General features: G+C 37.8%; 1 protein-coding gene and 1 long non-coding RNA gene across 5 annotated transcripts; one reads left to right on the top strand and one right to left on the bottom strand.

Annotated features, from left to right (window-relative positions):
- Positions 1-9,390: 9,390 nt before the first annotated feature.
- Positions 9,391-42,818, bottom strand: LOC309661008. Of its 2 annotated transcripts, none has more exons than XR_014263786.1 (4): positions 38,167-42,818; positions 35,448-37,261; positions 35,080-35,176; positions 9,391-28,517 (listed from the first exon to the last, which is right to left on the bottom strand). It is a non-coding gene; the product is annotated as an uncharacterized lncRNA (long non-coding RNA). The 2 variants fall into 2 exon arrangements; XR_014263787.1 differs by having other exon boundaries at positions 35,448-38,314; positions 38,646-42,817.
- Positions 42,819-43,302: 484 nt separating this feature from the next.
- LOC309660996 (uncharacterized protein) lies at positions 43,303-184,901 on the top strand (the record flags this gene model as incomplete). Of its 3 annotated transcripts, XR_014263773.1 has the most annotated exons (5): positions 43,303-43,437; positions 47,719-47,860; positions 168,392-168,511; positions 176,060-176,198; positions 183,785-184,901. XR_014263773.1 is itself a non-coding variant. In XM_082462221.1 (3 exons), the coding sequence occupies 3 exons, from the start codon at positions 43,303-43,305 to the stop codon at positions 168,418-168,420; spliced, it is 306 nt and encodes a 101-aa protein (XP_082318347.1). In that variant the 3' UTR covers positions 168,421-171,672. The 3 variants fall into 3 exon arrangements, 1 of the variants encoding a protein (XP_082318347.1); XR_014263772.1 differs by lacking the exon at positions 168,392-168,511; XM_082462221.1 differs by lacking the exons at positions 176,060-176,198; positions 183,785-184,901 and having other exon boundaries at positions 168,392-171,672.
- Between the last annotated feature and the right edge of the window lie 33,768 nt (positions 184,902-218,669).

Raw genomic sequence — 218,669 nt, 5'->3', positions numbered from 1 at the left:
GGCTGGGCAGTCGAGGAAGTGCCCTTGTGTGTGTGCCCAGGACTGACTCCTGTTGCTGAAATACTGCCTGGTAGTTCTTGGTAAGTGCTGCGGGTGATTGGCATGTGCTCCAGAAAGCAGCAAGGCTGGATAAGACAGAAGGGAAAGCAACAATGGTATCACGTAGCCTCCACAGGGGATTTATTTAAAGCCTCCATCCTGTCAACATTGTTTCAATACGACAGCTGAGGCTTTTGCGAAGTATTGAGCATCTGACCCCGTTTGACTCATCACTGTAAGCTCTGCCTTAGTCTAAATGGAAGGGCTGACCCTCTGAGAAGCCATAGTCTGAATCTGAGTTTGGTTCATCACCAAGTTCAAGATAATTATCTGATATTTGTTTGAACCGCAAGGGAGAATAAAATAGAACTGAGAATCTCACCAGAGTGAATTTCTCCAGTGATTTTTGGCCTCTCAGCTTTTGCTTAGAAATGACTTGAAAGCAGCTTTTGTTTTCTGGCCATTGGAGGCTGGACCGTAGATTCCAAAAGTATCATATGCCATTCTGATGTTAATCCATCAGGGAAAGAAATTTACTTAATCATTTTTGAAACAATAAATAGGACATGGAGTTTAGTCTCAGGTTTAAACATTGTTTTAAATTGTGTTTCTTTAGCTGACAGATACTGTCATTTACAACAGTTTATATATTGATATTTCAGCCCCTAGAGACTGAGATTTTTCCTACTAAATCTTCAACAACTAGGATTAGTCAAAACTCTCAGAAACAGTCAATACGAATGCAAACTGAGGTTATAACACCTCGGTTGAAATTTTGGTTTTACCACTTCTTAGGGATGAAACCAAGAGCAAATTATTAACCTCACTGAGCTTCTACTTACTTATCTTTAAAATAGGGTTGGCAATGCCTCCTGTACAGGTTAAACATAGTGTCTGGATCACAGTAAGTTCTCTAGATGTGTTAACTATTTTTATAGTAATAGAGCACACAGTAGACACATAATCTATGCCGCTAACCTACAAACATTTTTAGTCACATTTCCCACCATCCCTTTCAAAGCAAGAGGTTTTATTGAAAACAATAATGACAGTAATGTAGTGATGACTTTGGAGGGGACTATTATACTATATACTGCCATTATACATTACACAAACATTATAAATGCTTGTAAGACAGGAATTGTGTCCTTACATTTCATTATATATTGTTGGTATTTGCCAGTTTTTTCCATTAAAAAATCTGCCATGCCACCATACTCTATCAGCCAATATTTTAACAATTTTTAAGGAACAATAACTCTATTCAGAATGATGAGATACGAGAGGCTTTGTTTAGACTGGAGATTATAATTTAAGGAGTTTTGATCCTAAGACTCTTGCCTTCCTAAGTGGAGGGACATGACCATTCTTTGGATTGTAAGCGACTATGTCAGGAGTGAGTAATAGTCTCAAGCTGGCTGCAGAATCTGCACTAATATCGAGCTAGTTTAAAGTGGCAATCGAGGACCAAAATATATTAACTAGCCTGTGACATTTCACCTGCACTGTCTAGGTAATTTTTCTTCCTAAATGTTTATGTGGTGATGCAGAGTAGCCTCGTGTAACCAAACCCATAGTAAAATAGGAGTGGGTTAGTGAGTTGCTTCATGACCATTCACGTAGTCTATTTAGCACATGATCATAGAAGAATTTAAGGGCCATGAATCTGTATTGAAATTAATAGCTCTCACTACAAGTTTAAAATGTTTAAAAATTCTTCAGTTTAATTGTATGGCGCTGACAGTAAGACGAGGCAGCAAATATTCTGGGTGAAGCATATTTATTTTGCTATTTGGGGGGAAGCCACAGAACTTGGGCTGTTACATAGGATGTGGCAAAGCTATAGTGCCTGACTTCTTGCATAGCTGGTGTTGTGTACAAAATCAACTCCAAAAGTGATGTTTTCAAAATACTTAGAACAAAGTTATCGTTGGAATAATAGCTTCCTATGGAGGTTGCTTTGAAGAAAAATATCTATTTGAATGATAGGTAGTTTTAACGCTTAAATAAATCTCTTTATAGTTGCATATCATGTTGTTCTGTTTACCAACTTCCTGTCTTTTTCCTGAGTACTAGCCCTGCACTGCCCATTTTCCCTATGTCACTTCAATAGACAACTGGAAATTCTGAAATAATAATTAAAAACTCTTTTAAGTTCCATATCAAAAGAAGACCACCTGTTACTAGTAGCCAGTGATTTTGTTGTCATAGTCACCTTAAACATCCGTCAACTTTCATAGGAAAATAACACAATGGATGCCGTTATTGTTTCTAGTTCTCTAAAAATAGGCACTTAATTTCTTTCAAAAGAAAACGAATACTTTTCCCCCTAAGATTGACTAGTTAAGTGTACGCATAAGCAAAGCAGCCAATTCAGGAGCAAAAGACAGTTGCTTACAATTCAGTCCATTTACTAAGTGCACAAACTTATTTTCTAAACTGTATCCGAGGGAATAATAATAGGGCTGATCATTATGAGTAGGCCTGTAAGAAGCATGGCATTAAAATATTTCATACATGACAGTGCATGTGTCTATAAAGACTCAAAACAAAGGCTCATATCTTTCAGGTTCTATGTATGTTGCCCCAGATTTAACTTCAGTCTCTCATATTACATTATCAATATTTTATTGTATGTTCCTTTTAATTATCAAAAACACAGAGTTACCATGTCTTGCTGAAATCTGTTACATGGTAGGCTACTCTCTGGGTTCAATGCCTGCTATTTCTTTTAACAAAAATATACTTGAATCTATTCTCTCCTCTAACCTCTGTGAATGTTTCTATCTCCCTAACGACTTGGGGAGAATACACTGACCAAAGTGCTTTGTCAAATGTCTAAACATTCCAGTGATCCTGGATTATCTAAGTTTCCCCCCAAAGACATAACTATGTTCAGTAGGAAAATTATTTCATTGCTCTTATTCATCACACAAAGGCCAGTGATGTTCCTGCTCTTTTTAACCATAGCATTGCCTTGTTGATAACAATTTCTTTTAATCCCACCAAAAGGCATTTTAAAATAAAACTAATTGTTCGATTAGGAACCAAGATGGTGGAGTAGAAGGACGTGCTCTCACTCCCTCTTGCGAGAGCACCAGAATCACAACTGGCTGCTGGACAATCATCGACAGGAAGACACTGGAACTCACCAAAAAAGATACCCCACATCCAAAGACAAAGGAGAAGCCACAATGAGACAGTAGGAGGGGCACAATCACAGTAAAATCAAATCTCATAACTGCAGGGTGGGTGACTCACAGACTGGAGAACACTTATACCACAGAAGTCCACCCACTGGAGTGAAGGTTCTGAGCCCCACGTCTGGTTCCCAACCTGGGGGTCTGGCAACGGGAGGAGGAATTCCCAGAGGATCAGACTTTGAAGGCTAGTGGGATTTGGTTGCAGGACTTTGACAGGACTGGGGGAAACAGAGACCCCACTCTTGGAGGGCACATACAAAGTAGTGTGTGTATCGGGACCCAGGGGAACGAGCAGTGACCCCAGGGGAGACTGAACCAGACCTACCTGCTAGTGTTGGAGGGTCTCCTGCAGAGGCGGGGGTGGGCTGTGGCTCACCGTGGGGACAAGGACACTGGCAACAGAAGTTCTGAGAAGTACTCCTTGGTGTGAGCCCTCCCAGAGTCCGCTATTAGCCCCACCAAAGAGCCCAGGTAGGCTCCAGTGTTGGGTTGCCCCAGGCCAAACAACCAACAGGGAGGGAACCCAGCCCCACCCATCAGCAGTCAAGCGGATTAAAGTTTTACTGAGCTCTGCCCACCAGAGCAATAGTCAGCTCTACCAACCACCAGTCCCTCCCATCAGGAAGCTTGCACAAGCCTCTTAGATAGCCTCATCAACCAGAGGGCAGACAGCAGAAGCAAGAAGAACTACAGTCCTGCAGCCTGTGGAGCAAAAACCACATTCACAGAAAGATAGACAAGATGAAAAGGCAGAGGGCTATGTACCAGATGAACGAACAAGATAAAACCCCAGAAAAGCAACTAAATGAAGTGGAGATAGGCAACCTTCCAGGAAAAGAATTCAGAATAATGATGGTGAAGATGATACAGGACCTCGGAATAAGAATGGAGGCAAAGATCGAGAAGATGCAAGAAATGTTTAACAAAGACCTAGAAGAATTAAAGAACAAACAAACAGAGATGAACAATACAATAACTGAAATGAAAACTACACTAGAAGGAATCAATAGCAGAATAACTGAGGCAGAAGAACGGATAAGTGACCTGGAAGACAGAATGGTGGAATTCACTGCTGTGGAACAGAATAAAGAAAAAAGAATGAAAAGAAATGAAGACAGCCTAAGAGACCTCTGGGACAACATTAAACTCAACAACATTCACATTATAGGGGTCCCAGAAGGAGAAGAGAGAGAGAAAGGACCCGAGAAAATATTTGAAGAGATTATAGTCGAAAACTTCCCTAACATGTGAAAGGAAATAGCCACCCAAGTCCAGGAAGCGGAGCGAGTCCCATACAAGATAAACCCAAGGAGAAACACACCGAGACACATAGTAATCAAATTGGCAAAAATTAAAGACAAAGAAAAATTATTGAAAGCAGCAAAGGAAAAACGACAAATAACATACGAGGGAACTCCCATAAGGTTAACAGCTGATTTCTCAGCAGAAACTCTACCATCCAGAAAGGAGTGGCATGATATACTTAAAGTGATGAAAGGGAAGAACCTACAACCAAGATTACTCTACCTGGCAAGGTCTCATTCAGATTGGTTGGAGAAATCAAAAGCTTTACAGACAAGCAGAAGCTAAGAGAATTCAGCACCACCAAACCAGCTTTACAGCAAGTGCTAAAGGAACTTCTCTAAGTGGGAAACACAAGAGAAGAAAAGGATCTACAAAAATAAACCACAAACAATTAAGAAAATGGTCATAGGAACATACATATCGATAATTACCTTAAACGTGAATGGATTAAATGCTCCAACCAAAAGACACAGGCTTGCTGAATGGATACAAAAACAAGACCCATCTATATGCTGTCTACAAGAGACCCACTTCAGACGTGGGGACACATACAGACTGAAAGTGAGGGGATGGAAAAAGATATTCCATGCAAATGGAAATCAGAAGGAAGCTGGAGTAGCAATACTCATATCAGATAAAATAGACTTTAAAATAAAGAATGTTACAAGAGACAAGGAAGGACACTATATAATGATCAAGGGATCAATCCAAGAAGAAGATATAACAATTATAGATATATATGCACCCAACATAGGAGCACCTCAATACATAAGGCAACTGCTAACAGCTATAAAAGAGGAAATCGACAGTAACACAATAATAGTGGGGGACTTTAACACCTCACTTACACCAGTGGACAGATCATCCAAAATGAAAATAAATAAGGAAACAGAAGCTTTGAATGACACAATAGACCAGATAGATTTCATTGATATTTATAGGACATTCCATCCAAAAACAGCAGATTACACTTTCTTCTCAAGTGCACACGGAACATTCTCCAGGATAGATCACATCTTGGGTCACAAATCAAGCCACAGTAAATTTAAGAAAATTGAAATCATATCAAGCATCTTTTCTGACCACAACGCTATGAGATTAGAAATGAATTACAGGGAAAAAAACGTAAAAAACACAAACAATGGAGGCTAAACAATACGTTACTAAATAACCAAGAGATCACTGAAGAAATCAAAGAGGATATCAAAAAATACCTAGAGATAAATGACAATGAAAACACGACGATCCAAAACCTATGGGATGCAGCAAAAGCAGTTCTAAGAGGGAAGTTTATAGCTCTACAAGCCTACCTCAAGAAACAAGAAAAATCTCAAATAAACCAACCTAACCTTACACCTAAAGGAACTACAGAAAGAAGAACAAACAAAACCCACAGTTAGCAGAAGGAAAGAAATCATAAAGATCAGAGCAGAAATAAATGAAATAGAAACAAAGAAAACAATAGGAAAGATCAATAAAACTAAAAGCTGGTTCTCTGAGAAGATAAACAAAATTGATAAACCATTAGCCAGACTCATCAAGAAAAAGAGGGAGAGGACTCAAATCAATAAAATTAGAAATGAAAAAGGAGAAGTTACAACAGACACCGCAGAAATACAAAGCATCCTAAGAGACTACTACAGGCAACTCTATGCCAATAAAGTGGACAACCTGGAAGAAATGGACAAATTCTTAGAAAGTTATAACCTTCCAAGACTGAACCAGGAAGAAGTAGAAAATATGAACAGACCAATCACAAGTAATGAAACTGTGATTAAAAATCTTCCAACAAACAAAAGTCCAGGACTAGATGGCTTCACAGGTGAATTCTATCAAACACTTAGAGAAGAGCTAACACCCACCCTTCTCAAACTCTTACAGAAAATTGCACAGGAAGGAACACTCCCAAACTCATTCTATGAGGCCACCATCACCCTGATACCAAAACCAGACAAAGATACTACAAAAAAACAAAATTACAGACCAATATCACTGATGAATATAGATGCAAAAATCCTCAACAAAATACAAGCAAACAGAATCCAACAACACATTAAAAGGATGATACACCGTGATCAAGTGGGATTTATCCCAGGGATGCAAGGATTCTTCAATATACGTAAATCAATCAATGTGATACACCATATTAACAAATTGAAGGATAAAAACCATATGATCATCTCAATAGATTCAGAAAAAGCTTCTGACAAAATTCAACACCCATTTATGATAAAAACTCTCCAGAAAGTGGGCATAGAAGGAACCTACCTCAACATAATAAAGGCCATATACAACAAACCCACAGCAAACATCATTCTCAATGGTGAAAAGCTGGAAGCATTTCCTTTAAGATCAGGGACAAGACAAGGATGTCCACTCTTGCCACTATTATTCAATATAGTTTTGGAAGTCCTAGCCACGGCAATTAGAGAAGAAAAAGAAGTAAAAGGAATAAAAATTGGAAGAGAAGTAAAACTGTCACTGTTTGCAGATGACATGATACTATACATAGAGAATCCTAAAGATGCCACCAGAAAACTACTAGAACTAATTAATTTGGTAAGGTTGCAGGATACAAAATTAATGCACAGAAATCTCTTGCATTCCTATACACTAATGATGAAAAATCTGAAAGAGAAATTAAGGAAACACTCCCATTTACCATTGAAACAAGAAGAATAAAATACCTAGGAATAAACCTACCTAGGGAGACAAAAGACCTCTATGCAGAAAACTGTAAGACACTGATGAAGGAAATTAAAGATGATACCAACAGGTGGAGAGATATACCATGTTCTTGGATTGGAAGAATCAGTATTGTGAAAATGATTATACTACCCAAAGCAATCTACAGATTCAATGCAATCCCTATCAAATTACCGATGGCATTTTTTATGGAACTAGAACAAAAAATCTTAAAATTTGTATGGAGACACAAAAGACCCCGAATAGCCAAAGCAGTCTTGAGGGAAAAAAACGGAGCTGGAGGAATCAGCCCCCCTCACTTCAGACTATAGTACAAAGCTACAGTAATCAAGACAATATGGTACTGGCCCAAAAACAGAAAGATAGATCAATGGAACAAGATAGGAAGCCCAGAGATAAACCCACGCACCTATGGTCAACTAATCTATGACAAAGGAGGCAAGGGTATACAATAGAGAAAAGACAGTCTCTTCAATAAGTGGTGTTGGGAAAACTGGACAGCTACATGTAAAAGAATGAAATTAGAACACTCCCTAACACCATACACAAAAATAAACTCAAAATATATTGGAGACCTAAATGTAAGACCAGACACCATAAAACTCTTAGGGGAAAACATAGGAAGAACACTCTTTGACATAAATCACAGCAAGAACTTTTTTGATCCACCCCCTAGAGTAATGGAAATAGAAACAAAAATAAACAAATGGGACCTAATGAGACTTCAAAGCTTTTGCACAGCAAAGGAAACCATAAACAAGACGAAAAGACAACCCTCAGAATGGGAGAAAATATTTGCAAACAAATCAATGGACAAAGGATTAATCTCCAAAATATATAAACAGCTCATGCAGCTCAATATTAAAAAAACAAACAACCCAATTCAAAAATGGGCAGAAGACCTAAATAGACATTTCTCCAAAGAAGACATACAGATGGCCAAGAAGCACCTGAAAAGCTGCTCAGTATCACTAATTATTAGAGAAATGCAAATCAAAACTACAATGAGGTATCACCTCACACCAGTTAGAATGGGCATCATCAGAAAATCTACAAACAGCAAATGCTGGAGAGGGTGTGGAGAAAAGGGAACCCTCTTGCACTGCTGGTGGGAATGTAAATTGATACAGTCACTATGGAGAACAGTATGGAGGTTCCTTAAAAAACTAAAAATAGAATTACCATATGATCCAGCAATCCCACTACTGGGCATATACCCAGAGAAAACCATAATTCAAAAAGACACAAGCACCCCGGTGTTCATTGCAGCACTATTTACAATAGCCAGGACATGGAAGCAACCTAAATGCCCGTCAACAGATGAATGGATAAAGAAGATGTGGCACATATATACAATGGAATATTACTCAGCCATAAAAAGGAACGAAATTGGGTCATTTGTAGAGACAAGTATGGATCTAGAGACTGTCAAACAGAGTGAAGTAGGTCAGAAAGAGAAAAAGAAATATCATATATTAATGCATATATGTGGAACTTAGAAAAATGGTACAGATGAACTGGTTTGCAGGGCAGAAATAGAGACACAGATGTAGAGAACAAACGTATGGACACCAAGGGGGGAAAGTTGTGGGGGTGGTGTGCTGAATTGAGCGATTGGGATTGACATGTATACACTGATGTGTATAAAATGGATGACTAATAAGGACCTGCTGTATAAAAAAATAGATAAAATAAAATTCAAAAATTAAAAAAATAATAAATTAAAAAAACAAAAAAACCCTAATTGTTCTCCCTGGCCTGTTCATAAGTGTTCTGTTAGTTTCTGATCACTTCTCCATTTCATCGGTGCTGTTTTTTGTTTTGTATTAATAAATTTATTTTCGGCTGCATTGGGTCTTCGTTGCTGCGCACGGGCTTTCTCTAGTTTCGGCGAGTGGGGGCTGCTCTTTGTTGCAGTGCATGGGCTTCTCATTGTGGTGGCTTCTCTTGTTGTGGAGCACAGGCTCTAGAGCGCAGGCTCAGTAGTTGTGGCGCACGGGCTTAGTTGCAGCATGTGGGATCTTCCCGGACCAGGGCTCGAACCCGTGTCCCCTGCATTGGCAGGCAGATTCTTAACCACTGCACCACCAGAGAAGTCCTGTTTTTTTTTTAATTGAAGTATAGTTGATTTACAGTGTTGTGTTACTTTCTCTTGTGCGGCAAAGTGATTCAGTTATATATATGTATATATTCTTTTTCATATACTTTTCCATTATGGTTTATTACAGAATATTGAATATAGCTCCCTGTGCTATACAGTAGGACCTTGTTTATATATTTTATACACAGTAGTTTGTATCTGCTATCAGTGCTGCTTTGAATACCACTTCAATCTCATAAGAATGGCTGGGTACTTGGAAGGTTAGAAAAAAAATGAAGGAAACAGATTTAATGATTTAAAAAAAAAAAGTGAACATTTTATTCATTCTAATCTTTGTTAATGTTTGTGGTCCCATCTCAAAGGGGCTTTATCTTATTTCTTACTGAATGATGGAGTTGACAAAAATGCTATAGTTCAAATTCCACTAAAGTTAATCTTAAAAATGTTATCAGTTGTATTTTGTGCAGTTGGTTTTAGGCTTCACATGTCTACCATGCTTTCTAATTTACGCTCATGGTTCCATGAGCACATCTAACACAGACCACGTCTTCTGTGACTTATCACGAACTAAAATGAAACGGTCACAGAATGTGCAATACCACTGGCCTGCATTTTTATAACATTGCTTCTCCTAAAGACATTCTGTTAATGGTAGGGAGTGCTTCAGACCTATTTTTTTCCAGTAATTCTTTCTTCCATTTTTCTATTAGTAACATGTACCAAGGAGCAGCGCTTTCAGGTGGTGTACTGTGTTATTCTATTTAACCAGCAGTCTTGGTGTTCCTGTCTCCCTTGATCCTCCCTCTTTTCAGGAGTTCTGTTTCTCATCTGATCTCACACGAGGCTGAAGAGATGGTTGCCTCCCCGGGCTTTTCAGAGTCTTTTAATGACTCTTACATTGCTCAAAGGCTTCTCTTTCCAACCTGGAGTCTTTAGAAATCATGATTTCATTTTTTTCTTATTTGGACTTTGAACTGATAGGCGTTGCTTGGAAAGTTAAAATTCCTCGTCTAAAACTTTAAAAGTGACAAGCCTAATATCAGTTTTATAGTCACTATTTCTTTAGAAGATGGATCATTATAGAACATGGGAAAATATTTAGCTTAGCAAGAAAATATAGACAAATTTGGTCATAGATATTAAGCCAAAGAAGTGAAGGAAACATGACAAGTTGTGGTACAAGAATGCTTTCCAATTTAGAAAAAGTGACTCATATTCTAGATCTGTGGAAATCTCTTTTAAAATGGTGCAGAGGCCAGAAAATATACAATTATTTCTCTGCCCCAAGAATGGTATATGATTGGAACAGCAGAGTAATTTGGGGGAAGAATAAATCACTTTAGATGTATTTGTGCTTTGTTCTCATGAACCATTTTCTTTTGCTGCAGCCAAAGGGCTATTAACCTAGTCTCTGAAATGTTGAGGTGCCCTGGAATCCTATTTTCTGTGAACAACTAAAACTCTCTGATATACTATGCATAAAGTGAAATTTCAACAACTGAACATATGCAATGTTAAGATCTTAGGAGGGGAAGATAATCAACAGAATGAATGACTGATTTCATGCAGCGATTTTCACAAAAGGTAGCGTGCAATGCTGAACTCCATGCCGTGCATTGTAATTGAGCTCCTCTTGTAATCAGTGCAGGCCCTTAATTGATTGAAACTAATTTTGAAATCATGATACCATACATACTGTCTACTGTAGAAATAATTTATAAACATTAATTGCAGGAAGGAGAGGAGCCATTTGCTTCAAAGGGCCCATCAGCAAGCTGTCCTTCCTGTTTTATCAGTAAGCAAAGCTGAGAGCAAATAACAGATGGGACTGTCCCTTGGTAGCGGCACAGAACACTCATGAAGTATAGCACAATCTTCCTCCAGTGTGTTATGTTTTTAACAGTAGGAGATCAGAAGCAGGCGAGGTGTGGGCTCGGATGAATGACTGCCTCTGATGAAACGTCCTTTTCTTCTAGGAAGATCCCTGTAGCAGATTGGGCTTTGGCAGTTGATCTCAGTGGCTTGATAGAGTGTCATTACAGAATGCATCTGGAAGATTCTGTGGAAAAGGGGCAAACCTCAGAAGACCAAGGTGAATCTAAGTTCTGATCTGTGCTCTCAGTGGGTGGTTAAATTCTAGTTCCTTTAAGTAGCCATCAAAGGCACCACAGACCAAAGAGAAAGCTGCCTCAGACACTGAAATTTGGTACTTATTTACCATCTGTCAGGATCATTTCATCCTCCTGCGATATTTTATTCTACTTAACATAACTACAAGAAGGTGTTTGTGCCTTTTATGTGTGTGGGTGCTTGGCTAACATCTCCCGCGCCTGTTGTTTGTATAATCACGTCGAAGGCTGTTACCATGGCTGGGGAAGCTGGATTTAGTATACACTTTTTTTTTCCTAATGGAAAAATCTATCAGCCCAACTTCAGTGACTATTCTGAAACAGCTTTTTAGGCAGTCAGATAGGAAGTGGTCCTCAATTCCACTAGTAGATCATTTATTCAAGCCTGGTTCATTATTACTTTTCGTAGTAGATTTTCTAAATGGTTTCCAGTCACCCCCCATTCCTAACTCTGCCTCGTTCCTTCAGAATTGAACTGCTCTGATCTCCTGTTTAAGTAAACAGATCAAGGCTCTCGGAGAGAGCCCACTTAATAAACAACTGCAACCTGCCCCTCCTACTCAAAGTATCCCTGACTTCATTAATTCTTTCATTTCCCCCAGTTTTAGGGAGAAGGTTACCCTGCCCCTTTATAATGTTAATCCAAACATGTGTTATTAATTTTACCCAGTTCCACTCATTCTTCAATTATTCCCTTAATTAGTAAAATATTCAGCCTTTTTGTCGTAAATGCATCCTCTGATTGACTTGAATTTACCCCCTTATAAAGGAAAAGAAACAAAACATTACTTCCACAACTACATTGCCTTTCGAGCTACTATCACTTCTATTCCTACAACAGCTCTTGAAAGATTAGTCTCAGCTTCTGTAATCTTTCCTCTTCATTTACTTTGCTCTGTATTGTAATCCCATTTTTCCTCCCCATTCTTTGAAACTATTCTATGTTTTGAGTATAGTTGTCATAGTTTTAGACCATTGAGCATCTGAGCACTCTTTCTCCCAGGGGTGTATTTTTGAATTTCCACATCTTGGCAGAAGGCAGGGTTCATGTACGAGGCTGAAGAAATGCAGCTAGAGACAGGCATGCAGTCTTGGCTTGGCAGTCAGATGGTTCCACCAGGGGATAGAGGGGAAATTATTAACAGAGACAGCAGCAGCAACAGAGCCTGGAACAGAGGTGATGGCGCCGGCTATCGAGTCCATGGTGTCCCAAACTAGACTTTTTCTCTGCAGTGTTTTCTGTTGACTCATTCCTTTTGGGTCCTTCCTACTTTCTGAGCCTGGTTTTCTAAGTTTCACCTAATTCTGTGAGCTAACTAATATCTTTTCTGTAAATGTCTTTCATCCCTTCATTGAAACATATTTGGTTTATGTTCCTTTGAGTTAAAGACCTCACTGATACAGAAAATGGTACTTGGGAATGGGTTTAATGTTGGAGTCTTAGGAAAAGTGGGGTGAAGGTGAGGATGTGAGACTTATTAGCAGGAAGGGACTGAAGACAATGAATCCCATTCGTGTTCAGGGACAGGACTCTGGGAGCTCATCGCATGCAGTGGTGAAGAGCTAATCAAACACAGCCTCTGGTCTCTGGAATGAAAGACTCCCTTGGGATGAAATGTCTATTCAAGGTAAGGCTTTGGGAGAACCAAGTTGCCACTGTCATTAAACAGCTAAAATAAAAGATTATTAGGGATACTGGGAATGTTTTGAGAGCATTGACTAGCTGGAAAAGGTAAATAAGTTGCTCCCCTTAAATTCTCGATTATGGCAAAGACTGAATCTCAGGAACTCTAACAATGCTAAAAGAGCCTCTCCATTCTCTCAGCTTCTTTCTACTTGCATGTACTTGCAAATGAAACTCGGGGTTTGCTGTGGTCGCTGAATCATAATACCAATTAACTTTACAGTCCTGCTGGTCTTTTTATGTGAAAGTGAAAGCACCGATTGCAATTGGACCGTGTGAACTGATTCTGCAGGCTCGCAATACCCTGAACTTGTAGCCTCTCCCACCTCTGCAGTGCTATGTTGGAGCCAGCTCTTCATGGCTTATGAGAGCCAATTGCACTTATCTCTCCCCAGCTCTGTGTGCACTGATGGCATGTGCACAAGTTGAAGTCCACTCTGGTTGGAAGAATTTTAAATGCTACAAATCAGGACTCCCTCTCCCCCTCTTGCTGGAGAGTGAGTTGTTAAACACGTACCAGCACGTCACTGTTCTTGGGATTTCAGAAGTACTTCTTCCTTGTTTGATGGGGCCTCCTCTTCTTGCTTGGAGACTGGTTGTCTTTTGCTCCGAGGCTAACTTTGCAAGGGAAAGCCAGTGCACCACTTGGAACCCACAGACCTCCTCTTATTTCCAGACTTCGACCCAACATGTCCCAGGGGGGTCAGTTGCATTGTGTAAAACCTGGGTGGAGAAGTTTTTTCCTTTTATGTTTTGGCAAAACTTGGGACTATATGTAAGAACAATAATGTGAACAATATTAAGAGTGATTGACCTTGAACAGGTAGACAACAGTTCTTCAAAGAAGTGATTGTATCAGTCTGAGCTGGCAGGGATGTGTCTGATCTTTGGCTCATTTGCTTGGCTATAATCTGGATTCAGTGGAGGCTTAGGATAGTGAAGCTGAGATTCTAGAAATCCCTTAAATAACACAAAGAAGGGTAGCAAGGAACTCGAGGGTAAAATTACTGTATACAAATTACCTTCACCCTAATTTGTCCCCCAAGAGGTCCTAGATCGTTAAAAAGGTCTTAAGAAATGTGTTGGTGAGGAGAGTGACAGCAGTTTTCAAGGGAGTTTGTGCCACGGTTCTTTCTAGGCTGAGGATGGTGGCAGATGCTTCTGTTGAAATGGTTTCCCTGATTGAAAGGAGAGGAAACTATTGTAGGGCAGCCAAGGCCACGGGGCAGCATTCAAAGATAGAATCATTTTGGTTACCGTAATAGGTAGCAGGGCAAACTCATCAGTCAGGATGTTGTGAATTACAGGACTCTTCGGTAGTGGTTGGCGGACCATCGGGTCCCTTCATTGAAACAGGTAATAATACATCAGTCCTTCTTGATTTGCGTTATGGAAAACACTCCACAACTGGGAAGTATAGGTCTGACGTGGGCTACCATTACCAGGAATTTCCCATTTTCACCCAATTCTCAGATTTATCTCCATAATCAAGAATTACTTGATAATGGATTCTGCAATAATATCACTTGTATGTGCAATGAATCTCCTTCCTAGCCTTCACCAAAGGATCTGTGGCCATTTACTATGTATTGCAGATAAAGAGCCCTTAATCTGGTTAGCCTATTCTTTGTTCTGGGTTTATTCAGAATGGCTGGGAAATGCTGTCTTTTTGGAGAAAGAATTACAAAGAACTCTTGCTCTTTTATACGAGTGATCCAGCAAGCATTAAGAATAGCGATATTACATTCTAAGGGTAATGTGCTTTTAGGGGTCAATGTTCACATAAACATTTTCAGGTACCAAATGTTACTGTTTCCACTTTGTGACAAAAATGGACTGCTTGCATTTCAAGTCATGCTGATACACATCCTAGAATCTGGCTACAGAGACATTTCATGCTAGGTATTACCTACATGTGAACAGAATACAAAGGAGCTGTAAAATTCCATATAGTAAAAACGTATATACCGAACATGCCCTGGGAAAGGGGAAAAAATGGAGCTTTGGGATATTGTTAAACACTGATGCTGAGCTACCTAATTCCTGGAGACTGAGAACACCACTGTGATCTACGGATCAGAACAGCAAATTGTATTTCAGGTTATGAACTGAGTTGTGTTCTGAGTCTGTCTCTAGGTGGTCTAGTCTTGTGGTTGTTTTTCTGAATACATGACTGGAATAGGTCTCTTAAGCAAGTGGCAGGAACCCTCACTGGGTCCCTGTACCATGACTAGGGCTATTATGATTGGAAATGCCAAGCTTCTGGTGTTGCCCCTACCTACCAAAGTACTGAAATCCAAAGTGATATTGCATCCAGAGGTGAATCATGACGATGAAAGACATCAAAAGCACGAAAGATACAGGGTTGATGACTCTTTTCATGTCTGTCTTTAGGCCTGTCTAGAAGATGTACAGGCTTGGAAGACACAGAGATACATTGAATGATGATAAATTATACCCAGTTGTCCATTTAACACATATTTATTGGGTACCAACCAAGATTCATGCTCTGTGCTGGATGTCAAGGGTACCATTATGAGCAAATCCTGACATGTCTTTGCTTTTGTGGCACAGATATTTTGGTGGGGGAGACTGGCATTGCTCAAGGTAATTCTATGAGCTTGTTTTACAGGGGAGCCCTGTGTTGTCCTGGTGTTTGTGTGTATGTGTGTTCAGAGGGGGTTTGGAGGAGGCAGCAGGGAAGTTGAGGAAAGTCCTCCTTTAGCAAGTGACACTTAGCTAACCTCGGAGGCAGAGGAAGGTGTTAGCTAGGCAGAGCTTGTGGTGGGGGGCACGGGAGCCAGTGACCAGAACACCACAGAGAGCAGGTGAGAAGTGTGTGCCTGAGACACTGAATGAAGAACAGTGCACCTCGAGCAATGAGTGTGAGGAGGAAAGTAGGGAGAGAGGAAGCTGAAGTAGTAGACAGGGGGGCTAAACTTGCTGGATTTGCTCCTATATGACTATCCATGAAGTCAGGTGCATGGTTTTAAGTAGATAGGATGTCATGATCAGATATTTAGAAGACTTCACTGACTGCCATAGGGAGCTGAACAGAGAGTGGCAAGGTATGTTATCGAGCTGTCCCAAGTGAGAGTTTGTGGTGAGGACATAGAAATCAGGAGGTAGATTGATGCCATAGCTAGGAGGTGCTATTCATAGGATTGGTGGGCTTCCCTGGTGGCGCAGTGGTTGAGAATCTGCCTGCCAATGCAGGGGACACGGGTTCGAGCCCTGGTCTGGGAAGATCCCACACGCCGCGGAGCAACTCGGCCCGTGAGCCACAATTGCTGAGCCTGCGCGTCTGGAGCCTGTGCTCCGCAACAAGAGAGGCCACGATAGTGAGAGGCCCGCGCACCGCGATGAAGAGTGGCCCCCGCTTGCCGCAACTAGAGAAAGCCCTCGCACAGAAACGAAGACCCAACACACCCAAAAATAAATAAATAAATAAATAAAAATTAAAAAAAAAATAGGATGGGTGATAGAAATCAGGAGGTAGATTGATGCCATATCTAGGAGGTGCTATTAATAGGATTGGTTATGGATTGAATATTGGGCATGCAGCAGTAGAAAATGTAAAGCGATACCCTCGTGTCTAGCTGGTAGAGCAGAAGATATTTATGTATCTATATCTATCTATCTTATGTATAACGTGAACTGGCTGCAGTGGGTCTGATTTTTGGCTCCTTTGCTTCACTAGAATTTGGATTCACTAGAAAATATCTGTCTGTCTATCCATCTGTCTATCACTGAATGAGAATAAAAGTGGGGCAATGATGATATGTTCCCTCTTGGACCTGTAGAGATTGAGGGGTATGACACATTGATGTGAAGATGTTGAATGAAAGCTTTGACACAACGACGAGGGATGAGAACCAGTTTGGTGATGAAAGAAATCGTAAATATCATGGGCACTGGTCCATAGATGGGAAGTGAGGCCAGAGATGTGGAGAAATGCAGAGTAATAAGAGAAAAGCCCGAGAATGTGCCCTGAAAGACTCCAGCAGATAAGGTGCTTGTCCCCCCCCTGGGATGCAGTCAGTACAGTAAAACGTACCTGGCGAGAATTCACTAACGGTTTATGGGCTTAAAAAATAAAACTGATAGAAAAGGAGAGCACTCCTTTAGGCCTTTCACTTTCTACTAGCTTACTCTAAAATAGTAAAAATAAACACAAGCATCCCAACTTGGATTGCAACGTTTCGCTCAAATCCTCTGGTTCTAATAATGTTGGCTATTAAGTATTTGATCTGGCGATTCAAATACAGTATAAAACATTTCTCGTTTATCCAGTGACTTTCTGATACTCTCTATTTTACTCCCATCCCCATTTCTTTTGTGTGACTTTCAGTACTTAGAAAATTCTGCTTTACATTTAGATTGCGGATCTGGGAATCTGTCCACCCTCCAAGCCCGGGAAATTTGGCAGGATGAAGCCCTTGTTTCATTCACCTTTGTGTTCACAATGCTGTTGGTGTGCCTCCCTGATAGCAAATGCTCTCTTATAACCCTTAATATTTTTTGCTTTGAAATGTGTTTCAATCCCTGACGTAAAAAAAATATATATTATATTTGCAAATCGGCAACAATTTAAACACAAACTCTCCTTTTTATTATTTGGCTTAAAAGTAAATGTCGGGTACCTTAATAAGCTAATGGTGTTCTTTGCCTATTTTCACCCAGATGGTCCCGAATTTTTCTTTCCTTGCTATAAAAGTGCATTTCCCAAACGTGACCACTGGGGGGAAGCATAGTGCAAAGCTAGCATTTAGTTCATCCTTCCTGTACCCCGGGGAGACTAGGTAAAACCTCCCGCTCAAAGCCTTGTGCTGTGCCTTTAACGTAAGCAGAGCTTTTGTCTGTCTCTCTGTTTGTCCGCCTGTCTGTCGGTCTGTTATTTCTTTGTCAAATTCTTTCCTGTTCTCTTTCTTCAGGGTTCTTGGTGAGTTAAAACGTTTATTTTGAAACTTCCAGGAGCTTAATTAATAAACATGAAAACCAAGTGGAAGCTGGCACAATGCCCTTTTTTGCCTCAACGACATGGGCATGCTAGGGTAATTGTAGTTCTTTACATTTGGCATCCAACTGGTTCCAGGGGCAACACTGCCTTTTTTTTTTCTAGGCGTACTGAAGCTATGAAATTAAACAAGTTAATGTGGCTACAGCATTTCACCCCCTACTATCCCCACAGCTGTAGTAAATCTGCCACCTGGCTATTTCCATAAAAATTCAATTATAGCACCACCAGTTATTCTTCTTACGCGAGCAATCAGCTTTACACAGTTTCAGGCCCCAAAGAAAGGCCAGAGTGTCCTGCTCCTTTTCGTCCTCTTTGCTGCCTTTAGCCGCCGGTGGTTTCTTTTGCTAAGCGACTGCGCACCTCTGCACCAGTGAAAAATGAAAGAATAGACTAGACTGCTGTGCAAGGTCATGCCAGTGAAAAAGCAAAAACTGAAAAATCACCAACAACCCTCCTGCCTCCCCCTGTCCAAGCAGTGTGGGAGGCTTAGAGGTCAGAGAAATAAGCAGCAAGCCTGCAGCCAGGGCCACGGAGATGCTCCAGCATCGCTGAAAAACACACCAACATGAAGAAGGAATTGCTTTAAAAATTGTTGGTTTTCTTTCTTCTTCATCTTTGTAAAAGATGTGACTGGGTAGGGAAAGGTTGGTAAAATGCCGTAACATCCTGACTAAAGCAACAGCACAATTATGAAGCGAGAAATCCCTCTTTATCTGCGCTTCCCAGCAATCAGCTGCATTTCTTTTCCCCTTTAAGAGGAATAAGTCCTGGGGGCTTCTCTGGTGGCGCAGTGGTTAAGAATCCGCCTGCCAATGCAGGGGACACGGGTTCGAGCGCTGTTCCAGGAAGATCCCACGTGCCGCAGAGCAACTAAGCCCGTGCGCCACAACTACTGAGCCTGTGCTCTAGAGCCCGCGAGCCACAACTACTGAGCCCGTGTGCCACAACTACTGAAGCCCGTGCTCCTAGAGCCCGTGCTCTGCAACAAGAGAAGCCACCACAATGAGAAGCCCACACACCGCAACGAAGAGTAGCCCCCGCTCGCCACAAGTAGAGAAAACCCGCGCGCAGTAACGAAGACCCAACGCAGCCAAAAATAAATAAAATAAAATAAGTAAATTTATTAAAAAAAAAAAGAGGAATAAGTCCTTAGTACCAGGTGGAAAATGCTGACTTTTATCGTTTTTTAATGCCTACTTCTCTTTGTCATATTTCTTTCTCTTTTCTCAAAGGCCTACCAATTAAAAATGATAGTTACTGAATCTTACATGGAATGATTTCCTACGTGATCTAATAATTGTTGAACAGCAATTGAGTTACTTGCTTCCCATGAATCCCTTTCAAGCCATTGACACTGATTTTGTTTGAATAGTATTTACAGTAAACGTGTAAATATAGTTTTAAAAGCAAATTAGACTGAAATGTTCATTAATTACATCACAACTAGGTTTCAGGGTAAAGCAATTGCTTCTCCGTAAGTGGGTTCTTACCAACTACTATTGTGGTGTAGTTATTATTAATAAATTCAGAGAATGAGAGAACATCAAAAAAATAAAATAAAGAGGGTGTAAGTAGATGAAAGAACCCAAGATGACTCTGAGCTCCTAGCTAGGGCAGGTTGGGGGCGCTGCTCAGGTGACTCCAACTTGTCACATGTCCCAGTTGATCCCTGAGCAGTAATTACTCAGGTGTGTTGCTGGACTGGCATAGATGTTGGATGTCAGCCATTTCCAAAATACTCCCAGGGGATAAAGTGCAGGAGGAAGGGATGAATATCTCCTTCCCATCCCCCTGCATCTTGAAGGTGCCCCGTGCCAGCCAGCATTAGTACACTGCTGGGGTAGAAGAATGTAATAAAGTGGACTTTGAAGGCAGCATGTCACAGGAAAAAGACACAGTCTCATTAACTTTAATCTTCTTTTACATGGTTACTCAAAAGAGAATCTCTATTAGAAGTTCAAAAGGGCATATAGAAATCCTTCCCAGGCAAGTCTGTACCTAGGGCTAACAGAGGGCAGGTGGAAGAGAGCAGGAGATTTTAGAACCTGTTTTTTATCTTGATTGGGCTGATGGGACTTTAATGAAGAAAGGCCAGTAGTCCGTGGCCCTGAGACCACATCCTCTGCTGTCACATGGGTTCAAGTTCATGGTCTTGAAAAACTGTACTTTTCCTGTCTTCAGATGTTCTCATGAGTCCTTTTCTTTTCAGTTCAAAGTAGAAATTAAGACGGGTTGTAAGTGTTTATTCTTCATCCTAGATTTTGGGCAGATGCCTAATTTCCACTGCTTCCTTACCTCCTGAAGAGTTTCAGGCTTTTTGCTTCTGCCAAAATGGAGCAAACATACAGCTTGGTACTTTGAAGTCTTGAGTTAAAGCAGAACTAAATGGACCATGTTTATCTGATCAATTAAGGCATTGCCTACATCCTTAAAAGTGATGTTTCTCATTTAGGCAGCATTCTATACAATCCTCAGGAAATTAACAACAGAGATTGAGTTTGGGGAATGGGGGTCATTATACAAAGAAATGCAGGAAGAGCCTGGGAGAATTTGATTAGGCTCCAACATAAGCTTCATAAACTGACTGGGTTCCAATATAAACTAAAGAATGTCTTTGTGGAAGTGACACTGTAGAAAAATATTAATGACAGTTCCCAAAATAGAAGTTTGATTTAAAACTCCTATTATGTAAAGGGATCTACTCGATTTAATAGTCTTTAGCATGGTGGTTGTTTATAATGACAAAACCCTCATCTTTTTCTCAGAGATTAGCATGTGTTCAATTCAGTTTAACCACAGTTCAACAGGGCCTGCTCTATAAACAGCACCATGCTAAGCAGAGTATTAGGTTTAGAAAAATAAAAAGAGCATAAATTAAAACTCTCTTAGAAGCTGACAGTTTTTCTCTTTTGGAAACCAAACTGATCACCACCAATTAAGTAGAATGATACGAAATGGTAGGTAATTGAACCCTCAGGCCGTCCCCTGTCAACATCCCATCCCATTCTTTTCAGAAACAGTTTGAAATAGTACTTGTTTGGCTTCCTTTCCAGCTAGCCCAGGACCTGGGCTCTTGACCTATTCCAGAAAGATAGTTCTCTCTCTCTCTTTCCTCAGAAACCTGGCTAGATTCCTTAAATCCTTGGTTTAAGTGAGCTGCTTTGTTCCACTGGCACCAACAGATTTAACCTTCAACTTCATGAGGGTAATGATTGGGGTTTTTCACGTTTGGCAGATTCTATGAAGATTGCCTTCCAAATTCCAAGATTTGTTTCCAGAATTGTGGCTTGGCAAGAAAACTAATGCACAGTCTATATGGGTAGGTTTTTTGTTGGATATTAATATTATACTATAGGTCTAGAGGCAACCTGGAATTTTATAAAATAGCTTTCTTCAGGTGCCACGTTTTAAGCCCTCATACTCGCCAACTGTAAAGGGGGGATTGGTAATGCGGGGGTGGCAAAGATAAGGCTATTAAACTCTTTGACCTAAGACTTCTCCCTCCCAGCCCCACAGATTTGGCTTTCTCTATGATTTATTGATATCTTGTGCATCTGTCACTCTCACCAAAGCAGAATATGCCTGTTCAGATTTTTAATTAAATTGTAATTACCCTTTAGCTTGACTATATTATATTATATTATATTTTGGTATATACCAGAGATGATTATTTGTGAAGACTTTTGGAGGTGCCTGTAGAAGAGAAAAGCTGCTCTAGGGAAAACTTTTAAGACGGTGTATTTCTTGACAAAGAGCTGTGTCAATTTAATGGAAATTTTACTTCTCATTGTTTTATGCATAAAGCTTTGTATCATTAAATGGCAGCCTATGGGACAAATTTGGAAAGCAAGGCACTTATATTTAGGAGAAATTCATATGTCACTGGTTATATTATAATGGACTCATTGTTTGCTTTCTTTCGGCCTTAGACGAAGTATCTTGGTTTATCTGACATGGTTGTAGGTGTTCTTGTGTCTACCTATATCCTTATGGAGACTAGTGAGATGACAATTCTGAAAAGATTGAGAAAGAGTAAAGAAAGCTTTTATTCTCTTATATTCTATTTTATTTATTTATTTATTTTTTAGAATATTTCAAACTGCCGTCACTGTTGGGAAAGTAAAGATTCCTCTTCTCTTATCAACAGGTAATTAATAAAATCTGGTCTATTTCATGTTTGGAAAAATGTAGGTCTTGGACTTAAAGTTCCTTGTTTGACAAGGGCTATGGGAGAACAGAAAAAGCAGAAGAATGGGAAATCAGTAAGACAGTGAGACAGAATCATGAAAGGGGCTACTCAAGATCTTAGCCTATTTAACCCTTTTGCATATAGCTTCCAAATACTTCAAATACAATAAGCTCAGTTATAGCTACTGGGTTTGTCCTTGCAAACCAGCACTGAGCTACGTTTAACTTGAGAGTTAATTTGCCATCTCGATAATGACAGGCAAGTTGTCAAAATGTTGTATGTCTTATATGCATCTTTGGTTGGAACGCTTTGACTGCTTCGTATAGTGCAATTGACCACAAATTGTAATTAATTAAATAACTCAAGGACTTGGATCTTCAGTTGTCTGTTTACTGAAGATTTAAAAAAATATAATCCCGGCAACAGTATGATTTAAACCCCTTATAAGTCCCTTTCGTTCCTGAGAAACAGTATGGTTTATCCCATGCTTATACAAACTCCTCTGTATCTTAACCTCTGTTAAAAATGTCAAGCACTGCACCTAAACTTTGTGGGTTTCTTCTGACCAATGACAAGTGTGAGGGTCTTCAATCCTGCTGTTGCATGCAAAGCAAGGAATTTTCAGGCTACTGAACCTATTCAAATCTTGACCCTCATTCAGTCACTCTCTGGAGAATTGATGACAAAAGCGTAACATGACTCTCTTTAGTTCAGAATTGGAGTCTGTGGCAGGGAACTTTTGGTGGGTGATGTCTTAAGAGCTCAGTGTGAACTCCTGCTCACTGCTGCTTCTACCACCCATCAGCCAGAACCAGCGGTAGAGTGAGGTTGGTACAGATGCTTTCAGAACAAATTAAATCACATTTCTGAGTTGCCTGACTTCATCTCATGTTAAGTTATATTTTAAGGCTTAATTGAACTTCTGAGCTCACTTTCCACATGTTTTTGAGAAGACGCTGACAAACATCCTTCTGTATGTAAATTTGGTGTAACTGGCTCCACTTTCAGAATTTCTTATTTCTGTTGATTGTTTTGGCCTCTGTCAACCTTGAAGCAAGTTCAGTACTACCTTACATTCCAGCTACTGTCATTCTTTTCCCTCTCGCTCTGTAAGTCATTATTGGAATCTATAGATTTTATCAAAATAGAGACATCATACAGCTTTCAAATTTCATTCCAAAAAATCATGCTTAGACATCTCTTCGCAAATACTCTCCTCTATCTCTCAAAACGGTCCTCACCGAAGGCAATTTGTGTGTCAGAAGAGTTGTCATAGTAAAAATAGTAAACTTTATTTTTTCCAAGTGCAAATAAATGTTATTGATCATATTATGCTAATTTATTGTTTTATTTGGCTTGAATGGACAATTCCTCCTGTTCTTCAGCTACTGTCAAGAGGAATGCCTTACGATGGATGAATCAATCTGGAATTAACATCATTGTATTTGATAACGTTCCCTAAAATAAGTCATTTCATTTGGTTACTTTTGGACACGTTGTGCAAATAATCAATCCTAGCAGCTGCCCCAATAAGCTTGTTCAAACAGTGTTTTATGTAATTTCATTAATGAGAATTTTCTGTGGTCATTTTAAGCAACTGTTAAACCTCTTTTGAAAAGTTTCCGAGTGAAACCATTTAGGCCAAAGCTTCTTCAACCATCTGTGATAAAGAACTGTTTTGTTGTTGTTCTTATTGTTTATTTGTTTAATTTTCATGCAGTCACATTGCCATACTTTTGTAGAATGCACTGATCGTGTGCTTGGATGGCATGACAATATCAGATTGTTATGTAGGTCTCTTAGTGTTTATTATCAGTTTCTGAACTTACATCACTGCGGACTGGTGGTAATAGCAGACCACCATGCCTCCATGGGGCAATTTGAATGGCACTCATAGAGGCTATTGTCTGTGGTCTAGAACTCTGGGGTTTGATCAATAGGTTGTTCTTTTATTATAGCAAAATTGTAATATGTATTCAGGAAAGACTCATTTTTCCCTAAAGGAAAACTTTTAGCCCTGCTTTCTAGAAGTAAGATATATTCATCTATTGAGGATGGAATTATGGATTTGTAAAAAATTGTCAACACTGCCATTTACTAATTCGGCTGTCATTTCATATACAACAGAATACTGGGCTTAGAATCCAGTGCCTTGCCAGAGAATATAACCTTGGAATCCAACTCCTCTTAAAAGTTTATATGGAAGAAATGATTATATCCTCTAGATCTCTTTTAGATATTCTGGGTTGTGGTTTAAGTTTTATTTGCGTATTTGTTTTTAACTTGGATTGAGTCGAAGCAGTGACCATCTGAGTTTGTGAATCACGGTGCCTTGACTTCTGGTAGAATCATTTAGCTGAGGTAGTTATAAATCATGCCCTTGGCTTTTATCTAGAGATGATATAAAAAAAATACCAAACTCAAATATTCCATTCTCCTCAGGTATTTTGGGGGACATTTTCCATTTAGTACTTCACATTTGAAAATTCATGTGAATAATCAAGTTTATTTCATTCTTATAGAGAAGTCCCTCTTTGCAAGTTATTTTTTTGAACCCAATGAACCTCACCTATGAACAAGAACTGTTGATCTGGTCCAGGCTCAGATGTTACTGGAGCAAGTAAGCATTAAGTGCCTGTTGTATCCTGGGTATGGCATTAAGTTCTGCTAATTCAATGATGAGTAAATCAGGCTTTCTTTTTTTTTTTTTTTCTCTCAAGGAGTAAAGAGTGAGTGGGGGAGACAGGCATATAGCCAAGTAAGAAAACAAATACATGGAAACATATGACTATGGTAAGTACTCTAAAATGAAGGTACATTGACATAGACATGTATTTAATTGTTGGATTTATTCAGCCAAAAGGGATGCAGACATGTTCCTCTCCTCCATTCCTTTGTTCTTTGCTACTAGGTAATGATAAGAGTTTGATTTAATACATAGGCATGCAAATCATCTCTATGATATTAGCACTCCATGTGGTGTCCTGAGGGTCTATGAAGAGAGACAATCATTTTACACAGTGTTTCTGCAGGGAGACGGTTGGTACACTGGTGAATTAAGCAGACTTGGCTAATGTGGGTGGTTTTCACCAAACATGGCTGTGGTGTCGCTATGGAGAGAGTAGTCTGGGGGTTGGTGGTGGAGAGCCTAGGTGATAACTTCAAACAGAATAATGGGACCAAGCTTGGAGAGTCCCTCCTTAGGGGTCAAGGCCAGCACTTCTTATAGACCATGACTGCAGGGCCATCTCCTAGAGCCTAGGGGTCCATATGGACATGGAAAAGCTCTAGCTAGAGTCAGGAAAATGGCGTCACAAAATAAGCTTGTCTTCAACTGTCGCTGCCAACCACAAGGGGACCAGGATAAATGCTGACAGCTTTCTTTTGTGGGGAGACGTTGGGTTTTGGATGAAGAGCCCTGAACCTTGGTAGGTGGCATCAGATTAATTGCTAGCGATTTCACTTGTGTTTATCTTCTTGAGAATCTTGTTAACCTTTTACATTTTATCCTGTTTCTTAGCCTCGGCCGCGGGAATGGTGAAGTCAGGTCCCGCTGGAGCAATGCTATCAAAGATGGGAAGGAAATTTTATGCTGACACCAGGGTGGTGAAGGTTATCCAATATCTGGGAAATTAAATGCTGAAGAAAGGCCAGATCAGGGCAGAGCATCTGGCCAAGACAGTTGCTTACTCTATGGGCCTCTAATAGCTCAGGTTTGGGAGGAGTCAAGGGGAACAGCAAAGAGATAAAGACACTCTGGGACTTCCTCAAGGTTTATTTATAGAAGAGCAAATGGCAGCACCACTAACCTCTAATGGAAATAAAAATCATAACTTTAAAGAAACTTTAATTCCCGACTGGTTAAAATTAAAATATATGTTATAATGGTTGATGAAAAAGTCTTAGAGGGACTAAAACTGGGCTAGTAAATAATCTCCAGTGACCCCAAATTTGTTAAAGAATTGCCCAGGAAGCACAAAGGCCTTATTCAGATTGAATCCTTGTGGATTCTGCAGTTTATCACTATGGATTTGCCTTCCTATATCTTTTACCAGGAAGAGCAGAAAGTCTCCTTTCATGTTCAGCAATTAGCTACAAAGGTTCCATTGCTTTCCTTTAAAATGTAACCTTTTGAACTGCAAGCTATGATTGCAAGGAAGGCTTATAAAACATGTATGTCAGGAAACTGTATTTGTTCACTTACATTTATAGACTGTATTTGCCATTGGTAATTGAATTTTCTCACTAACCTTGTGATTAGTAACCCATGGGCTATGACCTCATGGTCTTGCCTTTACTTAATCTACCAATATAAAAACTGTGTAAAATTTCTTATTAGTCAGAGGATACCTTGGACCTTGGGTCTGTTTCTTTTTTCTCTTTCTGATCATGTAGGAAAGTAAATATAATGGCCTATGGCAGAGATTGCTACTTTCCCACAATATCCACTCCTCTTTCTTTCCTTAGTAACAAAATTCCAAGTTTATTCAGTACAGCAATGTGCCTAGCTAGTTAGGAATCATTTGTGTTTTGTAAACATCATTAAGAAATAGGGACTCTTGTGTACTAACTTGTCTCTTGACATACAAAAGACTTGCATGGTTTAGTTAAACTTTGGAAATATTTAAAGAGTCACACTCATTTCAGTGGATGAAATATTTTTCAAGCCTCACAATGCCTGGTAAAAGTCCTCAATTTGCCCTGACTTCTGAATCTGTGCAGCTGAACTAAGCCGCAAAAGAAAATTGTGAAAGAAAGAATATTGGACTTTAATATTTTACTACTTTAATTTATAAGGAGACAGGGCTTTTATTTGGCATTTTAATTTCTGTGTGGTAAGATAATCATGGAATAGTGTTCATTATGTTCAAATTTAGGAAAATGTTCCATTCTTATATTTGGAATGTGATGGCCAATTGTGTGCCTGAGACATGTTATTTTGGCCTGTTGGGTATCCGTCCCACTCCTTCACGAATAGAACACTCCTGTTTTGCTTCGTTGAGCCAGCCTTCTCCAGTTCTCAGGCCACGTGGTTGGGAATGGTTGATCTCCTCTCTGACTGCCGGGCTGGGGCAGTTCTAAGTCCTGGCCAGTCACAGTCACAGGATTCTTATTTCAGGGCTAGGCATGTGACATAAGCCTTCAGGTCATCTTCTTTCAGGATGAGTAGGTGGAAGGATGTACACACTGAGATGCTATTGATTCTCTTTTCCATGATGTAGAAGGAGTCTTGCCTGGGAATTAAGTCCATGCAAAGGTAGAAGGACTGAAAGATGAAGGTCAGCCAAGTCCTGATGTTACACCGCACGTGTCTGAAGCCGTGCCACATCTGGATTCTTCAGTTATGTGAAACAAGACATTCCTTTCTTCAGCTTCGTTTGGGATGGTGTTCTGTTCCCTGTAATAGAAAGAATTCTGACTAACGCGTGGTGCTCACTGTCTAACTCTTTCTTGTGAACTCTGTTGGGCCGGGTAGCTGGGCACAATTTGAGATTAGAAGCAGAATTGGGAGAGAATTTAATCTAGTAGTAAATGTGTTTTGGAGTTAATGTTTGGTGGCTGTTCTGACCTACTTCGGAGACTCCGTGGGCAAAATCTTAATTTCCCCCTCCACTAGGCCTTGGAGGCTACAAAAAGAGATCTTCTCCTAAAAGAGATGCCATTTTCATGGTTGAAACTTGACTTTATTGTTGGATAGAGATTAAAACAGAATAAAAATGAGAGGGTATGAGAGAGAGGTGGGCTCTTCTCAGGCCACGGTTACCTCTGCCAGTACCATTTTCAGACCCTCCAAGGGAGGAGGAGACACTAGTTTGATTAGTCAGCCTGCAGAGCCGGCAGCTGGGCCACGCTGACGTGTGGATGGAGTGACTGCGCAGTGAGACCCTGTGCATGTCCAGGTGCAGCTCCTCATCTCTCTTCCGTTCCTGGATCCATGCAGCTGGTGGGTCTATTTGTGTGAAGGCTCTTCCCGGGACGTGGCACTTTCTTCTGCTGCGATTCTCCCTCTTTGTCCTTCTCCTCCTCGTCCTTTCTCAGTCTTGCGTGGGTGTATGATTCTTAAGACTTTAGCTTCTTGGATGAAGTGCCTCTCCTTGGAGCACTTAGACCACGCACTGCAGCTCGGACTTTACCAGAGTTCTGAAATTAAGAGTCAGAAGCTTGCACAACATTGAATACAGAGGTACTTTGATTCACATTCTACTGTTGTTATTTATGTGAACAAGAAACGGTATATTTATACGATAAAAACGAGGTAAGTAAATGTATTTTCTTTTTATATTATCTGTCAGGAAGCTCAAAGCCAAATGTGTGTCTTAACTTTTGTGTATGTGAGGAACCCTTGGGTTTTTTTTTTTTTTTAATTATTTATTTATTTATTTTTGGCTGTGTTGGGTCTTCGTTTCTGTGCAAGGGCTTTCTCTAGTTGCGGCAAACGGGGGCCACTCTTCATCGCGGTGCGCGGGCCTCTCACTATCGCGGCCTCTCTTGTTGTGGAGCACAGGCTCCAGACGCGCAGGCTCAGTAGTTGTGGCTCACGGGCCCAGTTGCTCCGTGGCATGTGGGATCTTCCCAGACCAGGGCTCAAACCCGTGTCCCCTGCATTGGCAGGCAGATTCTCAACCACTGCGCCACCAGGGAAGCCCCCCTTGGGCTTTCTTAATCTGTATTCGTAAGACTGCACACAGGTGTCAGTGGGCTGCATTCTCATCTGGAAGCTTGACTGGAGGGGGTCCACTTCTGGGCTCACCCAGGTGGCACAATTCATTTCCATGTAGCTGTATGACTGGGTCCCGGGCGTTTTGCTGACTGCCAGCCAGAGGCTGTCCTTAGCTCCTAGAGGTTACCGGCAATTCTCTGCCACGTGGTCTTCTCCATAGGTAGTTCAAACTATGGCCGTTTGCCTCTTTGAGGGCAGCAAGGCAGTCTCTCATACCAGCCTGCTAAGAAGGAATCTTATATAAGAATGTAATCACAGAAGTGACATCTCATTACTTTTGCTATGTAATGAAACCTAGCCAAGGGCTGCATATCCTATTAACTTTGCCATGTTCAGTGGGCTAGAAGAGAGTCACAGGTTCTATCCACACTCAAAAGGAGGGGATTATGCAGAGTGAAACATGAAGAGGTGGAGATTATGGGGGTCATCTCAGAATTCTGCCTACTGTAACCAATGTTTCCCAATGCGCATTTCATTGAAGGTTACTTCCAGAGGTTGTAAGTGTGTATTCCTCAAGAATCTTTTTCAAGTTACAGAATGCAAGTGACAGGAGACTGATTCAAACCGTCTGAAGAAAATAAAAAAGTGATGATGTTTGCTCATAGAACAGAAAATTTGAGCTTTAGGCAGATGGGGCAACAGCGCAGTTAGAGCTGAGAATGACTCTGCTTCAGTAAAGCCTTGATACAGTAAATAAAAGAGCATATGAGAAACGGGAAGTTATGAACCTTGAACAGCACTCAGGCAACGCTCTGCCGGAGGAGTCAGCCGTGACACAGGACATGCTGGGGTTGGGATCAAGGGCGATCCACTTGTATTCCCTGTGACTGAAATTAAATCCGAAAAGCCTGCGCTGTGCGTAAAATGAGGAGGGAAGAAAACACAGGCTGACGTCCTGCCACCTGTCATACTCTACTGTGCCGCACAACGTTGTCTCTCATACCTTTCTGCATTTGTAAATATCATTACTTTTTCTCCGACAATAACCTTTGTTCATCTCATCCTTGTCTACTACGCACCTGAAAAACTATCATTTTTCCATGATTCAGTTCAGTAACTCTAAGAAGTCTTCTCTCACCCCTGCTTGTCATTTGGGTAGATTTGGGTGTCACACCCCGTGTGCCCATAATTTGGGAGATACTTTTACTAAGCTCAGCCAATTCCCCATTCCCGACCCCTTTTTCCTTCATACCTCGAGCCAGTCGTGGCCATTGGACATGGTTCTTGCCAATGAGACATAAATTAAGTCTTGATGTGGGAAAAGCTTTTGTTTTCTTGACACAGGAGTCCTACCTTTTCTCACCCTATTCTCCTCGGATACAAAACACAGACTTAATGGCTGGAGCTATACTAGCTGTCTTATGACTGCTGTGAAAAGGACATGAGACTCATAAAGATCTACTCTCTGATGTTCTTAAGCTGATGAATCAGCCTAGCAACCAACTCCCACTTTACTTCTTATATGTCAAACAAAACAAAATAAAAACTAACCTTTAATTATTTAAGCCATTATACTTGACTTGTTAAACCTGCACACTAGTAAGATCCTAAATGAACTATAGTCTTATACATTTCTAGATGATAGCACTGATTTAGAACAGGCAGTTATTTATGTATTTACCTATCCTATGGCACCACGAATGAACTCCTTTATATTGTAAAGTTTGTCTTGTTTTTCTCTATCTTATTCATACTAGCATCCATATTCTTAGAAGAGTACCTAGCACATAGTAAACATTCAGCAAATATTTGTTAAATGTTTTATCTTCCAAATTTGAATAGCTTATTTGGAAAGAATAATGAATTCTTGATCATCAGAATGAAAAGTTTCTAGTGGCTTGATTTATCTAGGTTTTTAGTTATTGATTGATTTTATTTAGCATGTTATCAGTAGCTTAGAAATACAGGAAAGGCAGATGAATAAAATCTACAGGGTTGTAAAACTGTAGCTGTGGATAAACTATTGGATGATAAAAGCAGTCTTCAAAATGAAATAGTAAAAAAATTTGGGAGAGTCTCTTATGCTAGATGTGGTAAAATCAATAGGAATAAATGAAGTTAGCACTTAGCAATTAAAAAAAAAAAAGTACAATTTTGAATTCAGAGTAGATCAGAAGCAAAAACTAACAAACCCAAACCTGTTTGCAGAACACTAGACGCTTCTAAGTTAACATCAGATGAAAAAGCGTTGACAGAATGAAGAATATTTAACTTGGGGAAGATGAGGAGAGGGTAGGGAGAAAGAGTGTTTATAACATGTGACATATTTGAAGCACTTTCTTGGAGGAGATAAGTTTGATTTGTTTGATATACTTTCAAAGGTACTAAGAGAAAAATTTGCAACAAAGTGTAGAAGCTTCAGGTTGAGAAATTGGAGCTCAAGGTGAGGAAGATGTTAGCAATACAAAATTTTCCAAAGTGGATTTTCCTGATTTGTGAGGCCCAGAGCTGTGGTGACTGGCAATGAGTTGTCATGTAACTGTCTGTTAAGGACAATGACAAAGTTTCCTTCTTTGGTTAGGAACTTGATTAACTTGCCTGTTAAGAGGCTTTCATTTTTTTTTTTTTAATATTTTTAAAATTTATTTATTTTTGGCTGTGTTAGGTCTTCGTTGCTGTGTGCGGGCTTTCTCTAGTTGCGGTGAGCGGGGGCTACTCTTCGTTGTGGTGCACGGGCTTCTCATTGTGGTGGCTTCTCTTGTTGCAGAGCATGGCCTCTAGGTGCCCAGACTTCAGGAGTTGTGGCTCGTGGGCTCTGGAGCGCAGGCTCAGTAGTTGTGGCGCACGGGCTTAGTTGCTCTGCGACATGTGGGATCTTCCCGGACCAGGGCTCGAACCCATGTCCCCTGCATTGGCAGGCGGATTCTTAATCACTGTGCCACCAGGGAAGCCCAAGAGACTTTCATTTATAGGTTAAACCAAGTTGACAGATTCTTTTCATTTGTTGCACAGCATGGTATTTTGGGGTAGCTTTTGAAATAAAGTGACAAGTTGGTGGTAGTTATGGGGTGAGGACTTGGTAACCATACTCTATGTTCCACTTGGTTTTTGTAATAAGAGGGTTCCCTATGCTGCCCCTTACTTATCTCAGGACGAAAGTGTATCTGATGCTGTCTGTTGGTGTTGGATGAGGGAGGCTCTGTGGTACTTGCCTATTTCAGGAACCGTGTTGGCAGCTACTTATACACAAACACAAGCATGTTCATATTCTGGGAATCATTGAATCACAGGTCACAGTATATTTGCCTGCATGATTATTGCATATTTTAAATTTGGCTTGTACAGTTTTGGACTTTTTTGAATTTTAATGCTTTTGAAGGGGTAATCAATGGTGGACAAAATGGAGTTTGCCACAGGTTTTCCAGACCCTGTTGTATTTCATCCTCTCCAAAAATCGTTGAATTTTGCAATCCTTGGAAGCTGTTTTGACTTCCAGGGATTAATCTGAATTTTGCAGAATAGGGATGAGTTATTGATCTGATGACTTGCACATTAGTGTTTCTGGCCCTCACTGCCTAGTCCTAAATGCATATTAGCCACATATCTAGTTCTCAGTGGTCACACGTGGCTCGTAGCCACTGTCGTGCACAATGCTGGCCACGTGAACGACACAGAAGCTTCCATGTGTTTGCCATGTGAACAAACCCTCTTTCATAACTCTGCCTCTTCTCTCTTTCCTCAGTCTCTCTCTCTTTTTTAAAAATAATCTTTAAGTCTTCTATGGTCCTGTAGATGTCTCTTTCCAAAATAATTTACCCCATTTTTAGAAACTATTGAGTCCCAAGTCCACTTATGTGTCATGTAAATTACGGAACAGTAATTTAGTCGGTTTGTTCACTGCTAAGTCCCCCAAACCTAGAACAGTTACGAATACATAGGCAGGAATTAAGAAAAATTGGTCAAGTGAATGCATAGATAAATGAATGAATTCATGCTCCAGGATAAGCCATGAATTGAAAATGTTTCCAGCTCTGCCAGATTTCTGCACCTGTTTAGGGAGAAAAGTGGTCTCCTGGGTGAATGAGAAGGGACAGCCAGCTAATCCAACATGGGGAGACCCTTCCCCTTACCAGGAATATTTTTTAAAAACTAATATCCCACACTGTAGAGATCAGTGTCCTCAATGAAGTAATCCTGTTCCCTCTGTTAACATAATTTTGATCTCATTATCAAGAGATATTGACTCTTTTCCTGATGCAGGTTGTATTACAAATCCTCTAATTAATTCGAAAATAAAGGGGTCCAGGTCTGCTTTATTGCTCATATCTTGTTATAGTGCTATTAAAAAGGTTAAGCTTATCAAATATATTTTAAATGTATATATCTTGAGGGCTGTAGCCACCTTTTTCCTTTACCAGCTTAGCCAAGTGCCTTAAACATAGTAGGCTGCAATAGACATCCATCGCTGCATCAGTCAGCAGAGCAAGGCATCATCCGAGTCACATAGAGTACCTCAGCCAACAAATTAAAGCCCTTATGGAGCTCACATTTAGGTAGAAGAATGGGAGGAAAGAAAAATAGTAAGCCTCAATCACAGTAAATGAAAAAATATATACTTCAGTAGAAAGTGATCAATGTGATAGAAATAACTGGTAGAGTAGGAAAGAGAATCATGAGAGGGGAAGAGATGGGTTGTAATTTTAAGTAGGCAATCAATTAAAACATTTTAATGCAGACCACTATGCTTTGATCTCATACAATATAGTATTATTTTTAAAAGAGAAACAGTAACATGCACACGTTATTTGCACGTATGAAATTCATCTGAGTTTATTTTAACCTGAAATTTTATTTGTATATTACTTGGCAGTCCTTTAGCTTGGATGAGACTGAATTGCTTTAAACTGAGATGTAATGATAGAGGGCTTTGCAACCAAAAAATATAATAAAGGAAAATATAATACATATAATAAAGGAAAATATTATAAAGGAAAAAATATAATATAGGAAAAATATAATATAATAAAGGAAAATACTATACACCTTACTCAATAATCTTTAGCTGGAAAAGGATAGAAAAATCATGCCAACAAATTTTGAGGAGTTTAATAGTTACTGCAAATGCCAGTTTTGAGAAACCAATAATAACAATGAACTGAAAAGGGTAAAACTACAGAATGAAATTCTACTTGAAAAAGACACATAACATATAGAATCAAAATTATAGAGATTTAGAAAATAGTAATGAGGAAATAGAAGAGGTAACAACTCAGAAATTACATATATTAAATGGATTTTTTCAGATTATATGTTAAAAGTAAACCGTACAAGCAGGGAGTTGCCCAGATGTATCCTCATTCATAACTAGATAAAAATGAACTCCTTATCCATTGTATTTTAGACCAACCATTAAATTGAGAACAACAGATAGTTAGAAGAAGTAGCATGGTAGAAGAAGTAGCATGGTAGAAGAAATTATAGTGATCGTCAGTCAAGAGGTGTGACTTTGATCTCATCTCTGACAAGTGACCTCTCACATTTCTGGCTGTAAATGAAATGGTTAGGCCAAATGCCCAGTAAGAGCACTTCTAACTCTAGAATTACATGAGTCCAAAGATCCTTCTGGAATCTTTCAATTAATAGAAATAATTACCTGGGCTTAGACAACTGGTTGATGCTATTAAAATCATGCAATCCCCATCACAAACCCAAGGAACATTATTAGCACAAATGTTCCTTTTAGTTGGCCCCTTCTGGCAATCTGAAGTTTTTCTTTCATTTCTCATACCAATCTATTCTATCATTATGTTGGACACAATAATGGTAGAGGATTAAATGGGCATAAAGCTATACGGTTGGTCCTGATGCAAAACATGTAAAACTCTTTTTTCTTAAATCAAATAGGTAGCAGAGAAACACCAGTACCTTTAGTCACAATGCCCTCAATACCGGGGATATGACAATAAATTAGTGGGATACCAAAAATAAAAGCCACGGATAAAAGACTTTAAATATTTTGGGATCATCATTACATTATCTTACCTTTAAGACTGAAGCTCAGGAAAGCTCCACTTTCACGACGCCAGCATGAAGAGTTCCACAGGTGAATACCCAGGGAAACAAGCAAAGCGAGTGCAGACTGTAAAAAATAATCCAGCCATTTAACGTTTCTGGAAATAGTCCTAAGGACACACAGCAAAGCAGTGGAGAAAGAAACACTTAGTCCATAAAATCTACTAAAATGCTGTAAGATAACGAGCCTCAATCCACTTCCTCTTTCTCCCCCCACCCCGTTCTGGCTCAGATCCACAGAAGTTTCACCCTAGGCAGGGGTGGCCAAGAAAATGAGGCTTCCTCTCCTCTCGGTTTCCAAGCAAAGCTTACTTTATCCCATTGAGAGAGAAAGTTACCAGCATTGCTCATTTCCTCCAACTTCAAGTCTAAGTGGCTGTATTGCTGATGAGTATGGGTGAGAGGTTAAGGGCTACCTTCCTGCAACCTGCTTCTATCCACAGAATGAAGACTCTACTCCACGCAGGGCAGGTTGAGACCACTTGGACCAAGATTGCCCTCACTCCAGCTCACTTTAGGACAGAGGTCCCATGACGGGAGAGGGGCAAGCTGAGAAGAGGCTGCTGCCATGCCCAGTGCCCAGAACAGCGTTGCAGAGAGTTTGTCCAGGGGGAGAGGCAGTCTATAGGAGAAGAAAGTTCTGCAGCTCTTCCCAAAGGAACTGATTTCATCTGGAACAGTGTGTGGAGAAGTTCAGGGCTAAGGGGGTCCTTGCAAACAATAGTTCCTCTTACACATTGTTGACTGGAGGATTTTTGCAGAAACTAACACCTGTGGCCCTAATACATCTCCGGTCAAAAATGTGTTCATTAAGAACTACGCTCAAAACCACAGGTGAGCTAGTTCAACAGAGAACTAGGAAAAAAACACCTAAGAAGAACCCTTGTAGGATCAGAAAAAAACTCAAAGACTTGCCTCAAAAAATATACCTGCAAAGGAGCCCAGATTTCATTGGATTAGGCTTCTGAGCAATCTGTTCTGTCTTGAGGACATTGTCAACAAAAATAGAGTAATCAGCTGGTAATTAGAAAAGCCCAATGGGTAGGGGCTAACGCCAAATGACACCGACCGTTTGCCAGAGAGATAATGGAAAGAGATAAAAGAGAGCCCTGTTGAAACTACTGTTATCTCAGGGTGACTAGGCCCCATCCAGGGCTGCACCCCAAGGAGGTATATAAAAGGTAGAAATAGATTTCACTGAAAGAGCCAAACCATGTCACCAAAATATAAACAAGCAAACAACAAAAACAGATCTTTGGGGGATCCAGAGTGGCTACAATATATTACCTAAAATATCCAGTTGTCAATAAAAAATTATGAGACCAGCAATGAAACAGGAAAGTGTGACCCACATATAAGAAAATAAGAAAGAAAATCAGGAAACAGAAACTGCATGTGAGAGGAATTGATATCAGATTTCACAAAGACTTCAAAATAGCCATGATAAATATGTTGAAAAATAAAGGAAACTATGCTTGAAGAAGTAAAGGAAGGTATGAAGACAGTGTCTCATCAAATAGACCATATTATTAAAATGATAGGAATTATAAAAAGAGAACCAGACAGAAATTCTGCAGTTGAAAAACATAATACATAAAATGAGAAATTCGGTAGAAAAGCTCAGCAGTAGACGTAAGCCAGCCAAAGAAAGCGCCTTAACGTTATTACAGATTGATAGGGATTATGCATTCCAAAAAAAAGAGAGAAAAAAGAATGAAGAAAAATAAACAGAACATACTTTAGAAGAAATGGACAAATTTCTAGAAAGACACAAACTACCAAAATTCTGCAACCTCACAGGAAGTAAATAGACTGAATTAGTAACTTTCATTTATTTGCGGGAATATCCTATTTCTTATATTCATTATGGAATGATGGAGCTTACCTTTCCATCAGATAAGTAAACTTGTTTACCTCCTAGTCTTTCCCCAACTGTCACTTCTACTTCCTTCTAGTAAGAGATGAAAGAGAAAAAAAATCTAATGGATCTTTTATTAACAGTTGATTGGAAGAAGAAATTTGTAAAGAGTATTCATTATGGTACTTCTGCTTTGGTATTTACCCCTGCTTAATTATTTTCTTTTGCCTTCATTTCTTCATAGTTCATACTTGTTGCAAGACACAGCTCAAGTGCCTTAACTGGTGAATTCTCCTAAATATTTAAGAAAAATAGAACACTAATATTCTATACATTCTTTCAGAGAACAGAAAAAAATTATTAAACAGTTCTCAACAGGAATTATGGAGTCAGTATAGCCTTGAAACCAAGACTAACAATAAAAATTTGTGAAAGAAAAATCATAAATAAACAACTATGAAAAAAAATTCTAAACAAAATCTAACAGAATCTACAACTATATGAAATGTATAATACACCGCGACCAGCGTAGGTTCATATAGATTTATTATTTGAAAATCAATTAAGTCATACATTCACGGAATTTTAAAAAAAAGATCATATAATCTTCATAACAGGTACTGAAAAAAAATTTGGTAAATCAAAGAATTATTTTTGATAAAAAGAATTGGGAAACTAAAAATAGAATAAATTTCCTTATTCCGATATAACATTTCTAAAAATGAAAATCTTATGGCATGCTTCATATTAATGGTGAAATATTGACATCTTTTTCTCTCATATAAGAAAAGGAAAACAAGAATGCCCTCTATTACAACGTTTATTCATTATTGTGCTTGAGATACTAGCCAGCACTATAAAGGAAAAGTATACAAACACATACATACGTGAAATGTTTAATATTGAAAAATGGAAAACGAGTTGCCATTTACTCATGGATAATTTTATTATATATATAGACCTCCAAAAGAATCTACAAATAAATTATTAGAACAAGTAAACGAATGTAGCACAACTGATGGATAGAAGTTTACATTTTTAACTTGTATTTTATATAACAAAGAATTTTAAATTTTACAGAAATTACTAAAAGAATAAAGATATATTTTCTACTTTCAAAATGAGCACGAGAGAAAGAAAACAATCTGAGGAATCTTTGGAGACTACCAAAGACTGATGTCAAGAAAAGGGTTCGGTACCTTAGGAGGTGGGACAGGCTTGTTTGTACATCTTCTCTCAGCTCCGCTTCTCATCTTCTGGGCTCCGCTCTGTATCACAGAGGGCTGCATGCCCGAAAGGTACCTTCCTGAGACTTCCTTGCCCACTGGCTTCTGTTAGACTCTGACACTGTGGCAGAGGCAGTGGCAGGTGATTAGAAGCTGGGAGGAAGGAAAATAGGCAAAAACTCACACCTTTTTTAGGTGGGGAGGGCAGAGCGTTTAGCATAGCCTTCAGCTGCAGTTGCAGAGGGTGACAGTGAACACAGCTGCAGTTGCAGAGGGTGACAGTGAGCCCCTGGGCCCCTCCTCGGGCAGCCTGCTTCCAGCAGCTGCACAGGTTTCCGGGGTTATAGCAAAGCAGCAGTAGCTGCAGGGGCTTTAGCGGCCCTGGCTAACGTGCCCTGACTCCATCTGTTTCAGTGACAGATGCAAGGAACTTTGGGCCCCAGGATTCCCACCTTAGCAACAGGAGAATGGGCCATGCTTTCTGTGAGGCACCTTCCTCACTGCTTGCAAATAGTAGAAGCCACAGTGGGGCCCAGCAGCTCCGCAGGGCAGTGACTACTACTGAGGACACCCTTTCCCTTCTGCTTGGGTAGCCTAGGATGGCACTGCCTTACTGCAGATACTAATCACTTGGGAACCTTTTCCTTTCCCTTTTAAACCTTTTGTCACTTATTCCCTGTATTAAGTTTCCTCCAGTTGAAGTACCAGTCGAAGTTTCTGTTTTCCCGACTGAACAGTGATACTGCATGAATGATGGCACTACAGTAGTGCAGAAATCAAGCCAGTTTTTCCTTCGTCTTTTCTTCCACTCTTACAATTTAATTTACCATTAGGTATTTTAAACTTTACATATGTAGAATAAATCCTCTCGTTGATTTAATATGTAGTATGTAAATAAATGAAGATTGCATGATAAAATACAAATAGAAATAAGACTATTAAGTCAAGAAAAAATATTAAATTCTATTTTTTGTATTTTAATACAAAAAAATTACTAAAATATACTAAGTCCTCCTGGAATTTAATATGTGGAGTATAAATAATAATGACTTAAATCAAGATAGGCATCATATGATAAGTAAATACGTCTTCCGTTCTCCTAGTTCTTTTTTTTTTAATTTAGTTTTATTTATTTTTATACAGCAGGTTCTTATTAGTTATCTGTTTTACACATATGAGTGTATATATATCAATCCCAATCTCCCAATTCATCCCGCCACCACCACTGCCCCCCCTCCCTGAGTTCTTTATTTGGCACATATAGAGTAGAAAATATGATTATACCTCTAGACTAGAAATCCATTCTAATGTTCACTAGAATCCAAGTTTCAGATTTTGATTTTTTTATGACTTGTCACAGTGAATCTATTAACAAGTTTTGTATTTCCTGATTGTGTTTGAATTATGATAGGGTATTTCTCCATTGGGTTTCAAGGATCATGATGTGATTCATTGTATATATTTATGAGTTGCTCATATAATTACAGAGACAAAAATACATATGAAAACACAATTTTAGGCATAGGAAAAAAGCTTCACTTTTATGAACATTATCAGTGAAACATGTGACACACCAAGACAGAAATACACCAGATGAAGACAACATGTTATAAGAGGATGTGCTTACCTAGTTTTGTGCAATCTGGTGCATTCCTATATCTAGAAAAGTTCTCAACATCTAGGAACACTAGATAATTGTATAGGAAAGGTCTTTTATTTTTTTCTTCTTTATTGATTGATTGATTTTTTAATATTTTTATAGCTCTTTCTTGGAGTATAATTGCTTTACAATACTGTGTTAGTTTCTGTTGCACAACAAAGCAAATCAGCTATATGTATACATATGTCCCCATATCCCCTCCCTCTTGCGTCTCCCTGCCACCCTCCCTATCCCACTTCTCTAGGTCGTTGCAAAGCACCGAGCTGATCTCCCTGTGCTATGCGGCTGCTTCCCACTAGCTATTTTACATTTCGTACTGTACATATGTCGCTGCTAGTCTCACTGCACCCCAGCTTCTCCCCCCCACCGTGTCCTCAATGTATAGGAAAGGTCTTTAATCCAGGATTTTCTAAGGATGACTAAAAGATTTATTGAGAATGAGTGAAACCTCAATCAGAATTAGAACTATAAATTTCACTACACATGAAATTAGGCACTGGTCAATGTGTTTGTACATTTATAGATGGTATTTTGATATAAGCTTTATTTTTTTTCACTTCCTTGTATGCAGCTGGTCCCCTACTGGGTCAGTATAGATTGCCTTTACATAGTATCGATATAACAGAGAGGGCAGAGTGTGGATTCAGGATACAAGCTGTCTGGCTTCGATTCCTGCTTTCATCACCAACTGTGCAGTCCTGGGTAAGTTTCTTAATCTTCCTGTACTTCAGTAACATCATTTATTAAATGTTATGAGTGTAAAATGGATAACATATGCAAGTACTTAGCAAGATATCTGCTACGGTCTCGGTCTCAGTACATTGCCACATTAAGATTATTATAGCTGGAATGCAGAGGACAAAGTAGTCAAGGTCAACTCTTTGCACTTTAAAACAGGCTCTTGTAAAGTCCATTTCAGATGATTAAAAGTAGGCTTTCAATCACAAAGGAGACTTGAAAACAGTTTTCTAAATTATCAAATCTTCTCTTTAAACATCATATCAGGAACAGAAGTTTGGAGGATTGAACATGAAGTTTTTACTACAAACTATGGAATAGGAAGAATGATTTAGGGGCAATTTCCTGCTGAACAGTGATTAGATGAAAGTCCTTGGCTAGGGGAAAGCACTGAAGCAAGAGAGAAAAGTGCATTGAGGCTTCAGAGGGAAGCCTACTCCCATATCGTAGGTGGTTTCAGGGAGAGAGAGCATGTTCTCTGTTCCCATTTGGGAGGCAAGGCTCTATAATGCTCCCCAAATGGGATGACCAGAGGATTTTACGTGAAGGTTTTGCATATTCATGCAGAAAGAGGGCTTGGTTTGCATCTTTTGTTGCATCGCAGAGTTCTGAAAGACCTGGTGGTATGGAGAAAATCACGAAATTGCTTCATGCCTGAAGAGAGAACATCTGATTGTAAAGAAGGTTAATAGATCACTGGAGGCCTGGAGTTGAGATAAGGAACAAAATGAGTGTGTACACATCAAGACCATGGTAGGGGCTCTGGTCATGAGCAAGGATCTGTGGATACATCAGCTGTGGATACAGAGAGAACAAAGGTGGTCATAAAAGGTTAATATGGAGGGTGATATAGTCCATTGGAACCTGAGGAGTACCCTTGAAAAATACACTCCCCCTGATGACCTGTCAGCAGCTGCTTGCTTTCCAAAGCTCTCCCACAGGGGAACAGGTCAAGAGGCAAGTGCCCAAGAGGAGTGCATATCATTAACATCTCTGTTAATTAAATACTTACACCAAAAAGAACGTTTCGACAAGATGTGACAGAATTACCTGCAGAAGCCTAGATTATATTTCTTAAAAAAACAGACTTTAATTTGTAGAGCAGTTTTGGGTTCATAGCAAAATTGAATGGAAGGTACAGATATTTCCTATATAACCCCCATCCCTACACATGCATGGCTACCACCATCGTGAACAACCCCCATCACAGTGGAACATTTGTCACGATTGATAGACCTAAAATGACACATTATTACCGGTGAGCGTCCATAGATTACCTTAGAGTTTTTCTGAGAGTCTTTATTTGCCCTTCATTTTTGAAGGATTATTTTGCAAGGTACAGATTACTGGGTTGGTGGTTTTTCTTCTCTTAACACTTTAAATATTGCACTCCACTCTCTTCTGGCTTGCTGGTTTCTGAGAAGTCAGATGTAATTCTCACCTTTGTTCCTCTATCAGTAAGGTGTTTATTCGTTGTGGTGTCTTGCAGGATTTTTTTCTTTATCTTTGATTTTCTGTAGTTTGAAAATGATACGCCTAGATGTATATTTTGGGGGCATTTATCCTGCTTAGCATTCTCTGACCTTTCTGGATCTGTACTTTGGTGTCTGATATTAATTTGGGGGAAATTCTCAGTCATTACTGTTGCCAATATTTCTTCTGTTAATTTCTCTCTTTCTTCTCCTCCCTGTATTCCCATTATGTGTATGTTACAACTTTGGTAGTTGTCCTATAGTTTGTGGATATTATGTTCTCTTTTTCTTTATTACAGTTTTTTTTTCTATTTGCTTTTCAGTTTTGGAAGTTTCTATTAAGATATGCTCTATACCTGAAACTAACACAACATTGTCAATTAACTATACTCCAATAAAAATTTAAAAAAAAGAGATATGCTCAAGTGCAGAAATTCTTTCCTCACCTGTGTCCAATCTACTGCTAAACCCAACAAGGGAATTCATTTGTTACAGTGTCTTTGATCCCTAGCGTGTTTTTTTCTTATTTTTGCTCTTTCATAGGATTGCCATCTCTCTGCATATATTGCCCATCTGTCTTGCATGCTTTCTACTTTATCCTTTAGAGCTCTTAAAATTTTAATAATAATTGTTTTAACTTTCTGGTCTGATAATTCCAATATCCCTGCCATGTCGGCTCCTAATGCTTGCTTAGTTTCTTCAGAGCGTGTTTTTGCCCGTAGTATGTCTTGTAAATTTTTTTTTGTTGTTGTTAGCCAGATATATGCTGGGCAGAAGGAACTACTGTAAATGGGCCATTAGTAACACGGGGGTGGGGGGGAGGGGAGTTGTGTGGGGGGAGGGGAAGCATTCTATGGTCCTTTGATTCGGTCTCGGTCTTTTCATGAGCCTCTGCACCTGGATGGTGAGCTTCAGGTGTGCTTCTCAATGACACCCCCCCCCCATCTCCTGATCTTCACCCCCCTCAGGTGGGACAGGAGGGCCAGAGTGGGCTGGAATTGGGGATTTCCCTTTCCCCAGAGCACTTAGACTGATTAAACCCCAGCCGGTTAGGCTCTGTTAAATAGTATCTCCTGAGGGCAGATCTTGAGAAGAAAAGCAGAATGCTCTGGTGAATTTCAAGATGGCTTCTTTTCACATCCCCTGCGAAAAGCGGGAGGGGATTTTTCTCAGATATTCACCGTCAGAACCCGGTAAAGCTCCCAAAGTTAAGACTCACAGAAATGTGGCGTCCTCCCAATGACTGGGGACCCCTGGAGTTTTTCCTCTCTCGGACTTGTCCTCACTGACCAGCAATTCGTCAATTACAGCTCGGCTTTTTATACCCCAGGGCTGGTTCCTTACAGAGGTTTCTGCCCCCGGGCTTCTGATCCGGTAAGTTGCCATTCTTTGTATTCGCCTGTCAGTGAATTTGGTAGCAGCAGTTTGCCGTGGGACCTCACTTAGGGATCTAAAGAGTTGTTGAGTTTTCAGTTTGTTCAGCTTTTCACTTCTTGTTAGGACAGAGTGGCGACTTCCAAACTTCTTACGTGCCCAACAGGAAATTGGAAGTCTATATTACATTTTTTAAAGGAAGCTCCGAGAACAAGTTGAATGCAGTGGGGAGAAATATGGAGAGTTGTGTTTCTGCACATCTGAATCATAATGCATAAGTATCAAACTTTCTATTAAAAAAATAACTGTATAACACACACTTGTAAACCATCCACACTAAATCATGAACATGTGAGGGACGGGAAAGGGCTCCTCTTCTAGTGGCTTCTCCCTTTCTGTCTGCATTGCCTTCGTTCTGCAGCTCTTCTCACTCCCCGGATATCTTGCCCCAGTCTGTGTAGGGCTGAGATATTACTTCATTTTCAAACCTTACTTCCTAAATTCTTAGTCATCACATTTGCAAACACTTGGTATTCCCAGCCTGCCTGGTGTTTATATTTGTGTTGTTTCTATCAGTTATGTGCTCTCGTCCTCATTATTTGGCCATGGTGACGATTTCTGTGTGTTTCTAGGTTCTGCAGCTCTGTCTAAAGCGAACCTCCTGAATCCCACATCTCCCTTCTCTGTTTCTGTATTTGCCCTGCTATACAATCAGCATTCCGGATGATACATCAGTGGGAGGGTCATCGTAAATCACCCTTGTCAGGATGACTTGCTTTGTGCTTCAAGTTGAGCTGAAAGGTGATTCCTCATTGCAGAAGCAAGATAGCATTTCCTATTTAAGCATTAAATGTTCCCTTGACAGCAGCAGCTAGATGTACCCCTTAAACATTTTCCATCCAAGGGTGTATAGGCAGCAGGAGTTATGTACATCCCCAACTAAAGATCTAATGTAGAAATAATGATACTTTTCGTTATGAAGGTTGAGAATGCTGTTTTGCTGTGTTCACTTCGTAAGATAAACTAAATATATTATTCCACAACAACAAAAACTATTGCTTGTTACTGTATTCAGTTTTCAATAGTTTTGAGTAGATTTGAAAGGTAAGGTATAGATGATAAGTCACTGAAGAAATTAAATTTCCTTTTTGAGGAAAGATAATCACAAAGGAACCAAGTTTAAGTTTCACACACCAATTTTGATTACCTTTCTACAAGCAGTTAGAATGTTATTTTCTAAGCTGCAGAGCAATTAATGGCTAGAACTGCGGGAAGTATTTAACTGAGTATTGATTTAAGGCCAAGCTGTTGTTTAGCTGAGGCATTGCATTATAATTAATGGACCTGAACCAGGGTTTAATTTTTCTACACTATGATTTTCAAGCATTGTAATTACAACCCTCAAACAATCCATAGAGGGAGTCTCGGACTTTTCCTATTAACTTTTTAAAGTTTTGACTGAATTTTTAACATACGCAGAAGACTTTTAGCTTTCGGTAGTAACTTCAGTCTGCTGCCTTTTTAATAAATTTAAGATTAAATTCTCCCATTGCCAGATTGCCAGTTAGTCAATCAATTCATACATGCAGATTTAATACAGGGTAATATTATCAATGGCATGATTTACTGAAGAGGACTGTGCCTTACACTTCCCTGGAGTTCTGTAGACAGAGAAGAAATTCTCATTTGTTTGGGGTAGTGCTGAATGCTTACTTGAAGGGCAGAGAATGGGCAAAAATTCCTTTCAAGGCCTCACCTGTAATAACCTCCAATGATTAGTCCCTATAGAATGACAGAAATATATGAGTTTGCAATTTTAAAAATAGCCATCTGGCCGTTTTCTGATCTGGCACATTACTTCAATTCTAGCCTTGCTACGTTTAAGATGATGACTTCGGTTTTTCTCAGTTTGAGTATCAAATGCATAGCCTCCTTGGGACCTATAGGTATACAAAGATGAATAAACATAGTTGGGAGGGGCCATCTCTATGCATGTTACAGCCTATTTTGAATAAAAACATTACAGAACTGTATTGCATAACTAAACCATATGGCAATATGTAATACATGCTATAATAAAGAATGATTTATTGGTTAAATCTGTGAGTGAAACTTTCTAAAATGATCAGCCAAATCATTTTCCTTGTCCTACTTGCTCACCTTCCTCCCCAGTTCATTCTTAGAGCTAAATCCCCTTAATTTCGAGTCTCAACATTACCCAACAGTTGCCGCAAAGCCTTCCGCAGTGTAGAAGTTTCAGTCTCTTCAATCTCATCTCGCTATTTTAACATATGAGACTAGCTGTTTGTTTCTGCTGTGTGGTGGTTTGGGAGTTTGTTGTAATCCCAGCAGCAATTTCAAATCTGGCAACTGGTACTCCCTTTCTGAAGTGTGGAGCAGCTACTTTGTGTCAGGTCCCCAGAGAGTTTACGCTTTGGGGAAAAAGCAATGAAACACTTGCAGGAAGGGTTATACCGGCTGAATTTTAAAGCACTTCAGTGGATTCAAGGCTCCAGTACATTTTAATGATCGTGGAGCCCAGAGCATAACCGGTCAATCTCTCAGAAAGTAGGTGTTCAGGATGAACCTTGCGGATTTTAGATATGCGTCACTGAGTGACCTTTAATTTACTCTGCGTCTTCAGAATTAGGTGGCGTGAAGAAAAATGAGGTAGACTGTAGATTTCTTTCCGTTTCAGATCAACCAAGTTACCTGCTGATAAAACAACATAAAAAATGAGCATGTTTATAACTATACTCATTTTGGTTACTGAGCAGTAAATTTTAGGGGCTGGAGCTCTGCTGGAATCTGAGCGTACTGATGAAAAGGGTAAAGAATTACCTTTAGCTTAGCTCTTTGTGAATGTATTTTATATATAAACACGTCTGAATGTCATTTAACATTTGCAGAACTGTCAGTTCACTTAGAGAATTGTACTTTTTATTCTTTCAACCTGATATTTATTCATATGTTATTTGAAATATGTGAAGAAAGTTCGAAACCTTTTTGAGTGTGTGTGTTTGTATGACTCAGTCCTTCGGCAACGCTATGGAAAAAACATTTTCTTAAATACTAATTATCAACACATTCGTTCCAATAACATTGTGCCTTTTATTTTTGTATTGAAATATTCTCACTATGAGCACAGAGAATTAGAGCTATATTGAAGTAGCAGAGGCATTCTGGAATCTGAGCTTTTCCTGTCTGAACTGAGTTAGCAGTTAAGAGGCATGTGTCAAAGGCATGTACTATTATGAGCTGATGAGAACATGGCTTCTTCTGGAAAAGGAGATGGGCATTTGGGCCTGGAAGTGCTTGTGGATTATATAGTTAGCGTTCCGGGCACAATGAGGGTAAAATGGAAAAAGGGTGGGTATCCTGTGAATGAATGAATGAGTGAATGAATGAGAAACGTGAAAGAATAGCCAGTACTATTGTTGACCACTGTGATTAAGTGATATTTTCTGTTACCCCTCCTGTGTTTTCTTAGTTCTCATAGAAGCCTGCAGAAATACTGTCAAGGAGATCTAGCTAAGTAACAATAGCAATGATATCAAAAAGAGTGTTTGAACACTGACAGTGGAGGCCCTGGAAGTAGAAACCCAAGCCTCCCCTCTTCCCTGCCAGGGATCCTGTAGTGATTGAAGCACAGACTGCATCTAGGATAGGTCTTTTCCAAGCTCAAGCTCAGCACACTGCTTTTTCTTTTCTTTTTTTTTTTGCTATGAAACATTGGTAAATAATTTAGTCTACTACCCCTCAGTTTCCTCATCTTAAAAAAAAAAAGATAATAATTGTTCCTACCTCATAGGGATGGCTTGAGTATTAAATAAGATAATCTATGGAAACTATTTAGTTCTTCACAGATATGAAGAATTTTCTAAGTATCAGTAATTATTATTAATATCACCATCATCATCATCATCCCTTCATCTGTGGAATCCTGACTGGTCCATCTATTCTCTTTTGGAGCCTTTAAAATTATCTGTCTGAAAATGGTATTGGACATTTGTTTTCCTGATCGCTGGTGTTCTTACCTACTGTTCATGTGACTGATGGAGACGCTGATCTGACCCACAGTGCTACTCTCAGGGTGTCTCAGCTCTGATGTCACCCTCTCTTTCCTTGTGTGGTCCCTGTTGTTTTTTCCTTATGAAATTTTTACCTGAGGGAAAGGATGTCCCTATCCCCACTAGCCTTAAGGTAGGCCTGGTGTTTGCGGTTTCTTAAAATACCTTGATATTAAAACAATACTTATTTGTCTTTCCCTTTCTCTTGTAGATATGTCTGCAAGATTCCCTCGGAATGAGTTGGAAAACAAGAAAGGTGGATGCTTTGTGTGCTGTACTCACAAATGCCACTCACTCCACTAGCACTCAGCCAGTGGGCCAGGCCAGACCTCAGTCACTATCCTCCACTTCAGGTATGTTTGCTGGTCACTCAGACCACATCTTAAGGTTTAAAAGGAGTGTTTTAATTGACCAAACCTCTTACTTGAAATTTGTAATTTTGTTACCGTAAACTCCAACTATCACTTCAAGTGGTAGGTTAGTTTGTTTATTTGAGATTTTTCTTGTTTTTTGAGGAAGGCCTATATCGCTATGAACTTAGCTCTGAGAACTGCTTTTGCTGCATCCCAAAGATTTTGTATGGTTGTGTTTTCATTGTCATTTGTCTCAAGGTATTTTTTAATTTCCTCTTTGATTTCATTGTTGACCCATTGGTCTTTTAGTAGCATGTTGTTTAGTCTCCATGTAATGGTTTTGTTTTTTTTTTTCCTCATTTCTTTTTCTGTGGTTATTTTCTAGTTTCATGCCATTGTGGTCAGAAAAGATGCTTGAGATAATTTCTATACCCTTAAATTTGTTGAGGCTTGTTTTGTGCCCTGGTACGTGGTCAGTCCTAGAGAATGTTCCATGTGCACTTGAAAAGAATGTGTATTCTGGTTTTTTTGGATGTCCAACTATCACTTCAAAAGATATCTTTTAAATTTCTCTGAGATTGCTGCTTGCTTCTCTATATATAAAGGAGACGGAGTAGAGACATGGGCAGGTTAAACGCTCAGGCTGACACATGGACATAACAGAGCTATTGCAAATGAAGTCTCAGAGCCTTGAATTTTGAATGGAAGCAGACTGCTATGGCTCTATTTTGTCACAAATATGTATAATGATACAAAGGGAAACAACTTGAAGCCCTAAAGAGGTGTTTTACATAATCATTTTGTTTAGCTGAACCATAATTCCATTGATCCTTGAGGTTGGAAATGGTTTAGGGGAATAGCACACTCTAAAGAAATTATAATGGTTTTCCTTTCAGCATGTATGTAGTTTCCTTATGGAAGACTTGTGCTTTTGACTATTTACAAGTCATTTTGAAGAGGCTGAGTGTAAGTCTAGTTAGTGACCAAACAGGGAAAATGCTGTTTATTTTTTTAATAATAAAAATCCAGTGGAGTAGATTAAGGGAACAATTCGTTACTCTGTCATGAGAGATTTCAGGAAAAAATTGCCAATTTTTTGGCAAAAAATGGCATTTAAAAAAATCAGTTGCACTCAATAGTATTGATTTGAGCAATGTTATGGGGAGTAGAGTATGTAAAAGAATGAAATTCACAGGGAGACAGAATGATAAAAAGTAAAGGCATTGCTCCAAAGCTACAGTATTTCTCATTCTTAGAAGGGACATGAGAATATGAAATAAAGTGATGACTGAAAGCAGAGGTACAACACTGGGTGTGCTGTTGTGTTGGTATAAATCATAAAAAATGTTCCACGATGTAAATGTTTAGGGTACTTTTATTGAATTATTGCAACAATAATAACGTGCCATGAAAGAAAGGCATCCACAGATATGCTAATTAAGAAAAGGCAACACACCGTAAACAGCGCACAAATCATAAAATATTTAGTTCGTGTTTGTTGAGAATCCAAAGAGGTTCTGTTTTAACTTTATAGGTGCAATTTGGCTGGAAAAGAGGTGTATGTGAAGCAGATTGTTAAATGCTCTTTTACTGTTACTTGATGTTTAACAAGGTGCTCCAGGATGATGAGAGGGAAGGACAACTTGACTTAAATACTCTTTTAAATCACTTTGATGAGTTTGAAGGCGGATATTGACCCGAAAAGAAGTGACTTTGCTTTGCAAATCACTTTGATGGGTATACAGTCTATTGGGCTGCCATTGACCAAGTGGATGTGGTTAAGTAGTTGGGAAGGTTAACTATACATTTGCTAGTACCTATGTTGTATCTGCATGCTAAACTCAGAATGAAAGATGAATGAGACCCATACCTCACTCCTTAAGTGGCTTTAAAGGTATCCCATCAAATTGTCATTGTTCTCTCTACATCTAGACATGAGGGAACTTAACTAAGCATGAATGGAAAATGTCATTTCCATTGTCACATCTTAGGGTTAATCGAAATGAGCTGACAGAATGTATTGTATATTTTCTCATTTGTTGTTTTCTTTCTCCTTCGTCAGTATTTCAGTATTTCTAGTCTTTGAACCAGGCGTATGTTATAAAATCTTTGGACCCTGAACTTTACATTTTCTAAGTAACATGCCTAAATTACTTTTGCTTCTGTGACTTTGCAGATAATAAAATTTGCTTCTTAATCTCTTTCCTTTCCATTATGATCATAAGACTCTCTCTTCAGAATTGGTAAGGAGATACTGAAAATGGATCAAAGCACTATGCTCAGAACTGCTATTTTGGGAACTCCACGTCCCTTTATCTGTCGACAACTCTTTTTGTGTTCCAAGTCCTATAATGATCAGGGCAGTTTTAGCCTAGTGTTAACAACTTTGTAGACCAGTTTCTTTAACTCGGTTTCCTCACTATTGCATGAATCCTAATCCTAGCAAGATTACTAGTACAGGCATGAAATTGTCTGGAAGTGTTGAAGGTTTTGCACCAAGCTAGTGCTCTGGCTGAAGAAATTCCTCAGAGGGTATGCTTGCAGGGGCACTTTATAGAAGAGCATTTTGTCCCCTAATTATAAATTTGCTATTAAAAACTCTCAAGGCCGGACAAGGCATATAGATCCAGCTTATCACCTGAAAGAACTCAATCTTACTCTATCCGGTTAGAAATATATTTGGAACGTATCCAGAGTGCAAACATTTCTTTACTGTTCCCATCAGGTCATATTTGCTCCATGTAGAGACTATTTTGAATCAATGCTAGAAGTACAGTATCTTCTTTTGCATCCTTCCTTGTTCCTTTTTCATGTCTCCCTTCTGGAAGTGCCAGTTTTATCCTTCCCACTCCCTTTGTAATGAAACCAACTCATCTCATTTTTGTTGTCACTTTTTGTTGTCTCCCCTGGAATTGGCATCAGAAATCTCATTTTGCTCTGAATGTCACATTCTTCAGAGAAAAGTGTTAATGATACTATGGTGGTTTTGTACTGTGTTCAGCCTTGGTAAGGATGAACTAATTTCCTAAAATTTGTTTTCCTGTTTGTTTCTGGTTAGGATGAGATCAGGAGGGATTCTTGTGGGAGATTTGGAGGCAGGAAGTGAAGTGGCAGCCATTTTGCATCTCCCACATGCCACTGACCTGCCGTGTCACCTCACTGGTGAGGTGTTAGTAGGCTGGCAACATTCCACCTTCTGCTAGATCAGACTTAAGCTTCTCTGACTCCTGGGCCAAGTGTGTGTGCTTGGCTCCACGAAGAAGGGCCCTAGTCTCTGTAGGACGCCCCTATCACCAAGGTCACACAAGCATAAAGAACTGACAAGGGCTTCCCATTGTCCCTTTGGGCTCCAGCTCATGAGTTTCAGCTTGCTTTTGCTCTCTACCACATTTGTCTATCTTTCCTTCCCAACTGTTTGCCCTGTGAGCTTCAAGCTCCAGAATCAAATGCAAAGACAAGTACTTAATCAGCTCCCCAGAATTCCATAAGGCCAAATTTTTGTAATAAATCGCTTCATATTTATTATATTTATATACTTACCTATATATTGGCCCTAGTGGTTTTGCCTCTAATAAAATCCTGACTGATACTAATTTGGTACCATAAATGGTTCTAGAAGGACAGAATCTTCAGAATGAATCGGTTCTGGGTTTTCTGGAATTGGTTCTTTGATCGGATAGGCTCTAAAGGTATTAATGACGCTGTTTCTAGTGGTTAAAAGGGTACCGATAGGCTGTGCCATGCAACAGTGAAACAGTTACATAAATTATCATCTTTAGATACTTGTAATCAAACAACTATAGAAGGCAAGGCTCCAGGTGACCAATTATTTGCTATCATAAAAGCTTTCATTAAAAATAGGAGGATAATGGCATTGGTTGCTTATAACTGTGCTGGAGAACTTGGGGAAAATGTATGACAAGCATAAGGGTTTAAATTCCCAGATCAAAGTCTGCCCAAAGGATCTGAAAGCTTCTTTGACTTCCCTGAAAGAAGTACGTATGTCCTGTAGTTACAGCGCTGAGATTTCTGGAAATCAAACCTCAACTCTGATCTTGAGGGTGACTGAATTACAATGCAGATGATTTCCCAAACTCATAGGCTCTCTTTTATTAAAGTTAAGGCATTGGTTGGGAAGGAATGGGATTGTGAAAATTGGGATAGGGACATAGGGGTAGATACTAATGATGCCAGAATCTTGAACCCCTCAATTTTGTCAAACCTTTGTGGCAAGTTGACGCATCCGTGTCTGAGGAACGTATAGAAGCTTCCTCTGAGTTGGTTGACTTGTAAGACACTGCTGCTGCTGCTTAGGACATAATTCCACAAACCCTTCCGGTTTCTAGATCTATTAGCAGCCTCACGTCTCAGCGGGACCCAAATGGGTGTGGTAAAAGTGTGACCTGTGAGGCATATAATACATACGAAAATAATTGCATGATTTTTCCAATTTATAGTGCCGAACCCGGGGAATACGTGAGGGAAAGGAACTTCAGGGTGTACGATCAAGGTAGAAGGAGTATAAAATTGGAACAGGAAGAATTTACCAGAATTTATGAAGCTTCGTAAAGCAAAAATCCCAAATTTTGCTTCGTAAGCAAAAATCCCAAATCAATGTTTTAGCTTGAGGGGCTGAGAATTGCTCTCTTCGCTTGGTTGGTTGACTGAAACGTGGACTCAAAGGTAGCCTACACTAAATAACATGGAAACACCAGGATCTCCTGGTGCATTGCAGAGAAGGGTATCTTCTCAAAGGCTTACGAAAATTGGAAAGGTAGAATGGATTTATCATGTAAGACCCGGTCACCAGTCTGCGAGGGTCCAGGGGACTTTCCCTTCCACGTGGCTTTGATAAATATATTTTTCAAGAGTTCTGTGATGGTTCTTTTCTGTAGGTCAGAAATTACAGTGGGGACTGCTGCCATCAAACCGGGATCTTGAAACGTAATGAGGATGGCAGGATTCCATGGTGGCAGAGGACAAGGGGAGGCACCTAACCCGTCAAAGACTAGTAGACAGGCTTATCATAACAGGCAGCAGAGCCAAAGCCACAATCAGAATAATCTGACTCACAGAGATTGTTGGCATAGGCTGAGTGATTGATCATGGCGTTCCCTAGAACTAAAATAGTCAATCCTTGTTATTTGCAGATTTTGCATTTGCACATTTGCCTACTTGCTAAAATACTTTTGTCAACCTCAAAAGCAATACTTAGCAGCATTTTGCAGCCATTCATGGACATATGCGTACACAGAGGACGCTCTCACCCCAGCTGAAGCGAACGAGGCAACTCTCTGCCTTCTTTGTTGGTATGAGTCATGCTCTTGGCCATGGGTTCAATGTTAATGAATAAAATATATAAATAAGGTGTCTTTAAACAGAAACACATATAAAACAAGGCTCTGTGTTGAGAGGTTGATGAAAATATGACCAGAGGCTGGCCGGACCCTAACTCTGTATTCTTCCTAGGAGCAGTCGTTTCGTATTTGCTAATTCAGTGTTTGTGGTGACTTGAAACATAACGAAAATCAACTATAGATGATAATGAAGTTTTACTTTAGACATTATTTTTCTGCTTATATTGATAGAGAATTTGATTCAAGAAAATTGTCACAGTCTCATAACCATTTCCCATACTTGAACTGGTCTACAGACCCTGAACCCTTTGAATAAAGGGGACGTTGGGTCCCCTTGGGGAAAGATCTTGCTATATTGCCCCAGATTTACAGTGTCAGTCACCCTCCCAGCCTTCCTCAATGGGACCTATAGGCATTGACCAGGTTTTTTGTGTATTTTTATGGATTACTGGACACTGGCTCTGAAATCACATTAATTCCTGGAAATCCAAAATGTCACTGTGGTTCAGTGGTCAGAGTAGGAGCTTGTGGAGGTTAGGTGATCAGTGGATTTTGGCAGTGGATCCAGTAGGTCCCCAAACCTAGTCTGTGGTTATTTATCCAGTACTGAAATGTGTAATCGGAGTAGACATCCTCAGAGACTGGTTCCCTGGTCTGTGAAGTGAGGAAATTCACTAGAACTGCCTCTATCTACAAAAATTGTGAACCAAGAGAAATGCCATATTCCTGAAGTGATCAATAGGCATGAGTGGCACCATCAAGAACTTAGAAGTTGGAGTGTTTGTGATTTACCTGATAGATAGCTACTCACCTTCACAAAGAGCACAAAAAATAGTACATTTTCAGCTGGCAGGGCCAACGATACACTTTCACTGCCCTACTTCGGGGATATGTGAACGTCTCAGGACCTGTGTTGTAATCTATACCACAGGGATGTCCTTCAGTTTCCTCCCATAGGACATTACGCTCATTCATTACGATGATTATGTGATTCTGCTTGGCCCTGGTGTGCAGTAAGTAGCAACTACTCTAAACACATTGGTAGGATACATGAATGATGGTGAGAAATAAATCACACCAAAGTTAAGTGGTCTTCTAGCTTGGAGAAGTTGCTAGGTATCCAGCTGTATAGGGGGATGCTGAGATAGCCCTTTCAAGGTGAAGGGCAAGTTACTGCGTCTGACCCATCCAACCACTAAGAAAAAGGCACAGTACCTAAGTAGGCATTTTTGGATTCTGAGAACAACACAAGACTCATTTGTGAATGTTACTCTGACCAATTTATCGAGTGACCCAGTAAGGGGCCAGCTTTGAGTGGGGCTCAGGACAAGACAAGGCTCTGTGCAAGCGGCTCTGCCACGCGCACCACGTGACACAGCAAACCTGATGATGCTGAAAGTGTCAGGGACAGAGAGGGAGGCAGCTTGGAGCCTTCAGCGGGCTCCCTAAAAGCGGCACACACAGCGCTTAGGATTTTGAAGTAAAGCTAGGCCATTCTTTGCAAAAAGACTACCACCTTCTTTCGAGAACAGCTTCTGGCTTGCTACTGGACCTTAGAGGCACTGAAACCTTGACCATGGCATGCTGTGTTACCATGTGACCCGAGCTGTCCTTCCTGAACTAGGTGTGTTCTGACACACTATGCCATGAAGTCCGGCATGCACACCGGCGCTGTGTGACAAAATAGAACCAGGTGCTGAAGGCACAGGGAAATTGCATGAGAAGGTTGACCAGATGACTCTTACTTCTGATACGTTGTTTTCTCTTTCTCAACCTGTCCCTAAGGCCACTTGGGGAGTTCTCTATGGTCAATTGCCTGAAGGCGGAAAATGTAGGAACTACCCACAATTCATAGACTGTGGCCAAGTTTTTGGCCAGATGGTCAAAGGGACATAGAATATGGAGATATTTGTGTCCTGTGTGAATGCTCACCAAGTGGTGACCTCAGGACAGAAGGATTTCAATAACTACGGGATGGAATGATTCAGTCAGCCTCCTACCCCATTGTCTAATGGGCTCACAAACTAAGTGACCACGATGGCAGGGTGAGATTACATGTTTCCATTCACCAAGGCCAGTCTGATGACAGTTGCTGCTACGTTATGTCAGCAAATGAGATCAACACTGAACCCTGACATGTCACCATTCCCTGGGGGTGTCAGCAAGCTACATGGTAGCAGGTTGATTGCATAGGACTGCTTCCATAACGGAAGGGGCAGTGTTTTGTTCTTACTGAGTAGACACTTGCCCTGTAGATACGGATTTGTCTTAGATGTCCTCGATGTTTCTGCCAAAACTACCATTTGCGGAATTATAAAACATCTTGTTCCTCCTTTCCATGTTTTTTTTTTAACGGTAAACTAGCTGTCCTATGGCTTAGCTTCTGTCTCTAATGGAGCAATCAGCCTCCTATTAATTGCTTAACACTTAAATTTCCATTGTTTTCAAAGCCCCCTTAGTCTTGAACCATCCCATCCTTTGTCATAAAGTCATTTCCTTTGGAGGGACCTTCGGTGTACTCTGTTGGTATGTCCTGCCCCTTCTCTGTACAAAACTCGGAGCCATTGTCCCAGAGCTGGAACTGTGACCCACTTCTTTTGGTGTGACCCCCTTCATTATGGGCAGGGCACTGGGCAAGATTGGTAGTTTCTGGTGTTCCTGGCTTGCCTCTCCTAGCGTGAAGCCTCTATCCACCGAATGAGCTGGGGTGCGATGATGGAGACCCCGGTATTCTCAGCCTGCTATACCTGGGCTGGAGCCTCTGCCTAACAGTGGGGGCTTTTTGGAGAGCCCCCCAGCCCTTGTCTGCACTGCTCTGGAATTTAGTCTGTCTGACCCAGGCTGTGGGGTGATGGGAAATACTAGTGGCTCCTGGGGAGATACGCAGCCCTTGAGCTGAGGGGTGAGGGAGTTCCCTCTTGTTGGTCACACCCACCTGGAATGCTTCTTCCATTAGCTGAGCTGTGCAGAGTATTGGGGGTGAGCAGGTCATGGCTCAAGTGCCACAGATTCTTACTGTTCCTACCAAGATGTAATAGACTTTCTTGAGTAAAGTTTTCTTTGTTTGATATATGTCCTTAGGACTGTTTCCGAGACTTAAACATTTTTTTTGGTAATGTTTACCAACCATAGTTGATTGACCAGAGAGCCAGTCCACAGAACTCCTCACGCTGCCTTCCTGGACCTGTATCTCCACGTTAGCTTGCTTTTGGTCGCACTTGGGACATTACTGTATCTTGTTAGGTGGAGGCGTGGCTTTGCTACGGTTATTGGAGGTTAAGTATGATTTACTAAGATGTGTATGTATGCCAAGTTGAAAAGGGGTTGATTGTGGTCATTTTGTATCGTGTCAGTTTGGCTGGGCTGGACCGTTTCCCAGAACTCTCTTTCCTACACTTACCTGGTTAGGGTGGACCGCGTGAGAGAGTCTTCTGGGACATTTGGAAAGCCAAGATGTAGCAACAGCTATTTCACACACGCTGTTGCTTATTTGACGACTCATTTTGTTGCTAGGAGGCAACCACCAGGCCTGCAACTGTTCCATCTTTCTCTGGAGCCTTATTCAATTTCTCTGGTTCCTAGATCAGAGGTGAAGATTTCACATGTCCCACCTTCTGCAGTTCTACCAAGTTCCAAGGCAACAAGTCACAGATTTCTGTTGATTGTCGTGGGCTTTGCTTGTGTTTGTGGTTCCAGTATATTCTTGCTCTTTCTTCCAGACTTTTAATTCTAGCATCAGATATGAGGGCAGCACTTCACAGATACTGGTGAACCAGCTCCCACAAGTCTGTAAAGTCAAATTCCTATTTAAAAAGCATTATTTAGATAATAATAAAGGGATCAACACAAGAAAAGGATATAACATTTTTTTAACATACATTCACCTAATGTGGGAGCACTTAAATATATAAGGCATAAATGAACAGAGGTAAAGGGAGGAATTGACAATAATACAATAATAGGGTGCTTGAACACAAAAAAATAATTATTTATGTATCTCCTAGTGTTTCTGCTTCTTTGAAACCTCAATGATATAAACATCAGCAAACCTTTCTCTTGTTTACATTGAAGAACTTTCTCAACATGACTCCAGAGCACAACCGTGAAAAAACAGTAAACAAAAACACTTGAGTGTTTTTGAGAGGGGCAAAGCATCTGGTGTGGATAGCGAATAACCTCCTGTATCCGATTATAGAGAACGTGAAGAAACTTGACTCAGTACATTGTAAAAACCTGGTCCCTCTTCTGTGGCGTATTCCCCTTCACGTAGACATGACCAAGTCCTGTGGTGGCCAAGACGCTCTTTCCCTGGGGCTGAGCAGAGCATCTGTGCCCTGAGATGGTGTGTGTGGCCTAGATGAATGATTAATAAAGAAAGAAAAAACTCCAACCTGCTGTTGCAGACACACTTGGGCTGTTGGAGACTTTTCTCCAGAAACACATAATGGGTAAGAATCTTGGCTTTGCCAGTTTGAGACCTTAAGAAAGTTACTTAACCCCTTGTGTCTCAGTTTCCTTGTAACTCATACAATTTTTGTAGGGATTGCAGAGTTTATGCTAGCTATTATTATGATGTGCCCACCTCCCTCAGCCCTTCCGTGTCCCTCCACATGGGACGTTTGGGATAAGCTGAGGAGATTCTCAGGCAGTCCTTCCCAGCCGACTTGCTCTGGGACTGTTTAGGTTCTGCTGTTGGGGTCCCTGGACTTCTCAAGCACCGGTGTTTCCATTCTTGGTTTCTGTCGTTTCCAGAGCTTGTTCTGGTTTTTGCGGGCTCTCCTTACGTTGGCCCAGCATTCAGACTCTTTGCTCAGAGCCACAGAAATTTTTTTGCCAAGAGGAAATAGTCTTTCCTTGCAATGTAATGTTTCTTTGTGCCCTTTTGGAGGGGTTTGGGCCTTTGGGATGCTTAAGAGCCGTGCTTTTATAGGTATATTGCGCCCTCTGCTGGCAACATTTATAATACCAGCAGTAACAGGGCTGAGATCTTGCTGTGTGCCTGGCACAGTGCAAAATTTGTACACATTACTTCATTTAACTTTCACACCAGCTCTATCAGTGGCATCTTACAGACGAGGAAACTAACGCTTAGAGGGAGTAACTTGACCATCAAACAGCTGGTGAGCCAGCATTAGACCCAAGTTGTCTGGCTCTAGAAATTGTGCATTTCATCACTATTCTACAAGAGTAGCTACTTTGAGCTCTATTAGGTTTTGCATATAAATCTTTCCTACTTCCTAACGAATACGTATTGAACTTCTGTTCCATGTGGGACCGTCCCAAAGGAACTTAAACTCACATATTCAGAAAAAATATCTACCTCATAGGATTGTTGTGAGAAGTCAAGGAAATATTTTAATGTAAACAATCCAGCATAATATCTGACATGTAGTAGGTCCTAAATAAATATTACAGCAAGTCCCCTATATACGAACCTTCAAGTTGTGAACTTTCAAAGATGCAGACGTGTGTTCCCATGTCCAGTCATGTAAGTTAGTTCACGTGTCTGGTGTACATTGTCACGTGTGTACAAGTGGTACGCACTCTACAAGTGGTTGTGCTTTTGTGTATGTTACAGTACTGTATAGAGTACAGTACTACAGTATCTTAATTGCAAGCCTAGGATGTCCGGAAGCAAGCGTAAAAGCAGCGGTGATGTAGCTGGTAGCGCTAAGAAGCGCCAGGAATTGGGGACCCAGAGAAAGGACGAAGAGAGACAAGAGGAAGAAGAAGTAACTGAAGAACCAAAGAGATTCACGGCGCAGGAAATGGCAAGGGGATTTTTCTTTATTTGAGGAGGCACTGTTAGTTTTGAGGCACGGGACCTGAACGTAGAACGGTACACGAAGGTTACAGCAGCCATTCAGAATGCAATCCAGTGCTACCATGTCATCTATGATGAGAAAAAAAGAGCTACTACCCAGACATCACTGGATCATTTTTTCAAGAGGGTAGGTAGACTTGAATCCAGCAAGGAACCAGAACCTGTGCCATCAGCGTCAGGCGTGAGTGAAATTGCAGCTTGCCCTCTGTCTCCTATTGCTGACAATCCTTCAGCTCTACCATCTCCCACCTCCTCTCCCTCCTCCAGTCAGGAACTCTCCTGGCCTGTTCACTCGATGCCAGCCTCTGTATGCCAGCTGTTGTATCGTACTACTGTACTTTTCAAGGTACTGTAAGATTAAAAATGTTTTCTTTATTTTTTGTGTTTGTTTTTTATGTATTATTTGTGTGAAAAGTATTATAAACCTATTACAGTACAGTACTATATAGCCGATTGTGTTAGTTGGGTACCTAGGCTAACTTTGTTGGACTTATGAACAAATTGGACTTACGAATGCGCTCTTGGAACGGAACTCGTTTGTATGTAGGGGACTTACTGTTCCAGATCTTTCTAGTGCCTTTTTCCTGTAGCCTGAGGGCATCTTTCTGGAGAACTAAAGACATTTTAATCCCCTTTTTGTCACAGAATCCTAAACTTCATGATTTGAATCCATCCTCAATTCTAGAATCTTCATTCACCTCAGTTTCCCCACCCCCATGCTTATCATAAGACCTACAGGCCTTGATTCAAATAAGATGCCTGATGACTTGCCTTGATATGTCAGGGTTGACAAGAGAGAGACAAGATCAGCTGCTCTTACTTGCCAGCTTCCTTGTTCCCGATTGAGTAATGTCAACCCTAGTTCATGTTTGCAAATCTCTTTTTAAGTGTAGGTTTGTTTGTACACCAACAAGGTGATTCAGGATGACTGTCATTTAGATTAGTATATAATCTAGTCATTCTGGATTAGTCAATGGGAAATATAAATCAGCATACCTGCTATCAAATCAAAATATGAGTGGCACACCTGCTATCCTATCAAAATGGCTTGCAACATATGTATTCATTGTTTCCAGAAAGTGAGGGACATTGAGTTTGCCTTTGTTTCTGATGCTGACTTTGCTAAAAGTGAGGGATATCTAAATGCTCTAGGCCTTTGCGTTTTTAACCTTTCTGTGCAACTTAAGGGGTTTGGACCCAGTGATCTCTGAGGTTCCTTTCTCTTGAATTCAATGGTTTTCAGATTTCAGATTTCATCCTTCATCGTTGCTAGAGAAAAACCTTGACGTTCTGCTGGGTGTTTCGCAACTAGATGGAGAAATAGGCACTAGGGTTATTGTTTGCATATAACTTAAACTGTCATTAATAACATACGAGTTAGATGTGTGATACTTTTAGTGACATCTTACAATGTTTTTATTGCAAGTGAATCATTTTCTTAAATCTTGGGTTATCAGTGATTATTTAAAAAGAGCTTGAATATAAAAGAGCTTTTACATAACTCTTGATAGGAAAGTATAATAGGTTTGAAATGCAATGGAAAATATTTTATAACTATAGATTTCACAGATGTATTTTTAAATTGTAACATATACTATTTCTTATTACAGTATCACCATTCTATATGTAATTATGGATATTGCTGAATAATTTAAGTAGGTTAGTTATGATTAACCATAGCAAGAATGTTTTAAATTTGCCACTCCCTTTGTGGGAGGATAGTTGGCCTTCTTGAGGCTAGTGATCAATGTCTCTGATCCAGATCCTCTTTGTAAGAGAAGAATAAACTACAGAGGATTTGAGGATAATCTTATCAAAAGGATTAAAAGATAGTATGTAATGTAGGGGAAGTATGATTTGTCTGGAGAATGAAATGGCTCACATAGTTATTACTTTGCGTAAGTGTAGTACAATAGACTGATTCCAGCTTCCAGCTTACCAGGATGAAATATTATAGTTTCTGAAATGCGCAGGTATAGTAAACCCTTGCCTATCCATCCTTTTGTTTGCTGACATTTTGTGTGGTAATTAGTATGCAAAGGAAGTCTGCACGTGTCTGTGGGATGAACCCCTACACCTGCTCTCCCGGCTGTCTCTTTCAACGGATTGCATTCAGGACGATACAAAATACTTCTGTTTTCAATCCAGAATAGTCATATTGGTAATATGGCATGGCTCACTAATAAGTTATTCTGAATCACAAACCGTGTGGCCAGAAGACAAGGAAGTTCCAGAAGCAATGAGGGGAAAGAGACCCACACTCACAACAGCAAGATTTACATGTCATTCTGCTTGTCTCGATTCCAACCTGTAGTAGTCTCTATTTGACTGTGTATTTAAAAAAATAAGTGAAGTCAAAAAATATGAATTTATGTGTCTCAGGGAAAGCCCAGTAAACTTTGCTTATGTTGGAAAGATAAGAACTACTAGGTAACGATTTCCACCTCTCACCATTTGCTACCAACTCTGAGAACATTGTACCCTTCAAAGGCCATTCATTTCCCTCCCAGGACATGGGACCTAGTGTCCTATGGCACATATATCATGCACCAGCATGATTTATATGCCTACATATTAGAATTCCCTTGCTTCGCAGATGAAACAGCAACCGAATACAAAGTTATATATTTGGGGTGAGAGTACAGACATAAACAGTGAAAGTCTTAATATTAATTATTATACAACTGAAATAGAGAGCAAGGGGCAGAGGAGAGTTAAAAAAAACAGAGCAAATAAAATAAAGCCTTTAAGTCATTTTGCTTATCTGAATTTCTTATTCCAGCTATAATTCTCCTTATAAATCAGTGCTTTCTAATCTTGCTCTTAATGCAATGCTCAAGCTTACTGGGCTGAATAATAATTTTGTCCTCAGGTCGAGAGAATGGAGAAGGCATAAACAGACCTTCTAGATAATCGCATCAGCCTTCCCTACCATCCCAATGCCATGCCAGCATTTCAAGTAATGTCCCTTTTGTCTTGCTGAGAAAAATCATTTCATGATTTATTACACTGGATTAAAGAGTGTATGCATTCTGGGGCTAGAACATGACTAAAGGGCAGTCCGGCAGAAAGGATGTCGAAACAGTCGGTACGTTTAAATTTTTCTGAATTCCTTAAATAAACGTTTGGGGCTGCTTTCCCAAGAAAACAATCAGATGATAAAACAGACAAGAGTTACATAAACTACAGATGATGGTATCTAGTTATCTCCATATTCTAGAATTAAGATAGGAAACTGGTTCTGCAGAAAGCTCTCTTTTTTGAGATGTTTCATTACCATTTGTCAAAATGAATTCCCTAATATGTGACTTCTTTCAATATCATTGTCACTGAGGTTGAGAGCCAGCCTGGGTTTTTGCACCAGTTGTTCCAGTGCACAGAAAATGCTGTAAAAATGAGCCTATAGTGTTTTTTTCCCCAGGTATCCCTTTTAAAAGGTACAAAATCAAAGTTTATTATCATTATCTATGCTCTCCATGCCTCAACTAAGAGATGGGCTTCAGGCAGTCTGACAGTGATGAAATTTGATTTCTCGTTTCTATGATGGTCTCTCTCCAGATAAGTAAGTTAGCTGTTCCATCTACTTATTACTCAATTGATGGCCTCTTTGATTAAATAAGATGACAAGGTTCCTCCTTAAGATGAACGTTAAATTGTTAAAAGCCAAAGAAAGATTTTTATTTATTTTTGATGCCTCACGTGGAAAGCTGAATCCTCTACTATATACTCCAGTAAATGTAATATTTAAATATTTAAAGGTTTCAGCGGAAACCAGTTCTATTCTTCTAACAACACAATCTATTCACTCTTTTCAACTGAGGAATTTCACAAGATTTTGTGAGGAGAAGGAGAAAACCTGCTAAGCCAGCCAATTATCTGTTTAAGTTAGATTATTTATCACAGAGGTGGTGGGTATTGTGTTCTACCCCCATTCATTCCTGTGTATCATTTGTACACTTTATTAAAACATAAATTCAAAATAAAAAAGGAAACCATGGCATCTCATCATCAGCAAAGTTATATTGATAACGGAAACCTTATGTTTTCTAAGAACTCATCTATTCTGAAAGCCTAATTTTCAAGAGTTAAACTTTGATTCTTATATAAGTTGAGTCAAAGATTTACTGAACTCATTAATGGGGTAACCAATAGGATGATAAAACTGACTATAATTACTTCTATCTGTAGATTTTTTAATCACTGAAAAATAGAATATTGACATACAATTGCTAAATTAAATAAAAACTCATTAATGCCCTTTAGGGATTTGTGGGTATGGCTTTTGACTGATGAAATAAACCTCAGTGAGATTCACAGAAGGCCACAGAGTTCTTGGGAGAATTATATCAGCAGGAACACTGTCAACTTGGACTGAGAGAGAACAGTACAAAATAAAAGGTCACTCAACCCTAGAGAGCAGACTGAGAAAACAGCACATCTGCAAACTTGTGCTAACTTTCTTAAAAAAGCAAACATTTTGAGAAACATTTGTTGCTTCAAGTCACTAAGTTTTGGGGTAATTTGTTACTCAGTTATAGATAACTAAGACACAATGAAAGGTTCAGTGTTGTATTTGAAATAAATGGCTTACACATAATTTAGAAATAGAGATAAGAGAGGTACACAGACATCCATAACAGAAAGATAAGTGTCATAAGAGAAGCTCATAGGAAGTCTTACCCCGACTTGTTGAAAAAGAGTGAGCAAAGAACACATCTGGCCATAGGGACAAGAATAGGCAAGCGAGATGTTGTGTGAGAAGTAGTCATTGAAAACACAGCAGCTGGATTTGAAACCTAACTTTGCTAGTTATGAGTAGTGCATTCTGGGGCTAGTCAACGTTCTTTGCCAGTTTTTTTCTAGGTATAAAATGTGAGGATGAAAAAGGATGAAGACATCCATCTTGTTTGCCCAGGACAGCCTGCCTTTATGCCACTTCCTTGGCATATATGTCAATAGTGTTCTCTCTTACTCTCAATAAAGTCTTGGTTTGGGTGATAAGTTATATGGTGAAACTATTAATTGAAATAATACATATGCAATTTTGAAAGTTATATTTTAAAAAAAAACTCCAAAATTTACCCTTCACAACAACCGTAATTAACAGTTAGTGAAATTTATCCAGTTCATCCTTTGTACATATATACAGATATGTACGATATCATCTATTTATATATGTAAATGTGTATGTGAGTGTACACACACTATATGCCCATAAAACATATAAAACTGGAAACCAAGTTTACACAACAATTTAGAAGATTAATCTGATGGGAGGGAGATGGATACTGCAGCAGATCTGGCATTGGATTATCCCATTTCATGTGAAAGATAGATCTATTTCTATCCAATGGGGTATAATATAAGAAATGGGGAATATTACAATAAGTTATAGCTATGGTGATGTCTCACCCAGAATAAATTATTTAAAAAGGAAGTGAAATCAACAAAACAAAGAGCTCAACTTCAAGCACAGAATCAACTAGGGTTGGGGGCAATGAGAATAGGAACTAAAAAATAATTGATCACCTCTGTTTTCATCAAGTATCCCTTTGGTGACGAAGAAAATCGACTTTCATTATTCTCACAACTAAAGACATAGAGATGTGAATACCTTAGCTGGAGTTTGGGAAGTATATTCATCGTGTGATAACTGTATACAAAACAGGTTCTTCAAAGTACATTAGTGTCAAACTCACCCCTCAGTGACAATGAGAAGTGGTATTTATCTGTCTTCACCCAGCTGATGGTAGAGTATAGTATATAGGATCATTGCTACCATTACTCCTAGGTGACTCAGTGGAAATCTATGTCTTAAGAATTGAAGAAAGCATTAACAAGAGTGTTTAATAAAATCTTTAACTTAAAAAGAAATTCATTGTCTTGGGTACTTTCTCAGGACATGGCTTTAACACTCTAGCAAGACCGTGGCCATGGGGCAAACTTGCTGCTAGGGTAGCTTTTGGAAGCCTAGAGAAAGTGATACCCCAAGTGAACCAAAGGGAAAATGCCTGCATGGACCTGGCAGGCGATAAAGGAAGTAATAAAAAGGCTTAGATGTAAATGCTGAAATGTATGTATGAGGCGAGGCCAGAAAACTTACCAGAGGATTATTTTCCATGGAGGGTCCAGAGGAAAAACCAGTCACCAAGGCCATCAGGAATAGCACGAGTATCACTGAATTCAGTGGTGGCCTCCTCTGCAGATCAAGGCTACTTACCTCAAGTGATGTGTTACTGCCTTATGCTTTACAGTATAACAAGCACAGCTACCTAATTCATGCTTCTAAGGCAGCACTCATTCCCTGAAATTCTCCCAAGGTTGAGTCTTAAGCCTGAGTTGTACAAAATTACTATCAATATGAACCTTCTTCTTAAGAAAACAATTGCTTTTCCCTTTGTGCTAATGTATTACTTGACTTCTGGAAACTGTATTGTCTATAAACATCGTCATAATACACTGGGTGGTCAGAAAAGTTTAGTAGAACGAGCACAGGTCTCAAATTAGAAAGAATTTTCTTCTTTTACCAGATGTGTAACTTTGGCTATAAAAAGTCTCTGAATTTCAAATTCCTTGTATTTAATATAATAATTAAAAAAAATAATAAGCACCAACATTTATTGAGTGCATAGTATGTGCAAAGCACCCTTCTAAGCGCTTTACTTGGAATTACTTATTCAGTCCTCGTAACAACCCCATGAAGACTGTACGATTGTCATCTGCAGTTTACTGATGAAGAGAGTGGGGCAAAGCAAGATTGGTAACTAGTAACATGACCAAATTTGCAGTGGTCAGATCATTCCAGAATGTCTGACATCAGGGCCCACACTCTTAGTCATATGATAACTTGCCTTTCTACTTTGATTCATTATTTGAAAAAGTGTTTAGTAAGCTCTTACTCTGTTCCAGGTCCCATGGATACATTAGAGAATGAAATAGAAAAGGTCTCTGCTGTCTTATAGCTCACATTCCAGCGGAGAGATGAAAATAACGAGGTGATTGTTGTCAGGTTCAGATACTTAATCCAGTGTGCCTGGAACATAGATGGGATGGTTTTTTAAAAAGAGCTTCCTCCCTTGCAATGTCAGGGAAAAGAACTAATATTTGACGAAGAACTGAAAAATTCAGAATAGATGGAATCCCAGACCTTGCCATTGTGAGTTCTGGCAAAATGCAGTTATATTCATGATTTAGTGATTAGAGAGAGGCAAAATACTACTGCTCTGTGTGCAATGACAAGCTTGTTACAGGCAAATAATTCTGCATATTCAGTGATAACTTACCCACATTTTGGGTGAACCCTTATCGCTCTAATCTCTGACATTATAAGAGCTTTCATGTTTACACACTTTTTATCAAATTTGCTTTGATATGAAGGGCTTTTACAAACTTATTGATTATCTGTATCATGTATGATGTTACTGGTAATAGGATAGAAATATAAAATAAGCTTCTATCCTCAATGAATTTACAATCCAAAGTAGCGTAGAAGGAAGAGAAACCTGTAATGGACTATTTCACTGGCAGCTTTGTGGTAATGTCTGTAATTTTAAGGAAAAGTGCAGAGAGAGAAGGAATTGGTGTAGACCGGCATGCACGTTAGCAGGTTTTACTATGTAGACTGGCTTCTGCCATTCGCTGATTTTTAATTCCTGCCATCAGAGACAAATTTATCATGAGGGTCCTCAGAAAGGACAGTATAACCTACTGAGAAGTACAATTTTCTTTGTCTACTATTGTTTCCTACATGTATAACATAGAAATGACATGTTTAACCACAAGTAAAATTCATATGAACCACAAGTAAAAAAATGCACACAGAAAAGTAAACACCAGGTAAAACAATAAGACTTTCTTAATTTTCAGGTTATGTTTTTTGTTGTTAAGCCATGTGTAACTTTTTCCTGTAGATTTATAATAAATGATTGATGTAACTCAATTTATGGATTATAATTGATTAATGAGCTTGCGCTACAAATGGAACAAACACATATTTTTAAAATTTAATAATGGTTCACTTAGAATTCAACCAACTGCTCTTTATAGAACCTGATGATAATAGAACCTACCCCTAGGCCACCCATTGAGATCTGTCTATAACATGCTAACTCAACAGATAATGAAGACCCTTTAGTCCTTATTTCACTCAAGCAGGCACTGAAGATCTTTGTGAGGAATATAGATGTAATCTGTATATTCTGTCTATTATACATATTCTGATATTAGCTGCTGACGGATCTACATCCTCCAGGAGAGGGGCATGATTTTAATTGTTAGATGACTATTCGACATTTCCATTCTCCATTCTAAGCGCACATTAGCCAAATGCTGATGTACAGATGTTGCTGGGTATCTGTGTTTGGAAACAACCCATTATTGCTGCAAAGGATAAAATTCTCAACATATTTGCTATGGTTGCAAGGGATGACGTGATAAATATATGTAGGCTGGAAAACAGGAGGAAGGATTAAAACTATAATTTCGTTTTTATTTGTTTTTGTTTTTTAAATTAATTTTTATTGGAGTATAGTTGATTTACAATATTGTGTTAGTTTCTGCTGTACAGCAAAGTGAATCAGTTATACATATACATATATCCACTCTTTTTTAGATTCTGTTCCCATATAGGTCATTACAGAGTACTGAGTAGAGTTCCCTGTGCTATACAGTAGGTCCTTATTAGTTATCTATTTTATTTATAGTTGTGTGTATATGTCAGTCCCAATCTCCCAATTTATCCCTCCCCCCCACTTCCCCCTTGGTAACCATAAGTTTGTTTTCTATATCTGTGACTCTATTTCTGTTTTGTAAATAGGTTCATTTGTACCATTTTTTTAGATTCCGTGTATAAGTGATATCATATGATATTTGTCTTTGTCTGACTTACTTCACTCAGTATGACAATCTCTGGGTCCATCCTTGTTGCTGCAAATGGCATTATTTTGTTCTTTTTTATGGCTGAGTAGTATTCCATTGTATATATGTACCATATCTTCTTTCTCCATTCCTCTGTATAATTTTATTTTATTTTTTACATTGGTAGAAAATAATATAAGCAGAATGAAGCAAATATCTGCTTTTCTAGATTCTACTGCAATGTTAAACTTTAACTTAATATTTTTACTTTGTGATGTATTTTTAGTATAGCAAAAGTTGGTTAATATTGTGAGTATTGATATTGAGTTAAAATTTTTGTAGTAGAAATAAATAGGAAAATAGAATTCTCTAAAAGCAAAACAAACAGATTTCCCCAAAACTGAATAGTATTTTCTCATCTTTTTCTCACCACTACCACTCCATCACAATGACCACCTCTCTCCTCTTCACTTTAAAATTAGAGGAGACGAAGACACGCAGAATCAGAAGTGTCATTTGGTCCAAGTTAATAGCATAGTTCTAGACTTCTGATGTGTCTATGTGCATAAATATACTGTCCCTGTGTCACTGCCCTGAGATGTACAGTTTAATCCTCGGCTAGTCCCATCTGAGCATCTATCCTCAAGTAGAAAAGACCTGTGGGAGTTCCTGAGCCCCAGTGCTTTTTTCAAAAAACACAGGTCTCTTTCCAGGAAGCAAATATCTGAAACTCAGTGAATTAAAATCTTCATCGACTTCTCATACTCCTCACTTCTCTCCAGAAAAACTGGCTGAGAAAGTTAATGTTCTCCCAGGATCAGGTCAAACTCTATCCAACCAGCCATACATGTCAAGTACATTTGGACAAACTGATGCTTCATACTGTTTTCAAATTATGGACACATAGAGGCTCCTCAAGGGTTCCTCTAGCCAAGCAATACTGGTTATTTCATTCTGAATATTATTATTGAGAACATTGGGAGATGTGAGAGAGAAAAATGGACAAGATTCTTCCCTAACAGCAATTATCATTCAGTTACAGTACACTATGCAGTTGCTTCATTTAATTTGCCATGTCTATTGAGCTTTCTCTTCCAAAGTGATTTATGCTGATAAAATTTCTAACTAAAATATTTTTTGGAAACTACTGAATTTATTCAAAGAAGTACATAGGGCAAAATACTGTCTCTGAGTTCATATTTTTCTAAAAGAGAGAGGGATAAGTATAACTTGTTTAGCAGGAGATATTACAAACTATAAGAAAAGTAGCTTACTCATTTTAACTCAGGGTACTTTCCAGAGAGAGAAAGGAAAAGGCCATTATGTGACCTGATGGAGAAGTTGGCCCACTTTTCCTTTTCCTGTGTGTCGGTAGTCTTGATAGGGTAAAGACTTAAATCAAGAAATTGATTTTCTTTTCTAGCTGTCCTAATAGTGGAGTGAACAAAATTAACTGTGAACTATTCTAATCAGTTACTCAATGATTGACTTAAATTGACTAGGACAGAGTTAATTCTTTGCCATGGATATTTCTGTACCTTGATGTTTCTATTTTGAACTCATTTGAAAGTAGGGCAATATCTACTGGATAGAAGATTCAAAACTAGAAATCAATAAACTTCATGTGATTTTTTTTTTTTTTTACTAACCTCCATGACAATAAGATTAAAATTTCACACACATTGGTATATTTTTACCCCAATGTTTTGTTGGACCTCTGAAGCAAGACTCAGAAAGGAAAATAGCTGTTGCATAAAATATTATAATTTTGACTTGCTATGCCATTCTTTCTTAGAAGTTTCCTTCATCTTTACTTTTTCTTGGATGTCTAGGATGAAAATTAAACCAACTTTCTGTATTACAAATCAAATGTTTTGAAGAAAAGGATATATTTTTGAGAATGCCAAGAAATAAAATCAAGATACTACTTTAAGAATAAATTGTGATTCCAGCTCAGTAATTAGTACTGAACTTTAAAAGAGGAAAAAGAGCAAACATTTTGAGACTTATTTTTGACTAAACATTGAGTTGCATATATGATATATGGTATTTCATATGTTACAAAGATAATATTTTCCACTTTCTACTACCAGGAATAATGAGACACAGAGAGGTCAGTGTCATTTGCGTACAAATGATTACACCCATTAGTCATTTTTGAGAGGGATCAGTGGTCAGCAGTAAAACCTTCCTGCTGGTCTTAACATTGCCAGGGACATCATGGCTCTGTGTCGCCCTTTCACCTGTCCCAAGCCAGCCACTTGTGCCAGCTGTTTAACAATCAATTTTAACAGTGAAACAATTTCCACTGAGTCCTTCCACAGGGCACCTTGCCCTGAGAAAGATGCTAGTATCCATGTGCGTCAAAAGGAAGATCTCATTAGTAAATGTCTCCTTATTAAAAAAAAAAAAAAAAAAGTCTCCTTATAGGTGGAGTACTGTTCACCAGTACTGTTCTCGTGCTTAAAATCTGATATATAGCATTTTGATACAACAGTTTGGAGTTGGGGAAATTTTTAACGTGCTTGAAAAATTAACTATTGGACTTGTAGCTCTTAAAAATTGCCAAGTAACATGTGAAACCCGTATTCTTAGTCCACCCCAGAATCTTACCCCTTCCCTACCTAGGAGTGTTAGGGATGTAGTTAAGAAAGATTTGGTAAGAGTAACAATGAATATGAGGACTGAGTTAAAGTTAAGGATTGCATATGGCTTATGTCTCTTACACATATTACTTTGTAATAAAAAATGATATATAAGGGCTTAAATTATGAAGCTTCTCATTATTTTGAGATTCTCATCTACAAAAAGATAAATGAAGATACAGCCTAGAGGCTTCCAGAAAACAATGTGGAATAAATTAGGGCAGGATATACAAAGTGTACAGGTTTGACTTCTATTTTAAAGTTTTATTGAGCTAATTTGAATTTCTGGAAAAATGTACAAATTAAATGATAGTAATCGACTTTTGTTCCTTCTGATTTAGACGTGAATTATTACAGCATTCAGCATCTTAAGCAGGTTATTAATTATAATTTAGAAGTTGCTTTGAGATAGATTTTTTATCATGCTAAGACATTGCCTTCTTACTAAGTTAAAAATTAACAAATTTTATTGAATATTTCCCCAATATAAGGAGAATTATTAATATGATATAATTAATTTGAATTATAATTCAAATAATATATAATTATATATAATTAATTCAAATTATTATAATTTGAATTATTAATATGATATAATATGTAATAACTTTAATATTAAATTATGCTTGACTTTCCACCTCTAAATTTACTTTTCTACAAATTTATTAAAATTTTTATACTAATAGTCACAAATAAAATTAATATACAATCTTTTCAGTAATATTTTCTCCTTTTTACCATTTTTTAAATTGAAGTACAGTTAATTTACAATGTTGTGTTAGTTTCAGTTAAACAGCAAAGTGATTCATATACACACACACACACACACACACACACACACACACACACACACACACACACAGATTCTTTTTCATACTCTTTTCCATTATAGGTTATTACGAGATACTGAATCTAGTTCTCTGTGCTATACAGTAGGTCCTTATTGTTTACATACTTTTATATATAGTGTGTATATTGTAATCCTAAACTCCTAATTTATCTCTCCCCCCTCATCCCCTTTGGTAACCATAAGTTTGTTTTCTATGCCTGTGAGTCTACTTCTGTTTTGTAAACAAGTTCATTTGTATCATTTTTTTTAGGGTCCACATATAAGTGATATCATATGATATTTGTCTTTCTCTGTCTGACTTACTTCACTTAGTATGATAATCTCTAGGTCCATCCATGTTGCTGCAAGTGGCATTATTTTACCAATTTTATGGTTGATTAATATTCCGGTGTCTGTGTGTGTGTGTGTGTGTTTATACCCCACAGTTTCTTTATCCATTCACTGTGGATGGACATTTAGGTTGCTTCCATGTCTTGGCTATTGTAAATAGTGCTGCTATGAACATACGGATGCATGTATCTTTTAGAATTGGAATTTTGTCTGGATATATGCCCAGGAGTGGGACTGCAGGATCATATGGTAACTTTAGTTTTTAAAGGAACCTCCATACTGCTCTCCATAGTGGCTGTACCAATTTACATTCCCACCAACAGTGTAGGAGGGTTCCTTTTCCTCCACACCCTCTCCAGCATTTATTATTTGTAGACTTTTTAATGATGGACATTCTGATTGGTGTGAGGTGATACCTCATTGTAGTTTTGATTTGCATTTCTCTAATAATTAACAATGATGAGCATCTTTCATGTGCCTATTGGCCACCTGTATGTCTTCTTTGGAGAAATGCCTGTTTAGGTCTTCTGCCTATTTGGGGGAGGTTGTTTGTTTGTTTGATATATAAGCTGTATGAGCTGTTTGTATATTCTGTAAACTAATTCCTTGTCTATAGCATCGTTTGCAAATATTTTCTCCCACTCCGTAGGTTGTCTTTTTGTTTTATTTTTGGTTTCCTTTGCTGTGCAAAAGCTTTGAAGTTTAATTAGATCCTATTTGTTTATTTTATCCTTATCTCCATTACTCTAGGAGATAGATACAAAAAAATCTTGCTGTAATTTATGTCAAAGAGTGTTCTGCCTATGTTTTCCTCTAAGAGTTTTATAGTGTCTGGCCTTACATTTAGGAGTTTAATCCATTTTGAGTTTATTTTTGTGTATGGTGTTAGGTAGTGTTCTAATTTCATTCTTTTACATGTAGCTGTCCAGTTTTCCCAGCACTACCTATTGAAGAGACTGTCTTTTCTCCATTGTGTATTCTTGACTCCTTTGTTGTAGATTAATTGACCATAAGTGCGTGGGTTTAATTTCTGGCCTTTCTATCCTGTTCCATTGATCTATATGTCTATTTTTGTGCCAGTACCATACTGTTTGGATTCCTGTAGCTTTGTAGGATAGTCTGAAGTCAAGGAGCATGATTCCTCCAGCTCTGTTCTTCCTTCTCAAGATTGTTTTGCCTATTCGGGGTCTTTTGTGTTTCCATACAAATTTAAACTTTTTTTGTTCTGGTTCTGTGAAAACTGCCATTGATAATTTGATAGGGTTTGCATTGAATCTGTAGGTTGCCTTGGGTAGTGTGGTCATCTTTAACAATATTGATTCTTCCAATCCAAGAACACAGTTTTTTTTTCCATCTGTTTGTGTAATCTTCAGTTTCTTTCTTCAGAGTCTTATAGTTTTCAGAGTACAGGTCTTTTGCCTCCTTAGGTAGGTTTATTCCTAGATATTTTACTTTTTTTTGATGTGATGGTAAATGGGATTGTTTCCTTAATTTCTCTTTCTGATATTTTGTTGTTAGTGTATAGAATAACAACAGATTTCTGTATATTAATTTTGTATCCAGCAACTTTACCGACTTCATTGATTGGTGATTTCTAGTAGTTTTCTGGTGGTATCTTTAGGATTTTCTATGTATAGCATCATGTCATCTGCAAACAGTGACAGTTTTACTTCTTCTTTTCCAATTTGGATTCCTTTTATTTCTTTTTCTTCTCTGGTTGCTGTGGCTAGGACTTCCAAAACTATGTTGAATAAAAGTGGCAAGAGTGGGCATCCTTGTCTTGTTCCTGATCTTACAGGAAATGCTTTCAGCTTTTCACCATTGAGTATGATGTTAGGTGTGGGTTTTTCATATATGGCATTTATTATGTTGAGGTATGTTCCTTCTATGCCCACTTTCTGAAGAGTTTTTCTCACGGTGGATGTTGAATTTTATCAGAAGCTTTTTCTGCATCTACTGAGATGATCATATGGTTTTTATTCTTCAGTTTGTTAATGTGGTGTATCATATTGATTGATTTGTGAATACTGAAAAATCCTTGCATCCCTGTAATAATCCCACTTGATTATGGTGTATGAGCATTTTAATGTATTCTTGGAGTCAGTTTGATAGTATTTTGTTGAGAATTTTTGCATCTATGTTCATCAGTGATTTGGCCTGTAATTTTCTTTCTTTGTGATATCTTGGTCTGGTTTCGGTATCAGGGTGATGGTGGCCTCATAGGATGAATTTGGAAGTGATATTTTCTTGTAAGGATTATTTTGCTCAATGAAATAAATTGGCAAGATTAATATATTTTTATTTTGGAAAGCTAGGCATAGGGTGACAATTATTCGTTCTTTGAAAGTCTGAAAGAACTCATACCTTAAACATTTGGAGATAATTATATGATATATGTTTGTATTTATTTCCTGTCATTTTCTGTTCAAGATCCTTCCCTCCCTCCCTCCCTTCCTTCCTTTTTCCTTTTTTAAAATTAAGTATAATATGCATACAAAAACTGCATAGAACATAAATACCTCAATCGTATATATACATATACATACACATATACATACACATACACATATACATACATACATATACAGTTTATATTCCTCCCCTGCAAATATAAACACTGTCTCAGAGTTTCTAAACCTCAGCACTATAGATATAATAATAGTGGCAAAGCAGGAAATCACATATCCCCTTGGGTTTGTTTGTTACTATTTTTTGGTGGTGGTGTTCTTGCTGTTTGTTTTTAGTGACTTTACAGGAAAAATTCTGTAAAAACTACATTTTTTGTATATGCTACCACTGAATTCTCTGCTCAGTTAGCTTAGTTGTCAGCTAATAACTGTATAGAAATTTCCTTAAATACATTGAAGAACTATGTCTCCCTGCCTCCCAAGTTTGTTCTGTGCATATGATGGGACATACTTTCATTGCTCTGGCAGATTACAATTCTGCCTTAGTCTACCTTCTTGTACAGGGCCTTAAGGTCAGCAAGAGTGAGAGATTAAGGTCTTCTCAAATCTTTCATGGTCCTGTGCACAGCACTGGACATGCCAGTGACCACCTATATTCTCAGAAATATTTGGAAGGTTTTCAAAGCCCCCATGGAGAGCTCATTAGCTGGAGTTTCCTAATGCATTCTTTTTTCCTGTTTGCTCAACCTTGTTTCACTGCCTCAAGCAGCTGCAGTTTTAAATAATTGCTGTTGATTATTTTTGACAAACACCCTGGGGATAGGGTTTTTCTCCCTGAATGAGCTGTGAGTCAGTTCAAATAAAGACAAGCTGTATAAATGAGACTTTTCAAGGCAACTGCCAGACAGATCAGATAGAACGAATTCTCTGAGGTAAGGCTTTCTGGAGAGATCTAAACCCATTTTGCCCCCTCATGGCTGGTAGGCTGCTGGTTTTCACTACTTTGTTCATGAAGCTATTGATTTTCAAAGCTACCTCGGAGCTGGGGGGAGGTGATTAGAAATAGGACAAGTTGATATGCTACAAAGCTCTCTGTTCTTATATGGGATCCAGCCTTTTTATTGAATAAATCTCCTCAGATTGTTGTAAGCCTTTAGTTAATTTCCAGAATTCAGAAAAAGTTGATTTTGAAAGTGCTTCCTCTCTTTTTAAAGAATTTAGGAATTTTGTATTTTTCTAGAAGTCATGTAATTCGTTAAGAATTTTCATATAAATAGGATATAACAAAAATTATTTTTTAATATTATTTTTATCCAATATAACATTGTATTTTTATATTTTCTGATTGTGCCTTTTTCCAATGGATTTCAATGTTTCTTTTGGATATACTTTTTCTTATAAATTATTAATGTTTCAATTTTAATCTTTATTAATATATTCTTACCTTTTGTTTTTAATTTATTTTGATTATTAGTTCAATTATTCTTCTTTTGATTAAATAAAGATGGCTATATTCACATGAGAGTATATGAGTTTTCCCCCAATAACTGTTTTTCTCTTCTTTCTCAGTGATAGATCCTTGAATGTTGAATATATATAGCTCAGAATAAAGACAAAAATTTTCAGCTATCCTTATGACTTGTTGTTCAAGTGGAAATAGCATGTGCAGTTTCTGGGTCATGCCTCTAAAGGAAACTGTTGTCTTCCTGTTTTTTCACTCATTCGTTTTCTGCAGAGCAAACATGATGACTAATACTAGAACAAATATTGGAGCAACAAGCTGGAAGGATACTGATTACTCTCAAGTTGATATACTAATTCTGGATTTCTTATTTTCAGGATTTTTTCTTTAATGAGAAAGAGATAAAATTCCATCTTTTTAAAACTACTATTGTTATAGAGGTTCTGTCACTTACAGATGAAAATAATCCTAACAGAAACAATCCCTAAGTACTGGTTTGATTAAATCCTATATGTTTAATGTAGTGTTACTTTTATTACTTTCCAAGAAATCTCATTTCTATGTGATTCTATAATTTACACAGCTATTATTCAGAAAAATCTCATTTTATTAAAATTAAAAATGGCTTTGGGTTTATTTTTTGTAATTTATTTCTAGGTCTCCCTCTCTTTCTCTCTCTCTTTCTTCCTTTCTTTCTTTCTTTCTTTCTTTCTTTCTTTCTTTCTGTATGGCAAGTAGAAGTTCTGCTTTTTGAAGCATATTATAGACATTTTGGTAGAATAGTAAAAGGTCGCATAAAATAAATACATCCCACAGGGAGAAGATTCCACTTGTGGAATGGCCATATAAGGAGCTCTATGGACTGCTCCCCAGTAAAACAGTAATTGGAGAAAATTAAGTTAAAAACAACCATTCAAGGTCTCTGAAAGTTGTCCTAAGGGCATACAGCAAATGAATATACAGTATATTTATTTTAAAAATCTACTAAATCTTGTAAGAATAGTGAGTGTCTGTAGCACTTGAGCCACCTGTTTCTTTCTCCACCACTGCCCCAGCTTAGCCTGTTGGAAAGCTCTCTTCTGAACAGATGTGCTAGGGAGATAAGGATACCTCTTACTGCCCAGTCCAAGTCAAGAACTTCAGTACTTCTGAAGGGGGAAAGGCCACCAACATTTCTTATCTCTTTCACCTCTACGTTGCAGAGAATAAATTTCGGTGAATGCAGTCAATAGGCTTGGGCACCCTTCTTCCACCAATCCCTGACAAGTAGGCAGAAGCTATAGTTTAGGCAGGACAGGCTGAGAATACTCTTATATCTGCTGTCAGTTCAAAGTATACCATGAAAATTCAGTGGCAGAAGGAATAGTCTTTCAACACATGGTGCTGGCACAACTGGATAGTCACATGCAAAAGACTGAGGTTGGACCCATGCTTCATATCATATATAAAAATTAACTCAAAATAGATCATAGACCTAAATATAATAATTAAAACTATAAAGCTCAGAAGAGAGCATAGCAGTAAATTTGTGACTCTTGATTAGGAGTGGTCTGTCTGATATGAAACCAAAAGCAGAAGCAACAGAAGAAAAAATGGATAAATCATACTTCATCAAAATTAAAAACTTTTGTCCTCCAAAGGACACTATCAAGGAAGTAAAAACACAATCCATGGAATGGGACAAAATATGTGCAAATCATATATGTGATAAGGAACATGTATCCAGATTACATAAAGAACTTTTCCTATTCAGTAATAAAAAGTCAAATAAGCCAGTTAAAATGAGCAAAACATTTGAGCAGATATTTCTTCAAAGATAATATACAAATGGTCAATAAGTACATGGAAAGATTCTCAACAAAAGATGCTCCAATGTTACAAAAGAAATGCAAATCAAAAACACAATGAGATATTGCTTCACATACAGTTGGATGGCTGAAATAAAAAAGGCAGTAAATGTTGGTGAGAATGTGGAGAAACTAGAAATTTGGCAATAAAAAGGAATGAAATACTGAAAACATGCTACAACATGGATTCACCTTGAAAACACGCTAAGTGAAAAGAGCCAATCACAAAAAAATGTAGTGTATGATTCCATTTATATGAAATGTTAAGAATATTAAGAATAGGCAGGGCTTCCCTGGTGGTGCAGTGGTTGAGAATCCGCCTGCCAATGCAGGGGACATGGGTTCGAGCCCTGGTCTGGGAAGATCCCACATGCCACGGAGCAACTGGGCCCGTGAGCCACAACTACTGAGCCTGCGCGTCTGGAGCCTATGCTCCGCAACAAGAGAGGCCGCGATAGTGAGAGGCCCGCGCACCGCGATGAAGAGTGGCCCCCGCTCGCCGCAACTAGAGAAAGCCCTTACACAGGAACGAAGACCCAACACGGCCAAAAATAAATAAATAAATAAATAAATTTTAAAAAGAAAAGATGACTACTATCTTAAAAAAAAAAAAAAGAATAGGCAAATATATATGGAAAGTAGATTACTGATTTAGAAATACATAGCTAAATCATAGTGAACATATTGTCTGAAAGAACACTTAACTTTGCTGTTTAAACTACTGGGAATATTTTGGGGATATTTGTTGTTTCAGCCTAACCAAGCCTATCCTGACTAATAAATTTGATACCTAATCTTTTAGAAGTATCTCTAAAAGATTCTTCTACTGAAGTACTATCTATAGATTTAATTTCTTTTTAATTTTGGAGACTCTATTTTTTAAATTGTCAGTGAGTAATGTGAAAAATAGAAAATTAATTATTACAGCAATAAATACCCATTCTTCCTAGAGTATAGAATAAATACTTTGTTTTCCAACATGTCTTAGTCAGTTGGGGGCTGGTATAACAGAATAAGATAGACTGGGTGGCTTAAACACCAAACATTTATTTCTCATAGTTCTGGAGGCAGAAGTTCAAAAAACCAGTTGAGAGTGTCATCATGGTTGGGTTCTTCTTCTGGTGTCCTCACATGGCAGGGAGAAAGATTATCTCTCTGGTGTCTCTTCTTAAGAGGGCATAAATCCCATTGATGAGGGCTCTACCCTTATGAACTAATTACCCCCCAAAGGCCCCACCTCCTAATACCATCACACTGGAGGTAGGATTTCAACATATAAATTTTGAGTGTACACAAACATTCAATCCAAACAACAATAATTCCAGTTTAATGCAAATAAATCACCAAGTATATATTATTGTACAGAATCACAATATGCAGCAAAAAAAAAAAAAAATAGTAAACATGAAACTACCAAAGAAATACATCAGTACCTCTGTTACTTAAAGTTTTATGTAAACTATGAATATAATTTCCATGAGAGGTACTTTAGGCTTATCTGGAGAAACAGAACCAATAGAAAAAAAATATATGTATTAGTTGACCCTTGAAAAACATGGGTTTGAACTGCACATGTCCACTGATACGTGAATTTTTTTCTCTAACTATGTACTATAATACTACATGATCTGCGGTTGGTTGAAACTACAGATGCAGAACCACAGACAGGGAGGGATGACTGTAAAGTTATACACAGATTTTTGACTGCATAGAGGGTCAGCACCCCTATCCCCTCACTGTTCAAGGATCCACATGTATTTATTACAATAAATTGGCTCATACAGTTATGGAGCCTGAGAAGTCCCAAGATCTGCACCCAAGTGAGCTGATGTGTAATTCCAGTCTGAGAACCAGGAGAGCCAGGGGTGTAATTCCCAGTCCAAAAGCCAACAGGCTCAAGACCCAAGAAGAGTGAATGTTACACTCCAAGTCCAAAAGCCAGAAAAAAACAATGTCCTATATCAACCAGTCAGGCAAGGAGAGGTTCCTTTTAGCCTTTTTGTTCTATTCAAGTCTTCAACTGATTGGAAGAGGCCCACCCATATTAGGGAGAACAATTTGCTTTACTCAGACTACCAATACAGATATTAATCTAATCCAGAAACACCCTCAAAGGCACACCCAGAATAATGTTTGACCAATAATGTCTGGGCACTTAGTGGCCCAGTCAGGTTGTCACATGAAAGGAACCATCACAGAAAGTTAAAGGATGCCCTTTGCGGTAGGCAGAATAATGCCCCCTCCCCATCTCCTAGAAGATGTCAATGTCCTGATCCCTGTGACCTATGAATATGTTAAGTTACATAGGAAAAAATAATTAAGTTTGTGGATGAATTAAGATTGCTAATTAGCATATGGAGAGATTATTCAGATTATCCAGGTGAGTCCAATGAAATCCCAAGTGTTCTTAACAGTGGAAGAGGCAGAGAAGATCAGAGTCCGTTGTTTCTGATGAGAAATCAGTCTTCATTCTTATTGTTAATCCTATAAATGTAATTAGGTTTTTTTTTTTGGCTTCTTTTAATATCTTCTTTTTATCTTTTGTTTCCAGCAGTTTGATTATGATACGTCTAGGTGTATATTTGTCTTTTTATCCTTCTTGGTGTTTACTGAGATTCTTGGAGCTGAAGGCAGTTGTTTTCTATCAAATTTAGACATTTTTGGTTATTATTTCTTAAGTACTTTTGCTCCATCGTTTCTGGAATTCTAACCACATGAATGTTAGACTACATGTTACAGTCTCATGGATCATTGAGTTATGTGCAATCATTATAATATTTATTGTGTTATTATTATTATTTCTAAAAATATTTTATTTTTGGTTGCATTGGGTCTTTGTTGCTGTGTGTGGGCTTTTCTCTAGTTGTGGTGAGGGGGGGCTGCTCTTCATTGCGGTGCACAGGCTTCTCATTGCAGTGGCTTCTCTTGTTGCGGAGCACAGGCTCTAGGCACAAGGGCTTCAGTAGTTGTGGCACATGGGCTAAGTAGTTGTGGCTTGTGGGCTCTAGAGCTCAGGCTCAGTAGTTGTGGTGCATGGGCTTAGTTGCTCTGCAGCATGTGGGATCTTCCCGGACCAGGGCTTGAACCTGCATCCCCTGCATTGGTAGGCGGCTTCTTAACCACTGTGCCACCAGGGAAGTCCCTATTTATTGTATTATTATAATAATATTTTATTATTATTTCTCTATGTGCTTAACTTTGGATAGTTTCTGTTTACATGTCTGCAGGTCACTGATCTGTTCTTTTGCAGAGTCTAATTACAAGGTTTCTGTAACTCTTCTGAAATTCTTCATTGTTTAACTGATTATATCTACCTTTTTCTGGACATTTTAAACATATTTATAAGTTATTAAATATCATTGTCTGCTAATTTGAATATCAAGATCCTCTTCAAATCAGCTTCTACTGATTATGGATCATATTTTCCTGCTTCTTTGCATAATTAAAATATGATTTCCCGGGGGGCTTCCCTGGTGGCGCAGTGGTTGAGAATCTGCCTGCCAATGCAGGGGACACGGGTTCGAGCCCTGGTCTGGGAAGATCCCACATGCTGCGGAGCAACTAAGCCCGTGCACCCCAACTACTGAGCCTGCACTCTAGAGCCCGTGTGCCACAACTACTGAAGCCTATGAGCCTAGAGCCCATGCTCCGCAACAAGAGAAGCCACTGCAGTGAGAAGCCCGTGCACCGCAGCGAAGTGTAGCCCACGCTCACTGCAACTAGAGAAAGCCGCGCACAGCAACAAAGAACCGAAGCAGCCAAAAGAAAATAAATAAAATAAATAAATTTATAACAAAAAAAGCAAGTTGAAAACCAACCAAACCAACCATCTTGTGACAGGAAATATATGGTGAGATATACTTTTGAATTATGTCATGTCTTCTAGCTCCAACTATGTATTAAGTTCTTTAAGCATAGTATGTGTCTTACTCTGACTCACTCATTCATGTTCACTTAATGTTTCATGTTCATGCTTCTCTTATACATAAGATTCTATTTTCTTTTTGCCCTTCCACATAAATTCACATTCAGTATAACTCTCTTCTCATGGATTCACCCATGTTCTGACAGATTTTAGGATAGCGTTTATGTTTTGTGCAATTGTGGTTCTTAACTAGCTATAAAATAAGTCTTTTTCTCATAAGTTATTCATCCTATTCTTGTGTTATATTTTACGTGAATATTTTTATTATGCATATGATTGATTAATGCTTAGTGAAGACACTGTTGTATGATGGACTCTCTTCATCCTTAGGAACTGCTATAGCAACACAACTCCTCCAAACTCTTTACCTATTAATTTCCCAGCAATTCCCCAACTACTAGCTCCATTTGTTTCCATCCAGTCTCTTGCAGCTGCTTAAAGACAACTTTTGGTTGTGTGAATGGGTCAAATACTTGGAAATTTATTTTTAACACAGCCTTTTGTTTTGAGTTAATTTTATTATGAAATCAAATAGATGTACTTAAAAGGTATTTAGTAGTTGTGTACTTCAGAAGTAAGTCACATATTTATGAAAGAGTCCGCAAGGGGCATTGAACATCTGGAAGTGTCTTCGTAGCTATTGTCACTGTATTTTTTCCTCTAGTGTCTTTGTGCTCAAGGACTTATTGACATAAAAAAAAAAAATCTCAGTTTTCATCCTTAGGGAATCTCTTTGCATTAAGCATATCTCTCTTTTCTTCTTCTTTGTCATGTAATTCCACTTTGACTTCTATCCACAACAGCCTATTATTTCCTAACAATAAACTTACTCTTTGGAGAAGTGTTCCTATAGCCTATGCAATGTTTAGAAAAAAATCCAAGACTATTGTCCCAATTTTTTTTTTTTTCTTCCTTTTTTCTGTGACTGTTTCTTCCTTGTGTCTTTTAAGAGCTCTTCTTCCTGTGTGTTTTTTTTTATCTTTTAATTTTTATTTTATTTATTTATTTTTTATATAGCACGTTCTTATTAGTTATCTATTTTATACATATTAGTGTATATATGTCAATCCTAATCTCCCAATTCATCCCACCACCATCAGGCCCCACCTGCCGCTTTTTCCCCCTTTGGTGTTCATACGTTTGTTCTTTACATCTGTGTCTCTATTTCTGCCTTGCAAACTGGTTCATCTGCACCATTTTTCTAGATTCCACATATATGTGTTAATATACAATATTTGTTTCTCTCTTTCTGACTTACTTCACTCTGTATGACAGTCTCTAGGTCCATCTACATCTCTACAAATGACCCAATTTCATTCCTTTTTATGGCTGAGTAGTATTCCATTGTATATATGTACCACATCTTCTTTATCCATTTGTCTGTCGATGGACATTTAGGTTGCTTCCATGACCTGGCTATTGTAAATAGTGCTGCAGTGAACATTGGGGTGCATGTGTCTTTTTGAATTATGGTTTTCTCTGGGTATATGCCCAGTAGTGGGATTGCTGGGTCATATGGTAATTGTATTTTTAGTTTTTTAAGGAACCTCCATACTGTTCTCCATAGTGGCTGTGTCAATTTACATTCCCACCAACAGTGCAAGAGGGTTCCCTTTTCTCCACACCCTCTCCAGCATTTGTTGTTTGTAGATTTTCTGATGGTGCCCATTCTAACTGGTGTGAGGTGATACCTCATTGTAGTTTTGATTTGCATTTTTCTAATAATTAGAGATGTTGAGCAGCTTTTCATGTGCCTCTTGGCCATCTGTATATCTTCTTTGCAGAAATGTCTATTTAGGTCTTCTGCCCATTTTTGGATTGGGTTGTTTTTTAAATATTGAGCTGCATGAGCTGTTTATATATTTTAGAGATTAATCCTTTGTCCATTTATTCGTTTGCAAATATTTTCTCCCGTTCTGAGGGTTGTCTTTTCGTTTTGTTTGCAGTTTCCTTTGCTGTGCAAAAGCTTTTAAGTTTCATTAGGTCACATTTGTTTATTTTTGTTTTTATTTCCATTACTCTAGGAGGTGGGTCAAAAAAGATCTTGCTGTATTTATGTCAAAGAGTGTTCTTCCTATGTTTTTCTCTAAGAGTTTTATAGTGTCTGGCCTTACATTTAGGACTTCAATCCATTTTGAGTTTATTTTTGTGTATGGTGTTAGGTAGTGTTCTAATTTCATTCTTTTACATGTAGCTGTCCAGTTTTCCCAGCACCACTTATTGAAGAGACTGTCTTTTCTCCACTGTATATCCTTGCCTCTTTTGTCATAGATTAGTTGACCATAGGTGCATGGGTTTATCTCTGGGCCTTCTATCCTGTTCCATTGATCTATATTTCTGTTTTTGTGCCAGTACCATATTGTCTTGATTACTGTAGCTTTGTAGTATAGTTGAAGTCAGGGAGTCTGATTCCTCCAGCTCCATTTTTTTCCCTCAAGATTGCTTTAGCTATTCGGGGTCTTTTGTGTCTCCATACAAATTTTACGATTTTTTTGTTCTAGTTCTGTAAAAAATACCATTGGTAATTTGATAGGGATTGCACTGAATCTGTAGATAGCTTTGGGTAGTATAGTCATTTTCACAATATTGATTTTTCCAATCCAAGAACATGGTATATCTCTCCATCTGTTTCTGTCATCTTTGATTTCTTTCATCAGTGTCTTATAGTTTTCTGAGTACAGGTCTTTTACCTCCTTAGGTAGGTTTATTCCTAGGTTTTTATTCTTCTTGTTGCAATGGTGAATGGGATTGTTTCCTTAATTTTTCATTCTGCTCTTTCCTTGTTAGTGTACAGAATGCAAGAGACTTCTGTGCATTAATTTTGTATCCTGCAGCTTTACCAGATTCATTGATTAGCTCTAATAGTCTTCTGGTGGCATCTTTAGGATTATCTATGTATAGTATCATGTCATCTGCAAACAGTGACAGTTTTACTTCTTCTTTCTAGTTTGGATTCCTTTTATTTCTTTTTCTTCTCTGATTGCCGTGGCTAGGACTTCCAAAACTATGTTGAATAAAAGTGGCAAGAGTGGACATCCTTGTCTTGTTCTTGATCTTAGAGGAAATGCTTTCAGTTTTTCACCATTGAGAATGATGTTTGTTGTGGTTTGTCGTATATGGCCTTTATTATGTTGAGGTAGGTTCCCTCAATGCCCACTTTCTGGAGAGTTTTTATCATAAATGGGTGTTGAATTTTGTCAAAAGCTTTTTCTGCATCTCTTGAGATGATCGTATGGTTTTTTTTCTTCAGTTAGTTAATATGGTGTCTCACATGGATTAATTTGCATATGTTGAGGAATCCATGCATCCCTGGGATAAATCCCACTTGATCGTGGTGTATGATCCTTGTAATGTGTTGTTTTACTCTGTTTGCTAGTATTTTTTTTTTTAAATATTTCAGCTTACTTTTTTTTTTTTTAAACTTTGGGTTTGTTTATTTAATTAACTAATTTATTTATTTTATGGCTGTGTTGGGTCTTAGTCTCTGTGCGAGGGCTTTCTCCAGTCGTGGCAAGTGGGGGCCACTCCTCATCGCGGTGCGTGGGCCTCTCACCATCGCGGCCTCTCTCGTTGCGGAGCACGGCTCCAGACGCGCAGGCTCAGCAATTGTGGCTCACGGGCCCAGCCGCTGCGCGGCATGTGGGATCTTCCCAGACCAGGGCTCGAACCCGTGTCCCCTGCATTGGCAGGCAGATTCTCAACCACCGCACCACCAGGGAAGCCCTGTTTGCTAGTATTTTGTTGAGGATTTTTGCATCTATATATTTTCTCATTCTTTTATTCCTCAGATGTCCTATAACATTGAATTCTGGTTTTAGGTTAGAAGAATATGAAAAGTAATCAGTAATATTTATGATTGTCAAATTTTGCTAATGAAAATACAAGAAACCCTGTTAAATTAGAATCTCAAATAGTCAACAGATATTTGTGTTTAGTAGAAGTATGTTCCATGCAATATTTGGGACATATTTATACTAAAAATTTTGTTGTTTTTTTTAAAATTTGAAATTAACATTTAATTGGGTGTCCTGTATTTTATCAGGCAATCCTACTGATATCATACCCAAGATAAGGGTAATTTTAGTTTCTCTTGGGGTGATAATTTTTCAGAAACTTATGATTTCTGAATTCCAAGGTATTTCTCATGGCAGATAACATTCATATTTGAACACTGTCTCATGAACAACTATATAGCAAACTCTTGAAACATTTTAAAAGATCAGTCTTATATTGTCATTAGAACATTTCCTGAGTTCAGTGAGTAAATAAAAAACCTTTTAAAAATTAGCAGTCATGTATATTTTAGTGGAATTAAAATGAGGAAACAAAGAAATATAAAAGCATAACCATCACCTAGATTTATTCAATTTCCTGTAAACTACGCACAAATATGTTTCCATTTTTTAAAGAATAAAGCAAAATCTGCAAACATTTTTATAGAACTACATTGTTTTTAGAAAAAAAATCCTTTTATCACGAAAATTAAGACCCACATGCACATCAGTTTTGAAACAGCATTTTTTAAATCCAAATTTGTCTTTTTAGAGCTATAAATGAAGAACTTCATAGCTCATATCATGTACTCTAAACATGTAAACATGTACAGCCTAAAGCACAATATTCCAGCTGAATTTTAAGCCCCTGTGAAATGGAGTTTCTAATGGAAATGCTGACAGACTGCTAGCTGCGGGGACATAGGCAGACACTATTATAATAAATGGGTCTGAGGGAGACATCATACAGGCCTACAGGTAATTAATGGCAGGAGTAAAATAAAATATAGGCACACCATCCCACTGAGAGCATGATGCAATGGAAGAAACTTGTAATAAAACACAAAGAATGTCTTTAGCAAAGAACTGTGAGGAAAGACTTGTAAAAATAAATCATGAGCTGGGACTGTGGCTGTAAGAAGTCAGTGCATATTCCTTTATAATTAGGATTTTTTAAGAACACACTATAAAAATCATTCTTTTGGTTAAGCAAAATTACTCTGTGTAATGGATTGAAAAGTCAATGAAATATAAACTTAACTACTCAAGCAGCTAATAATAACTAGGGCTTTCCATTTGGAAAGTCTAGCTGTAAAAGGTCCAATATTATGGCTCCACTTTGCAGAAAAATTGATTGTAATATATATTCTTAAACTCTGGAGACCAAGAAGGTCCTAAGAACTTTGGGCTGTAATTCTCCTTGACCTTTGGACACCTGTAGTAACTTTTGGTTTTCATTGTTTTTTTAATTAGAGGATTGCTGATACCATCTTAAGTGACTGAAATCAACTTTTTTTAAAAAAAATTAATTAATTAATTAATTTTTTTATTTTATGGCTGTGTTGGGTCTTCGTTTCTGTGCGAGGGCTTTCTCTAGTTGTGGCAAGTGGGGGCCACCCTTCATCACGGTGCGCGGGCCTCTCACCATCATGGCCTCTCCTGTTGCGGAGCACAGGCTCCAGACACGCAGGCTCAGTAATTGTGACTCACGGGCCCAGCCGCTCCGTGGCATGTGGGCTCTTCCCAGACCAGGGCTCGAACCCATGTCCCCTGCATTGGCAGGCAGATTCTCAACCACTGCGCCACCAGGGAAGCCCCTGAAATCAACTTTAACTTCATCTCTATGTAGGACTTCAGCTCAGTCATTGTCTTCCAGAAATAGTGTTTGTGAGTGTACACGTATTCCTTCCTGGACTAAAATATGTTTTAGAAGATAGAAGATGCAGATTAAGACGCTGCTGTGCAGCTGGAAGGACCCACGGTGGGATGTGTGGCCAGTGAGGGGGGACAGTTAAAAACGGGGGGGAGGGAGGGAGGAAGAAAGAAGGGAGGGAGGAAGGGAGGGAGGGAAGAAATAATGAATCACGCTGACAGACTATCGACCTAAAATTTTTAAAAGATTTCCATCGAGCCTCTATCTTGTTTCCTGGCCTCAGGGTGGCAATAAATTAATCCAATATGTTTAGTGAGATGACTGCATCCCCAAAAGTTTGGATGACTTGCCAAGGTCTCATAGCCAAGAAACTTGAGGACAAATATCAACTACTTCTTCTGCTAAAGTTTTTCCATTTTAATATATTGCCCTGATAATTTCAGAAAAAGAGTCAAATTTTTGCCTGAGTTAGAGATATTCTCAATTGATTTACAAGCATACATTTGGGCTGAATAATTCAGGTAAACTGGTTTCTGCTAGGAATATCTACATAGATATTGAGTTATAGTTTTCTATGCATAAAAGCATCATCAATAAAAATAAACTACCGTTATGTTCCCATTAGTTACTTACTAGAAAAAAATATTTTACCTAATAGAGTGATCTTTATGTTCCTTTTTTCTAGTAAAATTTGTAAAAATGCTTAAAGCCTATTGTAATACTTATGAATGTATTTCAAAAATACATTCAAAAGTGTATTTTTGGGGACTTCCCTGGTGGTGCAGTGGTTGAGAATCCGCCTACCAATGCAGGGGACATGGGTTCGAGCCCTGGTCCGGGCAGATCCCACATGCCACGGAGCAACTAAGCCCGTGCGCCACAACTACTGAGCCTGCACTCTAGAGCCCGCAAGCCACAACTACTGAAGCCGGAGCGCCTAGAGCCCGTGCTCCGCAACAAGAGAAGCCACCGCAATGAGAAGTCTGCGCACCGCAATGAAGAGTAGCCCCCGCTTGCCGCAACTAGAGAAAGCCCGCGCACAGCAACAAAGACGCAACGCAGCCAAAAATAAATGAATAAAAATAAATAAATAAATAAATATTTTAAAAATGTATTTTTGAAATTGGTAATTATTTTCTTTTTTTTTTTTTTTCCTTATTTGACCTATGAAAGCTCTCACCTTGGTAATGTTTCTGAGTCAGATTCTCTGAGATAAAGAAAGAATAAAGTAACTTAGGAAAAATTCATCAACTCTTTATGATAATGCAAAAAAGTTTTATAAAATTTATGGAAATATACTTCATTTATATTTGTTGGTTGAGCAACTGCTATTACTACTTCTGATTTCTGGGTTAGTAGAATTATAAATTTGGAGTTGGAATATGGTAGACCAGTATTTTTAAATTCTATTTTAATTGCATTTCAGACCTTGTATGAATGTAAGGAAACTCCTTTAAGATGAAAAGTAAATTGAATGCAGGGATCTAGGGAGATGAGCAGGTGAGATGAGAGAATCTGCAATCTCTGGTCACCTTGCACTTCTGTTTTGATAGCTACATGCAGTGTCAGTTGCAAGAGACAAAACCTAGCCCCACCCAAACATGGGATATTGGCTAGGGAGCATGTAATAAGGGCCAAAGGGGTATACCCTCCGTGAAAGAATGAATTCCAGGGAGACCCACTCTACAGAGAGAGGCAGTAGGGAAACTGGCCTCTCTTTCCCAAGTGGAGGAAAATTATTTCCCATGAAATAACTTCATGCAAATTTATGTCAGTCTTCATGTGGATTTGTAGCCCAAGCACACAGAGCCTTTGTGTTCCAAAATAACTTCATGCCAGTATTTAGTTGTAAGTGATCTCTGATATATAGATTTAAAGTATTCACTAAGTAGCCAGTGAACTTCCTGTGTCTCAAGGTTTTGATTTCTTTACATAGGGTACATTCATTAAAGTCCTCCATCAATAAACCAGGTTCTAGGTCTCACAAGATTATCAAAGCATAAGTAATAATTTGGCTTCAAATTATTTATAAAAATGATATTTTGTATTTTTTATTGATATATACTAAAGCAATGGAAATCCTTTCAGTTATTAGTGTCTGATTGGAGTTTTTGTATGTAAAATGACTATTTGCATTACCCATGTTTAAATTAATAATTTACTTATTAAAACTACATTTTTATAACTACTTTTATTGAATTAAGTATAACATAAGTTTTGCTTTTAATTTATAAATCTGATAGCTTTTGTAAAAATATTAAAAATTCATTCATTCTTTGACCATAATTAAACTCAATTATTTTTACAGATTAAAATCTTCTTTAATGTATTACATCACTTATGTAATTGATCACATTTATAAATACATTTCAAACTGTAGTCACAGATTTAATATATCTGAATCTCTCAGGACTTTGAATACCAAAACGACAGATTTACCAGTCTATCAAATAAGTCTACCAATGCACTTAAATGCACAAATTAATGCCTAAATTTTTAGATGTAAAAATTCATATTATGTATCAATCCAAGCATGGTTTGAAAACCTAAACATTTAAAATTAAATCCAAAACCTAATATGCTAGGTCTTCAAATATATCAGATTCTTTTAAGCATTTCAAATATTTAAATGAAAAACAGAATGATCACTATGGTTAGAAAACATATTGCTAAGCTTAATACAAAAATACTAATACTATTGAACTGATTTGCTTCCCTATTTTGTATTTATTTCTGTACCTTCTAGGGATTACAGACTGATTTATAATACAAATAAAGAGATTGGAATTAAGATCTCATACTGGCTTAAGTTTCTTGATCTTAGGCTTGGTGTCAAAATACATTTACAGATTTGGGTTATGGCCCAAGATTCTGGACGGGCATATAGGATCTGGGGTTGATTACTTGATAATTCTACCTGAGCTGCATGTTAATATGGCTATTTTAGGGGAGTATAGTTCTGTCTGTACTGAATGAATCAAGGGAAAGTAGAGAATTAAAAGTCATGCTTTTCAGGTTGAATTTTGTATTTTAATTTTTCAACTCAGTGTAGAAAGTGTTCCCTGGGTAAGTTTTAAGACTCAGCCTCATTCTATTTTGGTTTTAACCTCTTTTGAATTTTTAACCTTATTTGGAAGATGGAAATCTGAACTCTACAATAAAAGTGCAACTAATCTCCTTGCTCTTGGATTGCAATGAATAAAATTCATACTGCAGATCCTGGTAATAAAACTCTTTGTTGCTCATGTAAAAAATAATTGCGTTTTTCATGCTTTTTATTATATTTAACTTTCTTATCTAATTGATTACCATTTTATACTTACTGGACTAAATTCCTAATCTTGCATAACAAGATTAGGACGCTCACTGTTGATTGGGAGTTCAGCTAGAGCAGTCAATTAGCCTACACATAGCGCCTCCTTATGGTGGCTCACAGAATGGCAGCCTTAGGGCAGTTTCATTTCTTATATGGTGGCTGGAGGCTGCATTTCTTTTATGACCTAGCCCTGGAAGTTACATAATTTCACTTTATCTGTGTGCTATTGGTCAAAATAGTCACAAATCCATACAGATTCAAGTGGAGAGCTTAGACACCATCTCTAGATGAAAGAAGTCTCAAAGACATTGTTGCCATTTAAAAAAATTCCATATGTATTTGTTGATAAAGCTGAAGTCACTTAAATGAAATTGATTGAAAATTATGACTTATCCAATCCTACAATTATATCTTGTTACATGGGCTGTTATATTCAGGTCAATTCAAGAAAACTTTGTGTGTGTGTGTGTGTGTGTGTGTGAACTGTTCCATTCATTAAATTTATTACCCAGTTTTGTGCACCATAAATTAAATTGATAACTTCTAATTTAAATGATAAACTTATTTATAATGGAAGATAGGAAATTATGATTCACTTTTATAATACTTTTCATTTAAGAGTACTTTTATTTTATGACATTATTTCAACAAAATATTTTCTTACTACTAGAAATAAGACATTCTTTAATTGATTAATAAAACTTTAAGGGCCTTATTACAGATGTTACAAACAATTTATCAAGGGCACTTCTCTCATCAAGAAAGCAGAAGGACAGTACGTGAACGTAAGCTACATCACAACACACAAGCAACAATGCAAATCAAGTGTTTGTACAACCTGGAAGACAAGGCAGATGCTTATGGAAGCCTAAAATGGCAAAGACATTTTTTTAAAAAATTATTTAATTAATTAATTTATGGCTAAGTTGGGTCTTCGTTGCTGCGTGCAGGCTTTCTCTAGTTGCGGCGAGCAGGGGCTACTCTTCGTTGTGGTGCACGGGCTTCTCATTGCGGTGGCTTCTCTCGTTGCGGAGTACGGGCTCTAGGCATACGGGCTTCAGTAGTTGTGGCACACGGGCTCAGTAGTTGTGGCTCGCAAGCTCTAGAGTGCAGGCTCAGTAGTTGTGGTGCACGGGCTTAGTTGCTCCGCGGCATGTGGGATCTTTCTGGACCAGGGCTCGAACCCGTGTCCCCTGCATTGGCAGGCAGATTCTTAACCACTGTGCCACCAGGGAAGCCCCCCGCAAAGATATTTTTAATACTAATGTTCTGACTTGTGGTGATCTTTAACAAGAAGAGTTTGTTCAGGAATAGGATGTTTTCCAACAATTTCCAGCAGCCCAGGACTGGATTCTCACACTGTTACTGAACTGCAAGGAGTCTTAGCTACAAGTATGTGGCACAACTGCAGTCTGTGACTGGCTGGGAATTAATACCTCTCTGTCTTAACTAATCCTATCATTTCCCAGACCTCTCCCCTCCTGATAGTTTTTTGAATTACTTGTGTTTCTAAAGTACTTATAAAAAAACTTTTTATATTGAGATAACTGTAGATTTTCTTATGCAGTAGTAAGAAAACATTCAGAGAGTACCCTTCACCCAGTTTCCCCCAATGGTAACGTCTTGCAGTAGTATAGTATGATATCACAATCAGGCTGCTGACATGGATATCATCTGGCAACCTCACTCCAATTTCACCAGTTTTACATGTACTTGTGTGTGTTTGTGTTCAGGTATTTAGTTCTATGCAAATTTATAACATGTATAGTTTTACTTATTTATCTTCATAGTCAAGATACAGGTAAGTTACATTACCACAAGGATCCCTGTGCTGTCCTTTTATATTTATGCTCCCCTTCCCCCATTTATTTACTATTAGATTCAACAAACATAAAATTACATTTTAATAAACATACTTAATACAACCTAAACAGGATGAAAGATGAGAATTACAGAAACGGAAGAGATTTTTAATTGGAAGTATTCTTAGAGATAATTAACATAGAGAACTGTTATTACACTTGTATTTCTGTTGTTCCAGATTATAACTAAACAAAATGCGTAAAGAAAATAGCTATTCCCCTTATTAAGTGTCTATATGAATACTTTGAAGGAACATTGTGCATATGATTATGTAAAGTTTACGTGTGACCAAGTGTTTGTTAGCTTCTTGGTTGTTGATTTATATATTCCGAAACCTTCCTATGTGTTGTTTGAATAGCACTCATAGAAGAGAAAACAATCTCACAATAGTATGTCAATGGGAATGAAAGAAGAGTTTTTAAAGCAATTTTAGTTGTTGACCTAAAACAAACAGACTGCCAGATATTCCTCCAGCAAAGATGGGTTTATTTGGGATCAGCAAAGAATTGCAGTTCAGAGGCTGCAACCATGGCGAGCTATGTGCAAGTCCCTGCATGGCAAGGGAAAGAGAACTCTTCATTTAGAAGAGAAAAGGAAGGTGGGAGGGCTATAGTAAGCAAAGAGTCTATGGCTTTTTCATTGGCTGAATCCTTGCCCATGAAAAGAAAAGAAGAAAGAAGAAGAACTTCTTCTTCCTGTTGGGCTCTGCTACTGTCATAGGGTGTGAGAGCGCCCCTTTCTGGTCTTCTGACTGTATTTTAACTGTTGCTTCTGTTTATTAATTTTTACATAGCAATCTCAGGATATTTATTATTTTTTTATCCAAAATGAGGCAAGTGATTATTTACAAAATTCATCTTAAATTCTTGATCTGTAGTAGTTTTCAACAGTTTAGCCTTTAAAACTGTGTTTAAATTTAAATTACCTTTAAGTGAATAAAATGGACTTTGGGTCTATTAATTTCATATGTCTAGATCTTCTTCTGATGAAAAATTATTGTAATTTATAAGTTGCTCTTGGTAACTTTCATAAGCTGTAATATCATCTATTCTATGTCCCTCATCTATTTCACTGATAATTATGGGGAGTGTCTATTCTTCCATGTGTCTAACTTTTGTTTTAGTCTTTCCATCTTACCTATCATTAAAAAATATCTGACACCTTCATTCTTTGCTTAGATATATTAAGATAAGTCTTAAAACATCTAAGACATCAGGCAGATAATCTAGTGTGGTGAAAAAAATTTACGTCTTTAGCAATTTGTCCAAAGCTATTTTAAGTCATGCTAAAAGTGTGTTCCATGATTCAAACATTATCAACAGAACCTTTTTCCTTGGATAATCACACGTCAGCATGCAATAGCATTTATTTATGATCAGCTTCCATATTATCACACAATAAAAAGCATACTCTTTAATTTAGTGCATTAACCTTATATAATTCATAATTTTTGCTATGTTATGAAATGCACTGTCTAGTTTAGCTGACATTCATCAGAATTTCTCAGTGTAGAAAACACTGAGTTGATTCACATCCTGGTGCAATCTTCTTAATTTTAGTAGCTGCTCATAAATATTTCCCTGGGGTTATATTTTCTGCACCAACAGAAGTTAATCCTGCCCAGAACTTAAACTCCAAACCACGTTTACTGCCATTGATGACATTTTTTAGGAGTCACAACAAAGTCAAATTGTTAAAGTGTACACTCTTAATTTCTGAATTTAGCTGGTTTATGGGTTTAAATTATGTGCGTGTAAGTGTGTGTACCAGAACTCTTTTTTAGATCCCTTCTCAGCCTAATAGTTATGCTTTTACATTTCTCCCAAGAGAGAAGGCATACTAAATTATCACACTTACATTCCTCAAGATGAAGCATTTTTGGGGGGCCAGGAATATTAAATTTTAAAAACACATACCTACAAATAGAGTCACAGATGTAAAAAACAAACTTATGGTTACCAAGGAGGGGAAGGGGCGGGGAGGGATAAATTGGGAGATTGGGATAGACATAGACACACTACTATATATGAAATAGATAACGAATAAGGACCTACTATATAGCTCAGGGAGCTCTACTCAGTACTCTGTAATGACCTCTATGGGAAAAGAATCTTAAAAAGAGTGGATATATGTATATGTATAACTGATGCACTTTGCTGTACAGCAGAAACTAATACAACATATACTATACTACAATAAAAATTTTAAAAAATTTAAAAAGAACCAAAAAAACCGTATCTTTAAACTTTCTTAGATGAAAAATTTGAGGGAAAATAACTTCTATACTTTTGACTATAATGAAAGATTTATTAGAAAAGTTTACTTCAAATACCACCCACCCATCAGGTAGCTCTTCCTTTCATTTACAAACTGAATAACATGTCCAGAAATGACTAGAAATATTACCCTAAAATTTCAGTTTTGATATATCTTGACTTAGCTTTCCTTTGCTTTTTATTTTAGCCTGTCTCACTGGTGTCAATGTTCTGATTAGTTTCTGCTGGTATGAAATAAAAGTGATTCACACATCATCTGTTAGATGTGATCCTTTCATATGCTGTTCTTATTCTCAGAATTGACACAACTTAAAAATTGTCCAGGAAAGAGAATCCCTTTCCAATTCAATTTTGGTCAAGTACAAATAGGTTGTACATACAATAAACTCTGCTGATATCCTTGGGCAGAGTATAAGCTCCCAGTTTCATGGATTTTTTTTTTAAATTGCAGTCATAATATACATTTATAGTTTTATTTTTGTAGTTACGCAGTCTTTGAATTATTAAAGCCACGCTGAATGGTTTGTGGAACTGTTGTTTACATGCTTCTTCTGAGCACTGTAGTTTCATTTGTACACAGGTTAACAATAAAACCTACCCATAAACCATTCTCCATATATAATTTCTGAATTTTCTTTTTCCTACATAGCTAGAAAAACATTTTAAAATGCATTTTAAATGACATGCACAGTATCCAAAGAATAATATCCTTGGCTTGATTTTAAGAATTATATTAACTTGCTTTGGAAACTTCTCATGCATACACAGCAGTAAACTTTTTAACTGAGGAGAGTATGATAGCTTAGTATCATTCAGGATATACAGTAGAAAATTTGAGCATCGTAAATGTAAATGCCAAAATGCTTAAAATCTTACTGATTACATTTCACATGGAAAATCACCTCATTTCATATTTTCTCAGAAGCAGGAGAAACTATATCCATATCTCTTGTATTTGTTTAACTTAGAGTTCCTCACATTCAGAAAGTTACTTATTTGCCTCTTAGAATGACATTTTTGTTAGTAGTATGGAAAACTGTCTTCAAGGGTTTAACGTAAGAAGTTAAGATCTTTCATAGTTTAAATTTATTCTGAGAACACTTCTGCTTATGCATGCAGATGGGCTAACGGTACTATATCATTAACCTGGAGTCACTTGCAAAATGCTATGCAGAGAGATTATTTTCTGTGATTACAGTCTTGGGCTTTCAGTTACATGGCCTATTTTTGAGCATAATGTCATTTTTTTTCTTTTTTTTGTCCCTTAGCAAAACACAAAGATTTTGCTAAAATGAATTAATTCTGTGATTGATTGCCTCTCAACTCCAGATTCTCTCAACTGCAGTTACTGTGTTTTCCAAAGCTCAATGCGTCGCTGCAGGTCGTGCCCCAGTAAGTCACTGACATATCTTTAAATATGGTTGCCTCCATCAGTTCGTGGGGTGGCACGTCTCTCTTTGTCATCAATTCTTTTCACACAACCAGCCTAGCAGATCTGAATTCAAGTGGACAACATTTTGGTGCTGATGAACTCACTATTCTGCAACATTTTGCTGTTTGTATTTTAATCCTTCCATTTCATGGCAGGGATTTTTTTCAAGTATGTAGGTGGCATTAGGAAAATCAGCTAGCATCTGAATAAAATTTTAGACATACTAATGTTTTATATTTCACTGGAATTTGTACCTTGGCCCTTTAAAGCCTAGTTTCATCTGGAATTATATCTCTTGTGGATTTATCTTTATAATATCTTTATCATATCTATAGGCGTAGCTAATCACTTCATCTGGAACTTTCTTGTATTCCTTTGTCTGAGTTCTGTCAGAATCAGTGCTGCTAGTCACCAGGTGTGAAAGCTGGGAGCCGTCTCTACTTCCTTTTTTATGTTTAACCATTCCCACCCTGTCACATAATAAGTATGCTTTTACTTCTTGTGTTCCTCGATTTACTCTTTCCTTTGCATCACTGCGTTTCACTCCTTCAACGTTGCACTCAGTAAACGCTGCAGTCCTCATCTGACACACGTGGAGAGCATTGTAAAGTGGTAAACTCGGGGCATTTGTGACAAGGGCACATTTCCTAAGAAAATGATCTGAGATGAACACAATATGTATAAATACGTTGTACACATTGAACACTTGCTTTTAAGATGATCTTCTTTCGGATGGCTATTCTTTGTATCATCTCTGCTAATGAAGCCATGTGTAGTCAGGATATACTTGTTAGAAATTCTGCTTTGGAGAATCTTCACAGAAAATTACAGTTTTTAGATTCTTTGTAATTCCTTCCATATCAACTTTTATCTTCATGTCAACCTAATATTGTCTCATGGATTTTCATTCTAATTTCATACATGCTGTATCTTTTTGCATTCGTTTTTAGCGTGGCAAATACTTTCCTGAAATTTCTTTCTGGATACAGCCATAGAATATTCTTAGCGGTGTTTACTTTTCATAAATCTTCAGGATGATTTCATGGCCCCTTTCTTTTTTTGTATTGTTCATCAACCATAAGGGTTCCTTCCTTCCTTCCTTCCCTCCTTCCCTCCCTCCTTTCCTCACTCCTTTCTTTCCTTTCTTTCTTTCTCTCTCTTTCCTCCCTTTCTTTCTTTCCTTCTCTCTCTCTCCTTCCTTCCTTCTCTCCCTCTCTCTCCCTCCCCCTCCTTCCTTTCCTTCCTTTCTTTTTGCTTTACTCATTCTCAAGTGAGATGACCTCCCATAAGACTCAGTTTTCCTTCAGAGGTAAAGGGTTGGCATATACTTGCCTTGGCTCCCTGTTGCCTTGGTGATGGTTACAGGTCCCTCCAGCCCCACAGCTGGAATTTAGGTTGATTTGTTCAGCTGCCAGTCTAACACTCAATTATTCTTCTCTTTTGAAATGTGATTTTTCCCACCTCTATTACTCTAAAAAGACACTAAAACAAACAAAAAAACAAGTGAAAAAACCTTCCATTCTCCAAACTCAGTATCCTTGGGGTTATATTTTCTTGAAAATATTGCACTTTACTTTTTGGAATAATTTATCCCAAGAAGTAGTGTAATACTGGCCACATCCCTCCCCCATCACCTCTTCTCCCCATTCCCCAACCCCCCCACTCTCACCTGGTTTGTCCCAGGTCTGTTGATTTTAAGGCTGTTTCACAATTAATGTAGAAAGCTAGAAGTGGTTGGAGGAGAACTCTCTGCCTCAAAAAAAAAAAAAAAAAAAAGATTAAGAAGTTGACTGCCCATTTTTTCTGACTTGTACAAATTCTAGATCTAATGTAGAGGCAACTTGCTACCTAGTGAGCCTGTGTCATAATATTAAACCTGTGTATTAGCAGGGCGAAGCTATTATTTGCTAAGACCAGTGCTATTTTTTTTTTTTTTTTTTTTTTTTTATTTATTTTTGGCTGTGTTGGGTCTTCGTTTCTGTGCGAGGGCTTTCTCCAGTTGCGGAGAGCGGGGGCCTCTCTTCATCGCGGTGCGCGGGCCTCTCACTGTCGTGGCCTCTCCCGTTGCGGAGCACGAGCTCCAGACGCGCAAGCTCAGTAGTTGTGGCTCACGGGCTTAGTTGCTCCGCGGCATGTGGGATCTTCCCAGACCAGGGCTTGAACCCGTGTCCTCTGCATTGGCAGGCAGATTCTTAACCACTGCGCCACCAGGGAAGCCCCAAAGTGCTATTTTTTTAATAACAAATATTCTCCCACATTGTTGTAATAAGGTGTCTTTGAGTCTTGTTTTTAAGGTTTCACATTTTCTGTGTCATTAAAAATATTTCAGGAATCTGAAAGAGGTAACCCAGACAATATTTAAGCTGAGAAATCTTATGGTCTTGGTTTGGCTCACTTGTTTTTAGATACATTCCCAGAATTTCACTGCAGCCTTCCTTTTCAGACCTCAGTTGTGAGAGTAGAATATTTGGTTTGAGCTCTGTTCTAAATACAGTAGAATATAAACTCTCAGGGCTGCAGACAGTGTAGCCATATTGTTTTAAAGCTGTTGAATTGGGAATGTGTCTCGCCATTAAAACATGTAAAACTGTGAGCTCAACTAATTTAACAGCAGTGATTCTCTAGTAGAATACTATAGAAGGTGGAAAAATTGAATACCATTTCAAGAGGGTAGATAAAACCATAATGAAACATTTGTCAGTGATGTGCTTGATATTTTAATATGTGCAGAAAAAATAAGGCATAACTCAATTCAATCCCTCTGGCACAGAGATAAACTAAGTACTGAACTTAAATTTGAGATCTGCCACTATACGAACTCAGTAACTGCTCTGTTTGTAGCCCCGAATAAGGAAGCATAAAATTGCCAATGGAATAGAGAACATAATTTCTGACCTTAAGAAATTTGCAATTTGATGGATGTTCCAACCTTTTGATGTTACACAGACCGAATAATTCAATATATTTTTTAAAAAGTAAAGTCATACACATAGCTGATTCTTGAAATGCTGATTTTTCAGCACAGATCACTACAGCAATGAACAGAAAGAAGGGAAATTGGCATATTTTCCTAGGAAGGGTAAACGATTTAAAAGAACTTACACTTTGAAAGTTTCATCAAATCAGTGTATTTTAAGTGAATTTAATTTGTTCATATAGGTTTGCCTTCCATTAGAGTTTACGACTACCCTGTACTCCCAAAGGTCAAGGACTCATAATACTGAATACACAGTAGACTTATATTAAATGTTCCTTGAGTGATAAGTAAATGAATGAATATATGCTGTTATTAATTTAGAATAAGGAAATAAGATTTACCTGCCTTTGAATTTTTTTCCTGTGAAAGAGGTTTTTGATAAATTTCTTTAAAACTTTGCCAAACTCCTAAGAAACATGCAGGTGAATAAACTATTTTTATGCATTGGTTAAACAATAAGCAATTGATTGGTGCATTAAAAGTCATGCGTTGATTCATTATTAACCTCTCAATGTCTACTAATCTTATTTGCTGTTTTCTTACTCTTCAGTGAAATCTGCTATCAGGGGTTGCCATGGGTCTTTGTAGTGTACTTCGTTCATTTAGCAAAATTCTAGCATCATGTTTATTTACCAGATAACAGGCTAAAAATCTAGGAACTTAATCCAAGATTCTACATGCTAGATTAATCCCTTTGCCTCTCCATGTCAGCTCTCCGCTCTTCTCTGCCTTGTTCTCTGCTCCCAGAAGGCTGAGTTAGGTGGACAACATCATTGGCTTCCAACAGAATTTGGCCAGTTGATAGCCTAAGAAGCAGATTGGAAAGAAGGGCAGGTGGTGCATGGAGACCCTTTGAAAGAAGGTTACAGCTTCTCTCAAGGCAGCTCTTCCCTGTAACTATAGCATCTTCTGGCCTAGCCTTGGGGACACAGGGGCAGTCCTGTGATCTGACATTCTCTCTAATGCTTTCTTTATACTTGTTTATTAATACTCTTTGTTAAATCCTTCTGGAATAATCATAATTTGAGCATTCAATCTATTTCCTGTTGGGACCCCACAGGAGGAAAATTTTCTTACTTTTGTGCTCAATACTACAGTATCAAAACACCATCTTTCTCAAAAAGACTCCAACTTGACATGATAATGTTAAGAGAAACTTTAGGAAAAATAATAAAAATACCTTTAAATCTTTATTTGAATCTCAACAAAGCTTTTTTTTTTTCTTTTTGAAAATGATATTACAGAAAGACAGAAAAATTTCTCATTCAATGATTTTTTTTCTTTCTGTCTCTTTTTTACAAGTTTATCAGAAAGAATGCAACAATCATGCGTTATGAAGCAAAATTATTCAGTGGGAAATGCTCACAGTCATCTGAATTAATGAACTAAATTTGTCAGTTTCAAAATGCTAAACTCCTTGAATTTTTCAAGGAAATAAAATCAGGTCTACTGCCTGAAAATTAAAAAAAAAACAAAAAAAAATGTATATAATATGTTCAATTGAAACACCGACAATTGGTATTGTAAAACCTATTTTACCAGTGCAGTGCAGGGACTTTTTATTAGTGTTGTATAAATCAAACTGCTTCACAATATTATTATTCATCAGATTTTTACTCTGAGAATGTTATTTGTCCTTGAGTTCAGACTGTATAAATCAATTTATACTCATGATCTTGAAGTAAACACAGTTCACATTAATCTTTTGGTTACTTGGTATTTTCTTAATGCCCATGCAAGGAGCCTCTATAGATCATATGCACTTGCTTATTGCTGCCTTAGCCTTTTTTTTCAGGTTGTTTCTCATGAGAAAAAAATGCATCTCTGTATCAGGATTATGAGGGTCTTTGGTTCATGGACTGTGTTATATACTCCTTTAGGATTCTCTAAAGCACTCATCATGCATACATTACAAATGTGTGTTGTTAGAATTCAATGATTAAAGCTATTCCATAGCATATGCCGAATTGTCTGATTATGGAAGGCCTAGGAATATCAGAATAGTTATCTGAATCAAGCTTTAGAAACATGAAATTTTGGCTTTGAAAGAGACTATCTTATGCTAACCTCTACTCACTAGTCTGTTACCATATGTTACAACGCATACCATATAGCCAACATTGTTTTAAGCAGAGTGAAGAAGGTAAAAATGAGATACAAATGAAACTATAACTTCAATGAGGTTATATTATAAATTTTAAAATATGATAGACATCTCTAAGCATTTTAACTTACTCAAATTTAAACATTTTCTCCATTTAGGAGGAACCCTCATGGAGTAAGTTTTGCTAAGAGTCAAGGCTCCACTGCCGCCATATTGAAGCTGAGAAAGCTAGATATTCCTTCTGCCAATTGCTGGGAAGAGAAGACGTAACTTGCTGAGACTTTGAATCTTGAGGATTTAAAGCTAACAGATAGGGAACTTAAGCATGGAGGTTGAGGTACTAAATTATTTTTTGGCATGGAGGTTGAGGTACTAAATCAGTAGAGACAGAGAGAGCCCCTTATTCAAATTGTTTCTGGAACCAACCTGGACTATTTCCTGTTTCCTAACATTCTTGGATCCTGCTTATATCCCAAGCCTGATTCTACAGGCTTCATTGATTCTGTAAATTCTTTTTCTGCTGAAGTTATCTAGAGCTGGTTGCGTTGCTTGCAGTCAGGAACCGGAATTGACGTGTAAGATAAAAACTAAACTGCATACAAATATTTAGAAAGTTAAACATTAGTCATGATAATATCTGTATGTGACATAAAGGATGAGTGTCGGCTCTAGTTTTCATGAAAGATTCCGTGGAATAGAAGATACATATGTTGGAACTTGATGAATGAGTAGAATCTGAATCAGCAGGAATGAGAAGGGAGGGAATTCCAGGTCCTATAAGCAAGACTGTTAATGCCAATGGCTCAGGAATGAGTGGGGTTATGGAGAGGCAGTGACTACTTTTCCGGAATGAAATTAATTTGAATCTTTTGATTCTCACTATAATTTTCTTACATATTTTAGTCTTGTTAATTTATATACAATCTCCAAATTTGTTAAAAAAAACCTGGTGATGAAGAGTGCGGATTATGGTTTACATATATTCACAAAACAAACATACATAGATTTTTATTTCTTATTTTTTATTTTATTTTATTTTTTTAACATCTTTATTGGAGTATAATTGCTTTACAACGGTGTGTTACTTTCTGCTTTATAACAAAGCGAATCAGTTATACATATACATATGTTCCCATATCTCTTTCCTCTTGCGTCTCCCTCCCTCCCACCCTCCCTATCCCACCCCTCTAGGTGGTCACAAAGCACCCAGCTGATCTCCCTGTGCTATGCGGCTGCTTCCCACTAGCTATCTATTTTACGTTTGGTAGTGTATATAAGTCCATGCCACTCTCTCACTTTGTCCCAGCTTACCCTTCCCCCTCGCCATATCCTCAAGTCCATTCTCTAGTAGGTCTGTGTCTTTATTCCCGTCTTGCCCCTAGGTTCTTCATGACCTTTTTTTTTTTTTTCTTCTTAGATTCCATATATATGTGTTAGCATACGGTATTTGTTTTTCTCTTTCTGACTTACTTCACTCTGTGTGACAGCCTCTAGGTCCATTCACCTCACTACAAATAACTCAATTTCATTTCTTTTTATGGCTGAGTAATATTCCATTGTATATATGTGCCACATCTTCTTTACCCATTCATCTGTCGATGGACACTTAGGTTGCTTCCATGTCCTGGCTCTTGTAAATAGAGCTGCAATGAACATTTTGGTACATGACTCTTTTTGAATTATGGTTTTCTCAGGGTATATGCCCAGTAGTGGGATTGCTGGGTCGACATATATAGATTTTTAAATGAGCATGTATGTGAATGACACACAGGTTCTTATATGAACACTTTCTTACTGAATCAGTTGGACCCAGTCTGTCATGTTCTTTCATTGAACAAATCCCCCGGTGCTGCCAGTGTTTTTGTCATGCTTGGTGGCAGTGAGAGGAAGCAGTATAGGTACTTAAGAAATACTTTGAGTCAACCAACTCTTGAACTCCTCATCCATGGATAGATCAAAACTATATTTCAGTGACTTTGGGTAGTGTTTGCAAAGGTTAAGAAATATTAGAGTTTAAACTTAGCTATATCAGGTTGAGAACAAACAACAGAAAATTGAGATTCAAACTGTCACATTTTTATATAAAGAGGTGTTTTGAATTTTTCTTCCTCTTATTTATTAGTTGTTTAGTTAATTGTTCTATCAATGATTCTCAATTTCAAAAACAATGATAAGCATGAGAAGGAAATGCCCTTAAGCCCAGTTTAGTCAGTGAATAAGAGTTAAATATTAAAATGTGGTTAAAAATGGCTAAAATAAGCAAATGTTTGTGCTTTAAAATTCAGTGAAGTTAAGCAAAATTTTATGAGTCTCTTCCACATGCTAGGCGGTGTCTTAGTGGGAGAAAAACAATGATAATTAGGAGGAAATCCTGGGCTTCAAAAGGCTTGCATCCCAGAGAAAAGAAGGACATTCTTTTGTTCCATTTTGGGGGTCAGAGTGGGCTTCATGCGGGGTTATAAATGGGAACTCACCTGCTGTGTTTTGGGCCAACATTTTTTTCCCATTAAATTGTGGGAAATCCTCAAGCAAGTGCAACTCCATGAGTGCTGCCTCAAGAATATACCCCTCCAGAGATTAGTATTTCTCTGTTAAAAATTGGAAGGTAAATTACTTTTTATCAGCATCATTAGACATATTTTGTAACTGTTTTTATGATTCTTTATGGAGGAGGAAATGAAGACTGAATCTAGGAGGACCTTGTCTCTAAAATGTAGAGCTGCCTCTGAATTCACTTTTAATAAGTTCTCTATGCAAAACCACTATTTAATTATATCCTTAATATGTCACATTGTTTTAATGGTGGCAGCTCTTTTATGGTAGATTGCTATAAAGGGAAGTACAGTAGACTGAGATTCAAAATTCTTGGTATAGTCCTGGTTCTTGTGCTTACTAGCTGTGTAACCTTTAAAGAGCATGTAATCACATCCAATTTTCCTATATCATAGGCCTGTTGAAGGATTATATACAGTAATGAATATAAAATCTTAAGTGAACTATGAAATGCTACAAATAGAAGCAATTATACTTTTAAGGTTTTAAAAAAGATGCTCAGTAGAAAATGGTACAGTACGTTTAACAATTAGTTTCTACCCTTTGTAGTCCCTGACTTTGGAGAGCTTATGATTTCTTAGGGGAGAAAGACAAGATTATAAGTTTACCTTACATACAACAAGCTAGTGCCGCGATCCAACAATACTTGGCATAGATTTTGCACAGAAAGAAATAATTCAACAAGGATTTGTAAAAGAGGTAAATTAATCTTAGTCCAGCTTGCCAAGATGTAAGCCCTGCCCCTAGTCTACATCGTGTTTGAGGAGGGGATACTTTTTATAATTGTACCTACTTCTATTTTGTACAAGATTGTCTGATGTGTTCGGGGCATCCTAAGTACCTTCTATAGATTAGGAATGAAAAATTAAAATTATCCATTTTTATTTATATCCACAATATAATGTTATCCACAGTATATTTTGGAGATCTCTTAACATCAGGTTTATTATTTGAGTTGAGGCAAAGAAATTGTTCTGATGATTTTTTTGTTCTTAAGACTAATAAACATACTGGGTCCTATCTCTGTACTTTGACAAATTTAATAAAACGGTCGAATTTTAATATTTAAATTACAAGCATTATTATTTAGCTATTTAAGATTATCAAAACATGGTGACAAGTATGCATCTGTGATCAGAATAGTCACTATACTTAACTATTGCTCATCTTAATGACTGATTTATTATTCCTCCAAATTGATACAACAGTGGCTTCTGATTTGTTACACTGTGTATCATGAATTACACTGAATTTCTTTGCTACCCTTCAGTATAATTGGGACAGCAATAATCACTGCTTGAGAGCTCAATGGATATGAGATAAAACTATAATGAATTAATAAACATTTAATAAGAGCCATATACAGTGAATCTATATTTGTGTCCTATATTAAAAATATTCTACATAAATACTGTTATCCAAAAATCTTGCAAAATACAAAAAGATTCCTCCGCTTCAAATATATTATTTGTGGGATATCTTTTCCTTGTAAACTAGTCTACTAATTTTCAAAATAATACAATATTCAACAGAGACACAAATTTCAACATTTCATGCCTGTTCATGTACTGGTGAGAAACACATTGCATAGCCACAGTAACATTCAATTTTGTGTGTTTTTTAAAATTTATTTATTTTTATTTATTTATGGCTGTGTTGGGTCTTCGTTTCTGTGCGAGGGCTTTCTCTAATTGTGGCAAGCGGGGGCTACTCTTCATCGCGGTGCGCGGGCCTCTCACTATCGCGGCCTCTCTTGTTGCGGAGCACAGGCTCCAGACGCGCAGGCTCAGTAATTGTGGCTCACGGGCCCAGTTGCTCCGCGGCATGTGGGATCCTCCCAGACCAGGGCTCGAACCCGTGTCGCCTGCATTGGCAGGCAGATTCTCAACCACTGCACCACCAGGGAAGCCCTGTGTGTATTTTTACTGAAGTAACATGCTGAACTTCAAAACAAAAATAAATATTTTAATCCATTCTGCTTTCTTTCTCTGCTTTATTATTTCATCAAAGTGACCCTTTCACTGTGAAATCCAGATGAGATATCATAATGGAAAATGCCATCAATAATGGAGTATCTGTTTTTTCATAGAAAAGAGTAGCAAGGTATCCTAAAATTCTGAGACTGACTTCTCATATTTGATGTTATGTCTACTAAAGGGCCTCCTTTTCTTGCTGGATGATGTTTCTCACACACATACTTACATTTTAGTATTAGAAGAATCACAAAAAATGCATAATAGCAATTAGTTTAAATATTCAAACAAACATTCCAACTGATATTTAATTAGTTTTAACTATTAGGATAGGCATTCATATATATTCTTTTTTTTTTAACATCTTTATTGGAGTATAATTGCTTTACAATAGTGTGTTAGTTTCTGCTTTATAACAAAGTGAATCAGCTGTACATATACATATATCCCCATATCTCTTCCCTCTTGTGTCTCCCTCCCACCCTCCCTATCCCACCCCTCTAGGTGGTCACAAAGCACCAAGCTGATCTCCCTGTGCTATGCGGCTGCTTCCCACTAGCTATCTATTTTACATTTGGTAGTGTATATATGTCCATGCCACTCTCTCACTTCGTCCCAGCTTACCCTTCCCCCTCCCTGTGTCCTCAAGTCCATTCTCTACGTCTGTGTGTTTTTTCCTGTCCTGCCCCTAGGTTCGTCAGAAACTTTTTGTTTTTTTTTTTAGATTTCATATGTATGTGTTAGCATACGGTATTTATTTTTCTCTTTCTGACTTACTTCACTCTGTGTGACAGACTCTAGGTCCATCCACCTCACTACAAATAACTCAATTTCGTTCCTTTTTATGGCTGAGTAATATTCCATTGTATATACATGCCACATTTTCTTTATCCATTCATCTGTTGATGGACAGTTAGGTTGCATCCATGCCCTGGCTATTGTAAATAGTGCTGCAGTGAACATTGCGGTACATGACTCTTTGAATTATGATTTTCTCAGGGTATATGCCCAGTAGTGGGATTGCTGGGTCATATGGTAGTTCTATTTTTAGTTATTTAAGGAACCTCCATACTGTTCTCCATAGTGGCTGTATCAATTTACATTCCCACCAACAGTGCAAGAGGGTTCCCTTTTCTCCACACCCTCTCCAGCATTTATTGTTTGTAGATTTTTTGATGATGGCCATTCTGACTGGTATGAGGTGATACCTCATTGTAGTTTTGATTTGCATTTCTCTAATGATTAGTGATGTTGAGCATTCTTTCATATGTTTGTTGGCTATCTGTATATCTTCTTTGGAGAAATGTCCATTTAGGTGTTCTGCCCATTTTTGGATTGGGTTGTTTGTTTTTTTGATATTGAGCTGCATGAGCTGCTTGTAAATTTTGGAGGTTAATCCTTTGTCAATTGCTTCATTTGCAAATATTTTCTCCCATTTTGAGGGTTGTCTTTTTGTCTTGTTTATGGTTTCCTTTGCTGTGCAAAAACTTTTAAGTTCCATTAGGTACCATTTGTTTATTTTTGTTTGTATTTCCATTTCTCTAGGAGGTGGGTCAGAAAGGATCTTGCTGTGATTTATGTCATAGAGTATTCTGCCTATGTTTTCCTCTAAGAGTTTGATAGTGTCTGGCCTTACATTTAGGTCTTTAATCCATTATGAGTTTATTTTTGTGTATGGTGTTAGGGAGTGTTCTAGTTTCATTCTTTTACATGTAGCTGTCCAGTTTTCCCAGAACCACTTATTGAAGAGGTTTTCTTTTCTCCATTGTATATTCTTGCTTCCTTTATCAAAAATAAGGGGACCGTATGTGCGTGGGTTCATCTCTGGGCTTTCTATCCTGTTTCATAGATCTATATTTCTGTTTTTGTGCCAGTACTATACTGTCTTGATTACTATAGCTTTGTACTATAGTCTGAAGTCAGGGAGCCTGATTCCTCCAGCTCCGTTTTTCTTTCTCAAGATTTCTTTGGGTATTCGGGGTCTTTTGTGTTTCCATGCAGATTGTGAAATTTTTTTGTTCTAGTTCTGTGAAAAATGCCATTGGTAGTTTGATAGGGATTGCATTAATCTTTAGATTGCTTTGGGTAGTATATAGTCCTTTTCACAATGTTGATTCTTCCAATCCAAGAACATGGTATATCTCTCCATCTGTTTGTATCATCTTTAATATCTTTCATCAGTGTCTTATAGTTTTCTGCATATATGTCTTTTGTCTCCTTAGGTAGGTGTTTTCCTAGGTATTTTATTGTTTTGTTGCAGTGGTAAATGGGAGTGTTTCCTTAGTTTCTCTTTTAGATTTTTCATCATTAGTGTATAGGAATGCAAGGGATTTCTGTGCATTAATTTTGTATCCTGCTACTTTACCAAATTCGTTGATGAGCTCTAGTATTTTTCTGGTAGCATCTTTAGGATTCTCTATGTATAGTATCATGTCATCTGCAAACAGTGACGGCTTTACTTCTTCTTTTCCAATTTGGATTCCTTTTATTTCTTTGCCTTCACTGATTGCTGTGGCTAAAACTTCCAAAACTATGTTGAATAATAATGGTGAGAGTGGGCAACCTTGTCTTGTTCCTGATCTTAGTGGAAATGGTTTCAGTTTTTCACCATTGAGAACGATGTTGGCTGTGGGTTTGTCATATATGGCCTTCATTATGTTGAGGTAAGTTCCCTCTATGCCTACTTTCTGGAGGGTTTTTATCAAATGGGTGTTGAATTTTGTTGAAAGCTTTTTCTGCATCTATTGAGATGATCATACAGTTTTTCTCCTTCAATTAGTTAATATGGTTTATCACATTGATTGATTTCCGTATATTGAAGAATCCTTGCATTCCTGGGATAAACCCCACTTGATCATGGTGTATGATCCTTTTAATGTGCTGTTGGATTCTGTTTGCTCGTAATTCGTTGAAGATTTTTGCATGTATGTTCATCAGTGATACTGGCCTGTAGTTTTCTTTCTTTGTGACATCTTTGTCTGGTTTTGGTATGAGGGTGATGGTTGCCTCGTAGAATGAGTTTTGGAGTGTTCCCACCTCTGCTATATTTTGGAAGAGTTTGAGAGGTATAGGTGTTAGCTCTTCTCTAAATGTTTGATAGAATTCGCTTGTGAAGCCATCTGGTCCTGGGCTTTTGTTTGTTGGAAGATTTTTAATCACAGTCTCAATTTCAGTGCTTGTGATTGGTCTGTTTATATTTTCTATTTTTTCCTGTTTCAGTCTTGGAAGGTTGTGCTTTTCTAAGAATTTGTCCATTTCTTCCATGTTGTCCATTTTATTGGCATATAGTTGCTTGTAGTAATCTCTCATGGTCCTCTGTATTTCTGCAGTGTCAGTTGTGACTCCTCCTTTTCATTTCTAATTCTCTTCATTTGAGTCTTCTCCCTTTTTTCTTGATGAGTCTGGCTAATGGTTTATCAATTTTGTTTATCTTCTCAAAGAACCAGCTTTTAGTTTTATTGATCTTTGCTATTGTTTTCTTTGTTTCCATTTCATTTATTTCTGCTCTGATCTTTATGATTTCTTTCCTTCTGCTAACTTTGGGTTTTGTTTGTTCTTCTTTCTCGAGTTCCTTTAGGTGTAAGGTTAGATTGCTTACTTGAGATTTTTCTTCTTTCTTGAGGTAAGCTTGTATAGCTATAAACTTCCCTCTTAGAACTGCTTTTGCTGCATCCCAGAGGTTTTCGGTCATCGTGTTTTCATTGTCATTTGTTTTTAGGTATTTTTTGATTTCCTCTTTGATTTCTTCAGTGATCTCGTGGTTATTAAGTAGTGTATTGTTTACCCTCCATGTGTTTGTATTTTTTACAGATTTTTTCCTGTAATTGACATCTAGTCTCAGCGTTGTGGTCAGAAAAGATACTTGATACGATTTCAGTTTTCTTAAATTTACCAAGGCTTGATTTGTGACCCAAGATATGATCTATCCTGGAGAATGTTCCATGAGCGCTTGAGAAGAAAGTGTATTCTGTTGTGTTTGGATGGAATGTCCTATAAATATCAATTAAGTCCATCTTGTTTAATGTATCATTTAAAGCTTGTGTTTCCTTATTTATTTTCATTTTGGATGATCCGTCCATTGGTGAAAGTGGGGTGTTAAAGTCCCCTAATATGATGGTGTTACTGTCGATTTCCCCTTTTATGGCTGTTAGCATTTGCCTTATGTACTGTGGTGCTCCTGTGTTGGGTGCATAAATATTTACAATTGTTATATCTTCTTCTTGAATTGATCCCTTGATTATTATGAAATGTCCTTCTTTGTCTCTTGTAATAGTCTTTATTTTAAAGTCTATTTTGTCTGATATGAGAATTGCTCCTCCAGCTTTCTTTTGATTTCCATTTGCATGGAATATCTTTTTCCATCCCCTCACTTTCAGTCTGTATGTGTCCCTAGGTCTAAGTGGGTCTCTTGTGGACAGTATATATACGGGTCTTGCCTTTGTATCCATTCAGCCAGTCTATGTCTTTTGGTTGGAGCATTTCATCCATTTACATTTAAGGTAATTATCGGTATGTATATTCCTATTACCATTTTCTTAATTGTTTTGGGTTTGTTATTGTAGGTCTTTTCCTTCTCTTGTGTTTCCTGCCTAGAGAAGTTCCTTTAGCATTTGTTGTAAAGCTGGTTTGGTGGTGCTGAATTCTCTTAGCTTTTGCTTGTCTGTAAAGTTTTTAAGTTCTCTGTCGAATCTGAATGAGATCCTTGCTGGGAAGAGTAATCTTTGTTGTAGGTTTTTCCCTTTCATCACTTTAAATATGTCCTGCCACTCCCTTCTGGCTTGCAGAGTTTCTGCTGAAAGATAAGCTGTTAACCTTATGGGGATTCCCTTGTATGCTATTTGTTGTTTTTCCCTTGCTGCTTTTAATATTTTTTCTTTGTGTTTAATTTTTGATAGTTTGATTAATATGTGTCTTGGCGTGTTTCTCCTTGGATTTATCCTGTATGGGACTCTCTGCACTTCCAGGACTTGATTAACTATTTCCTTTCCCATATTAGGGAAGTTTTCAACTATAATCTCTTCAAATATTTTCTCAGTCCCTTTCCTTTTCTCTTCTTCTTCTGGAACCCCTATAATTCGAATGTTGGTGCATTTAATGTTGTCCCAGAGGTCTCTGAGACTGTCCTCAATTCTTTTCATTCTTTTTTCTTTATTCTGCTCTGCAGTAGTTATTTCTACAATTTTATCTTCCAGGTCACTTATCCGTTCTTCTGCCTCAGTTATTCTGCTATTGATTCCTTCTAGAGAACTTTTAACTTCATTTATTGTGTTGTTCATTTTTGTTTGTTTCTTCTTTAGTTCTTCTAGGTCCTTGTTCAATGTTTCTTGTATTTTCTCCATTCTATTTCCAAGATTTGGATCATTTTACTATCATTGCTCTGAATTCTTTTTCAGGTAGACTCCCTATTTCCTCTTCATTTCTTTGGTCTCGTGGGTTTTTACCTTGCTCCTTCATCTGCTGTGTGTTTCTCTGTCTTCTCATTTTGCTCAACTTACTGTGTTCGGGGTTTCCTTTTCACAGGCTGCAGGTTTGTAGTTCCCATTGTTTTTGGTGTCTGCCCCCAGTGGCTAAGGTTGGTTCAGTGGGTTGTCTAGGCTTCCTGGTGGAGGGGACTGGTGCCTCTGTTCTGGTGGATGAGGCTGGATCTTGTCTTTCTGGTGGGCAGGACTGCGTCCAGTGGTGTGTTTTGGGGTGTCTGTGACCTTATTATGATTTTAGGCAGCCTCTCCGCTAATGGGTGGTGTTGTGTTCCTGTCTTGCTAATTGTTTGGCATAGGGTGTCCAGAACTGCAGCTTGCTGGTCGTTGAGTGGAGCTGTGTCTTAGCATTGAGATGGAGATCTCTGGGAGAGCTTTCGCCGTGTGATATTATGTGGAGCTGGGAGGTCTCTGGTGAGCCAATGTCCTGAACTTGGCTCTCCCACCTCAGGGGCACAGGCCTGACAACTGGCCAGAGCACCAAGACCCTGTCAGTCACACGGCCGCTCATCCAGAGATCCGGTCCTACTACTGTAGAGTGGGACAAGGGCTGGGGGAACATGGCGTTGGGGCGGGCAGCCGGCAGCCGCCGTGGGTGCTGAGAGCTTCCACCTCTTCTTCCCCAAGTGGCTGCGGGTGTGGGCCGAAGGACCATATATTCTTTTTGTTATTTTTCATAGTTTGCCAGATTTTGTTCAAAAATTAAATATTCATCATTTTCCTTTGTAGGATTTGTAATAATACTCTCTAAAGAGGATCCTACAAAATAATTTTTATGATGAATTTCATGTGCTGTAGTGAACAGTTAAGATATTCTGGAGACTTGAGTTCAAGTAACACACATCTACATCATATGTAATAAGACATGACTTTTCAAACCCCCAAAAAAGATGATATTAGAAACCTTGCCTGGAACAAAATATTTTTGCCTGATGTCATTCATGATCTTTTCCTGGGCAGAAATTAACTTTCCTGTTGAAAAGTTTAAACAAATATATAATGAATTATAAGAGGAATAAAACTTGTTTTAGGAAACTGCTCAGTCACCTAATTGATTCTCAGTTGACTATGAAACAGACTAAATATCTTTAAAAATGCATTCATTTCTTTTTGTACGTAGTTTAACAATGACTACTGAATAATTCTCTTTTTCCTAACACCAAAAAATGAGTCTTTAAATTGGTCTGTCAGTATTTTTTGTTTGTTTGTTTGTTTTAATTTTTAGAGCAGCTTTAGGTTCATAGCAAAATAGAGAGGAAGGTACAGAGAATTCCTATATGTGCCCTGCCCCGACGCAGGCATAGCCTCCCGGTTATCAATAACCACCACCAGAATGGTACCAGAGTGGTACGTTTGGTATAATCAATGAACCTATACTGACACATCATCACTCAAAGTTCATAGTTTACATTAGGATTCACTCTCGGTGTTCTACATACAAATGTATAATGATATATATCCATATTAAATATCATGCAGAGTATTTTCACCGTCCTAAAAACCCCTGTGATCTTCCTATTCATCCCTACCCCCTGCCCCCTACCCCCAACCCCCAACCCCTGGCTAACATAGACCTTTTTCTGTCTCCATAGTTTTGCTTTTTCCCAAATGTCAGGTAGTTGGAACCATGCATTATGTAGCCTTTTCAGATTGACTTCTTTCATTTAGTAATATACATTTAAGTTTCCTCTCTCTTGATAAAGGAAGTTTCATGGCTTGATAGCTCACTTCTTTTTAGCACTGAGTAATGTTCCATCGTCTGAATATACAATAGATTATTTATCCATTCACCCACTCTAGGACATCTTGGTTGCTTCCAAGTTTTGACAGTTATGAATAAAGCTACTGTAAACATCCATGTACAGGTTTTTTGGGGGGATCATAAGTTTTCACCTTCTTTGGGTAAATACTAATGAGTGTGATTATTGGATCATATGATAAGAGTATGATTAATTTTGTAAGAAACTGCCAAACTGTCTTCCAAAGTAGCTGTACTATTTTGCCTTTCCACAATTAATGAATTGAGAGTTCCTAGAGCTCCACCTGCTCACCAGCATTTGATGTTGTCTAGTGTTCCAGATTTTGGCCATTCTGATAGGTGTGTAGTGGTATCTCATTGTTGTTTTAGTTTGCATTTCCCTGATGACATATGCTTATTTGCCATCTGCATATTTTTTCTGGCGAGGTATCTATTTAGGTCTTTGACTCATTTTTTATTTGGGTTGGTTGTTTTCTTATTGTTGAATTTTAGGAGTTCTTTTTATATTATAGGTAACAGTTCTTTATGAGATGTGTATTTTGCAAAGATTTTCTTCCAGTCTGAGGCTTGTCTTCTCATTTCTTGACGTTGTCTTTCACAGAGCGGAAGTTTGTAATACTAATGAAGTCCAAATGATCACTTTTTTCTTTCGTGAACTGTGCCCTTGGTACTGTATCTAAAAAGTCATTGCCATGCCTAAGGTCATCTAGGTTTTCTCCTATGCTATCTTCTAGGCATTTTATAATTTTGCATTTTAAATTTAGGTCTATGATCCATTTTGAGTTAAGTTTTGTGAAGGGTGTTAGATCTGTGTCTAGAGTCATATTTTTGCATGTGGATATCCAGTTGTGTTACAGCATCATTTGTTGAAGAGATTATCTTTGCTCCATTGTGTTGCCTTTGCTCTTTTGTCAGAGCAGTTGACTATATTTGTGGGCATTCATTTCTGGGCTCTCTATTCTGTTCCATAGATCTGTGATTTAACTGTAGCTTTATAATAAGTCGTGACATCAGGTAGTGTCAGTCCTCCAACTTTGATATTCTCCTTCAATATTGTGCTGAATATTCTAGGTCTTTTACCTCTCCATACAAACTTTAGAATTGGTTTGTTGATATCCGCAAAATAACTGGAATTTGTTAATGGATTTTAGCATTAAATTATACTGAAGAAATACCTAAATGGGCCAAGACAATGGGAGAAAAGATCAATTTTACCTGTAACTCATAATTCAAAGCTATCAGTACATAAATTATTGTTGAACTCTTTAAATTGAATGCGCCTGGCTAAAGCATGAATTGGTAACTTGCATTGGCTCAGAAACTGAGGCAAAGGTTTCTGATGAACTTATGAGGTGAATATAACCAGATATTTGTCCTGTGTTTGTTTTTAATAGTGCATTTATTAAGCAATTTAGAATGATAGGAAGGAGATTAAGAGAAGTCTAGTGGGAAGAATTGTAAAATGTTTATACTATATTTGAAATGTATAGAAAAATAAAATATGACAAACGTGAAAAATTAATCCACCAGAGAAAAGATTTTGCCTTCTAATTATGAGGAATATAATTTATTATGAGATGTTAAAATATTGGCATATTGTTAATGTTTGATTTCTGCAATGTATAGCATTTAATACATGTGAAGAAAATGTAATAGCAAAATGAAAGCAAGGCATAATATGGTATTTTTGCATATATATTAAGTTTCGGGTAAAATTTGTATGCAGAAAAGACCTCTTCTAGGTTTATCATTTATTTATTTAATGTACAGATAAATAAAGCTACAATTCAAAATCTAATTCTCTTTTATACTCTTGAGTTCAGCATGGAAATATTATTATATTTTATAAACCTCACAGATTTTAGTAATTATTTACATTTATACATTGAATTATGTCTGGTCTCATTTAAAATTTGATTTAAACACTTTCTAATACTTTAAGTTGCATTTATAAGTTTACTATTCAGTTTATAAATATATAGGTATATATATATATAATGTATACTTCTTTTGAGATTCTTTTCCCTTATAGGTTATTACAAAATATTGAGTATAATTCCTTGTGCTATATAGTAGGTTCTTGTTAGTTATCTATTTTATAAATAGTAATGTGTATATGTTAATTCCAACCTCCTAATTTATCCCTCCCCCCAGCCCCCTTTCCCCTTTGGTAGCCATAAGTTTGTTTTCTATGTCTGTGAATCTCTTTCTGTTTTGTAAATAAGTTCATTCGTATCATGTTTTTAGATTCCACATGTAAGCGATATCATATATTTGTCTTTCTCTATCTGGCTTACTTCACTTTGTATGATAATGTCTAGGTCCATCCATGTTGCAGCAAATGGCATTATTTCATTATTTTTTATGGCTGAGTAATAGTCCATTGTATATATATACCACATCTTCTTTATCCATTCCTCCGTCAATGAACATTTAGGTTGCTTCCATGTCCTGGCTATTGTAAATAGTGCTGCTATGAACATTGGGGTGCATGTATCTTTTGGAATTATGGTTTTCTCCAGATATATGGCCAACAGTGGGATTGCTGGATCATATGGTAGCTCTATTTTTATTTTTTTAAGGAACCTCCATATTGTTCTCCATAGTGCCTATACCAATTTACATCCCCACCAACAGTGTAGGAGGATTCTTTTTTCTCGACACTCTCTCCAGAATTTATTATTTGTAGACTTTTTGATGATGGCCTTTCTGATTGGTGTGAGGTGATACCTCACTGTAGTTTTGATTTGCATTTCTCTAATAATTAGCGATATTGAGCATCTTTTCATGGCCTTCTTGGTCATCTGTATGTCTTCTTTGGAGAAGTGTCTTATTTAGATCTTCTGCCCATTTTTTGACTGGGTTGTTTGTTTTGATATTGAGCTGTATGAGGTTTTTTTTTGGAGATTAATCTCTTGTCGGTTGCATTGTTTGCAAATATTTTCTCTCATTCTGTAGGTTGTCTTTTTGTTTTGTTTATGGTTTCCTTTGCTGTGCAAAAGCTTTTAGGTTTAATTAGGTCCCATTTGTTTATTTTTGTTCTTATTTCCATTACTCTAGGAGACAAATCCAAAAAGACAATGCTGTGATTTATGTCAAAGAGTGCCCTGCCTATGTTTTCCTCTAGGAGTTTTATAGTGTCTCGTCTTCAATTTAGGTCTTTAATCCATTTTGAGTTTATTTTTGTGCATGGTGTTAGGAAGTGTTCTGATTTCATTCTTTTATGTGTAGCTACCCAGTTTTCCCAGCACCACTTATTGAAGAGACTGTCTTTTCTCCATTGTATATTCTTGCCTTCTTTGTCATAGATTAATTGGCCATAGGTGTGCGTGGGTTTATTTCTGGGATTAAATACCTTTCTGCATACTTAAGTAATACTTATAATAAATTAAACTTGAATGAAGCATAAAATCTCTGTAATGTTTCAAAATTGTATATAAATATTTTTTATTTGTAATCACAAATTCAAATTAGTTACTTTACTACATATTGGAACTTCAAGTTACAGAATTCTACTACTTGTCAGGAAAAATGTCAAGTGTCTGGAAAGGACATGAGGAATTACTGGGTATGGAGTTCTGAGCCATGTCAACTAAATTTTCTAGGCATTATAGGATTCCATAGTGGGAGTGCAATTTTGATTGATTGGTTTACAACTTGGTAGAGATAGAAGTTATATTGTGGAAACTGATAACAATGCAAGATTTGTTGACCATAGAAACACAAATCACTCCTGCAGATGACAATACAAATGAATTTTATATTCTGATAGAGAATATAAATCTCTGCAAGTCGAATTCTTATTTGAACCAGTTTTAACATCTTGCCCTCAGTAATTAGTAAGTTAAATACAATCTTTGACAGTGTTCATTTTATATTTGTATGAGATTCAGGGTTTTACTCTTTTGAAAATTCCTCTTTACCACCCTAATAGGTCAAACTATCTAAAATATATTCAAATACATAAAATATTTGTTTTGAAAAGGAACAGCTTCCTTCTTAACACAAAACTATAAATACTAGTGTTTTATTTTAAACTTTACTGTAGTTGGTTTTCTTCCCAGAGTTAAAAGGTGGATACACACTAGAAGGGACACAAAGGAATCCAGATAAATCATGTGTCACCAGAAATTTCAGCCTAAGGCTGAAAGTATACATGATGCTTCTCAACTCCCCAGCCATCACATTGAGCTCCTTTTTAGAGTTATAATATCCTGGGCTAAAAAACCTTAACCTACTAACATTACCTAATTGGTTCTTTCTCCTCAGTTTGCAACTCTCACCCAAGTTATTCACTTGATGGGATTATGTATTGTGTCTTCTCTTAAAGATATAAATATCTTCTCTGAGTCTAAAAACCTTAGAACTGATGAAATCCTAAACTCTTCCATGTATTTAGTACTAACTTCTGAGGTTATTTAAAATATTATGTAACTGATTTATGGATATTTCACATTATTTTTCTTTGTTAGGTTATCCTACTGACAGGCTGAACTCTTCATAAACACCCACATGCATTTTTTTTTACAAATATTTGACAAAAAAATAATTTTAGGGGAGATGGTTAAACTTTACAGTCTAGTTGAGTGTCTTTAAAAGGAAATGACATAAAAATGTATGTGTTTTATAAACATTTTCTGGAATAAAAATTGGTGCTTTTTATTATAATTGTATATTATATTACAGAAATGCTACTTTATTCAAACTTTCAATCAGAGAAAAATTTTCACACTGAATTAAATAAACTTTCAATGATCTATTATTCTACTATTATTAGCCAAATAATATGAAAGAAATCACAGATAGATTACATTAAAAATTGAAAGTCCATTTAATATATTTAAGATGTTTAAAATATTTATTTCCCATTAACTCAGGAGATTTCACAAATATTTACAAAATATCAGTAGTTGACTTTGACTGGTGACTTAAACCCTTATTTTAAGCCCAGAAATGGACACCTTTATTCAGCATGGGTTTGGAAATCACAGGGCCCTCCAAGGCCCTTTGCTTTGGGGACCTTCAGGGCAATTGCACTGGTTTGAAAAAATAATGAGCTCTCTATAAAGCTGACTATGAAAACTTATCCGTCATTCTGACAAGTTAGAAGAAATCTACTGGAAATGTTGGTGGCAAGAACATGAAATGGACTTGTTGAGATAAAAGATATCGAAAAGGAGATACATTTAAAGACATCCCATTAATCAAATTGACAGTGGAAAAGCCCAAACAGAGAGGAAAAAGGTACAGATGTCTTACTAAATCATGGCTCATTAGTTTTTCTTTTTTCCCTTTTCCTTCTCTATATTTTCCATTAGAATGTTTCTGAATATAGTCAGTTTCACATGGATGATTTAAAGCTTGGCAGTTACATTACATAGCAATTTATTTTAGAAATGTAAATATTTTTTAAAAATTCAATCTTACTCTTGAGATTCAAATTTCTTTTTTCTAATCTAGGATGAAAAATAGCATATAACAAAATGTTAGATGGGAGATCTGTGAATGCTTCCACACACAAGCAGAATTCAAAGTGTTAATGAGCCACGTGCTTTGCAAAGTGTCATAGCAAATATTAGTCAAAGTGCTGACTTTAACATTAGCAGTAACTAAAGTCTAAACAGGATGTCATTTTTAAGTGACCTTTAAAAACTTATCTTTTAAAAGTTTCATTATTTTAATATAATAATATAAACTATTTCTATAATAATTATATAAATATGTAACATAGTTATCAATACATATGATACAATAATTCAACAAGCATAGCTCATGAAGTGTGAATATAAAGAATCTTTTTTTTCCACTGCCACTTTAGATTTCATACTTCCAGTTCTTCCCCTAACTAGATAAAAAGAGTACTTTGTCTTTTCTTGTGAATATTAAGTATAAGAAAGTTCTTTGACCACTGGCTCACAGAAAACAGATTCTACTGGGAACTTAATATGCCTGGTCCAGTGCAATAGTAATACGAATTCAAATTCCATTTGAGTCTCCACTTTTTGAGCTAAGTCAAGCTGTAATGAGACAGAGCTGGCAAGGTCCAGCTCTTCTCACTCTGCTTTGTCAGTTCCAACCTCTCTACCCAGTTAGCCATGACTTCTGATCCTTGAAAATAAAAGGAAACAAAGGGACAGGAACAGTCGTAGCTATCTGGCACTGTGCTGGCATTATCCTTTTTGAACCTAGTAGACGCTCATCAGGTGCTTTCATTTTTCTTTTGAAAATGTTCCCATCCGCCATCCCCCAGTTTCAGTGAATTGGTCAACCATGGTTTTCTTGATAAAGTAAATGTACCAGTGTTCCCCCTGGTTCCTTATTTGTTCTTCAATGGCTATGCATCCAGTATCAACTTCAGCTTATTTTTGCTAAGGTTTTATTTTTGCTTTTGTCTGGGTATCTGTCTTGAAGTATCCAACATCTTCCCAAACCAACTCTTTCATCTAATTAGGGCCCATATTTGGTCCAAGGAAACACTAATTCTCTCTCCTAGCTAATTCTGGAAATGAAATTTTCCTAAAACTGTGGCTCATGTTCTGCTCTCACAAAGACCCTCAGCCAGCCCCTCTGTCTATGTAAATTTCTAAAGAATGACTCAGACACTAGTTTACTGATCATCTCACAAATAACTGGGGGCGTTGACCAAGCTTTCTACTGAATAGCTTTGAAGCCATTTCACTGGACTCGAGTTCAGGAGGTATAGAATGGTGAGACTCATAGAGAAACTCTTTTCAAATAACTCCTCTTTGAATTTCAACCTAACTTTCTAGCAACTTTTAGACTAGAAGCATGTGGTTAACTAAGAATACATGACTGATTTTCTTGCAACTTCTTTGCAAGCCCTGCATCTTGGTCTCAAACCTTATTCTGGAAAGAGGTCTCAATGGTCTCAGCAACTTAGCTGAAACTTAGACTAAGATAATTCCATTTTAAAATTCTGACCAAGATACCTTTAGGCGACAAAACAAATATGGATGGCCCTGAGGCTCATTTCTTCCCATTTCTAGCAATTTCACAGAGCTGGCCCAATAGAAGAACAGGAAATTATAAGCTATTGAGAATACTCCTCCACCAGGAGGCTTCCATTGCTGTATAGACACATAGATGTTCCCTGCTTCTCATCCTTATAAATAGTAGGGCATTTCAAAGATCAGGTTCCTCTCTATTGGAACATTTGCCAATATTACAGACAGTCTAACTCCATCTGGTCTAAGTATATCTCTCTGGAAAAAAATAAAGCCTGGAGGTTAGAGTGTGCTCTGCTCTTTCACTAATTATTTTTTCTTAACAAACCCTGTTTTTATATTTCTACTAGCTGGATGGGTATAACGTTTGCAAAAGAGTTGGCAACAGTGAAAGGACAAACATTACTCTGTCCCTGTGCAACGTGTTCTTGGAAGTGGTGGTGTTTAACTGGCTGATCTTGGAGATGAGAAACATTCCTTCCTAGTGACGGTGGCTGTAGGGAGACTATAAAAAAGTGGCAGAATTGCTGAGACAGACACCTTTCCTGCCACGGGTAGGGAACCACGGTGTTATTTCATAGCCTGGGATCAAGCTGGGTGGCCCCAGTGTTCAGATGCCTTGGAGTGGGCAGGGTAACCATGGAATCCAGAAGCCCAGGAGCCTGTGGTGGCTGTTCAGTTATCATATCCAAGGACTGTAAGGGGTGGTACTCGGCCACTATAGGCCCCAAACAAGCAGGTGTTTCTAAAGAGAAGTAGATATACAAAAGGAAATCATGGGTAATTGGGACTACAGTTAGCCGGTGAAAAGGAAGCTAGATTTTGCAGAGTCTGGGGGAAATTTGCATGAATAATAATGTGTTATGGCTGAAAACTGGGAGAAGACACAATTATAAGGATGAGTCACCTTAGCTATTGTTGCAGACTTTTCTCATAATATTAAAGGGACAAATAGATTGAGTTGAACTGGATCTTACCAGCTCATGGAAAAAAGACAAAACAAGCAAACAAACAAACACCCCTGGACTTCTTCTCTCTGTCTCTCTGTCTCTCTCTTTTTTTTTTTTTTGAGCAAAGACTCAGATAAACCAATTGGTTGAACAAAGATCCATACTTCAGAGAATTATGTTGACAGAAATAAGCTAGAACAAGTCTAAGATGTAGTACACACAATCTCAACTCCCTAGAGGAAGCCCTCCAAATTCCTAAACTTACTGGATTCCAGAGCTAAGGTGGCTATGATTCTAACATTCGTTTTTGGGTTTGCTTGCTATTTTTTATGTCAGCTTTGTATAATCGATAATGATATCTAGGTGTATGAATGTGTGTTATTGTTGATTAGATAAATGCATTTACAACCCTGTTGTTGGATTCCTAAAATTCATATATAACCACAAAAGACCCCAAATTGCCAAAGCAATCTTGAAAAAAAAGAAGGACAAGGCTGGAGGTATCACTGGCCCAGACTTCAGACTATACTACACATCTATAGTAATCAAAACAGCATGGTACTGGCACAATAATAGATAAACAGATCAATGGAAAGAACAGAGAGTCCAGAAATAAACTCACACTCCTACAGTCAATTAATCTACAACAAAGGAGGCAAGAAAATACAACGGAGAAAAGACAGTCTCTTCAATAAGTGCTGCTGGAAAAACTGTACATGTAAACGATGAAATTAGAACATTTTCTCACACCATATACAAAAATAAACTCAAAATGGATTAAAGATCTAAATGTAAGGCCTGAAACCATAAAACTCCTAGAAGAGAACATGGGAAGGACACTCTTGGACATAAATTGTAGCAATATATTTTTGGGTCTGTCTCCTAAGGCAAAAGAAATAAAAACAAAACATAAACAAATGGGACCGAATTAAACTTAAAAGCTTTCACACAGCAAAGGAAACCACTGACAAAACTAAGAAACAGCCTATGGAATGGGAGAAAATATTTGCAAATGATATGACCAACAAGGGGTGAATATACAAAATATATAAACAGATCATAAAACTCAGTATCAAAAAAAAAACCCAATCAATAAATGGACAGAAGACCTGAATAGACAATTTTTCCCCAAAGAAGACATACAGATGGCTAACAGGCACATGAAAAGATGCTCAACATAGCTAATTATAGAGAAATGCAAATTAAAACCACGGTGAGATATAACCTCACACCTGTCAGAATGGCTATCATCAGAAAGTCTACAAAAACACATGTTGACAAGGATGTGGAGAAGAGGGAACCCTTGTACGCTGTTGGTGTGTATGTAAATTGATGTAGCCACTGTGAAAAACAATATGGAGGTTCCTCAACCATATGATCCAGTAATTCCATTCCTGGGTATGTATCTGGAAAAAACAAAAACACTAATTTGAAAAGATACATGCACCCCACTGTTCATAGCTAATCCTTTCTTTTAAAAACACTTTTCCAGAAATACAGTCAGTGTCAGTTTGCTTTCATTTGGAAAGTCATTCCATACACTTTTGCTACTTGAAATCCCAAGCTATGTCATCAGCTAGTTGGACCAACTCTAGAATACTGTATCCTGCTGGTTGAAATTTAAACATTCCATTATACTGATGATATATTTATAGTCTTAGAAATACTGATAAAAATACCTTCATTACATTATAAGACATCCAAGCCAGCTGACAATATATGGGCCATGGATGGGGTCAATATCTAAGGTTCTGAATTCCAATGATTGCCTCAGAGCCCAAGGGGACATTCCACATCCTCCTCCTTCTCCTCATAATCATCATAATAATAACAATAACAATAATTATAATAATTCTATGCCTATAGCCACTAACTGCAAAGAAAGAGGCCTGATCCTTGATTAAGCTTTTACATTTTGGAAACAGTACATTCCAGACCTGGACATTTTATTAAATCCTCTCTACCAACTCACCAAACAAATTTGAGTGAGTGCCCTACAATAAGAAACTTTGGAACCAATCTTGAGCGCAATAAAACAAGTCTTCTCTGGAACCACATATTTCCATCAAAATCCATAAAAGGTATTTGTGATCACAGAGTTTTGGTGTTTGGTCACAAAAATTTCACAACGTCTTTGGCACTGATCATCACCTGTACTTTAGGTTTGGAGTACAGCCCTCCTCCCCTCAGCCCACTGTTCTGTGGTAAGTGTGAATCTGTGACTAAGCCCTAGTAGAGGAAGATCATTTACCTGATAGGAAGCCAGAACTTTCATGAGTCTTACCCAATATCCTGACTCTCTAAGGCATCCTTTCTAAATCACACCCACATACGCTGGACAAGTCCCAAAGAATTTCATTGTGAAGTGAAAATTGCACCTCTGATCAAGGGACAGCCTCCATACACTTTAAACAAAGCACATGAGGAGATCATAGAATAAAAACCAAGAAAAACAAAAGAAAATTGAACGAAACCTACAGGGACTCTAGTTTAGATAATTATCTATACAATATTTACAATAATAAGTAAATGTTTGTCAGTGGAACCTCCTCTGTAAGACTTGCTGCCCAGTCAAAAGCTATTCTTTTCTTTTTTAAAAATTTTATTGAAGTATAGTTGATTTACAATGTTGTGTTAATTTCTGCTGTACAGTAAACTGACTCAGTTATATATATATATATATTCTTTTTCACATTCTTTTCCATTATGGTTTATCACAGGATATTGAATGTAGTTCCCTGTGCTATACAATAGGACCTTGTTGTTTATGCATCCTATATATAATAGTTTTCATCTGCTAAACCCAAACTCCCAATACTTCCCTCCCCCACACTCCCTCCCCCTTGGCAACCACAAGACTGTTCTCTAGGTCTGTGAGTCTGTTTCTGTTTCATAGATATGTTCATTTGTGTCATGTTTTAGATTCTACATATAAGTGATATCATATGGTATTTGTCTTTCTCTTTCTGACATACTGTGCTTAGTAAGGTAATCTCTAGGTCCATCCATGTTGCTGCAAATGGTATTATTTCATTCTTTTAATGGCTGAGTAATATTCCATTTTGTGTGTGTGTGTGTGTGTATCTCACCTCTTCTTTATCTGTTCATCTGTCAATATATATTTAGGTTGTTTCCATGTCTTGGCTATTGTAAATAGTGCTGCTATGAACATAGGGGTGCATGTATCTTTTCAAATTATAGTTTTGTCTGGGAATATGCCCAGGAGGAGGATTGCTGGATCATATCGCAACTGTATTTTTAGTTTTTTGAGGAACCTCCATACTGTTTTCAGTAGTGGCTGCACCAGTTTACATTCCCACGAACAGTGTAGGAGCATTTCCTTTTCTCTACATCCTCTACAACATTTGTTTTTTGTAGACTTTTAAATGAGAGCCATTCTGACCAATGTGAGATGGTACATCATTGTAGTTTTGATTTGCATTTGTCTAATAATTAAACATGTTGAGCATCTTTTCATGTGCCTATTGGCCATTTGTATGTCTTCTTCGGAGAAATGTCTATTTAGATCTCCTGCCCATTTTTCAACTGGGTTGTTTGTTTGTTATTGAATTGTATGAGCTGTTTGTATATTTTGGAAGTTAAGCCCTTATCGGTCACATAATTTGCAAATATTTTCTCCCAGTCCATAGGTTGTCTTTTTGTTTTGTTTATGGTTTCCTTTGCTGTGCAAATGCTTATAAGCTTGATTAAGTCCCAATTGTTTATTTTTGAAAAGCTATTATTTTCTCAATGTGTAGAATTAAGTAATTAGGAAAATTTCAGTAGAGATCTAGAAGCTACAAGAATAACCAAATATGTCTTCTACAACTAAAAGACACAGTTACTAAAGCATAAATAAATAGGGAGGGAGGGAGGTAGATAGATAGATAAAATCAAGAACTAAAATTAAGCAGAGTAGACATAGAAAAGAGAATAAGTGAAATGTGAAATAGATAAGAAGGAAATAGCCAAAATGTAGTATGGATGGATACATGTCTGAAAAATACAGAAGAGAAAATACATTTCAGAAAAGACAGAATGACACACACAATCAGCTTCTGTAAGGGGAAGGATAGAGATTTGGGGCAGCAGTAATACTTAAGGAAATAAGGGCTAAGAACTCATTAAAACATTACATATAACCAACTCTCAAATTTTTCCTGAACTCTATACTGGTGTCTGTGGGTCTAGAGGTTCACCACCAAATGGAACGAAGTGTCTACCAGGGAAAATAATAATGATTGCAATAAATTTGGAATAAAACCTTGGAAATTTGGAATAAAACCTTGGAAATTTGGGCTCCTTATTACATATGAGAACACAATTTTGTGTTTGTTTTATATAAAGTTAGACATATTACATTGTTGGATGAATAAATGATTAATTTTCAATAGTAAATAGTATTTCTACTGCATAATGGAGGCCAAATACACTAAGTATAGAATGCAGAGGATTCCCAAAGTGTTTCATTACCTTGCCATTTGTACGGTTAACTGAACCTTAGAGGACACCTTCAACATGGACTTCATCTGTAATAAAGATGTCTGACCTGAAGTCTTGTCGGAAGTACCGGCTCAATGCCATAGACCATAGAAATGAGTACAGGAAAGGCCTGTTCACTAGCTGCAGAGACTAGCACCCACTAATAAAATTCATAGTAATTTCTTTGTTTTTAAAATTTAAATAGGAATTATGATTATTGAATGTGTTTGCTTTCCCCAATCATTCTGTATTGGATATGTCAGTAACGTCTCAGAAGTCAAAGGTCACAGAATGGCATTAACATCAGGATTGGAATTTTGATACTGAAAACAGCATAGACCATGGTTCCATGTATCGTTAGTATAGCATAAATTGTCTGAATGTCTGTGTGAGTAGAGAGCAGGCGTTTTTAATCATACATGGGATGATATTACCTATATGAGTAATACCAAAAAATATTGGTGATCATGGTACCGGATGTATTATTTCTAATTCCTGCTTGCTCTTCATCCCTCCTGTCTATTCAGCCATGTGAAAGGAACAATAATTTACACCATGTAATGATCCTTCCTTCTCACTTTCACTGCTGACCAGAGCTGATTGAATTTGATCTAAGAAAATCAATCTATAAACTGATTAGATACATATAATTTATGCACTGATTAAATAAAAACATTCAGGAAATATTTCTCTTTTGGTTGACTAGAGATTTGGGAAAATAAAGAGTCAGCCAATGGTAGAACTAGAGTCTGAATATAAACTAAAGATGGATCTGGGGAAGCAATTATGGTCAAGCTGCTGGCTCCATGAGTTATTATTGCATGTTTATTCATATCCTTACATTTTTATACATTAAATATTCATAATGTGTGGAAAATTTAGAGGAGCCCATCTCTATTTCACTGGAGGAAAAATCTGAAGATAGTGCTGGTGCATTTATATCTCCTTTCAGGATCAGTATTCACAGAATTGAATATAGGCTAATAATATTGGGAATTTCTAACTTTAATAGAGGCAGTGGTGAAAATACAAACTGATTTTTCCCCACTGAGACTGGATTCATGCTTCTCTTTAAAGTTAGAATTAATATATCACACCTTAGAACTTTGAGATGAGGATAAACTAAGAGGTAGAAAGCAAAGCAAACCCATTCTTTCTCAAATCAAATCAAACCCTAGCAAGACTTTTTTTGTTTAGATTTAAATTCTATTTAAGTGTTCTGCAAAGCGCAAAAAAAGGGAGACTAAAAAGAAATTGCGATGGTCAAATCAGGAAACGCAGAGTAAAGCTGAAAGAAGAGAGAGAATAAAAGATGGCAGGCTTTGGTTTTATTGTTGTTTGGTGTTTTTGTTTTGTTTTTATCTCGAAGGAGTCAAGAACTGAACATCAAAAGTTCCCAGCCAAGCACAGAAGCCATTTTGTAATCCCATTTCTGATAAACTTAATTCCTTCATCCATCCCCAACAATTACACGTGTACATACACAAGCCATAAGCCCTTCATCAGTGTACTGTTTATTCTTCTTAGGTTGCAAGTAACTGTATGTAAAAGGGTCTGTGTTAAGTGTATTTGGGGACCATGTTACAACTGAAAAGTTCCCAGGAAATGAGGGAGCATTAGGCACTTTCTTATCTCAAGAGTTCCGTAATTTCTCTCTATGTCTCTCTCTCTCTCCCCCCCTCCCTCTCCCCCCTCAGTCATTCTCTCTTGCAAAATCCTAGCACAACCACCGTGGTGCTCACCTCCCACCACATCCAGAAGTATTGCTTTTGAAGCACATCATTTGCATCCTGTTCTTACCAAACCCTCTGGGAATCTGATATTGTCGAGAATCTCCTTCTTAAAAACTACTTTTCCTTTGGTTTCTGATTTACCTCTTATCATTCCAAGTAATTCCCTGTTTTCTGGAATATATACTCTATTTCCTCTTCTGTAAGGAATTCTCAAAGCTAGATCTTCAGACTCAGTTTCCGTAGTTCTTTTCCACAACCTTAACTTTCACATCAATGTGAATGTTTCACAGATTCTTACTTCCATTTCAAACAAATCAAATGTTTATTTTAAATTTCTAAAATGTATTTTATCTCATATCAGGCTTACTACGTGTTTGGTGCTTGAGGAATTCAAAAAATATCACTCAGTTTCCTTTCCTGAGTTCTGAACTCATTGACAAATAGGACAAAAGAATAGGCAGATTGAGAAGCCAAATATAAGCTTTATTAATGGTAAAGCTGTTTTGGAAATGTGGCTTATGCCTAAACCTAATACTGAGACCCGGAATCAGACAGATTTAGCTGCATCATCCCTGACAGCTCTGGCCTGGGTCAGGGCCCTCACTGAGGGGTTCAAGTTTAATCCTCTAGAACTAGAGGCTTGGAGGTGGGACAGAGCAGAATACTCTCTAGAGGCAGCTCACCCCAAAGGAGACAGAGAGGAAGGGGCAGGGATATCTGCCAAGATCCTCTTTAAATCATTCCTCCATCCTTTGGGAGAAGTGAGTGAGTGAGTAGAGAGACCACCAAGGCTACACTAATGACACTCCCTCCACAGGGGAGGAAACTCACGGAGGGAAAATAATGGCTATTCCAGATACAGAACTGAATTCATTCACCACCAGTTCTTCCTTTCAGCCTTTTTCGTTTAGGGCCTAAGGCGTTTTGTTTTCTGCCAAAGAAACTGGGTATTTGCACTTCACATTTCTCGGGGTATTTATTTATTCTTACATTTCACTTCATGTTCTCTTGTTTTGGCCATCTACCATCTTCTTTCTTTTGTTTCCAATCAACACGAATGCATTCTGTACTCTTCAACTTGTGCCTGGGTTGTTGTAATAACCTTTCTGATTTATTTTTCTCCCTTCGTTATTACATCTGCCTTCAATCTCTATTTCAGGCTAACGAGTCGTCTTGTGTATACAAGATTTTCACTGTGTTTATCTATTTAGTACCTCCTTCATACTCCATATTTAGGGAGGATATTTTCTAAAGAAGAAAAGTCTGTATGATAGTGATCACAGTGGTTAACAGCATAAGCAATGGAATCAATGAAACGTGAGCTAAAATTTTGTGCCTGTCCGTACATGGCAACAGAAAATTGGGTAAGTTACTTTTCTCTCTGAGAATGAGAAAAAAAGAATTTGAACAGATCAATAAGCAGTAAAGAAACTGAAATGGTCGCTGAAGTTTTCCTTGCTCAAAAGGCTACAGCCTGAGGAGGTTTTACATGGGAGTTCTAGCGAACTTTCAGAAAAGAGCTACTTTCTATTTTATATCGGTGGAAATACATGCAAAATTCATAAGTAAATAAGTAAATTAAAACCAATAAGTAAATTATTGGCTAAATGAATTTAATAATAAATTTAACGTAATAGATTATGAAATGTAGATTTTATCACGAAATATGTTTTTTGTTATCCTAAAATTGATGAATGTATTTAAGATATTAACAGACTGAGAAAAATCATAAATTACTTCAGTCAATGTAGAAAAAGCATTTGATAAAGTTAAACATTTTTTTTTTTTTAAATAGTAAGTGCCTGCATATACATGTGTATACGTGGTATCCAGATGGACAGGATATTTGGGGATGAAAGGACAAGCACTTCACCCAGCTTGGGTGGCTTCCTTAAGTTGGGAACACATGAGCTGAGTTTTTTTTTTTTTGAAATTTTATTTATTTATTTATTTATTTTTGGCTGTGTTGGGTCTTCGTTTCTGTGCGAGGGCTTTCTCCAGTTGCGGCAAGCGGGGGCCACTCTTCATCGTGGTGCGTGGGCCTCACTATCGTGGCCTCTCTTGTTGCGGAGCACAGGCTCTAGAGTGCAGGCTCAGTAGTTGTGGCTCACGGGCCTAGTTGCTCCGCGGCATGTGGGATTTTCCCAAACCAGGGCTCGAACCCGTGTCCCCTGCATTGGCAGGCAGATTCTCAACCACTGCGCCACCAGGGAAGCCCTAAACATTTATTTTTTGTTAAAAATAGAACTCAGCATATTAGGATAAGGAAAAAACTTCCTTAATTTGAAAAGGTTTTATAGCCCAAGCCCTAATGAAATATTGCATTCATTCCCTTTATGATAGGGAACATGACAAAGCTGGCCACAATCTTCAGTAATATTTAAAAGAATATTGAAAATTCTCTCCAACTGCAGAAGAAACATAAAAGTGTGGCATAAGAATTAAAGAAGAGATACAACATAGAGAATCCTAAAGATGCTACCAGAAAACTCCTAGAGCTAATCAATGAATTTGGTAAAGTAGCAGGATACAAAATTAATGCACAGAAATCTCTTGCATTTCTATACACTAATGACGAAAAATCTGAAAGTGAAATTAAGAAAACACTCCCATTTACCATTGCAACAAAAAGAATAAAATATCTAGGAATAAACCTACCTAAGGAGACAAAAGACCTGTATGCAGAAAATTATAAGACACTGATGAAAGAAATTAAAGATGATACAAGTAGATGGAGAGATATACCATGTTCCTGGATTGGAAGAATCAACATTGTGAAAATGACTGTACTACCCAAAGCAATCTACAGATTCAATGCAATCCCTATCAAACTGCCACTGGCATTTTTCAACTAGAACAAAAAATTTCACAATTTGTATGGAAACACAAAAGACCCCGAATAGCCAAAGCAATCTTGAGAACGAAAAATGGAGCTGGGGGAATCAGGCTCCCTGACTTCAGACTATATTACAAAGCTTCAGTAATCAACACAGTTTGGTACTGGCACAAAAACAGAAATATAGATCAATGGAACAGGATAGAAAGCCCAGAGATAAACCCACACACATATGGTCACCTTATCTTTGATAAAGGAGGCAAGCATATACAGTGGAGAAAAGACAGCCTCTTCAATAAGTGGTGCTGGGAAAATTGGACAGGTACATGTAAAAGTATGAAATTAGAACACTCCCTGACACCATGCACAAAAATAAACTCAAAATGGATTAAAGACCTAAGTGTAAGGGCAGACACTATCAAACTCTTAGAGGAAAACATAGGCAGAACACTCTATGACATACATCACAGCAAGATTCTTTTTGACCCAGCTCCCAGAGAAATGGAAATAAGAACACAAACAAATGGGACCTAATGAAACTTAAAAGCTTTTGCACAGCAAAGGAAACCATAAACAAGACCAAAAGACAACCATCAGAATGGGAGAAAATATTTGCAAATGAAGCAACTGACAAAGGATTAATCTCCAAAATTTACAAGCAGCTCATGCAGCTCAATAACAAAAAAACGAACAACCCAATCCAAAAATGGGCAGAAGACCTAAATAGACATTTCTCCACAGAAGATATACAGATGGCCTACAGACACATGAAAGAATGCTCAACATCATTAATCATTAGAGAAATGCAAATCAAAACTACAATGAGATATCATCTCACACCGGTCAGAATGGCCATCATCAAAAAATCTACAAACAATAAATGCTGGAGAGGGTGTGGAGAAAAGGGAACACTCTTGCACTGTTGGTGGGAATGTAAATTGATACAGCCACTATGGAGAACAGTATGGAGGTTCCTTAAAAAACTACAAATAGAACTACCATACGACCCAGCAATCCCACTACTGGGCATATACCCTGAGAAAACCATAATTCAAAAAGAGACATGTACCACAATGTTCATTGCAGCTCTATTTACAATAGCCAGGACATGGAAGCAACCTAAATGTCCATCGACAGATGAATGGATAAAGAAGATGTGGCACATATATACAATGGAATATTACTCAGCCATAAAAAGAAATGAAATGGAGGTATTTGTAATGAGGTGGATGGAATTAGAGTCTGTCATACAGAGTGAAGTAAGTCAGAAAGAGAAAAACAAATACTGTATGTTAACACATATATACGGAATCTAAGGAAAAAAAAAAAAAAAGGCCATGAAGAACCTAGTGGCAAGACGGAAATAAAGACACAGACCTTCTAGAGAATGGACTTGAGGATATGGGGAGGGGGTGAGGTGAGATGTGACAGGGTAAGAGAGTGTCATGGACATATATACACTACCAAATGTAAAATAGATAACTAGTGGGAAGCAGCCGCATAGCACAGGGAGATCAGCTCGGTGCTTTGTGACCACCTAGAGGGGTGGGATGGGGAGGGTGGGAGGGAGGGAGATGCAAGAGAGAAGAGAAATGGGAACATATTGTATATGTATAACTGATTCACTTTGTTATAAAGCAGAAGCTAACACACCATTGTAAGGCAATTATACTTCAATAAAGATGTTTAAAAAAAAAAAAAAAAGAAGAGATACAACTTATTCTTTCTTTATAGATTGCCTGATCACCCACCTAGAAAAAGCAACAACAAACTCAACAAACGATTAGAATGAATTAGGACTGTCTATTAGTCCTGGAAAGAAAAGCAATTTACAAAGCGAGAGAAAACAATAGCAAACTGAAATGCTCTTTATAATGACACACTATAAAATATCAAGAATTTAGCCTAATTAAAATTACAAATGCGGGGGTGGGGTGCAGGTGGTGGTGTGATGAATTGGGCTATTGGGATTGACACGTATACACTGATGTGTGTAAAATTGCTGACAAATAAGAACCTGCTGTATAAAAAAATAAATAAAATTCAAAAATTCAAAAAAAAAAAAAAGATTTTAAAATTTGGCAGGCTGGTGTGCAGATCAACTCAACTTGCAGCTTCCCAAGACAAGCCTCATAAGTAAGTTCCCTTGTTATTAAGTCTGCTACCTACCAAAAAAAATAAATACATAAATAAATAAAATAAAATAAAATAAAATTACAAATGAACTGTCTGGGGACATGGAAAGGCAGTAAGATCTGGCATTATGGGGAAATATTCCATGCACTTCTCTGATGAGTTAGCACTATATTCATGCCAATTCACAACCATTGCCAGGCTCTGCCCAGGGTCACTGAGCATCCACCTGGATAATGCCCACATAGTCGCTCCAACATGAAACTGAGCCTGCGCTGAAACGCACACTCCAGGATTACGGGAAGGATGTGAAAACCTACTGGAGAAAATCTATACACTGTTGTAGAAAAAAGAATCTATGAACTTTTCAGCTAAAGCAATTAATAATAATAATAATAATAACATAATAATATTTTTGTGGGCTTTGGTGACAAAAAAAAAAGCTGTTTGTATTTTCTTATGTGCGATGCTTTGAAAGAGCAGATCTCCCAAATGCCATAAAGTAGATGTATGGAATATGTGACTGGAGTGGATAACAGGGATCTGAGGGGATTATTTGTGTGCCATTTCTAAAGCTGGTGGTTATGCACAGTAGTTCATTTTATTATTCTTTTAAAAAATACATATAAGTTACATATATTCTCTGTGTACTCCTCCATGTATATAAAATACTCCATTTAGATAAAAAGGGAAATATATATACATGTTTTCACATATAAGTATAAAGAAGTTTCGGAAGTGTATTTAAAATTTTATAACATTAGATGCTTTCGGTTGAGGGAACAATGTTTTAGAGACGAGAAGTAAGAGAGAGACTTGACTTTTGAACCATGTAATTGTATTATATGTTAAATAATAAGTTAATAAAATCATTTAAAAATAAATCTTGAAAAAGACTACTAAAAGAGCATCAACTTTAGACAACTTAGAAATGAAAGATTGAAAAAAGCATGCAAGTACAGAAAAAACTATAAAAATAATGTCAAGATGTAAAAGGACTAAAAGATCTAATTGTACGGGAAGAATCAGGTAATCAGTATCTTAAAGATGTCAATTTACTAAATTATTCTATATAGTCAATCAAAACCCAACAGAATTTTTAATGGAACTCACTAAGTCTGTTTTTCAAGTGTGATGGAAAGGTGTAATATAGCCAGAATAATTTGGTGGACCTGTCCTACCAAATATCAAGAGAAATTAAAGAGATAATAATTAGGACAATGTGGTTGGCTTAAAGATATAGAAGGAGACTTACGGGAAAGAAAAAGAAAACCAAGAAATAGGCCCACATAGTTATAGAGTGGTAATAAATGACAGGGCTGGCATTTCTAATCAGGCTGCAAGAAGGGACAGTTCGATAAATGGTACTAGGACAACTGATAAACTTACAACAAAAACCCCTTCTAAAGATTTAAAGATATAAATTTGAAAGTAAGAATTATAAACATTAGAAGGGCATTTAGGAAAATACCTTCATGAGTTGGGGGTAGGGGAAATTTTTCTAAAAATGTTAAAAATGAAAACTTTAAAAAGAGATTGATAAGTTCAATTAAGCTAAAATTTAAAAAATGTGTACATCAACAGATAACAGTACAAGATGAAAAGACAGCCTACAGACTGGAGAAAATTTTCACAAATGCTAATATTGAGAATTTATAATGATTTCCTATAAATCAATGAGAAAAGGGCAGTTCTACAGAAGAATACTCAAATATATATACAGACATTTCTCAAGAGAGGAAACCTGAATTATTATAAAGAAATGAAAAAATGCTTTACCTCATAAATAACCAGATAACTGCAACATGAAACCTCAACGATACCATCACACGCTCGAGAAACTAGGAAACATTAAAATAGTAGAATATTGGTATTGACAAAAATGTAGAATATTGTGAACACATTAACTTCCCTTGTAATACTGTAAATTGCTTCAACTACTTTAAAAAAAAAAAAAAACACTTTGGCAATTAGATTAAAATGCGTACACAATTTTCCCTAGCAGTTTCTCTCCTGGGAAGAATCAAATCTAGATAAATATATTCAGGCACAAGAATGCTCATAGCTTCAATTTTTTGTAGTTAAGAAATTTTAAAAATGCTTGAAATACCATAAATTAAGAAATCCAGTAAAATGATTAGAGTGTCATATATGTATATTTATATACATATGCTTAATGTATATAAAATTAAAATGTGTATAATTCTCAGAAACTCTAAGAATGAGAAAAGAGCAGCTAGTTGTTGGATGAACTCACTGTTCTGGCAAAGGTGATGTGGGTGGGGGTACCCAGAGCCTCTATTACAGCTTACAATTTGCACCACTCAGGTCCTCTTGCTTCTCACATTTAGTTTACTACATTCAGGCACAGCTTATTTAGGTTTCTGGTTGTTCACAATTTCTAGAAAGCATATGTAAGAGGAGGGTTTTATACTCCCTCACTCCTTTGGCTAGCATTTCTGCTTATCCGGATGGCTTGCCTGGTGGGGTGACCTTCTGATGGGTCAGGGGTTATGAGGCTTTTATCAGGCTGTGGCTGCTATACTTGTGCATGTGCAATTCAGACTGGACATTGAGGAGTACCATGCTTCAGTAGACCATCTGAGTACCAAACATATTTGTTCCTGCCCCCAGTTTGTGGCAGCAGTCTTACATCGTCATGAGGATCAGGGTCAGTTCGCCCTGCCAGTTTGGCAACTCCTTTTGGTGCCTGCAGATCCACTGACACAAGGAACTCAAAATGGCCAGGCAACAGCTCTTGCTTTAACTTGAGTGGGACTCATACTGTGTCCACTGGTAGAAACATCCCTCTTCTGGGACCTAGTTCCTCCAGGAAGTCAGAACCTAAAGCTGCAGGGACAAAAGGCATAAATTCCCCAAGTTGGTTACTGCGAGGTCATCACAACTATTTCCACCCCTTGTTTCCCAGACCTTTCTTTCCTGACATTTACCTATTGATAACGCAGGATCATATAATGCTTATTGGCTTAGGGTATATGCCTCATCCTGAAGGATAACTCCCATCCTTCCAAGGTGTGCTCTCTAACCTAGTGCTTCAGCTGGGCTTCCAAGAGACTAATACTCTCTCAAGTCATCAGCTTCTGGGTAGTGTGGTAGATGGTGGAAACAGTGGGTAGCGTGGTCATGTGCCCATTGACACACCTCCTTCGCTGTAAGGTGGGTCCCTTGGTCTGAGGCAATGTTATATGGAATCCTGTTACGATAAGCCAGACTCTTCACAAGTCCTCTGATAGTGATGATGCCTGAGGTTTTGTGAGCAGGAAAGATAAACCCATTCCCAATGTATTCGTCAGTTCCATCAGGATGAAAGGTTGTCACTTCCAATGTGGAAGGAGTCCAATATTGTCAACTTGCACCAAGTAGCTGGCTGATCTCCTCAACGGACAGTACTCCATTAGGGTTCAGCTTTTGCCTCTGTTGTTGGAGAGTCGAGCATTCATCATTGGCAGTGCCTAGATCGGTCTTGTTGAGAGTTCGTGCAATTGGGCTCATGCGGAGCCTCTGCCTCAATAACGTGGCTGCTTTGTCCACGAGCCCACTGCATAAGCACTGGGGACAGATGCCATCTGACATCTACTGCCTTCCTTATTTTATACAATGACTGTACACCTTGTACCAGGAGCTGCTCTAGTGAAATCACATCTGAAACAGCAGTGACAATTGGGATTAATCTTGGTTAGGTTTGCAGTAGTCTACTTTCATCCACCACAAATTACCTAGTTTCTCCAGGGGCCAACCTGATGATTTAAAAAGCAATATGATGAGGACCATTTCCCCTGCATCCCTGTGTCATTAGAGGTGGCAGTTATTTCTGCCATTCCTCACGAGTTGCAATTGTTTATTGTCTTGGCTGGTGGTAGGCAAAGTTTTAAGATGGGCCCTATGGTAGACAGAATAATGGGCCCCTAAAAATGTCAATGTCCTAATCCCCAGACCCAGTGAATCTGTTAGGTTACATGGCAAAGGGGAATTAATGTTGCAGATGGAATTAAGATGGCTAATACTTACCTTAAAATAGGGAGATTAACATGGATTATACAGGTGGGTCCAATGTAATCACAAAAGTTCTTGAAAGGGAAAGAGGGTGGCAAAAGGAACCAGAGAAATGGCAGGATGAGAAAGAGTGGGTTTGACGTTGCTGGCTTTGAAGGGACCGTGACCTAAGGAATTAGGACAGTCTCTAGAAGCTAGAAAAGGCAATAAACAACAAGGACCTATTATATAGCACAGGGAACTGTGCTCAATATAATGTAACAACCTAAATGGGAAAATAATTTGAAAAAGAATAGATACATGTATAACTGAATCACTTTGCTGTACACCTGAAACTATCACAACATTGTTAATCAACTATGCTCCAATATAAAACAAAAAGGTAAAAAAAAAAAAGGCAATAAAAACAGATTCTCCCTTAGAGCCTCCGGAACTAATGCAGCCCCGCCACCACCTTGAGTTAAGCCCAGTGAGACCCATTTGAGACGTTGACCTCCAGAAACCATAAGATAATAAATTTGTATTGTTCAAGCCACTAAGTTTGTGTTTGTTGGCACAGCAATAGGAAACTGATACAGCCTGCAAGACCTTTGGCCCCAGGCATTTACGTCCATGATTGGGCTATATCACATGGCAAAAGAGATTATCTGGGTGGGCCTAATCAAGTCACTGAGCCCTTTAAAATGAGTGTTTTTGCCAACTTGTGGCAAAAGAAGTGAGAGAGATTCCTGTAAGAATCACTCAGCCTGAGGGAGGCTCTCCACTGCTGAGATAGAAGGGGCAAAGGGCAAGGCCAAGATGGCAGCCTCTGGGAGCTGGTGACAACCAAGAAAACTAGACCCTCAGTCCTACGGCTGATGGAAAATGAATTCGTCCCCAAACTGTAATGAACATGAAAGTAGATACTTCTCCAGGGCCTTCTGATAAGAGAACAGTTCAGCCTCGTGAGACTCTCAGCAAAGAACCCAGTTGAGCCCACCTGGATCTCTGACTTACAGACTTGTGTTTTTTTAAGTCTCTGGGATAATCTCTTTTAATGTAGCATAGAAAACGAATACACAGAATTTCCACCTTGCCTCTCCAACTATAACAGCTCTTAAGGGGGTTCTACAACTGTAAGTCTCTCCATTTCAGTCATATATTTGAGAACCTGGGAAATTACTACTGGTTGGGTCTGCACATCCAGTGGACCTGTGATGAGATGGACCCAAGCCTAAGCCAGGACTCCACTTGTTGCCTGACTCCGTATAGCCTCACTTTAACATCAGAGCCAGGAGGGCACTTTGGCTTCCCAGATACTAACGTCAGATCAGACTGTATTCAACAGCCCTAGAAAGATCTGAACGTTCCTCTTCTCAATGTATATTACCTAAGTACCTGGCTATAGGGCCCTTGGAGGAAAAGGACTGCGGAAATTACCACAGTATGTAATTAGCATGGTGTTTCATAGAGCTTCTTGATGGGGACTTGGTCACTCCTTCAGTTAATGGGCTCTGAGTTTGGGGACTGGCTCAGGTTTGGAAACTGGGGGAAGGATGATGATTTTCCATTTGGATTGCTGACCTCAGGCTTTTCATCTATACTTGATTTCTTTTTATTGTATATGTTAAGAAATATCCTTGTTGGCGGCCCATCTAACAGGCCCCTAGGACAATTATGTTCTACTGTCCGTGACAGTAGATCCCTGCAGATTGATCTTTTTAAATTGTGTTCCTACCTTGTTGCTTATTACAATAATTATGTCCACGGCTGTTTGGGGATACTAACATCTCACTGCTACTCGGAGCCTTGTTCTTTAACAGCGTCTCTTACCCTCAGTGCCATCCTGCCGAGAGCAGCCATTGATGAGCTTCCCAGCAATGTTACTGCCTCTTTGCAGTCTGCTTTTCTTACTGCCATGGTATAGGAGTGTGTTCCAGGTTCTTCCAAGAAGTGCAGTCAATTATTGTTTATAGTTAAGTAGTAGAACCATTCTAGATACCCACTGCTCTGAGTTTTTTATCTCTTCCTCCATAGTCTGACTTGGCAGGCCTGGCATCTCTACCTTATTTAATTTGAGCCATTACGTTTTGTAAGTTTCTAGAAGCCATACCCAGAAGTGTATTTGGCCCATCTCCTCAGGGATGTTAAATCTTGTTTCATGGGAGAGTGTCTCTTATACTGACAAACTCTCCCCTATCTAGTATAATATTCTACCTCTCTTAATACAACAGCCTCAACTCCCAGGCATTTTCTGGGAGTACATGTTATTAGCTACATTTCCTGCTAGTACACGTTAGCAGGACTCTGCAGCTCCTTCGATATATAATCTCTGTTCTCTCTTAGTAGGCCTAGAACACTGACAATCAGATTTTGATGCAATTTGACCCAAATTGTGCATCCAGGGGGCCGAGAATGGAGGTGAGGGCATATCCTAAGGAGAATAAGCATTGTCTTATGGGGTATCTATAGAGTACCTGCCATATTAAGGAACTCTGCATGGTCTTTAAGTAAGGGTTGCCCCTATCTTCAAATGAAGGAATGTGGGCTCCTTCCGTTATCACACAGGGTTCAGGGGAATCTGAGAGTTCAAGTACTATCCCAGATATGTCCATCCCAAGTCTCAGGGTTCCCACTTCTTGCCTAGCAGGGCTGTGACTTTGTTATGAAATACTTGGCTAAGCCAAGAATGCAACCTTCTTTAAACTTCTGCCTCTCTTACAATTAAGACCTATGCCTGAACTTCAGCTCTACTGCCCTTCAGCTACAGTTGAATTGTTGGCATTTTAAGTGTTGCCGAGAAGGCTCCTGGACTCATAATTTTGCTTGAGAAGTTATTATTCAATCTGCGTCTCTCATTTTCTCTTTCCAATATGACAGAGCACTTTGCCATAGCCACCTAACTCCACAGTACTTACAGTTACTATTTCCTCCATATCATTGCACCAGCTAGTACGTCCACTTCCCGTTACATGCTGTTTCAATTCACCCAGTGCAAAGGAATAAAGATTGTGAATGGGGCACCAGCAAATCTCAGTGCGGCGGTATGCTAGAGACTTTCAATTCTCTACCTACCAATAGTGATGGGTTCCCACTGCCAGTTGATTGATCAGTAATCCAACTTGAGATTCCTATCACTAGTTTGCTTCCTCTGACTCCTTCTGGTACCAACAGCCTGAGCTCAGTTTTCCTAGGAGCAGAGCCTGAATTACTGTACAAGTGAATTACTGCAAGTGCTCTCAGGAAAGGCGTTATGGAGATAAACCAAGATATGATACAGAAAAAGGCCAATGGTATGGTTTCTGCTGGAGGCAAGCTTCAGACTGGTCCCATGGAGGATCTGGAGCATGAATGGCACCATGGAGTTGGTCCCACTTTGAGGTACCCTAGGTAGGTCAGTTATTGGCTCCTGGTTGCCGCCTCCATCATGGAGGCTTAACCTTCTGGGCGAGATGGCTCCCACTTGGCCATGGGCAATTCTCCATAGGAGGAGGAGGGATCTGTGACCTGTCAGCAGCTAATATTCACAGCAGCTGGGGGACGGGCTGCATCTGTTCTGTGAATGGGACGTGTTTGTGTCCACATTTCCTCTACTTATAACAACACAGGTCATATTGGATTAGGGCCCACCATGATGACTTCATTTTAATTTAATTACTTTAAAACAAAAATGTTTTTAAGTATGAAATTAGAACACTCCCTAACACGATACACAAAAGTAAACTCAGAATGGATTAAAGACCTAAATGTAAGGCCAGACACTATCAAACTCTTAGAGGAAAACATAGGCAGAACACTCTATGACATAAATCACAGCAAGATCCTTTTTGATCCACCTCCTAGAGAAATGGAAACAAAAACAAAAATAAACAAATGGGACCTAATGAAACTTAAAAGCTTTTGCACAGCAAAGGAAACCATAAACAAGACCAAAAGACAACCCTCAGAATGGGAGAAAATATTTGCAAATGAAGCAACTGACAAAGGATTAATCTCCAAGATTTACAAGCAGCTCTTGCAGCTCAATAACAAAAAAAGAAACAACCCAATCCAAAAATGGGCAGAAGACCTAAATAGACATTTCTCCAAAGAAGAAATACAGATTGCCAACAAACACATGAAAGGATGCTCAACATCATTAATCATTAGAGAAATGCAAATCAAAACTACAATGAGATATCATCTCACACTGGTCAGAATGGCCATCATCAAAAAATCTAGAAACAGTAAATGCTGGAGAGGGTGTGGAGAAAAGGGAACCCTCTTGCACTGTTGGTGGGAATGTAAATTGATACAGCCACTATGGAGAACAGTATGGAGATTCCTTAAAAAACTAAAAATAGAACTACCATACGACCCAGCAATCCCACTACTGGGCATATACCCTGAGAAAACCATAATTCAAAAAGAGTCATGTACCAAAATGTTCATTGCAGCTCTATTTACAATAGCCAGGACATGGAAGCAACCTAAATGTCCATCATCAGATGAATGGATAAAGAAGATGTGGCACATATATACAATGGAATATTACTCAGCCAGAAAAAGAAACGACATTGAGTTATTTGTAGTGAGGTGGATGGAGTTAGAGTCTGTCATACAGAGTGAAGTAAGTCAGAAAGAGGAAAACAAATACCGTATGCTAACACATATATATGGAATCTAAGGGGAAAAAAAAAAAGCTCATGAAGAACCTAGTGGCAAGATGGGAATAAAGACACAGACCTACTAGAGAATGGACTTGAGGATGTGGGGAGGGGGAAGGGTAAGATGTGACAAAGTGAGAGAGAGGCATGGACCTATATACACTACCAAACGTAAAATAGATAGCTAGTGGGAAGCAGCCGCATAGCACAGGGAGATCAGCTCTGTGCTTTGTGACCACCTAGAGGGGTAGGGTAGGGAGGGTGGGAGGGAGGGAGATGCAAGAGGGAAGAGATATGGGAACACATGTATATGTATAACTGATTCACTTTGTTATAAAGCAGAAACTAACACACCATTGTAAAGCAATTATACTCCAATAAAGATGTTAAAAAAAAATTTATTGAAGTATAGTTGATTTACAATGTCATGTTAATTTCTTGTGTACAGCAAAGTGACTCAGTTTCACATATATATATTTTTATATATATATGTTCTTTTTCATATTCTTTTCCATTATGGTTTGTCACAGAATGTTGAATATAGTTCCCTCTGCTATACAGTAGGACCTTGTTGTTTTATCCATCCTATATATAATGGTTTGCCTCTGCTAATCCCAAACTCCCATTCCTTCCCTGCCCTACACCCCTGCCCCCTTGGCAACCACAAGTCTGTTCTCTGTGAGTTCTTTAAAGGCCCAGTCTCCAAATATGGTTGCATTCTGAAGTATGGGGGTTAGGACTTCAATATATGAATTTTAGGGAGGACAAAATTTAGCTCAAACAGCCCCTAACTTAACTTATTATCTAAAGTTTTTCTGGTATTAAAAATTGGTGCTCTTTCAGAACATAAATGATTTCAAGGATGTTTTTCATTTTGGAAATGGAAAAGGATGAGAACGATTCCAATTTAGTTCTAATTTTCCCTTTTGTACTACAAAGGAATCATCTTTGAGTACTAAAATTAAATTAATGTGAAAATGAATAAATGGTACAATCTTGTCTTTTCTTGACATAATTAAGTAAAAGAATAATATCAGATACAGACTTTTATATCTGAAAAGCTGGTATAGGAATTATTTTTGCAGGGATTTAAGTACCAAGAACCAAACATGGTTTATCTTTATTTAAATGAAAGGTTCTAGTTAATTAGAAATTGAATGAGAAGGAAATACATTTCCTACATATTAATAAAATATTACTTAGTTCAAATTTGAATACAATTTTCCTAAACTGCATAAATTCAAAGCTTGAATTAACTGAGATCAATACTATATAAAACCTCAGGGGCCTATTCTTAAAGACAGTCCTTTGTACAGCAATGACTAGAGTAGTGGGTTTTGATTACTAAGAAATAGGTGTTCCAATGGACAAATTTTTATTAGCAAATAAAAACCTTGTTCTTTTAAAAAAAAATCTATCAACTTTAATTTCCACAAATACCATTTCAAAAAAAAGCTTATAGTTATGTAGGATAAGAAGAAAAACTGTTGACAGAAAGAAATCAAAGTGAATTCATACACCAAGGCAGAAGAAATAAGAACTAATGAGAAGTATTTTACCCAAGAGCTCCATGAATAAAGAACTAATGATAAGAACGTTTATAGTTTACAAAGCATTATCACATACATATTTAGAGATTGCTCCTTTAAACTATCATATGAAACAGCAGGATTACTTTTGTTATCTTTTTACAAATTAGGAAATTAGAGCTCATGCTAGTTCATGTGTTTCCAAAATCTGTGAAGGCAAATGACAGTTTAACTACCCTTGGCTAAGTAGGAAGAACCGGTTTACGTAGGGATAATGAGTGTACTAGGTGATCTTCTAGTCACTGGAAATAAGGCGATGAACAAAAATGACAAAAGCCCCTACTCTTTTGGAGCTTAGAGTTGATACTAAGAGCAGACTCCCACCTTCACTCTTCCCAGGAATTGATGAAAATACACAGAGACAAAAAAGGAATTAGAGCCATCAGCATTTAAACAGATAGGGAAACGCTGCTAAACACAGATATCAATACAATGTAGAAATTTTTTTTTAAAGTTTAAAAAAAGTAACAAAATCAATTCAGCCTTATAAGAAACAGTAAAAGTGGCCAATGAAATGGGACGGCTGCAAATTGATAGGTTCTGAGGTCATAGCGGGAGATGGAAGGTAAACTGGAAAGAGAAGTCTCCAGCAGGGAGATTTTAGCACCAAAAGAGAGTTTTCTGCTTGGACAGCCAACTTTCATAATTCAGGAGAATGCTCTGTATGACATCATGATGGGGCTCTGTCTGTAAAGGATTGAGGTCAGCTAAGCAACCCGCAAGATAAATCCTTAGACATGGGTACAGGTTATATGTCTATTCAATCAAATATTTTCCACACACATGTTCCCTTTTGTTTATTTAATGTTTTATTTGGACTTTAAGTGCCCTTTTCAGTAATCCCTTGCGAAGATACCGTGGACCTTTTTGGGAGTAGGAAAAACAAACACATAGTTTAGATTCCTTTGCAGAGATTTTTTTGGAACTATTGATATTCTATAAATAATTTAACTTTAAAAATGTTATATGTATTTTTTAAGTCTATTTTTTTAAACTCTGTTGAAGGACCGCTACTTCTATAGTTATATATTCCTAGGGATAACAGATGGTTACTAGTGTTAATTATACCCCAGTTTGGGGTCTGCCTTGTCAATTTCCATAGAATTTTTCAGTATTTTTTCAACGTGGATTTTGAGAAGGTTTTCTGTTTCTAGTTGGTTGATTCCTTCTAAAACAGACACAGATAAAAATGTTTAAAATTTGTAAGTGCTCCTAGGAACTGACAAGAAAAGACCCAGGATTACTCTGACTTTATGTTGACATCTAAGGGCAGATGAACGTATTCATCCAGGCAAGGTGGAAAGTTGATGTTAAATATGTTAAAGTGCAGATACAGGGCTTACACTCAAAGAACCTCAGACCTGAAGATAACCATGGGAAAAGTGCCAAGAAAGGGCAGAGAATCAGCCAGTACTTCCACATGTATTAGCCAGCTGGAAGAAAAAGAGTCATATGGCTGGCAGTCAAGTGGTGAAGGGATTCATTACCTCATTGCTTTAAACTTATCAGCAATATGAAACAATTTGAGTGGTCCATAAGCAAGAATGCTGGTGACCTAGATCTGCAGTGTCACAGGGCTCTGGCAATCAGTAGTCCTGAGACCTTGGGCAAGTTAATCTCTGTCTCAGTTTCTGCTTTGCATCATGGGGATAATATTGTCCTCATTAAGCTATTGTGAAGATTAAATGAGATGATGGGTGACAGGCTTTAACACAGTGCCGGGCAACGATTAGCACTTGAAAATGATAATTTAAAATTTTAATTGCACCATTCTTTTTCTCCCAGTCTGGCTGCAATTCCAGCTAGACTTGAGCCATTCGGAGTTCCTTTTTTTTTTTTTTTAAACATCTTTATTGGAGTATAATTGCTTTACAATGGTGTGTTAGTTTCTGCTTTATAACAAAGTGAATCAGCTATACATATACATATGTTCCCATATCTCTTCCCTCTTGCATCTCCCTCCCTCCCACCCTCCCTATCCCACCCCTCTAGGTGGTCACAAAGCACTGAGCTGATCTCCCTGTGCTATGCGGCTGCTTCCCACTAGCTATCTATTTTACATTTGGTAGTGTATATATGTCCATGCCACTCTCTCACCCTGTCACATCTTACCCCTCCCCCTCCCCATATCCTCAAGTCCATTCTCTAGTAGGTCTGTGTCTTTATTCCCGTCTTGCCACTAGGTTCTTCATGACCTTTATTTTCCCTTAGATTCCATATATATGTGTTAGCATACTGTATTTGTTTTTCTCTTTCTGACTTACTTCACTCTGTATGACAGACTCTAACTCCATCCGCCTCACTACAAATACCTCCATTTCATTTCTTTTTATGGCTGAGTAATATTCCATTGTATATATGAGCCACATCTTCTTTATCCATTCATCTGATGATGGACACTTAGGTTGCTTCCATGTCCTGGCTATTGTAAATAGAGCTGCAATGAACATTGTGGTACAATGACTCTTTTTGAATGATGGTTTTCTCAGGGTATATGCCCAGTAGTGGGATTGCTGGGTCGTATGGTAGTTCTATTTTTAGTTTTTTAAGGAACCTCCATACTGTTCTCCATAGTGGCTTTATCAATTTACATTCCCACCAACAGTGCAAGAGTGTTCCCTTTTCTCCACACCCTCTCCAGCATTTATTGTTTGTAGATTTTTTGATGATGGCCATTCTGACTGGTGTGAGATGATATCTCATTGTAGTTTTGATTTGCATTTCTCTAATGATTAATGATGTTGAGCATTCTTTCATGTGTCTGTTGGCAATCTGTCTATCTTCTTTGGAGAAATGTCTATTTAGGTCTTCTGCCCATTTTTGGATTGGGTTGTTTGTTTTTTTGTTATTGAGCTGCATGAGCTGCTTGTAAATCTTGGAGATTAATCCTTTGTCAGTTGCTTCATTTGCAAATATTTTCTCCCATTCTGAGGGTTGTCTTTTGGTCTTGTTTATGGTTTCCTTTGCTGTGCAAAAGCTTTTAAGTTCCATTAGGTACCATTTGTTTATTTGTGTTTTTATCTCCATTTCTCTAGGAGCTGGGTCAAAAAGGATCTTGCTGTGATTTATGTCATAGAGTGTTCTGCCTATGTTTTCCTCTAAGAGTTTGATAGTGTCTGGCCTTACACTTAGGTCTTTAATCCATTTTGAGTTTATTTTGTGTGTGGTGTCAGGGAGTGTTCTAATTTCATACTTTTACATGTATCTGTCCAATTTTCCCAGCACCACTTATTGAAGAGGCTGTCTTTTCTCCACTGTATTATATGCTTGCCTCCTTTATCAAAGATAAGGTGACCATATGTGCATGGGTTTATCTCTGGGCTTTCTATCCTGTTCCATTGATCTAAATTTCTGTTTTTGTGCCAGTACCAAACCGTCTTGATTACTGTAGCTTTGTAATATAGAACTCTATGTTATGATATTCATAGAGATCCTTGTTAAAAGTAACAGAAATTGACTCTCACTGATGAAGCAGAATAGGCATTTTTTGTTAGTTTTTAAATGGGTAACTCATAGAATGCTAAGGTGACTAAATAACCAGGCTCAAGACTCAGCTTCCAGCAACATTGCCCAAAACCATGCCACAGAACTGGCTTGCTGACTAAACTGCTGCCACTCCCACGCTTCACAACCCCCTACCAAACTCCAGTTTACTGCCACCCCTACTGGAATGATTTCAGAGCCAGAATGCAATCCTGCAAGCACTGCCACTCAGAGAGCTAGCTGCCTCTGCCACCACCCTTGCAGCAAAGTGGATCCTGTGCACATTTTCCTTCTACGTGGGGCTCAGTTCTGAAGTGAGCTCTTGCATTCATGATCTCTGATCTCATTAGTCGAGGCTGAGCAGCAAAGATGAGGGAATCTAGTTTTGTAGGTTCTGCCTTGGAGAAGCTCAAACCAGCGAAGTGGAAATTCTCCAAAATAGCAAGGACGCTCAAAAGTTGTGAAACAGCCAGAAAGACAGAAAATTGTCCATTGTAAATCGCTGGAGAGGAATTATTTTTGCTTTGAGAAACTACTGTGAAAGAAAAAGCTATGTTCCTGCTCCTAAGTGAAAGGTCTGCTTGATTTGTGGCGCTTTGCCTCTGATCCAGCTTAGAACATTTTGGCTACTTGTCTCGTGATGTATTAGAATCTATTTCTTCCATTTGCATCATTCAGTAGCATATTTAAAACCCTATGCAAAAGCAGCGTGGCTGATATCGTTAGCTTCTAAACTGTCTTATTTGTATACATTGTGATCAGTTTGGCTAATACATATTTATATTAGGATGTCACACTTAGAGTAATGGTTCCATTCAGCATGGAATAAAAGAAAATGACTTAAAGATAATGGCATGATGAGATTGCTAATAATAATGATTTGGTGTTAGTTAAAACTTCATTTGGTTCAGCATGATGAAATATCCAGGGAATGAGTATTAGATGAGAAGCTCTATCACAGTAAATACTACACAATGGAATGAGGGACCCAGAGAAACGTGATGTTAAAATTTCATGACCAAAGGAGAAATAGTAGAAATAGTTAAAAATGTAATCTCTCAGTTAACAGAGTTAAGATAACATAATCTATGTTTAAAAGACCATACATAAGGAAAGAATCTATAAAATCATGTCCAGAGCCATAACTCCCAATTCTCCTGAGAGGTAATCTAAAAATAGCAAGAGAGTAAATATTTTACCTTTACTCCATAGAAAAAAAGAAATTGCATTTTTTTCCCCCAGATAGATCTTCACAGGAAGATACTTTTCACTCAAGTTACTGTTCATTTTAATTTCTTAAACTTGGTACTCCTGGGCATTTGTACCTAATGTGCATTGGAGGTTCATCTGTTTTTAATTACAGTAAGTGATAAAGATTTTTAACTGAGGTTAGATTTTTCACTGAAGTTCATGTCAGATTTACTACTGCTACAGCTTTAAGCAAACAAGACTTCAACCTAAGCAAGTTTTCTCTCTCCCAATTCGACTATCTAATATAGCCTAACATTAACATTAGTTGGTTTGTTTTTACTATGCACGTTCTGTCCCCCTTGTTTTATGGAGAAGAGGAACCTGGCACTTTGCAAACTTGAGTCAGTTGACCAAGGTGACAAGATTATAGTGTATGAAAGCAAGACTTTGAACACAATCTGACTCTACATTTTCCTGCTTAAAATATTAGGAATAATAATATTTAGTGTAGGTTTTTAACGTTCCAGGCACTATTGTAAGCACTATATAAGTATTTTATCATTTAACCTTCACAATAAAACTATGAGGTAAGTGTGATTATCTTCATGTTACAGACCAGCAAACTGAGACACAGAGGTGTTTCAGTAACTTGCCCAAGGTCACACCGCTAGTAAGGGGCAGATCTAAATTCTAAACCAGCCGTCTGCCTCAGGGTCCAGGCTGCTGAATACCCCCCTCCCCCAAATCTAAGTTGGCTTTGAAAAAATATCTCAGTTTCTAATATGTCTAAAGTCTGAATCTCAAGCGAGAAATTTCTGCTTTAAAATCATAGACGTGTGATAGAGGCTGGCATGAACAAGGCAGATAGAGCCACACCTACACGGATTTAAAAGCTCCCAAGAGATAAAGTAGGAGAGACCAGAGAGGATGTGGGAAAGAGTGTTAATATAGGGGAAATACAAGGACTTTGGGAAGCCAGTCAGGGACACGATTCAATCTAACAGGTCAGCATAGGTCTCCTGACTTATGGAATGTTTAAACTGATACGCGAGTGATGCACACGTGTTATCCAGGGGCTTGTGGGGTGAATTTCAGGCAGATACTGCAGAAAGTCTAAATGTATGATAAGAAATGATAATTTTTTAGAGAAGCTGAAAGCTGCTTAATACACGAGCTGTGAAGGGATGGTGAGCATTCCAGTACTGGAGGGTAGAAATCGTGTTGGGAAGAATTCATGGAGGGAATTTAAGAAATGTGGGTCTTATCCTAATGGAAACGGGACATCATCAAGGGATTCTTAGCAGAGTAGTGAATCGTCAGCTTTGTGTTTTAGTAAGACTGGCCTGCAGAATGGAGGCTAGGTTGTAATGGAACAGAGAGGTAAGTTCTAGGGCTGTTCCAAGTGCCCAAGCAAGAGAAGTTGGTGGATGGAGTAGGAGGCTTTCACCTGGGGGACAGAGAAGTAGACAGATGACGGAAACATGCAGGAGGTAGAATGTACAGGTTATGGCCGAGTAGATGTGAAAGATGACAGAGAAGACAATGCCCAGGCTAACACCCAGATTTCTTTTTCTTTTCTTTTTTTTTTCCCCAAAGATTTCTTTTTGATGTGGACCATTCTTTTCAAGTCTTTATTGAATTTGTTACAATATTGCTTCTGTTTTATATTTTGGTTTTTTGGCCGCGAGGCATGTGGGACATTAGCTCCCTGACCAGGGATCGAACCCGCACCCCCTGCATTGGAAGGCGAAGTCTTAACCACTGGACCACCAAGGAAGTCCCAACACCTAGATTTCTAACCTGAGTAACTGGGATAAATGGCAGTGCTATTTACTAAGACAGGGAGCTTGACAGTAGAGCAGGTTTGGGGGTAGGGTGGTGAGCTCAATTTTAGAACGAGAGCTAAATGGATGTGCCGATAGGTAATAGAGATTGCAAACCCAGGAGAAAAGTTTAAGCTGGGAATGGACATTTTGAAGGCATCAGTTATACAGGAGGTATCAATAGGGAAAACTTCTAGAGAAGTTACCCATTTCTTTTTAGAGAACTACAAAGATGAAATGTTTTCAAAGGTCCCCAAACCTGGAAATTTAGTCAATTAAATGCAGAATGTATTTATGAAATTATAAATGTTGCAATGACATTTTTTAAAAATTATTTATTTATTTATTTATTTATTTATGGCTGTGTTGGGTCTTCGTTTCTGTGCGAGGGCTTTCTCTAGTTGCGGCAAGCGGGGGCCACTCCTCATCGCGGTGCGCGGGCCTCTCACTGTCGCGGCGGCTCAGTAATTGTGGCTCACGGGCCCAGCTGCTCTGCGGCACGTGGGATCTTCCCAGACCAGGGCTCGAACCCGTGTCCCCTGCACTGGCAGGCAGATTCTCAACCACTGCGCCACCAGGGAAGCCCTGCAATGACATTTTTGTAAATGATTTTTCATAAAGATAGGAAAGTAAATTATTAGAAAATTGGTTATATTTTTGATATTGTTGGTATCTTCTCTATTTTGAATTATTGATAATGTTTTATGTTACATAGCATAAAGGCAAGGCAGAAGTTTTAGCATGGAGATCCAAAGACAGAAATTCTGATGAATAAAGGTGACAATTTCCTTGTACTGAGAAGAAGGAGATGCTATCCTTGTGATGACTTTGCTTGCTTGCAGTAATGAGTGAATGACTTTGAATTATACGAAGGTTAATGAACTGGTCATTCTTAATGAGAGTGTGACTCTGTGGTGCGTCATTTGTGAGGCGCCGTAACTTCATGGCAGATTCAACTTGCAACTCCTGTTTCAGGCCATCCTTTGTTTTGAACACAATTCTAAATGCACTTTCTGTTAAATTCTGACTGCTACCATACGTATGAATTAGCAAAGTCTAAACAGCTGGATAAATACACAAATTAGATGTGTTAGGTCTATTCAAAGGCACGTGTGTCGGGAGGGATAGGGATTTGAAATGTCTCTAATGGAAAAATGGCTCTAAGGGGTCTCTGCAGCCAATGCAAGACTAATTGAGGAAAAAGAAGCTTCACAAAAAGTCAGCCACTCAGCGGATAAGAGAGAGGGCAAAACCATTTGAAATGCCATGAATGGTTTTTGCAAAAGATAAGGAATATAGTAAGCTAGAAATTAGAGATGACATATTATTTGCTTAAATAGTGGATTCTGGAAATGATTCCAGCCAAAGGCACCACATGTGGCTGTAAACTGCATAGCTGTCCAGTGAGAATGGCGCCTCCCGGAGGTGAGGCCAGCCTGAACATTCACCTATTCCTTTATGAATCTGTGAAGGATTCTGCTTCCAGCAAACAATTATATTTTGCTTTAGCCAAACATTTCACCTTACCAAACAAGATAAAAAAGAAGTAAATTATATTTTTCTAAAGCACTACCATGTTATAATATATTGATGATTTTTATAAAGCATGTAGTTTAGTGAATTACAAATTTATGATTCACTGTGTAAATCCCTAATATATGATTCTGAGAAATCTAAAACATATTAAGTATATTGCTATATGTATATAATATAAAGTGTTATCTTACAATACTTTATATATCTAGGGTTTTTAATTATTCCACTTAGTCAATTATAGCTAGCTGAAATTATTCTAGAATTGTTGAAAAAGCCGTTTCAGTTTAAGGTGATAAAACGACATTTGACTGGAATCTATTATAACTGACACTGTGGCTTTTTTGCTTTATTTTCAGTGCCGAACACAGATATCATTTATTTTAATATTCCTCTTCTCTGGCAATGTAATAAGGGCCTAGTAAGCCAAGACTTATAAATAAATAAAGCATGTGCTTATTTCATTAATATTTTCATGATTAGCTGCTTGGGGATTTATGGATTTGTTGTAGTGAACTGAGATTGAACTAGGGTATAGATTCCCTCCAGACAGAGCCAGATGCCATGTATTTTTGTAAATATGAATTAGTTGTGTTGATTGCCAGATTTTTTGTAATAATTATAAATACTCAAATTCCAAGGATAACGAAACAAAGCAACATACGAGATTGCTTTATTTAAAGGTATATCATAATTGTTTTGTGGTAGAGAAAAAGATTTTTTTTATTATGTAAATGTTTTTCTGTATATGTCTGTGAGTAAAATGAAAAGTACAGAAAGAGGAAAAGAAACTCCCACTTGCTACCTTAATGCTCCGATACGTTTTTGTGTCCTCAAGTACACACAAACACGCTTGCCCACGTCAGAACTATTACCTTGCTATTATCAGGACTACTTTACTATTTGGTTTGGGTTTATGTTGTGCTAGTCTGTTTATGGTAAAGGAAGAGTCAAAGCGTATACAACGTCAGACACACTGCACTCAATTTTTATAACAGTGGATACATTATGCTCTCTCTGGCTCTGATAATGTTTGGTCTCTCATTTTGATAATTAAACACATGTTTTAATGCGTGGAAGTGTTTCCCTCATACGTTACTCAAATTTTATAAAGTTATGATTTAATAAGTGTCATACAACAATAAGTCTTTGAATCAGTACAGATTGCAAGTTACTTTACAAGGGTATTCAATAAAACATGTTATAAAGACTCTGTGCCTTGGATTTTGATATATTTGTGTCTCTCTATCTTTTACCAGATATGCATCTCAACATTTATCAGTGGTTGTCCCACAATCTGCTTTTCTTTTATTCTTTTTATTTTATTTTATTTATTTATGTTTATCAATCTTTATTGCAGTATAGTTGCTTTACAATGGTGTGTTAGTTTCTGCTATATAACAAAGTGAATCAGCTATACATATACATACCTCCCCCTATCTCCTCCCTCTTGCGTCTCCCTCCCACCCTCCCTATCCCACCACTCTAGGTCGTTGCAAAGCAGTGAGCTGACCTCCCTGTGCTATGCGGCTGATTCCCATAGCTATCTATTTTACATTTGGTAGTGTATATATGTCCATGCCACTCTCTCACTTCGTCCCAGCTTACCCTTCCCCCTCCCCGTGTCCTCAAGTCCATTCTCTACATCTGTGTCTTTATTCCTGTCCTGCCCCTAGGTTCTTCAGAACCTTTTTTTTTTTTAGATTCCATATATATGTGTTATCATACAGTATTTGTTTTTCTCTTTCTGACTTACTTCACTCTGTATGACAGTCTCTAGGTCCATCCACCTCACTACAAATAACTCCATTTCGTTTCTTTTTATGGCTGAGTAATATTCCATTGTATATATGAGCCACATCTTCTTTATCCATTTATCTGTCGATGGACTCCTAGGTTGCTTCCATGCCCTGGCTATTGTAAATAGAGCTGCAATGAACATTGTGGTACATGACTCTTTTGGAATTATGGTTTTCTCAGGGTATATGCCCAGTAGTGGGATTGCTGGGTTGTATGGTAGTTCTATTTTTAGTTTATTAAGGAACCTCCATACTGTTCTCCATAGTGGCTGTATCAATTTACATTCCCACCAACAGTGCAAGAGGGTTCCCTTTTCTCCACACCCTCTCCAGCATTTATTGTTTGTAGATTTTTTGATGTTGGCCATTCTGACTGGTGTGAGGTGATACCTCATTGTAGTTTTGATTTGCATTTCTCTAATGATTAGTGATGTTGAGCACCTTCCATGTGTTTGTTGGCAATCTGTATGTCTTCTTTGGAGAAATGTCTATTTAGGTCTTCTGCCCATTTTTGGATTGGGTTGTTTGTTTTTTTGATATTGAGCTGCATGAGCTGCTTGTATATTTTGGAGATTAATCCTTTGTCAGTTGTTTCTTTTGCAAATATTTTCTCCCATTCTGAGGGTTGTCTTTTCATCTTGTTTATGGTTTCCTTTGCTTTGCAAAAGCTTTTAAGTTTCATTAGGTACCATTTGTTTATTTTTGTTTCTATTTCCATTCCTCTAGAGGTGGGTCAAAAAGGATCTTGCTGTGATTTATGTCATGGAGTGTTCTGCCTATGTTTTCCTCTAAGAGTTTGATAGTGTCTGGCCTTACATTTAGGTCTTTAATCCATTGTGAGTTTATTTTTGTGTATGGTGTTAGGGCGTGTTCTAATTTCATTCTTTTACATGTAGCTGTCCAGTTTTCCCAGCACCACTTATTGAAGAGGCTGTCTTTTCCCCACTGTATATTCTTGCCTCCTTTATCAAAGAAAATGTGACCATATGTGTGTGGGCTTATCTCTGGGCTTTCTATCCTGTTCCATTGATCTATATTTCTGTTTTTGTGCCAGTACCATACTGTCTTGATCACTGAAGTTTTGTAGTATAGTCTGCAGTCAGGGAGCCTGATTCCTCGAGCTCCATTTTTCTTTCTCAAGATTGCTTTGGCTATTTGAGGTCTTTTGTGTTTCCATACAAACTGTGAAATTTTTTGTTCTGTGAAAAATGCCATTAGTAGTTTGATAGGGATTGCATTGAATCTGTAGATTGCTTTGGGTAATATAGTCATTGTCACAATGTTGATTCTTCCAATCCAAGAACATGGTATATCTATCTGTTTGTGAACATGGTATATCTATCTGTTTGTATCATGTTTAATTTCTTTCATCAGTGTCTTATAGTTTTCTGCATACAGGTCTTTTGTCTCCTAGGTAGGTTTATTCCTAGGTATTTTATTCTTTTTGTTGCAGTGGTAAATGGGAGTGTTTCCTTAATTTCTTTTTCTGATTTTTCATCATTAGTATGTAGGAATGCAGGACATTTCTGTGCATTAATTTTGTATCCTGCTACTTTACCAAATTCATTGATTAGCTTGAGTACTTTTCTGGTAGCATCTTTAGGATTCTCTATGTATAGTATCATGTTATCTGCAAACAGTGACATTTTTACTTCTTCTTTTCCAATTTGGATTCCTTTCCTTTCTTTTTCTTCTCTGATTGCAGTGGCTGAAACTTCCAAAACTATGTTGAATAATAGTGGTGAGAGTGGGCAGCCCTGTCTTGTTCCTGATCTTAGTGGAAATGGTTTCAGTTTTTCACCATTGAGAACGATGTTGGCTGTGGGTTTGTCATATATGACCTTTAATATGTTGAGGTAAGTTCCCTCTATGCCTACTTTCTGGAGGGTTTTTATCATAAATGGGTGTTGAATTCTGTTGAAAGCTTTTTGAGCATCTATCGAGATGATCATATGTTTTCCTCCTTCAATTAGTTAATATAGTTTATCACATTGATTGATTTGCGTATATTGAAGAATCCTTGCATTCCTGGGATAAACCCCACTTGATCATGATGTATGATCCTTTTAATGTGCTGTTGGATTCTGTTTGCTAGTATTTTGTTGAGGATTTTTGCATCTATGTTCATCAGTGATATAGGCCTGTAATTTTTTTTTTTTGTGGCATCGTGGTCCAGTTTTGGTATCAGGGTGATGGTGACTTCGTAGAATGAGTTTGGGAGTGTTCCTTCCTCTGCTATATTTTGGAAGAGTTTGAGAAGGATAGCTGTTAGCCCTTCTCTAAATGTTTGATAGAATTCGCCTGTGAAGCCATCTGGTCCTGGGCTTTTGTTTGTTGGAAGATTTTTAATCACAGTCTCAATTTCAGTGCCTGTGATTGGTCTGTTTATATTTTCTATTTTTTCCTGGTTCAGTCTCTGAAGGTTGTGCTTTTCTAAGAATTTGTTCATTTCTTCCAGGCTGTGCATTTTATTGGCATATAGTTGCTTGTAGTAATCTCTCATGAACCTTTGTATTTCTGCAGTGTCACTTGTTACTTCTCCTTTTTAATTTCTAATTCTGTTGATTTGAGTCTATTTCCTTTTTTTCTTGATGAGTCTGGCTAATGGTTTATCGATTTTGTTTATCTTCTCAAAGAACCAGCTTTTAGTTGTATTGATCTTTGCTATCGTTTCCTTCATTTCTTTTTCATTTATTTCTGATCTGATCTTTATGATTTCTTTCCTTCTGCTACCTTTGGGTTTTTTGTTCTTCTTTCTCTAATTGCTTTAGGTATAAGGTTCGGTTGTTTATTTGAGATGTTTCCTGTTTCTTGAGGTAGGATTGTTATTGCTATAAACTTCCCTCTTAGAACTGCTTTTGCTGCATCCCATAGATTTTGGGTCATCGTGTTTTCATTGTCATTTGTTTCTAGGTATTTTTTGATTTCTTCTTTGATTTCTTCAGTGATATCTTGGTTATTTATTATTAGTAGTTTTTGTTTAGCCTCCATGTGTTTGCATATTTTACAGATTTTTTCCTGTAATTGATATCTAGTCTCATAGCATTGTGGTCAGAAAAGATACTTGATATGACTTCAGTTTTCTTAAATTTACCAAGGGTTGATTTGTGACCCAAGATATGATCTATCCTGGAGGATGTTCCATGAGCACTTGAGAAGAAAGTGTCATCTGCTGTTTTTGGAGGAAATGTCCTATAAATATCAATTAAGTCCATCTTGTTTAATGTATCATTTAAAGCTTGTGTTTCCTTATTTATTTTCATTTTGGATGATCTGTCCATTTGTGAAAGTGAGGTGTTACAGTCCCCCACTATTATTGTGTTACTGTCGATTTCCCCTTTTATGGCTTTTAGCATTTGCCTTATGTATTGAGGTGTTCCTATGTTGGGTGCATAAATATTTACAATTGTTTTATCTTCTTCTTGGATTGATCCCTTGATCATTATGTAGTGTCCTTCTTTGTCTCTTGTAATAGTCTTTATTTTAAAGTCTATTTTATCTGATATTAGAATTGCTACTCCAGCTTTCTTTTGACTTCCATTTGCATGGAATATCTTTTTTCTTTCCCTCACTTTCAGTCTGCATGTGTCCCTAAGTCTGAAATGGGTCTCTTGTAGATAGCACATGTATGGGTCTTGCCTTTGTGTCCATTCAGCCAGTCTATGTCTTTTGTTTGGAGCATTTAATCCATTTACATTTAAGGTAGTTATCGATATGTATGTTCCGATTACCATTTTCTTAATTGTTTTGGGTTTGTTATTGTAAGTCTTTTCCTTCTCTCATGTTTCCTGCCTAGAGAAGTTCCTTTAGCATTTGTTGTAGAGTTGGTTTGGTGGTGTTGAATTCTCTTAGCTTTTGCTTGTCTGAAAAGGTTTTAATTTCTCCATCAAATCTGAATGAGATCCTTGCTGGGTAGAGTAGTCTTGGTTATAGGTTTTTCCCTTTCTTCACTTTACATATGTCCTGCCACTCCCTTCTGGCTTGCAGAGTTTCTGCTGAAAGATAAGCTGTTAACCTTATGGGGATTCCTTTGTATGTTAATTGTTGCTTTTCCCTTGCTGCTTTTAATATTTTTTCTTTGTATTTCATTTCTGATAGTTGGATTAATATGTGTCTTGGTGTGTTTCTCCTTGCATTTATTCTGTATGGGACTCTGTGAGCTTCCTGGACTTGCTTGACTATTTCCTTACCCATATTGGGAAAGTTTTCAACTATAATCTCGTCAGATATTTTCTCAGTCCCTTTTTCTTCTCCTCTTCTTCTGGAACCCCTATATTTCGAATGTTCGTGTGTTTTATGTTGTCCCAGAGGTCTCTGAGATTGTCCTAAATTCTTTTCATTCTTTTTTCTTTTTTCTGCTCTGCCATAGTTATTTCCACTATTTTATCTTCCAGGGCACTTATCTGTTCTTTTGCCTCAGTTGTTCTGCTATTAATTCCTTCTAGAGAATGTTTAATTTCATTTATTGTGTTGTTCATCATTGTTTGCTCTTTAGTTCTTCTAGGTCCTTGTTAAACATTTCTTGTATTTTCTCCATTCTATTTCCAAGATTTTGGATCATGTTTACTATCATTACTCTGAATTCTTTTTCAGGTAGACTGCCTATTTCTTCTTCATTTGTTTGGTCTGGTGGGTTTTTACCTTGCTCCTTCAACTGCTGTGTATTTCTCTGTCTTCTCATTTTGCTTACCTTACAGTGTTTGGGGTCTCCGTTTCACAGGCTGCAGATTCGTAGTTCTCATTGTTTTTGGTGTCTGCTCCCAGTGAGTAAGTTTGGTTCAGTGGGTTGTGTCGGCTTCCTGGTGGAGGGGACTGGTGCCTGTGTTCTGGTGGATGAGGCTGGATCTTGTCTTTCTGGTGGGCAGGACCACATCTGGTGGTGTGTTTTGGGGTGTCTGTGAACTTATTATGATTTTAGGCAGCCTCTCTGCTAATGGTTGCGTTTGTGTTCCTGTCTTGCTAGTTGTTTGGCATAGGGTGTCCAGAACTGCAGCTTGCTGGTCGTTGAATGGAGCTGGGTCTTAGCATTGAGATGGAGACCTCTGGGAGAGCTTTCGCCATTTGATATTATGTGGGGCTGGGAGGTCTCTGGTAGACCAATGTCCTGAAGTCGGCTCTCCCACCTCAGAGACTCTGGCCTGAGACCTGGCCAGAGCACCAAGACCCTGTCAGCCACACGGCTCAGAAGAAAATGGAGAAAAAGAAAGAAAGAAAGAAAAATAAATAAATATATAAGTAAATAAATAAATAAAATAAAGTTATTAAAATAGAAAATAATTATTAAAAATAAAAGAATTAAAAAGTAATACAAAAAGAGAAAGAAAGAAGAGTGCAACCAAAGCAAAAAACAAATCAACCAATGATAAAAGTGCTAAAAACTATAGTAAAAAAAAACAAAAACAAAAAATGGACAGTCAGAACCCTAGGACAAATGGCAAAAGCAAAGCTATACAGACAGAATCACAAAAAGAAGCATACACATACACATTCACAAAAAGAGAAATAGGAAAAAAAAAATACATATATATATATATATATATATATACACACACACATAAAATTAAAAAAAGAGAGCAACCAAATCAATAAACAAATCTACCAGTGATAATAAGCTTTAAATACTAAACTAAGATAAACATAAAACCAGAAACAAATTAGATGCAGAAAGCAAACCCCAAGTCTACAGTTGCTCCCAACGTCCACCACCTCAATTTGGGATGATTCATTGTCTATTCAGGTATTCCACAGATGCAGGGTTCATCAGGTTGACTGTGGAGATTTAATCTGCTGCTCCTGAGGCTGCTGGGAGAGATTTCCCTTTCTCTTCTTTGTTCGCACAGCTCCTGGGGTTCAGCTTTGGATTTGGCCCTGCCTCTGCGTGTAGGTCACCTGAGGGCATGTGTTCCCGCTCAGACAGGACAGGGTTGAAGTAGCAGCTGCTTTGGGGGCTCTGGCTCACTCAGGCCGGGGGGGAGGGAGGGCTACCGATGCGGGGCGAGCCTGCGGTGGCGGAGGCCAGCGTGACGTTGCAACAGCCTGAGGCATGCCATGCGTTCTCCCAGGGAAGTTGTCCCTGCATCATGGGACCCTGGCAGTGGCGGGCTGCACAGGCTCCCGGGAGGGGCGGTGTGGAGAGTGACCTGTGCTTGCACACAGGCTCCTTGGTGGCTGCAGCAGCAGCCTTAGCGTGTCATGCCCGTCTCTGGGGTCCGCGCAGATAGCCGCGGCTCACGCCTGTCTCTGGAGCTCTTTTAGGCAGTGCTCTGAATCCCCTCTCCTCACGCACCCTGAAACAATGGTCTCTTGCCTCTTAGGCAGGTCCAGAGTTTTTCCTGGACTCCCTCCCAGCTAGCTGTGGCGCACTAGCCCCCTTCAGGCAGTGTTCACACAGCCAACCCTAGTCCTCTCCCTGATCTGACCTCTGAAGCCAGAGCCTCAGCTCCCAGCCCCGCCCGCCCCAGTGGGTGTGCAGACAAGCCTCTCGGGCTGGTGAGTGCTGGTCGGCACTGATCCTCCGTGCGGGAACCTCTCCGCTTTGCCCTCCGCACCCTTGTGGCTGCGCTCTCCTCTGTGGCTCCGAAGCTTCCCCCCTCTGCCACCCGCAGTCTCCGCCCGCGAAGGGGCTTCCTAGTGTGTGGAAACCTTTCCTCCTTCACAGCTCCCTCCCACTGGTGCAGGACCCATCCCTATTCTTTTGTCTCTGTTTTTCCTTTTTTCTTTTGCCCTACCCAGGTACGTGGGGGGTTTCTTGCCTTTTGGGAGGTCTGAGGTCTTCTGCCAGTGTTCAGTAGGTGTTCTGTAGGAGTTGTTCCACATGTAGATGTAGTTTTGATGTATTTGTGGGGAGGAAGTTGATCTCCACGTCTTACTTCTCCACCATCTTGAAGGCACCCCTGCTTTTCTTTTAAAATGCCTATTTCTATAAAATGGGATAGGAATTCCCAGAGATGATACTTCAAATATTTAATTACTAGAAAGGCAAGGTCCAGTCAGAAGGAAAGGTGCTAATTAAGTCACACGGGACAAAGCACTTAAATGTTAGTCCTTATAATACCCATCTTACATAGGAGGTGTGATAAATTTGAGACATAAAACAAATACAATATATGTAATGCACAAGGAGAGAGTGCTTACCAGACATTAGCCAAGTTAACAAATGTTAGCTGAGAGCTTTACCTCCTTCTTTGGCTGATCTCTCAACATTAATTGAACAAACTATATAAATTAGAGGGCAAGGTATTTTAAAATGTTTAAGATTGAATTAAGGACTGATAAAATGGATGAATAATTCCCAATTCTTGTTTAAACCCGACCAAAGACAAGGTGAATAATTACAGAAGAAAAGGTTTCTATGTACTGTGATGAAATTTATAATGTAAATTCCACGATAAATGGAGGACACAGGAATCAATACATTTTCTGCTTAATTGTGACCTCTCCTTGTGCTTATTTGCAATTCCTTGATTGCTAAAATAAAGCTTGATAAGTTAATACCTGTGCAGAAAGCACATTCTAATCTCCCCAGAAAATTTTAGTGAAAGACACAGTGATTAGGACTGCATCCTCAGGGTTAAGTTTATCCTTCAACACTAGTGGGTAAATTTCAAAAGCATAATAAAATAAATTGACTGAAAATGGCAGTTTCTCTCGAAAGCAACTGCTTAGGATTGTTTAGCATGGCATATTCAAATTAGGTATTAATCACAAAGCATTTGTTTAGCTTTTGAAAAGCGTTAATGCCCAGAATGCCATGAGAACTTCTATTTTAAGACTTCCATTACTGGCTGTGAATGTCCGTCCTACACAGCAGTTTACAATCTTTAATAGCTACTTATATCATTTGTTTTTCAACTTGTAGAATTTCCTTCTTTTTGTAACAAATTTATCATCGGTGTTCATAAAGTGAGAACTGAAGGAGTATCTATTAAATTTTCCTGTTAAATCAGCAAAAAGCTTGAGGATAACGTTTTGAACCTAGACTTTTTTTTTTTTAGTATACGGCAACTACCCACTCTAAGAGAATGGTGTTCACAGAGAAATTTTACTTGTATACAGTAAAATAAAATTAAGATGTGAAATATCTATTAGTCATTTTTTATGTCTAGCATTGTTCAAGGAATGCTATTTATTTTACATGTGTGTAAATGATGAGAAACGGGCCATGGCAGAGACTGGCTGGCTATTCATCAAATAAATTTAACTGCCTCTAGGGTTCAGAGCTAAATTCCTCTTGCAGTGAAAGGTGGCTATATAATTGAGTTCCTGCCAATGGAATGTGGTTGGAAGTGATATTGACCACTTATAAGGCCTAGCCCATACAAGCCTTCTGTTTTCCCTCTATAATCTCTATTACCCAATCTTCAGTGGAGTAAGAGGTGAATTCCACTTGGAAGCCACATTTTTTTTTAAAGCAATTTATTTTATTTTTTTTACCGTGCCGTGCAGCATGTGGGATCTTAGTTCCCCAAACCAGGGGTTGAACCCGTGCCCCCTGCAGTGGAAGCATGGAGTCCTAACCACTGGACCGCCAGGGAGTTCCTGGAAGCGACATTTTGCAGATGTTAGGGCCACTGGCAGCCTGGATCCCCGAGTGACTTTGTAAAGCAGAATCTCCCTGTACCAAAACAAAAATACCCATTCTTGTTCTGCAAGGTCATTGGAAGAATTTACATTCCCACCAGTATTGCGTGAGAATTTTCCTTGGGTCTCAACTGAAAGCAGGGCGTCTTCTTCAGGAAGCCCAAACTTTCATTTTTGTTTCCCTAGCAATATAAGTTTGCTAGAAGCTCTGCCTAGATTTTTAGCCTCTTTGCCTCCATTTTGCTAATCTCAGCTTCTCATCCCATGAAACTTCAGCATCTACAAATCTCAAATGAAAATGTAGCTCAGTACATTCTCTCTCTTCTCCATCATTTCCTTGTTTTCCTAGGATCTTGGCCCCAAAAGTCCTCGCTGCTTTAATAGCCCAAATTCCAACTATTCTTTCCCAGTATTGTGAGATTCCTGAAAACTCTGCTTAACTCAGTTTCTTAGATGCCACTTTAATTTTGGATTCTTCTCTTAATGCATGTGGATTAAGAATAAACAAATACTTCAAGGAAAATGAAGAGAAAACGACAGTTCACTTCAATGATTTTTGCCTGTTCTCTGAGATTGTGGCCCCTCAAATTCTGAAGCCTTGATTGCTTTGTAATGCCATAAAAGTCTGTGACTGTCATTGCTTGTTTGCTGTTTTGTTTTATTTTTATTTTATTCAACGACTATGGTTATTCTTGATAGGAGGGCTACACTTAGAGCAGCTGCCCTGTGTGTATTATCTAGTAGCAGTGGTTTCTCGGTTTCCTTTCAAACATGTGTGACATTCTTTTTGTAGACTGATGATAATTTACCTTAGTGCTGATATTATGAAATGCACTTTTTATTGTTTCATCTGTGGCCCTAAGATTTATTCCCCAAACTGTAGGCCATTCCAGTGACTGTGAGGTCGTGCCTCTCTTCATGTGCAGCTCTTCATCTTCCTCAGTATTACCTTGTAGTATCCTCCTCCCAATTTCAACATTCTTTAAAATAACAACAAACAATGGATTATTTTCTTATTTTTAATTTCTACTTTTTAAAAAATAAATTTATTTATTTATTTATTTTTGGCTGCATTGGGTCTTCGTTGCTGCACGCGGGCTTTCTCTAGTTGTGACGAGCAGGGGCTACTCTTTGTTGTGGTGTGCGGGCTTCTCACTGTGGTGGCTTCTCTTGTTGTGGAGCACAGGCTCTAGGCTGCAGGCTTCAGTAGTTGTGGCACACAGGCTCAGTAGTTGTGGCTCGCAGGTGCTAGAGCACAGGCTCAATAGCTGTGGTGCACAGGCTTAGTGGCTCCGTGGCATGTGGGATCTTCCCGGACCAGGGATCGAACCCATGTCCCCTGAACTGGCAGGTGAATTCTTAATCACTGCACCACCAGGAAAGTCCCCCCAAAATGGATTATTTTTAACAATGACAATCTGGAAATACAATGTACACATTTGCAGTTACTCAGGATAAAAATATTATGATACTCAGAACGGTGAACTCAGAACTCTTTTGGTGAGCCTCAACTCTTTAGGGGGTAACCTTCCCTCCATTTGAAGAAGACAATAATATTCTTTAGTTTTGTAATATCACAGTTATTATATGGTCTTCTACAAAGAAGAATTGTGCTTGAAGTGCACGTCTTCAAGCAAAGTCCTTGAGGTTTACTCATTAAAATATTTTCATAATTTTATTGGAAACATTTTTATGTTTATGTAAAACTATGCATATAAACTTTTCTGGGCAAATCGAAGGCATGGGGCAAAACATGACTGTTTATATCTTCCTTTCTTTTGTTAGGTGAAGTGTTAACTATATACAAATAGATGATTACAACACAACGCGTGTGAAATAAAGTAGAATGTGTAGTTTCTGACTTGCTGAAGGGATGTTGATGAATCCTAGAGAAAACATATTTTTCATTTTCACCTAGGTTAGATACCCTCCTCTCTTTTAACCTTTCCTTGACTATACAGCTCTCCTGTGTCTGTATTTTACTGTATTTATGAAACATTTGCTACATTTCAAAAATTGTGCTAGGCGGCGAAGATAAAATTTTACTTTGACTTACGTTTATTAACTTTCCCCAGATACATAGATTTGATATCTTATATTCTTCTTCATTATTTAAAGTCCTAGATGTATATTACTGAGTGTTTTAAAGCATATTGTTTATATTGTTCTTGTTATCTATTACCATGTAATAAACCATCCCAAAGCTGAGTGACTTAAAACAACAATTTACAGTAAGTCTCCTATGTACGCAACCTCCAAGTTGTGAACTTTCAAAGATACAAATGTGCGTTGGCATGTCCAATCACGAAAGTTAGTTCACATGTCTGGCATACATTGTCACATGCGTGCATCCTCTACAAATGGTTGTGCTTTTGTGTACTTTAGTGTACAGTACTGTGTAGAGTACAATAGTATAGTATCTTTATTTCAAGCCCAGGATGTCTGGAAGCAAGCGTAAAAGCAGTGGTGATATAGCTGGTATTACTGTACTTTTCAAAGTACTGTACTGTAAGATTAAAAATGTTTTATTTTTGTGTTTGTTTTTTATGTATTATTTATGTGAAAAGTATTTATAAACCTATTACAGTACAGTACTCTATAGCCAATTGTGTTAGTTAGGTACCTAGGCTAACTTTGTTGGACTTACGAACAAATTGGACTTACGAACGCACTCTCGGAACAGAACTTGTTCGTATGTAGGGGACTTACTGTATAATTATCTCTCATAATTCTGTGTGTTGACTGGGCTCAGCTGGGCAGTTCTTGTTTGCAGTCTTTAGTGCTATTGTAGTCATATGTTGCAGGCTCATCTAGACTGAATATCCAAGATGGCTCATGTACATGGCCTGCAGTCGATATTGACTATTGGCTGGGGACTGTTGACGCCCCATGACTTAGGCTTCTCACAGCCTGTTGGCTAGTTTCACACAGGAAACAACCTGAGAGTGAGTGTTCCAAGAGAGCAGAAGTGGAAGTGGCCAATGTGTTAAGACCTGGGCCTGGAAACTGTTTCAGCAACAGTGCTGCCGTATTCTATTAGTCAGTACAGCTCAATAGACTGAGCCCAGAACCAAGGGGAAGGTACACAGCTGCCACCTGTCAAAGGGAGGAACGTTAAAAAAATGTGCGGTCGTTCTTATTCCACCATATATATGTATGTCTGTGTTTGTGCATTTATAATTATACAATAAATAAATCCACAATTATTTTAAAATTTCAAACATACAAAGTAAGAGTGAAAACTTTCTCTTTTCCTCTCCCCTAATTGCACTCTCTTTTCAAATATTATTAGTATTAGTTGGTCTTTATCCATGTGAATCTTTTTCTACTTACTAAGTATATTTTGATTTTGCTTACTTTTACATAAATAGAATCAAGTCCCTATTTTCTGAAAATTACTCTTTTTATTTAACAATATATTTTAGATATTTTAATTTATCAATATATGTATGCACATATAATTTAAAATTACCTAGTATTCTATAGTGTTGATATATTTATTATATTTCTAGATGATGATTTAGATTGTTTACAACCTTTGGTTATTTCATACAGTATTGTTCCTTTTCATTCCTCTTTGTACGTGTGCAAAAGTTTCACTAAGATATATACCAGAAGTAGAATCACTAAATTGATGGATATTAACATTTTTTAAAAAGATGCTGTTTAAATAGGCATTACCATTTTACACTTTCTTCAGCTGTACTATATGAGAGTGCCTCTTTTGCCTCATCATTGTCAATTCTGATTATTATATGTCTTTTCAATTTTTAAAAATCTAATGGATGAAAATGCTTCTAAGTGTAGGCATTTCAATTTTCAATCCCTTAGTTTTTGCTTACTCCTATTGCCATTGAGTCAATTTTGTATTTTTTTCTGTGAATTGCCCGTCTTTACAATTTACCTATTTTCCTACTGGTTGTATGTCATTAAAAAAAATGATACAAAGATACTCTTTACAAATTCTCTATGTCCATTAATTCTTAGTTCATCATACATCCCACATAAAATGGGTACATGGGGGCTCTATCTTGCTCCACATCTTGTAACTCAGTCTTGAAGATGTGTTCTCATGGTTCTCCATTCACATGGGGAGGCCAGAGTCAGTTTCAGGTTGGTGAAATTTTGTGACCTGCAATGTGTTCACTTGGAAAGCGGGCTGTGCGTGGTGGAAGGTCAGCTTGCATATGCTGCTGGGGTGCTAAGACTGCCACACGTTGGGTGCACCTTACTAGCAAATGAGTCAGGCACCAGAAGCCCAAATCACAGATATCTGTGAACTTTTGTATGTATTTGTGCTTATTTTTCAGTAGTGAAATGAAAGCATATACAAACAAATCTCAGTCGTCATTTTTACCAGTATCTGAACTTAGACTGGACTTTGTGATCTGGCCAATTTGTTTGATACAGTCTACAAGATAGGCAAGAAGGACATCACACTTTCAATGGAGGGCAAGTGGAGAAAAATAACAACATTAGCAGGAAATCCAAAGATAATGGATCTCACCCTTTTGCTCACATCCATTACTGTATCCCCACTTGAGCTTGAGCAGAGAGCTCTTTGTGAAGGCATTTAGAGAAAGACTCTGATGGGGGAGGCTGATGAAGTGCTACTGAGTCCCTCTCTGGAGCGTTGTGAACGACAGAGAAATTTTAGTGGAAAAGGGTGGGCTCCTGCACCTCTAGCCACGTGGAGTTTTCAAGACTTGGCTTGGTGGCCTACAGCAAAGAGACCACGCCTGGGTTGTCTCAGGTATGATAGTCTCATGGACACATCCAGAGGCCTGGGAGGCTGAGCTGGCCTCCCTGGGGAGGCCAGTGCATCCGCCACCGTCTGCCATCGATCTGTGGCAGATTGATTGCAGAAGAAGAGTAGTCCCTAGTTAGAATATCCACCTCCTTCGAGGTGGACCGCTGGGTAGAATTATCAGAGAAAATAGAGGACTCCTAGTTAAATCTGAATTTCAGATTTCAGACAATGAAAATTTTTTAGTATAAATGTGTCTCCTGTAACATTTGAACATACTTATATTAAAAAAATTTAGTCATTGCTTACCTGAATTTCAATTTTAACTGGGTGTTTTAGATTTTCATTAGCTAAATTTGGCAACCCAATACCTAGCTGTCAATTTCATGTAGTATCTTCTTTTGGCCTGCACCTTACAGCTTATTTTGAACCGGTGTAGAACAGAGAATTATCTGCCAATGTCATCATTCTGGATTCTTTAATAGAAGTCTGTGGAACTTACCAAGTCCACGTAGGCCTTTGGCTGTGTTCTCTCCCATGGGGTGGGGAATCCTGAGAACACATCCTGGTCAGTGAGCCCTACAGAGTAAAGATCGACAAATAAGTCTTGAAGAACTGTCTGGTGAGGGCAGGCCAGATAATCACTACTTCGTAACTGAGGACCCTGAGGTAAAACATAGCAAGTCACTGAAATGGAAAGCCTTATGAACTGAGAGTCGTGTAACGTAAAAGGCAAGTATGTTTCTGCCACATTATAGAGTTGTCATTCCCATGCCCAATCAGGAGCTAGAGGGTTGGTTGTCCACAAGGGCTGGACACCCGTGTTCACAATCAAGGGTAGGATCTTTGAAGAGTACGACAGGCCCACTGCCAGTAGCCTTATGATGTGAGAAAAACACTGAGTGTGGAAATAGGTAATTTGCATTTTCTTGTATAGTAAGAGGAAGGATCCTGGCATACCTCATCCCCAGTCACAAGAAACCCCATGAGTGGGTTTCCCTGGTGGCGCAGTGGTTAAGAATCCACCTGCCAATGCAGGGGACATGGGTTCAAGCACTGGTCCGGGAAGATCCCACACGCCGCGGAACAACTAAGCCCGTGCGCCACAACTACTGAGCCTGCGCTCTAGAGCCTGCAAGCCACAACTACTGAGCCCACGTGCCACAACTACTGAGGCCTGTGCACCTAGAGCCTGTGCTCCGCAACAAGAGAAGCCACCGCATTGAGAAGCCCTCGCACTGCAAGGAAGAGTAGCCCCCGCTCGCCGCAACTAGAGAAAGCTCATGCACAGCAACAAAGACCCAATGCAGCCAAAATACTTAATTAATTAATTAATTAAATCTAAGAAAAAGAAACCCCATGACTTCCTCTTAACTGCCACATCCCCGACTCCATGCAAGCTAAGACTACAGAACTTAAAAGAGTTTAGATTCCTCTTAACTGGCACATCCCTTACTCCATGCAAGCTAAGACTACAGAACTTAAGAGAGTTTAGATTAGGGTCCCCAGACAAAGAGCCTGAGGCGGGGATTCTTACTCAAGTGGTTTACTAGGAGAGTTCTCAGCCGAAGGGAAGTAGGAAAGGGAAGAAATATAAGTAGAGAATGTGAGACTAGCTTTATTCTGGTCCCAGAGGGGACTCTGGAGCTGAATGATACCATAGACTCGATCCAGCTTTGAAGCTGGTGAGGTGAGGAGTTGAGGATAAGGGGCAGTCTTTTTGTCTCATATCAACTGAACTGCTGGGAAGGGGAGATGAAGGGTTGATGAACATTCCAAGACCTAGGTCAGTTCTTTGGAGAAAGGGGCGGCTGTGAGCCATGAGTAAGCAACATTCACAGCTGGATATGGGCACATCAGCCTGGTAAAGGGGACCTACGTGGGCATCGACAGCATCTATACACCATCTCATTAGTTGTTTCCTTGGTTTTATGTATGCCTTTTGCTGTGCGTTTTGCTGGTTCAGTTTTAAACCAATTCTGCTCATTATCTCCCAATATTAAAACTAATCTACCCTTGTCTTCTGGCCCAGCTCTACCTTAATTCACTCAAATAGCTTAATTCTCCTGCCAATAACATAAGGAGATTTTATACATTGGTTGGATTCATGTGTCTTTTTGTAAATGGGAAATTCCATCTACCAATTACATATCTAGAAACCTATGTACATTTATAACTCTTCTTTCCCAATCTCTTATATATTTTTCTTTCCCAGTATAGTTCAGATCTGCTCTTACCTGTGTCTTTAATCATTCTTGTACTTTTTTTCCCCTTACAAGAGGAGAAATATGCTTGTTAATCATTCTACTCAAAATCACTAGATATTTAGGCTTGCTAATAGATGAAGATGAATTTTTCACCATAAGAATCACAATAATTGATAGCGTTTGCTTCCTTGTTGACATGTTTGAGATATGAAGACAAGAATTAAATCATAGAGCATAGCAGGGGAAAAAATCCTCAAAGTGAATGGTAAACAGAAATATCTGAGCTAGGTTTAAGCATGTGTATAAAGAGTTAGTTTTGAAAAAAAATAGTCTCTTTCAGAAAACTGAACTAAATAATAAAATATGTCTAAAACTGTGTATATCTATGCTAACAAAGTATCAGCTTAACCTTTTTGAAAGTGCTATAAAAGAAGCAAATGAATGTCTCAAAGAAAATAATAGCCAGCTTGTAATTTAAGTATAAGAAATATGGGGACACGGGGAGGGGGGAAGGGGAGGTGGGATGAATTGGGAGATTGGGATTGATATATATACACTACCATGCATAAAACAGGTAGCTAGTGGGAACTTGCTGTATAGCACAGGGAGCTCAGCTTGGTGCTCCTTGGTGACCTAGATGGGTGGGATGGGGGATGGGGGTGGTGGGAAGGAGGTCCAAGAGGGAGGGGATATATGTATACATATAGCAAATTCACTAAGGTGTACAGCAGAAACTAACACAACGTTGTAAAACAACTATACCCCAATTAAAAAAGAGAAATACGCCTATATGTAAATACAGAAGTCTAGTAATGCAGGTATCTACAGTTGGTGCCCACAGACTTTTGGTTGATATTGTATAATGCAGTTAGGAACTTACCTTCTAATAATACCACATCAGTAAGGACAATAGAATGCATTACTACGATATTCTTCTACGTGAACTGTTTTTGTTTTTCAGAGAGTCTGTGTAGACCTTGTCCTCTATGAATGGAGTAAACCCACTACTGTTTTTCTGCCTATTTGGTGCACTTCTCATGGAGATTGAATGAAGAGTGCTTTTCAGACATCATTGTGAATTGTAGGTAGTTTCATGACTATGACGTGATCGTTCAGGTCTCTGTGGTAGGTGAGGGCAATGCACGCTGATATAATTTTTTGACTGATTCTGTCCTCAGTTGTATGACTCTACACAGGATTTTAACCTCAGGTGAAACCACAGGTTCCACAGTGGTTTGTTCATTTTCTGGTCTTTAAAGGCTTTACCTTAATCTATATACCAAAAAAAAAAAAAAAAAAACAACGAACCTTTAGAGCTTCAGACCGTCAATTCTAGACTGGCTAGCTTATCGAGGGTCAAGTAAAATTATGCCCACGTGGGGCATTGATTGGGTTTTTCAAGGTAGAGTGATGGGGACTTGTTCTAACACAGTGGTTCTCAATCTTGGCTGCATTTTGGAATCTCCTGCCATGATTTTCAAATGTACTTCTTCCTGGGTCCCATCCCAAGAACTTGATTAAATTGGTGTGGGTATGGCCTGGGCATGAGAATTTTTTTTTTTTAAACTCCCAGGTCTTTCTGATGTATAGCCAAGGATGCAAAGCACTGGGGACATTCGTCTGCATGTGCCTGAGATTGTCAGGGATTCAGCTTCCTAGCAGGTAGTCATATGCTTGAGTTAATGTACCAAACAGAAGGGCTTCATTAAGCTCTGCTGTAAAGACTATCCTCTTAGTCTCACAGGTTGGGAGATCTTTTGGGGTGGTGAGCTTGTGGCATTTGCTCAGTAAATGATTGTAGTCCCCTCAATTCTAAGAACTTGCTTGTACTTCTTTGTGATAAGTGGATTTAAATACTGTACTTTCCCAGCTCCTAAGTTTAGTTTTATCAGAATTTTTTGTGCCACAGATAGATTTGCCTGTCAGGGTAGTTTAAAAAATAATTTTTCATTACAAATTTAAAGGTCATGCCTAACAAATATTTTTTCTCAAAGCTAATGGGTGTATCCTTTGATTAATATTGTTTTAAAATGATTTTTATTACTCCATGCGAGCACAGCTAACATTTATTGAATGTTTACTGCATGACAGACAGTGTTCTAAGTCCTATTTTACAGATAAAGAAACTGAAGCAGAGAGAGGTCGTAGATGTTCCCAAGGTTACAGAGCTAATTAGTGAAAGGGCCGTGAGACAAACTGAAGCTGTCTGGTTTCAGTGTCTTTGCATCTGTGTAAGCCTGTTTGTTGAAAGAAAGCTAAATAAAAAAATTTTTAAACTTCACCTTTAACAGAAAAGCACCAAATTGACTTCCAAGTAGTTGCACAATTTATCTTTTCCTAGCATTATGTAACAGTTCTAGTTACTCTACATCTTTGCCATTATTTCACCTTGTGAAATTTGGAAATCTTGTTTAGCTTAGCTGGTGAGTATAAACTCTGATCTCACTATGATTTTAATTTTTAATTCCTTTGAGAGCTCATAATGTAATGCATCTTCTATGTACTTATTGGTCATTTGTCTTTTCTTATTTTCTCTTTTTATAAAAGAAGTATCTTTTCCCATTTTTCTGGGGGGGATTGTCTGTTTCGTATTCATTTGTAGGTTTTAAAACGTTACTTTCTACATAACAGTCCTTTTCAGTTTTATGTGATGCAGATGTTTCACCAAGTTTGCCTTGTCCTTTATGAACATAAGTTCTAATTAATGTAGTGGAACTTGTAAATTTTTTTTTGTTTTTGTGTTTTTACATTTATTTTATTAACATTTTCTCTGCCCCCGATATCAGATACACCTCCTACTCTATTGTCTTTTAGTAGCTTTATGGTTTTGTATTTTTACGTTGATTTTAATCCACCTGAAATTGATTTTTGTGTGTGGTATGAGTGGGGATCCAGTTTATTTTTCTTTTTTTAAAAATTTTATTTATTTTTGGCTGCATTGGGTCTTTGTTGCTGTGCGCAGGTTTTCTCTAGTTGTGGTGAGCGGGGGCTACTCTTCGTTGTGGTGCACATGCCTTTCATTGTGGTGGCTTCTCCTGTTGCGGAGCATGGGCTCTAGGCACGTGGGCTTCAGTAGTTGTGGCGCATGGGCTCAGTAGTTGTGGCTCGTGGGCTCTAGAGCGCAAGCTCAGTAGTTGTGGTGCACGGGCTTAGTTGCTCCGCGGCATGTGGGATATTCCCGGACCAGGGCTCAAACCCGTGTCCCCTGCATTGGCAGGTGGATTCTTATCCACTGCACCACCAGGGAACTCCCCAATTTATTTTTCAACATGGCTAATTACTTGTTCAAACACCATTGACCATGTTTCCATATATTTGTGGGTCTTTTTTTCTGGATACTCTGTTCTATTGCATTAGTTTATTTGTCTGTCTCTATATTCATAACATTTTAGCTTCATTTCTGTGGTGTGGTACTTATGATAAGTAAATCTCTTCTCCGTGTGTTACTTCTTTGGGAGTGTTTTTGCGACGTTCAACTGTATTTTCTCAATCCATTAATTAGCGAATCACTTTCTAATGTTATACCAAACATGAATTCCCTAGATAAATCCAACTTGCTCATGGTATATCTTGATTTTATATATTGGAAGATTCACCTTCCTGATTATGTACTCAGGATTTTTGTTTCTGTATTGCTGAATGGAATTTACCTCTATTCTTTCATTCTCATATGTCCTTTCATGGTGTTGATAAGATTATTCTGGATTTATACAATGAGTTGAAGTTATAGAAGATATATCTTTTTTTTTTTTTCTGTTCTCTGAAAGAGTCATAATAGAGTTGATATTATGTGTCTTTTGAGTATTTGGTAATCCTGGTAAGTAATATCACTTAGGTCTATGGGTTTTGGTGAGAGAAAGATACTTAGTTATCGATTCATTCTTAAATGGTTATTGTACTATTCAAGTTGTCAGTGTCTTCTTCAGCCCGTTTTGATGCATCTTATTTTTCTAGGAAGTTGTTCATTTATTTCTTACAGTTTTCAAATTTATAAGAATACATTTCTCTTTATCACTCTCATCATAGGTTTTTAAATATTAGTCTTTAAAAAAATGTTTCTTCTTTTGACTTTTATACTTTTGGTTGCTATGTCATGGATTTTTGTTTTTCTTTTTTTATTATTCCTTGTCCTTATATTCTCCTGATGTATTCTGATCTTTTTCTTTCTTCTTATATTAGTGGATTAGCTTATTAATTTTAAACCTTTACAGATTTCTATTCTAAAATTAGCATTTAAAATACGCTTTTTTTTTTTTTTTAGAAATTCACGTTCTTTTATTTATTTATTTATGGCTGTGTTGGGTCTTCGTTTCTGTGCGAGGGCTCTCTCCAGCTGCGGCAAGTGGGGACCACTCCTCATCGCGGTGCGCGGGCCTCTCACCATCGCGGCCTCCCTTGTTGCAGAGCACAGGCTCCAGACGCGCAGGCTCAGTAATTGTGGCTCACGGGCCCAGTTGCCCCGCGGCATGTGGGATCCTCCCAGACCAGGGCTCGAACCCGTGTCCCCTGCACTGGCAGGCAGACTCTCAACCACTGCGCCACCAGGGAAGCCCTAAAATACGCTTTTGACTTAAAGTTTATTTTATCTCAATGTATCTCATAAGCTGAATTCTGTAAGTATTTCTTTATTATTTACATCTATAATTTGTTGCTTCTCAGTATGATTTATCTTTGAGGATTTATTTAGATTTGCATTCTTAAATTTCTAGCTGGGTGGGAAGTTCTACTTTTCTTTAAATTATTTTAAATTAATTTAGGGCATGGAGTTTTATAACAGTCATTTTGAATTTGTAGAAATTTATATGAATTTTCATAAATGCTTGATCTATGCTTAAAATAATTCTCAAGGAATATGTTCTTTATATGCCTATTGTATTAAGCTTATTAATTTTGTTCTTTAATTTTTCTATATATTTTCTGGCTTGGGCAGATGGATCTATCCAAGAAAGCTGTGTTAAAATCCTCTTGGTGTGGTGAATCTGAGACCTTCTCTTCGTAATTCTATCAGTTGGTGTTTACAAAACTTTATTATTTGATGCATAGGAGTTTAGAATTAATTTTTCTTACTGGAAAAACAATTATCAATATATGACTATTTTTAATATTGCTTTTTATTTAAAGTCTAGTCAACGCCAACTTTCTTTTGGATAAAGTTTTCCTGCTATATGTTTGTTTGATTTTTTTTAAATTGGGTTTTGTCTCTTGTACTCCTATCCTTGTCAGGCATGTAAATGCAAAGTTCACAGCTTTCTTTTCCAAGCTACCTGAAATTGCTGAGAAATACAAAGAAGCCAGCAAATGTGTTGACAAGTAAAGTATTTCATCTTACCCAAGATTTACTTAGCAAACTCTTAAGTACTTTAGTAAGCTAAAAGATGTTAGTAAAAATACTGGGGTTAGAATATCTAACTGCTTTGGGATACCGAGAACTTGGGCATGGTTTTATGAAAAGGGCATTTGAGTTACTGGTTATGTATCCGTGACTTGACTAAGAACCATTATTTATGTTTAAGTTTTCGTAGTAGCTTTCGAAAGTGGAAATGTTGCTGGTCGCCCTTCCTGGCATGCAGTTCTCTGCCATCCTTGGGCGCGCTGCCGTTACTTGTCCTGGTTTTATGGCCGTTCTACTGCATGCTGCCAGTTCTGTGCAGCTCTTCCTTTCTTCTGTGCCAGTAGTAACAGCTGCTCCTGTTTGTTGCCTGCTTTCCCAAATGTTTTTTATGTTTAGGATGGCAATAGGAGTAAGAAAAAGCTGTGGCGATTTCAGAGGGTTGATAAGGAACAATGGAAAGCTAGACTTTGAGTATTTCGCTAATGTTCTCACCACTTATCAGTGGCCCTTGGGGTGACTTCCAGTTTCCCACCCTCTGTGGAATCTTACTCCATGACTTGGCCTCTTTTCATTCACTCAGTACACAACTGTTTCCAATTCTATTGACGAGATACAGTTCTAAAACTCTACTGTAGGACAAGACAGATATTACTCTTTTTCACTTTCTCTTTTTAAACAATATAGTGACTTTATTAAAATACACAACGACTAAGTATACAGCTTGATACATTTTTACATATATGCACACCTGTAATTAGACCCAGATTAAAGATAGAGAAAATTTCATTTCTCCAGAAGGTTCCCTTGTGTCTCTTTCCAGCCAATACCTATACCCACTCGCGCCTACACACACTCACCATCAGAGGTAACCACTATTCTTTTTTTTTCTTTTTTTTTTTTTAACATCTTTATTGGAGTATAATTGCTTTACAATGGTGTGTTAGTTTCTGCTTTATAACAAAGTGAATCAGCTATACATATACATATGTTCCCATATCTCTTCCCTCTTGCGACTCCCTCCCTCCCACCCTCCCTATCCCACCCCTCTAGGTGGTCACAAAGCACTGAGCTGATCTCCCTGTGCTATGCAGCTGCTTCCCACTAGCTATCTATTTTACATTTGGTAGTGTATATATGTCCATGCCACCCTCTCACTTCATCCCAGTTTACCCTTCCCCCTCCCCGTGTCCTCAAGTCCATTCTCTATGTCTGTGTCTTTCTTCCTGTCCTGCCCCTAGGTTCTTCAGAACCTTTTTTTTTTTTTTTTTAGACTCCATATATATTTGTTAGCATACAGTATTTGTTTTTCTCTTTCTGACTTACTTCACGCTGTATGACAGACTCTAGGTCAATCCACCTCACTACAAGTAACTCAATTTCGTTTCTTTTTATGGCTGAGTAATATTCCATTGTATATATGTGCCACATCTTCTTTATCCATTCATCTGTCGATGGACACTTAGGTTGCTTCCATGTCCTGGCTATTGTAAATAGAGCTGCAGTGAACATTGTGGTACATGACCCTTTTTGAATTTTGGTTTTCTCAGGGTATATGCCCAGTAGTGGGATTCCTGGGTTGTATGGTAGTTCTAGTTTTAGTTTTTTAAGGAACCTCCATAGTGGCTGTATCAATTTACATCCCCACCAACAGTGCAAGAGGGTTCCCTTTTCTCCACACCCTCTCCAGCATTTATTGTTTGTAGACCTTTTGATGATGGCCATTCTGACCAGTGGGAGGTGAAACCTCATTGTAGTTTTGATTTGCATTTCTCTAATGATCAGTGATGTTGAGTATCCTTTGACGTGTTTGTTGGCAATCTGTATATCTTCTTTGGAGAAATGTCTATTTAGGTCTTCTGCCCATTTTTGGATTGGGTTGTTTGTTTTTTTGATATTGAGCTGCATGAACTGCTTGTATATTTTGGAGATTAATCCTTTGCCAGTTGCTTTGTTTGCAAATATTTTCTCCCATTCTGAGGGTTGTCTTTTTGTCTTGCTTATGGTTTCCTTTGCTGTATAACATAACTTCAGAGTGAACCTAAAAGCAGAAGGAAAATATAAACATGCAAATATATTTATGAATTTGAGCAAATTTATGCCAACTCAACCAAATTCATACATATCTAACCTTAAATTTCCTAGAAAGGCTAGAAGTTGGTGCTCTTTGAGTCTATTTTTTATTAAATATCTAAACTGTTAACTCGCCTACAGAAATCTTATAAAAACTTGGAGAAAAAATATGAAAAGACTTTATATACTCTTCCAGGAGACTCTTAACTACATGCATTGGTAAAATCCTTGTGTTCAACTAATTTAATGTATTGGAGAAAATGTTTTCTATTATTAAAAGCATTAAATTCTTAATATATACGGGAGGGAAAAATGTAAAATGTATCATATTTCTTCTCTGTGTTCCAGCATCTGAAATATATTACATTTGTTAAGTGGATTTTAAGGGTTAAGTCAAAAGGGTTCAGGAATACAGACTATAGACTCATTTTTTTGTGTCTAAACTTAACCCCTCCACTATAGTATTAGGAAGAAATTCTATTATCTTCCTGTTATTTTTAATTTCTCAACTACCACATAAATTATTTTTCTTATCCTTCCCTATGCTTTAAGTAATATTTTCAGGATTAAGACTATCTCTGTCACTGCCCCTTAATCTTTCATTGGGATTTAATATAAACAAAGTTATGAATTAATTTACATTACTAGATTGTTGTTATATAATATCTTTGAATTTTGAGAGTTTGTTTTTCTGGAGATCAGTGTTGAAAATAACACGTATGTTTAATGATACCACACAATTTAAATTAAAAAGGAAATATAAAAAGAAAAAATGCTAATTTTACTGTTAAGCAGTGGTCTAAGGACCTGCCCTATAATAACTCATGGAATTCTCACAACCCTCTGAATTGTGTCCTATTATTATTACCAATCAAATATTGCCATTCAGAAACAGTATGTCAATTTCCCAAGATCACAGAGTTGGTAAATGGAGGAGTCAGGTCTCAGGCTTCAGAACCTCTTAATAATAAAAGCTTGGTTTGGGAAACTTTTTCATTTTTTGTTGTACAGGCTTCAGCACATATTTTCTTTCTTTTTTTTTTTGGTAAAAGGTCAAGCAAGTAAATATTTTCTCTGCTGTTGTAGTATGAAAGCAGCTATAGAAAAATATGTCAATAAATGGACATGATTGTGTTCCAATAAAACTGTATTTATGGGCATTGAAAATTGAATTTTATATAATCTTCATGTTACAAACTATTATTCTTTGGATTTTTTTTCCCCCAGCCATTTGAAGATATAAAGCCATCCTTAGCTTGTGGGTCATGCAAGAATAGACAGTTGGCTGACTTGGCCTGCAGGCTCTGGTTGACTGACCCTTTCTATAGTATATACTAGTGACCACAAGAACCCTGAAACTTGGAAGGTAAGGTTACAGACATTATGAGGATGAATTTAGAAGCAATTGGCATGTCTCGACTGGGATCAATAATGGCTAAGGTGCAGCAAGTCCCACACTAATAAATAATCTGTCAGTGGTAAAGCTAAGGGGCAAATTTGTTAAGATAGCCTATTATTATAACAAATCAACCCTAAAATCTCAGTGGCTTACAGAAGTTAATATGAGGAAGAGTGGAGGAAAAGACTGATAGATTGTTTTCCTGTTTCTTTTTTTTCAAAACAATGGTCAGTTCAGTTCCAAGAATAGCATTAATGTTTTGGTGTGCATTTTCTACAAACAAGGACATTTTCCCACATAATAATGATGCAATATAAAAATCAGGAAATTAAGTCATATACGTTACTGTCATCAAATCCCCACACCCATTCAAGTTTTGTTAGTTGTCCCAATAATGTCCACGATTATACATTACTTTAGTTGTCAGGTCCCTTTAGTCCTTTTCAATCTGGAACATTTCCTCAGTCCTTGTCATGGCCAGGGAATCTTTGAAGATTACATGACTATTATTTTGTAGAATATTCTCTATTTGTGCTTGTCTAAAGTTTGCTCATGATTAGATTCAGGTGATACATTTTTGCCAGGGATACCTTAGAAGTGATTTTTTGATTTCTTTGCATTTTATTAGATGGTGCATGATTACAGTGTGCCTTATGAAAGCTGATGTTAATTTATTTTTGGTTTTTTCCAGTTTCATTGAGATATGATTGACATATAGCACTGTATAAGTTTAAGGTATACAGTGTAATGATTTGATTTACATATGTTTTGAAATTATTACCACAATAAGTTTAGTTAACATCCATCATCACACATATGTGTAAATATATATTTTTCCCTTGTGAATAGAACTGTTAGAATTTACTCTCTTCACTTTCAAATATACCATACAGCAGTGTGAACTAGAGTCACCATGTTGTACATTACATCCCTAGTACTTACTGATTTTATAACTGGAAGTTTGTACCCTTTGACCCCCTTCATCCAATTCCCCCTCTTCCCACCCACGTTGTCTGGTAACCACAAATCTGATCTCTTTTTCTATGAGGTTTTGTTTTGTTTTGCTTTGTTTTTGAGGTTCCATGAGATCATACAGTATCTGTCTTTCTCTGTCTGACTTCACTTAGCATAATGCCTTCAAGGTCCATATATGTTGTTGCAAATGGCAGGATTTCCTTCTTTTTTAATGGCTGAATAATACTTCTTTGTAGTGATGTATTTATACCACAGCTTCTTTATCCAGTCATCCACGTATGGACACTTACTTTGTTTTTATGTCTTGGCTATTGTAAATAGTGCTTCTATGAACATGGATGTGCAGCTATCTCTATGACATAGTGTTTTCAATTTCTTCGGCTATATTCCCAGAAGTGGAAATGCTGGATCACATGGAAGTTCTATTTTTAACTTTCTGAGGAACCTCCAAACTGTTTTCCATAGTGTCTGTACCAATTTACATTTCTACCACCAGTGCATGAGGGGTCCCTTTTCTCTATATCCTCTCCAGCATTTATCATCTCTTCTCTTTTTGAGGACAACATTGGTGAGGTAATACCTTATTGTAGTTTTGATTTGTATTTCCCTTATGATCAGTGATTTTGAGCATCTTTTCGTGTATGTGTTGGCTTTCATAAACCTTCTTTGGAAAAATGTCTGTTCAGGTCCTTTACCCATTTTTTTAATCAGATTGTTCAGGTTTGGTTGGTGGGTTGGTTGGTTTGCTATTGAGTTGTTTAAGTTCTTCAGTTTGGATATTAACCCCTTATCAGATATATGGTTTGCAAATATTTTCTTCCATCCCATAGATTCTTTTCATTTTCTTGATCCTTTCTTTCGTTGTGCAGAGGTTTTTAGTTTGATGTGGTCCTACTATTTTTGATTTTGTTGCATGTGCTTTTTAGGTGTCATATCCAAAATATCACTGCCAAGACCTGTGTAATAGAGCTGACCATTTGTTTTCTTCTAGGAGTTCTGTAGTTTTGGCCTTATATTTTAGTCTTTAATGCATTTTGAGGTAATTTTTGTGAGTGATGTAAAATAAGGGGTCTAGCTTACATGTGAATATCCAGTGTTTCTGGCACCATTTATTGATGAGACTGTCTTTTCTCCATTGGATATTCTTGGCTCCCTTGTCAGACGTTAGTTGATCATACATGTATGGTTTAATTTCTGGGTTCTAAACTCTGTTCCATTGGTCTATGTGTCTGTTTTTGTGCTAGTGTCATAATGCTTTGATAATTATACCTTTATAATATAGCTGGAAATCAGGAAATATGATGCCTCCCACTTTATTCTTCTTTCTCAGGATTTCTTTGGCTATTGGTGGTCTGTTGTTGTTTTATATAAATTTTGGAATTGTTTTTTTCCATTTTGGTAAAAGAATGCCTTTGGAATTTTGGTAGGGATTGCTTTGTAGTAGTATGGATATTTTAACAATATTAATTCTACTCATTCATGAACTCAGGATACCTTCCCATTTATTTGTGTCTTTTTTGATTTCTTTTATCAGTGTCTTGTAATTTTTGATGTAGAGATCTTTCACCTCCTTGGTTAAACTCATTTCTAATATTTTATTATTTTTGATGCTATTATTAATAGGATCATTTTCTTTGTTTCTTTTTCAGATAATTTGTTATTAGTGGAGAGAAACGCTATTCATTTTTGTATGTTAATTTTGTATCCTGGAACTTTTCTGAATTCATTAATTAGATATAACAGTTTGGTGGAGGCTTTAGGATTTTCTATACATAAAATCATGTCAGCTGCAAATATAGCCAATTTTATTTCTTCCTTTCCAGTTCTGATGCTTTATTTATTTTTCTTGCCTGGCTGCTCGAGCTAGAACTTCCAGTACTATAATGAATAGGAGTTGTGAGAGTGGGCACTCTTGTGCTTTCCTGATCTTGGAGGAAAAGTTTTCCCACTTTTATTATTGAGTAAGATGTAAGCTGTGGGCTTGTCATATATAGACTTTATTATGTTGAGGCACTTTATTTCTATACCTAATTTGTTAAGTGTTCTTATCATGAACAGGTAGTGAATTTTGTCAAATGCTTTTTCTGCATTTATTGAGATATTTCTTTCATTACATTAATACAATATAACACATATACTGATTTGTATATGTTGAACCATCCTTATATCCCAGGGTTAAATCTCACTGATCGTGGTGAAGGATCCTTTTAATGTGCTGCTGAATTCATTTTGTTAGTTTTTATTGAGAATTTTTGTACCTATATTCATCAGGGTTACTGGCCTGCAGTTTGTTTGTTTTTAGTCGTATCCCTTTTTAGCTTTGGTCTCAGGGTAATGCAGGTTCTGAAAAATAAATATGAGAGTGTTCCTTCCTCTGGGATTTTGTGGGAGATTTTGAGAAGGATTAATGTTAATTCTTTAAATGTTTGGTAAAAATATATCAGTGAAGCCACTTGGTCCTGAGTTTTTCTTTGTTGGGAGATTTTTGATTACTGATTCCATCTCTTTACTAGTAGTTGGTCTTTTCAGATTTTCTATTTCTTCCTGATTCAGTTTTGGAATATTGTACGTTTCAAGAATTTTTCCATACCTTCTAGATTTTCCAGTTTGTTGGCATATATTTGTTCACAGTAGGCTCTTATGATCCTCTGTATTTCTGCGATGTCACCTGTAATGTCTCTTTTTTCCGTTGTAATTTTGTTGATTTGGGTCCTCTCATTTTTTCTTGCTAATCTTTTCAAAGAACCAACCCCAGTTTTGTTCATCTTCTCTATTGTTTTCCTGTTCTCTGTTTTACTTATTTCTGCTCTAATCTTTATTCTTTCTTTACTTCTGCTAAGGCTGGGCTCAATTTGCTCTACTTCCCTGTAATTTCTTTTTTGTTCTATTGGTTTTTCAGGAGAATGTTGTTTAATTTCCATGTATTTGTGAGTTTTCCAGTCTTCCTCCTGTTATTAATTTTTATTAATACCACAGGATCAGAGAAGATATTCGTATGATTTCAATCTTCTTGAATTTGCTAAGACTTATGGACTAACATATGATCTATCCTAGAAAATGTTCCATGTGTACTTGAGAAGAATGTGTCTTCTGCTGCTGTCAGATAGTGTTCTGTATATGTCTGTCATGTTCATTTGATCTATAGTGTTGTTCAGATCTGTTGTTTCCTTATTGATTTTCTGTCTGGATGATCTATCCATAGTTGAGAGTGGGATTTAAAGTCCTCAACTATAATTGTATTACTGTTTATTTCTCCTTTTAGCTTGGTTAGTTTTGCTTTATATATTAAGGTGCTCCAGTGTTGGGTGCATAAATATTTACAATTGTTATGTCTTTTTTTTTTTTTTAAAGATTTATTGATTGATTGATTGACTGGTTGATTGCTATGTTGGATGTTGGGTCTTCGTTTCTGTGCAAGGGCTTTCTCTAGTTGTGGCGAGCGGGGGCCACTCTTCATCGCGGTGCGCAGGCCTCTCACTATCACGGCCTCTCTTGGTGCGGAGCACAGGCTCCAGATGCGCAGGCTCAGTAGTTGTGGCTCACGGGCCTAGTTGCTCCGCGGCATGTGGGATCTTCCCACAACCAAGGCTCGAACCCGTGTCCCCTGCATTAGCAGGCAGACTCTCAACCACTGCGCCACCAGGGAAGCCCGTTATGTCTTCTTGATGGATTAACCCCTTTATCATTATGAAGACCTTCTATGTTTATTTTTACCATTTTTAGTTTAAAGTATATTTTTGTCTGACCCAAGTATAGCTACTCCTTCCTTATTATGCTTACCATCTGCTTTCCAGCCCTTCACTCTCTATCACTTCATTCTCACTCTGTGTGTGTCTTTAAGGCTAAAGTGAGTCTTTTATAGGCAGCGTATTGTTGGATCTTCTTTTTTGATTCATTCAGCCGTTCTATGTCTTTTGATTGGAGAATTATATCCATTTACATTTAAAGTAGTTATCCATTTGTAAGGACTAACTTTTGCCATTTTGTTCATTGTTTTCTGGCTGTTTTGTAGATTCATTGCTCCTTGCTTCTTATCCCGCTCTCTTTTCTTGTGTCTTGATGTCTTTTGGTATCAGTATGCTTTGATGTATCATGCTTTTTTATTTAATTACTACAGGTTTTTTCTTTGTGGTTCCCATGAGGCTTATATCAACATTGCTATTTGAAGCTAATAGCAATTTAACATGGATTGCATTTCTAAACATTCACCTCCCCCTCACATTTTAGGGTATTGATGTTACAATTTACATACTTTTATATTGTGTATCCAATAACAGATTATTGTAGTTATGGTTATTTCTACCATGTTTAACTTTTAAACAACTTGTAACTAAATTATGCACCATCAATTACCATATTGCAGAATCTAATTTTGACTAAAAACTTACATTAGTTTCTTCTATTTTTTGTTGTTGTGCTTTTAATTTAATTTCTATTTTATATTGGATTATAGTTGATTTACAATACTGTGTTGGTTTCAGGTGTACAGCAAAGTGATTCAGTTTTATATATATATATATATATATATATATATATATATATATATATATATATATACACCCATTGTTTTACAGATTCTTTTCCATATAGGTTATTACAGAATATTGAGTAGAGTTCCCTGTGCTATACAGTAGGTTCTTATCGGTTATCTATTTTATATATAGTAGTGTGTATATGTTAATCCCAAACTCCTAATTTATCCCTCCCCCCAACCTTTCCCCTTTAGTAACCATAAGTTTGTTTTCTGTGAGTCTGTTTATGTTTTGTAAATAAGTTCATTTGTATCATTTTTTTAGATTCCACATATAAGTGATATCAAATGATATTTGTCTTTCTCTGACTTATTTCACTTAGTATGGTAATCTCTAGGTCCATCCATGCTGTTGCAGATGGCATTATTTTGTTCTTTTTTGTGGCTAATAGTCCATTGTATATATGTACCACATCTTCTTTATCCATTCCTCTGTCGATGGACATTTAGGTTGCTTCCATGTCTTGGCTATTGTAAACAGTGCTGCAATGAACATTGAGGTGCATGTATGTTTTCTAATTAAAGTTTTCTCCACATATATGTTCAGGAGTGGGATTGCTGGATCATATGGTAATTCTATTTTTAGTTTTTTAAGGAACCTCCATACTGTTCTTCATAGTGACTGTACCGATTTACATTCCCACCAACAGTGTAGGAGGGTTCCCTTTTCTCCACACCCTCTCCAGCATTTATTGTTTATTTTTTTAATGAGGGCCATTCTGACTGGTGTGAGGTGAGATTTCATTGTAGTTTTGATTTGCATTCCTCTGATAATTAGTGATGTTGAGCATCTTTTCATGTGCCTCTTGGCCATCTTTATGTCTTCTTTGGAGAAATGTCTATTTAGATCTTCTTCCTATTTAGACCTTCTGCCTATTTTGATAGGACTGTTTGTTCTGACGTAGAGCAGCATGAGGTGTTTGTATATTTTGGAGATTAATTCCTTGTTGGTCACTTCATTTACACATATTTTCTCCCATTCTCTGGGTTGTTTTTTCATTTTGTTTATGGTTTTCTTTGTTGTGCAGAAGCTTTTGAGTTTAATTATGTCCCATTTGTTAATTTTTGTTTTTATTTTCATTACTCTAAGAGGTGGTTCAAAAAGATCATACTGCGATTTGTGTCAAAGAGTGTTCTGCCTCTGTTTTCCTCTAAGAGTTTTATAGCATCTGACCTTACATTTAGGTCTTTGACCCATTTTGAGTTTATTTTTGCATACGGTGTTAAAGAATGAAATTAGAACACTCTCTAACATGTAGCTGTCCAGTTTGCCCAGCACCACTTATTGAAGAGATTTTCTTTTCTCCATTGTATATTCTTGCTTCCTTTGTTGTAGATTAGTTGACCATAGGTGCATGAATTTATTTCTGGGCTTTCTATCCTGCTCCATTGATCTATGTTTCTATTTTTGTGCCAGTACCATACTGTTTTGATTACTGTAGCTTTGTAGTATAGACTGAAGTCAGGGAGTCTCCAGTTCTGTTTCTTTCTCAGGATTTCCTTGGCTATACAAGGTCTTTTGTGTTTCCATATAATTTTAGAATTGTTCTAGTTCTGTGAAAAATGCCATTGGTAATTTGATAGGAATTGTATTAAATCTGTAGATTACTTTGGGCAATATAGTCATTTTGACAATATTGATTCTTGCAATGCAAGAACATGGTATATCCTTCCATCTGTTTGTGTCATATCTGATTTCTTTTATCAACATCTTATATAGTCTGCAGTGTATAGCTCTTTGGTCTCCTTAGGTAAGTTTATTCCTAAGTATTTTATTCTTTTTGATGCAATGGTAAATGGGATTGTTTCCTTGATTTCTCTTTCTGATCTTTCGTTTTTAGTGTATAGGAATGCAAGGGATTTCTGTGTATTAACTTTGTATCCTGCAACTTTACCGTATTCATGGATGAGCTTTAGTAGTTTTCTGGTAGCCTCTCTAGGATTTTCTATGTATAGTATCATGTCACCTGCAAACAGTTACAGTTTTACTTCTTCTTTTCCAATTTGGATACATTTTATTTCTTTTTCTTCTCTGATTGCTGTCTAGGACTTCCAAAACTATGTTGGATAAAAAAGGTGACAGAGGACATCCTTGCCTTGTTCCTGATCTTAGAGGAAATGCCTTCAGCTTTTCACCATTGTGAATGATGTTAGCTGTTGGTTTGTCATATATGGCCTTTATTATGTTGAGGTAAGTTCCATCTATGCCCACTTTCTACAGAGCTTTTATTATAAATTGGTGTTGAATTTTGTCAAAAGCTTTTTCTGCATCTATTGAGATGATCCTATGCTTTTTATTCTTCAATTTGTTTTTCTTTTTAACATCTTTATTGGAGTGTGATTGCTTTACAATGGTGTGTTCGTTTCTGCTGTATAACAAATCAGCTATACATATACATATATCCCCATATCTCCTCCCTCTTGCGTCTCCCTCCCACCCTCCCTATCCCACCCCTCTAGGTGGAAACAGAGCACTAAGCTGATCTCCCTGTGCTATGCGGCTGCTTCCCACTAGCTCTCTATTTTACATTTGGTAGTGTATATATGTCCATGCCACTCTCTCACTTTGTCCTGGCTTACCCTTCCCCCTCATCCTGTCAAGTCCATTCTGTACATCTGCATCTTTATTCCTGTCCTGCTCCTAGGTTCTTCAGAACCATTTTTTTCTTTTTTAAGATACCATATATATGTGTTGGCATATGGTATTTGTTTTTCTCTTTCTGACTTACTTCATTCTGTATGACAGACTCTGGGTCCATCCACCTCACTACAAATAACTCAATTTCGTTTCTTTTTATGGCTGAGTAATACTCCATTGTATATATGTGCCACATCTTCTTTATCCATTCATCTGTCGATGGACACTTAGGTTGCTTCCATGTCCTGGCTATTGTAAATAGAGCTGCAATGAACATTGTGGTACATGACTCTTTTTGAATTATGGTTTTCTCAGGGTATATGCCCAGTAGTGGGATTGCTGGGTCGTAGGGTAGTTCTATTTTTAGTTTTTTAAGGAACCTCCATACTGTTCTCCATAGTGGCTGTATCAATTTGCATTCTCACCAATAGTGCAAGAGGGTTCCCTTTTCTCCACACCCTCTCCAGCATTTATTGTTTGTAGATTTTTTGATGATGGCCATTCTGACTGGTGAGAGGTGATACCTCATTGTAGTTTTGATCTGCATTTCTCTAATGATTAGTGATGTTGAGCATCCTTTCATGTGTTTGTTGGCAATCTGTATATCTTCTTTGGAGAAATGTCTATTTAGGTCTTCTGCCCATTTTTGGATTGGGTTGTTTGTTTTTTGATATTGAGCTGCATGAGCTGCTTGTATATTTTGGTGATTAATCCTTTGTCAGTTGCTTCATTAGCAAATATTTTCTCCCATTCTGAGGGTTGTCTTTTGGTCTTGTTCATGGTTTCTTTTGCTGTGCAAAAAGCTTTTAAGTTTCATTAGGTCCCATTTGTTTATTTTTGTTTTTATTTCCATTTCTCTAGGAGGTGGGTCACAAAAGATCTTGCTGTGGTTTATGTCAAAGAGTGTTTTTCCTATGTTTTCCTCTAAGAGTTTTATAGTGTCTAGTCTTACATTTAAGTCTTTAATCAATTTTGAGTTTATTTTTGTGTATGGTGTTAGGGAGTGTCCTAATTTCATTCTTTTACATGTAGCTGTCCAGTTTTCCCAGCACCACTTATTGAAGAGGCTGTCTTTTCTCCATTGTATATTCTTGCCTCCTTTATCAAAGATAAGGTGACCATAGGTGTGTGGGTTTATCTCTGTACTTTCTATCCTGTTCCATTGATCTATATTTCTGTTTTTGTGCCAGTACCAAACTGTCTTGATTACTATAGCTTTGTAGTATAGTCTGAAGCCAGGGAGCCTGATTCCTCCAGCTCCTTTTTTCTTTCTCAAGATTGCTTTGGCTATTCGGGGTCTTTTGTGTTTCCATACAAGTTGTGCAATTTTTTGTTCTAGTTCTGTGAAAAATGCCATTGATATTTTGATAGGGATTGCATTGAATCTGTAGATTGCTTTGTGTAGTATAGTCCTTTTCACAATGTAGATTCTTCCAATCCAAGAACATATATCTCTCCATCTGTTTGTATCATCTTTAATTTCTTTCATCAGTGTCTTATAGTTTTCTGCATACAGGTCTTTTGTCTCCTTAGGTAGGTTTATTCCTAGGTATTTTATTCTTTTTGTTGCAGTAGTAAATGGTAGTGTTTCCTTAATTTCTCTTTCAGATTTTTCGTCATTGGTGTATAGGAATCCATGAGATTTCTGTGCATTAATTTTGTATCCTGTTACTTTACCAAATTCATTGATTAGCTCCAGTAGTTTTCTGGTAGCATCTTTCGTATTCTCTATGTATAGTATCATGTCATCTGCAAACAAACAGTGACAGTTTTACTTCTTTTCCAATTTGCATTCCTTTTATTTCTTGTTCTACTCTGATTGCCATCAGAGTAGAAGTCTGACTAGGACTTCTAGAACTATGTTGATAAAAGAGGTGACAGTGGACATCCTTGCCTTTTTCCTGATCTTAGAGGAAATGCCTTCTGCTTTTCACCATTAAGACTGATATACCTGTGGGTTTGTCATATATGGCCTTTATTATGTTGAGGTAAGTTCCATCTATGCCCACTTTCTAGAGAGCTTTTATTATAAATCGGTGTTGAATTTTGTCAAAAGCTTTTTCTGCATCTATTGAGATGATCATATGGTTTTTATTCTTCAATTTGTTGATGTGGTGTATCATACTGATTGATTTGCAGATATTGAAGAATCCTTGCATCCCTGGGATAAAATCCCACTTGATCATGGTGTATTATCCTTTTAGTGTATTGTTGGATTCAGTTTGCTAGTATTTTGTTGAGGATTTTCATGTCTATGTTTATCAGTGATATTGGTCTATAATTCTTTTTTTGTGATATCTTTGTCTGGGTTTGGTATCAGGGTGATAGTGGCCTCACAGAATGACTTGGGAGTTTTCCTTCTTCTGCAGTTTTTTGGAAGAGTTTCAGAAGGATAGGTGTTAACTCTTCTGTAAATGTTTGGTAGAATTCACTTGTGAAGCCATCTGGTCCTGGACTTTTATTTGTTGGGATTTTTAAAATCACAGATTCAATTTCAGTAATTGTGATTGGTCTGTTCATATTTTCCATTTCTTCCTGGTTCATTTTTGGAAGGTTGTACCTTTCTAAGAATTTGTCCATTGCTTCTATGTTGTCCATTTTATTGGCATATAGTTTTTTGTAGTAGTCTCTTATGATCCTTTGTATTTCTGTAGTGTGCATTGAAACTTCTCCTTTTTCATTTCTAATTTTATTGATTTGAGTCCTCTCCCTTTTTTTTCTTGCTGAGTCTGGCTTAAGGTTTATCATTTTCTCAAAGAACCAGCTTTTAGTTTCATTGATCTTTGCTGTTGTTTTTTTGTCTCTATTTCATTTATTTCTGCTCTGATCTTTATGATTTCTTTCCTTCTACTAGGTTTTGTTTATGCTTCCTTCTCTAGTTGCTTTAGGTGTAAGGTTAGGTTGTTTATTTGAGATTTTTCTTGTTTCCTGAAGTAAGATTGTATTGCTATAAGCTTCCCTCTTAGAACTGCTTTTGCTGTATCCCAAAGATTTTGGACCGTCATTTGTCTCGAAGTATTTTTTGATTTCCTCTTTGATTTCTTTAGTGATCCATTGGTTGTTTAGTAACATATTGTTTAGCCTCCATGTGTTTGTGTTTTTTACAGTTTTTTTCTTGTAGTTGATTTTTAATATCAGAGCATTTTGGTTGGAAAAGATGCTTGATATGATTTCAGTTTTCTTATATTTACTGAGGCTTGATTTGTGGCCCAAGATGTGATCTATCCTGGAGAATATTCCATGTGCATTTGAGAAGAAAGTATATTTGGCTGCTTTCAGATGGAATGTTCTATAAATATCAGTTAAGTCCTTCTGGTCTAGTGTGTCATTTAAGGCCTGTGTTTCCTTATTGATTTTCTGTCTGAATGATCTGTCCATTGATGTAAGTGGGGTGTTAAAGTCCCCCACTATTAGGGTACTTTTACTTCCACTCAAAGAACTCCCTTTAGCATTTCTTGTAAGTCAGAGTTAGTGGCAATGAATTCCCTCAGCTTTTGTTTGTTTGGGAAAGTATTTCTCTCTCCTTAATTTTTGAAGGATGGTTTTACCAGATATAGATTTCTTGGTTGGTGGGGGGTTTTTTGTTTCAACATCTTAATATATTATTCCATTTTTTTCTTGGCCTGAAAAGTTGCTGCTGAAAAATCTGCCAAGTCTCTCTTTTCCTTTGCTGCTTTCAAAATTCTTTGTTTTTGACTTTTGACAATTTAATTATAATGTGTCTAGGTGTAGCCCTATTTGGGAACTTTTGAGTCTCATGTGTCTGGATGTCCATTTCTCTCCCCAGGTTTGGGAAGTTGTCAGCCATTATTGCTTTAAATACACTTTCTATTTTCCTTCTGGAATTTCCATAATGTGGATATTGTTTCTTTTGGCTGTGTCCAATAAGTTCCATAGGCTTTGTTCACTTTTTCCTTTTGGCTCCTCTTACTGGGTAATTTCAAACATCCTGTGTTCTAGGTCACTGATTCTTCTGCATGATTGAGTCTGCTCTTGAAGCTCTCTATTGAGTTCATCAGTCATTGTATTTTTAAACTCTGGGATTTCTGGGGTTTTTTCCCCAATGGTCTCTCTTTCTTCATTGAACTTCTCATTTTGTTCATGCATTGTTTTCCTAATATCATTTAGTTGTCTGGATTTTCTGGTATTTCACTAAAATTTAAGAGGATTAGTCTGAACTATTTATTTGTCTGACACTTCATATACCTCTTTATTTAGGGTCAGTTATTTGAGCCTTATTAGTTTCCTTTGGTGGGGTCATGTTTACCTCATTTTTCATGGTCCTTGATTTCTTTCATTGGTATCTGTGAATTTGAGTAAGTAAGTGTTATCCTCTTCCAAACTTTACAGGTTCACTGTGGCAGAGACGACAGTTTTGTTTTAACCAGTCAGCTCAGTTTGAGTTTCTGGATGTGTCCACAGGTAATTCCCTTGGGCAGGTTTGGCTTGATATCAGGGACTAGTTTTGGGTGAGGCAACTGTCTGAGCTCTGAGGTCAGAGTGGGATATCTGCTAGCTGAGGAGATTTAGATAGGATTTCTGGCTTGCTTCCCTGCCCAAGCAAGGCTGAAGTATGGTTTCTGCAGTTGCCTGGTGAGATTTAGACAGTTGGGACTGGGTTCTATATTTATTTAGTAGTAGTTAGGGGCTATGAATTAGCTTACCTGCCCTGGCAGGGCAGCAGAACTGTCCCCAGGACCTGCACAGCTTCTTGTTTGGGGACCCAAATCAGGCAAAACTATGCACTGAATTCCCTGGCCAGAGAAACTACCAGTTTTGCTCTGCAGATGGGGCAAGCCACAGGCTGTGCTCTCTGTTCATCTTATACTTTAAACAGATCTGCTGGGTGGGCTCTGGTTAGATCACCTGGTTGGGAGGCCTGAAGCTGGGTTTAGCAATGAACATGGCTATGAATTAGTTTTCTTGCCAGGGCAGCGTGGGAGAACTGGATCCAAATCAGTAAGGCTGTTTTTGCTCTTGACTGAAGTAAGTTGACCTGCACCCCAAGTTCCCTGGCCAAGTGGGGCCACTAGCTTTGCTCTGTGGACAATTAACTCTGTCTGCTGGACTCTTCAGTTGAGCATTATTGGGCTACATGGCTTTCCAGTCGGATGAGGCTGGGAGCTATACTCAGCAATAGATGGGGCTATGAATTAGCTCCCCTGCCTGGGCAGGGGCCGAGTAGTCTCCAGAGCCAAGAGGCTCTTGGTTTGAGGACCCGAATCAGGCTGACCTGCACCCTGCCAAGTTCCCTGGTCAGACTGCACCACCATCTTGGCTCTGCAGATGAGCAAAGCTGCTGGTCGGGATTACTAGTTGGGCGCTGCAGGTAGGAACTTGGTCTGCCAAGATCTTAGTGCTGATTGTTGGAAGCCCTTTCCTCCTTCTCTGTCATAATTAGATTCCTAGCAGTAAATCCTGTCAGATTCCCCCATGGGGCAGTACCAGAATGGGGGCTCCCAAGAAGTGACCGACAATGCTGGGGGAGATGCATGTTTACCCTGGGTGCTTCTTCTCCTCTGGAGGAACCACAGGCTCAGGGACAGCCATTCCCTGTGATGCTGTGCTGGCCTGAGGGAGGGGCAACGTGGGCCGCATACAGCTACTTTTCTTACCTTCTAATGCACTCTGTCTTGGTCTCTGTGGTGCAGGGGGTGCTTCCTCCTCAGTCCCGTGTTCTAGGATTTTTTCATTAATGTCTTGTCTATGAATAGTTGTTAGTTGTTCTTCTTGTGCTGGGGAGCAAGGTCAGGAATGACTGACTAGGTCACAATCTTGGTGATATATCACTCTCTAGAAGCATTTCTTTATATGTTCATTTGGGAACCCAAATGATGGGGGAATCTACCATCTTCAGCAGAAGCTCCAAATGTCGTCACCTTGGAAGGCTTGATTCTGAGCAAACATCAGGATTATAGGATCTTACAAGAGGTTTTTATGGGCCAGGGCTAGAATTGCTATAAGAACTTTGGCCCACGTTCCACTGGTCAGAACCCAGTCACATGGACATAAGATGTTTAAGGAAGACTGGAAAATAATATTTGTCTACTCAGGCAGTTGCTATCTGTAGGAATTGTACACAATTAGGGAGCAAAAATTTTTGGCAGACAACTAGCCATCTTTGCCACAGGAGATTTAAAAATGTATAAGCCCAAATTAACACAACATTGTAAAGTGACTATACTCCACTAAAAATTAATTTTAAAAATATTTATAAGTCCTATTCATGTTGTCTAGTATGTAGTTGAAAAGATATAACTCTCATAGAAGGTCCGCTTATGTAGCATGTTCAAATATATTATACCCTGTCTGAAGAAAGATTCCTTTACCTGAAGGGAATGATTTGAATATTTACCTAGAAGCTAGAAAAAGGGTGGCAAAGACGAAAATTTTAGTATCTTCAGCAGTTCTAGTAAAGAACCTATAATGACCAGTAGAGTTAAGCATCTAGACCTCTTGACAGGCATATCTTTTTAAGAAAATAGATGCATCAGACTTGTATTTTGGTGATGGTAGCCATCCCGATTACCCAGTAAGCCTTACCCTGATTGTGTATTTAACATAAAATCATCTAATAATCATATGATTTCCCACTTAATTTTTCTTATAGGAAAAGAAGATGATACCAGCTAACAAGTATTCTCTTTCGGCTGGCTGTTTTATTTCTCTCTGTAAGACAATTAATTTAGCATTTTGGTGAATACATAGGTTTTAGAGTTTTATAGCACTAATTTCATCATCCAGTTTCTAATCAATTGGGAAATAAGACCAACAGAGTGAGGCAGATGAGAGATCAAATATGACTTTTTTTAATTAATAAAGTTAGTATTGGAAAATGGGGCATGTATCTGCAGTCAAGTGGATTACTGTATTTTGAAAAATTACACAGGTTTTCCCTTCCAATTAAGGCAATGGTGTCAGGATGCAGACCCTCCTCTATAGAGCGAGCTTCCCCTGCATAGTTTATGGCAAAAAGAAGCAAAGGATAGCATTGGACATATGCTGGCAGCTCAAAGAAAGTAGGAAGAGAAAGTGGCACGAGCATGCCCAGCCCCTCAAACTAGCAGGTAAGTCAGAGAAGTCATCTATTTTCCATGAAGCAGAGAAATGTTAGAAGAATTAAACTAGAAGAGCTCATGTGAAACTAATTTGATTGGGGGCAGCTGAAGATGGCAGCGTTAACGTATTACAAATATGCGTTAGCCTCCTAGAGATAACCAGTGACCTATGGCTGTATGTAATTTTTTTTATTTGTAGGTCTGAGGACCAAGGTTTATACCGCAGAAAACAGTGAGTGTTTTCTAAGTGCTTAGGCGTCATTTTCAAATAATATTTCTATCTCATTGCTCCTTACCTTCAGCAGTTTCTAATATGTATAGTTTCTTATAATACTTGTTGATGCAACATTCTTATTTTGTCCAACCACTTTTGATACAGAGCAGTTAGTCTTCTTAACATATAAATAGATGCTCATTTTTTATATCAGGGCATTTGTGTATTTCCAAAAGTTTAAATCTTACATCTGAATGAAAATAGGAAACAACTGAAAACATGTAAGATGCTGTTAGTTATATTAAAGATGATTTCAAAGTTATATTGCCAGTAAGAAATTTCTTAAGATAGATAGGAAGAAAAAAATCAGTATCATGATATACTGAATGAGAGCACAATCAGATTTTAAAGATCTATTACTGAGGGTTTACAATTGAAAGGCAGATGTGCTCATGCAAAAATCAAAGAAAATGGTCTGATATGCCAAGGAAGCAAAACACTACTTCAGCAAAGCTGAAAAATTAAGCATTGACTAATGGAAATAAGATACTGAGGAAACATTTTTGTACCTTTTGCCTTTAAAAGATACAAGGAAACCTTTGAGAAAGGAATAAAGTAAATTTGACATTGTTTGGGCAAATGATATTTAGAAGTTGTATATTTTAATTTTAGCATGCTCTCCTTTTCTTATGGAAGACTAATGCAATAGCAGATAGTTGCTAGTTCATTTAATCGTATAGTAACTCAGTAAAAGAGTGTAAATATTGCTATTAGTATATCCAGAAATAATTTTTCTTGCTTTAAACAATTTGGAGTTCTATTTTAAACACTTTTCATAATTTTGCATTATGGCATGTAAGTCGCAACTGCATTTAAACCTACTGTGAACAATCCATTGCAGAGAAAGTGACACAGACCTTTCCCCAGTGGTCGTCAGATAATTGATGCTTTATGTGAAAGAATCAATGCAAAGCAAGAAGTTTACTTCTGGTTTCACGGAAATAGTAATTAAACTGTGATTTATGTATACAACCATGTGAGTTAGATTAAATTTATAAAGTGAAATTCAGAAAAGATATATTCAGTGGCCAAAATAAGAAAGAAAGAAAACTGTTGGTAAAGCAGTAGCCTGTTTATACTATATTTCTTCTGAAACCCGGTAAAACATTATGGATAAAGGAAGGAAGGATATTGTTGATGCACCATCTCTATTTCTAAGCCAAGAAAAGCATCATGGTGCTGAATCGTAATGGAGGCTAGAATATAAGTAGCATCCAATTTTACAGCAGGGGATGGAATTGACTGAACAGAAATCAACACTAACCATCATACAAAATACCCAAGCACTACAAGCTTCACTGAGAAGTAACATCTTCTGTCTGGGTGACTGCTTGTCCTGAGGGTGGAATGCCAAAAGCTGAATTCTCATCATTTTCTTCCTGAAGTTGTGATCACAGATCAATATCCATCTACTTGCCTTAACCACTGCTGAACAAACAGCTGTACCATATAGAATTATCTCGTTCAAAGATGAAGTGGAGACAAAGAAGAACATATGCACAGATACAGTAGAAAAGGGAGGAGTGATCATGAAAATTCAGATGAATTGTTAGGTTTAACACACCTCAGAAAAAGTAATTCTGTCCAGGTAACAGAAAGCAGTTCACACAAATACATCTACATACCCTTAAATAAACTAAAGGAAAAATTCTAATATAAAAAGGAGATTGCAGTAGTGATTAAAAAAGAGAGGAGACATACTAGCAGATAAACTATGAATCAGCAAAACACAGAAAACAGAGAAATAAAATAAAACCACTACAGAAATGAAAACTACATTTGAACCAGAAAGAAACAGAATAAATACTACTGAACAAACACAAGGTGACTATGAAAAACAAATTACTTAAAAACATTTTAATAACTGTGCTTAATGAGATGGTAGACATGGAAAAACATAGGAAAACAAATGAGTGGATTTCTAAAAGAATATTTTTAAATTCAAAAGGAATAAGATATTTCCTGAAATAATTAATAGAAGAATTGACTCTCTAGACCAAAAATGCAAAATTTGTTCCAGGAAAAGTTGGTTTAAAATAACGAACACTGACACATATGTTGATAACATTTTTGAACTTGAAGGATCAAGAAAGAAACCTATGGTATTCAGACAGAAAAATTAAATTACTTGTAAAGATGAAGCATAAGATAACTGGCTCCAGGATTCTCCTCAGTAAATTTGATGTAAGCCAACAGTTGAGCTATATATAGAGAGAGTGTTCTGAAAAATTTTATAACACTCATATTTTTATTCACTTACTTAAAATATGAATGGGAGTTCTGGTTCAAGATGATGATGTATAAAGACCCTGAACTCACCTCCGTCCACAGACACACTGAATCTATGCTACATATGGAGCAATATCCTCTGAGGAAGAAGAAAAAAAGCTAGCTGAGCAGCTCCTGCATAGCAGGTAAGTGAGAAGGAAAACACATCAAAGTGGGTAGGAGAGGCTGAGGCAAACTCAGCATAATCCCCACCACCCCACCATGGGGACTCACAGTCAGGAGGGGACTGCAAACCCCACCTTCTGCCTGAGAAGCAACAGGTGTGAACTACACACTGAACACCCCAACTTTGAAAATCTCCACCTGAGAGACGAGACACCAAAGCATCTAGCTTCGAAAGCTAACATGGCTTGCATCCGTGAGAAGCAGAGGGCTAGCGTGAACGCAGAAAGGGTTCTTAAAGGGCTCTCACACTCAGACTCACCCGCCCTAAAGCCCAGCACCGAGGCAGCCAACTGAAAAGCACCCAGACTTTCTGTGAAAGAGGTTATTTGCTTATAGCATTGATGTGAGGCACAGGCATCTAATTGGCACACATTTAGGAGCCAACTGAAACACTCTCCGGGGATCAAGTCTGGCAGGCACCATTCTCACACTCTCCCTCTGCCTCACTCCAGCTCACTGCTGTCTTCCAGAAAGAGCTTGTACCCTTGTTGGTACCCTGATTTTTGTGGCTGCTGCCCAAAGGACACCCCTATGTCACGTGGCTCTGGTGGCCAGAGGGGCTTACGCTCTCAGGCCCCACAGGCCTGTAAGACACTGACAAAGAATTCTTAACTGGTTACCAACTCCAGGACGCAGCAAGAGGCAGCAAACAGAAATGCCCAGTCTTTCTATGATAGACGCCTAGGAGCTAATATTCATAGGTACAGTCTGAGAGGCAGGGTTGTACTTCAACACATATGTAAGGGCCAACTTTCATCGTCTCCAGAGGCCTCAGAGGATGGGCGATATCTTTGTGCTCTCCCTGTGCCATGCCCCAGAGCGCCAACATCTCCCAGAAGGGAACCTGTACACGTGTCTGGTGCCCCAGTTTTGTAGCTGCTGCCCAGGGGATGCCCGGTGATCGTCTGGCTGTGGTGGCCAGTGGGGCTTGAATTCCTGAGTTCCATGGCACTGTACAAATGGAAAGACAGTTCTTGGCCGGCTACCACCTCCATGGCACAGTACAGACGGCAGACTGAAACACATCCAAAGTCTTTCTGTGAAAGAGGACTATTACTGACTCGTCCTGGAAGCCTGAAGGGCAGGCATCTCCTTTGGCACACAATTAATTAGGTGCCTACTGAGGTGCTATCCAGGGACGAAAGCTAGTGGGTGCTGTCTTTGCTCTCTTTCCCTGAATCGCTATGGCTCGCCAGTATCTCACAGAAAGGAGCTCGTACACTCTTCTGACACCTCAATTTTTGTGGCTGCGTGCAGGGAACGCCTCTAAATTACTCAGCTCTGGCTGCCAGTGAGACTTACGCTTGCAAGGAGCCAAGAATATACAACGGGGAAAGGGTAGTCTCTTCAATAAATACTGTGGGAAAACTGGACAGTCACATGCAAAAGAATGAAACTGGATCACCATCTATACCATTAACAAAAATTAACTCAAAATGGATGAAAGACTTGAACATAAGACCTGAAACCATAAACTCCTAGAGGAAAGCCATAGGCATTAAGCTTTTTACATTGGTCTTGATATTTTTTTGAATTTGACACCAAAAGCAACAAAAGCAAAAATAAACAAGTGGCACTACATCAAATTAAAATGCTTCTGCACAGAAAAGGAAACCATTAACATAATGAAAAAACAGCCTACTGAATGAGAAAAAATATTTGCAAATGATGTATCTGATATATGAATTCTTTACATATTTTTTGCATATATAACTCAATAACAAAGAAACAGGCAGTCCATTAAAAGATAGGCAGAGGAGCTAAACAGACATTTTTCCAGAGAAGACATACAGATGGCCAACGGGTACGTGGAAAGATGTTCAACATCACTAATCATCAGGGAAATAAAAATCAAAACCACAGTGAGATATCACGTCACACCAGTTAGAATGGATATTATCGAAAAGACATGAAATAACAAATGTTGGCAAGGATGTGAGAAAAAGGAATGTGAACTGTTGGTGGGAATGTAAATTGGTGCAGCCACTATGGAAAACAATATGGAGGTTCCTCAAAAAATTAAAAATAGATTTACCGTATAATTCAGCAATTTCACTTCTGGGTATTTATCCTAAGACCAAAAACAGTATCAAAAAGATATCTGCATTCCCAATTCACTGAAGTATAATTACCATAGCCAAGATAGGGAAGCATCCCAAGTTTCCACTGATGGATGAATGGATAAAGAAAGCATATAGAGATAGATAGATAGATAGGTGATAGATAGGTAGGGATATAAACACACACCCACTGGAATATTACTCAGCCTTGAAAAAAAGAAGAAAATATTGCCATTTGCAATAACCTGGATGGATCCTAGGGCGTTAATGCTAGGTGAAACAAGTCAGAGAAAGACAAATACCACATGATCTCATTTACATACAGAAGCTAAAGAAAACCCCACAAAAGACACAACCAAACCAAGCTCATGGATACAGATAACAGATTGGTGATTGCTAGATGTGGGGTGTGTGATGGGTGAAATGGATGAAGAAGATCAAAAACTTCCAGTTATAAAATAAATAAGCCATGGGGATGTAATGTACAGTATGGTGACTACAGTTATACTGTATTGTAGATTTGAAAGTTGCTAAGAGTAAATCTTAACAGTTTTCATCACAAGAAAAACTTTGTAACTTTGTAACATGATGAATATTAACTATACTTATTATGATCATTCTGCAATATATGTAAATATTGAATCATTATGTTTTATACCTGAAACTAATATATTGTTATATGTCAATTATATCCCAATTAAAAATAATTAAAATTAAAACATGAATGTAAAGTATTTCCTAAGTATATACACTTTAACAAATATAGACATGTATAAACCTTTCTTGATAAAGAAAAATTATTTGATAAAGATATTCAACCAAGAGATAAATTTAGCATATACAAATCAGGAATGATGAAACCATGATTTTAAAGGTGTTGTTTCTTTGTATAGAAATATATATATATAGAGAGAGAGAGAGAGAGAGAGAGAGAATAAATATAAAAATAAATCTAGGAGAACTTTGGGGATTATTGATACAGATGACAATGTCTTGGGAGAATCTCTCTCTTTCTCTCTCAAAAGATCCTTTCCCCCTCCTCCTTCTCAAAATTCAGTGAGTTATGGAAGATGCAAATTTTCATTTGTGCTGTGTAAGAGCCAGTAATATCTTTTACTATGTTTAGTGGCTGTTTAAACAAATCATTCTGTAACTCTGAAAGAGTAAGAAATCTCTAAGTACATTCTTTGTTCCTCATTTGTAATGGTACCTGTGAAATGGACATTTACAGACTCTGATTTGTACTTACCTTTCTTCACGCAATGCCTCTATTCAACCTTTTTCAACTTACTTTATTAATTGTACATCCTTACATCCTAACCCTTTTTGTGTATCATAGATTTCTTTCCAAAGAATCATTTCTTTGTCCTGCATGTCACCAACAAGTTCTTCAAAGTTTCTAAAATTTCATGAAATACACATGAAACAGGTGCTAAACTTAATTCAGTTTAATCATATCAGACCAAAAAATCTTTATCGAACTAACTCAAAACGGCTTTTTCTGTAGGTAAACCACAAGAAAGAAGAAAATATCAGTTTTACAGCTCATTCATCCCAAAATATTTATGGAGAGTCTTAATTATCAGTGCCAATTTGATGTCTGGCAAATTATGTATCTGTGCTTCTTTATTTGTTAAACATTAAATTAAGTAGTGATAATGCTATCAGTAAAATTTTTTAAAGGACATTAACTCGCAGAATTATTATGATTGAATTAAACGATGCAACAAGAAATCTCTCAAGTTAGTGCCTCCGATTTATCAAATGCTCACTAATTATTCAGTTTGCGTCTCCCAGAAAATTGGCCCACCCAATGCATTCACATAAAGCAGCCCTACTCTCTACAAGGTGTAAAGCCAAGCACTCCCAACAAAATAGCACTCCCCAAACGAGATGTTTCTAGCCAGAAATCACTTTGGGGAATACAAAACTGTATTGCCTCTTTCCTTTCAGGTCTGAGAAATGTAGCTTGGATAGGTCTACCTTCCACAGAGTGACTTTTTGGCCTTTGCTCTGTCTTCCTGCTTGTCCAAATCCTGTTTTCTGCCAATTCTATTTCAAGATTGACATGATTCCAGGCGCTGTCGTTGCCAGTTCTACAACATCCTGCCTGTTTGGAAGGACAGTTTATAGGAGAGAGAGATCCTTACTGCCTGCTGTGGCAATGAACCTGTTGCTGTGGTCACCTTGGCTGTTCACCTTCTCTATGTGGGATCCGGCTGTCCTTTTGGATTACCCTGTCTTGGACTTGGATGCAGAGCTTCTGAGATGAACACCATGAGTCTTCCCTGATATGCTACCCAGACTGTTTTGTCCATTATGTAAATGCTCACTGCCTGTCATGTATCAGACACTGAGGAAGCAAAAATTAATTATCGAGTACCACACTAAGTATTAGGGACATAAAGATAACTAAAGATAGCTCCCTATCTTCAAAACCTTCTGCTAATAAAATAATCCTTAGTAATTTTTTCTGACATCCCTAAGAGAACAGAGATCCAGGATCACAACTCCTCATTTCATCCGGCCACACTGCTCTACCAGATCCCTCAGCATAGATGGTCAGGGGATATTATAGGCAAAAAGCTCCAACAAAGTAGTAATAAAAATAGCAACCAAGGGGCTTCCCTGGTGGCGCAGTGGTTGAGAATCTGCCTGCCAATGCAGGGGACACGGGTTCGAGCCCTGTTCCGGGAGGATCCCACATGCCACGGAGCAGCTAAGCCCGTGAGCCACAACTACTGAGCCTGTGCGTCTGGAGCCTGTGCTCCGCAACAAGAGAGGCCGCGATAGTGAGAGGCCCGCGCACCGCGATGAAGAGCGGCCCCCGCTTGCTGCAAATAGAGAAAGCCCTTGCACAGAAACGAAGACCCAACACAGCAAAAATAAATTTATTAAAAAAAAAAAAATAGCAACCAACATTTCTTGAGAGTGTAAAACTAGCAAAAGGGTTTTACATATATTCATTTATTTGCTTAACAGTCATAGAAGTGTGGTACCATTATTATCTGTTTTACTGATGAAATGGAAGCATAAGGAAATTAACCCAGGTTACATAGTAAATTAGAGCTATGTTTTGAACAGATAAAATAAAAATTTGTATTCTATGGCAAGTCAAGAAAGATTTAAACATAAAAAATTTTCTCTTGGGGCTTCCCTGGTGGCGCAGTGGTTGAGAATCCGCCTACCAATGCAGGGAACACGGGTTCGAGCCCTGGTCTGGGAGGACCCCACATGCCGCGGAGCAGCTGGGCCCGTGAGCCACAACTACTGAGCCTGCGCGTCTGGAGCCTGTGCTCCGCAACAAGAGAGGCCGCGATAGTGAGAGGCCCGCGGACCGCGATGAAGAGTGGCCCCCGCTCCCCGCAACTAGAGAAAGCCCTCGCACGAAACGAAGACCTAACACAGCCAAAAATAAAAATAAATAAATAAAAAATAAAATTAAAAAAAAAAAATTTTTTTTCTCTGCCCTTTGGCCTCCTCTCTCCCCTCTACTGTGCATTAGGTATCTCTACTATGCATCGACCAGACCTCCCCATCAGCAGAAATACTTGCTCAACTATAAAGAACAACATTCTCCTAGCACCAACAGGACAACTCCTTAGGAGATAACCTTCCTTCTTAATTTTGTAAGGGGCCACGGTGACCCATAACCCTCTATTCGTTTCGTACTTGCAGACCTGGATTGTGCAAACTATCTACATCATTTAATGTACGGCCCTTTGTCTCAAAAACCTGTATAACTGTGCTTTGACCTCCCAGGAGCAGGACAGTTCTCAGAGCTTTCTGAGAGGCTCTTCCCAGGTTATAATCCTCAACTTGGCTCAAATACAATTTTCTATTTCTTTCTTAGAGCGACTGATTAATTTTTTTCATCAACAGAACTCAGCTCTCGGGAACTAGAAGAACCACATATACACACACAAGATCATTAGTAATAGATATAAATACACGTAGAGATACCGCTAGACATTTGGAATGCTAGAATATTACTTTACTAGATCACTGCATTGCTACACTAGTATTCTGAGATTCAAGTGCTGTAAATTGTACTGCAGCCATTCCACTAAATATATATGGGCTTTGATTTCAATAAATCTTTAAATTATACAGCATAAACATTTCCTTAACACAAACTAAAAGACCAATAGCATACAAAGGCTGACACAGAGCACGCATACCTTACACATTCACTGAATTATTTTCCTGGGTTTATACTTTTCGTTGTCCCAATTAGAAGGTTACTCTTTTATAGCCTATTCTTCTACTTATGTTTAGACTTTCTTCAATCAAAAAGCAGACTTTATGCAAGAATGCAAATTTCTTAAAATACTTGAGGGTGCTGTCAATTTAGGTATGATTTGTTAATCCTGTGAGTATGAATTTTGTTCTTGTAACCAATATTATGTTTTCAGGTGCATATACCTCACCTAATAAACTAGGAAGGAAAAAATTTCATAAACTCCATAAGCTTTAGCACTGGAATGGAACAATTTCAGAAGATAATGGTCGTTATTTTTAGTGCAGGGATTATTTCAAAATACCAGACACATACAGGTAAAAAAGAGTTTACTATAATTTGTGAAGCAGCTTTTTATGTATTCTTACATGCTTTTATTACTAGAAACTTATTATTACATTTACAGTGCTTTAAGGGTGTGTTCCATGTAGAGACAGCAATGCTTTTAGCTATTGTAGCTGTTCTGGGATCACTGTCAAGCTGTATAGGTTGCTTCTTACAGAGTTTTTCAGGGTGAATCAAAGTAGTCTTTAAAATCTGTGGCCTGACACATTGTGTACATTAGCCCTGTCCATATTGTGTGTTGATTTGAATCCTAGCTAAATTGAAAGTGCTGAATTTCCAAACTTTAAAAGAAATAAGAGCTATCTAAACTCCATTTTCAATAATCTCTAGAAAACACGTAGTGGCAGTTATCTATTTTTTTCTCTCTCTCTGAAAGTCATTTCTTCAGCTCATTTCCCTTCCAGTATCTTTCTATGCCTGGCTGATTTTGAGCAAGTTAAAAATCTTACTGGGTATAAAAAAGCTCACATCCCTTGCACTTTTATCCCTGTAATGTGGAAGCATGGCACTTGAAATGTGAAAAGTACCCATGAATAATTGAGAATTTACAGAGCAATGGAAAATAAGACCCTTTAAATATAAAAACAACTTGAGCAAATTAAGCCTTACCAACACCTATGTTGACTGCTGAATCATAATGAATGTTGGAGCAATCATTGCCAGATTTTAAGGTGCCCCTAACGATCACTCAAGATACATAGACATTATTAAGTTATGAGATGATTCTCGTTGACGCAGGTGTTAGAACCCATGTTTTAAGAAATAGTTTATTAGAAGATTGGGATATCCTGGACAAATTTTTAAACATCTAAAAAAATATGGAACATGCTAACAAAACCAAGAGGGAGAATGGAAACTAATAACTTTCTTTGACAAAAAGGTGCAGTGAAAAAGAGTCTTTAAAGGTACAACACTGCAGTATGCAGCTAATTGCAGAAATGCTCTATACGTTTACACTTGCCAGAAAAGATTGCATATGAGGTTTGATTCTTTTAGAAAATTTGTAAAATTCTCTAAAATTTTACAACTGGCCTAATTTGTAAATGTGTGATTGATTAATTTACAGCCTATTATTTAGGAATGGAACTGGCCTCTTTCTTTCAACTTACTCTGAAGGTTAAGCAATGTCGTTGAGTTTAGCCCAGATGTTAGCTATCACTTGCTTTCATGGAATTATCATGCTGTATTTTGGCAGAAATATAGGTGTTTTGTAGCTTGCACTTAAATGGCTCACTTTTCAAATAGGAAAAATTAATGACCAGTAGATGTGACATAAGCCTTAAAAAATCCACTCAGCAGTCAACTTTAGCTACAGGATTTAACAAGCTTGGGCAATACTAAGTTTTCGACAGTGTTGTCTATAATTTGCACATAATTTATATAGCCTTTTGCGCACAACTTTAAATATTGTAGCAAACTGGCATCACAACAGAGCACACTAATCATTAGAATCTCAAGGAATGCAAAATGAAATTCAGTGTGGGTTTTTGTTCTTACTTAACCTCAAAAGTGTATAGACTATTTTAATCTAATAAATAAGCCATGTGAAGGTGACTTAAAACATTCAAAAACTCACTTTTTTCAAGATATATAATTAACTCTTTAAGATATTTTATTTAATAAATGCTTGGTATGGCTTAATTGCCCTTTAATAAGATAATGAGCCTTTTATGAACATCTCCCCTGTTTTGTGTCTCATAAAAAAAACCTCCTGAAGCATCTGCTGTCGACTTTATATCCAAGAGACTGTCTTTACATAGAATAATGAGGAGCCATCTGTCTCAGTTTTACAGTCATTGGCATTATGCTACCTAAGAATGAGACTCAATATCTATTTTACAACTATTTTTTGGAATATATGATTATGTCTTCTAAATGGGAAGACAGAATTTTTGAAAAAAAATATTAAATTATTGTTTTGGTCTTAATATTTCCCCTATATTTTCTCGGTTAGAATAATGGGAGAGTTACAGGGAAGGTGATATTATTGGGAAAAAACCCTGGCTTTACATAGCAAAGTTAACAAAAGCTCATACTTACTATATTCTTAAACATTATGAAACTTGTCTTATTGTGGAATTTTGTAGTCCCATATCAGCAAACACAAGTGTATGTTATAGAATATATTTCCCGATATATAAGAAGCAACAAGTGAATACATATTAAAGAGCTCCTATTTTGCAGAATGTGTCCAGTAATCTTAAAGATATGCCAAAGTGATGAATCAGATAAGAATACACCTGGGCGGTTGAGGTTGAAGATGCAGTTCTCAAAGATGTTGCTGTTTGAGTAGGGAGAAAAAGAACCGGGTAGCAGGACACATTTTGCTCACTGGAGGCTAAGGAATCAATTCTAGAAAGGCACCTAGCTCTCAAAATTAGACCTGACAGACATACCTGAGCTATGTGAATCCAGGCGACCTAATGGTATAATAAACAAAAGAGGTAAGTTACATGGGTAGGACTGAGGGCTTAATCCAAAAGATGGAGAATTACTGCGAAGCCAATCTAGGGGAGGATGAAAACACAGGGGAGTAATTTACTTTGGAGATTTGCCTATAACAGAGGATGGCAGGGCACATGGGGGAAAGGTCCAGTGCTTCAAGGAAAGAAAGTAATTCTTTCTGACTACTGTAAGATTAGCCATTCTTCTCAAATACATTTAAAATTTTTTGTTTTGTTTTTGTTTGTGTTTTTCCCTCTTTGGATATTTTGCAGAGTTATCTCTGTTGTTTTTAATTTGATTTGTCAAGTCTTTTCTGTGTATTTCTATGCTTATTTATATGTGTAACAAATATCTTTTCCCTGTGGATGGATTTGCTTTTGACTCGTTTATGCTGATTCAGGTGTCCAGAAGATTTTAATTTTAATTATAAAGTAGTCAAATGTATTAAATGTTTCCTTAATGGTTTATGCTATCTTGATTCTTGCCAATAGAGTCCTTCTCTGCCCCACCTTCAGAAAGATTTTCTCCTATATTTTCTACAATTTTCATACTTTGCTCTAAATATTTAGGTTGAATTTTACTGCGATTATTTGCATACATGCATGTGTGAACTGAATAATCCACTTTGATTTTTTAACTATTAATAATCAATTTTCCAAGCAAATTTACTAAATGATTTAACTTTTCCCCACAGATTTGGAAAATCATCTCTATCATACATTAAAACCTCTTTCACTATTGGGTCTATTTCTGACTCCTTAATCTGTTCCATTGTTTCTTTGTTCCTGCATTGTCCTAATTCCTTAGCTTTCATCCTTATTTCCCTTCCCTTTCACATTTTTAAATGAATTCATATGAATTCTTATTTTTTAAGTGACTACATAAATGCTATTTTACTGTTGATCCAAATGGGGTACTGTATTTATTTAGCTTTTCTTATACTATCTCCTAATCTTTTCTCTGGCTTAATTTCCTATTGGTTTTCTCTTTCTTAATTTACATGTGTTAAATCTCTGGCTAATTTTGGATATTCTCTAACCTTTATGGAAATAACCTCTCAATCAAATATTTCTCATATTTATATCTTTGTTATTCCACTCTGAGAGGGTAAAATAAAAGAGCAGATAAATAAAATTGGAAAGTGGAAGGCAAGGAGGGCGGAAGAGAATGAGGGCATCAAGTGATCATGCATTAGGAGTATTTTCAGCTGAAAGTAAGAGACTAGTCAAATAAACCTGACATAACCCATATGGTCATTTATTATTTTCTTTAACAAAATGCTTGGAACTAAGCATCCCCAGAGCTTCTTTTTTTTTTTTTTGAGACTCATTCAAGTTATCAAGGACCAGGCTCTACCTTTCTTCTTGGCCATCCTTAGTGCATTAGTGGTTTACCCCACAAGGTCAGCCATAGCTATAAGCAGCATCCTTACATGGGATAATCCTAAACAGAATGCAAGGGTAGAAAGGAGATCAGTAGAAAATATTATCCTGTAAACTAAGCAAGAAAGGGGGAAATAGCTGCTATATAGACATCCAAGAGTGTCTTCCATGATACTCTGCATAATTTATTGAATAAGAAACAGATGTGCAAGTACATTACATATAGGTACCAAGTAAATTTACTTGAAGGTTTTAAAGAGTGGAATTACAAATACTGACATAACTGAAAGAATGGAGGACTCAGGACAAGATGGCAGAGGAAAAGGACACTGAGCTCACCTCCTCTCAGGAGCACACCAAAACCACAACTAACTGCTGAGCAGCCATTGATAAGAAGGGCTGGAATCTACCAAAAAATGATATTCTACATCCAAAGACATAAAGAAGAAACCAGGAGATGGTAGGAGGGGCGCACTCATGGTATAATTAAATCCCATACCACCCGGCTGGGCGACCCACACACTGGAGAATAATCATATCACAGAAGTTCTCCCACAGGAGTGAGAGCTCTGAGCCCCACACTGGGCCCTTCAGCCTAGGGGTCCAGCATTAGGAGGAGGAGCCCCCAGAGCATTTGGCTTTGAAGGCCAGTGGGGCTTGATTGCAGGAGCTCCACAGGACTGGGGCAAACAAAGACTCCATTCTAGGAGGGTGCACACAAGGTATTGTGCACACCGGGACCCAGGGCAAAAGCAGTGACTCCACAGGAGCCTGGGCCAGACCTACCTGCTGGTCTTGGAGGGTCTCCTGGGGAGGTCGGGGGGTGGCCGTGACATAAAAGTTGGTGGCAGACATAGCAGGGACCTACATGACCACTGGCTGGAGGCAGATATCTTGGGTCCTTGGCACAGAGACCTGGCCTCACCCAACAGCCTGTAAATTCCAGTGCTGGGACGCCTCAGGCCAAACAACAGGGTGGGAACACAGCCCCACCCATCAGCAAACAGGCTACCTAAAGACTTCCTGACCCCAGAGGTGCCTCTAGACATACCCTTGACATGGCCCTGCCCACCAGAGGGCCAAGACCCAACTCCACATACCAGTGAGCAGGTACCAGTCCTTCCCACCAGGAAGCCTGCACAAGCCTCTAAACCAGCCTCACCCACCAGACACCAGAAGGAAGGAAACTATAATCCTGCAGCCTGCAGAACTGAGTCCACAAACACAGGTTAGAACCTACCCTAGGACCAGCCGATCCCTGGCCCTTGGGTGACAAGAGGGGGTGCACTGCTGGGACGCACAGGACATCCCCTACAGAAGGCCACTTCTCCAAGGTCGAGAAATGTAACTAAGCTACTACATACATAAAAATACAAATAGAAATTTAAACAAAATGAGATGGCAAAGGAATATGTTCCAGACGAAGGAACAAGATAAAACCCCAGAAGAACAACAGCTAAGTGAAGTGGAGATGGGCAGTCTCCCCGAGAAAGAGTTCTGAGTAATGATCGTAAGGACGATCCAAGAACTCGGGAAAAGAATGGATGCACAAATCGACAAGTTACAAGAAGTTCTTGGCAAAGAGGTAGAAAATATAGAGAACAACCAAAGAGAGTTGAAGAATACAATAACTGAAGAGAAAAACACACTAGAAGGAATCAACAGGAGAATAAATAAGGCAGAAGAACGAATCAGGGAGCTGGAAGACAGAGTGGTGGAAATCACTGTCACAGAACAGAATAAAGAAAAAAGAATGAAAAGAAATGAGGACAGTTTAAGAGACCTCTGGGACAACGTCAAATGCACCAACATTTGCATTATAGGGGTCCCAGAAGAGAAGAGGGAGAGAAAGGGTGTGAAAAACTACTTGAAGAGATAATGGCTGAAAACTTCCCTATAATGGGAAAGGAAACAGTCACCCAAGTCCAGGAAGTACAGAGAGTCCCAAATAGAATTAACCCAAGGAGGAAGACGCTGAGACATAGTAATCAAATTGACAAAAATTAAAGACAAAAAATATTAAAAGCAACAAGGGAAAAGCAACAAATAACATACAAGGGAATCCCCATAAAGTTATCAGCTGATTTTTCAGCAGAAACTCTACAGGCCAGAAGGGAGTCACATTATATATTTAAAGTGATAAAAGGGAAAAACCTACAACCAAGAATACTCTACCCAGCAAGGCTCTCGTTCAGATCTGACGGAGAAATCATAAGCTTTACAGACAAACAAAAGCTAAAAGAATTCAGCGCCACCAAACCAGCATTCCAAAAAATGCTAAAGGAACTTCTTTAGGCAGAAAAGAAAAGGCCACAACTAGAAACAAGAAAATTACAAAATGGGAAAACTCACTGGTAAAGGCAAACATACAATAAAGGTAGGAAATCATCCACACACAAATGTGATATCAAAACCAGTAATCAAGATTGGAGGAGAGGACAAATGCAGGATATTTGAAATGCATTTGAAATTAAGAGATCAGCAACTTAAAACAATCACGTATCCATATAGACTGCTATATCAGAACCTCATGGTAACTGCAATGGAAAAATTTATCATAGATAAACTAATAAAAAAGAAAAAAGGAAGAATGGAGAAGGGAAGGAAAAGGAGGATAAGGAAATTTGTAGTTGAGCTATATTCTCTCCTTTTTTTTAGAGTAAAAAGTCTATAGATAATGGTTAAAATTGATTTTAAAATATCTATAAGAGAATACACTTTAGATAAAATTAGGTTTCAGAAGAAAGATCCAAGAGAATACAAAGTATTTTTTTCCTGCAAGGAACAGGACAGAATATGAAAAAAATAGAGACCGGACGGTTGCTTTTATGTCAAGTAAGTATGTTCCATTTTTTTAAAATCACGTGCATACTTTATTTGATCAAAACTTAAAACATTTCATTTATTTCTCCACAAGGTCTTCCACTAAGATAAAAGATCTATTATGATGACATTTAATCTTCTATTTCCTACCCTAGGTATATTAAAAAAATCTATCTATCTCAAAATCGATTCCTACCTATTTTAGTCTCTTTGAAGCATTTAGTAGTATCTCAGAAATTGCCACATCTTCAATTATACTATAATTCAGTGAGAACTCCGTACCACTTGACTTTGAAATAGACTCTGTTATGTTCCCCAAACACCAATTCTGAAGCTAACTGGCAAATCTATAGTGAAATACTGTTACCTTAATTGTTCTCTCTCTTTGTCATTTTTTGGTTCCCTAACTCTAGGTCTCTCTCCACACACGTGCATGCATGTACACACACACACACACACACACACACACACACACTTTTTAAGTGATATAATTCTTTAACTCATTAATCCTTTCAATCCTCTGTAGTTCCTTTAAAGCATTCCTTGAAAATTAACTGGGTCATTGAAGCTCCCCGGTGGTGCTTGGTGCACCTGCATTTACCACCACACAGACATCTTGTAACGTCCTCAACAAAGTCACAGCAGTCCGTGGGTTTCATCATGTCAGTGTGCTTTTAAAGAACTATAGTTGTCAAACAAGACATTTAGTAGGATTTTCAGGGTTTCCTCAATTGGCACTGACTACTGAGGACAAAGAGGACTCATGTGCCTCAGTTCTAAAATGAGCCTCAAAATTTGGGACCAGACAGGTCTTTATAAAGAAGCTGAACTAGTCCAACCACAGTCAAGAACTACCATGACTGCCTTAAGAGTGGCACTCCTATGTCTAGGAACTACCCTAGGATCTTTCAAAGGAGTAACAGGAACTCTCCCAAGATAGAGCCAGCATTTTATACTTGCCACACGGAGGTCATCGATGCCCAGACAGTATTAGCTAAAGACAGTGACAGTGAATAGAAGCGTCCTTCAATGGGCAGTTGAATTGAGATAGTTGCCACTTCTGCCCCATCTCCCTCCTATTTCACTTTACCAATGTAGCAGGAGAAGAGAGATGGTAGGGCCAGTCCAGGCATCAGACGCTTCTGCTTTAAGGAGGTAGAGTGGGAACAAAAGTAAAGAGTGGGGCAGGCTGGCTTTCACCAGCCTGGATGGCACTTGCCAGAGGTAGCAGGGTAGGGATGCGGAAGATGGACATCATTTTAAACTGATCAGACTCTTAAGAACCACAGTATTATAAAGCACTTCCTAAACAATGGACTCTATTCCAAATATAGAGCATTAGCATTTAATTATGTACTATTTAGCATTCCTTGATACAGATAAGTTCAATGGTGCACATGGTTTCCTGGAATTGAGATGTCAAAACAAACACTGTATTTTGACCTGCCTTATCAAGACTTAAGCATATTCCTAGAATATAGTTATACAGTCATAGGCAATACACTTCTCCTTAGCTAGCCCTACAGGCATTTGCAGAAGGATTATTTTTGTGAAGTCACATATAAACACAACCCAACAATAGGTTAGTAGTCTGAGTTAGAAAGAAATTGAGGAAAAGACAAATGTGAAAAGAAGGAAAGGGGAAAATGAAAAGATAACTAGAGCATAAGTTGATGGATATGTAGATTGTAAGTGAAGGAATCTGAGTTTTCCAAATGTCTGTATTTATCTATTTATTTTAGTTTGCCAGGGTAAAATTCTGATTAAGAAAATGGACAGGTTTGATAATATATAGTAGTGGCTGTGTCTAAAACTACGAAAGTTTCTTTATGCCACTACTTCTGTTGTAAGTATGAGGAGTCCTTAACCTCCTGCTAAAGTCAGATTAAATTCCACTTACCATCTCCTAAATGGCAGAGCATTTGTTTCTGCTCCCAGAGCATTTTGTGCTAGATCACAGAGGCACATTTTATATATAATACTTACGATTGAGTAATTGTAGCGTAAGATTCTATCTGTTCAAAAGTCAGAAGTAGTGTTAAAATATTCAGCCCAGCTATGCAAATGGTAAAAGTCTAAAGAAGCTAAAACTTTTCCTTTTTTGAAAAAATTATTTGAAAAAGAATACAGCAATCCATTATTTGCTAGACATATGCATTATACAAAGCAGCTGTTTTATTTTTACAGAACATTTCATTTCTACCAAAGCTATCTTCCTAATGCAGCTCATCTATGGAATTTAGCAGTGTCTGAATACTTGCTTTATTTCATCAGTATTTCACAGATTCTTTGTTAAATTTAACTATATCTATGGTGTGTTTCTGAAACTAAAGCTTTACAAGATTCAAGTTTTATGGTCAATGTGTTTTTTCACTGGGATAACTCATCAACTGTTTAACTTAACACAAGCTATAATGGTAAAGTTATGTTCTGTCATTTGAATTATCAAAAAAGAAGAAAAATTAACAGCTCAAAGTTCAACTAAGCTTCGGTGAGTTTGCCTTTAAAGCAGCATTTATTACTCTGACTGATAAATAATGTGCTCCACATGCAAATGCTGTATAATCCATTTCCATGCCTCACTTGATTCAAGTGCTCAACTCCCTAATTAGACATCTGTTAGACAATGAAACTTTGTTTTCCCGCACATAATATTGGTCTCTTTACTAATGTAGCTTGAATAACAACTTCTTTCTCAAGAGATTAATTTGATGCCTAAAGTGTCAGGAGGAAAGATTCAACATTTACATTATATTAATTGTTAGGATGTGAATATGACATTGTTATTACAGAAAGCCACATATTTTAAAATTCAGTCATGGAAACCAAAACCCAACAATTTTGAACACAGGAAATACTGCCGCATCAATGAGATATCAATGAATACGGTTTCCATGACTGTTTATTTTATAGGCTATTATATTCAAATAGACTAACCGACATATCATTCTTCTTTTCTTTGTCTATAAATATGAGTCTAGATAGCCAGTAGTTTTATCTGTATTCTTAGGAGAGGGTACTTTCTCCATTAGAAAATTCAGTGCATAAAAATGTCTGTGTTACTTGGTCATTAGTTCCATAAAAAGAAAGTTGTTTAAGGAAAACCACCCAATGAACAGAGAAGAGTTATGAGCTACGTGGAGCTCTTAGATGTCAAAGTGGTCAATTAGGATACCGAGTCAAACCGGAGGTAACAAGCACGCCTACTGACTCACTGTAACAGCATAACAAGAGGCAAAAGTAGATGCCAGTTCCCCAGCATTCCATGTCTCCACATAGAACAGCAAGGCAAGGGTTCAGTGACACACCGTGCATACAGGAGACATCGTCTAACTGCCAAGGATCCCCAAACAGACAGCCCCTATCTCTTTATGGAACTGAGGGGCTTGGGAGAAGGGAAGGGCTAAGAGTGGAGAAGTACTGAGCCACTGGAGAAAAGTGTCTTAGTCAAGGTTCCCCACTAAGAAGGTCCTGGCAGAGACACCTGAAAAGTGCCTCGGCCAGTTGCCCCAGTAAAGAGGTTTCTGAATAGAGGCACCGAGGCTAGGAAGCAGGTATGTGTCTGAGCATGGCTGGCCTGTGGGACCTCGAGTCCTGAACTTGACTCTCTCCAGAAAACTCTAACGTGCGGGCTTGCACACCAAGTCTGGTGAGGAGGGAGCAGCTTTCCCCACGAGACCTGTAAGGCAGAGCCTGTGTAATTGCCTATAGTCGGGCCTGAAAGGTCACACAGGGATCTCTGGCCTGGAACCAGACGCCTCAAACCAACGCTGTCAGATTCAACAAATACATCCCATACTTCTGAAGACCTGTCGCCTTCACAAATAGCACGGCGGAAACCATTTTTGCTATTTTTCATCATTAAAATTAAAGTTCAATTCTTCATTCAAATTTTCTATTGTATAAGAAAAGAATGGCTTACTTTATTTTGTTGAGTTTGGTATGTTGAAGTGTTATATAACTATAATTTCAGTGTTCACAGAATGCCTGACCTCAGATGCTATGGCATGTGACATTTACAACGTGGATGAAATACTAAGCCTGTGAATGACTGCTTTCTTGGGTTGGAATTTATTGCAGCAATGGTACAGCTTCTCTGAAAGGAAAACTGTATTTTTTTCAAGATGCATCATTGTGAAGCAAAAAATATTGGCTACAATGATGCAGTTATATACCAGCAATAATGAGGAAAGCAGAATTACTGTTGAGCTGAAGTCTTTGAAAGTAATAGCTAAATAGTTATTCATTAACTTGAATGGTACATGAGATGTAATGAAGATGAAAATTGTACTGAAGTAATTTTCTCTTCATTATGGAAACATTTCTGACAATATTGAAAAGCAATGCGAAGGAAAAAAACAATCCTGTTTAGCTTTAAAGAATTGTTTGAAAAAGTAATGGATAAATAGAGAAGTTCTACTGAGCTGCAAATCTAAACAATTATTTCCTTACCAAGAAATCCCAGCATTTAATCAAATACAGTTCCCATCTCATTTTTAAATTTGTTTTTTTAAGCAAAAAGAAATGTATGAGTTATATAGAATAGTGAGGAGAAAAAATAAGCAGGAAAATGAACGTAGTTAATATCTGTATGTATTATAAATAGACACCCCATACATACACATAAGCCCTAATCCTTGAAAATGTATTATTTAACAATTTTTGAGCATTAATTTTGCTTTAATTTTTAAAATTTGTTTTAAGTCAGAGTTTCCTCTGATTTATCAAAAGATATGAATATGCATATAAAAGTACTGGGCAAAACACTGAAAGTAAGTACTACAAAAATATATACATGCAAAACATATGACATGAAAGGATGTTATATACACTATTTTATAGTTCCCTTTATAAAACCATATGACATGGGGTGATGATCTGCAGCCTAGTAACTAGGTTCGTCTAATTCCCAGCTATCCCTGGTTTGCCACTTGGATAGTCACTTGACATAAGGCATTGACTTATAACAATCCTGACAGTTAAATTCACTGAACTAATAGGTCTATTGTAAGTAGCACAAGAATAATAAGTATAAATGACTTGGGAATTATGTAGGACTGTTTAGACTAATCTTAAAGTAATAACATATTTGGCAGAAAAGTGAGTCATGAAAACAATATTTTTCCTAATTAGAGCTGAAAAATCAAATTTAGTACATATAAAACTATATAAACAGGATTCAAGTATCCTTGGATTGTCACAGGTTATATTTCTTTATATTTCTCTTCTCAAAGTAATGTGGTGGTGCTATGTAAAATTTTCAACATTCATATCTTTAAATAAGTTCCTTCACACTTTATTTATGGAATAATTTTGTAACTTATGGTTATATGATCAATAAATGTCAATATTTCAAAATGTTATTTTTTCAAATGTATTTGCCTACCTGATAATTTGAATTACAATGAACACATTCATAAAATTGGAATTGTAGTTACTCAGTAGAACTAAATAATATTGTCTTATCAAATGCAATATGGATGCTCAAAAACAAAGACTCCATTTATAGCAAACAAAATCATATTCTTGTCCTGTTTCCTGTTTCTGTTGCACTTAAACATTAACCATGTTAAAACGAAACCGACAGGGCTGTAACAGGTTTTGTTGTTGTTCTGCTAGCACATTTTTGCTTTCCTAAACAGGCAAATAGCATAGTGAATTACATGTATCTTCTTAATGCCAAGTCAAAGACAACTGCTTTTCAGTACGAAATTATCTTTGATATTTGAATTGAAAACTCAATATAAGCAAGCATAGCATTCTAAAGATGATTGATAAAGCAAAATTCAATTCAGCTCCTTCTTCCTTGCAGCTTAATCTTTATAACTGTATAACTTGTGAAACTTGTAACTTTTGCAGAGTCATAATGTCACAAACTCCTTTAAAATAAGAATACCAGGACAGAATCAGGATTATGATATAGAAACTAAAACTGCTTCTGGTAGTTTTACTTTACAAAATAGCAGGACTAATTTAGCTGTTTTACTGAGAATATATTCATTTTTGTTTCATCTAGCTTATGTCCTATAAGCATAATGGAAAGCCATGTGCAAGGGTAAAGAAATGCCTGCTTACGAGGGTAGAAAAATAAGGATTCAATAGTCAAATAATAATACCATCATGTCTTTGGCATTCGTGGAGATTTTCACCTTGACCTGAAAGTTTATACAAACTACAAGTTGCTTTCCAACTATGTAGATTTGAGTAACATGTTTTTGTGTATGCCTTCAGTATAGCTCTGACCAATCTTCATACATAATCTTAACATAAAATCCCAGGCTCGAAAACCTAGGTAGAGTAATTCTGGCTTTGGTAATATGGTGAAATAGATAACGTGGCTTCAATCTCTGACCCCGACCGACAAAAACTAACTCTGCTACAAATGTGGGATAAAATTTAAAAGGCATTCTCACAGGGAAGAAAGGGAAATCCCCAAGCAAAAGACACAAAATAGAACTTCAACGTGGGTTATAAGAAAATGAGCTGGCAGTGGGCTGCAGGGAGGTCTGAGTTATTGCTCTTTGTAACCTAAGCAGGGATTTAGTACTGAGACTCCCATGTAAAGCTGAGACCCTCAGAGCCTCCATTCATGTGAAGAGGGTACACAGAGAAAGTTTGCCTAATTGCACATGCAGATGATGAGGAAGATAGTGTGTCTACCTGGATTAATGATCCAAAACGATGGAGGTTTATCTACTGGGCTTTTGGTTCAGTGTATAGCAGCGGTCCCCAAACTTTTTGGCACCAGGGACTGGTTCCCTGGAAGATAATTTTTCCACAGACGGTGGGGGGGGGCAGCGGGGAGGGGGGCAGCGGGGTGGGGGGCGGGTTCAGGTGGTAATGCAAGCGATGGGGAGCAGCAGATAAAGCTTTGCGCGCTTGCCCACCGCTCACCTCCTGCTGTGCGGCCCGGTTCCTAACAGGTCACAGACTGGTATCGGTCCATGGCCCGGGGGTAGGGGACCCCTGGTATATACTAACCAAATGGTTCTGGAAACCCTACAGTAAGAAACCTACACTGTGACATAAGTGTTGGCCCAGAAGACAGTGGTAGGCTTGGGGTACTAGGGAAAAGCAAGTGCAAAATCTCTTTGGCCCTACAGGATCCCTATAAATACATCCCAGAAGGCAAGCTCACAGTCCGAAGTTATAACACACTGAAACAAAACTATCCCATGTAAGAGAGTCACAGCCAGGACGAGCCAGTTGAATAGAACCTCAGAAATTTAGGTAATAAAGCAAACTGGTAGACACTATGAAAATGTATGTTGAAAGTGATTTAAAAATATATAAAAATGAAGTTAGAAAACTCAAAAGCAAATTTAAATAATACGAGTATTGGAAAAGAACTAAATATAACTTTCAAAAATTAAAAATTGTCATGTAAACATTTATGAAGTTAAACAATTGATTAGAAACAGGTGAGTAGGAAATTAGTGACCTGGAAGCTAGCTACATAATAACTAATGCCTATAGAGTGCTTACCAAGCCTACAAATGCTTTAAAAGGTCGTTGCTATACTATGATTTTTTATTGTTGTTTGTTACTAATTTTATTATTATAAGTATGTTCATTAGTATAGTCTTGCTGCCTGGAATTTGTTAGTGACAAGCAAACTGGCTCTGGGACCTGTGCTATCAACCACTCTGCTGTACTGACCCTGAGAAAATTATCTAGAATTCAGCAGAGAGTCATAACTAGATGGATAATATGAAAGGGATTAGGAGATGTGGAGAATGAAATTTAAAAATCTAACATGTGACTCGACTCAGTCTTCCCTGACACTCTTGTGAGACGTACATGCTCCTGGATTTCTGGCTTCTTCACTGGCCACTGCATCTCACTGACTTATACTGGTTCCTACTCATGTCTCTGACCTCAACAGTGGAACACCCAGGGCTCAGTCTGCAGACCTGTTTCCTCCCTGGATTGCTCACTCACTAGATGATCTCACACAGTCTCATAGTTTTAAACATCTCCAGGCTGTTAATTCTCAATTTCTATCCTATGTATACCTATATCATATACACAACTGACTTAGTAGTACCCCAAATTAATATGTTCAGAATTGATATGATTTCCCATCCCCCCAGTCTGGCTCAGAAGTGTTCCTCATCTTAGTTCCTTTCAGTTCTTTAAGCCATATTTCTTCTCTTTCTCTTATAAACCACATCTAACTCATCAAAAAATTCTGTTGGCCTAAGAATCTAACCCTGCTTCCCACCTACATCATTAACCACTCTGGTCCAAGCTGCCATTATCATTCTCCTGAATAACTGCAATAGTCTCCTAACTTGATCCCTTTCAGTCTATTCTGAATACTGAAGCCTGTATGATCCTACTTCAACGTAGGTCAGATGATGTCACATCTTTGCTCAAAGCTATCTAATGGCTTCCTAGTTCACCCAGAGAAATAAAAGTGTATAAGGTGGTAAATAATCATGCTGCCATCAGCAGTGTTCTCATAATTTTCCACTCTTCTCCTTTTTTTACTGTGTTCCAGGCACACGGGCCTCCTCTAATAATCTAGGCATGCTCCGACCTCAGCATATTTGCACAGGTTCTCTCTCTGCTTGGAACATTCTTCTTCCCAGGGATGTCCCCATAGCATTTTCCTTCACCTCCTTTTTCATTCTCTTTATATAACTATCACCTTCCCTCACCATCTATATGAAGTTTACAACCCTAAACAACTCACATCATTTCCTCTACCTGCTTTATTTTTATTTATTTATTTAAAAATTTTCTCCTTAGCACTCACTACTGTACACAAAATATGTCCTTTTAATTTTTTTTCAGTCTGCATCTCACAGAAGGTAAACTCCATAGTCACTGAGGAGTCCCCAATGCCCAGAAGAAGAGGAGGTCCTGAAGAAGGTCCTGAAAACATGATTAGGTTGCATGAGCAGGTAGCTTGCACTCCCAATGCATGCGTTCATCCCTGTTTTATTGCCTTGTCTTTTTCAACCCTTATCAATGGCCTCATGGAAAGTTCCTGTGACTGGGTGACTAAGGAAAAAAAAAATGTACCTGTCCTCTAGATGGCACTATGTGATATGCTATCACCAAACGAAAATGGAAGTCTGTAGCATTAAAACCTTCTTTAAAGGGTCGTGGGAAGAGAAATCTTTGCAGGGGGTAGAATTTGGACCAGTGCACCTGGCTGTCCACTTTGTCTATATTGATTATACTTATTTATGAATGACAAATAGTGGTTGAGTAGTGAGGAACTTTGATGAAGTAAGATTAGTGGATTGGAGTAAAATACAGCAAGCCCCTGACTCTGGACTCTTCAGGTCTATCAGATTCTTCCCACCACATAGGCAGTCCTGACCAAACTTTGTGCGCACCTCTGTGAGGCTCGAGGAAGAAACTGGGCACCTGCCTCCAATCATGTTGATTCTTCCCTCATAAATCCTCTGCATGGCTTCTGCTAGTTCGATAATAACAACAACCTTGAACCTGCCTGAAGTTCTCCTTCTGGTAACCTTTGTAATCTAGTTGGCCCCGAAAGGTGTGGCATAGCTTGCTGTATGTTGGAAGCATTTCAGAATTAAAATATAGGTATTTATAAATAGAAATGAAAACCTATGATAATATTTCAAAAGTGGCACAGGGGCCAAAGTAGGTGGCTCTAGACAAAATAGTTATGAGAGTTATTTCACTCTCACTTATATATTCTAGGTCTGTCTCCAAGACCTTCTAACTTTCACTTTACTGTTCTCTAATTGACTACAACCCTACCATGACATCCTATTCATATTTTCCCACCTTTCTATTGTCCCACACTTCAAAATTCCTTCTATGACTTTTCTTTTCATAACTCTTATTCCTAATATTTAACATATACAACATATATAACTCATATTTCCTAATATTTAACATTTCCTGAAGCCTTCACAACTAAATCTTCATAAATATATAGAAGAGTCCTATTCCCCCTAATTTCTGGGGATTATGAAAGAGGATGCTGTTGATCCTTATGGATTATTCTCTCTCAAATTCCACTTTCTAAAATGAGGGACCTATTTTTATCAGGAGAGAAGGTAAGATCAACTTTGGTCAAGGGAAATCTAGAAGTAGTTACAGTTTTTGCACTTCTTCTTTTCTTTCTGCCCCTCTCCTCCAACTCCTGTCTCACTATTCCATTTTCCTATTTTTTTTTTATCATAGGGAGAAGTTTCTCTCACTTTTAAAGATTTTTTATAAAGTTAGTAATTAATTATATTATGTATTTTCTTTGTATACAACATAATTATTTCTTGCTTAGACATTCAGAGCCTCTGATTTTTCACAGTTGTATTTCTTCAGTTTATACTGAATGTGGAGGATTTTAATTTGACTAAATTGTTACTCAACAGTATTAAATTTCAAGATAACAAGCATAGACTGATTATAAAATTTTTATAATTAGCTTATTTAAATATTAAAACAAATAAAACCATAAAGTAAAAGGCAAGATAATTTTCATTTTTGAAATAAGGCAAGTTAATTAATAAAATTCCACCAATAAATAGGGCTTAACGTTGACAGTTCCTTGTCGAAATATGCAAGTATTTCTGTTCCAATTGCAATCATGGATTTTTAAAAAACTGACATTTTTACATTTATATAAAGTGTTTATATTAACCAGAAAAACAGGTAAAATTTAATTTATTAACCTATTTTTCCCAAAATTTTAATGCTCCAGGTATCCTTGGAACTCCATATATTTAACAGGACTTCACTTTTAAAGTATTTTCAAACCATGGAAAGAGAGTTTTCTATTATGTAAATTAATTTTATTTTGGAAGAGCAGAACATATTTCTGTAATTGAAATACTCATTCAATCTTTAAAAAAAATGTCTGAAATAAAAAAGCTAAATCGTTAAAGGATAATACCATGACTTGTATTGTGGAAGGGCATTGAACCTCACTGTCTAACTAGGTTTTTGAGATGTTTTGAAAGGAGAATTTATTGAAGATAAGAATTGGTTGGCTATAGATATTTGTGTGGTTAGACCTACTGTACCAAGAGATGATTATGAAGAATACCTTAATTTATGATGAAAAGTGGCGATTCCAATGACTTTACTGCTATTTTTGGATGGCATGTAGAACTTAGGTGTACAGACAACTAGGAGCTATCTCTGTTCCTAGTCCCTCCATTCATGATAATTGTCTGTATTTTAATAATCAAAGTGCTGTGTTCTGGTTCAAGATGGCAACATAG

The sequence above is a fragment of the Balaenoptera physalus genome (assembly GCF_965194825.1).
Source record: "Balaenoptera physalus genome assembly, chromosome: 5".
NCBI classification, from domain to species: Eukaryota; Metazoa; Chordata; class Mammalia; order Artiodactyla; family Balaenopteridae; genus Balaenoptera; species Balaenoptera physalus.
Note: the sequence above shows the minus strand (reverse complement) of the source record. Positions and strands in the feature narration are given on the sequence as shown.